The sequence below is a fragment of the Scomber scombrus genome, chromosome 3 (assembly GCF_963691925.1).
Source record: "Scomber scombrus chromosome 3, fScoSco1.1, whole genome shotgun sequence".
Lineage (NCBI taxonomy): Eukaryota > Metazoa > Chordata > Actinopteri > Scombriformes > Scombridae > Scomber > Scomber scombrus.
In genome coordinates, this window is record NC_084972.1 from 18,985,078 (window position 1) to 19,254,559 (window position 269,482).

The 269,482-nt window shown below is 38.7% G+C and overlaps 4 protein-coding genes across 12 annotated transcripts in view; 1 reads left to right on the forward strand and 3 right to left on the reverse strand.

Moving 5' to 3' along the window:
* LOC133978101 (green-sensitive opsin-like) overlaps positions 1 to 416 on the reverse strand; it is a 1,551-nt gene extending 1,135 nt beyond the window's left edge. The window contains exon 1 of the mRNA XM_062416453.1: positions 32 to 416. Coding sequence (XP_062272437.1) covers positions 32 to 416 — 385 coding nt within the window. The remainder of the gene's footprint in view (positions 1 to 31) is intronic.
* Positions 417 to 11,515: 11,099 nt separating this feature from the next.
* On the reverse strand, positions 11,516 to 16,160 carry synprb (synaptoporin b). Its single transcript, XM_062416119.1, has 5 exons — positions 16,137 to 16,160; positions 15,459 to 15,583; positions 12,298 to 12,496; positions 11,984 to 12,175; positions 11,516 to 11,893 (listed from the first exon to the last, which is right to left on the reverse strand). The coding sequence occupies exons 1-5, from the start codon at positions 16,158 to 16,160 to the stop codon at positions 11,516 to 11,518; spliced, it is 918 nt and encodes a 305-aa protein (XP_062272103.1).
* Positions 16,161 to 26,845: 10,685 nt separating this feature from the next.
* Positions 26,846 to 86,958, forward strand: cadpsb (Ca2+-dependent activator protein for secretion b). Of its 9 annotated transcripts, none has more exons than XM_062415518.1 (29): positions 26,846 to 27,178; positions 44,127 to 44,240; positions 45,855 to 46,187; positions 53,999 to 54,079; positions 54,326 to 54,559; positions 56,044 to 56,165; positions 59,407 to 59,518; positions 60,654 to 60,793; positions 61,159 to 61,225; positions 61,723 to 61,831; positions 61,926 to 62,138; positions 68,234 to 68,370; positions 68,984 to 69,171; positions 69,950 to 70,051; positions 70,151 to 70,214; positions 70,322 to 70,468; positions 75,512 to 75,613; positions 76,802 to 76,810; positions 78,725 to 78,881; positions 78,988 to 79,129; positions 79,900 to 80,061; positions 81,383 to 81,538; positions 81,674 to 81,821; positions 81,941 to 82,015; positions 82,126 to 82,209; positions 82,298 to 82,330; positions 82,488 to 82,595; positions 86,586 to 86,690; positions 86,782 to 86,958. In XM_062415518.1, exons 1-29 carry the CDS (start codon positions 26,846 to 26,848, stop codon positions 86,956 to 86,958), a joined length of 3,954 nt encoding a protein of 1,317 aa, XP_062271502.1. The 9 variants fall into 9 exon arrangements, with proteins under 9 accessions (XP_062271502.1, XP_062271504.1, XP_062271507.1 ...); XM_062415520.1 differs by having other exon boundaries at positions 70,322 to 70,445; positions 75,507 to 75,613; XM_062415523.1 differs by lacking the exon at positions 79,900 to 80,061.
* Positions 86,959 to 88,221: 1,263 nt separating this feature from the next.
* On the reverse strand, positions 88,222 to 201,589 carry ca16b (carbonic anhydrase XVI b). The gene is made up of 29 exons (XM_062415420.1): positions 200,896 to 201,589; positions 172,422 to 172,526; positions 141,552 to 141,731; positions 132,037 to 132,185; positions 125,151 to 125,246; positions 123,207 to 123,273; positions 119,877 to 120,034; positions 118,331 to 118,523; positions 112,718 to 112,902; positions 109,931 to 110,039; positions 109,800 to 109,849; positions 108,969 to 109,710; positions 108,159 to 108,297; positions 105,251 to 105,342; positions 103,695 to 103,786; positions 100,545 to 100,641; positions 100,346 to 100,428; positions 99,857 to 99,991; positions 99,624 to 99,758; positions 97,802 to 97,974; positions 97,530 to 97,665; positions 96,818 to 96,964; positions 96,288 to 96,381; positions 95,650 to 95,726; positions 95,340 to 95,468; positions 95,049 to 95,195; positions 94,768 to 94,910; positions 93,342 to 93,477; positions 88,222 to 92,067 (listed from the first exon to the last, which is right to left on the reverse strand). The coding sequence occupies exons 1-29, from the start codon at positions 200,981 to 200,983 to the stop codon at positions 91,921 to 91,923; spliced, it is 4,224 nt and encodes a 1,407-aa protein (XP_062271404.1). The 5' UTR covers positions 200,984 to 201,589; the 3' UTR covers positions 88,222 to 91,920.
* Positions 201,590 to 269,482: the final 67,893 nt, after the last annotated feature.

Consider the following 269,482-nt stretch of genomic DNA (forward strand, 5'->3'; position numbering starts at 1 on the left):
GGAGTAAGGAAGAATAAAGTTGACTTTATACCTCCAAGTGTGGCCATGAATCCCTCAATAGTGCAGAAGGTGGCACCAAGAATGAAGTAGCCATTAAAAGCCGATGTAATGGTGATGGTGAATCCGAAGGCGCACATGATCAATCCAGCCACAGCCAAGTTGACCAGGATGTAGTTAAGAGGTTGCTGGAGCTTCTTGTTCTGAAATGTGACCAGCAATGTCAGAGCATTGATTGGAGTTCCAGTGCAGATCAAGAAGAACATGTAGAAAGCTAGAAGCTTGTAGACCATAGGATCTACCATATAGAACTGTGGGTATTCAAAAGGACTTCTAACAACCCCAGTCCTGTTAGACATGGGGATGTAGAAGTTCTTGCCCTCTGTGCCATTAGGCTCAATTCCTCCCTCCCAAACCATTCTTGATTCTCTGCTGTTCTGTCAAGCTTCTTCACCAAAAGAAGTCAGCAGTGCTGATTGACAAGACAACTCCTCTGTCGAGGAGTGTGATTTTATACCTCACCACTAAACTGGTCTTCCAATTGCCAAAATGGGATTACAGGATTGTGAGGTTGTAAAGAAGTTAATTGAGGTCAGTAAGAAATCTTAACACCGGATAAGGAGGCTGTGAACCTAGGTAATTTGCTCCACTTTCCAGGTCTGAAAGAATGATCTTAATCCTTACTGAATAATAGGCATTAAATACAGTCAATAGGTTTCATTAATACTAAAAAATCTTCTAAAAATCTCAGAAAATTAAAAAGTTTGGAATGTTTGGATTATTTTCCTGCCTTCTGCACACTTTACCCAGGCACCAACCCTTGCCTAAACCAAACTCACAGTAGGTAAGAATGTGTCGGACACAGCCTGTTGTGTGCTAAAGTGTGAAAAGGCAAATCTGAACAATGATTCTCCAGATATTGTCCAGAGTTTAAATGAGAACGAATGAGACAAATGACTTAAGATAATGCACCTTGTTTAGCTGAACAGAGGTAATTTATATGAAAATGAATCATTGTCCTTATCAAAGGAGGACATATAATGAACCAATGTTTCTGTTATTATGTAACTGAAATACTCATCATAAAATAAGTCAATGTTCCTGGCAATCAGCCAATTTTGAATTTACTGCAAGACAAATCTATATGTGCATTTATAAAATGTATGTACAGAGAGGCTGGCTAATATTGACTAATAAACATGCATACTGTGAGTGAGAGCAATGTAATATAATGCAGATTTTATTTCAATTCACAAAGGATGTGAGAAATGGGTGAAGATATGCACCATGTTCAGATGACTACAGGAATGGAAGGCATTTATTTATTTCTTCTATTTCCATTTAATTTTCTTTATATATCTGGATCTTAATTTGTCAACGACACATGAACAAATACGTGGTTGAAAAGAAACATTTGATTATTTATCTGCTGACGTCAGCAGATAAGACTGCTCAGTTTTTACACAATGGATGTTTCTCAGGTTGCACCCTCATTACCTGCCCTAGTACCAAGCAAACTAAGAAGAGGACTTAGTACCGCTATCCAGTGTTAAGACCATTAACACATTTCAACTCACCCCACCCGACCTGAAATCTAATTCTCTAATTTAAGGCTGTAACCATTACATAAACCATAAAATAAGGAACTGTAATTAAGTTAAGCTGCAGATGAATTCACACATCCAAACAGGCTCATACTGTCCATCCACTTAATGATGCTAAGAATATCTAGGAACATAATTTCTACATTCTTGTGTCCAATGTCTTTAATCTTGTGTTATGGGTATTTATAAAGTGCAATTTACTCTTTAACTTTGAAAAAAGTCCTGATGATCAGGACCAGGCAGCAGATTAATTACTGAGTACATACAAAAAAGAATCCAAAAATCAGGACAATCTGAAACACAGTTTGAGTTTGAAGCACTGGATATTGTTGTGTGTTATTTATTCTGCTGTTTGAGCCAATAATGTGTAATTACGCTGGTAAAGCTCAGACATTGACTGCATAATAGGGTTACAGTGTTACTGCAATCCAGTGGTGAGCAGGAAGTACTGTATGTTATTCAGTGATTATAAAAGTAACAAAGTTCATTTTAATGTCATTGTCATACATTTAATTTCTATCATGATAAAACAGCAGAACAGTATAATACATATTACCAGCCGTGGGCCTGTTTTCCAGCAGGATTCCTGCTCTTCCACTGACAAAAGCAAAAGCTTCACATTAGAATACATTTTTTCACATTTATCTGCTGAACATGGAAAGTTTCTTTGAGCTCACCAAAAATCTTATTTTAACAGGCAAACCAAGGGCATGGTTTGTGGCATTACATTACAACTTGCTTGGAGCTGTATGCTTGTCCACTGTCTCGGATTAATACTTGGAGTTTGGTGGCTCTGGTTTTTACACCTACCATGTTAATTGACATTGACAGATGGGGCAGACCTGTCCTCTGCCAGGCAGAATGGCTCACAATAACTTCAGTGATTTAGGTTGCAATTGGCAACCCGACCAAGCAGGATTTATGTCATTGCCATAGTACCAATTACAATAGGCAACCTAAAATTAGTTCTGAATAACTATCCAGGTCGCCGCATCATCCATTTTCTTGTTTCTTGTTTTTTCTGGGTGTCCCAAAGTTTCCACCCAGTCCTTGCACTTGACCCCCCCCCCCCCACACACTCAGATTCCCATCTGATTCCGGTCCCTCCATTTTCAGCCAACACTTTCATCTGAACACTCAGCTTCTCCACCTGATCCTGATCACAGAATGACAAGAAGCCTTCATGAATAGTCTTGCTCCTAAAACCTTCATCATACTTGCAACTCTAAAGTTTTCTTAGTTTTCCATCCATTCCCCAGACACCCTCATATTTAATCTCACACGAAGCAAGACTGACCATCTTGGTCTCTCTCATCCCATGTTTTTCTTCCACCTAACTTAATTCCTTTCCAATTCCCTTTGAATCCACCCAAGGAAAGACAAGGAATCTCAGACCACACTATCAAAATTCTCTCACTAAATGATTGTCATAAATGATGAAACATAAACACACATGAGTCCTTTTCAACTGGATCATGGATTTTGCTAGTGATGCTCCTCCAATGTTTGGCTGGTGCAGGTAATGACGCATTTTAAAAAATGTTTAGAAGTATAGTTTTATGTCATTCTCTATTCATAAACCACTAAGATGTATATACATCTAAACCACTCAAACACACCATTCAACCTCAAGAAGATGAAGTGTAAAAGAATAACAAACATTTATCTCATTGTTTAGTCATACGTTTGATTGATACTGTAGATGCAGCAGGTAAATGGCTGATTTAAATAAACATTTATAAATGTCTAGTCTACATGATTATCTCTTTTGACATCACAGTTACCTTCCTGAAGGCATGCAGTGCTCCTGTGGATGTGATTACCCTCAGCCCCCTGGTTTCAATAACAAATAATACGTCATCTACATGTTCAGGCTGTTCTCATCCTCTATTCGTATGATATCGTACAAAATATATCGTACTTTTCGTATGGTATCATACGAATTTTAAATACTACATGCAGTAACACAAGGGATCAGTGCGCCTGCGCAACCAAATCTGACGGCAGTTCTTAAAATAATTTAATCTGTTGATTAAAATCCAGTAATCCCAGAATATTATATATTACTTTAAACATATAAACACTATATTATTCAATATTTAACAAGGAGATGTTACCCCTGTTGTGTCTTTGTAAGTCCCGGGTAGACCGGATAATTCACTGACGATTTTATTTATGTCCTCAAAATTCCTTGACTCAAATACAAGAAAGTGTCCTGGATAACTCAACAAAATACTGGGTGAATGTTATGACCATCAGTTTTAATTATTTCATCTTCGATTGTGAGAAATACGTTTTGTTTCTGCCACTTTGGACATTGGCGGGAGTGGCTACGTTAGCCTACCCATGATCCTCAGCGGACGTTATTTGTTGTGAGGAATAAAAAGAGAAATAAACGTTTGTGTCTCAAATCTTCTGTTCATAGTTGTCTACAGCCTCTGCAGCTCAGATACACACTATGAGGATAATAATAAGGCTGTGAAACAAGAGTTTTCACAAACATCAGTGGGCATTCCCAGTGACGTCATGCGTTCCCAGAAGGGAACCCCCATGAAATAGTCACGAAACTGTGTATAATATTCTGACCCTTCACAGCATGGAGCGGGTAGGATTTTATAATTAGTCCCTACTGATCTGTAGGGACTGTGTGGGTAATGTGTTAAAATTACATACCAGCACCACGATCAGGTTGTAGGTTGTGGGTGGAATCACGCAGGAAAAAAACAACAAAAAACAGATGTTCCGCATTGCAATGGAAATTTCAAAAGAGAACCTACTGGCTGTAGTATTAAAATTGCAGAATGCAGTATTTCAATTTAGCATGTTTCCTTAAACTCTGATATTATATCATGGTTGTTTTATGAGTTAGTACAGTAAATATATTACAAATTGGTCCTTTAAAATTGGATTATTAACCATACTTTAATGTGCTTTTCATTTTCCCACACTTTAGGCTGCAGCCCATCAGCAGGACCCAGCTTTCCTTCAGAAAGCTGAAGAGGAAGGGACTTGACGATCAAGTGCCTCGTGATGGTCAATAGCTTCCTGGTTGCAAGGGCACCAATGGAAACGAAATGTATTGAAAATGTGTAAAGAGATATCAAAATGCATCAGCTCTTAAGGATGCATCCTGATCAGCATTTATATGTGTGTGTGTGTGTGTGTGTGTGTGTGTGTGTGTGTGTGTGTGTGTGTGTGTGTGTGTGTGTGTGTGTGTGTGTGTGTGTGTGTGTGTGCAGAGGCATAATGAGTGTGAATGAACTGTGACTCACTGTACAGCATTTGATGACACTTTAAGCAACTCAACTCTCAAGGCAAACTTTAAACCTGCTAAGATGTGACAACAGTTTCTGCTGCATTGAATGTGTTATAACCACACATGGGATATATTCATGTAATTATGTATGGGAGCATATTTTTACTAGTGACATCGTTTTTATGTATTTTCCGAAACTGAAAAAAATAAAATGAATCTAGAATGGAGCAAATAATAAATGTATACCTGAAAAGATATATTTGAATTGTTGTCTTCATTTAATTCTGAACTATGCAACGTTGTTTGAATGCCTACTGTTGTGCCTGATGTTTAGATTCATAGATTTGAGGTATCAAAAATTTCAACAATGTATCAGTCTAGAAAAGGCAAGAGCAATTTGATCTAATTACTTTATTTCAAAATGTTTATATTTAGTTTGGTTTTCCCTGTAGTGTCAAGTCAAGTAATTGTATTTATACAGCCCAAAATCACAAATTAAAAGTTCCCCCACACTGTCCAAAGAATGCTGTTCCTGAACTGTGCTGGTCTAATCTGGCCTTTCTATTCTTGAGGTTTATGAATGGTTTGCACCTTAAGGTGAACCCTCTGTATAATGATATGCCTACCTCCTGGAGAGTGTTCTTGTCTTGGCTGGATGTTGTGAAGGTATTTCTTAACCATGGAAAGGATCCTGCAATCATCCACCACTGCTGTCTTCCATGGACACCCAAGCCTTTTTGTGTTACCAAGTTCACCAGGATGGCCTGTTTAACTTGCATTGAGAGTTCTTTTAATTGCATATTGTAGGTTAACAGGAACAACTTCCAAATGCAAAGACCATACCTGGAATCAACTCCAGACATTTTACCTGAAAAAATTGATGGTGAAATAACAAAGGAATGGCCCACACCTGTCCATGAAACAGCTTTTAAATCAGTTGCCCAATTATGTATGGTCCACTCAAAAAGAGGGGGTACATATTAAAGACCCTTTCTCCAATCTGAATGTGATTACCCTCAAATTAAAGCTGAGAGTGTGCACTTTAAATCCATATTCATGACCTAGCTGTAAATTGAATATGTTTTGGTAAATTTGAAATAACAAAACTTGGGTCAGTGTCCAAATATATATGGACCTAACTGTACATAACGTTTGAGCACCTGACAGTATGTTGTTGTAAGACAGAAATATTCTTATCCGTCAGTGGCTGTAGAATTGGTTAAAAAGGTGCAATGAAGGTATTGTAGCAAACCAGTGCTATTGGAGGCATGTTAGAAGGTGATCTTTTAATGACCAGTATAAAAAGGAGTAAAAATTACAGCAAGCAAAAACTGTTTCAATTTACATACGGGCATATGAGTATTGTTTTTAAGACATACGTGAGAACCTATACTTTAATGGGGAAACAGTGAGAAACATGAAGTTGAATTACTTTTTGTATAAAATCTAAAAATCTGTTTAACACATTCATCGTAAGTTATCATCACATCTAATGTGACAAGTCTCAGTGTTAATATTGAAAAGTAACACAGTGTCTGTCAATGATCCACTGTCAAGCAGACGTGGACTTGTTGTCACACTGTAATCCCCTGATGTAATCCTGCGTGAATCCTGTAAAGAGGCAGATGGCATTCCAGGAACTGCAACTGAACCAATTAATGGTTGTTGTTAAGCAATTAGAGTTAAAGCAATTGAGATGTTAGCCCATGTAGAGAGGTCTTGAGACATGTCCCACAAGGTTTTACAAAAAGGCTACGCACCCAATAACTTTAAACCATGTATGACTAACAAATAAATAAATAAATAAATAAATAAATAAATAAATAAATTACATTTAGGTAACTTTCTTCACTGTTTTGATTTGTGTATTCATACTTGTACTCTCACCAGAGTATTTATGTTATCATCAGTGTTGGGCACGTTACTTTGAAAGGGGTGGGGCGATTGGTCTAATAAGCAGCAACACAGAGATATCAGGACGCTTTGCTCTCACACGCGCTGCATTGATAGTCACTCTTACTCCCTCGCTCCAGATTCCGGGAGATTGTGTCTCATTTGCGCTCTACTCTGTCTTTGGTTATGCCCCTAAGTGCAGCCACTCTTTGTCAGGGAGACAGAGAGAGAGAGAGAAGCGCCTGTTCGGGTGAAAACTGCTTCAGTGAGGTCTGAACAAGTAACGCCGCATTTTTTTGGTAGTAATGGTAACGGCGTTGTAACGGGGGAAACAGTAATTCATTTGATTACTTTTTACTGAAAAAAGTAACGCCGTTAGTAACACTGTTTATTTATAACGCCGTTATTCCCATCACTGGTTATCATGTGCTCATCTGAAACTCCCCCTGCCTGACTGCTATCCTCACTCTCTCGCTGCGTCTCGCTGTGAGGAAACCACATGGCCCAGAAAAAAAGAGTTGGACACTTCTTTAGACAGCTCTCACATTCTTGCCTGCTCAAAGTATTTTTACTTTTTGACCTCATTACCTGGTCACCTGTGGCTCCTTTCCCTCTCGACACACATTCACCTTCTTGGATCTGACAAAATATAAGATAGAGCTTAGAAATGAAAACCAGTTATACCTAATATTAGCAAGATAATCACAACTTACTAATAGCTCCACTAAAAGTAATCTCATTATATAATGGCTAACATTAGCCTAGCACCACCACGACATCATGACACAGCAGAAAATATGACTTTCATTCAATTATTTGACTCATGAGTGGTAGGGCCATAGCAGTAGCAAATCTACTGTTAGGAAGAGATGTTTCTCTTTTTGTTGTTGCCAATTCATTTCCTTTAGTCACTCCTTCTTTTTTCACTTTGTATTATACCTATGCATACATCTCACCCAATCTAAACTGTAAACATATGGATGACTGCCAGTGTTCTGGCATGATGTTATACCACCCCCTTGAGGCCAAATTCACCACTTTAGCCCTCACATTATTTCTGCAGTGCGGCATGCCATACTGTGTATGTATATAGCCTACATGTAGGCATAAAGTTTGAAAGTGAAAAAAATAATAAATTCTGCTCTAGTGGCAGATGAAAATATATATAATATAATAATATCTTCTACACTGTTCTCCATTTTTTAAATGAAAGTCTAAGCTGCTTCATGTTCTGCTGGTGGGAAGTAAAGGCATAACCAACAAGAAATGTTACACACCAGTGTATAGCATTTTACAGCTCAAAGGGGATTAATTACATAGCTATAAATACACCCTTCCTCCATACCCAATAGGCCATCTATGTCATGATGTAGCCCTTTATTTCCTGCTGATAACCTGACCCTAATTGTCATGCTGTGGGCACATGCACTGTAATTTTCTTCAAAGAGCCTGCTCTGGACACCTGCATGTGCTTAGTGTCTCTGTCAGGGGGCCAGCAGCGAGGAGCATTGCCTCTCTCTGTTCTAATTGCTCAGATCAGATAGGGGCGGCTGCATACAGAGGTCTTAATAAAAAACTTGAGGATCCACTCAATATATTTGCAGGCTAATGTTCACTGTGAGGAGGAAGAACATAGTTTTGTTAACTGAAATCTGCAATGTTTAAACTTTCTAAATAATAAGCTCTATGATATTTAAACAAAATAATTGTTATCAATAATGTTGTTGTTGGGGTTTATGGTACAATAACCAAAAAGGTCTTAAAATGACTTTGGGGAAATTTGCAACTGTAACTTGACTATAAGGGGGAAAAAAAGATAGAAAAGAAAAAAGTGTATGTATTGTAATAGTAATATCTTCTCTTTATTTTTTTGATGTCTGACTTGGATGGATTTTGGTTACATTGACTCATTTTTATCTGCCACCTTTACATCAATCGTTCAAAATAAATGATTAAAGTAAACTACATTATTTGTCAAACTAATTGCTCCTTTGCCAGGTATTACACTTTAAGCTTTGTTGAATAATGAACACATGAAGGGGAAAAAAAGAAATCTTCTGATAATCACAAATAAGAAAATGACAACGCTGTCTGATGGCAGCTTGCTACAGAAAATACAAGCTTCTAAGCAGCAGTTGTTTTTGAGCCTTAAACAATGTTGGCATTGCATCGACTGTTGTTGTTGATTTTCTCTCTTTTTAAATTAAAGAACCACACACCTCCCTTCCTCTGCCTTCCCCAAACCAACCCAAAACCCTGATTAAGTGGTACTAAAACAACTAACAAAATTGGGTTAAAATAACACAAGCCATATATGATGAGTGGGATGCTGTAAAGAATGTAGATTGTACAGATTTGGGGAGATTAGCTGTCTCAGTGACTAAATGGATGAAAAACATCAATTTATTGTTTATTAACAGTATTACTGAGAACCATGAACTTAGTTTTTATTCAATAATAGGAGACTTTGACTTGACAACTTAAACTTGTGAATTTAATCCATGTAAGCAAACCTAGCTCCTTGTCATCAAAACTCTCATTCAAACTCTACAGGTTGTACGATGGTTAGAGTGGTAAGAGTGTTTGGGTATTAGTCAGTATTTTGTTAATGGTCTTAGACAGGATGAAACAGATACCCTGAGGGATTATCCCTTTAGCCTTTGCAGTTGAGATGCTCCTGATACACAGGGTGGAACATGCTTTAGTGTCTTGGCTGGTGTCTATATGGAGACCAATACACCAATATAAACTCTTATGCATAAGAGTCGATATTCATTAGTGATTCCCTATGTTGTTTTTCCTCATTTCTATTTCAGCACTTCCTTACACCTTCAGCCTCTTTTTCTTTGGCGATGAAGAGGCATACAGCTCAAAGCAGTGCCATGGTAACAACAACTCCACAGTTAATACACTCTCTTTGATATCAGTTACTGAAAGCCAGAGTACCTGTCACTAAAAAAATACACAGAGTAACACTGCATGTTATGAATTGTATAGACATAATGTTCCTTTGTAAAATGATCAGTATGGTACCGAGTGTAACAATAAAGGTATTGAATGAGATGGATTATATGTTTCATGGTTCTCATACAGGAGATTATTCAGGTTTCATTTTAAAAATAAATCCCATTAAAATAAGTATTTATCTAAAAAAAAAAAGGACAGAGACACTGGAGTTCTGCATTGATTATAATATCAGGAAATCCATTATTAATGACAAAAGGAGTACATTATACAATAACATATCAAATATTTATGGAGAGCTGTAACATATTAATTAGATATAGAGAATTTCTGCACATACAGTATTTTTCCATCAAACATAACAATACAGGCCAAACTGTGATCTGTAATGTGTAATACAACTATATACAAAATAAGGTAAACAATTCACAGGCAAAAAATCAGTAACAAGAGCATCTCAGTCCAAATCCAAACATGATGCTACAAAGCAACCAAATAAGTGGTTATTTATTCTTTAAATTCAATTTAAAAGTATTGGAAAATCATCATGTAGTTAATAGAACAACTATGGGACATTAAATAATTTGAGTACATTGTTTACTAATGTAAATGGATTCAAATATTCTTAAATATTCTTTGTAATAACAAACTTAAATGTACTATCTAAATCTTTAGATGTAAACTGTAATGTAGTAATAGACTACCTGAACTACAGTTTGCAGTTAAATTGGGTTCTCATTTTAAGCTGCCTCTGTTAAAGGTACACTGCAAAAAAATGAACTCTCCAACTTTATGTGATTGACTATCACACTGCAACTGCTTTTATGTTATTATTGTTTCTGGGCATGTTTAGTTGTTGCAGCAAACAAGGTTGTTTACCAAACTTAAAAAAAAAAAGATTATAAGATTTTGGAACACTGGTATATTATGGTATATTACTTGTAAACCAAAGTGTAAAAACTACATTTCCATTGTGTGCAACACATGCTAACACACACATCACGTAATGTGTTGTGCCTTCATATTCCAGCATTTATCCAACTACAGGTATTTGTCATGATGGGTTTCATTCATTCTGCACAATACCAATGAAAAGTTAGGTGTTATGTAATGTGTGTCTGTATTATTATGTGTATATTTGTATTTATATTTTATTTTATGTATGTGTTTACTATGATTGGGTTGTATTTTTATTTCTCAAATTCCATGTTTTTTTTAAATTTTTTCTGTTGAATGTTTGTTTTATGTAAAGCACATTGAGTTGCCACTGTGTATGAAATGCGCTATATAAATAAAACTGCCTAGCCTTGCCTTGCCTTGCCTATATTTCATTGTTCCATATAACTATTACATTTAATGTGGCACACATGTTTCCATCGTCATGACGGCAAAACAATGGTGGAGTTGCATCAACCATAAAAGTTGCTAAATGACCAGCAATTCATTTTCCTCTTCATTATAACAAAAAACACAATATCAAACTGAAATACTTACTGTATTATATGATTGGACTGCCAAATGATCTGAGATGTACAGAACAAAACCCTCAAGGTGATTATTTTTAATCAGTAAAGCTTCAAGCTAAATCAGCTTCTAAAAAACACATTACATTAGAGAACATTAAAGTATCTTTTTATAAAGATAAAAAACAAAAAAACAATATATTTAAAGGTCATATATATGTCAAATATGTATTAATGTCATTTCATTACATTATCTATGTTAATAATCATGAGTTCACAGTGTGAAAATGTTAATGCCAATAAAACATGTTTCCATTATGATAAATGCCTAGGCAAATTCACATCTCATTGACAAATATCATTGGCCCTTGGGAGGCGACTTTGTTCTCCCTGTCATAAATGACTGGTTTACCAAGGTATGTCTGTGGTAAGCTAAAGCTCACTTGTGATTGGTTGATGCTACCCTGTCTGTGTACCTGCTGACCAACATCCCCCATTGACTGTTTGAAACTGTCTTGTCTGGATGGTTGTGGACCAAAACTCTCCTCTGGCTGGTCAAAGCTGCTTTCACTGTAGAGCCGCTGCCGCATTTCACTGGCACGTTTCCCAGAAGCACTCCTGGTCGGGTATCTCTGACCGGTCTTGTACCAGCCTGTCTCTTTGAACACAAACCAAATATTTCCAACCCACAAGACAACGTTAACAAAACCAAAAACCTGAAGGTAGAAAAAGGGACAGGGAGGAAATGTTATTCCGAAGGTTGCTGTTTTATCCAATTTTAGGTTGCATTTGTTGACTATACCTACCACAGATGTATTAAGACGTGACCAGAGAGGCTCCTGGGTAGCTGTGCATTTATTCTCTTGAGCTCTACAGGCGGAGATGAGCAGGAGCACCTGTGTTGGGTTTGTGGCCGTCTTGATATTAGAAATGGTTTTGGCCCAACAACAACTGCCGACCAGCCACATGAAGGAGAAGATCACTGTAACAACAAAATCCTGAACAGAAGACACAATTAATTACTTAATTCAGTATATTTGATGTCATACAAACACACAATTATCACATTATATTGTATGTATAATAATTCATTATTTGTTGAAGGTATAAACTCACTGACCACAAGTGGGCCTCTGTTGTTCTTTAGGTACTTGTTCTGGTAGAAAACATAGACAATGGTGGCCAGCAGAGAGTACAAGAAAGCAAAAACACCCACGGTCACAAAAAACTGAGCAGCTGAGGAAAAGTCACCATCCAGGAAGATAATCTCTTCTCTCTTTGCGTCACACAAGGGAGCCTTGAAATGCACTTGTTGTAATCTACAAGAAAGGAGGTTTACAGTGAATGTTTGTGAAAGAACAAATGAGTTGTTGAACTCTTTGAGGAAAATCTGTCTCTAGGAAAATTGTCACTTTAAAACAGCCATTGTTCACTGGCACTTTGAGGGCATTTTCATTAGCAAGCTAAAAATGGCAAAAATGAGAAAGTTCAAGCCCAACAAACACAAAAACACAGTTAAGAAAGCAATTTTTAAAAATTTGGAAACATGTTGGACTGCTTCTTTTCCATGAGTCTTCTGTGAATTTGGTTTTGCATACAGAGGTAGAGATTCTGCAAGATTCATGAAGAAACTACCAGAGAGAAAAGCCAAGCAGCTGTACAGGATCACTTTTCTATGTGATATAAAGAAGCATCTGGAATATGTAACAGTTTCCAACTTGTTATCAGACAGTGTCAAAGAGAAGTTCCATATTTATTTGAGGGGGGTGAACACTGGCCCCATACATATTACACTCATTGAGGATTTATCAAAACATTCGATGACCTTTACATTATTATTTCATTGCTTCTGTATCATGACATATTTCAGAGTGAAACAGGATAGGCAGCCGAGACATAATGTTGGGAGGAATTTCATTTGAATGTTGAATAGTGGGTCTGTAATAAAGAACCTCAGCTCTGTGCCGCTAAAAGTTGAAGACCGATTGATGGATAGATGTTGTGGCATTATTCGTTGAAATTGGTGGTTCAGGCCTAGTTAATCAAGTCATATTTTGTTTTACAGGAAGAGAACATGATTGATTTTAATATAAGAATACAAAGAAATTGATTTTTTTGGCATATATTGTTACATATGTGCGCAGTATGACTGGGGATGTGATCTAAAAGGGTTAAACAGCATTTTAAATTCCATTTCGACTTACAGCAATCCCTAAAAGCATAGCACTGTAGCCTCATAATAACACCTTTTGCAGACAGCAGGGAGATCTGTGTTGAACTGTAAGAAATAATAAAACTGTGACAGTTGATGATAACCGGTTGCAGGAAACTGGCAACAGTCATTACTTTTGCTGAAATGTAAGCATAAATTTACCATTGTAATGATTTAATTAAAAAAAAAACACAGAAGATGTTTCAGTCATTCTGTCACTGTCCCTTGGTCACCTTTAGATCAATCAGTATGCAAAAACACATACATCTGTCTTATTCAGGTGCAGAGTCCTTCTACAGACTCATAACACTGATGAAAACTTCTCTTTAAGTTTTTTCATTTTTCCATTCTCTTTTATTTTTCAGCAGTGGGTTTCACTATACTAACAAACATATAACACTGTCAAGTCAGCTGAGCTGTTAATTACACACTTATCACTGACACTGATGGGTTGGTTGACTACACAGCTGCACCACAACACCAGTGGGTTCACACCACAATCCCCATACATTTCATCATGCAAAGGATAATGGTGACCAGTAAGCTCTTTAAGATATTAAGACATGTAAAACTCATTCAGTAAAACAAGGAGGTTTTCCTTTTACCAAGGCAAGAAAAATACCTTCAGTGGTCTTGAGATGATTATAATAATCAAATTATAAGATGCATGTGTAAAATTTCAAAAATATTTTTAAAGATAAAATATAAAACAATATTAGTCATTGTTTGTGTGAACACACTTTCTTTTAGGTTGGTGACAAATAATTCATGGATGATTGCATAAATTAAATATTGCTACTAAGCATTCCTTAACCATATCCATTGAAATGTTTGTGTTCACATTATAAACTAAAGTGTGAATTATGAGAATCATTGATAAAGACACTTTACCAGACTTTCAGAACAATTAGAGACTAAGCAGACATGTCTACAATAATCATCACTGCAGTGGCAGCCAGACAAAAAGATTTTAAAAACTGTGCAGCCCTACTCCATCATGTTGTCAGGCCCAGTGGAGAGGAGCTGGCCTCTCTTTAAGCCCGCCCAATTTAAGATGAGGAAGCTGGACAGCTGAGCAGAAGCCGGACCAATTTAAGATCCCTGAGTTTAAAATGTTTCACTGCATTATTAGACCAAAATGAACTCCCAGCCCGATCAGTCAAGACTCGAACCTCAAGAGGTCGCTTTTGATGTCACTTTTGCACTTTGTTGCTACATTTTTCTTTGCAGGGTGCACCTAACCTGATGTTACTGCTTTGAGATCTAATGATAAACAGAGGAGCAACTGAAACATTCAACGTTTTTCTCATCCTTTTTTTTCATTGACAGCTGAGTTAAAGACCTTACATGTAAAAAGACATTTTTTGTAACTCAGATAGCAAAACACATTTTTTGATCACTGTGCTCCAATATTCCCTGTGTAAATCAGCTACTGATCATATTGGGTGAATTTTCGATACACAAATCTTAACAGACATTGATTTCAATTCATTGTTTTATTGTTCAACTAAAATCGTATGGCCAAGTTGTGACAAACAAAAAAGGTGAGAAGACTTTCAGTACTTTCTAAAATGTCACTTCATTGCAGCCATGAAGTCAAGGACCTGTTTACTTGTAATAAACATCACTTCAGTTCACTTGTCATACTAATATAGTCTAAAGCATGATTTGCCAAAAACAGAATTTACTCACTTAAATAGTTTGCAATATATTTTGTATTCTATCATTGGACCTCTTTTATTGTAAAGAAAGTTTAAATTATAGACTTTGACTCCCACAAACCTGCATCTATTCATAACTATTTGGAGCTTCTTCTTTGTGCATTTAAATGATAATAAGATTACCATTAAACAAGAGAGATTATGAGAGAAGATATGTAATAATCAATAGTTATTGTTTATGTATCCATAAACTATTAATCCAATTATTTCAATGGTAAAACCTAAATATAATTTGTGAAATGTATACATATCAGGGGTGTTTTACCATAGTTCAGTGAATTTGCTCTGTTTCAGAGGTACTGCGGGAATTAAGTAAGATGTCAAAGAAAGCACAAACAACTACTTTACCTGAAAGGATACCCAAAATCAATGTTGATGCTGAGGTTACTCTGCCTCCTGTTTGCACAGTCCACTTTAACCTGGAGATGACCAAAGTATCCTCCACATGTTGCAAAAGCACAAATGGCAAAAATCTATGAAACATAAAGATAATTAATTTACTCACATTCAATTGCAAAACTCAAACCAGTGTGTGTAGCTGTGTATAATGTTTACACATCAATAAATTACAGGACTGATTCTCAAGATTTATAATTGGATTTGAAAACAAATCCTGCATAATTTAAAAGTCGGAAGACAACTGACGGAGCTGCTCACTGTGTGCTGGAGGGTGGCCACAGCAGTACAGTGAGACTCATTTTGCAGTTGTAACATACAATTCTGAAGCGTGTCATTGTTTTGTCTTCGTCTGTCTTATATAACAAAAATTACAATATTGTTCATTTGCAGAATTTGACATGAAGAATGGGAGATTTACAGTAAACTATTCTGAGTATAATTTTTTTCATTTTTAAAAATAACATAACAAACCAGATAGACATTTCTTCAAGTCAGTTTTTAAATAAACATCAAGATCAAACCTTATAGTGCAACTTGTTCAATCTAATATGCATTAAAATAGAAATGAAACAGCACTGATTATAACAAAAAAGAATCAATACATGACTATAAAGAAATGAAACTTACCGGAGCAAATATAACCATACACATTTAAAAAACCACAGAGCTCAAGTCCAACTCCACACAGTGTCTTCAGCTTTTGTCATCAGGTTGAGATGAAACTGATGAATACAGTGAAAGGAGAACGACTCTTCCAGCGCAGGGGAGGGCTTACAGAAGATAGAGTATCTTCCCCAAGGAGGAGTCTGATATAATCTGCACCTCTACAAATAGCCAAAATTGTATTTTGTCTTCATAGTCCCCACAATTTGATTGTAATTTTTATTCTAAGACCATAAAGACCTTGCTCTCCAAAAATCTTTTGAATTTTTGAAATGAGGCTGTATCAGAAAGATGAAACATTTGGTCACTGCACAATGAAAACAATGTGTCTCCAAATCTGGTGATTTTTAATTTTTCAGACAATTTGAAGGATTTTTCTGTGGGCTGAAATTGTGGAGAGGTCATTTGTAAATGTATTTCATCTACATAAATGATTTGAATTTATGAGTTTCTCTGTCTTTCTGAATCCACATGGGTTATGGTAATGTACAGCGATTAATTAAATAAATTTGAATATGCATTTAAGTAAGTAATTTCCTTGAATAGAAACAGTGTGTGTTGCCATGGTAACGAAAGTGTATTACGTACGCCCTTGAAGGGAAAAGTATGACTTCCTTACTGCAGTGTAATAACTCTCATCAGCCCCTTTACAGTAAGTTCATGGTTTTCTAAAACAAACTATGAAAACATGACTAAAAATGTGATGACAAAGTCCATGATGATGAAGCAGTCCAGTATTGTATATTATAGATTAAAAGGTTGTTTTGTATATTAAATGTAGATTTTTATCTTTATGGATACCTGTATTGTTTCCTTATAATAATCCACTGATGATTAAGCTATTGGTTCTGTTATAAAAAAGGATTTTGCTGACCTCTTTTGGTGGCCAATTTGTATTACAGACAGATTTGTTTTAGCAATGATCAATTAAGGGTGGTGCAAATAAGAGTAACATGAATAATGTACCGCATGTCTGTTCTGATTTTGTGAAAATAATTTATCTTCAAACTGTGTTCAGTGATTAAAAATTACAGAGTGGTCTATCTGGGGAGATGTGGTATTTAACAAATAATAATATACTAATTCAAATTCTGTGATTTCTTACTGACAGTATTATTAAATACACTTATATTTCAAATACTACACACAGAAGACTAAATAATACGTTTTTATCCTATACTATGCAGATGCCAATTTATTATGTGTCAGAGTGTGTTATGCTGTCCCTATGCTGAGACCTACTGAGTAAATGAGATTCCCACCAGAAAATAATTACAAACATCATTAACAGCCATTAATTTCAAGCTGATGTATGTTTGATCATTACAAATTGTTGCTGAAATGTTTAGCATATATACAGGAATATCTGAAATCTGAAAACAGCAAAGGTAGCAGCCCATTTATGATTAAAAAAAAAAGTAAGAAAAGAAAAACAACAGCATAAAAGTCATTAGAAGTGTGAGTTGGGAAGTTATTTATGAAAAGAAAATAGCTTTGCTTGCCTAATTCCCTCAGGCAGGTTTTTGATGTTAATGGCAAAGTGACCGATCACATTTTTGTTTTCAGTCTAGACTGAAAAACAGTGCAGAGGATCAGTGGCTGCTGTGTGGTTCATATGAGGCAGTCAGGATCTCTTGAAATCAACCCTGAAAATGACAGATATGCAGTACAGCAAGGTCTAAATGAGAATGTTGCAGTTAATTAGCAGAACAGGGAAATAAAGGAAAATTTAGAACAAACATCTCACATTGAATACACATAAGCACTTGGGCTAAAGAAGAATATTATTTTGATATATTTATTTTACTTCAGTGATGCATCATTACTAACCTATGTTTGTTGGTTGTATTTGCAATTACAAGCTAAAGTGGTGCATACTAAATATTTGAGTATGTACATATAGAAAAGCACCTATTATGCAGAATGCCTCCTGTCACTGTGGTGGTATAGTCTGATCAACAACCATACGTCATGTTTTGTAATCTATAAATCTACAGTCTGACATTTGACAAGGAACAACCACTGAAAAATGCAGTGAGTTAAAACACACAGGTTTCATGTGAAATGTAATGGAATAGAAGTGAAAAGTCACATAAAATGAAAAAGTAAATTAATCTACAAGTACCTAAAAAGAGCAAAACCTTCCTCATTTTCTATTACTGCTCATCCACATCATCACTAACTATACAACTAACTGGGTAATCCAAACAGCAGTCATTATAACTCCACCAAACAAGCAATATTAGTTTAAGAAGTTACCTTCCTCCATTGTCCTGGGAGGGAAGCTCATTCTGCCACCAGCAGGTGTTACTATAGCAACCCCATCAAAGCTGTTACAGTTTAACGGACTTTGTTACGTCCACGACTTTGTCAGATCTGTGACCAAACATTGACAGACTTATTTTATCTACTCTCCACATGTTGTTGTTGTTGGACCATTCCCTGTACAGTTTTTACTCATTTCATGTTAGCTGCTTTGTGAATGATGATTTGTTTGTTTGCCATTAGCTGTCTGACAATAATGTGTTGGTAATACAACGTGACTCTTCATTTACTGCTGAGCTAACTAAGTGTGCCACTCTTTTTTACTTTTAATTACTACATCAATTACTGCATTGTACTTGGTCTTACAATACGTTATTAATTTATTAACTTAATTTGTGGTATCTCATCTTTTTATCTTATCATTTATGTTGATGTCCAATACTGTCTCATGCTTGCCTCCAGTAAAATCCTGCCAACTCCTGTCTTCAAACCTTACTGGAAGTGTGTTTGCTTTGCTGCATTGCACCTCTATGTATGATGATTTATTTCAGAACATATGACAAACACAGTCCTAGTAATTCAATGATTTTAGAAGAGAGAGTGGGGATCAATGGCATTGTAGTCTCTGGTCTTTAGACAGATAATGAAATGCTCAGACACATCATTATTCTGCACTGAGAAACAAATTAATTGGAAAAAGTCTACAACTCTGGAACGCAGCCATAAACATGGCGATTATTGTTTTTGGTGACCAATCATCCAGTCACATCAAAGAATAAGAAGCACAGAAAACACAATTAGCTTTGAAGTTTTTCTCATCTGCCTCCATAATGCTTTTAGTGATGTAGTCAAATATTCACTTTTGTTTGTGCCTTTATTGTTTACACACAACAAACTACATCACTTATAATGTTATTTGATGACTTGGCCAAAAGAGGGCAGTACTTAATCATTTCATGGAGAGGAAAAGCTGCAGTGATGAGCCCTTCTCACTTTTTCCTTTCTCACTGCATTTGATCTTTTTCCTCTCTCCAAATTCCAGTTGAAGAATGTGTCTCCTGTACATGCAAACAAGCTACATACATCTCAATTCACCCACTGTGCGCACAGCTGATGAGAAGATGTGTTTGACGAACAGCTATAAGGTTTTTTCAACATGGTGAGGCTCCAGCCTCTCGCTGCATTATTAATGAATCTTTTTCTGGCATCATCTACCCCCTCTACCCTGAAAACTGTGGGAGGAAGAGACGAGCATGAATCTGGTGATTTTCATGAGGCCTTTACCTATCATTGAGCAGCAGCCAGCACACAGTAGAGAAATGTACTGTCCAAGGAGGGTGTTTTTTTTGTGCTTTTCTTGCAGGATGACCACCTTTGGCCCTGAGGTAATCTGGAAAATACAAGCCAAGAAGAAGATATAAGCCCACTGGAAATCAGATTTTAGGTTGAGTGGATAAAGTAGATGTAGTTTTTTTAAATGGATCTTTCCAGTGTAGCTTGGATTCATATTCATATTCAATTTAAACATGTTAAACTGATGTTTAAGCTAGATGTGAAAAAACAGAGTTCATATTATTTACTGTATAGCCTCTCTGTATTTCCTTTTTGAGTTCTCTTGAGAACCTGCTATACCACTGGAAAAAACAACAACATGGAGGACTGTCTTACATAAACGTATTTGTACAGATTGGTAAATTCTTCAAAACGGGCTTCTTCATACTCCGACCAGCCAATTAATAATCATCTCAGTTTAGACTGTTAAGCATTTTACTCCTCCACAAACCATGCTCAATTCCACATTGAAATATAACATATGTTACAGCAAATGCTTTAAAATGCCAGTTATCAAAGATGTAAACATGTTCTTGGTGAAATCGCTGAGTGTCATCATACAATATTTGCTGGGCGTGAAGCCCTCTCTGAGACGGCCACAGTAGCTGCAATGCTGACACTGACCCTATTCCATCAATCTCACATTAAAAACGCTCCCAGCATTTAAATATTTCAAAGAGCTCCTCAGCTAACTCGAGAGGAGCTCTGAGCCTATTTGTGTTTGTGTGTGTGTGTGTGTGTGTGTGTGTGTGTGTGTGTGTGTGTGTGTGTGTGTGTGTGTGTGTGTGTGTGTGTGTGTGTGTGTGTGTGTGTGTGTGTGTGTGTGTGTGTGTGTGTGTGTGTGTGAGAGAGAGAGAGAGAGTGAGTGGGTGTGGGTGTGGGTGTGTGTGTTGGACTAAACACCAAACCAGTGACTAAAAAGAGGAATACAGATCTGAATGATACACACTCAAGTGCTCAAGATAAATCTCTTGCTGCTAAGAATAATCCCACAATTCATGTATCTCTCTGGCAGTCTTTAAGAATATATACTGAATACAATAAACTTTGTACTGCACTGTATATGTATAGAATGACAGGAAGGATTTATAAATGCAGAGACGTGAGGGAGGGAAGTCATGAATATATTATTATGCAGTTATTCTGTGATATTTCAGCTGTGCTGCACTGTCTAGTGCGTCACTGTGTTCTTTACATATGCCGTCTGTGTCAACTCTCCAAAGGCACCAACATTACAGTGTGCAAAAGACACATGCAGGAACACACATTCTCATTAAACACACACACATTAAGGTACAAAACACAACACTAGTGGGCTTTTATTGGTTCTGTTTGTGTGAATATTACGATTTTCCTTCAACTCTGGTTCTTGTATTTATTATAGATTTCCACTTTAAACATTTCAATATAAAAAGGCTTTCAAGTGACACTTAAGAAGATGCTGAGATTGGCAGGTGTGATAATAAATTCAGGCAATTCCCCATAGTATATGACTACATTTAATATTAAATATCTCGAGTAGGGTCAAGGAAAGTTCAAATGATTCATCCACTGATGGTGGTCCATCTGATAATGTTGGTAGAAAATCTCAACCAGCAGTCATTTTATTTTCTCCAATGGAACCTATAGTATACTGCCATGTTTTTGCTGGTCACCATTAATTTGACAGTTATGTTGATATTCGTGATATGAGGTGAAGGTGTTGCTTTAATTTCATGAACATTGTTCAAAGCTCATTCTTGACCAGTTGGAAAAAAAGTTTATGGATTTTACAAAACTTTCTCACCAAACGGTCCATTTAGTAGTTGTACTGGAGCTTTCAATCATATAACATGATCTTCATCAGAATACGGAGTTTGCACAGTTGCCATGGACTTGTAATTTTCACATTTTGAGGACTTGACTTGGATTCTTGATCTTGGAAACAGCAGTTTAGATAACAATTACACCAAAAGTCAATTTATTAGCTTTTCTGGAGCTTCAGTCAAGATTGAACTTTAAAACTCAACATGAATAGGAAGTCCTTAAGGCACTTAAAAAACGAGAAAAAAGAAACAAAGGAATTTCGGAACATTTCCATTTCCATGAAAACTCGACAAACTTTGTCCTCTGATAAAGATCATGTAATATATGATCAAAAAGCTAAATAGAGCTTGTAATCAGATTGTTTCATTGTCAGATGTTTTTCACATTCATGAACGTTAGTCTGAAAATGAAGATTGACCGAAGAGAGAGGCATAAATGTCCACCTTAAAATATAAACCAAACTCCACCCGTTGTAGCATGACTAAACTTGTATGTTTTCTCCACCATGGTCTTTGTGTTCCACTGCCCTGAAGAACATCAACATTTAATGTGTACACACTCTAGCTGAAGTATAGGAGCGGGGCAAAGAACATGAGTCAATTATTAATGTTTAAAAGGTTTAGAGAGTTCTGTTTCTGAGGTTAGTGCTAGACCTCTTTGTGGGAGTGTGCAGTTGCAGAAAACCAAGCGGTGTCAGTGTACTTACTGCCTAACCCATCAGGAACTAGCAATAATCTGTTGAGAACTTAACAGACTGAGGACCATGGAGAACACAGGCAAACCTCATGCTGAGAATCGAGGACGAGCCGTGTGAGTAAAAACTATTGAATCCCATGTCAGGGCAACAGGAGGCCCACTGGGGGAACATCTGAGATGAGGAGACCTTGAAAGCATGGTTACCTGCAGGGAAATTGCTGGTCAGACACATAAGGAACATCTGGAGTAGCAGCTAGTCAGTCCAGCTGTCAGATTCAGTTTAATCTCAGAGGTGAAGTATGCAGGCCAGCTCGTCATCAGTGCATGCTGAGTTCACAGTATAAAGCCCGTAGTGTAAGTACCATGATGGTGGGGAGGGTGAACACAATACAGGGTGAAAAGGGTGAAATAATTGATACAGTAAGAGAAAATGATTTTGGGGGGAGAAAAAAAACACTAACCCTAAAGGGTTTCCTTGAAGATGACTTATCTTAGCTCACAAGGCTTCCTGATAATTCCTACTTTGTCCTACATGTTTGCTGTAAGCATTTGATCTTAAAGTGAGCATATAGACAATATGATTACAATAAAATACAGTCAAATGTTTCATATCCCTCTATAATATTGCAGTACTAAGGAGAAAATACTGGATATTTATTATTTTAATGTTGACTTATATCTGCATACTGTATAATTGCAGACAGGTTAGTAAATAAAGGATACAGGCTATTGAGCATCCATTTATCCATTTTCTGCTGCTTTTCCACAACCAGATCACTGTGACATCAGACTGAGTAAGGAAACCCAGACATCCTTCTCCACAACAACGCTCTTCAGCTCCTCCTTGAGAAACCCAAGGTGTTCCCAGGCCAGGAGAGATATGTAATCCCTCCAGTATGCCTAGAAAACCTCTAGAGGGAGTTGTCCATAACAGTCCTGTACAACCCCCACATTACTGCTGATGCTGTATCATCCACCTTACGCTCTTCTTACTTGTGAATAAGACCCCAAGATACTAAGCCTCTTTCACTTGTGGCAGCAACTCCCACATTCCCACATGCCCCAAATACTGTTTCGTTGAGGTCTATGAATTGTTCTTGGTCTGGAACCTCACTAGACTATTAAGTAATGCTTCCCAACTTGTTGTTAGGACACACCAAGCAGGTGTAATCTGGAAAATCACATGATTATTAAGAGGGGGGAAAAAACATTTCTGCAGCACAAATATATATTTTTTTTGACTTTTCTCTTGCTTTACTTTTACCTCTTCTGGCCTCTAAAACCTTTTCAGAATCTGGAAAGGGAATAAGGGTTGTGAGTAAAAATGATGACACTTTAAAAGGTCACAATCCAAAATGGTTGGGAATCACTGCTCCAATTGAGAGAAGAGAGTCCACTCAGGTGTGTGATCACCAGGTCAGACAAGCACCACGAAATCCCCCCAGAGGAAAGTATCATCAGCTAGTGAAGTAAATGTATCATTATAAACAATAAGCATGTGGTTATTTTAGTTTAGTCTGCCATATTGAAAAAAAAGCCTGCAGGTGAATATTCTATATTATTCATGCTCTTGGAATTTTGGACCAACACAAAATAGTCCAGTATTAATTCATAAACAAAAAACTGAACATTTTGATTGCATGTGTATTCAGCCCCTCTGCTGTGAAACCCCTAATTAGGATCAGGTGCAACCCTTTGCCTTCAGAAGTCACATAATAAGTTAGTAGTCTTTTAATCATTTTAATCTCAGTATAAATACACCTGAACCATGAAAGCCTCAGAGTTTGTTAGAGAATATTACTAAACAAATAGCATCATGAAGACCATGGAGCTCACCAAACAAGTCAGGGATAAAGTTGTGGAGGAGTACAAGCAGGGTTAGGTCATAACAAAACATATCCAAAACTCTGAATATCTCAGATCACGATTAAATTCAGCATTAGAAAATGGAAAGAATATGGCATTAATACTAACAAGAGAATGTGCTGCACCAAAATTGATGAACCACTGAAACGATAGTGTTAATCAGAGAAGCAACCAAGAGGCCAATGGTAGCTGCAGAGATCCACAGCTCAGGTGGAAGAATCTGCTCACTGGACAACTATCAGTTGTGCACTCCACAAATCTGGCCTTTATGGAAAAGTGGCAAGAACAGAGCTGTTGCTGAAAGAACGCCATAAGAAATGTTGTTCGGAGTTTGCCAAAAGTCATGTGGGATACAGAGCAATGTGGCCTGGTCAGAGGAGACTAAAATTGAACTGTTTGGGCGTAGTGCAAAACGCTATGTGTGGCAGAAACCCAACATTGCACATCACCTTGAGCACATCATCTCCACAGTGAAACATGGTGGTGGCAGCATCATGCTGTGGAGATTATTTTCATCAGCAGGTACCATGAAAGTGGTCACAACTGAGAGCAAGGTGGATGCAGCCAAATACAGTGAAATCCTCCAGTATACTGGAATGGTTTAAGTCAAAGCCAAGACCTCAATCCAACTGAGAATCTGTGGCAAGACTTGAAAATTGCTGCTCACAGATGAGCTCCATTGAATCTGACTGAGCTTGAGCTATTTTGCCAAGAACATTTGACAAAAATTGCAGTCTCTAGATGGGCAAAAGACCTGTAATTGAAGTGAAAGTTGGTTCTAAGTATTGACTCAGGGGAGGTGAATACTTGTTCACTCAACAGATGTCTGCTTTTTTGTCTTATTGTTTTTGTCACAACAAAAAGTGTTTTGCACATTCAAAGCACTATGCATGTTGTGTTAATCAAATAGTAAAAAGCCCAATAAGATCCATTTGAATTCCAGGTTGTAACACCGTAAAATGTGTTTTTAAGCGTGTAGCCTTTCATTGTATTGATTGGGATTCACATTTATTTTCCTTTTCCGTGTATGTACTGTGTCTGTTGATCTGGGTAGTGAGCTGCTGCAAACAATTGCCCTTACAGGGATAAATAAAGTTGTACTAAATTAATCTGTATTCCTCAGTCATGTGTTTCACATCAGCGAAAGTCTGTGAGTAACTGTGTCATTTTAACAGCCTGTCAGTTTAATTAGGTCAATAGGGTCCCGGTTTAGGGGTCAGAAAATGAGATACTGTAGGTGTGACAAATCTACTGTACTACTATAGAGTCACATTTTCTGTTGCATTTGAATTAACCTATCAAAATCAAAGGAATTACTGGCATTTTCTATGGCATGCTGGCTAATACCATCTTAATCTAATTTCTCAATATTTTAAATTAGCAACACATAAAAATGAACACATTATCAGGACATCAGAGCTTAAATCTAGTTAAAATCTTTGTTAAGGGTAAATCAAAATACTGTCCAAATCCAGAATATGTGCATCTTATATTGAATGCTGGGAAACATTTCAAAACTGTCAGAATTATATAATGTGACTAATTTAGAATTTCATATGATGCTTTGATGTTTTCCTCACGATGTAATGTAAATCTGACGTTTGTAATATTGTAGCATTATTTCTAAAGGACCTCTTTTTTTGTAGGCTGCCTTCGAAGGACATGGAAGGTCATGTGACCACTATCATACAGTAGACGGTAAATCCAATTCTGCTGTAATACACTGTACAATAACACTGTTATATAACATTAGAATTAAATAAAACATAGCATATTTGATGTCACAGGTTACTGTACAAACCACAGATTTGATTTTTGAGTGGTGTATTAAGTCATACAACACCAACCCTGGACATTAGACATTTTCATTTAGCCTAAATTGTCAATATTAATCAAAGCTGAATTAAATTTAGTTGAACAACTGAAAATTTGGACTTACTCCCAATATTAAATATACGTTTAATAGATTGAAAGCATGTATGATCCTATTCCCTGACAAGAGACCATACGCCTGAAGACAGAAACCGAGCAGTTGAGCTTTTCAGGCTATACTTCACCATTCAAGAGCACACGGCATGGGGCGGCTCAGGAAAATTGTACACCTATTATTCTGCATCCCGTGCACTGCCCCATAGACTGAATAATGTTCCCCATTTCAGTGACAATATCGCAGCAATCCTGTGGCAGCCATCTTAGGTGTACCACTGCAGAACTCTACGATGAGCTACAGTGAAGGACGAGCCGCGCATCCTTCACTCTCTGTTCAGGACCACGGCCAGCTCCCCGCGCCTGCGTCCCCCGCCTGGCAGGCAGGGAGAGGCCATCGCCCGCTTTCACTGTTCTCCTTCCCCTCATCTGTACACTACACTCCCCTGCCCCTCCTCTTTGCTCCGTTCTCACCTCCCCCTCTCACAACCGCAGCGGTGACTGGCCAATAAAATACAGAAAATACGTAAGCATCGACGCGTGCTCGGTGCAGGCGGAGAGTGCTCAGTGTGAAGCAGCCACAACCCCTTCCAGCACCACTCGTACCGCTGACATCTCTCAGCGAGCGAGTACAATTAGGGCCTATCCCTGTCTTGACTTCGGTCATATTCCACAATATCTAGGCACGGGCTAATCAACGGCACCACCATCATCGGGGGACATCAAAAAAAGTGATTAAGTGGGTTAGGATATCTGTAGGGAGGCATCAACCCTAAAGCAAGATGTTAGATCCGTCGTCCAGCGAGGAGGAATCTGATGGGATAGTGGAGGAGGAAAGCAAAGAGGCGATGGCCCCCCAGGCCGGATCCCGCATCTCTCCAAGCAGGACCAGCGAGAGCTCGGGTGGACTGGCGCCCAGCAGCAGCCGCAGCAGTGCCCGTCCGACCAGCCCGAGCCCGTCAGCCGCCAGCGAGGAGAAGGAGGACTTGGAGAAGATGCAGAGGGAGGAAGAAGACCGTAAAAAGAAGCTGCAGTTGTATGTTTTTGTGATGCGATGCGTCGCTTATCCATTCAATGCAAAACAACCCACAGATATGGCAAGGCGACAGCAGAAGGTAAGGGCCCTCGGTGCAAAGGCATAATTAATAACCACATGCTGACGAAATGCCTCCTTTCATATCGCAGATGTTGTCATTGATGACCTACATAAGCTAGAACACAGAGGGGTTTTGGCCACTAGGCCTATCCGATAGCGCATGGATGTATACAGCACACTTCCAGTTGTATCACTTTTTTTTTGTTTGTTTTGTTTTGTTTTTGTTTTTTTTAACGCAAAATGCTGAAATCTTCGGAGCATGACAGGAGCACATAGAAGCGCTTCGAGCTCTGGATAGTGAAAGGACACATGGTACTGCAGAGCTGCAGAGTGAGTGCAGTCCATGTTCCTCCATATACAAGCTCACAAGTGAGATAAATCCCAGCAAGCCCATTGATTGAAAGGGCGTTTTAGAGAGGGTGGATGGCGATTAAAAACAAGCCGGTGTCGTTGTTCTGGGTGGCCTACATCTCACCGAAGTCTTCTTTCCATTAGATATGCAGCTGTATGTGCCTTTATGTCCTGCTTTCCTGGCAGATACCCAATTCCAACCCGTTTGCGCCATCACTTATCTCGTCAATTTGGCCTCCCAAGGTGACTTTTAGGCACAGACCTCTTGAGGAGGATTGCTTAATAGCCTTTCCCCTCTGCAGATGAGCTTGGCTCCTCTGGATGGGTTACTGTAAATTATTTGCATTAAAAATGTGTATGTCCACACCTTTAATTTTTAGTACCATTTTCTACATGAGGTCCAGCTTATAAGATTTATATACGTTTTGTCTAAGGGACAAGGCCCACATCCTGGTTTCACGTTGCTTCTGTGTTGCTCCATTGATGTTGGAGCCAGTTTTGGGTCATGATGTCCTTACTGTCAAAGTCACCATTTAAAGGCCCCGTACTGTACTGTACCAAAGGAAAGCTGAATTGATTTTTAGTCAGGACAATAGACCCAGGTATTATCTTTCTTTTGTGCATTTAGTCTGTCACACAAGAAATAGGACATTACGGTTCAGATTCTGAGACTGTCAATTATGAATTAAGGTACAATTATAGTGATCAGCACGTTTTGTGTAGGGCTACATCTATATTGATCACCACATGGTTGAATCAGTTTCTTGTAGCCCCACTCACAGGACACAAGTGGCATTCATTGTGTGCTGAGGACCTGAGGACCATCCTTAGATTCACCTCTGTTAATATAAGGCTGATCATGTTTCACTCATGCAAGGAAACACTGTAACCAGTACTGTATCAATTGTTCTTGTGATTGTTGTTTTTGTTTAACCTGTAGACAAACTGTCTTCCTCCCGACACCGTTAAGCCATATGGTGTGAATTTTCTGCTGACTCATGCACAAGTGCATGTGGGAGGCGTAAACCACAATGTTTCCAGCTATGTGTTTATTTGTAGTCCCGTTCAGCACAGGTCACTGATCAGTCTAATGCATGCTCAGTAAGGCACCTTCATATCTGGTAGCTAAGGCAGCCACAATCCTCTGCTGTGGGTGAGAGAATATCTGGACAAACTGGAACAATATTAAATGAGGATTATTAATTACACAGAAACATTTAACAACACATATAGGCTGATTACTTTCTGGCAATCATGTTCATTTTATTTTCATGTAATTTTTATTTCATTGCCATTTGATTATTGATTACAATTCGGTACTGTGTGGGTATGACAACTGATTTATCACAAAATACAATTTAGCAAAGACAGGATATTCAACATTTGTCCAATAATGTCTCTACAGATTCCTCTAACACATTAACTTTCATTGAATGTGGGCCCTTCAGACATCCACAAACAATAATTTACTATGCAATTTCCTTACAGTTTTGGCTACACAATCTAATATGTAGCCTATTACATTTTGGCTATTATAGATTAGTCACAGAAATATGATGAAGTAATTTCTGCAATGAAAAGACTTAAAGGCCTCAGCGAAACATGTGAAGCAGCTCCATGATAATCCGTTATTAGAAGCTCTGGCACACAAACAGCAGTGATGGGCTATCACAGAGAAGCAGGCAGGGGCTGCAGAGTATGCAGGCTCCACTGCTGCTTCTTGAAATGTGTTGCTATAACCTTGTGAAAAGGCTGCACAATAACAGGCAGTTGCTTCCTTTTGAGGGGTGAGGGAAATATTTTCTCATTCAGTCTGCAAGATGCCTTCTTTAAGCTATAGTATGGAGGCTGCTGCTGTTCTGATGTTTGCTGGCATATGTGCATATTTAACTGGTGACACGTGTTTGCATGCAAGGCTAATTGTCTTAGCGTAACACACTTACGCTAATGACACTGTCCCTAAGAATATGTTGTAGGTAAATTATTGAGGTTACTGATAGATATAGATTGTGTTGGTATAATTTATGGGATAATGTCCTCATTGTTGTAGTGCCGCAGGGCAAAATCCTCCTTCATTTAATTGCAATAAACTGCCTATACTGTGTGTGCGAAGGAATTAAACATAAAGGATAATTCAGAAGGCAAAAGCATGTTAGCAATAAGCTAAAAGGCCAAATTACTAATATTCAGGAATGTTTTAATGTGTCCTATAATAATAATAATAGCATTTAAAATGTAGAAAGACATTTTATGACGTTTTTGTATGGGATACAATAAGTCATTTGCTCTGTCTGTCAAACCACCAGACTGAAATATCTCAACACCTACTTGATGGATTGGTACAAAATATTTCACAGATTCATGGTTCCCAGAGGATGAATTTTACTGACTTTGGCAATCCCCTGACTTTTCCTCAGGATCCACCATGAGGTTGACAATTATTGTTTTGGGTGAAATGTCTCAATACATATTGGATGGATTGTTCTGAAATTTGGTACAGGCATCTCAGGGGAAATTGAAATATGTTGAGTGCCATTGTCACATCAAAATCTTAGTTTATCAAATGCTTATTTATGCTCATGACCAAATACTTGCTTAATTAATGTTTTTCCCATCAACTTCAGATGTACAGTACCAGTCAAAAGTTTGGACACACTTTCTCATTCAAATGAATGGGAAGGTGTGTCCAAACTTTTGACTGGTACTGTACATGTGTTTAGTGCTGAGTGCTAGGCAAATGTTTGCTTGATAACATGCTAAGCTAAGTTGATAAACATGGTAGATGTTACGCCTGCTTTACATTACCATGCCAACATTATCCCTGAGAGCATGTTAGCATGTTGACATAGATGTTAGCTCACAGACCACTGCATTAAGTAAAGTTTCACCAAGTCGCAAGCATGGCTTTAGGCTCTTAGGCAATAGACACAAATGAACAAAAATGCAAGGAAAAAAGCTCTGATATTCCTTTTTGATGCCGTTTTAATCCTAAATGGAAGCGCTCATGTATACAATCAAACTTTTGCAATCAAACTGCCAAAAATGAAATCTGGTTAATCAAAACCATATTCTTTTAATAGATTACAATGTTCATATATTTCACAAGTGAGTAATCTCTCGGGTTTAGGATTTTTCTTCAATTAGAAAGTGTGATGCCCTGAAGTTATTCTGATCCAATCAACTCATCTGCCAGCAGGTTTCCTTAATAGAGTGCCTGTTGGCTCAGCATTTTTAATACTGTACAGTACGTCTAAGTGAGTGGAGCTGTGAATTGTGCAGCAGGCTTTGTGATGTGACTGTGAAGTAGAGTGAAATGCAAATCAGTTGATGAAGTTTGCCACGTTGGTGTGCAGTGTTGGGTCTGGCAAAGGATTTTGGGTGTGCCATTGCAAACTGCTTTCATGTTCTTACTGTATGTTAACCATATTTATAAACTTGCAATGTATGTAAAAAAAAAAATCCTTTTAATATTGACTTACTGTAACTGGAGCAGAAAGTGTGAGGGGTGGCAGAAAGGTGTCAACTCTTTTTCCCCTCTATTCTACCATTTCATTTTGGAAAAAGGGACTACATTCAAAATGGGGATGAAAATAAGTGTTGATGCATAATTTTAGACACTAGTGAAAGAAACAAGACTACATCAATAAAGCTCTGTGGTGGAGCTGAGCAAGATGTTTGCATACAGCACAATAAATGCCATGCATGGAAATAATTATTTAATCTGCTGATAACCGCTGATTGAATTGTTTATTTGCTGAATATGATAATATGTGTGACGATGATTCAGGTAACTGGCATTTCAGCCGATGGATAAATGACAGAGAATACAGTGATAAGAGAATGGAAAACTAGGCACTGAGCAGGAGAGGGAAATGAAACTGACATCATTGGAACACGTAAAATTAGTACTGTCTAAAGATTTATGAGAATATGCTCACACATGTACATGCAGAAATCATTTTATATAGTCACCATGTTTGTGCACTGCATGGTTTAAAAAAAAATTGTATGTGCATAGACTCTTATGTCATGTTCATCTGTAATGTCACTGCCCTATATTTTCTCCTGTAGTCCTTGAATTAAATCAGAAGAGATTTTGCAAGATTACATTTGAATGATGAGCATGTATATACAGATAACTGAAGTAATACTTCATGATCTCATTATGTTCATGAAACACACGCATGGCATGTGGATAAAAGAGAGCGGCAGTAGATGGACAGCTCAAGTATGACTCTGAAATCATTTGCATTATTATGTAAGATCTTTAAATGGTGTTCCGCCTGAATAAAGGCATCCTTCGACAATAAATGAAGCCTCCTTGTCTGTTTCAAAGCCAAGCTTTGAGTTATCAATTAAACATGTCAATTAGTGTTTGAAAGCTTGTACTGAAAAATGTCAGTTTCTCCCGTTATGCAGCAGATGTTTTAGCAACATAAGTGTCGCGGAATAAAGGTGTTCTGCAGTGGTTTGGATATGAAAGTGCATTTAAAAGGAGTGACAGCTGAAAAGCAGCATGATAAATACCCCCTCACCTGCAATCTGTGCAGCCACTCATTCACAAATTAAACCTCTCTTCTTTCTGCATAATACCAAGAGGGAAGGCTAAGACCTTATTTTTTGGAATACTAATAATGTCTTTTCCCTGAGGTTTGACTACTTTGAAGGCAGAAATCACTGTCAGGATCAAATTGACTCACATTTGCCTGAAATATTTAAATAATTCACACTAAACAGTAGTGTGACCTAATATAATACACGGGGCAATTATGTTCAGTATTCACAAAAATAGCAGCAAAAATGCAAATGTTGCTCCACAGAGGTTTTGCGTGTGAGTGTAGGATTTCATGTGTCAAAGTACTGAAAAATCATGTGAGGGTTTATTCCTCGCAAGACACCAAGAGGCATCTGTGTTCCGGCTTGAAAGCTGCATCTAACATACCGACATTTCTCTCCTCCAACCGCTTTCTATTAGCATGTTAATTAAAGCAGAACTTACAGTATATGTCCTCACACAGTCTGTGTTGTCAGAGTAGACAAATGTTAATCATCTACAGTTAGCATTTGTTCAACCTTAATACTGGTGGTAAGTAAGGGGAAAAGAACAAGAACAATATAAAAAAATGTTTTCTGCAGGATACAGCCCATATAAATGAAGCTAAGAGAGAGCTTAGTTATCATGTCCTCCTATTGTACGCCTGTACTGACAGATTAATCTGCAGGGCTCCTGTCAATCTTTTTTTATTGCTATATAAAATGTAAACCCCGCTCCCAATACGGCACATTACTCATACAGAGAAAACATTTGAAAATGAAAGAGGCTTTGTTTAAAATGGACATGAAACACTGACAGTGCAACTGGAAAGGAAAATCTTTGTGCTATATATTATACTGTATCATACATGGAGTATTTCTGTATTTAACATTTAAATCTATGAAATATTCTTGGGGCACATGGGCTTCCATAACATTTATTACTACAATTATTGTGATTTAAATACAATGTTGACTAATTTGATCAAAGTCAAAAAGCTGCTAAAAATACATTTGTTTATGCTGGTCGATAAGAAAATATATAAAAAACATATACCAAATCGTATTTACACCATTTATACATATGCAAAGTGTTATGTTTAACATAGATAGAAGAATACATTCAATGGATAAATTTAAGCTTAATCATCAATCACATCTTTACACTGAGTCCTTGAAGAAGAACAGGACACAGTATACTCTCATTTATACAAACATTAGCAATCAAAGGGCCAAAAATTAAATCTGATTAATCAAACCCACATTCTTTTAATAGGTTTTATTTTTTACATTATTTCTTTGTACTTCATACCAGATGTTCAAATAAACACAATTTTTGTTTATTTTCTGCAATCTATATATTATAATATTTCTGTATGAAACTTTGAAATAGCGCAACTTCATGTTGGTGTGAGTTTACTTTGTTTGTTCATACTTACCAGTACCAATGACTATGGATGCCTGTGCAGTGCTGACATGTTAAACATAATGCTATCTACACAATTCGTGATGGAGTCTATATCTCAGAGTGAGTCAAATCAAAGAGTTCAACCAAACCAAATAAAATTCAAATGAGGTAGTGCCATCTAGTTCCTGTCTTCTCAAATGGCAAGAAATGTTGTAATCACATACTTTTTTCTCAAACTGTAATTGTGAATTTTTTTCCTCATATTGTAATTACAAGATAGTTTCTTATAATCATGAGAAATGTAAGTTATGATTACTATACAACAAAACTTAAACTGTGAATGTTACTTTCCTTGATGAACATGATGTGTGGTTGTAACATTAGCACACTTTTAGGAATGTTTTCATGAATCTCTCCTGTATTATGAGGCCAGGCAGCTGTTGGTGGTCATTTAGTACACACAAATTTATTTGCACAAGTGTGTGCTGTTATGTTGAACCATGAAACATTACTTGAAAGAGAATGTTAGCAGGGTATGGCAGGAATAAGACAAAGAGTAGAGACAGGGAGAGAGATTAGTAGTGGTGATTTTCCACATTAAAAACAGAGGAAAGAGTTATAGAGGGATCATTACTGCAGTCCTCTGCACAGCTCTTTCCCTCTGATGACTCTCACTGAGGCATAAACAACACAAACATCAGCCCGGGGTAGTTGTGAATCTGTATGTAAGGTAGACGCTCGCTTTAAGTTCCTCTCCTGCATTATCATTGGTGTCGCATTTTTCTGTGCCAAGTGTCTATGCCAATCCCCTCCTGTCAAAAAAATCAAGCCTTAATCTTTGTCTGAGTTCTTCTGTTCTCGTCAGTGCTCAAAATCAATGTATTGATTAATGTCATTGATGTAAAATGACAGAAGGAGCATTACCATTAATGCACTAATATAGTAAGACAACATAATCACACCTGAGGCATGTGGATAGAGGCTAAAATGCAACTACAAAGCTAGATATATCTTTTTTAACCTAACCCGTTGAATCTTCTCATTTACACATGACAAAATGAAATGTTTTGCTAAATTTTTCCTTCTCCTCTATAATCTTAAAACGTCTCGATGAACACAGTACATACTGTATCCCATGATGTCTGATTAATGTAATCTGTCTGATCTAGTTTCGCAACAACATTTCCTATTGATGACTCTACACAAATGCAAACCTTATTAAACATCAAATAAGGCAAGCAGGCTGGCACAAAGAAATAAATACTGTATTTGAGATAATCGTCCATTAAAAGCATAGAGAGAGAAATAGATTAACTAGATGGAATAAGAAGGAAAAACAAAAGTGGAAGGAAAGGATTAGATTCCATTCTTGATGAAAGAGAAACCAACACAGTGCACTTTTTCTGCTCTACTGTATAAAGCACTATTATAGCTCTGCAGTACTGATTGCTTCATTCAAACCTTAAAATGTTCCATATCTTTCATAGGAGTTTTATTCAACTTTTAAAGACTATTCATGTTAATTAGACCCTTTCCCACTTTTTCCAACTCATTCATACTCCTTTAAGTCGCTTCTTTATCCAAATTAAAGCCATTAGTCCAGTTCAGCATCTGCCTTTCAACAGACAGCAATTCAAAACACTAGAACCACAACTAACATTGGTTATTGATTAATTTGTTGACTGTATTTTGATTAATTGCTCAAAGAATATTACATGTATAGCCAAAGAACAGTAGAAAATGAACATCACACATTCTAAGACCCCAAGGTGTCTTTAAAGGTGTTGGCTTGTTCTGTGCGACCAACAATGCCAAATCCAAAGATATTCAATTTAAATAGAAATTCATCATCAATCAGATTAATTAACAGATTGACTTGTTCATTAACTGATTCATTGTGTCAGCTCTACTACATACATTTTACCAAGAGAAACATACTGTGTATCTTTCTGTCTGGTTGTTAGCATTATACACTAGCCAAAGACCTTAAAGCACAATCCAAATGTTTCTGAAAATACAAAATCTTCATGCTACAGCATCAGCATGTAGATTTTTTGAATGCTGTGTGGTTAATAATAACAGGAAACAGGAAGTTGGTGCTTGAAAAGTGGTAAAAATGAATGCTTTGTCTTCAAAGTCTTCAAATGAATTTAATTAGACTACCAAGTTTAATATTTTAGTATGAGAAACACGTGGGTCTACATTTGCTTATATCAAGTGTGCTATCAAGTGTGTGGAAAAGACAGAACTGATTTACTTGTTTTGGGCCAATATATGCAAATTATCCCATTGATTTCTGCCTCCTCATGCACAATGGAAGCTCACATGTCTGCACCATTCACTGCCAGTGAGTTGGCGGTGTGATAATGGATGACTGTTAAAAGAAGGGGCTTAGCTGGTTATGAACACAGTGTTCTCCTGTATATATCAGCAGTGCCACAGCTGATATATATGACAACGGTTTGGAGACTGGTTGTACAGAGCCAGAGCTTCCTATTCTACCCCTGTTTGCCATGTGTCAGTATCTGTCTGCAGAGTATAGACCTGGCTGTTTACTAACCTAGCAAAGTGGTATTTACTCACACAATGCTGTGTTTGTGTTTCTTTAGAACAAATGTATGTAAGGACGACTGGTTGGGGATAATGGCTTGTGCATCTGCCTTTGTGTAATTGTGGTTTTGAGACCTCGGTCACTTCATGATGCTGGTGTTTCGTGTTTGACGAGGCCCGTTGCTGGTAGATTTTGTGCAGCTGTCTCTCATTTTTGCTGTTTACTCAGATGTGGGCGTCGGTGTCATCTGCAACATGAATGAAATGTGCTTTGTCTGGTGAAAGGATTCAATCATACCATGTTTGCTGAAAACCAACAGCAGCATTAGGAGGCAGCTCTTGCTTATACAATAGATAGTGTACAGGCACAATAAGGACATTTAGTTTGCATGATATTCTTTCATCACTTTGTACTTTTGATCATATGAATGTAAACCTTACCCTATTTTTTATGCTGAAGTCTTAATTTGGTTTAGATTTATCTTCAGTCTCTCTGAAAGTTTTATAAACATTTTTAAATTTTAGATTGAGTTATTGTTGTCTTAATGTGTATAATTTTGGTCTATTTTTTATGAACGAATAACACGTTTAATACCCAAATCTCTTTTGCAGGCATTCAATTTTGAAAAACAGCTTAATTGAACTTCCCCTTTCAATTTTATTTTTACTTCTAGAGAAAAGACGTAGTGTGAGTCAGCAGAGGCTTTACTATGCTGAACTACGCTAGAGCTACAGTATAAAGTATATACTGCATTCAATTAGCTAATTAATCCACTTATCACAGCAATGCAAGGACAGCTGTTATGTTGCATACCTCACAAGCCAAGGAGATAAAACATTTCAAAGTGATATAATGATCAATATGAACCAAATCCTCCATCGTTTTACCGTATATAATCATTGTGAATTACAGGTGTTATGTAACCTTCTGTTATAATGGTTTGGTCATTCTTTCTTTGTAAAGATATGAATATACAGCAAATTCACTTTCATTTTTGTTCTATATATGGGTCAATGACGTATAAGGATTTAGAACAACTCAATTGTAGAATAATAAAAACAAGCATATCTAATGCAGTAGTTCAAACATTCAGAATGTTGTGTACCTGAAGCTCCATATTATACATTTGAAATTAAGTGATTTTAGTGGGTTTTTCAAGATTAATTGGCACTGGCCTTTAAAAAGAGTCATGTGGTGCGACCACGATTCATCTTGAAATAAATTAATTTAGTTAACATGCTTCACATCTTTTTTTTTTTTACAAGTTTTCAGTAATATAAAGTGTTTGGAAACAAAGTATTTGCATTTTTAAAAAAATCTTTGTAAATGATGGTCTTTTATTTATATAAGATATTTCAAGATGAATCATGGTCGCACCAAATGACTTTTTTTTCAGGCCAGTGCCAATTAATCTTGAAAAACCCCCACTAAAATCACTTTCAAATTGTAATATGAATTGTCAGGTACACAACATTCTGAATGTTTGAACTACTGCATTAGATATGCTTGTTTTTATTATTTAAAATTGAGTTGTTGAAAATCCTTATACGTCATTGACCCATATACAGGAACAGACACACGCAGAGCAAGAGAGAGATAAGCTGCTCCTCTAGAGCCACTTAATCACTTTTAAATTTTAATATGACCTGCATTCATCTTTCTCTCTCTGCTTCATTCGAGAGAAACAATGATAAGTGGTCAAAGATGAATGACTAACTGCTCAGGAGGTAAAATACTTGGAAAATAATGTATTGCACAGCAGTTACATGAGATACATTCAGGGTTGAAGCTACTATTGAGGGCACTAATGTAATGTTTATGCATCATACCAAATCTGTGGATTATACCAAATGTATAGAATTTCCCCTGCATTCAATTCAAATAAAAAGGTGGCTTGATACAATGAACCTGCACCAGAGGTTCAGTGGTTTGTAAGCTGTAAGATCCAGCTCCAGATTTTTCTAGCATGGTATACAATCTGTATATCCCACAATGAACTGTCTATCAAAATGTAATACATTAAATCAAACAGGTAAATTACGTTGTCAGGTCCAACTTTTTCCAACTAAGAACCATCTCCAAAATTAGGCATTTTCTCTCACTCTCTGACCTAAAAAGAGTTGTTCATGCACTGACAACAACTAACCCTAACCCTTCTGGCCGGTTATTAACAAGGTCCAAAAGACAAGACTACATAACCCCTATCCTTGCATCCTTACCCTGGCTCCCTGTCCATTACAGGATAACCTTCAAAACTCTTCTAGTTGTCTGTAAATCTCTAGATGGTCTCACCCCTACATATATCTCAGAACTTCTCATCACTTACAGCACTACTAGACCCCTCAGATCCTCCCATCTTAGCATGCTGGCTGTGCCCTGTTCGTGGATAAAAAAACAACAGGGTCAGTGCTTTTAACGTAGTGACCCCTCAGCTCTGGAATAGCCTGCCAGAGGCCATTAGACAGACTGAGTCTGTTGGTGCTTTTAAGATGCACCTTTAGACTCACTTTTATTACCTGGCTTTTAACTGTATTTACTCTGTTTTTATGTATATCTCATTTGTTTTGTGTATACTGTATCTCATTTGTGTTTAAAGTTGTTTCTATCTATTTTTCACAACATCTGTCATGGATAGATATGTCCTTATGTGTTAAGCAGTTTGGTGCAAAATCAATTTGCTTTGTACAGTAAGTGCTATATAAATTTGAAACCTGAAACATATTTAAAAAAAAATTGAAATATGCCAGTTTTTTAATTAAATATTCTTAGATTATTACATGTTCCACGGTGACTCAAAATTTGTATCTGCTTCATGATAGTCAAATTAGAACTGTAATGAAGTTACTGTATATCGGGCCCATGCAATGAACATATTTCCCCTATTGATATGTTAAGGGTGATTAATGTCACTGCCTACTTCATGGCAAGCCAATGAATCACTGTGTTACACTGCAATCTGGATAAGGGCCACAGAGAGAGAATCAATAAGAGCAAAGCAGCAAAAGTATGTCTTGGGAGTGTGGCCATACTGATGAAAATGGAGGCATTTTCTGTCATCCATCAACCCGGTTTCTAAACAGCACAGTTCTCCAATCAACAATAATATAAATAGCATGCAGAAAGTCATAAATAGTTTATGCATTTGAGCAGACTTTGGTCAGGAAGAGAAGTGAACACATTTAACGGGGTTTACTGCTGTGTACTGTTAGCTCTACACACACACACACACACACACACACACACACACACACACACACACACACACACACACACACACACACACACACACACACACACACACACACGGTTCATAGCTTGCTGTGTTGTCAGATACAGTAAAGTCAGACTGGCTGAGAGAAACTGTCAGCAGAAGCAAAAGTATTATTAGCTTTGACCTTTCATGGTAAAATCTTCAGGTAAAACACAAATGCTTTTTGCCAGTGTTTGGATGACTGCCAATATCCCATCACCTCTATTATATTGTAATATCTTCTGTAGCTTTTTGTGAAAAGGGACAGACAAAGTTCACATTATGTACAGGTTACAAGTGGCCAATTACATGGATTACAGATACTGTAGGGCTGTGACTAATGTTTTAATTTTCATTGTCAATTAAACTATCAATTATTTTCCTGATTAACCATTTTGTCTAAAGAATATCAGAAAATCAAAATGAAATGCCCATTATAATTTCCCAGATCCCAAGTTAACGTCTTCACATTACTTGTTTTATTCAACAAAACTGAAGCTACTCAGTTTAATATAATAAACAGTGTGATAAAGAAAAGCATGGAATCCTCTCATTTGAGAATTTTTGATTGCCAAATAGCTGCTGATTAATTTCTGTCGGTCAATCGACTAATCAATCATCTGATTTACAGTTTTAATTACAGATCCTCACTAAAATACAATGAAACTGAACACAGGCATATTTTGTGCCTGTCGTCTAATTGCTTTTGGACAGTCCAAGCAGTAAAAACTTAGTTTTGCTTGGATTCAAGAAAGTTGCAGTATGTGACTTCAGGTCTACTGGCACAAGTGCTAACTTTGCCCTAAAACATTTCAGTCTGCTTGGTTCAAATTTGTTTTTGTGCCTTTTTTTTCAAAAGCATGGAAGCCCTTCAACAGAAACCATCTCAGTCCATATCTTTCCTGACTATATTATACATTACTCATACTGCTTTTCCAAGTTTTATTGAATTGGTTGTAGCTTATGAGCATGTTGTCCTGAGAATGTGCGCACATTTTTCAATTGAATATTTTTAATAAAAATGTACACTCTACATAAGACTCCTACTTAGAAAACAGTATTTAATAAAGAAACTTGTTCTCATGGGTAAAAGAACTCAGTATTAACCCACACTTACATTACTGCTACAGTATATATCTCTCACTTTCATAAATAGACATGGAACCAAGGGCAAGTATGTTGACTTCAGCCTCCATGTGTCTCCAAAGACTGGACTGATTTGCATACTGGTGTTAATATTAAAAGTCTTGCCTCAGGATGTCCCTTGAACACCATGGTCTATTAAAGCATAGCAGGGATGGTCTGCACTTTCTCTTTAATCTCTCATCTAGCTGTTGCAAAGATGATGAACCTGAAACCTTGAATCACAAGCAGAAGTATTGATCTCTGATGTTGTTGATGTGCTGTTATGTGTTGTGAGTGGACCATTTATGTTTAAATATTAACTGGTATATGATGCAGAGATTATCTTTACCAGGGTGAATGGGAATTGGCTATAGTAGCAGGTGTGGCATCTTGGTTAAATGACTTGTGAGACTTTGATTTTTGTGTTTATATTTTAACTGGCACTAACAGAGTGGTCATCTCACAACTTTCAGCATTGTGCATTTTAAATGCAGTTGACACTCCAAATTCTCACACTTTCACTCAAGCTCTGATAGAAAAATCTTATGCTACATTATTTTTCATTTTTTGACCATTAGTGGAGGGGGTTGGGGTAATATGATGGACACGCAGATGGTGTTGAGATTGCCTCACAGGCACATGATATGTGGTACTTCTCCATCTCACTCCTACACCAAAGTCTGTCACTTGTGATATGTGGCTGAATGCATGAAGACACACACGTTACCAGCAGGCCCTTTTGCTTATTTGATATACACAACAGCTTGAACTGTAGATTGACAGTGGTTGTCAGAGGAAGATGGTCACTATTGACTCTTAGGCCACTGACTCAGTAACCATGTGTGAAATCAATCCAAGGACATTGAGACTTGTGTGAGGTGAAACAAAAGGAGAGATGGAGAAAATGTCACTCATGTGAAACAAAACTCCTTTTTATTTCACATTTTCATGTACATCTTGTCATTTGCTAGATGGTCTTATCCATAGCATCTTACTAGCGAAGCAAGACATATTTATTAGGTTAGATTGAGTATCATTTTGATCAAATGTGAAATAATGCAATGCAATGCAATAACACATTTTTAGGCCTCTTAGGGCAGTGGAAACAAGTTGTAAATGCAACTTTAGACACATTATTGCCTTTTAAGTTTATATGGCGAATTTGACACCAACATATTTACACATCCAACATTTATATATAGTGGATGTGTATATAGTATATATATATAGTAACTATATAGTAACTATAGCATTCATTTGTATGTTTCTGGGCACCCAATGAATGTTAGTATAATTTTATAATTTATATTTTATTTTGGTTTTTATAATAATTTCTTCCTTTTACACTTTAAACACTACAATCATTATGTGCAGTTTCTGCAGTGGAATGTGACGAGTGTGTGTCCTATCATCTCTATTGTTTGTGATCTTCATGGGCACAAAGTGCAGTTGAGGCCTGGACAGTGTCCAGTTGGGTGATATTGGGGGGGCATCTACTCTATTTGCAGATGATGTTCTTTTGGATTCATTCGACTGTGACACACAATATCTGCTGGAATGTTTTGCAGCTGAATGATATGTGGCCGGGCTGGTGGATTGCTCAGTCTAGGATAGGAGGGAGAATGGAGGTGGAAGAATTCAGACACCTTGAGATTTCATTCATGAGTGATAAAAGGATTGTAAGATTGACCAGCGCTTATGGGCACTGGCTGTGGTAATGCAGACTTTGTATCAGACTGAATGAAAAATACTATTCCTCCTTTTCTAATATAATGCTAAACCAATATAACCCTTATGTGGTGATGACGTGATGTTGTATTTTGTAATAAACTGCTTCCTTTGTACATGCAAAACTAGTTCCACATGCAAGGGGAACTTGATAAGGGAGTGGATGTCACCTCTCCCTCCTGTGATGGATGACCCAACGCTGCATCCACAAGCCTGCGTGGCTTGACCGTCAGCTATAAATGTAACACAAAGGGACTACACCTTCGAGCATTTCTACAGAGATACCTTGAGTGGTTGATGTATGATCCTCTTGCAAGGATTGAATTAAAACCTTTGATGATTGATTCTATGTCCTATGTCAGTAGTTTGGTAATTTGAACCTAACACAGACAGTAAAGATTGAGTCAAGCTTTAAAGCAAAGCTCTCAATTTAACAATCAATCTTAGTCCCTGCCATCTCACCTGAGGCCAAGATCTCTGGGTAGAGATTGAAAGAATGAGATTGTGGATCCAATCAGCTGAGGTGATTTAGTCTCATTCCATGTGATAGCATGAGGGACTCAGATATTTGGGAGGAACTTGTTATTAAGCAGCTGATACTTTGCATTGACAGGAGCCATTTGATGTGGTTTGGGCACTTAATAAGCATGCCTCCTGGTCACATTTCTTTAAAGGCGCCTAGAGCAGGACTTTTCTATAAAGGGTGGACCAAGGAAACACTTGAGGGATTAGAACTGACATCTAGCCTTGGAGTATTTAGTGTTTCCCCTAGAGGGGAAAGGTTCTGTGGAAAAAGATGTTTGGGCTGGGATGATACAGTGAGGGAATTTTTCCACTGGTTAATAAACACGTTACTGTTACAATTTTTAGTTTAGATGTTCCACCTACTTACAAGTTAGTGACAATGGGCTTCAGGTTTGCTGCTGCTCAGGATTACCAGCAGGACCTCGTCCGTGTACAGCCAGTTTGAGGTGTACACAGAAGTGAGGACCACTTACAACCAGAACCAAAACAAAGCACCTCCCACCCATAGAGAGACACACCTAGAGTACACATTATCCAGACCCTCCAGGATTTCGCGATGTTGCAGATTCCAGCAGTATAACTCCCATTACTGTCTGACCAAAACTCGCTGAATAAACTGTCAAAGGAAAATCAAAATAAACTTCCCATTGTAAATTTACAACTACACATTATGTCATACCTTGATTGTTTTTGTGGTTAAAAGTTGTGTCTGGTCACATAATATTACTATTAACAGCTACTCCAATGTCTCTCGATCACTTTGAGTTGATTCAAGCCATTTTCCATCATATTTACATGGCATGGGCGATGAATTGCAGTTAGCCTGCCTTGTCGTCTTTGTCTCCATCTCGTGTTTGAATTGTGCTTTGTGACAGATTTATTCAACTGCACTACTTTCTAGAGAGCGGCAACTAACTATCTTCCGGAAATTTCACTTTCCTCGCAAAGTTTTTTTTGAAAAGCTGCTGCAAAATCAGGCATTTTAGGCTGCAAAAATGACAAAAAAAGGACTGATTAGCAGACATTAGAGCTGCTGCTCACTAAATTGTGTGTGTTTACAGCAGAGAGTAGGAGGGATGACAGATGTTTCACCCCACTGCTTTGTGCTTTGACTCTGTTGCTTTGGATGCTCACAGAGCAGACACTTTCATTTTTAAATTGTTGCGTCCATCATCCAACAGTATTGAAATATGTTTTGTATTTTACAAATCAGTTTTATATTAGGCAAAAATTAACTAAATGGGTTTTATTTCTAAAAAGACCCCCACTGTTTGGGCTGTAGGCAAGAAATCACCCTGCAAAACTGGTAACACCAACAACCACAGAAAGCCAAGGCTACTCTGCCTGCTGTAGCTAATGTGAATCTGACCAGAATAAGCTATTTAAACATGGGTGGATAGTATTGTTGTTTAAATGAATGTCTGCTTTTTTCTGTTCTACATTTTTCTATTCTGGCTTTAATGCTTTGGTGTCCTCTGTTTCTTGCTTTTTTACAGATAACCAAGCAGCAGCTTCAGCAGACTAAAGATCGCTTCCAGGCCTTCCTCAATGGAGACACACAAATTGTGGCTGATGAAGCATTCATCAATGCTGTGCAGAGCTACTATGAGGTACCAACTCGCCATAACCATGGCAGCACAATCACAGTCAGAACCATTTTGTTATTCTAGCACAGGTATTGGATGGCTCTGAATGAGTCACTGATGCTGTTGAGCTATGTTAAATACAGTATGTCATTCATACATGTGTGCATTTCTGTTGATTAAAGAAATGCGAAAATGCGGCTGATTACACAGTATTTACTGATAACTGTAACAAAATTGCAATGTTACTGTACAGTATTGGTAATGTGAAAAGTCCAAAAACTCAAAAGAAGCACTACACACAACTTATTGGTATTCCATGTCAGAATGCTTGTATTCAGGCAGCTGTGAGGTAAAATGGTGGCAGAAGCTTTTCACAGATTGCGAGTCAAAGCATGTGGCTGACACAGCTGTCTTTCCAACCTCACTATTCAATCCGCAGATGAAAAAGTAATTATTGGCATGCATATAATATCAAATGTATGGCAGATAGAAGAATATGTTGAAGGCCAAATGTGTGATGGAAAAAAGCATTATGAAAGAACAATATGAAGTGAATCCATATAGAGGACCATGGAGGTTAATAACAGGATAATCTATGTGAAAGCTAAATATAAATGTTATTTATGATATTTATGTTAATGTGAATTTGAAGCTGGTAGGGTGATGAACATTATAATGAATTGTAGAGATTTACTTTCACATTAATTTTTTTTAAAGCTTTAAAACATGTACCCTGTCTTGTGTGATGCTTACTTATGGAGCCAAGACACTGCCATGACGCTCCAGTCCTTCCTTGCAGCTCCTACTGCAAGAAGGACTCGAGTGAAAAAAATGACAAGAAAAATCAGTGTTTCACCAAACTCTAGTCTGAGATGTATAACATGAAAATTCAACCAGTTTGATTACTACCAGGGACATTTGTCCTTGCCTTCCCCCTACACATGTCCCATCACTTGCTACTGTTAACTTTCCAATAAAGGTATAAATGCTAGCTAAGGAAATAATATAGAAAATGAGTGGTCCGTCTTTCTATTTTCTACTCATATTTTCCAAAAAGGGCCAGGCTGTAGCAATCGAAACAATTACATTTTCATACATAGTCTATAGATGTAATTGTCATAATAATTATTAATGTACATCTGTGGCTAAGAGGTTACGTAGGAAACTGGAATATTTCAGTACAGTTGCTGTTTTTTGTTTTTTTAACCATAATGGATACCAAGAATGAAATGTAACTGTCAGAATGACAAAGCAATCTGCTCTGATGTTTTGTTCCCTGATGTAGTGACAGCATAGTCTTGTCTGCCTCTGTTAGTCTGTCATTAGCAGGAGACAGAAGGCAGCCTTGGCCCTGTTGAGTCACAGCTTTATATACAGTATATGCCTTTGATTTTTCAATTCAAAATTAATAGCTACAGTAATGGCTTCGTCAGTGGCTATCCTCATTGCAAACACAGAAAGTTTTATGGTTTTATGGCTAAGACAGACATTCTCTGTTTGAGAGACTGTGATAGAAAAGCTTTTGTGCAATGTAATGCATTGTAAATATTCCCCTTCAACATTTTTGACTTAGGACATTATTACTTATCTTTTAATATAAAACATGGTTGTTTTTGACATTGGTCTCTCACATTATAGGTATTCTTAAAGAGCGACCGTGTGGCTAAAATGGTCCAGAGCGGCGGCTTCTCAGCCTCTGATTTCAGGGATGTTTTCAAGAAGCACATCGAGAAGCGGGTGCGCAGCCTTCCAGAGATCGACGGCTTGAGCAAGGAAACGGTGCTGAGCTCCTGGATGGCCAAGTTTGACACAATCTATCGTGGTGATGAAGATCCACGCAAGGCACAGCAACGCATGACCGCCAGCGCAGCCTCTGAGCTGATCCTCAGCAAGGACCAGCTGTACGAAATGTTCCAGAATATCCTTGGCATCAAAAAGTTTGAGCACCAGCTGCTTTACCAAGCCTGTCAGGTATGTTCAGAAGCCTACAGGTGATATGTCTTGGAGAGTTTTCACACTTGGCCCAAATACTTGACACTCACGCAAGATTCTTGTAAAACCTGGATTGATTGCCATGTTGGGTACACTATCAGATATTTCTGTCATACATTTGACTTTGTATTTTCTATTCAGAAACACATTTCAGTTTCAGCTATAGACCACAGCATCACATTTCTTTAAGGTTGACCTGAAACCTTTATTCGATGGTTTCCAAGACTGATCCTTTATCGATCTACTCTAAGCTTATTAAGTGGATGGGGTATTGCCCACAATATCACATTATATACACATTAAATGCAGTGTCTTATCAATATTAATAAAAAATTAATTCAGTCATGATGGGTATTGGAATCAGTATCCAGAAATAATAAGTTTGATCAGTGCACCCCTATCTCAGCATTTAACAGGAATTCACCTAAGACAGTGTTCTGAAAAAAGATACATTTTTCAAAAATGTAAAAACTGTTACTATTGTATATATATATATATATATATATATATATATAGTCACCACATTAACAATCTTGTAAAAATGTGTCAAAATAATTTTTGAAATTTGATGTTTGATCAGAAAAATGCTCAACAATAATCACCCATTTGTGATTCTTTCTGGTTTCTAAGGTTTACTTTAGATGTGTTTTGATTTATCATTGTTATATATGGCGTTATTTGTACATGTTTAAAGGTAGATATTTCTCAAGATACATCTAATGACACCAAGTCAGCAGTACTTCTTTGTAGGGGAGATATGTTGAGATTGCAGGCGGATAATAGTAGACACTGGGGTGCTTGTGTCAGACATAACTCCCTTCTCTTGCTGTCTTTAGTGCTTTACTGCTCTCTGTGGAGATGCTGAAAACAGCAGTAATGTATTCTTTCTTCAGGAGCTTGATTAAAAGTCTTATCACGGCAGGATTTCGAGCAAACCTCTGACACATTTACATCTACTCATTTAATGCATAAAGGCATACCCCTTCATTTCATTTAGGTCTAATGATCACACCTTTTGGATGCCAATAAAGGTTGCTGAGTTTCTATAGATCTGATGTCGTCCGATGCTTCTGTCAACAGTTACTAACATATAAATCTGAGCAGATGGCATGAGATGCTGTTAAACAAATTAGATTGTTCAGTATTGTTCAAATGTCTCTGTTGGCAAAGATCAATATAGGCTGTGTTCTGCAGTGTTCATTAGTTAGATGCTTCTAATGCTGTAGTGCAATACATCGCCATAGTCCCCAAATCCGCTGTGCATTTTTCCTCCCTAGCCTTTGAAGATGCTTAACCTAGTTTCTTACTGTATGTGCTGGCAGCAGAGCTGTTAGTATAGGGTCAGAAATCTGCATGCAGAACATAATACCATTTCCCTGAGCAGATCCCACTCAATACAGAGCTTCTGAAGAACAGTTGAACAATACGCCATCATAGAGACATGTATGCTGCAGAGAGAGAGTGTGTGTGCAGCCTCATACTATGTTGTAATGCAAAATTCTGACTATTACAGGTAAGGAAAATGCCAACGTTTGAAATGGTACAGATGTTTTTCAAATTGATAATTCATACAATGACATACCGCACACCTAGATGTCAGTAAATAGTTTGGAATTTACATAAGAAAATTAACATTTCTCTTTCTGTTTTTACTCCAGCTGCTCATCCAGCTGTTCTCTGAGTCTTTTATCATTTTATTTGCTGTTGTGATGAATATATTAGACGGTATTAATGGTGACTTTCAGCATCTTGTCAGTAAGCCACCAGCAGCCGTATATTGCCCTCAACTAAATGATAGAATCCTCACTAAAAAGGAGACGAGGCAATCTAGTCAGCATGGCTCAGGGCTGCTGGGATTTGATGAAAGGTTTTCATGGATTGGCTGGGATTCACAGGCCATCATTTTTTAGCTGTTATCACTGGGGATTTACATTTTTTGCTGTTACATCCAAATAATAGAAAGGAAGCACTGGCCTATTTCTGTATCATGCTGAAGTAAGAGCAGCCTCTGGAAATGACTAACAGACTGATTAGACTGGTAAGGCCAGCGGCTGCCCCAGCTAGACTCTGAGCATACTCAGCCCTAATGGCTGCAGTTATTTAGCTGTGATGACACCAAGCATGACCAAACCACTGAAAGAACACATGTTTGATGTCAAACCAGATAACTTTTATCAACTTCATATTGCTTTTCGTAACATTTTCTAAAATAAAAAGATTTAAGTTGACTTGGCTGTAGTATAACACTGTATTGAAAGCCCATTCAGTTACCTGAACATACAATATTATTTCAATAGAAATGGCCACAGAGATGTGCCGCTAAATCTATTCCTGCGTTGAGCTGCCACCACTACTTTCAAAACCTAGACCTTTCTAGACCTTTCTCATGGCTGATATTTTCACTTGTCAAACTCAGGCCCTGCTTTTACACAGGCTGGCTTAGTCCTAGTAAGCCAGGCCTTACTCGGACTCTACACTATAACAGGATTCATGAATTAGATTTATTTGTTGCACCTGTGCTTTTCAATTATGGCAACTGTAGAGGAAAAATGCTGTTATATGTATTTGTAGTATTATGTATTATAGAAAAAATTGCAAAATCATTACATTCATGACATTTAACAGTTTTTCATTAAACCTTGTCAAAGCATTTATGATCTTTATTATGACAACAGTTTTATGCTATTGTGTGTTCTGTGAGCAATAAAACCCACAGAACAAAATCATCTGAAACATCAAGTCATAATATAATATTAAATATATAAATATAAAATATAATAATAATTATCTCAACATGTTCTGTTGATGTTATTGTTTGTGACACAATTACACTTTATTGCCTTGTAAGAAGGGACCAGTGACCTAAGATTATTTGAACCTATCTCCAGTAATGTTACAAATCAACTTGCTTCAAAAGTGTTTCTTTATTATCTGTAATAATGTTATAAGTTTAAACAGTATATAAGTTGTACAGTTATACATGTGGCAGAAACAGAGCACCAAGTCCTAAGGGGAAAATATCTTGCTCTTTTGCAGTTTGCACAGTGTGTTTATCCCAACTCAAAAACAACTATCTGCATCTGAAATACTGATGAGTGTAGTGAGAGTGAAGAAAAACAATGAAGCTGTGGGCCTGGAATGATCTTTAGAGATGAGGAGATCTATAGATGAGTGTCTGAACCATTGTCATTATAAAATTATTAAACAATTAAACAATACCAAACAGCAAAATAAACCATTCTTTGTACTAGAATGAGGAACATGTCTCTTGATTCTAAGTTGATTAAGATGTTAGAAGTCAAGGCAGATTTGATTGTACTGTACACCCATGAGCACATATCCTAATCATCATGCCTTGCATGTAGCTACATTCACAGAAAACTTTTTTCACGCTGCACACTTTGCTTTAAAACACACACAAGCGCAATAGCAGAAACATGCTCACACATAGCAAGTCTAAATATAGACCAGCTGCTTCAACTCCTCCAGGTCCCTTTCAGCTCCGATCCAGCCCTGCCCACTCCTGTCTTTGTTCTTTACAAGAATCCGCCCCTGGCTGGGTGTGCTGTCTGTCATTAATGCCCCAGCATCCACCTGGGAATCTGTCATCAGCTGTGCTGTTAACTACCTGCCTTCTTCTGCTCCGTCACCTTTAACCTGCTGTCAGCTTAGCTAACACTGAGGCAGTGTCACCTTTATTTAGCTACAGTGCAGCTGTCAGCTTCAGTAACATAAAGAGAACTTACCTTTTAGCCAGTCTTATTTTTTTATGAGATTTCCTGTCCACCTATATCATAACTGTGGGCCATTGACAACAGTGACCTTTCAGTACTTGTAGGTCTGATAAGATTGGGGTGCTGTGGGGCTTAGTAGGGGGTGGCTATTGGTTCACCCAGACACTGACTGCCAGCTTTACTTTCACTCACTACTGTCAAGGGAGGGATAGGAATAATAGAAGAGACTGGCCCCATCCCCCTTCATATTATGTGCTTTAGAGAGTCACTCCTCTCATGTTAGCCATTTTGAAGATGAGCTGCAATCTGCACAAAGTCAAATTGAGCTGCAGCATCGGTTTCAGTTATGAAGTATTACTGAGGATTGTCTGTCCATATGAATTTAGGCCTGTGGTTTTATAGGAAGAGGTAGCACACAGACGAGGCAGTAAAAATGCAGAGTCAGACACCGACAGGCCAAGCTTCTGGTTTCCAGGCACTGACAGTTCTTTTGAGACTGTACAAGTCAGATGTCACTGGCACCGCAGTCCAGTAGTGCCCAGATTTCTGAGTGTTTTGACAGTCAGCGCGGGATCGCCAGCAGCAGGGGAACAGCAGCCTTTCAAGCACAGCTCAAGCAGGAATGCAATCAGTATCAGTCACAGTTATGGTTGTGGATGTGGATGAATCTGCTTTTCTAGTATTAGACATGACAATGAAGAAAAAAAATCCTGCTTGTGAGGCTTTCATAAAAGGATGCTCACCACTGTTTAAGTGCCACTGTGTAGCAGAACAGCACTGAGTACTACTGTACTGCAAGTGCAGACATTCTGCTGCAGCTGGTGGCAAAGTCTGATTATGTGCTCTACTAAACAAGAACTCTGGGTTATGTAGCATGGTGGCTGTTCAGTGGCCAGCACTGGTAATGCACTAGACTTGATGGTTTGCACTTACTGTTCTCCTTTTAAGATGCCATCTGGCGAACATCATTTCATAATGTACATCTCAGTGAACAAAATCAATTACAGAAAAAGGTATTGCAACTGCATTACTATTTTCTGTGAAATGCGTGTCATTATTTTTCCTCATCCATGTCCTGTGTTTTACTTGATCTCAGTCCGAGCCGTACAGCACCTCTCACTGGTGCCCCTCTTCCCTCATGTTAACAGCTGTACCTCAGCTTCAGCTCATTCTCTCTTTGAAAGGATTGCTGGAAGGGGCAAAGAATCAATATGGTAAAGCCTGAAAGACAAGACCTGTTAATGTAATAGGAGTGGGTGAAATACCATAAGGCACAGAGAGGTCAGCTCTGGCACACATCCCAGCAATAGGAAACCCAGGAGTTTAGAGCACTGTTTCACTGTTTCTTTAGAAGTGAAGTGTTTTCCAAGAGGAGATGTACGCGTCACTAAATTAAAACTGTTTGCACCACACACACTAGTTTTTACATAGAGGCTATTTCTTACAACATATTTACACATACTACTGACTACAAGGCTGTTGTGTATAAACTAGATGAATGAACTAACTGATAAAGATAATATAGTTTGCTAATATCTGACTTATTTACATCGTTCAATGGAATATGGCTGACATACCTCTCCAGATACTTTAAAAACACCCCCCCCCCCCGGCCCTAAATCTTAAATTACAAAAATGCCTACCAGTAACATTAGACTAAATTAACAAATACATTGGTTAGCTTGCCGTTTTCCCACTCCTATAGTAAAAAGCAAGAATAATACAAATTCTAAAACACACATTTCTCCAGGTATGCAGACCAGAGTGATTAGAGTTTTGAAATTTTCATTAGTTTTATTTTTATTTAGTTTTTCAGTTCGGATTTTGACTTCAGTTTAGTCTTAGTTTTATGAAAGTGAACCATTAACTTTACTCCACCCACAGCAGAGCTCACTAATTAGCACCTGGGGCTATAGCAAAAGCAACACTTTAAATAGTCTGCATTATTAGCCAGAACGAAGTTGTGTTAAATCCTTTTACAACACATAAAAACTCTTTTAAAAGAAGCTGAAAACATTTCTTTCTTTCTTTTTTAATCATTTTGAAGAAAACATATGTAGTATACACACAGTATTCTAAAACTGAATGAGCTTCATGTCAAAAATGTACTCCTTGAGTATCTCTTGAGGGTAAGGGGCACTGGTGAGGCAGTTTCAGTGGCTGGGGCCCTTGAGGCATTTTCATCTGTAGTTGGATGAGACTGTCCTGCTAGGGTCTGTACAAAGGGCTCTGCTGCCAAAAGATTTCAATTCTGGTGAGTGCAAAACAAATGAACCACTGGGGTTCACTAGGCAGGCTTCTGCTGCAGTAGCATCGAAGCTGCAACATGCAGAGTTGAGAATGCCAGCAAACTGATCTCTCAGAGACCACAGCAGCGCTTTAGCAACAGGCTTCAGAACAACAGTGGAGGAAATAGGTGTGCCTCCAGCTTTAAAAGACATTGCACAACATGAGGACTGACTGTCATTATGGAGCTGGTCAGTGTACACAGCAAAAGTACATTTGCAAAAGTAAAAAAAGAGTAAACAAAGATCATTTTAGCAGATTTTCAAGCTCAGTCACTTATGAGGAGTCTCATTTTATTTTCATTTAGTTTTAGTTAGTTTGACAAGTGTAAGTTTAAGCAGTTTTAGTTTTGTTTATATTTTGAGGAACTGACTAGTTTTAATTACGTTTTTATTTAATTTTAGTTTTTCAGGTATTAGGAGGAAAGCTTTGATTTGTAGAAGCTGAAAAGGATGAAATAATAATAATTTTATGAATATTAATTTTTTAATACTATAACAACACCAAGGTGAGATAAGGTTGATTTTAATTTTCACTGAAAACTCAGATATGTCTCCATTAGGCTCTTGCCCTCATTGAGGAAATGGTGTTGACTGGTGACTCATAGCGTCACATTTTACAATAATGAGCCGTTTTGGCTGAGAGAATAACTGAAGGATTGGGGCACACAGGAGCAGAGAAGAAGAAAAAGACATCAGCCCTCTCTTATTTCTTTTTATTGCAGCTAATATAAAACTCTCATTCATTATTGATGAGAGAGAGCTATGAATTTCTATGCTTTTCATTACTCCGGGGCAAAAACTAGGCTAACAGATGTCAGGCATCTTTTCCCGGAGTCAATATCATCCAATGCAGGCAGTTTTCAAACTTAAAAAAAAAACAACAACATTATCATAGGACTTGTCTCTGTATACCAAATGGTTTGGAATGGCTTTTTTGAGTCTTTTCTTTATCTCTGTGAATGTATTTCATTGTCTCAATTTACAGACATGTTCTTTGTTTATACCTTCCCTCTCTAAGCTTGACTGTTTCAGAGAGTTGACCTTTATTTCAGCTGATTGAAATCAACAAGAAAAGGAAAAATCCAGCTTGACACTTTCAAAAAGACCTCTCTGTAAACAGTGATTCATTCATGGTCTGTAGTGATGCAGCATGGTTCCTACAAGGGAGTGATGAATTGGGTTTTAGTTTTGATCTATTCAAATTTTCTGCCACACCATGCTGCTATGATGGCCTTTGTGAGCCTTTGTATTTTTGTATTCAGACTGTCTGTATGCGGTCGGTCTTATCAATGAACAGATTCATTTTGTCACAAGTTTGTCTTCTCAGTACGGCTGGAAATGTGTAATTATTTTTCCACCAAAAACTTTTTGTCAATTTAGTAACTGTCATTTAAATCTGGCTACACCTTACAGTTTGCATTAACCATTTGTGATTAATGTAAAAATGCAGTAGAGTATACAATAATGTCCATTCACGTCATCCATGCAATGGGTGATTCATGAGGAAATATATGTATTATGTTAATTTGAATATTAGAATATATATCATAATAAAAGGTAGAGGGCACAAAAGGTAGAATTACATGTACCAATATAGATAAGATGATTGTGTTGTATAACAGTATTGCTTGGATTTCTCATCCATCATGGTGAGCTAAATGAAGCTTGGAGATGTAGGTGACCTTTGACACTGACCCCTGGCTGTATTAAAGCATTGCACAGTGCCTTATGTGACCTCATTAACCTGCCTTTCTCTATTTATCAATAGCTGGACAACCTGGATGAGCAGGCTGCACAGATCAGAAGAGAGCTGGATGGTCGTCTTCAGATGGCCGACCAAATTGCCAGAGTGAGTCAGATTCTGCAAGGGACTTGGATTCTTAATATGCTTTGTTATATAGTTAATATTTTACTAATATGGTGTAACATGTGTAAACATCATAATGTGAGCTTCCACCCACAGAAAAAAATGGTGCTGTTTCTTTTTATGCCTTATAAATTTGTTATCCACCATCGGAAAATGGTGACACCTTCAATAAACTAGCTTTTATCTTCATCATGGTTGGTTGCTAAGTCTTTCCATTTCTGTCTACAGGGTGGAAAGTTCCCCAAATTTGTGTCTAAAGAGATGGAGGCCATGTACATTGAAGAGCTCAAGTCTTCAGTGAATCAGCTGATGGCTAATCTGGAGAGCATGCCCGTGTCCAAAGGTGGGGAGTTCAAACTCCAGAAGATGAAGCGGGGCCACAATACCTCCATCATCGACATGGGCCAGGAGGACGAGAACACACTGTCCAAGTCTGATGTGGTTCTGTCCTTCACTTTGGAGGTACAGTTCATTTAGAATGAGACTTGATATGAATTTAAAATCATAGACACAAGTTTTAGCCTAAACCACAACTCATAAACCAGAGCTGTCATATACTACTTGTCTGCTGCAGACTAAGTATAGAAACAGACAGCAGACCTGTTCGCGGGATGGAACAGACGCTATGTGAATAACAGATTGACACACATTTACACACACACACACACACACACACACACACACACACACACACACACACACACACACACACACACACACACACACACACACACACACACACACACACACACACACAAACCCTTTTACCTGCTCCTTAACGGGGAATGTGAGTCATCTTGTTATCAGAACACCACAGAAAACCACAGAACAGGAGGGCAATCACACCTCATTCCCTATGATGCAGTGCTATTTCAGAACCAGGAAGTACATGGTGTGCAAAGAATATGACACTTTTTTCTGCTCCTTAACACGGGCGTGGGTGTACCATTGTGGATTTTGAATGTTGAAATTATATGCACAACAGCGACAATTAGCTATTTGTGTGGGGTGGCAATCCCACAGTGCTTTTGTAAAACCTAATTTATTCAAGTCTGTTTACTTTCCAAGTGGTTGGCTGCTGCAGCTGTCAGGAGTCCTCCAGAAATCCACCAAGTAGATCTTATGAGAATTAAGTTGGAATATGCTGTAATATGGAATGAATCTCTCAGTATTTTTGATCCCTGTGGTTAAGAGACTTGAATGTTTTGTATAGTCCCTTTCTTGTAGTGAAAAAGGATTTTAAATCACTGTAAACATGTAAGTTATTTTAAATAATCCATAATTTAATTCTGAATATTCACAATATTCTTTTTTCAACTGTTTGACAAGATGCTGTTTTTTGTCATCTACTTAAAATACAAATAGTATTGTATTTTTTTATATTGTTATTGTTATTATTATTACTGTTATTATTTATTGGTGTCAAACCAAGTATGCATCTATAGGATGCAATGGAAAAATTGTATTTAAACTGTGACAGAATATATTCAAACCCTGAAGTCATGTGTGGATGTGTTGAATACTTTAATTCAGAGTGGATAGCGTTTTGCTTTTGGTTTTCCCACTAGAAATGTAATAGTTACTCCTGGTAGTGTTAGCACTACATTATATTCACTGAACTATTAAAGATTAGGAATAGATTGAATGTGGTACATAGATTATGCCTACAAGCTGTTCTGATGTTAGAAAGTTCAACTTTATACTAAGGGGGGCTATCATTTTTATTGACAGTGCCTGTAGAAAATCAGTTAAGATCTATATTTTAATAATACGAGGGCACCAGCTGCAAGTGTAAACTGTGCCTCAGATAATATTTCTAAAATATCTATCAAGCTGGAAGGATTTTCCGCCTGCACATGTGCTGTTGACTTTTCGCTCTATGACCTCTTTCAAGAAATGAATCACTCCTCGTCTACAGCCTTCAGTCAGATGTCTGTGCTTCCCAGGTGGTGATCATGGAAGTGGTGGGGCTGAAGTCTCTGGCTCCCAATAGGATTGTTTACTGCACCATGGAGGTGGAGGGAGGCGAGAAACTCCAGACCGACCAAGCAGAAGCATCCAAGCCAACGTAAGAGTCTGAGCATGCAACCACACACACTCATGCACACCTTTCTTATGTTTTCTATGCCGCATTGTATACTTTTAAATTTTACCCACATTCCAAACAACAACAAACAACAACTGGCAGCATTATTTTTTCTGAATGTTTTTTCATTTGAACAGTCATTTAACAATTTAATGGTTTTGGGTGTTCTGGATAATATAAATTCAAGCATTTGAGTTCATGTCTGAACATTTGTTCAATATTTTGTATCTTTTTCTACATTTTATTTTTTTGCACAGCCAGTAAAATAACTACTGGCACTAGACAGGGAAGGCTTTTAAATTATTTATTTTATTCAAAGGGAAAATGTAATGTCAATAATTTAACACTCTTCATTTTACACTTGAACTGTTGAGATACTGTCTCATTCTTTTATTGATCTTTGGTGGATGGTGGCTGTAAAGCAAAATTTCACTTCACCTCTGCAGAGGAATATGCTCTTGTAGTTATACAAAATGTACTTTTACCCTAACCTGCACTTAAGGAAATATAGGTTAAATAGACATTTAGTGTTGCACTTTGATGATCCTCTGCAACAGACACCTAAATCTGTGTGGAAACACACCTTTACTGGGTTTTGTTGAAGCTGTTTGAGTCATGCATGATTCACAGCTGAACCCAAAAACCTTCCTGATGGGGTGATGTCTGACTCAGACGATCAAGGTGTGTAATCCGACAGTACATCAAACAAAAAGTCAAATGTCATAGTTTGTAAATGTCTTTCCGCACTTTGAAAATCCTGACAGTTATACATTTTGTTGCCTCACTTCTTATTATGCTAGTTCATTATGCTATTCATTTATAATGATGATGATATACTATAGTGCAGATTAATCTTCTAATTATATCTTTTTTTATCTCATTAACCAGTATTGCACAGCACAGGATACAAGAGAAAGTGTCCATGAAACATTCATGCAAATATGAGCTATTTTAAGGCCCAAATGTCTTTCTCTGATCTCCCTAATTCAAGAGCCATTTTATGAAGAGAGTATGAGAGAGATGGAGGGACATGAATGAGAGAAGGGATTAGAGAAGAACAAGGCAAGGGTAGTGTGTGTGTGTGTGTGTGTGTGTGTGTGTGTGTGTGTGTGTGCGCGTGCACGTGTGGGAGGTGGTTTTGTACATACGGAAAAAAACACCAACGCACATGAAATAAAGGCATTAATGTACACTGAAGGATATTTGCATACAGTAATTGCTTGTATTCCATAGCTGTATGTTCAGACCATCATCCAACTCTCTATTTAAGAGTGTGTTTATTTGATGTAGGTGCCCTGATTAGCCTGGGAGCCTGACGAATCTGCCAAACTCATGTTTTATTTGCTCTGGCAGATTTGCGTATTAGTCTGGCAGTGTCATAGGCCTTGGATTTATCCACAAGGTCACCTTCATGCCAGTACAATAGTACCATCTGAAATCAACACAGCTCAGCACTGGCTTCTTACTGTCAGTCAGCAGCATCTCTGCTCTGCACATATTAGAACTCCAGATTCTTTCTGCACATTAAGTTGCAATTAATTATGAATTCTTGAAATGTTTACAAGAAAAGCAGCTTCCCAAGGTTGGAAATTGACACCTTACTGTATACTCCATATATCACTACAGGTGATGGATTTGAATTATATTACTGAGACTACACACAGCAGCAAAGCATGCTGGCAGCCTCAGATAGCAGTAAGAGGTAACAAAAGCCCATATATGTTGTGTAACATGATTACAGTGAACTGCATTCTCCCCATGTCTTTCTTTCTTTCTGTTAATCCGTTAGGCTTGTGAAGGCGTAGCTGGTGATGAGATTTAGTCATTAATAGTGGAGGTTCAGATTGTTTAAGTCTGTTTTATAATAATATTTACATGCCAATATTCTGCATATGCTTAAAGCAATGTTAGTAGCAAATAGATTCATTCTTGAAGCAATTTCATGTTAGGTGACAGGAGACAAAACTCACACTATGGTTGTGTGCAAAAGCTAATATGAAGCTTCAGCAGTCTGAGTTAGACAGACCAAGGGGGTCTTTTTAGTTCCAATTTTCCTGTTTGTGTTACCATCTCTCCACCATGGCTCTATAAGATCGTTTGATTTGAACTCATGTTGAAGCTTCATATTGTCTTCACCTGAACTGTAGACATTATTTTTACACAGAATAAACACTGGATTTTGTCCCCTATTACTTACATTGAAATCACATTGGAAAGGGATCTATTTCAACAGCCAAAACCTGTTTCAGTGACCATTTTGCCATTGGCATTGACTTTTGTTTAAAGAGAGACTTGTAAAAAAACAAACCCAAAAAACCCCTTCAGGTTTAAATTAATCAAATTTTGAGACTGGAGTCTTTTTCTTTTCATGTTTTTGTGGTTTCAGTCTCTCTCTCTCTCTCTCTCTCTCTCTCTCTCTCTCTCTCCCCCCCCCCCCCCCCCAGTATAAAGACATGAAAGCCCAGTGGACTGGAGACTCAGTGTCACTGTGATATGAGTGTGTGTTTGTTAATATAATTTATTTTCTCATTTTCTATGCTTTTTATGCATTTTTATTCTAAAGTGCTTGGAAGATACTTTAAAAATAAATTGTCCTGCTTTGGAGACATATTTGTGATAAGAGTTGAATAAATACCGTAGGCTTGACAGCTAAAGTTAAATTTAGCCAGTCTCTCTGATTCTATCTGTTGCTGACCCATGGAATAATTTTGGCTGATAAGATGGGTTTTTAGTTATATAAAAATCTGACCAAGAGCAGCTTTAAAGATGTCTGTGGTTTTATCCTGACTATGACACACAGTACGTAGATCTGTGCGACTCTGTAGTATTTCTTCTTTTAAAGGCTACCAGCCTGTCAGCCATCATCTTTCTTCTGTGATAAACAAATATACTGCAGTGTGTGTGTGTCTATAAACAATAGATAGATATTCTACCCTCTGTTGTGTACTGAATTAAAGTAACTCATTATCTATCTCAAAACAGTGATTTAATTTAATTGATTGCTGTATAATTTGTCATAATATTATGGTGTTTAGTGATATTTCTATCTAATTCTAGGTAAAAAATGCTGAGAAGTTGAAATCACTCTTGGAGACTTTATCTTTTATTGACAAGTAATAGCCGTTGACAGTGATTGCTGGAGATGAAGTCATTGTATGAGATCACCATGCTATCGTGCTGTCAGGGGAGCTAACCTCTGGAGTGTCTTTGTTGTGTCTTTCAGCTGGGGGACCCAAGGGGACTTCACCACCACACACCCTCTGCCTGCTGTCAAGGTGAAACTGTTTACAGAGAGCACAGGGGTGCTGGCACTGGAGGACAAAGAGCTGGGCAGGGTAACACTTCTGTTTTATTTACTGCACTATTTTTATCAACACAGATTGCTCCAGTCCCAACACAGCTATGGGAACACTGTAATTATTCAGAACTTGAATTAAACACTGAATTATTTCACTTGAGCACAAAATGAGCACTCATATTTTGTACAATATTCAGCTTCAGTGGATGATAAAATGAACACATCTTATAACTTTGTTCTCTATGTAGCTAAAATATCCAGTTTGAGTATATTTGAAGCCAGCAATAAGCAGTGAGTAAAGTGATATTCAGATTTTAATAGGTTACCTGCGTATTATCTTTAGATTTTTGCGAGTAAACCAAGAAATAGAAGTCATCACACTGAAAAAATCTTTTGCACACAGAAACACTTCCTAGGTCTTATTTGAGCCTTTTTGTAAGTATCGGAAGATGGAACATCAAATTGTGTGTGTGTGTGTGTGTGTGTGTGTGTGTGTGTGTGTGTGTGTGCTTGCAGCAAACACTTGTCTTGTTGATACTTTCACAGTATGCTTGTGTTCACCGGAGTAAATTGCACTGCTCTGTATATCTACAATTCTCGTTAGATAAAAGCAGACTAACTAAAATCATTTTCTAGCAACAGAATTTCAATCTTGAATCATGAATTCTTGAGTATCACCGACTCAAATGTAGAAAGAAAAGAAACATGTCTCAGCACTTTCCTGTTGTGTGTCACAGTGTGTAAGGTTACTGTGATTGATGGTTAAGTAAGGTGGTTTGCGTTCAGGCAGCGGCTCCTCATACAGTACGTCCCTGTAGTGGCAGTGACCTTGGCAGTGACAAGGCTCTTTGATCTCCCACTGCAGCAGCGTTGGCAGGAAAAGCAGGCTTCCTCAAAGCTCTTTAACTCAGCAAAGAGAGATTAGGCCTCCTCTTCAGGGAGGCAGAGCAAAGCGCTGTTCTGTCTCTCTGCCCTGACTCACTTTATTCTTTCGTTTTCAAAACATATGAAACACTCACACAAACACAAATACATAATTGCTAGTCATTGCGAACACAATGACTGGTGTTGCTGAATGTTGCGCAGGATGAGATAAAAGATTCACCTCCAGTTTATCAGCGCTGATATTCATGAAGTCTTAACTTTTTGTGGTCCTTTTTGTCTGGGTGCAGGTTGTTCTCCACCCTACTCCTAACAGCCCCAAGCAGTCAGAGCTCCATAAGATGACTGTGACCAAGGCTTGCCCCGACCAAGATCTAAAGATCAAACTGGCCATTCGTATGGACAAACCACAGAACATGAAACATTGCGGGTAAGAGACACGCTGCCAAGTAGGCCATGTAGTGATGTTCCTGTGTGCCTTTCACTTTCCATGTCTTTCTTATAGAACTCCAGCCCTCTCAGCTCCTTGGCCTCATTTCTAGTCACTACCACGGAAAAATACTGTGAAGTGCACTACTCCCTCTGGTGGATACCAGTATGAACTTTAGGGTTACTTTTTAAATTAGGAGCTGCCAAAAAACTAAAAATATTAAAACAACATTAACAGTAATATTACATTTGTATAACCATTATGATATGATGGATTACATTTTTAAAATATCTGTAGAAAATCACATAATAAACTGTTTCTGTGTCTGGGTTTTGTCTCTTTTTGTGTGTGTAATATTTTGACAGGTATCTGTGGGCTTTTGGGAAGAATGTTTGGAAGCGCTGGAAGAAGCGTTTCTTTGTCCTTGTGCAGGTAAGTTATTATAAAAGTAAAACAGTATTCAGCCAAACTGAGATAACACTGACTCTCTTAGATGAAGTCTTTGCTGTTTGAGGTTTTTAGCCTTAAGATCCCCTCCAGCCATGTTTTAAGATGTAAATGAAGTACTCTACTTTGAATAATAATTTGTGTCTGAATATTCTTTCCACAAAAAAGTTCAATTATCTTGTTAAAATCCTTAAAATGTCATCTCCTCCTTCTCCTTCATTAAAAAATCCAGAATCTCTGAATATGCAAATGTTTTTCATTTCAAAAGTGCTTCAAAAATGCTTGACATAAGATGTCTCCTCCAAAGACCATAAAGTCAGTTTATATAACACTAACATGCAGGGGAAAAGGACATTTGTTCAAATGTGTTGACTGTTCATTTTGACACTAAGAGTCATTGATCCATTACTTTACTTTTTTACTGAGGACAATACAGTATTCAAAAGCATGTTGAGGTGATGGCTAATCTTTTTTTTCCGTAGGTGAGTCAGTATACATTCGCCATGTGCAGCTACAGAGAGAAAAAATCTGAACCGCAGGAGCTTCTCCAGCTGGATGGATATACTGTGGACTACAGTGACCCCCAGCCAGGTGAGATGGCATATCTACATGTTGTACAACAGCTACATGTGCACACATGATGTAAATAACTAGCTACTTGTCTATAAATGTTCTGTTGTCTCAGGCTTGGATGGTGGCAGGGCTTTCTTCAATGCAGTGAAGGAAGGCGACACTGTGATCTTTGCCAGCGATGATGAGCAGGACCGCATCCTGTGGGTCCAGGCCATGTATCGTGCCACTGGCCAGTCTCACAAGCCTGTCCCACCCACTCAGGTCCAGAAACTTAACTCCAAAGGGGGTGCCTCAGCCCAAATGGATGCTCCCATTTCTCAGTTCTGTAAGTAGCCTGAAACACAACATGGTCACTTAAGCAAAAAGCAAATTTCATTCACAAAGCAGTGAAAGCTCTAACCCATAAGTGTCTCACGCCATGCGCTCCACACAGCAGTCACAAACGTACTGGTAGAACTAACACACAAGCACGCACACACATGCCTTGATCTCTCACAGATCCCTCCAGCATCTGATGGACTTCCACTCATCGTCACCACTCACACAGTGTTAAATGGTGCAATCCCATGCTACTCCATCAGTCTGTTCACAAGGAACAAACAACCTGAAAAAAGACTTTGTCATACAGCAGCAGCATGAAAGCTTTGTCTAAAAATGAAATAGGTCACCACATATGAGATTTGAACTTTCAAGCCTGCTGGGGTTGAATTCAGACTGTCAGTGCCAGAGAGTGCTGCTCTTGTCCTAACCACAGGCCGTTTTTAATTCAGTCGTAGCTCTAGTGGGCAGCTGTGAAGGCAGCTCTCTGAGACAGTTCTCAGATGGTTCCCTTGTCACTGATAGACGGCCAAGCCCAATATCGCAAAAGTTTTAACCAGTTTGTCACTGTACTTCCACCTCTAAGCAGCCACAGGTCAGGTAGCAAAGTGAAGGTAAGACTGTTTAAAGTAGTGTGGCATCTGTACCAACTTCTGTTGTAACTGTCTCTTGTGTCCCCCCTCATTAAAGAAGGGAAAAATATATATTTTTTCAAAGTACCACCATAAATTCTGCCAGCAACATTTTCTCCATATGATCTGTACTCCAGTTGGTTTTTGGCCTATTCTGTCAATTATTTTCTTGTTTGATTCTAGACCAGAAGTTCAAATTAGCCAATCTTTGCCCATAACAACACTAACATAGACCCTTCTGACCTACTGAACTTAATGAGACATACTGCTTAACAATCCACAATAATAGATCCTGCTATTCAGAACAAAACTTTTTTGTGTGCATCTTTTGACTCAATAGAATTATTTCTTTTCCAACTCTAATAAAGATTTTTTTTCTTAGGTGACTTATACAAAAATTGTAGATAGAAAAAAATGGAAAAAATAATTGGCATTCAATACTTACACTATTAGTAAAAAAAAAACATGCCTAGGATCACAACAATAATAATACTACTAATAATTATCATAATAATTGTTAAAAAACAACTTTATTTAACCCTCTGTTAATCATATAATTGCAGTTAAACTATAAAGACATGAATTGGATCAGTTATTCAGAATCCTATCACATAAATTCTATGTTGTTTCTCCATTGATTTCTTTGTCCAGTATGTGATCGTTCTTGTGGTTAGTTGACTCCTCTGATGCCAGCTGTTGCCATTCAAAGCCTCCTCACAGTGGCACAGACCTCCTACCCCTTCCCCTGAAACATTGTGGCACACCACGCGTACATGTTTCACCCCCTGGTGGTCTTGAATGGCACTGGGACCATAACATAATACAGCCCTCCTGACTCTGCTGCAGTGGACTGAAAGAAAGAGTCCTATGAAGGTTCTGATCGGCTTTTCCCCAATCCACCTGTTTCAGACTAAGAACTAGTTGTATATTATTAAAATATATTTTAAAGGGGATGTATCAGGAACATTTCCAGGTCTACTTTTGTAGTCTGGAGCTCTATTTGAATATCTTTCCATGATTTACAGTTAAAAAGAAATTCTTAAAATGTACCTATCTAAACTTATCTTATACTGGCCCTTTATGCAGCCCCTCAGTTCAGCCTCCATTTTTGAACAGATCATTTTAGAAGGACCAACTCCCACTTCCTATGTAAACAAACAGTAGAAGTACAATATCACTTATTTTTCTCGTTCTTTACTTGAAATTGAAACTTCTCAAATTCATTTGTGTACAACAATACATGTTCACACTTGAATCCAATCAGAAATATGTGACTGGACATGGTGAACAACTCGTGGATCGACCTTAGCAACAAAGGCTACGGATCAGACAACTGATTGTTGGCATGCAAGAACAATCTGACGTCGTCATGAGGAGCAAGTAGAGGTTCTTTGAGCATTGACCATGTGTAACACAGACATCCGATATCAGTATACAAATAATGGAAATCACACAAAACTTGATATGTCCCCTTTAAAGTAGTTACAATAAATAAAAACAGTGTATGAAGATATCATTAATATTAAAATCTCCAGAGATGGCTTAAAGCATGTTTAAAATTACTACTAAAATTATGATGTGTTACTTCACCGTTAAAAACACTTTCACCTTTTCACCAATAGTGTCACCACTTGATGTATTTTGACCTGTCCAGGACCTTCATAGTCTCCTCTTTTGAAATAGACACAGGCATCTTTGACACATAAAACTGACTGCTGGGGTTTACTTCATCGGGTAGGTGTATGTGTTTGCCAATGTCCCTTTTAAATGTTAGCCCTCTGTTTGACAGAGTGACAGTACTTAACGTGTAGCTCTCGACTCCTTAAGTACTTATCCAGAATAAATGAACTGCAGTGGAGTGATGAGGATCGTAAATTCTCTCTTTCTTCCTCTCTCTGTCGCTAATTCTCTCTGTCTCTGTCTCTGTCTCTGTCTCTGTCTCTGTCTCTGTCTCTGTCTCTGTCTCTGTCTCTGTCTCTGTCTCTGTCTCTCTCTCTCTCTCTCTCTCTCTCTCTCTCTCTCTCTCTCTCTCTCTCCCTCGCTCTCTCTCCCTGTCTCTGTCTCCCTCTCTCTCTCTCTCTCTCTCTCTCTCTCTCTCTCTCTCTCTCTCTCTCTCTCTCTCTCTCTCTCTCTCTCTCTCTCTCTCTCTCTCTCTCTCTCTCTCTCGCTCTCTCGCTCTCTCTCTCTCTAATATGCCTCAGCATCTGTTGTCAAGTTCACATATCCTCACATGTACTCACACACCACCGCCCACAAACTCTCATGTTGGTATAGGTTGTTGTTTTTGAGTTGTGTTTTCTTCTTCATGCTTTGCCTGTACCCTTCTTCAGTAATGCAGCTGCTAGGTCAGGGTCTCGTGATTGCTCTCCTCCAGCCTTGTTGCTAGTCTTTATGTTATTCTGGTTTGTCCCTTCTTACCCTGCTGTCTTCTAGCTGGACTCAAGGGTAAGTGCTTCCCTGTAGCCGGCACAGCTCAGATAATCCCCGCCGATTATCTGACAAATGCAACGTTCTTTCTCTCTTCTTTCCCCTCTTCTCCTTTTTCACGTCTCGCTTCATGTCCTAGATATTAGTTGATAACTTTTGTTTTTGACAACCTCAACTTGAGGATCAAAGTATAAGCATCCATTCGTGCCAGTATAGGATGCATGTATTTTATTCTAAGAGCTTATTATTTGACTCAGTAATAATTAAAGTTGATATTATAGTTGTTACTGCATAATTGCCTTCTCTCTTTACTCATATTGGTGACCGGATCCCTCAGAGTAAAGCAATATGATGATTCAAATGTTAGATTACTGTTAGAAAATCAGACAGATTGGCTGTAAAGTAAAACATCTATCATTAATAATATAATTTGAAAGAGCTGGAAACAAACTATACATTGTTTTATATTGGCTAGCTGAAATCTATTATTGTTCATTGATTTTTTTTATTAATTAATGTTTTAAAGATAGAAATCTATACAATGTGTGAATGTTTTTTTCAGTTTATGATGAAGTTGTTTTTTTTTTTAATTGAAAAAATATATTTGATGCATGGATGAAATTTGTTGATCATGCTTTACTTCAGAGGACTCAATTGCTTTTAGTTCTTTTTGTTTGAACTTTTCTCAATGAGAGTTGGCAAATATGTATGCGGAGTATTCTGAATGCCAAAGACAAGGAGTAGCTAATGCCGCCCCTTCTTACGATAAAATACTCCGGACCTCCCTTCCCCCCCTTCCTACTACAGTAGATGGGCCTGTAGATAGAGGCTAGACCGGTGTTACACCTCCAGAAAGGAGAGATCTCATTTTGATTTCTTTTGACTGCCCTTTGTTTGCCTGAATAGGAGAACACCTGTGTCATGTGTCCATACTTTTGTACAAATACAGGAGTTTTCATTCATTTTCCCCCATCTCCCAGAGAATGATACAGTTTTGCCTCTGTCGGCTTCATGCTATTTACCCATGTACTTGCACCAAATTGTATTGCTACCCTATTAGAGTTCTCCGGTAGTGGTATGCCTGTTAGTGTGCTCTGTAGAGATCATGAATACACTGCAACATATTCAAGTATTGTCAACTTGCAAATGCGTAGAGAAAAAAAAAGGAATGCCAAAAAAAAGATAAAATGCAAATTTGAAAATGGGTCTGCAGATGTGCATGACATTTAAAAACTCAATGAAAAGTCACACTGTTCTCCAGCATGTGATAGTTGATAAATGTATGCAAAAGTCACCTATTCACTTTGGTAATCTGGTAATTTTATTTGAGGTTGAAGTCATTATCAGTGAATTATAGTAAGTAATGGTAATGTTACTGTAGTGATGAGTGTATTCTGGACTTCAACGCCATTTCTTCATTTATTCCAGCAAAGGGAGATATTGCCCACTCACTGTGTGCCATAGCCCAACTCCAGGCACCTTCCGCTCACTCTATGGATGTTTTCTCACTATCTCAGCACTTTTCCACAACATCACTTTGTAACTTGGCCCTGAGTGAATCTTCCTATTATGGTCATCACTTTCCTCCAACACTTGTTGGCCACTGTCTTATTGTACCATCTAAAGGTTGTCTTACCCACCGAATTCTCTTTCATCCTGCCACTGTCTTCTTCTCCTTCACTGGGCTCACCACCACTGCTGTTCACCATCTTCTCTCAGTGTTGTGTTTAGACTTCATGTGTTAACTGTCCTTCTCTCTGACATTATGACTTCCTGTACCTGTCTTGTCCCTCTTTCTTAAACAATCTGTTATTTCCATCGTCCACATTTTACTTGTTGTCTCGCAGGTTTTCCTTCTCAGATTGGAGTAAAATTGAGCTAAATGTCTGAAATGTAACCCTCCATAGGTTTTTTTTTTTAATTATTATTTTTATTTTATTTTAGCAAATTTCAGTGAGTGTTTAGCACCTGTATTTTACCCTTTCCCCTTCACCCTTTCAAACCTGGAGGTTGACAGATGTCAGTTGTGCTCTATTCAGTACCCCGGAGATGCCAAGATCAGGCCTTCACTTCCCAGCCCCCACTCCCAAATCATCATCACTCATGTCAGTGTCTCATGGACTTGACGCCTGTCACTCACCGAAGACATGACTGCATCTCTTATCTATTTTGAATCATTCTTGTCCCCATCATTTCGTCTCTGACAGTCATATTATTTACAGAGCACAATAAATGGTCAGTTTAGTAGAGTTTGCCAACTGTGGTTCAGAGAAGTAAAAAACATTATTCCACCAATGTTTTCATCACGCATATTATTTATTATAGTTTCATTTCTTACACAGTTGATATTACTAATGCTATTTCTTCACTGAATTTCCCAGAGCAGGTTTAGTGCTTTATATATGGAAGTTCTCTTGATACAGAGAAGGTTAATGGCAAAAGTTATGAAGCAAGACAAACATAAAAAGCCAGATTTTACTGGAGAAAAATATGCATCTCTCCAGTCAATAACTTTTTTTAAACTTCTTGAATTAGCACTTCATGCTATATCACTGCAATGTGTTCAGATTAATTACTCTTTTGCCATATCTTTTTACTAGCACACAGCACAACCTTTTTTAGGACCTGAGTGACATTCAACAATTGCGAATGGCAGAATCTATTGATTACATTAAGAAGAATGCATCTAATTCCGTCTAACAGCACTTTTTTGAATATTTAAAGTTTTTATGTACCCTGAAAAACATCAGGGAATGTGACATACAAAGATGCATGCATGCACAAACAACAGAAGCACCCACCCCTCTGACCTTAGCTTCAGATCGATAGAATCTCATTCACCAATACATCAAATCTCTTTACGCTGTCTGACACAATGCAAGTTGACAATGTAAGCTGTAAGTGTTTATAATTTGCCCTTAGAAGTAGCAAAAAAAAATCCCTAGTGTTTCTGTGTTGTGACGAAGACTTGCTGCTTGCTTGTGCCTCACTGATGTCTTCTCCTCTGAATCGTGTGCTTTTCCCTGTGCCGTTGGCTGGATAGACGCTGACAGAGCTCAGAAACATGGCATGGATGAGTTTATCTCCGCTAACCCCTGTAGCTTTGACCACGCCTCGCTTTTTGAGATGGTGCAACGACTCACGTTGGACCACAGGCTTAATGACACCTTCTGCTGCTTGGTGAGTATCTCTCTGCATCACATAATACTGAACTGACTTGAATATAAGACGGTCCTGAATATAAGACAACATCCCCCTTTTCCAACGAGTTTTTGAGGATACAAGGGGAAACATACATGGGGAAAATTTCCATAAGGTACTATTTACCTGAAGCCTTTTTACCGCTTAAAAGTTAAACAATACTATCAAAGCAGAATTTAAATTAGACATTTGTGTAGCTTGTTTGTCAGTCACATGCTCTCCTGTCTGCTGATGAAAGTGTTGAAAGTATTTGCACATACCACTTTTCAAATAGTGTTTTTGTCTCTTTGAGCTCCTCGTCATCAATGACAGCACTAATTATTAGCTGCTTGATAGACTTCGGACTTGTTTTGTTTTCATGAATTTATTTCCTATATGAGCCTACAGAAACTCTTAAAACTCTGGCTCTTGTGAACACCTAATAGTCTAGTTCTCATAATTTAAGATGATCCCCACTTTTTCATATGCCATTTTCCGAATAAGTAATCGTCTTATATTTGGGCAAATATGGTACATTCTTGGTAGTTGGCTGTTTTTGTGACTATAGCTGATAGGAGGTAATGCGATCCCCATCTCTTTTTGTGTTGTGCAGGGATGGTTCAGCCCAGGCCAGGTGTTTGTCTTGGATGAGTACTGTGCCAGGAATGGAGTTCGAGGTTGTCACAGACATCTGTGTTACCTGCGTGATCTCTTGGAAAGAGCAGAGAATGGGGCTATTATTGACCCCACTCTTCTACACTACAGCTTCGCTTTTTGTGCCTCTCATGTCCATGGGAACAGGTGTGTAAAAGGCATTACCTAACCGGATTTATAAGCACATTAAAATCACATAAAACTAAAAACTCCTTTCAAACAAATAGTATTCTTTTAGGCAGGATGGGCACACAAAATTTCTACAAACACTGTGAAAGAGCAGCATAAAAAAGTCGGCCTCATTAGAACGTCCTAGGCATTTTGTGTCTTTTTCCATTTATTTTAATGTTTGCCATATTTATTTAGTTTCATTTTTTTTAAATTATTGTTTTGTTAAAATGTTGTTTTATGTTAAAGTTATGTTGTTAATCATTTCCATATCTCTACATATTTCCTTGTTTCTACCATTTTTCTTTGTTTTGTTTTTCTCTGTCCTTTTTTACCATAGTCTCTTACTTTCCATATTATTCATCCTCCCATGCGTCCATTAAAGTCAGAGAGGGCAACAGTTACTGGGGGCCACTGGGCTATGAGGCTCTAATATCCCCAAAGAGCTCCCAAAGGCCAAATCCTGGCACTGCCTCAAAACGAGCACGCATATTCAAGTTTAGAAAGAGAAAGGATTCCAAAATTCAACTCTTTGAAGGTCCCAAAAGGTGAGACACTGTCATTTATTTGTATGTGAACACAAAAGGAAACTAATATCACACATTTTGCAGTCAGCTCCTGCGGGGCTGAAAGCTGTCAGCCAGTGCTGTGCTTTTTTATTCTGTTATGTTCTTGTCGGACTCATCTCAGAGGTTACGTAAGTTGAACCTCTGCAGGGTTTCAGCTGGGTTAAAATCTGTGGGTGTGATTTTCATAGGCCAGATGGACTGAGCACAGTGAAAGTGGACGAGAAGGAGCGCTTTGAAGACATCAAGGAGCGGTTGCGTGTGATATTGGAAAACCAGATTGTAAATTTCAGGTGACTGCCAACTCACTAAATACACTTATGTCCTGAAACATTGTGCCTGCTGGTATTTTCTACTGCGATTAAACTTTTGGTTCACATCTTCCCCTGTAGATATTGTTTCCCCTTCGGTCGTCCAGAGGGTGCACTGAAGGCCACTTTATCTTTGCTGGAGAGGGTTTGTAAACTTTAAAAAAAAAAACCCATCTTATAACCCACGAGGAGCAACTGTGATGTAATGAAAACATGTTACATAATCCCTCTTTAATGTGGCCTGTACTGTAGGTCCTGATGAAGGACATTGTGACCCCAGTTCCACCAGAAGAAGTTAAAGGAGTTATCCGCAAAAGTTTGGAGCAGGCTGCTCAGCTCAACTACGAACGGATTACAGAATATGCTACAATTGAAGGTAACCAGAAAAACACAACCAACATCAGATAATGACTGCTGGAGTGAATGTGCTAATTATATTTAACAATCATATTGGTGAATAAAATGTCAGTGTTTGCATTACAGTGGTTTTGTTTGGTTTCAGAAATCCAGTGGTTGGGGTTGGCATCATTTTTGTTTTTGAATTTTATTTTAAGACAAAAGACTTAACCTAATTTTTTTTTTTTAATTACTCCAATATAAGATTGAATTGCTATTTATTTATTTACACATGGTGAATTCACTTGGTATATGGTATATTTGTGTCCATATCCCAAATGATTTGTGGCATCCCGAAATTTTTTGTGACAGTTTGTCGGGTCACTCTCTGTCTCTCAGTCCAATAACTCTCTCCTTTGTTTCAGGCCTGCTTTAGCTCTGTGCTGTTCTGTAGGTCAAGTTGGCTTTTGTGTAGAGGTGTGTGAGTAAAAATGCATTCAAATCCAAAGCCCTGAAATCTGTTGATGTGCTGATCTCTCGTTGTGCCTTGACTATTCAAGCTCTGTAGTATTACGGCCTCTGACATTTAATGATTGGACTGTGAGTTCAGCTTAACTGAATGTCCTCTCCTGACTCCTAGTAGATTCACACTCCCCCTCTCCTACTATCTCAGCCTCTCTGATTCCTCCAGCTGCCCCCGCCCATAACGCCCCTGCCTTGAAATACCAGCAGCTCTCCTTTCACCTCTGTCTTATGTTCTTGCTGAAGACCACTATCTTCTGCTCCCTGTCCCTCCCTGTCTGCTCTGCTTTCTCTCCTCTCTCATAGTTGTTGGCTTTGCCACAGTTATCACTTTATTTGACCTCTTTACTATGTGATATGTGGCCTTCAACCAAAGGAATGCTGGAATTGAGTACCTACAAACCAGCATCAGCAACCTGCATGTGCTTTGAGACATAACAACATGGCCTTTCTTTATTGGCATGGATTACATATAAAGAAATTGCATTTAAATTAATTACATCATTTAAACAAGACATTTTATAATGTCTTATACTTCATTGCTCTGTCTTTTCTTGCTGTATAACCATTAAATGCATTAACATGCACTTTTCATACTTACATAGAAAACAGTGATGTTGTTTATGCCTTGAAAGAAATCCCCCAGGGTGCTAAAGATACTAAGGATTCAAACCTTACTATCTTGCCATGCTATGTGAATTAACCTCCTGCTGTCCTTGTGAGGCGCCTAGTATAAAACAAGCCTCAGTAAACATTTGACTTTACCACTGGGCCTCCTGCTCAACAGAATGTCGTTTTCACCTGGACAGCCCTCTTCCCATCAGCCTCTGACTTCTAGCTTTCCCACCTCTGACCCCCGCCTCTTGCATGCCCCGATCCTTTTTTGTAGGGAAAAAGAGGGAAATGTATGAGCACCCTGTCTTCTGCTTGGCGTCTCAAGTGATGGATTTAACCATCCGTGAGTACCTTCATCATCCTCTCCCCAGTCTCTATCCTTCTCCTTCTTTCAAGCGCTCTTTCACCTCATCCCCCTCTGCTTTCTCTCTTTCGTCAGAGATGTTGCTCCTGCCATGCTTGTTTTTAACTGTGCTTTTGTCTGTGAGAGTGAGTGGGGAGCGCACCGGTCAAGAGATCCGAGCAGTATCGCTGTATCACTCAGGGTCTTTTTTTTAGAACCATCTGTTTGTGATGGACATGAATGAGCAGTCTGGTCTGTAAGCTTCTTTCTTTTGGTTGGATGCCCATTCCTTTGACTTGAATGCATTTTTACATTGCTTACATTGTTATCTCCTCCAGTCATTTGGTGTCATGTGTCAGTGGTGTGCTGTGCCGAAACAGGTAGGCTTTTTTTTCACTGTGACACCAGAGATAGTGCAGGAGCGTCCGTCAACAGAGCCATTATATCGGGAGATCAGGGTAGGGTGTATGAATTTAACAGCTTCTGTTTGTGTTATAACTGGATTCAACTCAAGTCAAGTCACTCAGTGTGTCCTGTCTATGATCCTGGCAGCTGTTTGTGTGTCTTACCTGTTTACGATAGCTTTGTCTGTTTGTTAACAAACATCTTATCGCTTTTTTTAATTTACAATTTTCCACAGGCTAATGTTTCAGCGTTTCTGTTTTTACTGTGTGTCTGTGACGTCTGTCTGTTGCCTAGAAACCTCACTCCCTGGAGCTGAAACCATCCCAGCAGAGTCTTTGAAAGGGTCACATGGTGACGAAAAACAACTCTGAGCTTTCCCCCCCCTGTAACGTGAAAGTAATCCTAGAAACGTACTCATTCTAAACATCTCCTCTTTATCTTCTCTCTCCCCTTTTCTCGCTGAAGTTGAGAAAGGTCAAAAGGATCAAAAGGATCCAGGTGAACCCATGTTTAGCTTGTGGTTTAGCCACAGCACACACACAAACACAGAACTTGCCCCTCATTCCCTCATACATCTATTGTATTTACAGAACATATGCATGCACAGAATGGCTAATTTACCTGTAACACATCTTCCATATAGTATATTATACACTCTGATAATATACACACTGAAATGTCTTGGCATGTTTTAAACAGGCATCTCTTTTTATGAAATAAATACTGAGGAGATTGTATTGCTTTATGTCAGTCCAGATATGATTCAAGAATGGTCAGACGTTTTAATTATCAATTATTAACAGAAAGATGATTTATCTGGTTGTTTGCTGGAAAGACAATGAAAAAAAACATCATAACATAATGATCAATTATAGATCAATACAATCTCTTACGAAAAGAACATTATATCATTGCTTATGTGTGAAAAAGTAAAGAAGGACATAAGCAACATGTAATTAATATAACACGTATCATTAAGTGCAGTTACAAATTGATATAATTTACATTAAAGATTATACTTTTGATAATGGGACTGTATATGTGCATTTCGTATTGTCATATATCATCATATATGAACGTTCATTTTATTTGAAGTTGTGGGTAACAAAACAAACAAAAAAGCATGGTCCCACTTTCATGGTATGTAGTCATGCAGATAACTTTGATTATTTATTGTTGTTTGAAGTGAAAGTATCTACATGGCTGGATACCACAAGGGATTACAGAACATTTTGTTTAGCTTGTTTGTTTGTTTTTTGTTTCTTGTAATTTTGGTGTACTGACCCTTTAACATTTCACAGTATTCAGACACATTAGATAGTTGTGTTATAGGTTCAAATGCTGCTACTGTATCTATCATTTTAAAGGCCCTGATAGATACTTCACAGACACATTTTAACTTTTATGATTGTATTTGTTAATGGTGCTAATAAAGCAACAAAGACCTGTGATGCTGCACTTTTAGACCAAACCATGATGCAAACATTTTTCACATCTGCTCAGAGAGCTCACTGTACATCGCATTATGACCACAGAATATGTAGTTACTGTAAAACTAATCCATGTGATCCTAATCCACTAATCCATTAGTGTCGATTAAATTTCTCTGAAGACAATAATCGAAGCCTTTTCTTGGCACTTTAGGTATCTCAGACTTCCCCTACTGACAAACTCCATTTGAAAACAAAACCTAAAGGGGAAGATCAAGCTATCTTTAAATCTGTTTTTCAATAATGACCCCAAAATAGATATTCATTTGAATTTAGTAGAAATACTTGAAAGATATTTCAGAAAATGGTATTACTAAGCAAAATAATAGTCACAATGTCAGTATAGCAGATAGAAGACTGCTATTGTAGGTTATTTGCCAATAAAGCTGTTTTATGTCAAGTGTATGTGTTTTTTGAGTTTTGATGTGTGTAGCCATTCAGTTCCATCTTCAAATGATATCATTCCACATAGCTGTGCTGCTTGAATAATCTCATCTCATGACATATAACTGTCTAATCAGATCATGCTGTCAGCAAAGGAACAAGAAAATGATTTGGAACAAATTATAGAGCAAAGTCAACAGCTATTTATAAGTGAATGAAAGCCGAACCAGTTTTTAGCTTGCAAAACCTTTAGTAAATGGCAAATCCAACACCATCCCACTGTGAAAATATTCAATGAAAACCTCTGAAGTCAATGATGTTGTAGCTGATTTATAAGGAAGGAAGGACATTCCTCATTTACTGGACCTAAATTAAACATGTAAAAATAGTTTTGAGTGTTTTTATCCACAAATTCTATGACATTTATCAAAAAACCCATTTGTGCCGAATTGTCCAAAAATGACATAGTTAGAAATGTAACAACAATGTGTGTCTGATATGTTTTTTCCACAAAAAAAGTGTAATTACCATGTTAAAATCGTTACAATGGCTCCTACTCTTTCTACTAATTCAAAATTCCATAATCTATGAATATGCTTCTATATTTTTTGCAGAAGTCTAACTTAAGATGTCTCCTACTTCACTGTAAAGTCTATTCTCAGTGCATGTACACTTGATGCTTCAGGTTTCCACATTACATTTATATAGGAATGGCTTCGAACTACTATATGTGATGTAACAAACCCTGCTTGTAGGCCCACCATTTAAAACTAGATTTTAATCGAGCACAGAGAAACTTCCTTTTTGAAAACAGCCTCCTAGTGCTAAACTCTGCATATACATCATTCCGCACGGTGAAGCTGAAACATTCAAATGTAGGCACAAGAAGAAAAACATGAGAACTTCAAACAGAAATAATGAATTATTTTTACAGTGGGTGTTGTGAATATTTTTGACCACGGCATGCGACAGCTCCTTATACAGATGGCTTATTCTGTACCGCTACTCAATATATGCATGTTTTAAATGCCACATTGCACGTCCATATCAGTACCACTATTTTTGTGCCTGAAACTCTTCCAACATACGTTTGATTATCCTAAAAAAAACATCACTCTGTTGCTTTATGTCATGCAGCCCAAAATGAATATAAATGGATAAACCCTTGCTTGTTATGGGATATGATAGGCAAACATCACAGTGTAAGCACTGTGTTTATACTTTATTAAACAATCTAAAATATAGATAGGAAATATCTAATGAATAGTCATAAACATCCCCCTGGAATCCTTCTCTGTGCTTGACTAACTACTCATCCCTCACCCTCATCCTTTTGTCTCAGAGAACGTAGGCCGCTTAGTCACGCCTGCCAAAAAGCTGGAGGAAACAATTCGCCTGGCGGAGTTAGTCATAGAGGTCCTCCAGCAGAACCAGGAACACCATGCGGAGGTGAGTGAGAACCCTCTCCTCCTCTCCTCCTCAAAGCACTTTTCCTCTATGCTCTCACTCTTATCTCACTCCGCCCCACAGCAGGGAGTTAGTCTTATTATCAGTCTGCTATAAATAAAGCTGCTTTCATCTATGGGCAACAACAACAAGAAAAAAACCCTTTAAAAGATTAATTTAATTTAGGAAAGCTCTAATTGGTGTTCGACAGACCACGGCTACATGGCATCAGAGCGCAATGTTTGAGCAGAGACTGTAAATTAGATAGAAAATGATATAATGTGTGCAGTTCTTTCCTCTGATCACAATTCATACCTAACTCAGTGTTGCCTTATTACATAAGCAATTGAAAGCGCTGGTAGTCCAGTATAAACAGAAGGCAGGAAGTCAAACAGAAAGTCAAACAAGCTAATCCACATTACTCATGGCTTCTGCGTGCTCTTAATATTGTACCAAGTTTCCCTTTTGCTGTAGTTAGGGGACAAAATAGCTTCCTTATTGCATCCTATTTGCTGCTGTAAATACTGGATAGGAAAGCATGATGAGCATGTGCAGTTGTATAGATCTGAAGGTGATCCAATGTGATCTTAGAATATGCAAAATGAAGCAGATTTATTGTATCTCTCTGAATATGCTTGACAGGCGGCAGTCACAAGTTCTGGAGATCAATCGGTACAGTATTTTTATTTCTTTTTCCTCCTCAGTCCCCATCACGATCCCCCTGTTTGGCATGTGCGCCCCTATGGCAAGAGGCACCTTCTAGGCAGAGAATGATCTCATAGATACTGTAGCAATGGGTGGGTTTGTAGGAATAGGAAGTGAGCGCAGACTTATTTAAAATTTAAACGGCACTGTAGCTTGCACAACATAATTGTGATCATAAAGCATGTTCATCGGGCCATATAGAGGTTTCCTTTGTCTCCAAGCATGCTAAACCAGTAAATTTCCCAAAGTATGCTCCATGTGAACCTTTGAAGTTTGATCTACCATAAACATTTGTTTCCCCTCCATCCAACGATTAATTTCACAGTCCGCACTTGTTCAAGCATTACTCCCTGGCTTCTCCTCTTCCATCCCTCTCTGCTGTTGTTCTCTTAGTTTACAAACCCTATAAAAGAAATGCCTCAACAATACATTATTGTTCATCTTCCTGTGTTCTCACTGTCATATGATTGGTGACTGTCCAAGCAGGGGAAAGAGGTATGTAGTAAAGTTGAATGACAAAACTCCCATAATGGTCTGTGCATGTCCAGTAGATGATGCCACGTCTGCCCCCTCCCCCTCCTCAGCACCAGTATACTTCCTCAGGACTGAGCCCTTGATACGGTTTCATTGATATAGCACTTTAGTCTGTCTGGCTGAACACTGGTGCTGCCATAGAGCTCAGGGTCCTGTATGTGTCCCTTAACCACTATCAAAGGTTGGAGGCCACTCAGCTTGGCGACCTTTGAGCATTTTCCCCTTCTCCTTACCTGTTGGAAACTTGTTACGCTCCTCCCCTTTAAACCCCCTGTCCGTAATAAGACTCTCCTTGAATGTGATGGAGAAGAGCTTTATTTGCTGCCTGTTTCTCTAACACTAGAACTAGCTTTTTAAATCTTGGGAGTGGGCAGGTAAGTAGACAGGTAAGTAAGCTGATTTGACTGCCATTGTGGTGGTTAAGCCAGATGGGAAAGTAACTAAAACATTGTAAAAATTAAAGCATGCAGCATAATGTGGAAAAGATTAAGCTTTCAATATTGAACTTGGCGACATGTTAAACTGAATGATAAGCAAATAAGCCAAGCCAAGACTGCCAGCAAAGCAACTACTGTACTCCTGGTGTCAAAGGGGTGAAGAAGTCCTGACTGTGCTAGAAAACGGTCAGCTGAATCTCAGAGATGTACGTCACTAATTGGAGCAGACACACTACAACGCTAGAGATGCTGTGTGCTGCAGTCTTTGGTGTGCCTAATCGAAGATGGCAATGTGCATGAGTCACATTCACATCTAGTGGGCTATGGGTTTGACAGTGATGTGAATGGTGGACCCCTACATCTCTTAGTCTGAGAGAAAAGCATGCAGGGAGCTCCACATCTGCATGATAAAAAACACCTTTCCCTCAAATCTATAGATGCTGTCATGAATATAATAAGGCACGAACAGGCAACCCTATGGTGTGATCATTTTGCTATGTGCACAGTGAATTTATGAATTATCCCGCCTTCAAGTCCCTTGTCAATAAGAGCTGTGGATTCGATTTCAGAGTATGTGATGGAACACACACACACACACACACACACACACACACACACACACACACACACACACACACACACACACACACACACACACACACACACACACACACAGAACATGCAGTATGGGACTGTCAGTTGTCATTAACATGGATAAATATCCCCTATAATTAGACCACAGTAAACATCAAATGCAAACTTACAATAAATAAGTAAATGATCTGTCAATTTTCTATATTTTTCTTACTGTCAACAGATCTCATTGAAATAAGTTTCCAGCCAAGCTTATTCCTCTTTGCCATTGACCAACATTGTGGTTAAAAAAATATGAAGAACACATCAGTGAGCCACAGTGTTGCACTTGGTGACATACTCCTTCATTACAATGGACATGGGCGCTGTTGTATATTATTATTCACGATCACACCAAATCAGCCACTGAAAATTTTCCCAAACAAATACACTCTTAAACACTCTTTCTTAAAACAATCCTACATGACCCAGCTATTTTAGAAAATGTATCCTAACAAAAATAAAAAATAAAAATAAATAAATAGTTTTCTTCAGTACAAACTAGTGATAGCCAGGCATTTCAGGGAAGTCAGAAAGTACTAATTGATGGATTAACATATTGTTAGTTTTAAATATTTCATAGGGTTTGTTGACACTAACAAAAATACAGAATATTGCTTATTCTTTAACATACTGCACTTGAACAGACCCAAATCCAGCGGGACTTTCTTTTTTAAGACCCGATGAGCTTCAGTTGTGTGTGTTATTCCGTCCTTCCTTGTCTTTCTTCGTTGTGTCATCTCATGTCTTACAGTAGCTGGAATCCCTGTTCAGCTGTTTGCTTCCCCTCCTACTGTCTCTCTAGGCATTTGCATGGTGGACAGACCTCATGGTGGAGCATGCAGAAAACTTCCTGGCCCTCTACGCCATCGACATGGACGCCGCACTGGAGATCCAGTCCCCTGAGAGCTGGGACAGTTTCCCCCTCTTCCAACTGCTCAACGACTTCCTCCGTGCAGACTGTAAGCCTTGGGATCGTGTTTATTTTGATGCTATTTCCAGAATTTTTCTGAAATCAAACAAAGACACTGATGTTTTTCTGTCGATGCCTTTTTTTTCTTTACATAGATCATCTGTGCAATGGAAAGTTCCACAAACACCTTCAGGATTTGTATGCGCCTCTGGTGGTTAGATATGTGGATCTGATGGAGTCCTCCATCGCACAGTCAATTCACAAGGGCTTTGATCGAGAGTCCTGGGAGCCTGTAAAGTAAGGAGCCTCCGTCTTTCTAGCTAAGCTGTAGGATGGTTGGAGATGCAAGGCTTTGTATTCAGATGACAGACTGAGTACGTGGAGGCTGAACATCCGGGAGAGCAGCTGTAACGTTCACCCAGGCTTCCTTTAGGTTCACTTGTAAAGAATAAGCCAAGAGTGGGCTGAACAACCTATTTTTTTCTGTGAAAGAAATAGGTTATTTATTCAGAAAATAGCTTTAGCCTTCTTTGACTAATGTATGTTTCTTAACAATTGTGCTCTGACACAGTAGGGTCAGGGCAACACCTAATATTTCTGTTGTCTCGTTTTGTGAACTAACCTTCATAATGTGTGCTTTGACATGTTGCCAGAAATTAAGGCCTTCAGTCTGTTATGTTGCTGTTATAATTTATTGTTGTGGCTCTCACCGTTGTGCTTTTGCATTTTGTTTATTTCGAAGATTATATAAAAGATTTGTTAAGGTAAAATAATTTGTTTTTATTTGTGTGTATTTTTTGAGTATTATGTTGCTTCTCCTCTCTCGCTACATTTAATACAGTATATGTGTGCATCCTGAGTCCAGCCCACTTTACTCTGTGGGTTTTTTCATATAATGTGTGTCTTTGACAATTACCGTCTTGTTTTTATGTCTGCTACTGTACATTTCTGTCTTCACCTACTTTCAGATTTTACGTTACTTTTATGATGAGTGTTACATGGCTTTCTACAGCTCCCACATCACTGTTATGGATTCTTTTTTTCTTTTTGTCTGTCTTTTTCTGCAGGAGTTTAACAAGTAATCTGCCCAATGTGAATCTACCAAATGTGAACCTCCAAATTCCCAAAGTACCAAATCTGCCAGTGCCAGTAGCAGGACTATCAGTTAACCTTCCACAAATGCCTAGCTTTTCTACCCCGTCATGGATGGCTGCTATATATGACTCTGAGTGTGTATTCAACTAGTTCACTTTAGATTTATTGAGCAAACAGAGACTGCCTTGGTATGAAGATGCCCTTAGACATTAAATATATATATATATATTTTTTAAATACAGCAAAACAGAATTCATCCCTGTGTGGCTCCAATGAGACATTACAATTTAAGATATTTTTGTTGTCTTGTGTGTCGATACTGTTCATGTTCATGCCAAGGGCACTCTGAGAAGTGCTAGAGAAGGTTCTCCTTTCTGAAATGAGAAGCTGAAATGCCCTCATTTATCTCAACATGCATGCTGTTGAGCTGAGGTGTGGAGATACAGGACTAAAAAAATCATATATATATATATATATATATGCATATATATACACTGTAATGCTCTGATGCTATTTGGGGATTTACTGTGCAGAAAACAGTATGTCAAACAATATGTGCTGAAAACATTTGCAATATCCAGCTCTACAAAAGATGTATCTCCACAGAGTCCACAGACATTTGCTTTAGTGGTTTTTAGCATACTGTAGATGGTTTATGGTCGTAGGTTCATCTATGACCTTGACCACCCGCCAGTAGTCTGATTGGGAGGTTAGATGCTGGGTTGGATAGGAGATGATAGTACAGAGACTGCTGGGTAGCTGGTGTTCAGACATGCGGCTCTCTGTTATATCACCTCTCCTCTCAACCTTACATCCTTCCTGCAGCACATTCCCAATGAGCTATAATCAGGATGCCCTAAAGGTCTGCATGGTTTGTTTGGTAATCCTTCCAGGTGCCCCAATAGCCTGGGGACATGGATGTTGAGAGAGGGCCTGTGATGAAAGATGTCAATTCGCTTTTTCCTTTTTTTGTAGAATCTGACCATAAATGCTTTTTTTAAATTTTTTTTTTTTACATGCCCTCCCTCACTTCTCCATTCCATTTTGTCTTGACATAGTGTGATTAGATGCTGTATCTGCAATGACTTTTACCTGCATGTGGCAACTTCACATCCTAGTCAATAACCATACTGTACAGCATGGTTATTGATTTGTTACAGTAAACCCTGCCCGCTCCTGTTCAACCATGCACTGACTGTTTCCAAACGCCTGCGCACACAGGAATTGAGACAGACATTGGGACGGAATGGTCAGTGCATGGTCGGAGTAAAATTTGACTGTGCTTAGGTGTAGAGGAACAGCATCCTTCTCTGCATCTGCCACAACACCCCCCTCAAACCCTCCCACCCGCGTATAATCTTCTTAACTGTGTGTGTGTGTGTGTGTGTGTGTGTGTGTGTGTGTGTGTGTGTGTGTGTGTATGTGTGTGTGTGTGTGTGTTTGGGTCGATATTAGTAATGGCTCTGGGACATCAGAGGACCTCTTCTGGAAGCTGGATGCCCTCCAGACTTTCATCAGGGACCTGCACTGGCCTGAGGATGAGTTTGCCAAACACCTCGAGAGTCGCATGCAGCTAATGTCGAGCAACATGATCGAGAACTGCGTCAAGCGGTATGTGTTTGTTTGGGTGTATGTGCATATGCATGTAAAGAAAACAGAAGTGCTTAGAGACACCAGTGTTGACAATGAAGACTTTCTTGCATTTTTTATATTATAGTGCATATAAATATTTTACTTGTCTTGCAGCACTCGGATGGCATTTGAGTCCAAGCTGACAAAGAGCAGCAAGACCACAGATTTCCGCATTTCTCCAACACTATGCACCATGTTCAATGTGATGGTAGATGCCAAGGACCAATCAGCTAAATTGTGCGCAATGGAGATGGGCCAAGAGGTAGAAATTAAACTGTGACAGTGACTGCATGTTGAAAAAAAACAACACATTTTCTAAATTGCAGCAAAAACAGGATGTTTAATTGATATTTTTGTTAAAAATTCTCCACATTTTTGCAGAAACAGTACCACACCCAAATTGACGAACTGATTGAGGAAAGTGTGAAGGACATGATCCAGCTTCTGGTTGCAAAGGTGGGACTCTGGGTGGGACTGTTCAAGAGAGTGTAAAATCCCAGAATTTGAATGTTTAAGTTGTAATTTCTAAATTGTATATTAATCCTGGTATTTCCCTTCTTTCCCAGTTTGTGGCCATTCTGGAGGGAGTGCTGGCTAAGATTTCCAGATATGATGAAGGCACCCTTTTTTCCTCGTTCCTGTCATTCACGGTGAGATAACATTTATTTTTCGTCTTCAGCCCCTCACTTCCTCTTTGTTCTTGAACTGACTGAAAATTTAAATTTGCTCTGATTTCAGGTGAAAGCTGCCTCAAAATATGTGGATGTCCCTGTAAGTAAAATGACATGCTAGCCATCTGTTTACCAGATACATTTGAACAAAGTACTGTGACTTTTTAATCATCGACCTTTCTGATTATGGTCATTTGTGATACCACCAGTATTTGGCTGTTGTTCTCCTCCGACCCTTTTCTGTTTCTGTTTTACAGAAGCCTGGAATGGACGTGGCCGATGGCTATGTGACCTTTGTGCGCCACTCTCAGGATATACTTCGTGATAAGGTCAATGAGGAGGTGTATATAGAAAGGTTATTTGATGTAAGTAAGATGCCGTCTCCTCCTCACAAGAAGGGAGGGGCCTTTCAGAATGTGGCAAAACAACAGGGCAGAGAGGGATAAGTCCCATTTTGAGAGCAGGGAATGTATTTCAGCCCAGCAGAAGAGGCTTTTCTGATCTTTTTTTTTCTTTTGGCTCTTTTCTTTTTTCTCTGTCTCTCTTCTCTCTGAACCTTAGCTGCTGCCCTCTGCATTCTGGTGTGCATTGCCACAGTGCTTTTGGGCCTTTGTGTATTAAAAAAAGGAAACTTTTATTTACAAAGGGTCCATAAAAGCATCCTCAAAAAAGGATTATCTAAAGCAGTGCTCTCTGGAAAGAACATAAGTATCCATAGTGATCATATGCTAGCACAAAACTTATATTGTTTAGCTCACCCCTGATCTATGCTTTCAGATACTTTCCACATGACACATGTCAACCTAGTGAATGAATGACACTCAGCCCTCTTGGCCTCAGTCCACAGTGAATCACCCATGCAGTTGGGTAAAAGATGCACTGCTGGATGTGTCAGGGTGACCTAATGATGTCAAACTCAAAGGCTGACATGTCATTTACCCTTTCTCGGTCAGAGCAGTGGTTCCCAACCTGGAGATCAGGAAACCTCAAGGTTGTAGGATGAATCTGGAAAGAAGAAGAATAACATTTCTACTGCCCAAAATATGTTATTTTTTTCACATTTTCTAATTTTTTTGCTTATTCTATGAAATATCTCTTCAGCAGCCTGTTGCACCAGTTTAACGTGTGTGTGTAAAATCAACAATAACTTTTACATTGTGACGAGATACACACTAAACTAGACATTGTCCTCCTAAATCGTGTAATGTTTACACCCAGGACTGTGTATCATATGCTAGTGCCCAAATGATACAAACAATACAGAGACCCACTTCTAATTACATCTTTCACAGCCAAATGATCTGAAAATGTTGGAAAAAACCACCCCCTTGCTCTTTATTAAGAAGTGACTGATGCCTGTTTAGAAGTAGTGTAATTTCTATCTTCTCTTTGTAACAAACATGTAAGGTGAAACAAATTAACATTTGAACTTATACATAGCTGGTACAACAGCCTGCAAGAAAATTATTAAGAGGAAGCGATCTGAGAAGAGAACATTGCTCTGTGATTAAACTGCTCAAAACTCACAGATAAATACAACCTAACAAGCAACAAAGGTTGGGAACCAGTGTGTCAGAGGGTGACGAGAGCACTGTCTTACACAAACATAATCCTAATGGGATACATTGACAGTAATGTGTCCTCCATGTGTGATTTGAACGACACATAATGCTGTGATGTGTGTGTTTCATGTCATTCAGAAACTATTTGTACAGACCAGTGTCTCTAGAGGTGTGTGACAGCTTTGCGTGTCTGACAGAGTCTCAATATTATAAGGCAGTGATGTGAATTTTTATGTCCGAGATATACTCCAAAGTCTCTGTTTGGTTTTATATTTTTGTGTTGGCTATAGAAATGAGAGTTTTGTGTTAGATAAATATGATTTTAATTATTTTGTTAGGGTGTAATGCTGTTGTGAAGTGAGTCTGCTTTTGTCTTTGAGGTCCACACTGGCTCCCTTTGTCTCCTCTCCTGTGTCGTCAGTTTGTATAGCTTGGACTTTCCCCCTTGTGTCCTCTGTGTGGCCCCGAAGTGCACCGAAATCCTACTCAGCACTGTCATGTTAAAATATTCAGAAGATTTCTTCAGGCTGTGAAAGCTTCAGTTTTAGCAACATTTTTAAAAATTTCGTCAGGTCCAAGAATATCAATGTTTTTCCCTTTCATTTGAACACATTTCCATCAATTCATTTGCATGCCATGTGAAAAACCTAATTGTTGCACAGCCTCTACTTTATCTCTCTTTCTTTCACTAATTAATTTCAATCCTTTTTATCTTCCTCTTTTTCTGATTAACACCATTCCTGCTGCCTCCTCTAATTCAAAAAGTGGCACTTATCTCTAGTGTTGCGTTGCGTTGTTTTATCACATTATGTTGGTTGGCATGATTTTAGAGTCAAATAATCTTCCTGTGTACATCTTCTAGCATGACCCTCTTTCTCAGAGTTCTGCCTCATTTGCACATAGAGCAGTCTTCCTTAGCACGTACTCTGCCACCCACCCACCTGCGAGGTCTGCATGCACTGCACGCTCAACTCGACTGTGAAGTGGACAGGCATCTGCATATCCGGCCTCAACCTTTTCAACCATTCAGCTAATTTTATTCTAAAAAAAACCCTTGACTAAAGCCAAAAGCTCAATAACCAAAAAAACAATTACATCCTCACACCTCTAATTTGGACTTTTCTGCGTTCCTGCCTGCTCACATGTTTAAAGTTGACTTATTTTCTTGATATTGGAGGTATGACGACTGTTTCTATTCAACGTGGGTGCTGTTCTCTTGTAACTTGAGATTTATACAGTCTGGGAAACCACAACTCAAACAAAGTAGAGAAAAAGGTACAAGAAAATAGCACCACTGCTCCCTGCCTGCTAACCATTTACTCACTTTCATTCTATTTTTCTTTTGCTAATGAACTCTTGTCAAAACCATAATTTTAATTCCCTGTAGTAGTTTCATATCTGCAGTGTAGGGTGTTTTAAATGCAACTCGCATTTCGGCTAGAATAAATTACAAATAAAGGCTAAGTAACTGCCTTCAGTAACTGATGGGCCATGCAGGGCTTACAATATATTGACTTGGAGAATATTCTTTTAGTATTTCAAAGGGTAATTACAGTTCGAGACAGATAAATCTGTCAATGCTTTATGTCTTCCCTCTGGTGTATTACTTTCTTCATGGAGTAGTAGTATCAGTACTCCTCTAAAATGATTCTTTTCAGCTCTTCAGAGTGCTATAAATGCAGTTTGTGTGTGTGGGTGTCAAACTTGTGGCGTGTGTCTTTGTGTTTTTGTGTTTGGGAACGTTTACTGAAACAAACAGTGAGTCCCAAATTCAGCAAAGTTTCAAACTTACTTTGGTAGATTTTGCATATAATTTAATTAGATTCAGTTTGTCATTATGTAAGAAATTATGTAAAAGATGTAACTGGACCAGTTTCCATCCTTAATACTTAAATATCTTATGAAGTAAGTAATGCAAAGTATAAGTAGGTGAGCCTCTATGTTTAATTAATTTAAAGGCCCTGAAAACCTATTTTTCCAAATCAGCGTCTCACCGTGAGTGATGCAGCACTACATTTAAGTAATAGTTTGACATTTTTGTTGGAAGATAGATGAGAAAATCAATACCACTCTCATTTCTGTACGCTAAATATGTAGCTGGAGCCAACAGCCAATTAGCTTAGCTTAGCAGAAAGAGTAGACACAGGAGGAAACTGCTGGCTTGGCTATGTCCAGAAATAACAAAATCTGCCTGCCAGCACCTCTAACGCTCAATAAAGAACACCCAAGTATCTTCCAAACTTTAAATTAGATTGTGGCTAATTTAGTCCTGAACATTTAAGATGCAAAACTAAGTTTTCAGGGGCTTTAAAAAGACTAGATTGAGACAAAAGGCAATCTGAGTGGTATGAGCTTAAAATGCATGATAAAAAGAAACAGTTGAAACAAGCATATAGTGTAAGTAACTCATTTTAGCTGTTTTTAAAAATATTTATCTGAAACATTTCTTTATTCTTAAATGAATACAGCATCTACTTACCTTTCATTGGTTGCAGATTCTGAGAATGTTTGTCTTGTGAATGGGAATAGAGACTCAATATTAATCCTCACTAACTCGTATAGGCACGGTACACGTGGGTGAAATGAAACGTAGCCTCTCATGTATAAACCTGCCAGGTTTTTATTGAAGTGATACTTAAAAACACACAAGGGGGTGCTTGAAACTTAACGTTATTGTCTGTGTTTAGTCGTAGCTCTTTCTGTTTGTCTTCGGGGTTAGTTTTACGTTACGATGTCCTGAGTATGTGTGTGAGTGTGTGTTTTGCTGGAGAGTGTTGTGTTTATGTGTTTCAGCAATGGTACACTGCCACCATGAACCTTTTGGGGACCTGGCTCACTGAGCGCATGGATCAGCAGCTGCATGTCTACCAGCTTAAGATTCTCATCAGGATTACAAAGGTAACATGTTCAGACAAATGCCCAGAATGCTTTGCGTCCACACAGAGACAACCATGCTGATATAGAGTACTGTATCGCTCCTCCTCTGCAGAAAAAGTACAGGGACTTCCGCCTGCAGGGTGTACTCGACTCCACCCTTAACAGTAAGATGTACGACACGGTGCGCAACAGGCTGACTTTGGAAGAGGCCACTGCTTCGGTGAGGGAAGGAGGCATGCAGGGCATTTCCATGAAGGACAGTGACGAGGAGGATGAAGAGGATGACTAGAGCCTGTGCACTGACACTCCAACCCTGCCCCTAAACCCCTCACCCCAACCCCCCTTTCACACTTTTGACTTTAGCCTGGTTACCGATGCATGTACCAACTCAGATAGCCACTCTAGGACCTCTTTGTCAGCTCGAAATGCCTATGAAGGAACTATTAACTATTAAAATAGTACTTATACTGAGGAAACTCAAAAATAAAAATGTTTAAAAAATAACCATGATTGGCAGTTTAGCTGTGTCATGATAAAGATAGCACCTATCTTTGATTCATTCATTTCTAAATTCATTTCTATGTGTTACTAAGCAATATGGAGAACCATTTGTTTGACAATGTTGAGTGAGATTAATAGGTGTGTCCCTGTCCAATGCAAACCTATATGGCGCTTCTTTGTCGTATTCTACATTCATTAATGGTACATTGTCGTGATGATGAGTGTGTGGACCCTTTTATTTGTCTTGTCTGTTTTTAAGTGAATGCCAACTGCTTCAAACTGAAAATAAACCTCTGTATTTGTTTACGGCTGTTACAGATAAACTGTTGTCTACTCACTGTTGTAACACAGCAGTAAGTCTAGACCTGCATTTTTATCATGTGTCAATGCTATGTGATCTCATCTCAATTACTAATTAGACATGGTTCAATGGGAATCTTTGAACTTCAATGAGAGGGTATTCTAGAGATGCAATATTCTCATAGCTCCATTTTGATAACTCGGAGATTCTATTTTTATTTCAACATTAAAAGGCCTTGAAATAGGTTCTATTTTAATTGAGTTGCACTTTTACAGAGAAAAGAGCAAAAATATTTTTTTTTATTAAAAAAAAAAAAAGTTGGTCTGTCTTTGTTCTGTAATTGTGTAGAATGAGATGTCTGGCATTTGTTTGGGTCTCACTGTTGTTTTGTATATATTATATAAATATATATATAAATATAAAATGCTGTACATTGCATTCTGAGCCATCGCTGCATGCCTGTGGGTTCCCACCCTCCCCAATTGCTTTCTGTTTTCTGTGTGAATTAGCTGGTGGATTCATTCTTGCTTTTGCCTTATGAAAGCCAACAGTTGTAATATGCAAGAGCTGTGGCCTCTAAATAAAAATTATTGTACATGTACATCCGTTGTCATGTTTACTAGCTGCTCGTCCACCTGACACATAATCATACACACCTTTAACTGTCTGCTGACTGGCAGCAAGGTGTGACAGGGACGAACAGGATCATTATTCGCTTCAAATCAAAACTCATCCATCAGTAATTTCATGTAATACAAGGATGCAGTGCATCCAAACCCAGACTTTATTTCATGTATAGCAATACAATATACCTATTAAATAACACAATTACACTATAATATGGTATAACAGCATCATAGGAATATACTGCTTTGATACCATCATATAAACATGTGATATGATGGGCAAAACCATTTTATTCATTTTTAAGTTACAAAATAGGCTCAAAGGACAGGTTCACATTTTTTCAGTTTTCTCCTAAAACAACAGTCTGGAATCAAAGTGAACATTGGTTGATAGTTGTTGTTCATTCCTCTTGTTCATACTGCCCATTAATAAATCCTTTCATACTGCACTTTCAGTGTAAGTGACGTGGGACAAAATAATCCACAGTCCTCATTTGACCAAAAAACATTTCTCTGGAGATGATATGAAGCTCATGATATGAATCAGTCATAAACAAGTAGACATTTCCCACAGTTAGTCCTGTAATTAAAACAATCCCTCTTTCCATCTTGATAGTGTTTTCCTATTCAACTATTGTGGAAGGATTGTAACAAGACCTTAACTTTGGAAGATCTACTTGATTTGACTAATTTGGTAATTTTAAATACATTTTTGCACAGAAGAAACAGAAGACAAAACACTTGTCAATATTCATTTGGGGGCCTGACTGTTGTTTAAAGACAGACTTGAACAACTGTGAACCTGCCCTACAAGTTACAAAATAGACTTAACTTCCAACCTGCCTATAATGCACTTAGGCTAACACACTGGATCTCTGGACCATTAAGCAAACGTCTGGAAAATCTGGTCAAATATCAGCATGGACCTCAGAGGGGTAGAAATGACTGTGGATGTCGGGGCTTTGTTGTGTAGATTTGAATAATAAATTTTCCACAAAAGCACAATCTGTTACAGGGCACTTTACAAACCAAATCTCTGTATGAAAATATAAACTTCTATGATCACAAAGGTTTGGTTAAAGACCTTTGTCTTTTGAAGTCAGTATGAGCAGCTACTGCCCTGGTGTTTTAAATGAGCATGGACAATATCAAGCAGCCATACAGTAATGATGGCATTCATAAAAGGAACACAATCAAAAACAGTTGCTGCAAAAAAAAAGATTTTTGTTGCGGATTGAAGTGATCTGAAATCTGGACTTTTCTCCAAATGTTGGAGAATTTTCCCCCCCTCTGTGTATGTAGCAAACTCCTCTTTGACAGAGAAGCGGGTGTTCACAGAAGGAAAAAAAACAAAAAACTTTTCACCAGAGCATACACTATGAGTATACACATAAATCAATCAAGAGAGAGGGATGTTCAGGGTTGAAAAGGGCTTGTAATTATAGCCATAAAACAGAGACAGAATATCAGCCCAAATAAAATATCATTTACAGTCTGAATTGAAATCGTATTGTCTAATGTGAGGAAAGCATCATGTACTCTGATTATCTAAGGTGAGTTCCTGAGGCTAAAACAGAAACATGCTTAACTGTTGTTAAATTCACACCTTTGATACTGGAAGTCTGAACTGCAAGATTTAACAGCTTTGATTTAAACTCTAGTTGATTAAATAGATCTCAGAATAAACCACTTACATGTTGCAAACTGGAACCACATCTTTGGTTACAAATAAAGCATAAACCCCCTCCCTCGCACCCCACCCCCCAAAAAAAGAAACTACACTGCCTTCAAAAAATGTTCACCTCCCTCTGAACCTTTTCATGTTTTATGAAACTTGGAATCACAGTGGACACGTTTTTAAGACCGATCATCAGAAAAAGACCCTTTAATGTCAAAGTGAAAACTGCTTTCTATAAACTGATATAAACTGTATAGGTAAATAAATCAAGGATTGCCCATATTTCATTGAGATCAAACCACTGCTGCATCTCTTTTTATAATAAGGCGAATGGAGATCACCTGTGTGAAATTAAGGTGATTTTCGGACAAACACACCCATAATTTTTTCTCGCTAAAAACTATATCATAAAACCAGATAAATATTTGAAACAAATCGAAGAAAAGCGAAGGATAAAAGTAAAATTTCAAGGCACTGAATATTCCTAAAATTATCATAAAAATGGAGAAAGTTAATCCGACTAGAGGAGTTGGTCCTCAAAAACTGAGTGTGAGAAGAGGCTGCTAACTGAAGGAGCTGCAGGGTGATGTCTACAGGAGATGTTGCCCACTTGTAGCTCTGGGTGAGTGGCAAAGAGACAGCCTCTCGTGAAAAACTCAGATGAAAGCAATTGGGAGTCTCTGCAACACAGTGGAAAGTTTTATGATTTATATTGAGTGTTAGCCAAAGCCAGAAACATCCCCACCATGAAGCCTGGTGGTACAGCATCATCGATGAGGATGCTTCCCTGCAGCTGGCCCCTGTGAACGGGGAGACTAAAATAAATGTATTTACATGCAAAGGCAAGTTAGAGGAGGTGTGGTGTGCGAGACGACTGGGAGATTTATTTACCATCAAAACAAATATAAACCCAAATATGATGCCAAAACTGCACAGGAATGTGTCTATAAAAAGGTTGATGTTGTACAAAGCTAATACAGACTTCCTCGTCGTCTCAAGGCTGCAGTTTCAATTCTGTATTTCATATTTCAACATAATTTGAATACATCTGAGGAAATTTGTTTTCACTTTGACATTAAAATAGTTTTTCTATTCATCAGTGTAAGAATATGTCATAATGACATCCACTTTGATTGTTGATGTTTTACAATAAATAAAGCATGACAGTTTGAGGGGGTGAACATGTTTTGTAGGCAATGTGTTGTGTCAACATGAATACCTACAGTATAACATTTGTTATCAGTTGAGCTTTGACAATTGAGGTTAGAAAAGCTGTGTAAAAATGCTTCAAAATGAAAAAAAACAACAACAAAAAAACACAAATGGAGCATTGTAGACTTTTCATGAAAACCTACACAATCTCTACAACAAGGCCAGTGGACAAATAAGCAAAAGTACTGAATAAAAAAAAAGAAAAAAAAAAAAAAGAAAATAAACAATGGCTGGTTAATAAGGAGATAATATATATTACAAAACAATATAACAATATGAATCCCTGTAAAAAGCAATAATAAATGTTCACATTAGATGTTGTAACACACGTTAACAAAAGCCATAAGTACATTTTACAAGACAGCAGTGAGATATTTGGACAGTATATGAATATTAGGCAGGTAATAATAGTCTTTTCACACATGATTAAGAGCGTCGCCCATGTGAAGGGGAGCCTCACAAGTTAATTTGATCAAGGTGACAAAGTGACATAATGTGACATGCTGGGCTACGTTGTGATGTGATGTTTTTTTGTTTTTGAGACATTCATGGGAGTGGATCGCCTTAACTCATCCTGGTCTTCATGCTTCAGGTATGTCTCATTGCGAGTCCAAGATCCCAGCTGTGTCATGTTGCCGGGATTTAACGGTGATAGAGTTTCACTCACTGGATTTTAGGCAGTAACACTGATAGTATAGTGCAAACTGGACAGAGCTGCTTTTTCCTCACGTCAACTTAAAACAGGTGCAAACGCTCAGCAGGATAACATTTAAGACAAGAAATAAAGAACAAAAACATAAATATCAAAAAACTTTTATCAGTATAAAAAGTAATAAGGTTATTCATTTAATCAATAGTCTGGCAAAAAAGGCCTCAGAAAAGTTCTCAGATGTTTTTTCTTTTTTTACAAATTAAGTGCCTGTAAGAATGTCCTCAGACGAGTGACTCCATGCTCTCTGCAGGGTCCGACTCGTCTGCGATCACCACCACCCCATTAGTGTCCATGTGCATGGGGCTCAGGCCACACTCTCTGTTACCGACGAGGCTGAGCATGGCTTTGTAAAGATACTGGTACTGCTCCTGTGTACATAAACACAAACACACAACAGGTCAAGATGATCACATCCTCTGAAAACTGTGAAAGACATTTATTTGCAAACTGCATTAATCAATATTGCTAAAACTAAATAAAATGACCGGAGTGTGTAAGAGGTTGCTTGTAGTCACAAACCAAAAAGAATGATCGCCTACCTCGGTGGCGCTTTTAAGCCTCTTTTAATTCATTGTTTGTTTGTTTTTAGAGCCACACAGGTACTGACACAGAACCAAATGTCAAGGTTTAACAGCTAAGACAAAGCTAAAAGGAAAACAATTCATCATCTGATATGTTTACAAAAAAAACAATAATAAATCCAACTTGCATTAACTGATTTTTTTTGGCAGTGGAAACAAGTTGTGAACAATACTGATATACAGTATCTTTAGCTTTTATGTTGATATGGCAAAGTTGGTAATAAGCAGTTGGTTATTTACATCTACAGAGCAGTAACAAACATTATCATTCATTTGGAGTTGTTGTCGATACCCAGTTCAATACTGACTCTCTTTTAACTGTTTATGGTCTCTTGGGAAATATCTGGCTCTTTAACTGCTAGGGGCTCCACCAGCTAGTCACTAACTGTGTCTGCTGCTTGGTGCTGAGTAGGTAGAGTACAGTAGGGTTTCAGAGCTTTTTCTGTGAAGAAAAAGAACTTGCTGAGTCTGAAAATGACTCTATGAGAGTGCTGAGAGTGAACCAAAACTGTAAAGTTGCAGCCAGACAGCTAAACAATGAGCTGAAACTCACTGTAAAGCAAAGGGGAGCTGCAGAGTCAGGTGATAATTCACTGTTGGTTCATCACTATGAGCATTACACATTGTCATGTGATACATTGTTATTCAAAAAATATTGATTAAAAACACTATAAAAAACAGAGACAAAGACACAGAGCAGAACATTGTACAGTGATAAAAAAATACATTTGTTAGTGCTCTCTGGTGGATAAATGGAGGCACCATTTCTAAAGTGCCTCAAACAAATGCATTTTTGGCATATACTTTTTGTTTCTCACCAGCTGACAATCATGCCAATACTAGTATATTTTTGATTAGTTCATATTGGCCAACAATATCACCAATAGGAAGATAAAAACACAGCACACATCTGGCAAATATAAAGCAACATTAGCATTCACTTGGAGCCAACATGTCTTAACAACTGTTGTTAAAACTGTTGTGTATGTGTGTATTTTCTGCCTCTAGTGTCCAAAATTGAAAAGTGACTCAGTTGTTATGTTCAAATATTATGATCTTACTATATCAGTGAAGACTCCCGGCCTCATGAGATTGACCATCTTTGCCACCTGATAGATGTCAACGACCCCCTCATTCTCCAGCTGCTGAGACAGTGTGGTGAGACCACAAAGCATTCCTGCTGACACTCCTCCGTACCTGTGAGGAGATGTTCAAAATCAGCTCTGCAGAATCTGTCTGCCTTCCTGTTCACGCTCAAACTATTCTACATCACACCTCCGAAATATTCACTCTATCAGTACTACTCACCTGCATGTGTAGTTTTAGAGCCTGCATCTTGTCATTATATAATGGACTTGCAGGCAGTAAAAAACACTACAACGAAAAGGGAAGTAACTGCTTCCATACAAATTCTGGCTTTTAGAAATGAACACACCATCATGCTAGCATCTGGTATAAATGGGTGGGGTGACATATGCAGGCTGTTATGCGGTCTCTGACCGACAGTCAGGACTTTTAGTGATAAAGACTTTTCATCTCGCTGATGTTTTGTCTAAAAGCAGTTGAGGTGCTGGTGGCACATCAGCTGGGGACAAATGGGGAAGCTGATATGGTTGTCTGGTTTTAAAGGGACTAAGAGTGGTGTTTTTGTTTATCTTGGTAGTCGCCTGTAGATTCTCAGTGCCGTCACACACAAAAGGACTTTCAACATCTAAACCATGGAGCGCACTCTTTGGCTTATTTTCATCCCTGCTGGTGTAAACACTACAGTTTAACAAGGACAGATCAAAGGCAATTAAACATTCAGGATTCTCTTACAACAGGGGGCATTTCATGCGTATTTCCACATCTATATTTATATTCTGGGACTCTACTGGTATATGTTTGCATGATTTACTATTCAAAAATCTCCTTGTTTATATTATATCGACTCTTTACACAGACTGTCAGTTCAACCTCTGTATGAAACTGGCCATTTTGGCACATGTCTCTTTAAGGCCCCTATACGTAAATGATAGTAGTAGGATTTCACTTCTTTTTCTTGTTCTTTACTCAAAACGGAAAATTCTCAAATACATTCATACATGTTTGGGTGCGTGGACAACACAATCAAACCTTAGCAACATAGGCTACAGAGGTGACGACCATTTGTGGGCGTGTGCAAACAATCTGATGTCATCATGAGGAGGAAGTAAAGGTAATTTTGCAAACAAAATGTTTTTGACTTGCCCATCCCAAAACACACGATATGTCTTCTTTAAATGTGGCTATTGGTTGGGCATAGTGTAGCACTAAAAAGAATAATTACTACCCATCACTGGGACTTTTGAATAATTCACTGTGGATCATGTTCTTGCACATTCAACCATAAAGAGAACAGACTTCTTTATGAGCTCAAAAATGTTACTAGACACCTTTAGTGTGTGTTTACACTTACTAATACTATATACTTTCTCTGTGCTTACAGACAACAAAACACAAACTTACTCGTCATGCACAATGGTGGGGCCATCTCGAGTCATTGCCTCCTCTTTGATGACGCTGATGAGCTCGAAGGCGCTGCTGAGAGGAGCGTCGGGGTTGGGCCATTTAGGGCACTGAAAATGTCTCACCTCCAGAACGTAATCGTCCTGTCACACACACAGGAGAGAGGAATGTCACTATACATGACATAATGTAATGTAATTCTTCATTGAGATTCTACTTCTCATACTAATCAAACACTGCTGACTCGAGATGCTTATGGAGTGAGACGGACGTCTGAGTACCTGTGTGGCCTCTAGGATGAAGTCATGGATGATGATCTGCTCCTCATTGGAGAGGCACAGTCTGTCCTTACTGATGAGTGTGACAGTGAAGGCTATGCAGTTCATGGCCTCTTCCCGACTAGGCCAGTAAACAAATTCATCCTCAGCCTGCATAGAAATGGAGACAAGTCAAACACAGTATGCTGCAGGTACCTTATAAATTAAACTTTACACCAATTTTTGTTTCATTTATTTGGATGAAAAAGAAAGATAAAAAACACAATAGAGTTATTATGTTTAAAGGCTACGTACCAGGCCCTGGTTATCAGGCAACATGACAATAATTTGAGCGTTATGGTCCCAAATCATCCTCCAGAAGTCTGTTGTGGTGTGGGGCAAAGGATGCTGGGTAACAATGAACTCATTACTCCTGTAGTAACCCTGAAGTGAAAGAGGTAAGCTGTTAGCCTTCCTCAGTCACAGACTACTCACATTACTGGATGAATGAATGTGAAAGCTGACAGAAATGACTGTCTGACCTGTCAAGTAAATTCTTAAAAAAAACACAACAAAACACAATGAGCAAGGACAAAGAAGCGAGTCTCCAACTATCACACTATACCATTATGTAGGATGCATTAATGTAATCTGTTCCTTTCATCCCAGGCAGAGTGGTGAGCCCGACCCTTGCGCGCTCCGCTGTAGAGAGGCACAGAGATAAAAAAACACACTTTTCAATCACAACCCAGGCCTCCATAATATCACACTGGCTGATAATGCACACATTCATTACCAGTCTTTGCTGTTGCTATAGCAACAAGTACCTCCTTTTCCTCCATCAGGGTGCTGGGCACGCATAGAAAGATTAACTTATAGGATTAGGGAAATAGATTCTAATTTTGGAATATGAATTGTCCTTAATAATTTACTGACTGAAAACTAGAAAATGTAGAATACATCAGGAAATGATGCGATTCTGATTCTTATTTTTTTCCATTTCAAAAGCAGAGATAAATGTAATCAACAAAGAACAGACTCTATTTGTAGACAGTGTTTTTGATATGCACAGAGAAGTCTAATCATTATTTGCTTCATGGTGCCTTTCAAGAAGGCAGCCCTCATTACTTTTTATACAAACTCCCTCTGACCAACCCCCCAGAAAACAGACTGCAGGGGCTTTATGTGTTCAACATGACCTTGGTTCTCTAAAACCTCAGCTCCGTCACAAGTGTGCTGTGGTAGAACAGATAAGATACTCACAGGGAACCACTGAGGAATTGCGGTTCTTCTCCTTGTTGCAGTCTTTGTGGGCGCTAAAACACTCCACAAAGCGTGTGTTGCACTGAGTCAGAAGCTGGTGAGAGAGAAAGCAAAGACAAGAGGATCAAAATAAAGGAGACACTGGTTTCACTCCTGGGAATCACTGTAAATTACAGTCAAACATAAAAAATAAGATATGTTCTTTAACACCCAGGATTTACAGCAAATCTTTCACGTTAATAATGAGCGTGTGAACCTCAGGTGGAAGTGACATGATGTGTGAGCAATTAGTTTGTCTCTCCGGATGTTGAAAGAGCAGGAGTTTGATGAAACATTCATCAAGCTTTGCATAAGGCAGCAGGGGTGACAGACACGATTTTATTATAGCCAACATCAGAGACACTCTCAATCTATTTCCGTCTGGAACAGCCATCGTGCACGTTGCTAACAAGCTTGTGATCCAAAGACTGCCTCGATTTAAGCTGCTGGTGCTGCTGTGGACAGTGACAGCTGCGAGAAGGTTTACTCACCCTGAACTGCTTCTCCAGCCGTGTGCGACCTGTCGAGTTGGGTGTGAGGATGCTGTTGACATAGCTGTGCAGCTGCCAGGCAGGCACCTCTGTTTCTTTGCTCAGGATTGCCTCCATCAGAGCATCGTGGATAAAAACATACTGCTCCTAAAGAGAAACACAGAAAGGAAAGACATGATTGAAAGAATGTGTAAAAAAACGTGTAAAAAAAAAGAAAGTGCACAGTGGAGTTGTTCTGCATTACTTGTACATGATTTAATGAAATGCCAAGAATCAAACAATAACGAAATAGTACCACTAAAAGACATTACACTTACAGAAAGTTGCCTGTGGGCAGACCTAACATGTCGTTGGCATTTAAATGCACATAAAGTATAGAAGTCACAGAAATAGTATAAATCTTGTTTCCATTATAAATCAAATGCAACAAATCTTCCATTTATGTAAATCCTGGGATAAAGCCAATCTGAGAAAAAAGAATAATCCAACTCTTCCATGATCAAATTCCAAATGAGTGTATGTTGAACATATCTGAGCCAATGTGGACTGATTCTATCAGCTGTTTGTTGCAAGTGTGACCTTTACATGAGCTCAGAGTATTAAAGTGAATAGCTTTCATTACTGTTTTCCCATCTTTAATCATAGGTGACCTTTTAAATGTTAGAGAGGGAATACAGTTCCTTCAGTTAAGTGATGATTTTGGGCTTCTTACCTCCGTCTGAACTAGGTAGTTGCGCTGTGTGCGGATATGTTTGAGAAAATCCAGGACGCTGACTGTGCTTTTGTCCTTGATCTGTTGCAGCATGCTGTCAATGACAATGTACGTTCCTGTGCGCCCAACCCCAGCACTGAAGAGCAGAGCACAGAGCAATGTTAGCATAATGGAAGAGCCCATAGAGGGAGCTGTTAACCAAGTCAGCAAATATCAAACAGTCATTAAGTAACATTCATTTAGCCCAAGAGCTTGGTGGTAATGTCCTGTACCTGCAGTGCACCAGGACGGGGCCCATGTCTGCTGTGCGAGCTGCTGATGAGCGGTTGATGAAGGTGAGGACAGGGAGGGTGTACTCTGGTACTCCCATGTCAGGCCACTGGGTGTAATGATACTGGATCACAACGCGTTCATTTAGCTTCCCTTTTGGGTTCCCTTTCTGACCCTAAAACATAAGAGCAGACATGAACACAATGCAGACTGCTCACTCACTAAACATGGAGCGTTGCCAAGGAGCCAAATGGATGAGCCCGATGAATGAGCCAAACTAAAAACAAATCTACAATGCATCCAGAAAGTATTCACACCCCTTCACTTCCCCCACATTTTGTTATGTTACAGCCTTATTCCAAAATGGATTAAATTCCTTTTTTCTCATCAATCTACACACAATACCCCATAATGACGAAGCGAAAAAGTTTTTTTTTTTTTTTAAATTAAAAACTAAAATGTCGCATTTACATAAGTATTCACAACCTTTGCTATAACACTCAAAATTGAGCTCAGGTGCATCCTGTTTCCACTGATCATCCTTGAGCTGTTTCTACAACTTGATTGGAGTCCACCTGTAGTAAATTCAATTGATTGGACATGATTTGGAAAGGCACACACCTGTCTATATAAGGTCCCACTGTTGACAGTGCATGTCAGAGCAGAAACCAAGCCATGGTGTCAAAGGAATTGTAGGAGGCACAGATCTGGGGAAGGGTAAACAAAAATATCTGCAGCATTGAAGGTCCGAAGAGCACAGTGGTCTCCATCATTCGTAAATGTAAGAAGTTTGAAACCACCAGGACTCCAAACTGAGCAATCGAGGGAGAAAGGCTTTGGTCAGGGAGGTGACCAAGAACCCTATGGTCACTCTGACAGAGCTCCAGTGTTCCTCTGTGGCAATGGGAGAATTTTCCAGAAGGACAACCATCTCTGCAGCACTCCACAGGCCTTTATGGTATAGTGGCCAGATGGAAGCCTTTACTCAGTAAAAGACACATGACAGCCCGCTTGGAGTTTGCAATAAGGCACCTCAAGGACTCTCAGACCATGAGAAACAAGATTCTCTGGTCTGATGAAACCAAGATTGAACTCTTTGGCCTGAATGCCAATCGTCACGTCTGGAGGAAACCAGGCACCTCTCATCACCTGGCTGATACCATACCATCCCTACGGTGAAGCAAGGTGGTGGCAGCATCATGCTGTGGGGATTTTTTTCAGCGGCAGGAACTGAGAGACTAGTCAGGATCGGGGGAAAGATGAACAGAGCAAAGTACAGAGAGATCCTTGATCATAACCTGCTTCAGAGTGCTCAGGACCTCAGACTGGAGCAAAGGTTTACCTTCCAACAGGACAACAACCCTAAGCACACAGCCAAGAAAACGAAAGAGTGGCTTCGGGACAAGTCTGTGAATGAGTGGCCAAGCCAGAGCCCAGACTTGAATCCGTTTGAACATCTCTGGAAAGGCCTGAAAATAGCTGTGCAGCAACGCTCCCCGTCTAACCTGACAGAGCTTGAGAGAGGGGATCTGCATAAAAAAATGGGAGAAATACCCCAAATACAGGCGTGCCAAGCTTGTAGCTTCATATCCAAGAAGACTTGAGGCTGTAATCGCTGCCAAGGGTGCCTCAACAAAGTACTGAGTAAAGGCTGTTAATACTTATGTACATGCTATATTTCAGTTTTTTATTTTTAATACATTTGCAAACATTTCTAAAACCTTTTTCACTTTGTCATTATAGGGTATTGTGTGTAGATTGATGAGGGAAAAAAGGAATTTAATCAATTTTGGAACAAGGCTGTATTGATTTTTTTTAAATTACCTTTTTAACTTTAGTGTTCCTTATAAGGAAACGCCGCAGTGTGTAGCAGGCATGCACTTTGGTGCTTTTCAGCGTCACCACAATGTTTCCGTACTGCTCGCTGTTTTCTGTAGGCCAGTACTGGTCACACTTCCTCTGAAGGAGACAATAGAACAGACAACGATATTTTACCACATCTGAATGTGTTCTATCGCTCACCTCTGGAGGTTTCTAAATAACGGAAGTTAACCTACTCTTCCTTTCTCCACAAGGTTTGTGATCATGATGATGATTCCTGTGTTCTGCTCCCACACCATCCTCCAGAAATCCTCGAATGTAGACTTGAGAGGACCCTGGGCCGCTATGTATGCTCTGGGCCGGTTGTATCCCTGCAAGTTGTGTAGAGAGTATATTGACTGCTATATTTATGGGTAAGATGCAATCAATATTGTAACAGTTATCAACAACTTCAGCTGACAGAAATTGTAAATAGTTATCTATGTCAATATTTTTTTGAAGCAGATACCCAATTTTGCTTGTTTCTAAATCAATAAAAGTAAGAGCAGGTGGAAAAGTCATTACAGCAGCAACAAAAACATGACCTGTCAGTTTTATAAGCTGTCAATTAAACAGGTGAATTACATCAACACAAAAAAGAAAACCAAGTCATCATATCATAAAAAAAAGAGAGAAATAAAGCCTTGACATAATATTAAATGGGTCATGTGGTCGGTAAAACTCACATCCACATAGTTGGCATTGATGTAATCCGAATGTTTGGCATCTTTCCCTGCCAGAGCTCGTAATTTAACCCTGCTGTGGTCATCTGGGGAGAGCATTGACATATTTGAGTGAATTATTAAGAGGATGAAAACATGTTATAAAAACATAATTGGATTCCGCAGCCGTGGACATTGTAATCAGATTTTACAGCTGACTCACAGGCCACGATGTTGATGTATCTGTTTTTGTGCTTGTTGTCAGGATGATTGGAATGTTCTGCTGTGATTTTCAGATCCGCTGTGGAGCGCTGGACCTCCTGAAGAGAGGGGAGCAAATAATACAGATGGATTTTATTGAACGAGGAGAAAAGATGTAATTGAATTGTTCACTCTATAGAAATCACATTTACTTATACATATTTTTTTATTTCTTCAGTATCTTTCTTTTTTGTAATTGTATTTGTCTTTCTTTTTAAAACTTGCCCTTCTGCCTTAGAAGCTCAGGATGAACGGCAAAGCTTCAAGCAGAGCAGATGCTTACTGCCACCGGGCTTGAACTCAGGCCTCCAAGTAAGACAGCCTTCTTCCTCTTGGTCACTACTCCACACTGCTGCCACCCACCCCAAAAATACCACAACCATTTCCAAAACGGCTTCATAGTGGTGTGTTCGAAAATTATGTACATTATATGCGCACAAGCTTCACATCAAATGACCCCAATTAGAGGGAATCCTCTAGGGGTGAAGCTTTTGCCTCATTTCTTAACCTGCTTACACAGAGAATGTGTTCCCGTCCAGTCAACCAGCAGACAGGCCTCCTCTAATTAACCTCTGTCTATCTTGATCTTTCTCTCAACCATCTGTCTGTTTAAAATTAGCAACCATGCACACAAACACATAAAAAGTAAAATGTCTCACTACTGCTCAGACCCAGGCCCATTTGCACAGTAGAGAGGGGTTATGACTGTGCTGCGTGGTGTATCAGTACTTTAACTCCAGAAAAAGAAGAAAGATATGCTTTGATGTATTCTGCAGTTTGGGGCCTAATTTTTACTAAAGGTTTGTGTGTGTAAAAACGTGTGCAAACTTGGCATCACCCGCAAAAAAAGTGTAAGTTGATCTATTAAGTTAATACGCGCTGTCCAGTTAGTATGTTTGCCTTATTGAATATGCAAAATCGGGCGTTCTAACCCCAGTGTGTAAAATTCAGGGAGGAGAAAATGCTAATACGTTAATTTAGCACACGCATTGTGATTTACCAAACCTGAAGATAATTTTGCTGACAGTAACTGTGTCTATAAATACGTTTGAAGGGCAGGTATTAACCAGCTGCACGCTGAGCACAGATGACTGCTGTTACTGTGGAGAGGAAGAGACGGTGGCACAATGACAAGTTTTTTCCACCCAAGCTTAATATTTTTGGAGTGGAATATTTTAGATTTTACTAACAGCATTGACTTTGTCACAAATACTCACCCATATGGCGGTTTTTCTTGGTATTATTTTTTTGTGATAACTCAATATATTTGTTCCACTAGAACCTGTAATTCCATAGGATCTTGTGGGTTTTTTGCTCGTCCAAACTCTTCATTAAGACACGCAAAACCCTCATTTAAATACCGCTGTCTGCACCTGTTATCATTTATGCAGTTATTCTCAGTAGATCACCCGCAAAACGCACGCTAACTAAGTGCAATCTATTGCACTGTGCACACAATTTAGTACCCTTTATTTGGGATCTTAGTAAATCAGGCCCTTATGGTGATTTATACCTAACCTCTTTGGGTCAGGTAAAATGATGCATTTGCCTGTATGTTTTTGGCCAGCCACAGAATTTTATAATAGTACATTTTAGCATAAATTCAACAAATTAAACTATCATTAAAATACATCTGCTAATGATCTTATAACAGATCTGTATGAGTAGTTCCTCAATAGTTAACGTAATATAAACACAAAAACTAATTCCCCTCTAATATTAAATAAAGAGCCACTTTTAATCCCATCTCTCCCTGAACACTGCATGAACATTGTCATAAATAGTGATAATAATATCTTTGTGAGTTCTTTGTGACAGAAGAGAACACACAACACATTACAGTTGGTGCAATAAAGTGCTGGATGACTAGCTGTCAGTCAGTGGATGTTCCCCTACATGGGTCAATGCAGTTGATCAATAAGGGTGACAATCACAAAAAAACGTTCTATTCTATGAGCTGTCAGTCCATATGTTGTTTACTCCTCTTGGTTTGTTTGTAGTAAGTCAGACTGAATATGAAGCATAACAGAACTAAACAACACTATACCCCCCCCCCCCCCCCGTTATGAACCAGCTGAACCCATACCTCCCAACCCTAGAACAATTTTTTTGAGCACCACTTTGCCGACCTAGATGCATCAGATGTGAATCACTGCTGTTCGCACAACGAATAATTGTACATAATTTGCATACATATGCATTACAGTAATTTGCATACATGCAGCAGTCTCACAGATAAAAAAGTGACGGATGAACCGATATGAAAATTCTTTCTCATTTATACCAATGACAGATTGTTTACAAAAATATCTGCAAATACAAAAACTGTTCGTTGATCATTTATGCCGGTTTGTCCTTTTGTCTTTCACCTGCCTACGCATAGCTTACAACAAACACAATTTCACGTAGGCTACACACTAACCTATCACAACTGCTGCATTTATATAGTTTATATTGTTTACACCTCCACAATAATCAAACTTTAAGTCTGAAATTGGTCCCTAAAAGTAGCCTATGACAGACCCACACACGCACAGATAGCAGGTTAGTGACAATCTATTGACTACCCATTAGTTAATGTTAGTGCTATTGAATCACAAGCATTTGTGGTTAGAGCACCTGTTTGGTTGCTCAAATGTATATCAACCTGCGAGTTCAGAAAAATCAGTCAATATAATCTCACATGCAAGACATATCTGAGAGCATGACAGCAGAAATAGTGATACATGGGCTTTACTGATGTGGGAGGCTTCCAAAAGCAAATTCAAGGTCCACAGAGTGTGGCATGACTGACACTACAAGCTATTGTACAAAGTAATCTGTCACTGGCAATTTCCATTCTGGTAGAAAGCTTATTGGCAGGACGAGAAACAATCATGCAAACTTAATGGCTCAGCCATATTTTTTTATCAGTTATCTAGGTGTTAAAGGAAAAAGACAACTGGCCTCTTTTTGCGTGGGCTTGGATGTCAAAATGCGTGCCTGCTATGCAAAATGCATACAGGATACAGGTTTGCAGGTCTGTGTACCTCACTATGCTGTGAAGTCACCTGTAATTATACTGTATAGCAAAGGTCAACGATGCTCCAGTAAAGCAGCACTGAAAGTGTACCTCAAAATCCTCTGAGAAACCTTGTAGGTTGTTCTTGTAGAGCTCCATGATGTGTTTAACAAACTGCTTAACGGGGATGGCCTCCATGTCATCTGCAGGAGAAACACAGAACAGTTAGCAACTAATTAGGCTTTGTGTCAAGTTGCCAAGTATTCTGTGTGTGTGTGTGTGTGTGTACGCATGCAGTTTGTTAGCAAAACACATAAAGCAACCAATGCCATTTAAAATCTATAGGACATTTTTATGAAGACAGGCAGCAATTATAATGCTGATGTCAAACCACTTGATTTAGTCTCTTTCTTAGTGGTGAAAAGCAAGAGGAAAAGAGAGAAAAATAAAGATATTAAAAGAAAAGATAAAAAAAATTAAAATGATGACAACGTTGTATTTTACAAACTATCTTCTATCACAAACTCCTAGATTTGGTATTTTAAGCATTTATAGCAGGGAACATCTGTTTTATTTCAGCCAAATCAGCCCCAAATCACACATGATGGATGTTTGATGAGGCTGGTCACCATCACACTGGGACAATAGTGTCGGGGGAGCCAGCTGTCATTGTCACTGATGTTAGCCAATGTCTTAACCAATACACCCTTGCAGCTGGGGCCTTCAGGGCTCTTACTTGCTTCAGTGGTTACAGCGCAAAGGTGAATTCTGGTTGGTTAATCTGTTAATTTATCAAAATGTCTTTCTTCCCTGCGCTGGTATCAGGAGACTTATCAGTCCAATAAGTTCATCAGGATGGTTTTGGGTGAAATGTGGCTTTGAGAGCAAGAAACTGAAGTAAGTCTGATAAGGCACAATTTGTCTTAACAGGCAATTGAACAGGATACACGTATGTTTTCATGCGCTATAAATGTCTACAAACATCCATCAAGAGATGATTTATGAAAATTCTGAGCCCATTAAAAGTCATTGCTGTACAAATTTAGCTTGTATCAACATTTTCTTAAACATCCTCAACTTAAACAAACTACACATTCAGTCATTCAGAATATACGGGCTGTGAAAAAACTGCACTGTAGTCTCTAAGAGGATAAAAGAAGGGAAGAAAGGAGAGGATGAAAGAAAGAGACAAGCAATAAAAGTAGAATTAATGTAGAGTCAATACTGGCATCAGCTGTGCTCTTTAACTATGATATCACACCCTTGAAATCCTTTAAGTGACTGTGAAAGTAAAGTCTGATATCGACTAGCTGCCACTGCACTGCTGCCGGGAACATTAAAGGCCACAAAAAGCCAGTCACATAGCTCAGCTACAGAGGGGATCCTAGAGCCATTTCACATGTAAATGAACCGAAATTGTGCAGACTTTCAAGGTAACAGAGAGAGAGAAAATGGTTAATGGTGACTTGTGTTTGCTCCCTGTATAAGCAGACATAAATCACTTACAAGTCTGCATTTCTTTGTCAATGTCTTAAAAAGACAGTCTTTTGGTTAAATAATATAAGTTTGACTTCTAGATATAAAATTAAAGGTAAAAAGTAAGTTCCAACCAAAGTATTTTTTATGATAAAATTAGAATATTATTAAAAGGACATGATCAGTTTTACCTGGTATCGGGATGAATGGTATGTTCTCATTGGCCACCACCCGTGGAGAGCTGCTCTCCTCCACATAGAAGTGAGCTGTCTGGAAAAATCTCCTGCAGAGACACAAATGGAGAGGAGCACAGTGAGACACAGTGAAGAGAAACCACATACTGTCTGCACACAAGATGCCACACTGAAGTCTATTAGAGAGTAGTTATCCCTTTGTTCTCAGATCTGGTCTATCAACATCAGCATCTTAACGTTCAGTGGAAAGACACAGGAATGACAGAAAACTGCTAATGAAAGCCCCAGAGTAGTTGGGACACAACTGATCGCTCAGAGATACAGTCGTTGGTAGCGAGTGGCTCCTGGAAACACATTCTGGAATGACTACAGGGAACAGGCAAACAACTCACAGAGACACGCAGAGTAGAGCCAAATTTAGCTCTTTGCTCACACTGAAGACAGCTAAACCAAACACAGATTCTCTCTTTGGGGCCACACATGCCACTTTCAAGAGGTCCCGCTCTGCTTTTGAGGAGAACAAAAATCAACTAAAAGGTGCATCTTCTGAGGATTGCTGACAGCAACCACGTTGCAAAAGTTGTTTGTCATTATTATGAAAGTTTTGACATCAATTATTTATCCATCCAGTTGTTTCGAGAACCAAAATGTTTGCGCCCCCTGATGGGGAGTGGGCACATTTTCTACAGCAGTTCAGGGTCTGTAGTTTAAAGACTGAAAAACTTCACCACTAACCACTGCAAATCTTTCCAAATTGATGCTGCATGCTGATGATCTTTTGTGAGATGAATTGCACAAATTGTCTGTCTGCAACATTCCACATTCAAGTGTCGAGGACAAAAACAAAAAAAAAAACAATTCTAACATGATAATATGTTATCAAAAAAGTAAAAACAAAACATGTTTCTTACTTTTTAGAAAGACAGTGAGACTGTCTGAATGATGAATCTTTAATGTCCTGAACACCTACCACAGACCCTCTGCCTCCACCCCTTCCTTACTGACACACACACATCCACACACACACACATAACAAATGCAGATTATACAAATGCATGCAAATAAAAGACCCATGCTTCATCCCACTGCCATTATTTCCCAGGCTTAATCCTACCTGTACTTGATGCAGATGAGGGAGCAGATGCTAGTCATTCTTTAAAAGAGATGGAACAAATATAAAAAAGCCTGCACAGCATTTAAAATATATAGAAAAAGAGAGAGAGAGAGGGGGGCAGAGAGAGAGAGAGAAAGAGGGAGAGGGGAGGGTGAAAAACAAATGGGGAGGAGATCTCCCCCTTGGCTTGCGTCACAGTCTCCCAATCTAATGGCTCCCTGTGGGTGCAGATGCGGTACAACTAACTAACCAGCAAAGTCGACACCTCCTCCCCGATTCTGTCCTGCGGTCTCAGTAGAATAGTTTGCTTTGCGGGAATGGAAAGTAGGATGAAATGGGCTTACTGAATGGATCTTAGTTGTAAAACTGGGGAGAGGCATCCCGTTCAAGCACTGAATCACTAACACAGGATGGGATTTGTTCTCGGTTCAACATCTGTGACTTTTCAACAAACACTTCCAGCCTCAGAGGCTTCCAGATGTGCACTGTAACTTCAGCAATTAATTCCACTGTAGTTAGACTCATAAACTTAGATTTACTTCAATTAAACAAGCAAAAATGAACAAACTAAAAATAAAAAACACTTAAATAGATGGTTCATTGATCACACATTTCTAGATAAACATGTATAAATCAAATGGATTGTGGTATTAAGTTTTTAATGACCAAAACATCTGCGAGCATAGCATCTCGCTGGCTTTAATAGCTGCACTGTCACTGAGAGAGACTACGCAGAGCATGACGAGTAAAGAGAGTGTGAATGGGTTGAGTTAATCTTTCACCGTGGTCTCTTCCCCAGGGGAAGCAGGCATTGTCTGCAAACTGTCTGAGTTGTCACAATAACATCTGTGACGGCCATTTCTAATCACAAAGCTGCCCCTACTCCTCTGCTTAAATACCACAACTCAGTAATTCACGCACCAACTGAATCTGCTATGTTTATCTTGTTTTGTTGTTGCCTTGTTTTTAGCTGTCTGTTTTGTTTTAACACCTTTATGGAGCTGATAACCAGGCTTTTATTTATATCACAGTACACTCATATCATCTGACACCAAAATATGCCACAGTAAGGTGCTGTTGGCCCATAAACATTTAACACATTACAGTTATTATCATTAATAAAATACAGACTAAGACTGTAAAGAACAAAACTAAATCCTGTACACACAGAAGCTTCACAGGAGTGAATATACACAGGACCAACTGAGGAAAAGATCGTAGTGCTATTTGTAACTCATTAACCATCCCACATGTGCCAGTGGCTTGGCCTGTGTAATTACTGGGACTCCAATAGCGTGGCTGGGAATTAGCCCAGCAGATGAAGACAGCTGGGACCCCTGCTGGCACTGCAGGGCCTTCAGGTCTCATGCTCCTCGCCCGGGAGGGTGATGGGCTTGATGTATGATGTGCAGGTCAGAGAGGGTAAGAAAGCAGTCGTGCTACAAGAGCCTGGGACTGATGACACAAAGGCATGCATGCACATAAAACAGGCATACCCTCATTTAAACCAGACAGGCTTGAATGTGTAGCAGACTGACTGGAAAATCCAGACATGCACAGAGGCGTGTCACTTTACCTAAAATGCCAAGTGTGAGAAAATGAATAGACGACTCCCATGTGGGTGAGGGGCAGCCCACTTATTCATACCTCAAAGGGTAGTATCAGGGATACCTTTATATGTGGGTAATAGCACCTGACACAATGACATTGCTCAAACAACCTTGTTTAGCAGTAAGACGCCCTCTCTGGAATGAGGTATGTCATCACACTTCTTCTTGAGCTTTTTCTCACCTCCAGTAGACCATCACAATCAGCAGCATGATGAGGCAGAGAAGTGTGAGCGCGGACACCACCACCAAGGGAACAATCCACACCATCCTACCCATTCCTGGGTGAGGGGTTCGGGTGACGTTGGACAAGATGGTCCTGTCTGGAACATGACACATAAATACACACATAAGTGTATTTTATAGACTGACATTGGATTCTTCACCAAAGACAGCTCCTATGTACAGCATTTTTATGTGACTATAGTGCCTTTCAAATTATTCTAACGCCAAAAGGTTTCATTTGTGGAAAAAATTGAATTCTCTGAAAAGAAATTGAGTCTGACTATGTCCCATAATTTTAACATGCTACAGACTGACCATCTGACTGATCATGAGCATACCATGAATACTGACTTTCTGATTCCAGTTTTCAATCAATGTTCTTACAATACTAAAAAAAAAAAAAAAGTCTTTAGAAAAAGTTTCCCTTGAAGCAACTCTTTCAAAATATGCTTAAAGGAATTCCTCGAGGCACAGTGCCTCTGGCAGACGGCTTACTTCTGTCTTCAGGCCTATGCGAAGTAGTGACACAAAAGCCTGGAGCATTGTCTTTAACTGAGATGGTAGCCTGTAGAGTTACTGTCTTAAATCAAGTTATTTGTTATGCTAAACTGTTTGAAGTGTTAACTGAATTCTGCCTTGCCTCGTTTGATAGCTGACAACAAGATAGTGATCCTAACAGAGAATTCAGAGTAGATTTTTCTGTTTTTGTCTTTCAATTTGAAAATCCAATTTTGTGTCATATCTGTGGGGTAGAGGGAGGTCTCCTCACCGGTGTGGACAGAGAACGGCCAGAGACTCTTTCCATCATTACTGATCTTTGGAGACAGTGTGGAGCTCTGGGGAATCTGCATCTCTGCACTGTCATTACGTGGCTCCTGAGTGGGGACTGCATTTACATCTGTGGGTTTCTCTACATCGACCAGCTGGCCGTCACCGGTGCTTGCAGGTACTGTGGCGCCTTTGACTGTCGGCCTCTCTTCTCCTTTCTCTTTGGCTGTGGATGCGGGGGTGGGGATTAAAGACTCTTTGACCGCAGTGCCGTTGGCTTGTGCTCCCTCATTATCAGGTGCTGTCTTGTTCTTTCTTTTCTTCTCTTCCTGCTCTTCCTCCTGCTCTCCTTCTCTCTCCCCCTCATCATCCTCCTCCTCACCTTCACGTGGAGTTTGGTTCTCCTCAGAAGGGGTGTCTGTCTCTGAGCCCTGTGGCGACGCTTGCTCCGTGCTAGACTTTGCAGGCGTGACGGACGGATGGGTGGGGTTCTGAGTGCCTTGGGGCGCCTGTGTGGGCCAAACAGAACTGGGCAATGAAGAGATGACCCCTCCGCCAACGCCTAAGCCTGCCAGTAAGGTACTCGTCACCACCGATGCCACTGTGGCCTGGCTGCCACTAGAGGAGGGGCCCATCCCCGTTGCCATGGAGACAATCGAGAAGTGGATGCCAGAGGATGTCCACGTGGAGGAACCAGAGCTTATAGGAGCCATGTCAGCAGAGGACGCTGGAGATATTGTGGGCTGAGAGAGGTAGATATGTGGTTACACAACAGAATCATCAAATTGCTCTAACATGCAAAAAACATTTTTACATTTTCTGGTCAACTCACCATCCCTGTCTTCACAATACGAGAACCTTCGAATATTCTTGTTGTATTAGCTGGAATACAGAAAAGAAAGAAATTCAGTTTCAAGTGCAGGAATATGTTCCTTGAAAATACTAAATGGTTTGACCAGTTACCTCTGAACAGCAGTGTTTGGCTGAAATCACTACGCATGTCATGCTGACATACTGCCTGCACTCTGAACAGGTACAGGATGTCTGGGGACACATTAGTGATGACTGCTTTCTGCAAGAGAAAAGATGCACAAACACTGAGCTTTAGCACCACTTGCAAACATATTGAAAATAATCGTTATATGACGGTTTAAAACTATGGATGCTGTCGATTCATATCGCCTAAAGAGAAAATATACCATACTAAGCTACTCGCGTCACCAGTCTGTGACCCTAAAGTTGGATGCAGTTTAAAAATCCCATCTCTTGCCTAATTTAATTTGTGTTGTGCAGTTTGCAGGCGGCTTTACTTATATTAAAATGGTCTTCAAAATGGATGGGTGATTGCCTCTGGTGTTGCAGAGCTAGTATTTCTCTAAAATATTTCAGATAACAGTGTCCGGAGATAGAAAAACTGAAAATTGAAATGGAAATGAAGTGAGAAAAATAAGAAAGACTGACAGCTGGGAGAAAGAAGTGGAGAGAATACTGTCGGTAAAGTGGCTGACAGACTGCATTAATAGAGTGTAACTACATAGACAGAGCACGTAAAGGACACATTAATAATTCCTTTAGAGTTAACCGTTTGTGCCAAAAATGTGTAATAACCATATAAAACTCATTTATATGAGAAGCATAAAGACAACACATGAAAACAAAAGATCAATAACAATCCATTATTTAAAAAAGTCAATTTACAACTGAGAAGCAAAGCAACCAAGTTCAAAGATACTGCAGGTTTTAAGAAATGATTCCTTTATATATCCAATGCCTAAGCTCCACAAGCTATTTATTCCATATAGGGATCCTAACAAAGAAAGCTCTGTTCTCTTGTGTCAAGATTGCGGAATACAGCAAAAGAAGACTGCAGAGATATGATGGCTCTGCCTGAGGACCTCAGGGTGCACAGTGGCTGATAGGGAGTTAAAAGGTCAGTACATGTAGCTGAAGAGTGCTGAAAAAAAAAAAACATGGAACTAGCGCACAAGGACTGAAATTGTTTTTATGTTTAACATCAGACAGAACAGTTATGGCAGATTTCTAGACATGTTGCAAGTGAGACTTGCAGGAGTTGAACTACAGTTCAACAATCTCACTAACAATTATTTTTTACTATAAAATTAATCAGGCAATATTTTTCACGATTAATTGATTAATCATTTGGCCAATAAAACACCACAAAATGGTGAAAAAAGGCCATGCAGCTCTTAATAAATGTTCATTTCTGTTTAGTTGAGGATAGCTGTATTTAATTTGTAAGGACGTTCTTGACTGTAGAAAGCCTGATTGAATATTAATTTGAACCCGTGTTTCTTAAAAGTTAAAGATCCTTTCCAGTTTTGAGATGTATAAAAATACTCTGCTTAGGTTAATTATTTGTGTCTGATATGATTTTGGCACATAAAAGTTCAATTATCTAGTTATATCTTGAAATGACATCTCAATCTACTACTTTTCTTTTCATTGAAAAATCCCTAATGTATATGCAAATATTTTTCATTTCAAAAGACACAAGATGTCTGCTACTGTCTGGAAAAGTCCATGTTCAGTTTACTTTTTCCACATCGCAACTGTATAAACTGCATACTGTATATATAACCATGACGATATCACAAATGATGCTTGTAAATTCACCCTTTAAACCAGCACTCTGCAGCTGCAGTCAACCCTTGGTAATCACTTGTGCAGCAGCAATGCATGATCCCTCAGCAGCTTCCCACCCGTGACAGTGACTTCTGTGTTCATTAACATGTGACAAAGAAGGAGGTGGTGCCATCAGGGAACTGATTCCAGGTCTCTGAACTGGTGGGCGAGTGTTTTGCCCCCGCACTGTTTATATCTTAAAAGGCAGTCATGCAGACTGCAAGACAGCTGGGGGTCAGTGGGCTTTAAAGAGATGCACAGCTGGATGTTAGATTCCCACGAATGGAAGGATATGTGACTGGGGAGAATAATAATATACTGTATATTGTGAAAAAGAACAGCCCTGTAGGTATAACCTCCCGCTGGGGAATGATATATCTTTGTTGAGACAGTGAATGTTCTGTTGGAGAGATACAGTAAGATCTGAAGGGAATAATTCAATGTTCAGAGCAGAATTATATGATGACTGGTGTCAAAAACAAAAAAAAAGATCTGAGGAAAGAGCTCCACTTGCACAGTTACCTGCATTTGTTACTAAAGGAAGTTGGTATGTGTTCAAAGAGCTGTTTCAGTTGCCTGAAAACAGACTGGATTTTTAAAAATTATTACTTGTTTTCAAACTGTTAAAATAATAAAAATAAACATATATCATTTTATCTATATCGCTTTTGTTTGAGCCAATTTTGTTATAGTTTATCCTTGACCCAATAATCTGCTTTCCTGCTTCCCAGACTGATTAGAATTTAGATGAATGTTGTGAAGACAGATAAATAGATAACTGATAAATGGCCACAGGTACATTCATCAACACATTACACATATATCAGTTAGACTCGGCAGTGTGTGTGTGTGTGTGTGACAGTCCTACAGCACATGTCTAATCTTAGACAGGTGATTGACAGGGTTACTGAGTTCATCACACCCTGTCATCTCCCATAGACACAGCCACTGATTTGAGACTTTGTTAACCAATCAAAGCTGTTTAAAACACATCCATGTCAAACTGCTTTGTTTTCTCCCTTAAAGACAGGTAGGTTGAAGGTAGTATTTTTTTTGTCGCTGGTCTTGTGTGAGCAGTTGTTAGTGGCAGGCGATGATAACACCCACCATGCTCTGGTCCCCAGTTTTGGTGAAGGTCTTCTCATCAGCAACGTCACGTTTCACCCAGCTGTAGGAGACCATGTAACTGGTGATGGGTGGGTGATAGATGGTGAGAGGGCGCTCCCAGCTCACGATCAGTGCTGTCTGATTCAACGGTTGTATCTTCATTCTCACTGGGGCACTGCTGCACACTAAAAGACCAGAAAGAAGAGGGGAACATGAGAAATATTCAGCCTGAAGAGAAAAATAATTATTAAGAAAAGAAAAGAAAAAAAAGTGCCACTTCTTCACCATCTGAATGCAGCTGGGTGAAAATAAAAGGCTCTGGTTGGGAGTGCTTGACCACACGTGTTTGTGTCCACTGATGTGTTTGGGCAGAATCCAGGTTGATTTTTTAACAAGTGTATTATTACTATCTGCTGCTGACTTGACTCTGAGCCATTTCCACTTGAGGAAATGGAGGTGCAAGATAATGCAGTAACTCAATAACAAAAACACTCCTGGGAGCTTGACTGGGGTCAGACACAACCTTGGGGGTAAGTGCAATCAATCTGGACACTTGTGTGTTTTTACACTGTAAAGAGCATCCAGGTTGAATACTAAACAGCCAGTCAAAGTGATAGACATGTACTGATACTATGGCAACTTCCTGACTGTAACATATTTGCAGTACAACATTAAACAGGACGATAGAGGATGCACATCAGCCTCAAGGTGGCAGTATAGGCTGCAGCTTGGATATTTACAGAAGCATCTGTCAGTATGAGTAAGGGACAATCAGGATATGCTTCTCAGCACATAAGGGCAACAGCAATCAGGAGCCAGTGTCAACTGATTATGTGCACACAGGATTTCTGCCAAATTGAAATTGTCACCACAGTTTTTCTTCATTTACACAGTGAAGCTATAGTGTAAATTATGCACCATGATATGTGAAATGGAGACAGGGTGGAAGGAAATCAGTCAGAGGGACTAAAGGGGAAAAAAAGGGAACAATAGCAAGAGAATCTTGAGGTGTTGATGAGGTGTGACTGGTGTGAAACACATTATAACCCGTTGGATGTTCGTTGTCAACTTCAGTAGCTCAATAACAGTCATTTAATAACAGTTGAAGACATCATCATGGTTTTTTGGCTTGTACCATTGCTGTTGTGACAGTCCTTATCCACTCCACCATCATCACTGGCAGAGATTCTGTAATGCTAAAATCCACATCTGGTGGAAATCTACAAGATCAATATCTAATCTTCTTGTATTTCTGCTAGAAATGTTTTATTTGTTCACAATAACTGGAACAACTTTTCTTAATCTCAGGTGCATTTAAACAAAACTGTGATACCATACGGTAGTAAATACCACATAACACTGCATCAGTAGCAAAATTAGTTAACATACAAGTGAATCTATTCTATCTGGCTCTGCAGTAAAAATCCTATTATTTCTCAGTGAATACATACACAGTAATGTCAGAAAATAAGCCCCATAGTGGTTTCACCCTCCGTCTGCATTACCACTTAGAGCTGAGCGTGAATCTTTCTCCTGGCAGCTTCTACCATGAAGGGGATGAATTGACTGTTGTCAACAAACAGCAGTTCTACTGCCACTCTCCTCTCAAGGCTGTACAGTATATTTTAAAGACGCTGTGTGCAGACATTGGAAGGATGGGAAAACTAGAATTTAATGGAAAACATAACAATGTTCTCAACTTTGCAGTGAATGCCTCACAATATGAACCATTTGCAAATATCAAATATCATTAAGGATTTAACACCAACATGGAAACTACAGTACCCATTTTATGACAATGTGCAACCGCTGCTGAAGCTACCGCCACAGACTTAACAATCACTGACAACATTACACATAAGACTAATGATGATGATGTTGCCTCATATGCTCTACTGGAGGACTTTATTGACCAATTAAAGCTGAAATAATTAATATTATTTTAGCTTGAATCATTTTTCAAGCAAAAATGCTAAAACATTCTTTGGTTCCAGCTTCTCCAATGGGATGATTTGCTGCTTTTCTCTGTTTTATATCATTTTAAATTCAATATGTTTTTATACTATTTTTATACTAGTTTTAGTCATTTTTAATAGTGTCACAATTCTCCAAATCTACTAATTGATTCTCACTTTTTTGGACAGTTATTCCATTGTTAGACATAAGTTTTAATCTGTAAAGATCCACAGACCATTAATTTTATGCCCTGACAACTGTCGTTAAGATTTTCGAATTCTTCTTTAAAGAGATGATTATCGAGTTTGTTATAACTGCCATATTTTTATTTTATTTTATTTTGGAATGTACCACACTAAGGGTATATGGTCAAATTTAAATAATTAATTTAAAATGTAATAACAATAACTTATTTCACCAGTCAACTGGCAACAAACTAACAGCTGGCTGTACATAGACATCAATGTTGTTAGTCCAGCTCAAAGAACGGCTTTGTTTAAGTGAAGATTAGGTTGTAGCTTGTTGCCTACTCTAGTGCGATAGGAAAGAGGTGTAGTTTGTGTTTTAACAACATTTCGCTTTTGAGTTATTGATCCAGGAAGTTCAAATCTGTCAATATATTTCCAACTCGATTTTCAATTTAGAATCAATATCGTGCCATATCAAGACATTTTGATTTTTCATTATTTTCTAACACTTTAGAGTCACAATTAAGCTCTATCACCAATATCACCATTAACCAAATAAACAGAGCTATGCTGAATCTGTCTCTGAGACCAAAAAGGTTTTTACCCTGCAGATTAGGGGTGGGTAAAAAAATCGATACACCAATATATCGCGATACTTTGCTGGCCGATAAAATATCGATTTGTTCAACTCCAAATATCGATACTTTGTTAAAATAATGATTGATTGGTGTTAAGACGCGCTGTGAATACAGTAGGGTTTCTTTGCCTCCAGTCCGGTAGATGGCGCCTAAGAGCCACTCTGCTGTGTGGTGCATGCATTTCTGTGCTAGAGGAAGCTGCTTATTTACGATCAAAATGGCTAATAACTTGATAACACCACCGCAATTTAAAGCCGACGTGTGGAAGCACTTCGGCTTCCAAATGAAAAACAAAGAAAAAAGGGAGCTCGACAAAGACAACGCTGTCTGTAGAATTTGTTTCGCGCGGGTAAAATATTGTGGAAACACAACAAACTTGCGAGTTCATCTCTTGAGACACCACGCTGAGGTGTTGAAGCAGCCGCCAAAACCTCAACCGAGCCAGACGACGCTGCACAACTTTTTGCCCTCCACTTCACCTCGCGCACAGCGCATAACAGAGGCGATTGTGCACTTTATCTGTAAGGATTTACTCCCTTATAGCGTCGTTGATAATGCTGGATTCAGGTGGATGCTGCACACTTTAGAGCCACGTTTCAAGATACCACAACGAGGGTACATGGTGGACACAGCTGTACCCGCGATGTATGAAGAGGTGAAGAAAGCGGTTAAACCAAGTGAAGTACAAGTTTTAGGTCTATCCATTTCAGAATGTTTATGTTTTTTTACTTTATTATTTATTTTGATTAGAGGAACAAAAGGGCTATTCTGCACGTTATTTTATTATACTTTTTTACTGCATGCACATAGGTATTTTCTTTTCATTTGAACTTCAGTTCAGATTTCATACTGTGAAAAACTACTGTGCACTTTATTTCAGTTTTCAGCTCAGTGTTTCAGCTGTAAGAAATAAGAAATAAAACAAATATTGTTAATGTTTCATTCATTGAAATAAAAAATAGCTGTTATGAATGAAATGGATTTGACTCAATTTGTCCTCTAATCAATATAATCTGAAATACATAAACTCTTTAGATCGCAATATTGTGATATGTATCGTATCGGGATACGTATCGTATCGTGAGGTTCATGCCAATACCCACCCCTACTGCAGATGTATATTATAGACAAATAAATACTGCACTAAATATTTCAGCTTTATTACCGGACAAACAATGAATCTGCACCATACAAAGCTATGCATCTGTAATGGTCGAACAACTTCCATGGCTGTAAAATCTGGAGTGATGAATTAAGGTGTGGCGCTGGCTCTCACAACATTTACAGGCCAAGTCATCAATTACTGCACTCAGATGAATATCCCTCCTCACACAACCTTGACAGATGTCAACGCTTAAGATAAGAGTGACAATGTTAATTCCCAAAGCCTCCCTTTAAGTATGGATTCTTACATTTTAAGAGAGTAATAGAAATAGAGAGACACAAAGAAACAGTGAGCAAGAGGGTGGGGGAAGCAGGAAAGAAAAAATGGAGAAACACTGGTCCCCATTCATTGTGCCTACTGACATAATACCACAAAAGCAATTTCACAACTTAATTTGTATGGGTCTATTTTAGCTGTGCCACATATTAATGATGATTGCTGATCAGGCCCCGTTAGAGTGCTCCAACTTCATCACAAGCATTCCCAATCAATTCTCCCCGCCAGACACCAACAACACCACTTTAAGTAGCAGCAGCCTTTCTCATTAGTCTCCATAGTTCCTGTACTGTTCTGTTAAAGCAAGCGTTGCAAGATGCACATATAAACGAGAAAGACGAACAAAAATGCCATTATCAAACCCTGCGTGAGGTCTTTGCTTGGTAATATGTTCTTTGATATAAAAGTGAGTCGTAACATTGAGTGAATGATGAGCTGCATTCTCACAGGACAAGTTTTACCCAAAGAGCTCCTGAAGTTTGAATTATACCCATTATTCTGGTGATTTTAATCACTTATGAATCTGCTCTGTCAGTGATTTTACCGTACCAAAAAAGGTATTACCTTCTATGGTGCTATTCTATTTACTGACCTTCTGATTTAAGCTGCGTGCCATGAATGGGTCTCCATGCTGAGCTGCTCAATGAGCTTCCTGAATTTGCTCGCAAAGTGCTATCAAAGCTCTCATTAATAATTTTCACTGCAGCCTACATGATTTTTTGCCAGGAAGAAAATAGTGCTTGAAGACTGAAGAGTCTTAGTGAAAAAAATCATGTGGTAGTGGCCAAATCTATCATTTATTTGTTATGGACGAGGCAGATTTACATGGGGTTGAGAACATAAACATCCTCTGCATCTGTTCCAAATCACAGGAGTACCACAAGAAATACAAGTCCCATGAAATTAAATTTATATTTGAAGACACTAGCTTTCTGATAGTATCAATCTTATTTAAATAAATACACTGATAATTAAGGACATGTTACTTTGACACATTCATTCTATATTAGTATGACAGCAATATTGGACCACTGTGGAACCCAATTAGGACAAATTTTGGGGGAAGTACAAGAGCTAAATTTAAAATATTAATCAACTAGCTAGCTTGTGTCACAATCGTGGGTATGATTTTGGATAGCTTTTGAATATGATGTGGTGTTTGCTGACCTTATGCATAGCCTTAGCCTACACATATTAAGTAATACTAATACCAACTTATAATGGCCATGCTCTTACAGTAGTTTAAAGCAAACTCTTACTACTCTGAGAATTTAGGCTTAATTCACAAGAACTAATGAGAAGTAATAATCATAATTACAGGAGCTCCTTGGGTTAAACCAGTCAGGGTAGTGCGATGGTACAAATGACTACAGATGTAGCTTTACAATACCTCTCGAAGCCTCGGTGCCATGAGGGCTTCCCAGAACTTCAGTCAAATCTTTCTGCCATGCGTCTTTCACAGCCGACTTAAACACTTTCCTGTCGTCCAGCTCCTGCAGGGGCCGGAAGTTGTTCCTCAGGTGGTCCACAGACTTGACGTGATCCTGTTGTTCTGTTGTAAAGATGGAGTAAAAGGCCTCCAGCTGGATGGACAAAAATACAATAGCTGTTATATTGTTATGATGTTGTAAAGCACTTTGAGCTGCATTTCTTGTTTGAAAGCTGCTTTAAAAAAATTATCATTATTTTTATTATCATCATAATTATTATTATTATTATAGAAAAAAAATTAAAAAAAATAAATTAAAAAAAAAAAAAGAAATATATATATATATATATATATATATACACATACATACACGCACACACACACACACGTACAGTGTGTTGAATAAGATTTTATCATGCAGCACTGCATTTGTAAGCCACTTGCTGGTAGCTGACTGTTAACAACTGGAGCGCAGTATTTGAAAGAAACATTCACACCACAGGCACCAGCAGGCACGGACCTCAATCATCATCCTGGCTACCTACCGAGTTGTAACTTCTCAATGAGGCAAATTTGTGGCCATTGATCGCCATGAATGATCTCCTGCCGCGTGCAGTAATGACTACACATTACAGATACTGTGAAATCAATGTGTGCTATGCATGCTTGCAGAAATGAATTACAGGTTCATAAAGGACTATCCGTGAGCGTCACAAACATTGTGGCGGTGGTCAATACTCCTGCAGCAGAAGTCATTTCAGAACAAAAGATTTGTCCTCCTGCAGGTTGATAGAAATTCCACTGAGCCCTGCATGTTTCTATAGCACAGAACGCTCTGGAGGATATGCAGCTAGGTAACCCAAGAGTTGTATGTATAAAAGATGCAGCAAAGCACTGTGTATGGGATCAGCAAAAAGTGTGGGACATGATTTGGCATACATTATCTCTCAAAATCACAAAAAGGCAAAAGCAGTTGTAGGCAAGTTATTGTAAAGCACATGGATAAGTGTTGCTATATGCTATAATTTTCATGAAAAATGTTAAACCATTACTTCAATCATTTTAATTAATGAACTTGAAAAACATTAATCATATGAAAACCACTGTCTATGTGGTTTGAAACTCATAGCCTCCAACCAATGGCATGATATATGTATAAGAGCTGTCTCACACTTACTATCACTCAAAGGCCAGTAACTGGCTCGCCCTTCCTGCTTAATCATCCACTCTATGGGCAGTTATGGTTTCATATAAAGAGGAGTTGAGGAGGAACGAGGTAAAAGCAAGAAAGAGGAGAGGTAGATGAGGGGAAAAATTGCTTGTGCGTCAACACTATGTGACAGCAAGTGATCCACTGACTGTGTGAAAATGGGATCTGACTGTACATGGAGAATAGAGCTGTCCAGGCATGTGTGTGTGTGTGTGTGTGTGTGTGTGTGTGTGTGTGTGTGTGTGTGTGTGTGTGTGTGTGTGTGTGTGTGTGTGTGTGTGTGTGGACTTAACGCACCTGTGATTGGGACAGATACACAGGCCTGGAGAAGATGATCCACTCCACTACTTTACTGCAGGGCGGCGTGGTCAGAGAGCCCGTGTATCTGTAGTAACTGTCCACTGATGACGGCAGCAGATCCCTCAGGATGAATGACCTGAGGTTGGTCTCCTTTTCTAGGTAAAATAGAAGAGCATGGGATCAAAACGTGACAGTACACAAAAAAGTCTTCTGCACAACTATAAAAATACCTTATCTTTTACTCTTTAAAGATACAAATCCTGCATATCTAAGAGTCACATTTACACCGATTTTTTACAAGGTCATTTCATTTCACTCTCCCTGTGGCATTTTAACTGCTTTCCTGAAACCTCCACCAGTGGAATGGTGGTGGCAGGATTAAAAGCCTCTCCACTTGTTATCACTCTGGCCAGATCTCTGTACTCGGATGGGCTGAGATAGAGGAGCGAAGGGACAGGAGTAAGATAAAATGGCAAGCACTGACAGCTGATCTGAGGCTGGGTGGTAGCCTGTTCTGCTCCATGTAACAACTGTGGCATGGGCCACGGGGATTAAGACAGATCCAGATGATTACTGGAATTTGTTGTATCCTTTGATCAGTAGCAGGGAAGATCGTGTAAACCAAAAACAAACAGGAATCAGCCTGTGACCCAGAGGAAGATCCCTTTATCTCCTGCAAATACACTGTGTGGGCTCTGCAAGTGGGTGTGTTTTTCCCCTCTCATTATGATGTGAAAAACCCAAATAAAGCTGAGTTTATGTCACATCCAATCTCTAACAACTCATGACCTTATCTCAAAAAGAAAGAACCACCCCCCCTCCAAAAAAAAAAAAAAAACAAGAAAAAAAACAGCTTGAGGGTGTGGTTTCCATTTTGATATGGCTACTCTGGCCACTGGAAGCCTCGCCCCCATGCCTCATCTGTACTCAGAGTCAAATTCAGTATTCACAGCCTTTCTTCTCCCAGTCTTCAGACAGTGTACGTGCCCTATCGCTCATGGGCTGCCGAGATGCTGATGGATGGATGACTGTGGGATAACGAGCTAGTGGAAAACCAACCACCCTAACAGGGGGGGAGAGAGGAGCATTTAGCAACCAGCAGGAAGAGAGTCCAAAAAAACACCACACCCACACTTGCTCCCTTTCAGCACGGAGAAGAGAAATACTGGTGTTAGCACGAACATCTGTGTGGCTGCACAACACAGAGAGAAAACATTAAACAAGCCTAAGTCACTACAGCAATACTAGCAGCTCTGTGTGTGCTTTGAGCTAAACGCTAACATCAGCATGTTAACATGATCACAATTACAATGCTAACATGTACTGCACCATTTTTACCATCCTAGTTTAACATGTTAGCATGCCAGCATTTGCTAATTAGCACTAAACACAAATTACAGCTGATTGGAATATCATTAGTTTGGCAGATATTTGGTCATAAACCAGAGTATTAGATGAATGAAACTGTTCACAAAAAATGGGGGCATGATTGCCTTTCCTGAATTTCATGACATTTCTCTCAAAAACACATATGGAAAATGCATGCTGGTGCTAAAGGAAAAGTCAGGGGACCACCAAAGCAATATTGGGATTCATCTGTGGTTGTGGATACAAAATCACATAGCAATCCATCCAATAGTTAAGATATTTTAGTCTGGACTAAAGTAGTGGACCGGTCAACTGAAAAACCAGCAGACAGATTCCAAAAGTTCAGCCACTACTGCAGACTGAAGAAGATTCATAGAATAATCCAGTAAAAACCAATATATTTTGGCTTCATCTGAGTTATATAACAAAAGAACAGCGGAGCTTAAATACCTCTGTGAAATGAAAACTGCAGGTGAAACAGCCTCCCTGATGATAACAGGCCAATTAAGAAGCTAGTTATAAAGTAGCAAGTTATCCACTGCAGTAAATTGAATGAGATTTAAAGTTTAGAAAATATCCTTGAACAAAGTGACCCATTTTCTGATTCTGCGGCCAATTCACCCATGCTTTTAAAGAATCTCTAGTGGTTGCTAGTTGAGATTTTTTCTTATGGTTGTTCACTTTTTCCTGCTCATTTGGAAAGCTGTGAAAATATTTTTTCCCCCCCAAGAATCAACACACACACACACACACACACACACACACACACACACACACACACACACACACACACACACACACACACACACACACACACACACACACACACACACACACACACACACACACACACACACACACACACACACACACAGAGAGAGAGAGAGAGAGAGAAAGTGCACGTTGTCCATCTTCAAGATAGCACAAATAGTGAGTAATTAAGAAAGACTCAATGAAGCCCAGCGCCAGTCTTGTGAAAATGGCATGGGTGTAAGGAGTTACTCAGTGCTTCACTATATCCTCATCCATGTCCTTGTCAGTACATGATTATGCTCATATAAAGACCGTCAAGCAGCAGGTTGTAAAGCAAGTCAAACATGTCCATATAAACAGAGCTGCTGTGTCCCCAGCTGCAGTAAAGGATTACACAGTCATGCTAAAACATCTGCTTAGGGTCTGCATAAGTCATGCACGCAGTGAAGCCAGCACAACAGCGGTAATTTAAGACCATGAAGAATTGTGGTAGGGCATACAACACAAGACATTAATAGTCTCAATGTAAATATGAGCCTTTGCAAGAGCCAAGGTCCATGGTGGCTTGTACATGTAGATCTGAATCAGACAGAGAACAGAATGTTGTCTAATTGAGGCTCGGATGCAATTAATAGTTCTGTCTCTTTGAGTGAAGCTCCTTGGAGGTCTCTCACTATGGAGCTAAACAAGCAAGAGGGAGAGGTGGTGCCTTGCAGAATTTGTCTCCTTTTGAAGTTAAACTCTCCTCATAGTTTGTGTTTAGACTAATTTGCGATTAAAAGAATGAAGCCCAGTGCAGTAGAATACAAGAGCATCAATCTTTATTCTCTGGAGGCAGGGAGGAGCGCCATGTCTGCGCTGTCATGTAGAATTTACCTCTAGGATCCACCAAAACATCAACTACAGCACTGCTGGAGAGATTTGTAAGGGAGAATTGCTTGTTTAATATCCCACATCAACTTAATTCCTAGAGTAATCTTTCAGTGGAGATTTTCGCATAACAGGACTAAAGAAAAAAGAACAAAAAATCAGGGGACAATAATTAAACAAATCAAACTGTGGCGAGATGCAAACAATAATAAATCTATATAAATATTTGCAGACATATGTAAATACATTCATCACATGACATACTGTACTTACAATCAAATTGTTCTATATAAAGCAGCAAGAGTTTGTAATGGGAGTTACTTTCCCATTACTTACCATGATGCACTACTCTTTTCAAGCCCTGGATGATGGGGTCCACAGCTGGATTGTCTTTTTGCCCCAGCTGCAGGAAATGTCCAGAGACAAGGGATTACAAAAAGGGATTACAAGACCAGTATAATCATCATCTGACATAACAACTAAAGACGCTCAATATGAGCAAAATACCTGGGCTGGACGGAATAAGAGGAACATCTCTGCAATGCAAATACAATTTAATCTAGTAGCACTGCAACGAATATTAAATCATACATACAGTACATGTTTATAATGTAACATTTTTTGTGCAGATATATATATATATATATATATATATATATATATATATATATATATATATATATATATATATATATATATATATATAGTCATAGTATGTGTGTGTGTATGTGTGTGTGTGTAATATCTTTACTTTGTCCTATTGTTAATTCTACTTTGTGGAAAATATAAATTAAATTTCACACTGTAACATCACACTTCATTTCCAATTCTGTATTATACAACATCACCTTAGTATACAACACTGCAAATATACACTATTTACCCATTGCTTCTTGCAGTCTGTTTCTGTTTTGATGGTTAGGTTTTTATGTGACATTGAAGACATCTGATGATTTAATACATTTTTTAAGGCTTCTGTAGCTTGTTGCTATCCAGTGTGACCTCCAAAACTCCATGAGACCATTTGGCCATTAGCTATACTGTCTCCAGGGGACTAACACAGTTGTTGAGCCCCTCCTTATCTGTTAGACCTACTGTTAATTATTTGCTGTCACTGATGACTGACAATACCGTTCATCCCCACATTATAAAATACTTAAAGAAACAAGACTGGACAAAAACTGTGTTGGGATGCAGGGACCAATCTTCCTTTGCTCAACATTAATTCAGGTCAGTCCAAGGAGAATAATTGCATGGAACTGAATGCTGAATGTGGATAATATGCACACCTTAGAGGCCACTAATAGGCCTTTGGGGAGCACAGGAAGAAGTCATCTCATTGATTAGAAATAGTAAATCTGAGCCAATGTGTGTGTGCCCGCTTTCAAACCCTCACACTGTAAACTGCTATTCAGCGGATTGCATATGGTGATGCTAATTGCAGTAAGCAATTGGGCTGTCGGAACCCAGCGGAGGCATTTAGGTCCTCGTGCACACATGGTTCATCACTGTCTGAGAGTAGACCTACATTAAAAACACCTGTGTCCCCATTCCAGCCTGCCTCTGCCTGAGAGCTGACCCTTTACTATTAAGTTGAATGTTAGCGCGCTTTGATCACCTGTCATCAATTGCAAAGACACTGCTAATATAAATTACGATTGTAACAGCGAGAGAGACCCTGAACTTGTTGCCGCTGGTGTGTGCTTTTTCATAGTTCATAAATCGTGTGGGGTTTTTTTGTTTTTGTTTTTTTTAACGGTTAACAGGAATTAGAACCATTCTTGTCCATTAAGCAGCTATCTGCTCAGACCTTCAGGGGACAATTTGTAGTATCCCAGTAAATATACCACAGAACAAGAAAAATAATCAGCAGCCAAACAAACTTTCCTATCACAACACAGGTGCCAAAGATAATTTCTAATACAAATGTATCATTGACAATTCCATTTTTTTCTCTTTTCATATTTATTCACTCTACTTATTGGTTTTGTAAACTATTTCTACAAGCTGTTGTTAAGTACAATTTATGTACATAATCATTTTATTAGTAAATGGAAAAAGGATATTTCCCATCAAAGTAATGCTACCAATAACTAAACGTACAGTTGCGCCATGGCCATATTCCTCTTGAGGTGTCTTTCACGAGCTGTGTAACTCTTTGCAGAGAGAATATGAAGGAGGTAATTTTAAGCACCTTTTAATGTTCTTCTATGTGCAACCATGTGGTCTTGTTTTCATCAGATTACGTTTGCCTTGACTCTCGGTCATTGCGATACTTACCTCAAAGAAGACGGCCATGGCAGCAATGATGCGTCTTTCCTTGATGGCAGCGCTGAGGCTGTCGAAGTCATCTGAATTGTAAAGGTAGATCTGCATCTGGGATGGGGAAACAGAGTGTACACAGCTTGAGGAGTGGACAAGGAGAACGAACCATGCTACCATCAATCACTTGGACACACTGCTGAGGAGCTGATGAAAACCTGTTTTGAGGGGCATAAAAGAGGGTGTATTTATCACTCTCATAAATTTCCCATAATCTGTGTCATTTCTTTTTGTGTTCTGCCACTCCTGGAGGATGCTAGAGAAATACAGCATCCCATTCCTCAGGGCTACTGTCCTCGCAGAGACAGTAGATGAGCGGAAGAACTGTAGGAACGTGTGCTTTTCCTGTGATGAGATCTAACAGAATGGAAAGCCTCTAATCATTGCTCACAATTACCTTATTTCACCCACAACACTGCTTCTGATTTCGCAACATAGCCTAGAATGCGTGGATTTAATGTGAAAACCATCATTCAGGGAATATATCATACCTGTCGAAAGATTTTTCATTTCGAAGCAGACATATTATGGTCATGCTGATCAAAATCAGCAACTGATTCTGAAAGTAGCAATTGGGGAGTCCATCATCCCAGTGTCGAGCCTCTTTAAATTTAAAAACCCTTTCATGTCACTGAACCGAGTTAATTGGCAATAAGAAAAGGGTCCTAGATGTTGATTTAATTAAAGGGTATGCCTGCCTTTTTTTCTTTTTCAAAGGGAATTACGAGAAACCCCCGACTGCAATTGGCTATGCTGACAACAGACACAAAAAGTCAAAGTAAGTAAGTATATAAATAAGGATCATTCCATTAATGTGTACCACAGGCTTAAACCAGGTACAAAATGACTCAATCCAGATAATTTCAGTTAATCAGTTTCCTGCGGAGTTCCTTTAACTGCAGCCTTTAATGGAACTAATTTGTTGTCTGAGAACTCAGCAAGAAAGAGCACTGGCCATTCATCACCCTTCAGATGTTATTAACTACATTACCCAATTAAGCTGGCCCCCTCAGGCTTCATTTACTCACTGAAATTGGCTCAGTGACCTGCTCTTGTTAACAGCACACTTTGGAAAACATGCAATTCAATTATCAAACAGTTTCATAGCAGCCAATAAAAATAAATGTTGCCAAAAGCGATCTGAATCACTTGATTGCATGGTTCATTTCACTTTTGTATGCTTTTGAGATCTGACACAAAAGCTCTTGTTGAGTTAAACTTTGTCCATCACTGAAAGCTGTTGATTTTTAAGCAGGACAGACAGGTGACCAAGCTGTGTCAAGACATCCATGTTCATGCATGTTTGCTTTTGCTGGCACAAAATTGATCATACTGTTGTAGTGAGAATTATGTGAAGACACATTTAAAAAACAATAACGGACGACAGCTTGCGAGGAGCCAGAAGGAGGAATGATGAAACTGAACAACAATAAAACCTTATTTGTACTTCATAATTTACCTTCACGTTGTCCACATCTCCTGAGCTTTTTCGTTGTTGTCTGAATTTAGTTTACAGGCCTCAATTTGTGTTTTTGTATTTCATCTCAAAGTGAGTGCAAACACAAGTGATGAAATCTGCTCTGCATTCCCAAACTTCCATTTAAGCACAAACAGGTGAAAAACAAAGTCATGTTTGGCATGATTTCCCAAGATATGCGAGATATTGAAGCACAACAAGAACACTGCAAGAAATAAGTCCATGTGTGTGAGGAGAGATCTTCGATTTATCGATGCAGCACAAATGTATTCTTCCTTTATTAATATATTCCTTACAACTGTGCTGCAACAGCATTTTCTTAAAAGGAACTAATTCAAAATGTGTCTTTTTTAATGCAGTATGATTCTCTCACTCCAAACTAACACACAAGCATCTACCTTATCCTTTCACTTAAGCTCCTACAAAGTGCTAGATTACTCATTTTCAAGAAGAACTTCAAAGACAATGACAAAGGACAGCAAAAGACAGTGGACAGTAAATGCAGATATACTGTGCTGCATTGAAAATAACCGTTTTGCACATTTGAATTTTTACACTGATCTAATGCTAGTGGGGCTGAGTCCACCTTAATTCATCTTTCCTGTCAGTGTTGCAGTGTTACACACGACATTTAGCATTAATATGAATGTTTAAAACCTGACAGTGTTTGTCTCTTGTCAAATGGCTCCATTTAAAAAACATATTAACTATGTTGATCATGTGTTACTGTTGCTATGACAGTTGTCAATAAACCATAAACACACATCTTGCCTTATTGCTGAACAAGAAGCAGCTCTATCCCCGTGACTCATCTGAGACTCTCGCTATGTGCTCTCATCCAAGTTTATTCTGCAAGAAGACTTTCAGTGCTTTTCTTTCTCAGAAATGTACTGTACCGTACACCCACTGTGACACTTATTCATATGTCAGCTGCACTGTGTGCAAACCAGTACCCTTCTAAGGTGTGATTTGTAATCCATGTATAATTAATCTAACCTTTGTGGCACCCTTATATATTATTAGAAAAGCTCTCCCCATGGTACCCTGAGGAGGGGAGGGGGGTCCACTGTTTCATTTTTCATTGTGCGGTTTGAGCAAACAGGTGGTCCATCTATCGATTTCCCCACTTCACTCTCATGAAAAAGACTGCGGTTAGATTAATGTCAAGCTCAGGAGCCATGGGCCGAGCAGCCCCTTGGTTTTTTACACATGGCCATGTTACAAAGGTATAACACAGTTCATTGAATTTGTCGTTTCCCCCTGTACCCATGTGTGAACTATATTTGTGTGTGTTTTCATGCTTCTGGGTAGGTGGGAACACTTTTTCCCCACTGTAAGAGTGAATGCTTCATGCAATGTGTTATATGCAACTCAGGGCTGAATGTGACTGGTTTGCAGTGGAGAGATAATTAGACAGCAGATTGGAAAACAGTCTCTGTTTAGCAGAGACAAATAAGCCCTGGAGCTCAACCTCCAAGGTCACGCTGCTCATCTCTCGAAGAACAAAACGTATATACAACAAAACAAAAGCCAACCTATGATATCACCGGCTACATCATTCACAAACATTTCTAAACATGTAGAGCTGTGCTACACACACCGGGTCAGAGGTAATATAATCTCAAATACATCAAATTCTGTCGAGGCATAAATATGAAAAATGAAAATGCCACGTTTTACAGGATGGAATTGTTAAATGTCCGATGGCTACATCCTGCATAACCATATTTTCCTTCAAACATTCATTTGATTTCATTTTCACCTCCTGATCCACAGTGTGAAATAATACATCGTGTTTGATACATGACTTATTGATAAGGTGAATCATTTTCAAAAAAGCGGCCTTCACACTCTGTGCTCTGTTTCTGTATATGTGGTGTGGAGTATGTACATTTTGAAATATCTCATAATCCACTTTACTTTGCTGATATTTGGATGGAATACTGCCTCTTGTAACTTGCTTTAGGAAAAGTCATTCATTCATTTGATTAATTCAAATTTGTGTTCTTGCATGATGTGTAAAATGTCCAAATCGTGAAAAAAGAGGTATTGCAATATGCAGAAAAAGGTTGTTTTTAAGTCAAAAATCAACATAGATGGTAGCTGGCTACATTAAGCTGTTTTGAGTTACGACAGTCCTGTAAACTGTGACATGATTAGTTTTACTACGTGTGCATCTGCTGCAGTTTACAGGACTGTCGGGACTTTAGGTGGCAGATAGCTGTCTTTGGCTATCGTGTAGGGAATTTAACAGTTGCATCTACAAGGACAGACCGAATATGACTCTGCACACTGAACCGTGCTCTCGGTTTGTGTTAGCTGATGAGGTATCATCTCTGGTTACGACAACTGAAGTTATTGGAGCCTACTGTTTCTAGAGTCTACTTTGTACGGTTTGTCCCTACCTGCTGGGTAGGTAATGCTAACCAGCAGCAGTGCAAATATCATGCTGGCTCCTTGTAAAGAAAAACAATCAGCAGCAGATCCATTAGTGAGCAGACCTTTCTGTTCTGCCTGTGCTGAAACTCTACTCTTAATAGTTGAAGCATCTGTTACTGAAAGTCAATAGCTGTGTGGGATAACCTGTATTTTATGCGTAATGATGATAGCCTTGCAGGTGGTACAGCTCTTTTATTATTCTTATCGTCTTAAAAAAGTATGATCTTTCAAGGCATCATTTTGCAGGCAAACAAAAACGACCCCAGGGAAGAGCTTTAATTTCTTATAATACTTCTCTATGGTGTTATTTATAAAACTTTAATTCCAATCATACTGTATGTTGAGTCAATCCTGTCTGTTGATTACCCTTGACATATATGTTAAGAGAATAAATCATACAAGAACAGGGTCACTGTGCCTTCAAGTTATGAAAAATATTCACGTCCAAAATGGCCACGCTCCATTCACAATCGCTACCATGCATTCAGTTGCATTCAGTTTAAGATGTCAGCCTCTTACCAAAATATATACAAATTCAATGTATAAGCACCAACAGGCATCCCTAAAAATAGCAAAACCTTTGTTGCATGTCAAACCTTATCCCTGCCTCTGCTTCCTGTCTCACTGCACTTTCAACTGTCATGACAAAAAATGACAAAGAATGGTTCAGTATTTACAAATCATGATGTTCCTTATGAAAAGAGCATCATTCTTTCAAACACATTATGTGTAAGACCCATATTTTTAACAGAGGTCGATCCACAAACCTTGGATTACACAAAAAAACCTGCTGTGTTACAAATCTATATTTCATACCTATCAAATTATGTATGTTGAGGGTTACATTTTCTTGTTCTTTCTCAGCTTTTTCTAATAGCTGCCCAAATTGGTCATTAAAGTGAATTCCATTGTCTTACTGCGTTTAGAAGCACACTATCATAGGAACCATATGCACAACAGCTTTATAATGGCTGTATACAATCCGGTGCCCTTTAACACTACGATGAACACGAAATGATGTGGTGAAAAAATAAATCTAATTACAATACTCAGCCATTCAGCATCAAAAGCCGTGCCTGCAGAGAGGGCTCCAAGGAACAGGGCCGAAAAACAAACACAGGAGGACTCTAGCTGCGTGTTTGGAGATAGGACAGTGAGGCACACTAACAACCATTTCCTGTGTTCATGCATGGTTATATTTACACTAATTATTAAACATATGACAGTATAAAGGGGGTAAAAACATTTTATATAACCACCACAAAATGTAAAAGTATGACACATTGTTGTGCCATTGTTTTAGGTAATGAATGGTAATGGCACTGTGAATGATTAACATTTGAAAGGCACTTAAAACTCATTCCCTGCACTACATTAAAAGAGTGGGATTTCTGCTTTAATCCACGGGCCAGAATAAATAATACCAAAAGGCTTCACACGTAATACCCTTTATATCTGTGTTACAAGAGTCGGTGATGTTCATTACTTTCTTATTTTCTGCTTTCCTTTATTACTCGCAGTCTGTTCTCCTTTTGTTGCTTTAGTCTTGAGAACAGTGTTGTAACCTTGAAAAAAAAAAACATGTTTGGAGCAAGAAAAGTAACAAAATTATTTTTCAATGTTCTTTTCAAAATATTTAATCTTTTCTACAGAACTTCATGTTTCCCCAACATCTTTGATTCAGCTTGCACTGAAGTGGTAACCTTGCTACTGAATGGAAAAAAAGAATATAATATATAAGATATGATTCATTATTGATAATGGTGAACAATGATTTTGCAAAACTTTGAAGCATTTTATTGTCCTAGAAAACTTAAAAACTCTAAAAGTTTTTAAGGGCTACTCTGGTAAGTTTGTATTGCACTTCCATGCCACTGAAAATCAAAGCAGCAAATATTCAGATTTCCCAACTTTTAGTCCTTTGAAGCATTTGGGGTATGCTCCAAAAACGTCTGAATCCTATATTTCCCATACTACAACTCAAAAGGAGCCTTATCGTTAGACTGCCTAATAAATACCCACAAGTTTCCTTTCAAACTCCACACCCCCCCACTATGTAATGCAAGCCCAAGCTGAGATAACCCCTGATGACATCATTTGAAGACATCATCAGAGGTTACCTTCTCAGTTGTTTCTGCTTTATTGTTGTTGTTTTTGGCAAGAAACTGACTTTTATGTGTCAAATCTTTGTTGTTCCCCTTTAAAATGATCAGTTATGCCCTTCAGGAATATGTATGTCTATTAAGCTCTAAGGTTTACAATACTGCAAAACTAACTATAAACAATGCATTGAATCAATTAAAAACAAAGAAATACTGTAGCCACATTTTAATGAGGTAGTTTACTTTATGAAAGAAACTTATTTTAGTTTAATTTGACTTTTGAGTGGATCCATTTCAGCATCCTTTGAAAGTCTGAGTTTACCTCGAGGTAACTTTTTTATTTATTATTCATTATTATTTAGCTTGCATCCTCTCTATATAGTTCAAGAAACAAAAAAAAAGAAAAAAAGCTTCCTCCAGTGGTCTGAACAGCCTTCAGCAATGAAACCAGCAGATTCTTGGAGATGAAGTGAAATTGGACTTGAAATGGGAAGTATGGATATGCTGCCCCAAGTCTGCAAAAAATGAGCTTGTAAAGACTGAGATATTAATCAGATTCAGCCTGATCAGCAAGCAAAAGTGCATTTTAACTTTCATCTTGGTATTAATGGCCTCAGTTAAATACTTCAGCATTTTCAATAATTACATATCTATTTGCTTGACAAGATATTACACAAATAGTTCATGAGGAGTTATAGGTTGTTGCTCTCTAGCTCATCTATCTAAACACCACAGTAACTTGCCGATTCTCTCGCTTTCAGCATCGACCCTCGAGGCCCCATATTGCACATTTGTCATAACGGCTTGTAGCGACAGGATGCTTTACCTCTACAGGGAACCTTCTGCCATTTACGCTGTGTTCTGAGCCTGCTGATCCATTACTCTGGCCCCAGTGAAACTCCATCTTCTCAGCCTTAAAACGCCCAGGCAGCCCAGCACCTCTTACAAAGTAGTCGTCCTTCAGAAGAACAGCAACTGGAGACAAAAAGGGATTAAAAAAATGAATTATTGAATGAAACAAAGAAGGAAAATTAAGCCCACTCATGCAACTGCAGCGAAAAGATTACTAATCAAGAACTGATTCAGCAGATGCCTAGAGCAGCAGTGACAGTCCCATCATCGCACAATCTCAACTTAATTCTCATTATCCCAATTTTCATCTGTTTCCTTTATTTTTTGTAATGACAGTTACCTTATTATCCCAAAATAACATTTAAATTATGTGGTGATTATTGTTTTTTCTTGCTGCAAGATGATGTGTATTGTTATGAAGATAAAAAAAGATAACTCTACTTGTCTATAACAAAATGACACAATTCCACTTCTACCTGCTTTAGGTCTGGGACGCTGTGGTGAACAGTTTTAGATAAGCCATTCTCTCCCTAACTTGTTGCATGGTTCACTAGGAAAAAATAACTGGTATTCACCTTCTTTGTGATCTTTTACATGTTAGCTTTTTACAAGGCTGTAATGCCAACACTGATGCTGCAGGATAGCAGGCAACTATTTAAAACTATTCTATTTCTCCCATTAAAGATTAATGCCAATCTTTGCATTGCTGAAGGTTTCTTCAGTGACATACTGGTTTAAAATTGTGAATTGTTTTGTTTTTGTGATTGTTATTATTTATAGAAATGAATGTCTAACTATTTACAGTAACAATGTTTCGACACTATACACAAAGACATATGACTTTAAAACTATGACTTGATCTTTTTTTCATTTTAATTGTGTAAATACTTTGTTTTTTTAATTATGAATAATTTATGTATCAGATACAATCAACTACTGAGTAAATGTAAATGCTGTAAGTGTAGAGAGAAATGTAACAATATGTTTAATCATATAACAAATGTCAAATCCATCCCCTGACAAGCACTTGCTCATATTGCCTCAGGTTTCCATCATTTTATATTTGCTGTTGAAATTATTTCTGAAGAGCATGTCCTCTGAATATCAATAGCCACAGTATTGGTCTCAAATCTAAACCCAACTGTGAAACCTAACATGTTAAGAATTACAAAATGGTCTATTCCTTATTCCTTTTAATTCTTTTTAGGTCAGGGGTGGGCAACTGGCAACCTGTTGGCCACATGTGGCCCCCATCCTCACTCAGTGCGGCCTGCAAGTCAATTTCCAAATATCAATTAAATTGTTGATTTCACAGGCATACTGTAGGAAGCAAGCTGGCCATTTGACCACATTTGAACTGGATCCCAACTGTAATAATATTGTCCACTGATAGAGGGCACTCCCTTGAAACATAGCCAAGCAACTGTCTGTTCTCACCCACCAGGCCTTTCCCACAATGACGTATGAAAGAGACATGAGCGGCCAAAAAAGACAACTAGACCACGAGAACCGTGTCTTCCAGGCAAGGTGGGAAACAGATTATTCTTTTTTTTGGAATTCAAAAGCAAACCTATGTGCTCAGTATGCCTGGAAACAATATCAGCCATAAAGGATTACAACTTGTGGTGCCACTGCAGCGCTACGCACAAAGACATATATGACATGTACACTGGAGCTGCCAGAGCCACTATCATCATCAGCAGAGCTTTTTTTTTTCAAAGTCATGACTACACACAAGTCCTCTCCCAAGGCATCTGATGCTGTTTCCCTTTAGCTTGCTAAAGCAAAGAAGCCCTTGTCAGATCGGGAAACAGTGAAGTGATGTTCAGTAGAGATCGATAAAGCGAGGAATTGGTCTTTGAAATGGTCTCTCTCTCTTTGAGGTGCAAGAGGAGTTATTGAAATGGGTGTCTCTTTGCATGACACTACCCAGGGCTGGATGTTTTCAACGCCAGTAAAAGTGTTGTAAGTGAGCATGGGGGAGTGGCATTGACTATTAAATACTGCACTGCATCATACAGTACATCAAGTGGGTAACATTATTGCCAGTTAACTATTAATATATCAGTCAGAAAAACTTTATTCATTGCTTTGTTAAAAATTGCAAACACACAGGAAAGAGAGAGTAAATAAGTAAAAAGGTAGGTAGGTAGTAATAATGATAAATAAACAGGTAGTAAATAGAAAAATGTACAAATGCAAATGTTTAAAAGGTAAAGTGTAAGGTAAAACTGCAGTATGGACAAAAATGGAAACTTGCAAACTAGATTAATAGTAATTTAACAGTAAATTTACTGTAATGTACAAAGGTAAACTGAATGAAAAGTGTGTCAACAGTAAATTAACATAGTTTTACTGCAGAGTATTGATATACATGTGCCAAAGTAAGTGGTTTTCAGTCATTTGAATCTAAGTTAGCACTAGTAGCAGCAGATTATGGAAGCTGTAAAAATGAAAAATGGTTATGAATGTGGGTATTCTTTAAGAGATTCTTTTTTAATCACAGGCTACATTCTGTTTCATTTTGATCTTACAGGATGCCCTCTATGTCAAGACAATGAACTTCAGCCATGTCATGGATTTGGTTACCGAGGTAACCAATCTCATTTGAGGGGGGAACAGGACTCTAAATCATAGGAAGGTTGTAGCCTTTTTGGATGAAGTGAACTCAGCTTATGGGGATTTACAGATGCACACTGAGATCAGATGGATGAGCCGCGGGAAGAGCATGGAGGTTTTTGTGCCGTGCACGGAAATCCCTTTGGAGAACAGCATTCAATGTGATACAAGTGCTTACTGCAGTAAACTCAGGGATAAAGATTTTCTCTAAGACATGGACTTCCTTACAGATATTACCTTGCATCTTAATCACCTGAGTATGAAGTTACAGAGAAAAGGCCAAACTGTGTAAACTAGCCCAGTTCAAAAGGTGCAAAGATTTCCCTGAATGTGAGAAAAAATTTCTCAAGTACAGGGGCGTCATAGAATCACTGCAGCTGAAGTTCAAGGATCGCTTTCAAGATTTCTAAATCATGCAGTCACGAATTACATTATTCACTGACCCTCTCTCTGCTGCTGTCAGTGAGTAACCCCCAGAGTTGCAGCTTGAACTGTGTGAACTACAGTCAGACCCCTTCTTTCAAATAAAGCACAATGAGAGGGGAGTTTCATTTTAGAGACCACTACCAGAGTCCCGCTTTCCAATGCTCGGGGATTTTGCACTCTCAATGGCCAGCATGTTCAGCACATCAAGTCAAAAAAGAGAAATAGGCTGACAGATTACACTCGGTTTCAGCTCATGCAGATTAGATACCCAAATATTAACATTGACATTGAGGCCACAAGTATCTCATTAAGACAAAATTCATACTAACCCACCTGCAGATGAGGGTCAATAGTTTTTGAGATAATGTGTGCTTATTTGAAATATGTCATTAAATGGAAAGGAAGAGAAGAAATGCACCACAAACATGATTTTTTTGTTGTTATTTTTGTTGCAATTTGTTATTGTTGTTAACTTTGTACCATTATTCAGGGTTTCCCACAGCACTTTACAGCTTAGGTGGCCGCCTAAGCAACATACGCCTTCCGCCTTAAAGCGATGGGTTCGGCGTAATTTCGACCTAGCCTCATATGCACCATGAGGTCTATGTAATCACCGCCTCAGCCCTTTTTTTTCATTTGGTCGCAAAATAGTGGAGTTAGAGCCATCAGCCGAATGGCTTAGAACAGGGGCTAACGGAACCACCAGTGTATTTCGTAAATGACCCCACTAATAATGCCTGGATTGTTATCAAACTTCTACAGTAGTACAAATAGGGTCTTTACTCATAAATCCATTCATTGGAAAGTTTGTAAGTACACCAGGAGTTTATTAAAATAAACACTTACCTGATGGCTTTTACTCTGCTGCTACTGCTAAAGCTGTAAACATCTTGCGCGATCACTGAAATACCATGTGGTTACGTGAGATCCCGCACAGATCTCTCCCTCACATTGATGATGATACAATGATTTATTGGAATTTTAGACAAAGTTACAGAAAATATTGTGCATTTACTAAGGCAGTATTAAAACTCTTGCACAATTTTAAAACTTTTAAAACTCCAATAGCAACAGTTCAACTCTATAACCTCAAAAAATAGCTACTTTTCAGAATTATTAATCAAAACATGCAGAGGACAAAATACCACAGCTCTGCTTTTTTTGTTGTCGGCCTAAAGTCTACTTTCCTTGTAATGAGCTTCATCACTATGCGCGTTTTAAACTCTGTAGTTGCTCTTGCAAGGTTTTTTTTCTTCTTTCTTTTCTTTTTCATCCCCCCCAAGGGTCGTACAATTTAACAATTAATAGTGGACCATGTAATCCTCCTTCTGATGTCAAAAGAGACATCACTGCTGTTATGAGGTTTTCAACAGCAATTTTGTTTTGCCTAAAAAGTTCTGCTTTTCATGAAAGCAAACATTTGTACATGTACTCTGCGGTGTCATGCAAGGGTGAGTTTAAGCTGTGTTACTCCTCCATTTTTCCATGGCATCTGAAATGCCATCATGACAAGGCAGATTTCCATCCGTCTGGTGTTCTTGTTGAAGTTACATGTTAATGTACAGTGCCTTGCAAAAGTATTCATACTCCTTGAACTTTTCCACATTTTGTCACGTTACAACCACAAACTTAAATGTATTTTATTGAAATTGTATGTGATAGACCAACACAAAGTAGCGCATAATTGTGAAGTGGAAGGAAAATGATACGTGCTGTTCAAGATTTTTTACAAATAAAAATCTGAAAAGGATGGCGTGCATATGTATTCAGCCCCCCTGAATCATTACTTTGTCTAACCACGTTTCGCTGCAATTACAGATGCAAGTCTTTTGGGGTATGTCTCTACCAGCTTTGCACATCTACCTACTGCAATTTTTGTCTATTCTTCTTTGCAAAATACCTCCAGTTCAGTCAGATTGGATGGAGAGTGTCTGTGAACAGCAATTTTCAAGTCTTGCCACAGATTCTCAATAGAATTTAGGTCTAGACTTTGACTAAGCCATTCTAACACATTAATATGCTTTGATCTGAACCATTCAATTGTAGCTCTGGCGGTATGTTTAGGGTCGTTGTCCTGCTGGACGGTGAACCTCCCTCCCAGTCTCAAGTCTTTTGCAGCCTCTAACAGGTTTTCCTCCAGGATTGGTCGTATATAGCTCTGTCCATCTTCCCATCATCTCTGACCAGCTTCCCTGTCCCTGCTGAAGAAAAGCATCCCCACAGCATGATGCTGCCACCACCATGTTTCATGGTGGGGACGGTGTGTTCAGGTTGATGTGCAGTGTTAGGTTTCCGCCACACATAGCGTTTTGCATGTAGGCCAAAAAGTTCAATTTTGGTCTCATCTGACCAGAGTACCTTCTTCCACATGTTTGCCGTGTCCCCTACATGGCTTGTGGCAAACTGCAAATGGGACTTCTTATTGCTTTCTTTCAACAATGGCTTTCTTCTTGCCACTCTTCCATTAAAGCCAGATTTGTGGAGGAGCTTCTCTGACTAATGCTTTCCTTGTCTAGCCTGTCAGTTTAGGTGGACGGCCATGTCTTGGTAGGTTTGCGGTTGTGCCATACGCTTTCCATTTTCGGATAATGGATTGAACAGTGCTCCGTGAGATTTTCAAAGCTTGGGATATGTTTTTATAACCTAACCCTGCTTTAAACTTCTCCACAATTTTATCCCTGACCTGTCTGGTGTGTTCCTTAGTCTTCATGATGCTGTTTGTTTACTAATGTTCTCTAACAAACCTCTGAGGCCTTCACAGAACAGCTCTATTTATTCTGAGATTGAATTACACACAAGTGGACATTATTTACTAATTAGGTGACTTCTGAAGGCAGTTGGTTGTACAGGATTTTATTTAGGGGTATCAGAGTAAAGGGGGCTGAATACATATGCACGCCACACTTTTCAGAGTTTTATTTGTAAAAAATCATGAACACCACATATAATTTTCCTTCCACTTCACAATTATGCGCTACTTTGTGTTGGTCTATCACATTAAATTTCAATAAAATACATTTAAGTTTGTGGTTGTAACGTGACAAAATGTGGAAAAGTTCAAGGGGTATGAATACTTTTGCAAGGCACTGTATCTATAACCCTTAACCACGTCTACATTTGACATCATTAGCCAGATTAGACTCGGTGCTCTGTCGGCTGATCCCCCCCCCCCCTCCTCCCCCCGTTACAGGGGGATTTAGTCAGCCTCTCTGGATGAGGACAGCCCACTTTTAATCGTATCACAAAGCAAACCAAGAGGATGAGCATGTGTACAAGCAAACACAGACTGTCAGCAAACACAGATGACATGATGAACAAGCTGTACAGAGAGAATGGATGAAATCGAGGTAAGTGAAATGGATCAGGAAGCAGGAAAAACTGTGAGGGAAAAAAAAAGAGGGCGAGATCCAGAAAAAGGAGGGAAAAGACAAGGAGATCTGAAGAGAGGAGAACCTAGAAGAGCCTAGAGTGATGAGGGATGAGCTGAGCCCCTGTCGTGAGGCTGGAAAGAATCTGCCAGCAGTATTAATGTGCCAGTGCTGCTTAAGCTGAGGGCCCACAGCAAGAAGGAAAGGGTTTTAGATGCAGGAGATTTTTTAAAACACAAAGCATTGGGTCAAAGTGAAAATTGGTCTACACCGAGATAAATGTACCCATCACATCATTTTGCAATTCAACAGACATAAACATTTACAGATGGTAATAGAGATGGTAATACATTCCTGTTACTGCTGTTGTTGAAGTAGTGTAATCCTGTGTGCAACATGAGGAAAGTCAAGGAAAGGGGATGCTAGCTGGCCCTGGGAGTTTCATTAGAAATGCGGCCCTGGGTGTGTTTGAACCCTCCAACAGCAGAACAGGAATTAGAAGCTAAGCCAAAAAGACCTTGAATCACAGCCTGTGAAAGAAGGGGAGTGTGTGTGAAAGTAAATCCTTGATCAATGCAAATGTCTCTGGGGCTTTCCGATACCTCATGAATTTGCTTGAGAGTTGTTTGAAATTTAACTAAGAAATGTTTTGTTGAGGAACACTGCTTGAATGGCGTCCAATCGGCTCGATCTCAAAGCAGGTCAAGCCGCGAGGGAACCTTGTGGAATCAATCGCAATGAACTTTTAAGATCTGTTCACTGAGTTCTTAATTAAAACATTGACTTTTAAATAGTATGAAGGAAGCCTATGTGTGAAGGATTCGAATAGTTTGACTTCAACACATATTAAAGGCAGTATTAAAGGAAAAAAAGACACTATGCCAGATGGTAATGCAGGTCAATGAACATAATAAACTGTAGAAATTACATACATTTGACATCTCCAACTATATTTCATATATGTTGTGTCTGTAATATATATGAGGCAAGGGATAACTCAATTGCAAACAAGCAGCTGAAACGTAAATGTCCATCAAGCCTGCTGGATTTCAGTTACACCAGTAAGAGAAATATTTAGTGACACTGGGAAAAACATTATGTTGCCGTACTTGCAAAAGCTTTTCCCTTTGAGACTAAACATTTGAGACCAGTAGCACTCCCTGCTACATCACTCTTCTGTAGCAGTCCAAGGAAACAAATGAGGAAACCAGAACGAAATAATCCTAGTCTCTTGTGTGATGTATGATGTGTGAAACACTGCAGCTAATACAAGAGGATATACTGCGTGGGTGAATTTTCATCATAATACGACTTATTTTGATGTTAATACCGCACAATGAGCAACCGCAATAATAGCGTAAACACTTCAACCATCTTTACCTGAGTGCTATCAACTGTCATCATGGTGCTGTCAACCTATGCCACTCTCACCACAGCTGATGGCACATACTGTACTGTAGATGAATGACATTAAAGACTTCTGCTCAGCTCCTGAGGACTCGAGTGCTGTGGCAACCACACAATGATAACAATGGGTTTCAAAACACTCAGTAAAATATGAAATCACAGTTTAACGAATTTCACACAAATAACAAACAAAGGTTTGGTATGATGATTTGGATACAGAAAAAATCATCAAGGAAGACAAATACCACTCAGAAGGCCAAATATTCACTTGGAAAACAACACATCACATTGAAAGCTCAGAAATTGTTTTCTGAGAACATGAAGGGCAAATAAAATGCAGTCTTGAAAAATAAAATTTGAGCAAGGTTTACTCAGTGCTTTTGACTTTGTTCTCAGCTTTGACTTGGTTAGCTCATAAGTTAACAATGAGCTAACTAATTAATACACCAAAGAGCTACTGTAACAAGCTGCAATATGACCATGGTAGACTGAAATTTCTTGTAAACTAAATGCCCACATGTATCTTATTTTTGAATGTTAATGTCAACAAAGTTGCTTTTCAACCAAAAATGTTTCAGAACATCAGTGAAGTCTACCCTACACTTCAGATAGCTAATTAGGGAGTAATAATGAGTAGTAAAATTATAATAAATTAGTTTCACAATACTATGGTGTGAATTTGCCAAACACTGAATTGACCTCTTCTAAATTTGCATAATAACAATTTTCATCATTTTCACAGTGCTAAGCAATCTAAAATTCCCTCTGTACTGTATGTGCCCAAATTTACAAGCCAGCCGTGTTATTTCCATCTTTGTAAATAAGCAGCCCGAAGCATTGCTCAGCTGTCCCAGTGGCCTTGGTTGTCATGGAGGCTAACAACTCTCATTATGATCAAATGCAAAAGATGACACTACTCTCAAAGAGACACGGCGCCAAAAGCGGGGGAGATCAATTAAGGTTTTCACACCAGTGGTTAACAGATCCACTGACAGAAAACAGAAAATAAATAAATAAATAAAAACAATAAAAAAATCACGGCAATGGTTTGAAATAGTTAATTGAGTAACCTTCAAAATGTTTCTGTAAACAAGGCAATGCAGGCTGAGAACAAACAGAAAGGTGAGAGGCGGAGTGATGAATGAAGGCCAGCTAACAATGTTTATAAAAGATCTATTAAAACCACTGATACATTTTCAAGAACAGTGACAGACTCATTACTATCATATGTGATGAGTTTTGCTATATTGAAACATTAGACAGGTTTTGACATTCACCATTGAAAACACATAAAATCAGTATGGGTTCTATGTTTTGTTCCAGGAGATCATGACATGGATAAAATGATCTATCATGGCGTTCATTATTTTATATTTCAATGTAAATTTATATCATGGGGCAGTAGTTTGTTTTTTGTTGTTCTTTTTTAATTAATTCAATTAGTGTACATTTAATAGATGAAATAACCGGATGAGAATGTCTATTTTGGCGAATTGAATGAATAAAATACCTGGGAAAAAGGTACTTCATCACATGTGCAACATTGTCTGCAATGGTGAAATACATCCAGAGATATTAAAGGGATATTTATTACAAGTTAAAGAGAGAAGTAAAACTTGTTTTTCTGATGTGATGTACAGAATAAAAACATAAACTCTATAGTGCATACCTGTTTTTCCAGTGTTTTTCATGGTGGTCTGGTTAGAGGACTCAGTGTTGAATTTGTCAAGTACCAGCTCCTGGTACTCCTCCGAAACCAGAGCTTGATTATCTGCAATGTCCACAGGAGATTGGTTCTTCGCAGCACATTCTGGGTACAAGGTTGCCCAGATTCGAGGTCCATGGTTTCCTGCAGAAACAGAGGAGACAAGACCTTATGAAAAACGTTGACTACTCCCCAGAAATCACCTTTGTCTAAGGATACTGGCTTGAATGCACACAGAATTAGAAACACTGGGACAATATTACTGCTTGAGCAGCAGCCAGGTTTCAATATGCCCTTAACGGAAATTGTGAGAAAGAGGACAATGATTCTTTCATATTCATTCAGCTGCAGTGCCCTCTAAACCCTTCCAACAGCTGGGAAAACATGTAAACACAATGAAAATTCATCATCCGGCTACAGGCAATTCCAGCGTTAATTGTCCATATAGGATATAAATATCTAAATGAGGCATATTCCTACAGCGCTACACCTACTGAAACTGAGCTGGGAATGTTAAAAAAAACAATATTATACCAAATAGCCTATTCAATAGAAAATACTCCACGTTAACAATTCATGTGCAGTGTGTGCTGCAAACTAACTTCCTGTAGAATCCCCATCCACTGTCTGCTCTTTTAATCCTCTATCCCCTACAGTGGCGCTTCTACAAAGGAATAATCCACAACCGACAGGGGTCCCCTTGATCTCTTCTCGGGTACAATGGGCCAATGCAACAACAAAAGCTGAGGGATCAGGGGAACAAGGAAGCATGCATGGTTTTTAACTTTTCTGGGTTAACACAATATTCATGATCCCATTCCCTACAGATATAGGGCAACATTGCTACTGGCTCATGAAAAAGATATGAGAATACCTCTTTACTAAAACACCCTGGATGAAGGGTGGCTTTATGTCTTGCTATGTATAAACACCTTGCAGCCAAAGACACTGTGCTCAAATCCCTCGAAAAAGAAAGCGTGATTCAGGATTATTTTTGAAATATTGAGTGTTATACCACATCAACCAGAGAACAATCATAAACATGCACAGTGGGGTGTGCAGACACATAAACAGACATAATGTCATTCATCTCTCTAATGAATATGCCTCTAGATTTGAAAAAGAGTACACTAAACACTGTAAAGCCCCTGGAATAATCTGAGATGTGTCCGATGATTTAAATTAAGATCAATGATGTTCTAAACACCACCTGTAAGATTATGGATTGATAAGATTTGGAAATGTTGGAATTGATTTGAGCTGCATTTCTGACTAATGACTGCATTAGCAAGCAGGATTAAATTTGTCAGTCATGGCTTTAGACTAACTAATATGTCTGTTTCAGTACAGCTGCAATATCCCCTACCCTGGAACAGAGCCCATTATGAATGCAATAGAATACGACAGGAGAAAGCTGCTTGTCAATCACAAATATACAGAAAGGATTTATATAAAGTACTTTAGATTTACTTTTGAGGCTTTATGTAGAAAAAAAAACCAATAAACACAAAAAAACATTTATCTTCCCCCATTTCATTTGATTTTTGTTTTCTAACAATGTAACCACAGCCTCACCTTCAACATGGCAGTTGTCATAAAGTTCAATTAAATAATACGTTGAAGTAACTGTTAAAGCAATATTTTTTATATTGACACTAAAAAAAATGACTCCCTGTATTGTGAAAAGGCCACTACCAAGGTCATCTATGGAAAAGAAAAACATTTGAATTGTATAAGCAACCTAATACATAACTATAAAATAAAAAAAAACACTACTAAATGCTTTATATTTTACATTGAAAACCATATTTATGATTTCCTATGGTTTTAATCATCCACTTTCCGAATTTTCAGACAGTAGAGAGAGAGAGAGAGTGTGATGGTGAGGCTGTCCAATGGAACAGAGAGTATGAAGTTAACAGTATAGCTGTGAGTGCATTGCAATGTGTACAGTTTAGGCTATTTGTCAGTGAATAAATGCTCCTCAAGACCCAAGATGAGTCCCCATGTCTCTCTTTCCACGTACTGATCAAAGCGAAGGGGGATAACCCCGATGTTAGCAACAATGGGTCAGTTTAACCTGACCAGGCTCACTTAAGGTAGAATGACCTTCTACCAGCTATTGTCATTTTAATGACAATCTCAGCGGCTCTTAAACAGAGAATGGAGACATGTCAGGCTGCTGACAGATGACAAAACAGTCAACTTAGGGAAAACACAGTTACTTGTATATGGATATTTATTCATTATGTCTGGCAACTGGCCTCTACACAATTACCATTCACATACAGTATTAAGATGATTAATTCATGACAAAAAGTAATGTCAACAGCCAAACAGAGTCAACCTGCACTTTTTTTATTGGCCAAAGGACTCTGCAGTGAAAGTCCAGCCTAAGTCGCGAGGCGCATATTACTTAACCTCATGATGGTTGTAAGACAAGCTATATTGATTAATTTGTGTAATCACATAATTGTATTCATTTGTTTCTAGGACAAAGACTGGAGCTTAGACTGAGACCATGCAATATATTTAAAGTCATGGAAAATATAGTTGATAAAGTAGTGCACACTTGAAGCTGTTGTACAATTGGTTTTGACTTACTTCCATCTCATTTGTGAAAACATATACTCTCTTTGGCAATGCAGTCTGAAGTAGAATGCCTCCAGATGCTTTGAACATTTACAGTTCCCCTAACTGACAAAGTGTGTGCTATGTGGGCTACCAAAAAAAACAACAAAAAAAAACACTGGGAACTATTCTTTTACTCCAACGGGCAATTTCAACCCCCATTTTCTTGCTTTTCTTCTTGCTCCTCTTGAGTGAATTGTGGCAAACTACAAAACCCTTTTGAGATGTTACTGAGATATATAGAGCCTCACAAAACTTGACTGACAAGTCTCAGAAGAACAGCAAATTCCATAGGTCAGCTGTGTTGAGACAGATTAGATGTTGACTCAGAACAAAAGAAACAGGCTCAGATTTATTGTTATTAAAAACAAGAAAACATGCCACTATTTTATCCCACTATAAACATGAGATGTAATAAAATCACAAACTATGGTTCACAGGTTACTTTCATTGTGCAACGAGAAGAAAAGTGTAATCTTGTGCTAATTTTCTATTCAAATACACATTACATCCTATTTACTACCATTGAGATAATTCTGTCTCTCAAGAACAGAAAGGTAGGAGCAGAGCTAAAATCAGATAAGTGAGGGTTGCACAGCATTCGATTAATCTGTCTCATTGCCATCCATCAGGATGACTATAATCCTAGTGGTTAAGCCTTTCCCACTGCAGCCGCACCACTCTATAAAGGCGAAGGCGATCAAATAAAAAAAATAATTGTTCTAAAATGTTGATCTATTTAAAACATAACACACTACATTTGCAGCTACATATAGCATATGGCTCGGAGGGAAGAGCTCACACAATATGGCTGCATGATGCACTTATTCTGGTGAAAATATTTCTAAAGTTTTATGCTGTATTCATAATTGGTGACGATGAGTCAGTGCTGATCTTACATCTCACCGTCCAGGAATATCACAATATTTAGCAGAAGTTACTAGTAGCCATAGTTGTAAAGTAAACTCAGGTACTCTGTAGCAGTTACCGAAGGTGAATCATCTCTCTGGTTTGTTCAGTCTTTATGTATGGAGTGAAACAAAATGGCAATTCATTCTGATTATCATGCTAGTTCATTAGATACCTGCAATCATGGTTACAGATATCTGAATAGAGTCCTACTGTGAGTTGGGAAAATAAGAGAAACTGTCTCAAATGTCATCAATAACAAACTATAAGCAAGGCACTTGATGTTCAGCTATTCACTACTATCGATACTGGAGATGAAATGGTATGGAAATGTCATATCATGATTATAGTGACCAAATTATTATGGTCATCAGTATTATTGCATTGGTAAAATGTGTTGAAAATGTTCAAAAAGTAGTGATACACACACTGAAATAATTTCACCAAGCAGCACTATGCACTTAAACATTACCTAAACATTATTATCATAACACAGCCAACACCTTACATTAACATATGAAAACTATATCAAATGTGCGTAAACATTAAAGATTGCACCATGTGGCCATGAGAAGTAACTGCACTTTGTACTGCAGCAAACAAAAATGCCTGCCTCGTCTATTGTATGTATGTAATGTATTCCTATCCTCATTAAGCTGAAGCATTTCCTTTTTTCAATTCTTTCTTGTTGTTCAGCAACATACAGGAAGCTGCGTTCAGGCTGAAAACAGTCCTATGTAAAACAATCATGCTGCTGTTGGTGTGGGCTAGTTGTTTAAAGTGCTGGTGAGACAATGAAATACAATCCAGCAAGTCAGTTTGGAGTAACAAATAATTGCATTGGAAGGCTGATCAGAAAAGCACAGCACAGCAGTTTATAATACTCAGAGTAGATTTTACAACTCTGGAAGGTTATGACACTGCAGGCCCGTTTACTAGCAGTCCCATGTGAAACATGTCCACCAAACATGGAACCTCATGCACATCCACAAGACCACAGCTGTCCGTGGATGCACAATGCTGAGTACCGAGTGGCACATAACATTTGTTTAATTTTGTTTTTTTTATCACTTTGGGTCAAGTAAATTTCTCTTCCACTACCCTACAAAAAATCCATTTGTTGCAGACATACGGACAAGCCTTAATGTCGTTAATGTGTTGTTAATGTTCATGTCTGATTTCTATATCTGTTTTAGCCAAAAGACAACAAGCTGAGCCAAATGATCGCTCTTACATCATTTGCACTCTCAACAAAGTAGTATGCAGAGGTTAGATACAATATTATGAACACTTGCATGATGTAATAAATTCAATACAACAAACATTGTGAAGCTTGTAATGTTTGTTGAGATTGTGAAATTGAGGTGTGATCATTTCTGAGCTGTGTTTTAGTTTGGCGTGTCCCTACAGTGGATTGAATTACATTGTTTTCTGTTATTTGCCTCTAGCCCTTGTAAATATATAGTTGCTTTGAAAAAAAATCTAACTCACTTCATGATGTTGTATTTGTACAAGAGGTCTCAACACATCAAATAACAGGACTCTTGTGGTCAGAAAGCTTTAATAAACAATATATCTAGACTGATTCATAGAGTCAGCTTTTCGATGTAGGAAATGATGAATGAAAAGGTGGTGACCTTTAAGGGCTCATGCATTGCTGTATTTGCAGCAGGGACTGTTTAATGTGTTTAATATTAAAAAAAATGTCAGGTCACCTCAAGGCAATTAAGCAAATGTGACAACAGCATAACAAGCCTACAGCTAGCAATAATAAACATGCTGACATTTTCTCATCAAGTTCAAACCATATGAACACCGGTTTGATGATAAAATGTTAAAAAGGGGACATATCTTTCTTTTATTTTATTTATATACTGTTATGATGTCGGATATCTGTGGTAAACATGGTCAAAGCTACAAACTTGAGGTTAACGTTTGTAGAAATGCTCCCTGCAATCAAAAGCCACAGCTTTTTTTTTTTTTTTTTACCTTACTGACGAGCTGAAGTCTAAAGAGACAAGATTACTATTCAAAGTCTCTATCTGTAATATTGATTGTACTGTTTACTGCGTAAAGTCGTAAAGTAAACCTGCCTTCACAAATACTTAGTTTTCATGAACAGATTTCATCAGGTACAGTTTACTAGTTCCAAAAAGACTTAACTATGTTGGATGGAAAACCTGACATTGTCCTTGTTCACAAGCATTTTAAAGTGTTTTGATCGATGCCAGCATGAGTCTGACAACATCACATCTACATGAGGATTATGAGAAATTCAATCACACCTTAATACACAAATGTATGCAATGACTATGCAATGAGATAAGTGATGAGATGAGTGATGTTTGTTTCATTTGGTTTGTGAATCTGACCTGTTATGGGCTCACTTCTGTGTGATGTGACAACACTCTATGCTGTCTACTTGTTTTAAGTAAAACAGGCACATGTTTCTCTCAATCTGGCACTATCAGTTCCAGGCGTCATCCCATTAACCTTGGGACAAACAACCATGCCTGTGCTACCATGGCAATGCTGACAGAATGGCGATTGCCTTTTCATTTCTGTTTTGTCCCTCTAAGAGAAAGCATCCATGCTGTACGTTGCCTGGCAGTCCTCCCAGAATTGGCACTAGTAAAAATCTATGCTGATCAGTCCATATGCACCAATAGCACTGCTATAAAGCACAATGTCAACAGCACTGAGAAGGGTCACACCACTTGTGTAAATGGAAGAGTGGTAAGTGAGACCAAAACCATCAGTGTATGCAGCAGCATCGGATAACATTTTGAACAACATTCCTGCTGTCAGTTTCAATATGCTGATAACACTCCAGATGGTGGAGAAACACATAGTGCATCACCGAGGAGTATCAAATGTCCAGGTTAACTCAGGGTGGGAGTGTGGACGAGCCAGAATTGGCTGGTAATCAGTCATGTACTGACCAGCCAAAAACAGACGTTTTTCTGTCAACAGCCAATAACACATATGGTGGTCTCTGACATTTTTTTAAATGAAAGTAAATGGGACAAGTAGTGGGAGTGGTCAGATGATCGCATTGGTTGAAAACAAACCCCTGGCCAAGTGTATTAGGGATGGGTGAAAAAAGGCAAACAGTAAAACTAGTACTCAAACCCTAGACATCTACTAGCTAAAAATATGACTTCTTGGTTCAACTTTGACCAATTGCATGTAATTGTTCTCACTACATTTCAAATGTTTAGGTTCCATGTTAAATGGTAGATAAACTGTCGACTTGACCACTTGCGTTTGTTGCCCAATCAGACTCATTTTTACATTTCCAAGATCTCAGCAATTATAATATTGTCATAGTTGAACTGATGACTCAAAACGTGATGACCGCAGCTATGAAAATACAATCGGACACTAGGGCAGATATCTTTTTTAATCTCCACTTTGACAAAACTGACACATAACCTGACCCCTTTTCCCTGTTGAAAAATGTACAGTAGTGCAGTAAAAAGTCATATGCTGTGAATACAAATATATTCCTACATTTACTAAAGTATAAGTTTAAACAAGCAAATTCTCACAAAACCGGGAAACTCAATCTAGGGGATTTTTTTGGCATTTTTGGGCTGATTAATCAACTAATCTTTGCAGCTCTACTTGCAGTCTATTTTTATTATCAATATCTTAAACATATATTCTTACACCTATGCACAGCAGTATAGACCTACTTCAATATGGACCTTTGCACATAAGCCTTTACTGCACAGTATGTGCGGAGAGTATTACTGGCTTCTATATTCAAAATGCGCTCTTTGCCATGGCAAATCTGTGGCACTAGTCTGTCATAACACAAGCATATTACAGTCCTATCTACAGTAAACTGCAATAAGAGAGCTCCTTGCACAAGACAAAGCGACAGACTCTGTCCTTTCCTCAAGCATCATTTCGTTCCACTCTGTGTGTCGTTCAGATCTCTTAACATGCTTTGTCGCAGCTCTGTGACCTAATGGCTGGGTTGTGATGAAGGAGAGGGAAAGGAGCTTCAGTCTACTGACGGATGATATAGGCTCCCACTGTACCAGGTATAACAAGCAACAACAGTAGGGATTGTTATGGTCTTCAAATTAGGTTACTAGCCTGTAGTTTCATTATTTCTTGGATTCACTACTATCAACATTAGGGTCCAGTCTTTATTTTCTATGTCATGTAGGCATCCGGGTTTCATTTAAGTTGTACAGCAAGAAGAAGCCTCTTGAAAATAATAAAAACAGAGAAAAATATATTCTATAATGAATTTCAGTTTGTAAATAAGATAAGATGCCTTTATTGTCATTGTACTTAAAATACAAATATGTCTGAATATATTTGATACCGTCTCAGAGTTTATTTAGCTACGATCAAAATGAGGAAACTCCTCCTGGCAAAATCAGGGCAGCCGATTTTGGTGGCTGACTCTTTCCAAGACTAAATGAGGTCATGATGCCAAAACCACAAATGTTATACCACAGTGAGATATGTGACTTAACAGTTCAAACAAAGACACAGCCTTTTTAGAGTCATTACTGTACTGTTTAACAAGTGAAATACATTTGAAGTTTTAACACGCACACAGAAGTCTTACTGAGAAAAACAGCTAAAACTTTCTGGCATATAAAAGGATGTTTATGAAGGTGAATCATCAATTGCAACAATCAGCCTTATATTTTCTTTGTGTGTGATTTCGTATTCAGAGGGAACTGTCCTTTCAAGACTTTCAAGAGTTTCTTATCAGATTCTCTCACTGGCCAGTCTGCATAAGACGACTCAATTATCAGTGAACCATGAAGGTAAAAACCATAATGCCCTCAGTGGTCGTCAGTCAGTTTCAAAGACAGACAAGTGAGGGATCATGCGATGAAGAACAGTGAATAATTTTATCCCAGGAATTCTAAAATGACAAAACTATTGCAAAATAGGGTGATCCATGAGTGAGTTTTTAGTTTCACTTCACTCAATTAAAAAGGTGCATTTCTTTGACTTTGTCAGTTCTGTGGTGAACAAAGAAGTAGCACACCAAAATGAATGTACACATTGTTGTAGTAACTGAATAATGGCCCTGAAAACTAGGACAGCCATATAGTAGAGCTGATTGGTAGATTAAAACGATTCATGTAATTTTCAAAAGATAACACCTACATAAGCACATTATCTTTGAATATGAAGCTTATATGATAAAGTGTGGCCTTGGCAGGAAATCATATCACTAGTATGGAGTAGGACTAGGTCATCATTTTGAATAAAACAATTATCAACAATTTTTGGGAGAAAATATTGATCTGTAACTGCGATCTCAGAAATGATATTTTTAAAGTATCAAAAATTCATAACTGCTGTATCCAATGACAAAGTTTCAAAAGGTTTTACAGGAGCTGCCTGACCCAGTGTGCATACCCCAAACTGTATGGAAGTAAAAAATAGTAAGACAGTATTTGGGCAAATTAAAATAAACAAAAATAATGATATGATCATTGTTCATCTTAAATTCAGAAAATCTTTGACAGCACAGATGACGTAGGCCTGGTTTTATAAGTTGGAACCAGATCAGTCGGCCTATGGCTGAAACGGGTTCAATGCAAAAGCTTCATCATTATCAATTCATTGCTTTCTATTCAGACCTACCAAGGCTCCACAAAGTAAAATATAAAATAAAAAATAAAAATACAAAAATAAATGCTAATTGTTCCCATGTGCATATTGAACTGAATGTCAGAGGAAACATTAAACTCATTATTAGAAATGAAGAACTTACAATAATTCAACAAACTAATGAGCAACATTAAAATATATCACAAAGGACAATGTTATTTTTCATCTATTGAAAAAGCCTTAAAAAAGGATAAAACAGGATGTTATAGCATATAGTAGCTGGTGCACATCTGGGCCAACACATCTGCCTTCACACATTATTGATCAAGCAGGATTTGCATATTAGTTATTTACTAAAATAAATATACCAAATTGATGGGTTTTGTTTGTTTGTTTGTTTTTTGCTGATAATGGTCATGTTCACAGTTTTACTGATAATAAAAAGATTTGAGAATATTTTAATACAAAATAATAATTAGCAGCATTACTGGCAACATTAATTTCTTAACAGGCAATTTCTTTACAAATTCTACCCTTTAATGTATGACTACAGCTCTTTCCTTTGTAGTCCTGTGGCAACGCTATAATATCTGATTAATAAGACAGTCCCATAGGTTTAACTTTCCATCATTCTATTCAGAATAACTATAGTATCTGCTTCCTTGGAGTTACTGCAGACACCAGCTGTGTCAAGTGATTAAAGGTCTAGCTGTTCTGAGAGATGGCTGCCAGGGGGTTCAGAAAAGATAACTACTTTCACCCCAAGGGTTATGGCAAATCCAAAGTAACATAAAAAGCAGACATAATCCAGTAAATCATCAGACACAATGCATCATCAATCACCCTCTCCTATCTCAACCATCAAAACCAAACTCAGCACAAGTCATTTTTAAGTTGCACTCCCTTTTTGCTGATGCTGGGGGTTACTTAACTGACCCGTGTTACATAAGTTCAAATTGGTTTTTATATAACAGGGAGATGGTTACTTTAGAGTTAGTTGATGACTGATACGATAAGACACACGTTTTGTTAACTGATTCTTTCCTTTCAGTTTAAATTATGAGCCAGATTTCCGGGAATCAGACTGCTTCCTGGGGTGGTCCAAAGTGGTACTTCACTTAGATATTCATCTGCTTTATTAGTGTGGAAGATCTGCATTCATCTATCATCTCTACCACTATTGCCCAAGCCACCACAACGCCTCTAGCACACTCACAAGCTTTTTTGTGCTGCTGCCTGCCTGATTGCCTTCCATGGAGGATGTAAGCCAAATTAATTTCTTGTATAATAATGACAATCTTCAAGTGCAAACAAGCTTTCTGCCACTACATTAGACAATGAGGGCTTTGGATTTTACTAGACTTTTCTCAAAAGCTTTCCTCTCCACAAAAAACCTTTGAGCTTTTCTGAAATTGGTACAAGCTCCCGTGACTCAACTAAAAAGGATCTGACAGAGTGGTCATCTTAAGAGAGGTGATAAAGCAAACCGGTATCAAGAAAAATCTTTTCTTCTTCTAGCAGTTTCTCTCAAGCAGTTCATGCCAATCTAATGACCAATTAGTAGGACTGAAGCTAAGTGTTCTAAAGAGAGGAGTGGAGGTTAAATGGCTTATCTACAGATAAGTTAATAATCATAACCTGGAATGTGATGAGGCCATAACATTGGAGTTATGATGGGATCTGGCTCAGTGAAAACTGTTCACAGGTCTATCCAGTCTGTTAGTGGAGAGACAGCAACTTGATGAGAGAAGAGAACACAAGAACAACCAGTAAATCATTGTCTGTTTATTTAGTTAGACAACACAGATGGATAGGTACTTTGTATTCTGCTTTCTTGTAGAGAAACTATTATCTCGCTCTGATATGTTCAACTGGGCTCAGATTAAAGGAATTTTAAAATCCTAACTGATTTTGAAATGGGATTGCATCACACACACGAGGAAAAACTTGATGTTCTTCTCTCTAATCTCAAACGTGCACATTACTACAAGATAAAATAATGGTGCATTGCACACCACAGGATTTGATTGCCATATATTGACAAGTGTTTCCTCCATCTCAGCTGCCCAACACATCCGTACAACAGCTTGTTGTTTCTTCATGGTCACCATTTCAAATCCTCTCATTCACTTCCGTGTACTTGTAGACTCGTCTCTCTGATTGGCTATTGTGGTACCACTTGGGCAGTACTGATGTAATCCAGATTTAAAATCCTAAATCTCAAATATTTTTGACATTCAGGGTGGCCCCAATGAGTCTGCAAGCAGTTCTGAAGGTTTGAGATTGGATCTGTAAACCCTTTACATTATTATATAATCTATCTTGAACATCAGTACCGGCCAAGGTCCCAGACCAGATTTCTCCAATTGTCAAGATGGGTGAATCAGGGATGAACTGTCCCAAAACTCCTGCAGTCTAAGCCCAGCTTTAGACAAACTGACAGGCACCGCAAGCACACAACCACCTCCAGACAACGGAATTTCTGTTTTACCTAGAAGCAGCTTTTGGGAGAGATAGGAGAGATGTGTGTGGGGTGTGACTCAAATTAAACAATCTAATCTGGCAATCTGTCTGTCTGTTAGGCAAACAGAAGTTAATGTTGATTTTTCTTAATATCTTTGAGGATCAGGGAAATTACAGGAGTTTGTCAGAAGAGACAACAAAATGGAGGCGTGCCTTGTAAAAAGCCTTAAATATTGTAGAAACTTAAAATAAATGGGAAAATGATTTGAAAAGAACAGCACTGAGCAACACTTTCATAATCTTTCATAATTCATCATCCATAATTCATCATCTTTACTAGCATTGGCATAATTTCAGCAACTGAGAATAAGCTCAAATGGGATTTTTCTTTCAAAGCGGGTAGTAAAACATTCATTAAGTAAACACACTCTGTACTGCGCTGCTGCAGCCAACAATTATTTCCCTTATCGTTTAACCTGTTGATTATTTTCTCGATTAATCGATTAGTCATTTGGTCTATAAAATTGAGGAATATGTCAATCATCATTTCTGAAAGCCTGTGGTTGTCTTATTTTGCTCCAACCAACAGTCCACAACCCAAAGACATTTACCTTACTCAATACTGTCATAGAAGATTTTTTTTTTTAAAAACAAAGAAAAAATTCATATATAAGAAACTGGATTTAGATAATTTTACATTTTTTTTTAAATGTACAATTGTAGCCCTTTTGTACTCAACCACCTGAATTTTAGGCAACAAAGTGATTCAACAGGTTTATGTAAACTCAAATTAAGGCATCATATTTCATAGTTAGTAGCAAATCATTTGTGATCAATGGCTGCCAAGTCTATAACCAGACACTTGGTGTCCTCCCTGGTGATGTCATTCCTTGCTTCTTTCAGGCTTTTTGGCTTCAGTCTGGTCATCAGTAAGTGAAATACATGCTCATTTGGAATGAGGTCAAATGACTTGGCCAGTCAAGAGCAGTCTACTGTTTCCCCCTAAAAACTCATTAAAATCATTGTCCTGCTGACTGTCTTGAAACTGGGAGACTACTAAAAAGGGCCTCGCTGCTCACCCAATATGGATATTCCCAGACAGCATTAAAACTGAAAATTCAACACTTAAACCTGATAGCAACTGCTAAATTTCCAACTAAGTGCGACAGACTTGTTCAGCATCCCCTTCTGTACAACATTGCTGAATTTGGTTAACATGGCATGGAATATTACATTTGACAGATGTGGCAGTTAATAAGAAGTATGGTGGCATTTTATTAATGACAATAGGATGGTAGAAAAATCATGTTATGATATAACAGTAGTGCCCCCTGTGGGTAGAATTGTATCAAATGTTGCACACTTGTGCATTGTGGCTGTATGTACAACATTCCCACATTTGGTTGCAATAAAATTTTGCATTGAACAGTTATGGCCCATTAACAGCATAAGGCAACGCCTTCAGAATTTTATGACCAATTACAAACAGAAACTGATATCCAAAAACAAACTGCGTATGTACCAGGTTTGGTCAAGATGAGATTAAATATATGCATATATATATATATATATATACAAAAAAGCAAAAAATGTATTAAGCAGAAAATCCAAAATGACAGAAAATGTGTGTAAATGGGCGTGGTCTGTTTTAATAAATAACAAAAATATTGTTTTGATAGGCCTTAACATACAGGAGTTATTAGCCAAAACGTAAAACACGTAGTAACTGACCACACAGTGGCACTATTGGTCCCATGTTTTAATATTTTAAGCATTTCCACATGGGACACCTGATAAGTATAAATACTTTAGCACTTTCAAACATTCTTCCTGTAGACTTTCCATTATACATTTTAATATTTTAAAAAAAAACTATGTAAAAATCACTGGAAAATGTAAGAATGAAGAAAGCAGAAAGTGAAAGCATAAATGCCCTTAAAGAGCTGAACAGTTTTGATATTTGCATGGTTTCTGTCACTGAAAGTATGCGAAAGTGTGAATGCTGAGAATGAAAAACACATCATTGTCCTAATAAAGTCTGACTGCATCTTACATTTTATTCAAATTTAAGCCAGTTCCGATGTTACGTTACATAACCGTCTCTTTGAGGCGTTTAGCTTAACCCAGACTTGTTTCATTATGCAATTAACAGAGTGACCTCATACCCCTCACTCCACCCGGCCGTTCCAGATCCGGGCTTCACTTCCAGGCCATGTCTACAGGAGAGGGTGGAGGAAAAGACAAACAATCCATTCGTCTCACCCTGTATACAATGTGTCTCAGTACATGCTTTAAAAGACAAAGGGCCATTAATATATAGCTATTGACTTCAAATTCTTTTAAGTACCATACATTTCCAAGTCAACTGTAAAATATGTTTACAATCTTTTACAAATCAGCAATGTAACTCTTGTATTTTAAACACATTTAGACACAAGGAACAGCCAGAAGTTGAAATACTGACTAGTTATTAAGTTAAGTTATTTTTACTGTCTCTGAGTATGGCAGAGCATACGACCATTGATTTCAGGTGGTCTTGCTGAGTTCTGGGTAGTAGGCATCTGATAAGAATGGCGCCACAGCCGTCTCAGAGCCTGAGCTCAATCTTTAATCAGGGGTCATTGTGTTCCACACAGCAGCCCCAAACACATAAAAGCAGGTAGAGGAAGTGGTAAATCATACAGGCATTGGGGTCTAATTGGCCACGAGAATGAGCTCTAGCCAAAATATTGTTTTCCCTTGGCGCTATCTGCTTCCATCTCGTGGACTTTCATAGAAACTGTGGCTTCCTGTTCTTGGGTGTTGGCCGCTGCATAAGTACAACATCCCCTAGTCTGTAAAAATAATCTCCAGGACCTTGTGTGAAGAAAAAGAGGGACCGAAATACATTCTGTCCCATGAGGAAGAGCTTCCCCTACAATTCAAAAACTTTAACAGCTTCCCCTTCAATATGGCAATGAGCCAACACGCCTACAAACGTTTCAGAGTATCTGAAGAACTCTCTGGATGACCAGCACACATTGAATTTGTCAGAAATCTACAACTGTTTTAACTTTTATTCTCATTTGACTTGCATTATACCAATAGTTACAGTGCAACTTAAAATGACTGAATAATCCTGTCAGCTTAACTTCTTACAATTTTAATACATGTATTTCATATCCAAAGCCGAACCATCAGAGTTCATTAAAAAAATGGGCCCAACACACCTTTGGCCCTGTTAGAATAGTTAAGAGTTGCAGACCTTTATTCTTGAATACAAAGGGTTTTACACAGCTAACTTGGACAGGTGCAGTTTGTGTGCCATCACTCTATGTGTCCCCCCTTCTGTCTGTTCTGCCTCAAAGCACAGCTGCTGTTCTGCGACATGCAATGCAGGTGATTGGAGAATCAGCAGCAGGTGGTCAGCTCTGGCAGATCTAACAGCTGTAGACTGTAGTATCTGTCCTAACGTATGTCCACAAAATAATTAGCTTAACTCTGATATCAACTTTTCAAAGCAGGAGAAACAGGTGTGACCTGAGTGATTAGAGTACACGGCATATCTCACACTGTGTGTGTGAGAGTTAGCAGCCATGTGTAAACAGTTTGTTTTATTCACTACACGTTTAAACTCATACGGCTAGTAAAGCGACCACAGCTGCTATGTGAAATATCTGCTCCACAGTGACCGTCACTGTAACAATGAAAAAATGTAACACTGACTAAAAGCTAGGGATGCATATTTAGCACAACCGGTTTTACATAAAGTTGAAGAACCAGTAGTAATACTCAGGGAAGAGTTTTTCCAACTGAGAAATTCTGCCTTTATACTTCTTATTTAAAATGCAAAACATTTTTTTGAAGCTACTGTATAACTTTGGCAAAAACTTCATTTTCTAGCTACTGATTTTATGTGTTCTCTTGAATAAAAAAGGGTCTTATTAGCTAGAGTTTGGTTCTGATACTACAGCTACTGCAGCAGCCTGAAGCACTGGCATTGGAAATAATACAGCAGAATATAATACTTCAAGACAACTGCAGTTTTCAGATTATTGTTTTATAGCAGTGGGTAGTGGTTTGGTATATTAACCAAGTATTGACAAAGCGAATATCATTATTATCCTTTGCAAAATGATTGATCAACACAGACATACAGTGAAAAGATTGCTCACTCACCTCACTAATTTCTCATTTTCTCATTTCATTTTCTTAAAATAAACCACTAAGATCTGCATCTGTTTTCAGCAGATAGGAGAGGCCCGTTTTATTTTTCTGGATGAGCCTTTGTGAGCTACAGCCCTTTTTGTTGTTTATGTCCTCCAGGAAAGCTTGAAAGTAGTGCTGCTTTATAATGTTCAATCCTTTGTATTTTGTTTGGCCTTTGGTTGAGTAACGACACAGAGCAATTGTAACCATTGGCAATTTTTAATTTATGATTGAAATAATTTGCTGTTGTTAATTTAATTTAAATTTTCAAAAGACTATCTCTGTTTGATGATTCTGTGAAATCAGTCGGTGTCAACTGTTTCAATTTTGTTTTCATCAAGAAAATGGGTTTAGTGTTTTTGCGTGTTTAAATGCAACTCTTTAAATACAAGACGTGAGGAGAAGCAAAGCATTCGATCAATTAGGCCTTTGTTGGCACTAGTTCTTTGAAGCCGGCTTGGTGCGTCAGCGCCCATAGTCATGGATTAAATCTGATCAGTGTTTGAATTGAGAATGGCAGACAATTGGAAAGTTTGCTATGGAAATTGTGGTGTAAGCAGATAAAGTTCATTATTTTTGTGCATTCACCATGCCTAAAGATGAGCTCCAAACAAAAAAGGCTCAACATCTCCAAAAGCCTACAGTTAAAACAAAGATTAAATTATGTAATCAAATTATCAAACTGTAGCAGTGAAAAACTGACCAGTAATTGGATTTAGGCCAAAAATAAGCTGCATAAATATTTCATGCCTTGTAGATAACTACACTGAAAGGGGGCATTATTCTTAAACATATAGTTAAGCAATTTAATTGAAATACAATTCATGAGAAGTGTGCATGATGGCATTGTTGTGATGCTATACTATCACTGGTATGCAGTAGATTCAGACTCTCTTTGCTTAAGCATTAGATGTCTATATTTAGGCCACTGTGAACTTTAAAATAAAAACATTTTTATTCAATCACAAAATTGTGTTCTTCATCGATGGCTCACTGTCAGCAGTTATTTTAACATTTTTTCTATCTTTTGTTCCACCAATTATATAACAGTAGTCAGATCAAAATTAAACGTTTCTCATAAACACCTCAATAGGAATAAACTGCTTCATTCCAAAAGCAATTAAATTCTGTTTAAAGAAAGGCTACCATAGGAATCATTCATGACAATCTATGTGCCCAATAAAACATGAATATTCCTAAAGGTGGTCATAATTTCTTTAATGATTTTTCAGTAACACAGCTTCTCAGGCAAACATCACTTTTTTCTTCACTTGTATTTGTTCAGATTAAGCAGCGTTGAGTAAAACTCATAAGTACTGTATTTGATGTAAAGGATGTCTTATAACACACTTCCCTTTAATTCACTTTGTTTATTTTAGGATTACAAATGTTTCTCTGGCTAATGACTAAGCTTGAGCAGAGAGCATTACGCATAACTAAAGTTAATAAAGGAAGTAAATAAAAGCTTTTTCCTCGACTTTGTAGTTGCCTTCCCACACATTAAAAAGTTGTTTTTTTCCAACACAGTATAAAGAGAAAATGTTTTCTCACTGGGTTTTGTCCTCCCTGTGTATCGGTTCACATTGACAGCGATCCAACACAGCATCAATATAAGGAAACCTCTTGCTAATTGTAAACAGGACAGAAAGGTGAGTACTCCACAGAGCAGAACACAGATCTCCTCTGTACAGCCGCAAAGTGAAAACACTGATTAGTGATGCTACATTACTCCCCTTTGTCCAAGGGCAACTGTTTCATATCAGCTAACTGTCGGAAACGCAGACGCTAACCTCAGAGCTCAAAATGCCCTGCAGCTGGTCGTGTGATAGACATTTTAATATCAGAAACACAGATAATATTTAAATCACAGTAAAAATTAGATTAAAGGAATAATTAGTAGGTATTTCAGCAGTTATTCAAATCAGAGGACCCTTAAAATGGAGATGAAGCACTGAGACTAGGGTAGATTAGACACCGTAATGTGTGAGAACTTCTTCATAATATGTGTTAATACAAGTAATGTCCACAGAGCAAATGGCATGAATATAAATGATGTGTTTCTCTTAACTGAACCAATCACAGTCCAGCATGATCAGGCACCAACACACACACACACACACTGGAAGAGATGTAACTGAATCCATCTCCAATTTGTCACATCGCCCTTTCCATCATTTCCTATTGTTATGCTTCTTTTCAGAGAACACCTTATCTCACTCTAAGCCATCACCTCTTTCTGAAATGACATACCCTCATATTACATTCATGCAGCTTCATCCATTAGTTTAATTATCTCTTCTTTGGCTCTAGGAACTTCCACTATGCCATGACTTCAACACCTGACTATCAGGAAAGGCAAACTACAACCACTTTTTCGACCCACGACTGAGAGTGCAGAGCTTTAATGACCATAACGCTGACTGTCAGTTCGAGCCATTTTCATCCAATTCGGTATAAGGGGCAACAGGGTCTCCTAGGGATGTTCTCTTTGTCTCTGTGTAAGTTTTAAGTAGACATTTGGATGTGGTATACCTAAAAGCTCCAATTATTGTCATGATATCATCTCTTTTACAACTGGCTAATTTATATTCTTTATTCACTGTTTCTTCATCAAATGATGAAAATCTCCGCCTTTCCGATTTGTTGATGTAATATATGTACATTTACCTCACGAGGCAGCTGGATTCACAAGATCACAATATCATGCTACCGGTGGTTCGGACCAATCAGCATCCTTAACCAAAGTTATTACAATTTATCCCCTGGGGAACATGAATGTGTGTACCAAATTGCATGGCAATGCATCCAATAGTTATATAGAGATATTTCACTCAAAAAAGCACCTCATGAAGGCACGACATGAAAAGATGGGATTACCAAAGTATGTAAATGCATTGTCTAGAAACCAAGGATATCTGTCCTTAACTTCATGGCAAACCATCCTATAATTGTACACATCTTTCACTAAAAACAGTAAAGTGTCGACCTCATGGAGTTGTTAGAGGAAAGGTGAAGGGATCAGCAAAGTCTGTAGGATTCATTCTCTATGAACCATGAAGATTTCAAGACAGTACTTCCAAAAGTTTTTGAGTTATTTCACTCTGGCCCAAAGTGGCGACTGATAGACTGACCACACAAGATTGCCAACCCTAGTGCCACGCTACCATGTGACTTAAAATGCCAAACACATCCCAAAGATTACAGAACCAATTGTGTCATCATTCTCACATTACACAGCTGGCCATCGGATACAGACGACAGAAGGAGCAGCGGTGGATGCCTGCTAGAGAGTCCTGTTCACCAGGACTGAGGCACGCAATGGCAGCGGGATGAGCTGACTGTAGGTCACTGAGAGATAAACGAGGACAGGCATAAGGAGAAAGACAGGCTGCTGTCTCCCAGGGGAAAGGTGTTGTGAGACTCACTGAAGCCTCTCACTTGCCTGCCTGTCATGGCGTTAGGATGACCCCACAGTGTGAGGTCACCACTAAGCAGACCATTAGCCAGAGTCAGCAGGTACGGGTGAAAGATCTCCACCCACACAGTGAACTTTCAGATGACATGTTATCTGGAATTTCAGTTTGCTAGCTTGTACATGCTATTTTGCGAGAGCTGCTATTTTAAGTGTTTGGTTGAATAGGGCCAATTGTATATTGTGGAAATGTCTCAATAATCCTCTCTAAATTGCCTAGAAGGTCATCACTTTTCCAAATGTCTAAAGTGTGACATGGTGATCACAGATATACAGTATGTGTGGAAGGCACAACTTGTGCCTAATCTTAGATGTAGTTTCCATTATCCGACAAAGATTGTGAAAGTCTAGGGGAACAGTATGCAACACACAATTTGGCTTTCATCTTTCATAACGAAGCAGAGGTCAGCTCTGCAAATCACATGTACACAAGCTGTCTGGGACTGATACAGAGATCCATGAACTGTCCTGACATTGTAATTATCTCCCAATGGATAGTCCATTTCTCTTATTATTCACAGAAATCCACAAATGTGCACAAACCCACTGTACATTCACCCAGGACACAGCTAGGACAGAGATTCACTGCGGGCATAAGCCTGACAGGGGCTGCCTATTTCAGGAGGCTTTCTCCACCTCTTCTACTATTAAAATCCCTGTCCCTACATGAAACAAAACCCAACAACAACAACCTCCGAGCTAGCAACCTGCATACTGAAATTGGCAAGTTATGGTTGTTTCTTTTAAATCAGTGAAAGTCGCATAACATAGTCGACATACGTCTGTTTTATGTGGCGTTTTCTTTTGCAGGGATTTAGCCATATTAATGAGAGGCCTCGCTATTTTGCAAGGGCACAGTTGCTGCATCATTTTTTCCCCCCTATAGCAGAATGATAGTGGGTGCAGTCAGACCTGGCAAGACTATGACAAAAGTAACAATTAAAGAACAGTGATGCAATACTGAAATGCTACTATAATTTTTCCTGGAAGTACTAGTAGAAGTGGTTGCCGTAACAGCAGTAGTTGTAGTGTGTAATATTTTCACATGCATATGGTCATATGCAAATCAACAAGAAGCATTTGCATATGTAAGGAAGGCAAAGCAAAACCATGATTTAAAAGGGATGGTTTTCAACTGACATTTATATTTGATCCTTTTTTTACTTTGAGTTGACTGATGAACTTCATCAAATAGATACTGTGTTAGTGTTTTATAAACAATGCATACAACTGAATTTTCCATTAAAGAAAAGTTACAAAAATGTTGGTGTATGCTGTCAATTGTACTTCTTAGAAAAAATAAAATCAGAATCGATTGCAGTAGATTGAAGTTATTGCAATCTGTGTATCTCCCCCTTCAGCCAAATCATCTTTCCGTTGTGCACTTTGACCTAAACTAAATAGACATGTATTTATTCACTCCAGCAGTGAAAACTATTTTATCGGCACAGCTAAACCTGTACATCTGCTGCTTATTCACACAGTATCACAGTCACAGTCCTTTGCTTGTATTTTTACAGCTTGAAAATTGGCTTGTGTGTATATATGGGTACATTTGTCAGTCAGTAGACACAGCAAGGAAAGAGGGTGGAAGAAATTAAAGCCGAGGGCAGCTGAGAGAGAAACAGAGCAGGTTTTTTAGCCCTGGGTACCCCAAAACCGCAAATTAGGCCACAAATCACAGGATAGCACAACACCACTTCCCTAAATGAGTGTAGAAGCTGAGCACAGCAAGCAGCCATTTTAAATCCAGCCCTAACCCAGTCTGTGTCTCACCCTCCCCACTGCCCTTATAGCATCCACATGAAAACCCCTGATCAGAATCGAGATGCGGCCAGCATTAGGAAAGATAGATGAGGAGGAAAATTAAAGAATAGAAGAGAGGAGGGAGCTCACATAAAGGAACAGAAAATTGATTCCAGAATAGAGTGAATGCTGGTATGTTAAATTGTTGAACAAACCCAAATTACCTTCCCCTGACTTTTTGTCATACTTTTACTACTCTTTCCTCAAATGGACACATTCACTAAGAAATCCAGCTTATTGTAAGTGACAACTAAATGAAATGACGTTGCTGATGTTCCCAAAGCTGCTAATGGCTGAAATAGCGCAGGTGTGTGCACAGATAAAAGTATTCCTTTGACCTCTGGCTTCAAAAAATACAAATTCCCACTGCTGCTCGTGGCTGCAATTGTTGTTGTTGGGGACAAGAAAGTATTGGCTGTATTTATATGTCAGAAAACTGGACAGGGCACACTCAAAATATAAAAAAAAAAATTAGGAATATTTTAGTGCAAGTCAATACCCTGTCCCTGTTACAAATCCACTCTGCTGTAGTACTCTAGACCTCCGTTTCATTTTCAGCTTTCAGCTTTGAAAAAACTGAACATTTTCACTGAAAATCAGTGAGGATGTTTGCATATAGCACAAAAGGTTTAGACTATCACACATTTTAGATTGCAAAGAACAGCTTCTACCCCAATAATTTCAGGATATATCTGCATTATTTATTACCCCTTGCAGGTATATGAGCTCCCACTTAAATGAGTCATGAGACTCTACAAGACAAAGGATGACAGGCCAGAGTGATCTTCCTTCTACTTATGTTTTAATTATAAGACTATGAAGCTGGTTCATCCTAAATTGAGCTTGCAAAGAGATAATGATGCATGTTGTTATTTATAGTGGAAATACATGGACTATATTCACTTTAAGCTATACAATAATAATTTGGTAATCCAAATTCTTGACCCTGTATTTACCAAAATATAGAAATGTATTTTGATTAGACAGTCTTTATTTTTAAATCAAACCATGCAAGCCAGCCCACAAAGTAACACAGAACAGAGACCTGAACCACTCTGAGCTATTGCTCCCTCTAAGCTTAGCTCACCCTCTTAGTAGCCATTACTCTTCTATGTCGCAGTTGTTCTGCAAGCTAAGCAGGGACAACAATGACTACATGTTTACACAGCAAGGGTCCTTATAATTCAGAATCCAGACAGGAATCAATAGTTAGCAGTGTAATTCAGTGAACTAGAGATAGTAGTGCAGAGTAAACGATCTAACAAGCCAAGGAATGTCAGTGATCTAGGAGTGATGCAATACTTAATACCATCAATTGCTTCTGTACAGTAACAATTCAGTTGCTTATGCTTAAATAACTTGCAGGATTTGAACATATAACCATCAGTCAAAAATTGTTTTATGAATCAAGCAAAGCATTGCACATCTTACAGCACTCTGCCATTGTGCCACTATTAAGGCCTCGCCCCCTACAGTTAACTCCTCACCTCTGAGGGGATATGTACTCATTACAAAGTCATCATGATTATGAGTTTAAAAATTTGCTGAGCTGCTAGCTAACTCATTCCAGCTCATCACCATAACCACATTAGAGGGGAAAACCTGTGGGCTGGCAATCTCGCACTTCCTCAATATTGCAATCCCAGCAGGCCGAGCATGTCCACATCCATTAGTTTGGAACTGAGCCACCAACTAGGCCTAATATCCTGCCACAAGGCACAGCAACGTGACACCTGACACCCGAAATGAAATTAATTAGGGGTACACAACAAACCTGTCTGCCCAACACATCAGTCTGGGCTAAACAGGGAAACCAGAAAATTTGGCTGAATTTATCATAGTTACTGTGCACTTGGCCCTGACCCAAAACACTGTTCTCTGGACATGCCAGTTTGACAATACTAACAATCAACTCCAACAAAAACTCACTGATACAGTTTTAGCTCAGGGCTTGGGATTCCCTAATTTATTTCCATCCTTAATATATTTACCTCATCTAGAGAAAGGAAACAGATTGTCAGAGGCAGTGGGAAGTAAGATGATTTGGAGCTCAATTCTGCTAAATTGGTTGCTGCCAGCGTGATACATCACGGAGAATTAAGATGCCTTTCCCCAAGCACTGAACTTCGGCAGCCATATTGGCACATCTGTCAAGGGCCCACCCCTGACAGAGACAAATGGACCAATTCGGGCAGACGAAGGCTGATCCAAACTGCTAGCAATAACCAAGATGAATAATGAGTCAGCTTGGGCCCCAGCAAAATTCATTTTTAATAATTAGTGTTCCTGCACCTCTCATTTTCTCAGAAAATGAGTGCAGGTACAACTACAGGTTGATACGACACATCAGCAAGTCTGGAGGAATATAGATGATGTTGTATTAAGCTTCCATCATCGCAGGGAATGGCTGTGACTATAAATGCATGGTGTAAGACAGATGAATCTCCTCCACTCTCTCTGGAGGAGGAAATCAATCAAGTCCAGAAAGCACCGTGGCTATGGGAAGGAGTAGGGAATGTTACAGGATGAGCACAACAAAGTTCAAAAGGTCTTCAGGTTTTCACACGGTTGTAAATAAACACAGTTCCTGTAGTCAAACTAAAGAAAAAAGGTGAAAGAACACTAAAAATGCAGCATATGCCAGGGTCTCATTTGATGCATATAGCACATATGCTCCATGCATAGAGTAATCAAGGTACACTAGCTTGGATATTGATCAGGGGACTGGAGGGAGCCAATATGTGCTGCTTTCTTTGCTTTCTTGGAGAGTAAATACATGTCAGTACTGCAAAATAGAACAGCTGGCACATGCCAACTCACAATGGCATTTGTTAAGACGCTGCCAGTGTGTGGGATTACATTGAGAACAATGGTTGCAGGTGTTCTGACGCTCGTCATAACCGGCCCGTGTGTGCTGCTGTTTAGTCGTGGAGAAGAGTTTCTTTAAGTTCCTTGTAGGAGAAAATCTGAATTCACAATTTATACTTTCTGCATTTTGGAAGCCTCGAGAGTCCACCTGCCACAATCTGCCCATGTGCCCACACCAACAAACATGTGTGAACACGTCCATGTATGCAAACACCCAATATAGTGTAAACAGAGACAGCTGTCTTGTTTCTATGTGGCCCTTATGGGATAGTTGAGGACTAGCTAAATGTAGCAGCAATGGCATTAAACCTAACAGGCTTCCAAACTGTGCCTTCAAAACAGGATACAGACAATATCTTGAAGCCATAAGAAAAATATATTTGTTTGTTAGGAATTTGCTGTTGATATGGTTGAGAATGACACATTAGGCAACAACAACATCTAAAGTCCCTTACGGGGATACGCTAAATCTAAGTAAATAAAATGAAACAAACATAATCCCCCCATGGGTATAGATAGAACAGAAGAGGGAAACTTATTACTTAAAGGCTTAAATAGACAGAGTCTAGCAGGTGGAGGCTAGGGAGATAGAGGCAAAGCTTTGCCAACCAGCAGATTGACTGCAGCCGTTAGTGAAGCAAGAATCAATGCAAGGTTGGTCATTTGAATAGGTTGCAATTTTAGAATGGATTGTGGTCGGTGTGCATAGCGATCAGACGGCAGATAAAAACATGTGACTACAGTGCCCTCCCTCAACTAACATCATTACTCTGTTCAAAAGGACCTGTTTTTATTTGGGACGACATATAAAAAATATCACATTAGAGGCTCTAGATTGATATCAATGTCAGTTGCTTCATTTGGAAAAATCACATGACAAATTGTGTAGTTGATGTTAATGTTAAAGCGAGGTAATGATGAGTAAAACTGAACTGTTACTTTCAGCATGCCATTCTAAATCATTCAGACATTATTTTGTGGATCAGGTCTTATCTGTTTGACGGCACCTGGAAGTTCCTTGATGCTCTCCCTATCATGGTATTCATATATCTTATCAATGTATCTGTAATTTTGCCATTCTGGTTTCCATGCTGTCATTTTGCTATCTTAGTCTATTCTGTATACAAAATATTTATTGCATGTTTGTCCATCTTGGAACAGATTTTCTTTCCCCTGTTAGAGGTTTTTTCAGGGGGGGTTCCCTTATTATTTGAAGGTCTAAGAATGGAGGATATTATACTGCTGTACAGATTGTAAAGCCCCCCTGAGGCAAATTTGTGATTTGTGATATTGGGCTGAACAAATAAAAATCGACTCAACACGACTATTCTGGCAGAAATCAGATTAAGCATTTGCTTTGTTGTATCAATTTAGACAACCGGATTCTTGATGTAATCCCATGATAGCTTTAATATCCATTATGTGGTTGTCTCAGAATGATCAAGAGCAAAACATTATTATCACATTATTTACAATAAAAAATAGATTTAATCAAAACTGATAAACATTTTACATTAAATGACTGTTGCTAAGAAGAGCTGTTGAGCTGATGACTGCTAAGTGGAAACCCAAGAAATAAACAAATTAGCAGAAGCATGGCGATAACTCTGCTGCTCTTATAAAACATTTCGCTTTAACACAAACTCAAAAGGAAAACATACTTTAGGCTGGCTATCTTCATCCATGAGGAGTATTTCTCTGGATCCCGGTATAGAATGCATCATAGTTTACACTTCATACATACCCCCTGTACGGCCATATAGTCAGGGAGCTTTGCTTTAAAGTCAAGTGCTTCTCATACATGGATGTCTACCGAGAGCAATCCTCCTCTCGATTCATTACCTCCAGGAGGCAGAGCTCCTTCTGTCGGGCACCATGACAACATGGCATTGCTCTTTTCCCTCCAGCCTTTGTAGGGGGGCCACAAGAGACAAAGTGTACTGCCTTCAAAAGCACCAAGCCAATTTAAGGTTATATGAATCATAGGGTTTAACATGTCAAACCCGGCTAACCAATCTGAGAGGCACAGCCACATTTTGATATTAACTCAGAAACTCTGATCTGAAATCATGAGGTCATAACAATAAAGATTCATGTTAATAACATTAATTGTACAACTGCAAAATTATTTCTGCTTGACAAGTTAATCATAAAAGCTGAGAATACCTTATGATAAAAAGGCATTTTCAGCTCCAGATTTTAACCAAAAAATGAAGAGAAAAGAGTTAAAGCAGTGAAAACATACATTAAGAAGCTAAAGGAAGTGTGTGCAACAGTAGAAAGGAGGGTTAATTCAAAGGCGAAACGAACAGCACCGGCAATCAAGAACAGTGAGTTACCCAATATTGTTTTGTATCCTCTAAAGTACTAATTAAGTTGGATCAACATAGCAATTGATTGAAAATGACACTTCATTCACTTCATTATGTGAGACATGAGTGGAAAGATTGCTAATGATCACGGGCAACCTCAGTGAAGTGGAATAAAACAGTCAGGCTGAGGGGAAATATAATCCACAAGTATCACACAATAACAGGCTCTCGCAGTGGCTGCAACAGCTCGTCAAAGTGGCTTCAATCCAAACATCCATGACTGCTGCTCTACAAACAGACAGCAGGAGCTTTATGTATATGAAGGGCTGTGCTCTGAGTAATTTATAAAAATGATGAGGTGCTTTAATTAATTGCTATTTTAATCATTTGTGGAAGTTAGGCTACCATATCATCTGAACAACTGGGCTACATAATTGTGTCATTATGCTCTTTATAACATTTTTTTTTTTTTGCCAAAATCATAAATGCTTACTATTCATGAGCACAGAAAGAACAAATATATCACTAGGCATATTTGCTTCATATCAGTCTGGAATGACATGCAAGTTGATTCAGGGACCTGACAAAATCTCATTATAGTGAAAATGAATATTCTATATTACCTCTTGCCGATGATTATTTCTTTGCTTTTGTTTCTTCTTTTTTTTAATCATTCTACACACTGTCAGAGGGGATCAAGGGTAATGCTACAGCAAATGCAAATTAATGTACCCCAACTGTTGTGCTGCAATTAAAGTAGAACAATAAATCAATTAGAGTGTCAAAAGCAAACTACTGCCTATATTGGCCAAAACATAAAACTACGGATAAAAAAGGAAGCCAAAGAAACTAACAGAGAAGATGTGAAAACCTGCAGAGATATAAAAAGGGGGAAAATGATGCATAGCCCTGTTCCTGTGGGAGTCATGGCGAGTATGATATCATCCCTCTTATGAAAAATGCCTCCACGCACACACACGCAGCACGCCTTAAATAACTTTTAATCAAATTTCAGGGTGTGGGTTTCGAGGCTACTTACATTGAAGGTTCATAACCAAAGCACACAGGAAGGTGACATGTCTCGGAATGATAAGAGCTCTCATTGCAATGGCTGCCTCGTTCTTCAAAGCGTTGGGATAACGTGTAAAATGTAAGGTCTGAGCACATTCTCTTATCATGAAATATATGGAATGTTATTTGACACTGATAGCATTAATATCATTATGTAATGTGAAAAAATAAAAACATTAAGTCGTATATCAATTAGCAATGTATGGATAAAATCTTAATGCAATAAATATAAACTTCCCATCATTATTTCAACATACAGTTTACATTTAAGCTTATACAAGTCAAACTTCTGACCAAAACAGTTACTTAAAAATAAAAGTAAGAATTTAAAAGACTTCTTCATTGTTTCTAAATCTATTTCATTTGCTATTGCTCCAGTTTATGAGACTAATATTGTTCTACATTCTTCAAACAGCTGTCATTCAGAGACGTCTGTAGAAACAACAGGTCCTCTGCTCCTCTATATGTAGCTAGCTCACAGAGCTGAGGTCGGTCTTGCAACAGCACCTTCCAGCTTCAGGCTAACCCAACTGTGTGCATTTCCTTTACACTCACTTGCACAGAGCAAATGCCCTTAATAACCATTTAGCTGCTAAGGCACGCTTGTCTGTCCTCCATTCACGGCCTTAGCCACTAATTACCTTTCCAAAGCAATGGACATTGCTGTGTTCCCTCAATGCTTCCCTTTTTCTCAGTACAATCAGCCAGCTGCCTCGACTGGTAGGAATAAGTGCTCTGTACGAGCCTGAATTGAATGTTCAGAACCAACTCGTGTCACCAGCTTCTTAGCAAAACCCGACCCTAACCAGATGTTTGTCCATTTTTGATCCATCGTCCCCGTACAAAATGTTTCGAAAACATTAAGAGATTCAATCATCCCCCAATTAGCAGCTTGCATCTTGCTAAGCATGCACACAAATGCACGTGTGTTTAAACAAAGCAGAACACCCTTCCAAAATGGTTACAAAATATAGGTATTAAAGGTCTGCCACTCAGACTGTTTACATAGAGATAAAACATTGTGTCGCGTAGAAAACATATGGTCCTGAATGTCTAATGCCTTCATTACAAATGAGGCAGGACTTGATGCGACTCTTCAGACAAGATCAAGTCCTGAGGGATTAGTTTTTGTCTCTTCAAGCAATGCGACGGATATGGTGATTTGAAAAAAGACCAATGATCTGCACATGACAGCAGCTGCAATACAAAGTGCCTGATAAAGATGGATAGGAATACAATGCTGCTACAACAATACAGGATTTCCTGCACAGAGGCAGACAGGAGGCAGGCCACCTCCACCGCTGCTAACTTCAGACAAGATTAACACAATTTTACGACATAAAACATTAACTTTTAGAGAGGAGACGCACGGTTTCACATAGTTATTGTCATGCCATGTCTAATGAGTTTCACTGTTGTTTAGGCTGTCATCTACTACCTCAGCTAAACGTTGCACTACATGGGGTTCTAACCCATTTTGAGTGATTGGATGGATATTAAAAAATCCTCAGGCTTAGTGTCGCTATTTTTACTTTGATCAAAACACAAAATCTAATAATGTGGGTGTCAGTCACCTCACTGATATTCCTGATAGAAGTCTAAACAAAAAGAATATGATGTTGCTATAATCACAAATCTCTTCTAATCAAAGAGCCCACAAGTCAAAGCTGTTTAAAAGATAAAATCAGATAAGTTACATTTTAGGGAGATCAATATAATGTGATTATAGTAGACTATTTTGAAGGTTTCAGTTCTTTGAGGCATCCAGAAATCAAGTGATTAGGATTCTCCTTAATGTGCTCCACACACCTTGTAGATAGTGCTTGGATAGTCAAAGCAGAGATGCTTTCACTCCCTCTGCTAGACAACTGGTGGAGACGAAAACCAGTATCAGAAGTGACATGAATACCAAACAAACATAAGCCAAAAGTGAGCACAGTTCTTTTTTTCCTTTCTTTTTTTACTATTATATGCACCATTTTCTTGTCAAAAACCATGGGATTCTGAGCTCGCAAGCAAACATCGAGGCAAAATATTCCCTCAGTGTAATCATTTTTAGAGATTGTGATCCTCTCCGAGAGAGGATGGACTAAGTTAGTTATTTGCTAGATGGTGTTTTAGGACCTTGGAACCTGTAAATACATTTTACTGGCTGTTTCTGGGTCCTTCCAGTGAGATGCCCTTGATCAAAGCACATAACCCTTATTTCCCACCGGAGCTGCTCAATGGCCGGCGGAGGGCTGTGTTTGCACTGGGGTCTCAGGTGTATAGCTGAATATGAGGCACTGCTCTTAAAGAACATATGTGCTTATCAGAACGGTTCCCTGGCAAAAAAAACTATGTATGTATGTTCATACAGACAAGGGAGAGGATGTTTTATAAGTGCATATATACTACACTGTTAGTATCACTGCAGGATGTTAGAGATGTATGTTTAAAGTTAAAAACATGAATTGCTGTGTTGAAATGCCAAATATATTACCACTGTGACTCACCATATTAAAATATTTTCATATCCATGTTTTGCTAAATTTGTTTTTTTTTCTTTGACTTAAATAAACAACTTTCTAAAGCTTATAACTCAGCTGCAGCAAGACTTCACTGCAACAAAATTTAAGCATCAATTGGCCACTCTCAAATGGAAAACACATCCAAATACACATATGCAAGCACGTACTTCTCTGAGAAAATTAACATGCAGGTGCCTGTAATTAATCATCCATTAGAGCTCACATCTGAGTTTTCACTTTTGGGCTGCTGTATCTGTCCATCGTTCCAATTTGTTAAGACAGGTGGCTGAGAAATTAGAGGAAAAGACCAGCAGAAATTCCTAGAAGCACTTAGCTGGGCATTGACAGTATGCATATTAACAACATTGGGGGAAGGAATTAAACAGCCCAATCTAGCTAGGTTTTTCACATTGAAACCTACTGTTTGTGTAATACGATATATTTAAGTTCAAATGAAAGTAAGTCTGCTGAAAACACCCGAAGACTGCACAGCTAAGTGTTACATAAATTCTTATCTTCTTTTGTGCCGTGTGTCTGATTTACATATTTGAAACTACCTGTTGTTGAAGAAGAGAAGGTTTCACTGCTAAATGTGAGGTCTTTATTAGATTATATACACATGAATTGATCCTTTAACAGTCCAGTCCACACAATTTACACACAAGAAATATTCTATTGAGTTGACTCAACCGTGGTTAATCATAACTGGCTTTAAGATAATCTGAATATAGACTCACGTTGCTGTATATCAGTGTTTTTCTTTCTACAGTGCATTACTCTAATTGCAGTTATTAAGTGCAATGAAAACATCTAGTGCAGGTATATTATTATATGAATACTAAATGATTAATGCAGCAGTGTGGCTGTACAGCATGAGGGGTTACTGGCAAAATGTCACTAAAACAGGAAAATAACAGGACAGACAGAGCAGAGGTAAGCAAGTCAAAGAAATGTGTTTGAAAATCTCCTCCTACTGAGGGCTCTGGTCAGCGCACAAATAAGAACTCACCTGAATAGGACCAGTAAGGGTCACCAGCTGCCCTCCTCTCCCTCATTGCACCCGTGATCCCATAATGCCTGGCTCCAGCGTGGAGAGGTTGGCCACTTGATGCAACTGTGGGAAGATGAAACACAGAATTAGAAAATGTTCAGCATGGGGGAAAGAAAGGACGGGTTGCAGAGGGTCTTTCTTTTTCAGCAACATGACATGACAAATATCACCGCAATGATGAACTTCTAGTATCACTGAAGTCAACTCACAGTAAAATACTGATAGAATATTTGTTCGTTGTGCAGATAATCCCTGATGGGTAGTAGCAGAAAGTAATTACCCTGTTTAAAAAAAAAAAAAGGATTTTACCTATAATACTTTCCTACATATTCTAAAACAAAAACATCAGCAGTATTAACAGCAGGGCCACACCTCAGTTGATTTTCAATAAAACATTAATATCAGACTTTTCCTTAAATAGAAAAATCTCCTGGTCTCAGGTAATCTGTCTAAAAACAGTTGAACATGTCCCAGCATGTAAACTCCATGTTACATTAGTCTATTTTGGGCTGGACTGACTCACCATCCGTCTCATATTGAGCAGACCTGGGACGGTCAGATGTAGACTGCGTTCAGGCCGCCATCTGAGCCCTGCCTGTTGGTGTCATGATGACGGTGTGCGACATGTTGCCAGTAAATAAAACAGGTAAATTAATGTTTTAACAACCTAAAAACTGCAGCCGATGTGCTGTAACATCAGTCAAGTCTCTGCTGCAGTTCATATCATTAATTTTAATGTGTGTGTGTGTGTGTGTGTGTGTGTGTGTGTGTGTGTGTGTGTGTGTGTGTGTGTGTGTGTGTGTGTGTGTGTGTGTGTGTGTGTGTGTGTGTGTGAGAAAACAGTCAAGTTTTCGATCTGCGGCCGATCAGTCGCTGCATCTCTAATTTTGTGGAATTGTCCAATACGAATGTTCTCTTTGGTTGGTGCATTTAAATATCACACTTAGATAAATGCTATTTTAAAGCTATTGATGATTGAAACTGTAGATTACAACTAAAGTGATTTAAGATGAACATTAAGTCAAGGTACCTTAAATCTTAAAAAGTGCAGTTTTTGCAGTTACTCCCAGCACGGACTGTAAACCCACAGAGGTGATAGAGATTGAAACAGATTTTAACAGGGATAATGTTTGCCCAGTATCCCGCCTCGCAAGTCAACAGTTTCCTAAACTTCTGAGCCTATGCGAACTAAACCACCGAAGACAGAAGCAACACAAACAGCAGTGACTATGTGCACCAAATAAAATCCCTTGCTTTCAGCACCAGGTGTCCCATTTGACACAAAGCCTTAATGGGTGGTAATGATCATCACCATCAGGGATATACAGGAAACAAGAAGAGCCCTTCCTACAGGCCCTATTATGCTTCCTGCTCTCTTACAGTTACTATCAATCAAATCCTTTACAGCAGCAGCTGGTGTGGCAAAAAAAAGAAAAAAAAAGTAAATGGACTGGCCGGTCAATATGTTTGTAATATATGTATGGATGTAATAATATCACAACAGCTTGCCTGCTAAGCTCCTGTGTGAAAACTGCTTTTAGTAAAATGCAGACAGCCCATATTTCCAAGAGCGTAAACAATCACACCCATGTCTTCTCGGCACAAATTTTACTTCTGAGGGCAAATTGCCTAAAAGAAATCAAACATTGTCAACAGAATTACACCGAATGCTAGGGGCACAAATTGTCCTTAGGCCAGACACTCCCCAGAGCCTATTAAGTCCCAGGCATGCAATAATCAAACTCGGTGGGGAAAACATGCTCCACAACGGATGCAGCCTGTGCCAGTGGAGAAGAAAATGTCGAGCTGAAGTCATTGTCAATCAGGTGCACATGCAAAACAAGAGTGTTTTATGTTGCTTTAAGCACTCAAAACCAACAGTGGCATTCAAAAAGCTGGAGATGCTAATATGGGTTCCCCGTTGCTAGAAGGATGCAAACAATTGGGCAAGCAGAATGTTTCGGTGTAAAGAAAATGGCAGGAAAAATTAAAACAAAACCAGAGATGACAATATGCCAGACCCAGAATGGAAGCAGAAATTACTGTGCTGTAATACACTTTTTATATCCGCTTTTTTTTAATACTCTCTTGGATAATCCATGTTGTACAACTGGTAAACTAGGGCAGCAACTAATGATTAATGACTAATGATTTCATTATTCATTGATCTATCAATTATTTTCCCAAGTAACTGAAAAAAATAATATTTGTGTGGTTCGCAAAATTGCATTACATTTTGAAAAATGTCCATCCCAGTGCCCATGGTTACGTTTTGTCCAACAAACAGTCCAAAAGATAATCAGTTTATTATCATTAAGGAGTATGAATACCAGAACATATGCACAGGGGGAAGCTGGAACTGGTGAATATTTTGAGTGATTTTTTCTTTTTTTTGCAGAAATCTTCTTAAATGATTACTCAATGGCTAAAATCGTTGCCGGCTGATTTTCTGTCAATCAACTAATTGATTTGTTGCAGCTAGGTTACATCTCTCCCAATGAAAACACTCAAACACAATGAGCACAATGAACAATTTTGACCAATTCTGATCTGATGCTCCTTTTATCAACACATGGCAAGATCAAATTTACATAAGCATACCATTGGAGGCATTTGCGGAAACATCTGATGCTTTCGACAACTGCATTTTAGGATTGGTATACATGGGTTATAAACAAATGTAGGATTATCTATCAAACAATACAACCACAGGTTATGCTTGTTTCATGAATTTTACCACAGTTTTTAAATCTCAATTTACAGGACAAGCTTGACTGGATTGCCCTTTGTGAATGTTTCATGAATGTTTGTATGCACATCTAACCCTGCATCATGAAACTGTTACCATGACAACCACTGTATATCACAGGTTTTAGGAGTCTCATGAGGTTCAAACTAAAAGTCTAATTCCGGGGTTCCATCCCATTTTAAACCGCCGATTGACAAGAAGTTACACACACACACACACACACACACACACACACACACACACACACACACACACACACACACACACACACACACACACACACACACACACACACACACACACACACACACACACACACACACACACACACACACACACACACACACACACACACACACACCTCCAGCCACTTAAGACAAACTCAGCTCTTACTAATAGTTGCATCATTACTGGGGATTAATTAAACTAAGCACTACATTAAGTCTTTCCTTGCAGTTGAATTCAGCGCATTACCATCTCCGAAAATGGTATCCGCTATGGTATGAGCCACTTACACATTGTTGTCCAGATTTAATTATTGTTTGGGGTGGAGGTCACAGAGGTTACATGGGTAACCTTATAAATGGCTGCTTTGTTATATATCAGATCAGTTCATAATGGACAGACACAGGTTAAAATAATGTGTGAAACAGACAGGGAGGGAGTCTCTGTGGCACAGACTTGGAGCATATTTGAAGGCAGGTTGTGAAACAGGAGGGCTGCACTGTCTTTGATCAGAGAGCATAGGAGACAGCACCATGTCAACAGTTTACACTCATCCATGTCAGCCGTCCCCTGTGGGCAAAGGATTAAAGCCACAGCATCTCTGATAGAGTAGAGCAGACAACACAGACGGTGTTGAGCCTGAAGGAGACTGAGGAGAGCTGCGCTGCACTCAAATAGCATTCATACATCCTAAATCTAGAAAACACCAGTGAATTAAAATCATCAAGGTTAACTACTAGTTTAAATGAGTCATTATATACAGAGTCTGGCCTAAAAGGTATTTTTACATTCACACTTGTGACTCTTTACCTGATTTTTTTTTTTTTTTTTTTTTTTTAGGAAACTCGGAGGAAATTAAAGACAAAACCCTAACAGAACAACGGCTTCAGCAATGTCTAGACATACGAAATGATTTTCCTTTTTCATTGCCCTAAAGGGCAGTTAAATCATCTACACCACCATTAAGCCCTGCTATTTGTTCCATAATATCACACTCAACAACAAGCCAAGAACCCCTGAGAGCCCTTGAAAAACAGCAGCCTAACAACAACCACAGGAGCGTTTAACTCGCATTAGTCATTGGGGGCTGGAGTTAAAACATCAAGCTCATCTCCAGCAGTAGCATCAGGTATGTGAAGGACAGTCTGGGTGGTACGTCCATTAGACGTCAAGATTATTTGGGGATGGATTAAACTATGAAATGCATTCTGAATTACAAGGTCCATGTAGTGTGGTTAAACAGAGAGTGGAGGCAGAGTGATGGTGAGGAGGTACATTTACTTTCCATTAGCAAAATGCAATATGTATGTGTGTGCTTTCATTAAGTTATATTAAGCAGATAGCCTCAATTCTAATGCAGCACAATGCCTGCAAATTGTAGGAATGGTACTTTTCTGTTTTATAGGCTTGTAGGGTTTTTTCACAGATTGAACACTAATAACGGTCTTGATTCAGATCAATTGATCATATGTGGCAGAAAGGAGAAGAACAAGAACAAGAACTAAAAAAGGGACATGAGACAGTTTTTGTGTTTTGTTTTTCTTGTTTTGAATAGCTAGCAGAGCTGCATGTTTTAGGGAAACTTTTATGTCTGCTTGTGACTTTACCACCACCCTGAGGCTCCAGAAACAGTAACTCATTCTCTTTTACATAAATATATATATTTTTTTAATTAATAAAAATACATTTAAAAATGTTTAGTCTCATACACAAGGACTCAATGATTAATCAATTACTTGAACCCACCCCTTGTAACGGCATCTGACTTAAAAAATTAAGGCTGGTTATATTTCATATTTTTGTTCCTGTCAACAAATGTGAAAAGCCTACCAAAAAAAAAAAAAAACATGTTCTCCAAATACTTTCCAACTTCCCCTGTGTTTCTCAGCTCTAAGCCCATTTGTTCCTACTGTAGATGTTAATCTAAATCAGGCACAAACGCAAAGGCTGAGTAATTTCTCAGATTTCCTCTGGGCACTGTAGCAAACAGTTCTCAACAACAGGAATAAATAGTGCAACCATGTGGCTCACTGATATGTTTTTAATAGCTTTTGGACAACAATGGAGGTCTGTTGGTATATCTAGTTCTGGAAATTAATTGTTGGCTTTGGTCTTTTCATGGGATTTGTAGGCTATAAGCCTTGAGGTTGTAACCAAATCAAGGCTATGACCTCTTTAACCTTAATATCAGAATGACATGTGCCACTGAACAGCTGAAATAAGCTCAAATCTCCAATAGACAAACAATGCAGTACAGACTGAGCAGTTATTTCTTCACCTCAGAGTTGGTTTAAGTTGTTTAAAACTGCAGTGTGAGTTCATTAGCCAGCCTCATTTGTTACTGCTGAAGTTTGTTGCTCCGTTCCGCTAACGTTAGTCTCTGAGTGACAGCGTAGAAAGTTCACAATAAACTTCACGTTCGTCTCGCAAAGGTAATTATTTAGTCATTCAATTTAAAAACAAAATGCTTGCAACTGCTGCCATTTTTGAAGGACTCCAAGTTAACTCTATCACGAGCACACTGTAGACTGTGCGGGTGCTGAGCTGTCCTTGCGGTTGAGTTTTCTACAAAGGCGGCGGCCCTCGAGTTAGATATGCTGGGAAAACACTGAACATTAACTTCCCCAAAGACTATGCACTATATCCAACAAGATGTTTTTTGTCTCATCACCTTCACATGCCTAACGAAGGTGGCGTGTCGAATTGTGATCAGTAAAGTGGAATCTTTGCCGGTACGTCAGTCAGTGTTGTTATCTTTTCACTTTCTCCCCCGGTGTTGGCCTGCTTTACATTCATACAGTTATATACACACGGGCACCTCAACAGAGAGGAAAGCTCACTCACTTCACCCATCCCCACTTTCTCGGCTAGTCCTTTAATTAGAAGGAGAGAGAAGGCATATCATTAAATTTACTAATTAGACAAACTACAGTCTAAACAACTTTTACATTATTCTGTCTGAATTCGTACTAAACAGAAGTGAGCTGTGTTTTTCACAGCCCTCCTGAGTGCGTAAAGGGCAGGCTCTTGATGCAAAATTGCTATGTATATGAGGAACAAATGTGCATTCTGAGGGAGACAGCTGCCGTCTGTGCAATCTCATCTGCAATGCATTGAGTCAACTGTCAAAGGAAAGGACATCTGCTCAGCTCTGTGTTTCACTAAAACGTACCTTTATGACAAACACACCGCATTTCCAGTGTACTCATTTCATTTTCGAGTCTATTCACACTCTGTAAGGCTTTTCATGGTTTCCCTCTATTACGAGACAAGTCACACATGTAAAACAAGGTCGGGATCCCTCTGTGAAGCAAAGGAGCAGGAGGAGAAAAAAGGGGGCGGTAAGGGGGGTGGGGGGGTAAGTTGAGCTTGATCTTGAGCGTGCATGTGTTTCCTATTCCTCGGGAAATGGGTGATGTGGCTTGATATCCCCGGAAGTGTTCCAGTCACACCAAGGACCTCGGGAAAACGAGAACTGCCAAGATCAGCCAAAGATATTGCACAGAGGGAGCTGAGCCTTGGGGCTAAAACATCAAGCTCAGAAATAATAAAACTACTCAAATCCCAATGCAGATATTTAGGCCTACACAGCTAAAAGCAAACAAGCAGTTTCAGCAAAGAGGACATCAGGACCCTTGGGCCAAAGAAATTTAGCCATATTACAGTAAAATTAAGCCCATTAGTTGAGTGTGAAAGTTGTTCTTTGATGAAAAATAAAACTAAAATAAAAATTCCAAAAATGTCCACCTTGCCTTAATCCTTTTTTTTCTTTTTGTCTGTGTGCATGTCAAGGCCTGCTGGCTTTTTGTTCATCATGGTAATTGACAGCAAGTGCCATGCGGGGTGCTGACATCCTAAAATATAACTTCATGGTGAGATATGGAGACAAGTAGAATTGGTAAAGTGACTGAAACTCACTGCTAACTTTTAAATAAATCTAAAAACGGTGTTAAAAAAAAATCCTTGTGGGTATTGTGTGCCTGACAGCCTTTGACCTCCTCTCGAACACAAAACATTTTTTGTTTGCGTTTCATTGAGGAACAAAGCGAGCAGAATGGGAGGAAGGGCAGAGAAGGCACACTCAACTTTCTCATTATACCACACTTGCTCTGCAGTCTATTCTCTAAACTTATCTGGTAAAAAGACGATAAGGCCATCTCATTATAATCAAATCCAAATGTGTCACAGACTCAACCCACTCACAGTTCAGAAGTGTGTATTCCCTGCAGTTTTTCTCCTCCTTATAAAAATGGTATATTGTGGAGGTATCATATTATCTGTGTTATTATACTACAAAAAGTCAGAGGTGATGAGGCCTGGGCAGTGCGACATGCCATGTGTTACAGTGTTCTTCAACCTTTTACTACAAGGAATAAGGGGGGAACACAGCACATCAAACGTCAGACTTTGATCGAGCATGTGGGCGAAAATGTCTAGATGAAAGTCCCCTGTGTATTCAGTCTTCCTTGAATAGAAAAAAGAAAGAAAAGGAGAAAAAAACACACATCCTGGCATTTATTCTCTATTCAGAAGAAGCCGGTTAAGAACTATTGTTCTATTGTCTGACCAAAACTGACCCTTTTATGAATTAAAACCACGCTACTTCCTGTGCACAACTCGTAGCCACTTCACTTCCATACAGGCTGAGTATACAGCGGACAGCTACTCCTCAAAAATTGTGAAATTACACAGTAAATCTACATGATGTCAATCTTCTGTCAAATGTGCTTCCAGGACAACGCTAGTACAGTGAATTAAGTGCATTAAATAGCTGGAGTGCTTCAGTGATTGAGTGCATCAGGGGCTCTGATGAAAACCATTAACAAGATTAAACAAATTCATGGCTGGTGACCTCTTTACTAGAACAGCTATGGCCTGTTCCTTTCACAGACTAAGATGAACAATACTCAAACACGTCTCTCCGTGTACAGTGGCAGGACTGTACAGGACAACTCTGCCAGTGTCAGGAAAATTTACAGTGGAAAGTGAGGTTTTCAATTTTCAATATGTGGCAATTGGATGGCTTAAGTGCCAAGAGCTTATGAGGTCATTCCTCAGGACGCGGTGTGCAGCGTTGCATGAATTGTCTAGTTATTGATTCTGAAATAAATTCAGCTGCCTCTGGTGGGTACATTACACTCCTCACACATTACTGCTGTTCATGAATGGTGATGGTTGATTACTGGTCATGTAAATGGCTCCATCTAACTCAACAGGTAGATAGAGCGTGACACTGATATTGCCAGGGCGTTGATTTGATCACAGCCAGGGACACCCGGACTGAAAATGTATGGTTTCGTAGCTATAGTGAGGTGATTTAGAGAAAAGCATCTACAAATCTGCATATTGTCGTCTATTTCAGGTTGTAACACACTACTATAATTCAGCTGAAAATACGCCTTGGAAGAAAACATCTGCTTAGTTCTGATGAAATATACCCAACCTGCAGATCACTGGCCAAATGACTCAATGGTAGCCATAAATATAATACCAGCGAGCTAGGACTTTGCATGCATCACTTCCAAGCAGGCTCTTCATGCCTGCCCGAGGCCATACAAGCAGTCAGACCTCCTCCCTTCCTCTTTAAATGCTCTTTGATGTTGGACTCTAATCAATACTTGAAGGCTGAATTTAGAAACGATAAATAAAACCATGAAGAGCAATGCAGTTGATACCTCTGTAACAGCCTCTTAAGTAGCCTCACTTGTTTTGTAATGTTCAATGTACTCAGTTCATTATTTCTTTAGAAGGACAAAGATATAAATACATACTTTGCTCCAGTAATGTGAGGTGTACACATTGTCAAAAACCTACATCGACAAAACCACAGTGGACTAACAAACCTTTTTATACTTTGTCACAATAGCTAAAAAATGGCAAAAATCACCATCGTCTGAGCTCCATGTGACAAAATACAATGCTTTAAAAACTGACAGCATGTCATGGGACTGTGCTCTGGGTCCACGCTTCCCTTGGATAATGTCTCCAATTACAGCTTATTTTTTAATTTAATGTCAATTTCATTTGGGCATTAAGTCAAGGTTTTTTTTCCCTGCAGGTCATAGTCATTACATGTCATTTTAAGGTCATTAGACGTCTGAAAATCTAAAAATGTAATTGCATGTTCAAGAAAATGAAATAATTTCTTTCTCACATCAAGGGATTGTTAGTCTCTGCTAGTTCCTCTCCTCCCCACTGTTTTCACAGCTAAAATTACAGTAACAGTATTAGCGTTTCCAACTGTGTGAACTGATTTGTTCTGAAAATAATCATGACATTTTCTAAAAGTAGTAAGAAACAACCTCATGTAATCACCAAAAGTGCATATTTAATGATAGAGTTTTCAGACACAATTTCCTCCACTAAACTAATAAAATCTATCCTTTTTTCCAAAACAAGAAAATGGTACACTCTAGGTAGATGATTATAGGTAGATTTTCTGTACCTGCTGTGATCCAACAATAAGTAAATAACGCTTCTGTTGATTAACCGTTAGAAGAATTGTGATGGAAGAAATCGAGTTGCGTGTCACAACGAGATGGCTGCTAATTAGCCAAAAAGGATTACAAGACTATTACAGTACCCATCATCTTTGCCAGCATACAACTCGTGACAAAATGAGGACATCTGCTCCGACCACAGCTCTTCCACATTCACATTCACTTGTTTGTTCTTGCTTTAAGACACTACAACTTGATCATTGTTGTCGAAACATTAAAGTGAATCTCTTTCTGGTCAAATGGCAATTGACCGAATCCGCACATGACCAGACAATTTCACATCAAAGTTATTGCAGCCACCTTGGCACATTGCCTACTTGTAGTTAAATTTGCAACAACATAAATCCAAGGCTAATAAACACGAGATCCAGAGCGCACAAGAGAAGGAGCAAACAAAAGCTGAAAAACAGCACTCAATTGAGCAGTGTTTGGCTGTGACTCAAGGTAATGATTCTAATCAGGCAGCAACAGCACAGCTGAGTGGTGAAGCCAGCGTGTAAGTGCATTTAGCTGCAGTCCTTATGGCCGATACATGCTGGTTAAAAAAAAAAAAAAAAACAATACACGATTGAAGTTGTTCTGAATTCAAAAGGAAAATGTTCTTTGTCTTGAGCCAACTCGATACATTTATTCCACAAGAAATGAGTGCCTTGATATCTATTTTCACCTCTTATGTGAGTCCTGAGGGCGATTTGGAAATAACAGCGATATTGTGGAGTGCGTTTGCGTGATTAACAGGTTTTTCAGCCTCTCGTTTGAAAACTTTCCCTCCTCTCAGCTCCGCACAAACTATTCCCTTCTTGTTCAAATGTTGAAGCTTCCGGTAACTGCCAGGCTTACAGCAAACATCAAATCGAAATCCAGGTTTCCACATATCCCTTCAGTCATCTGATCAGTTATCTTTTTTTCTACATGCTATAATTGTAATGCATGGTAATTATCAAATTTAAAATGTAATGTTTAGTTGATTTTAATCTTTCCTACCAAATTTGTACATGTATATGCTTGATTGAACTGAATGAATGAACAAAAAGAAAAAGATGAGCAACAGAAGTGGTTGTAACACAAATTTGAGTCACTGATATTTTCTTAATAACTTACTACATAACATGTATTTATTAAGTAGCCATATTGTTTATCTACTTTGGAGTTATTTTGTCTAATTTATAGAGGGAGCATGGAATTGCTTTACTTCAGCAGCAACAGTAAGGATTTTACAGCCATTTGCTGTAATCAGTTTTCTATATTTGATGCTAACAAACACAGCACACAGTATACACACTTAATATATAACATATTACAATAAGAAAATATTAGAATCTTTCTATTAGCAGGGCTAAACACAATTAACTCAAAGCAGCAAATATGGTTAACTTCACTTTCATTTTATCAAGAAGGCACTTTGATGTTACCAGTCATAAAACCTACTGAAACCATTTAACTGAACTAAATATTACAGCTACACAGGTCATCATCTTGACAACTGAGAGGCAGTTGAGGCAAAGCGGTTGCTAACTCCCACCGGCCTCACGCTGGCTGTTAAGTGCAGGGACAGATGATCTCTGGAATCCCTGAGTGATTAGTGGTTACCTGGGGATAGGTCCCCCCCCTGCTGTGGTAAACACTGGTGTTGTGAGGTTTAGATCAGCTGTGACAATAACATACAGCAGTTGTCACACCTTTAGTTCACAATAGTGTTTGGGAAATAAGGAGACAAGCAAGAATTAGTATGACAGTGCAGATAAAATTACCCAGGGATCAAACAGTATGTTTATATTCTTTTCATTTTTTAAACATTCTGCAAATTCAACTGTTGACTATGTTGTCGCACAAATCCTTTTCACTGTCTAATAAATATGAGTTGTCGTTGTTGAGGAAGCGTAAAACAATATCTTTCTGAAATATGAAAACGTCAAAGGAAAAGGCCGTGGTATTCAAATCCCTAGTTAATTAGGGTTCCAATAGCAGGAGGGTTTGAATGTTTGTATTGAGGAACAGGAGCATTTGCATTCCCCAGAGGGAAGCACGTCAACAGGATCGATAGGGTAGGCTGTTCTCCCTCCAAAAACTATCCAACTCAGCACATCTTCTCCCTTGGAATTCTCTGAAATTAACTAGCACCAAATCTTCACTGAGGCTGCCTTCGTCTTTTTTCTTCTTCTTCTTTTTTTTTTTTTTTACAATAGCGCAGATCCCTTTCACAGAATTTATTTGTCAAATCAAACAGTTAAACATCCAAAGGTAAGCTTTCAAATACAATATATTACACCTGCAAATCGCCAGCTCAAATGCTGTCTTTTTTTGTAACATGGTTAAATAACAATGACCCCTTTTCCGTTGTTGTTGTAGATGTTTTTCTAGAAATAGAGACGGCTCCCAGAGAGACAGTGGAAGTGTGTGGGAGAAACAAACAGAACATCAATCTCATTCTAAACCCAAAGGAAAGAGCCTGGGGGAAGATCTCTCAGGGTGTTAACTTAAGGAGGGGAAAAAAACACATTCAACAAGGAATTAATGAAATGGGTTTAGCACTGGAGTGGAAAAGTGGATATCAACTCAGTGTTACAACTTGGCAGGCTAATAAATGTGTTTGATTTCAACTAGCCCACTTTATTTATCGCTTGTCATGCGCTCATGGTAAATGACCTTTAATAAGTTAATATTCCCTCTTCAAGTCTGATATGTGGAATAACTATAGTCTGAAATACACTAGGGCCTAATTTACTAAGATCCCAAATAAAGGGTACTAAATTGTGTGTGCAGTGCAACAGATTGCACGTTTGGTTAGTGTGCATTTTGCACGTGATCTACTATGAATAACTGTGCAAATGACAACAGGTGCAGACAGCTTAATGGAGAGTTTGGACGAGCAAAAAGCCTGCAACCGCAAAATGAAATTTGGTCCCATGGAATTAAAGGTTCTAATGGAAGAGGTTAACAAGTATATTGAGTTATAGCAAAGAAATATTACCAGAATAAAACGCCACAGTCCTCACCACAGTAACAGAAATCATCTGTGCCCAGCATCAAGCCGGATGATACCTGCCTTCAAACGTGTTTATAGACACAGTTACTGTCAGCAAAATTACCTTCGATGATGGTAAATCACAATGCGTGTGCTAAATAACATATTTGCATTTTCTCCTCCCTGTAGTTTAAACACTGGGCTTAGAACGCCCCATATTACATACATTATGGCATACGTACTAAATGGACAGCACATACTATCTTGCACATTTGAAAGACACAAGCTTCAATGCGCCGCATTAGTGGATCAGCTTGCACACTTTTTGCAGGTGATGTCAAGTTTGCACACGTTTTTACACACGCATACCTTTAGTAAATCAGGCCCTTAGTGTATATCTCATATAATCACCAAATTATGATGTGATATGTCAGAGCAGACTGCTTATCATAACTAATTGATAAAGAACGTAATTGAATCCCTAGTGTTTCATATTTATTGTTCAACTAATTCATTGACAACTGGACTTCTTTGTAATGTTGGTGATATTGGAAGAATTTTAATCCTTACCTAGTCTTACCTTTTTGGGTACCCCTCTGAGTAGGGCAATAAAACAATAACAATAATAAAATATAGTTTACCTCAGTAGAAATATAACAACTGTTCAATAAATGTTCAATATAATTAAACTGAGAGGCTAGGTTAGCTTGCACCAGCTACCATGAGCTGGCTAACTCCTGCTCACCGCTGCAGAGTCACACTTCCAATTCACTGAGCCACACCACCATCATGGCAAATAGTAAAATTATTTATTACATGTACCATTATCACTTAGGGAGGCAGAGGAATAGCTAAATATAAAGACACAACTAGCAAGAGAAAGCAGAAGAAGAGAGAGAGAAGCTATCGTTCGCTGCTAGGTTGAGCTAAAGCAGCTAGAGTGCAAAAGTCACTAAAAAGGAAAGAGCTAGAGTGCTTCAGCAGAACTAATGGCGGGTAATTAGCTGCTATTACGAATATATCTATAAATGACAGGAATGTCTGTCTGTCTGTCTGTCTGTTTGTTATTCGCATATCTCTTGAACCGTTCATCCGATTTATTTCAAACGTGACAGGTGTCTTGCTACGGGCACGATTAAGTGCAGTGCCAAGTTGACGTTGTTTGGATAAGAAATGTAGATAAATATATCGGTAAAAGAAGCACACATTTGCTGTTGCCACTCTAGTCGCTGGCCACGCCCCCTCTCACACAGCACACTGAGCACAGCGCAGGACCAGAGTTAGAGAGGGGATAAGGCAGCGAATGTACACTTCAGACACTCAAAAAAATGGATGAAACTGAAAACACTTTGAATAGCCCAGGCTACTTTGTAGTAAAAACACACGCAAAAACAGATTTTGCACGGGCACTGCACTACTATAGCTAAATGTTCAATAAAAGGCTTAAAAATGCCCCACAAAAGTAATTACTATTTTACTCAACTTTATGTATACTGAGTAGAGTTGGTAAATCAGCATACTAGTTTCTCAAAAATACAAAGTATTGATACATATGTTGACAAACAGGTAACAAGAAAGTGCAGTACGGAAAATGAAGAAATACAGGCTGGTTGAAGTCATTTAGAAAGCGTGGCATCTTTACAAGTGAGTCTTAAACCATAACAACACTATTTACACAAAATCAAATAATCAATATGCTTAAAAGTAGCCTGTAGAGGTATGACACAAATAACGCTTTTAGTCACATAAATACATAATCCTCTTGAGTTTGCTTTTTCCTTTTTTTGCAAATGGGGTGAATAGCAAACACCAACAAAACACTTGTCCTGACACTAACAACTACTGTACACAGTGACTACCGCTGTAAGACTTTCAAGAGCTAGTGTTTTACATTCAAGACAGTGGTAACCTAATTTTGAATTTAAAGTAAGTTAAAGGCATAGTTAAAAAAGTACTGCTTCACAGTAGCAAAGCTTTATTTTAGGCATCTTCTAAAGCACCTAAGAAAACGACATTGTAAATTATGCAAAGGTTCAAATCCAATTCATCAAACACAACATGTCTCTTATTCAACAAGCTTATTTTGCATTCCACAAAGCACTTGATAAAACATGCACTGCCTAATCTTGTATCTTCAGTGATTGTCGCCATAATTCATGATGGGGAAAATGAGCCTCGTGGTTGGAATAGCCTACTTTTGAATTTGGTTTCCGTCGCCTCTGAAAAAGACAATCTTGAATGTAGCCTACAAAAAAAATAAAAATAAATATGGGCACAAAGCAAACATGTCCTCTGTTGATCTACAATAACACAATGCAGGAAAAAGGGAGCCTGAAGGTTCCATTGTCTCCACTCTCCTCAGGGCAGCCCTGACTGACATTTCAGCTCCAAGTAAAGCTGACACAGTATCACATCACAGCTAGATTGTTAAAGAGGACGTGGCTACTGAAGGACAAAGGACATTTATTGATATGGCCAAGTCCTTGAGTGCAGCAGTATATGTCCTTTAGTGACAGCGCCTTATTGCCTGGACATTAATCACCATTTCCATGAAGCACAGGAAATAGGTACAGTAGTTTCCCCAACAGCGTTTTCCTCCCTTGTTTTAAACCAGCCTGGTCGAATCCAGTTTGTGTGCATGTGTGTTTTGGGTTAGATGTTGCTAGGACCGATGAAATGAATTGGAGTGAAATGGCTGTGAGTCATTCTGAATGATTAAAATGCTGCTCTGACCAGCTTGGAGTATCTTGGCTGAAAGACTGAATGAACTCAACCAAGCACACAAAAGAAATGAAGTGATGACTAATTGCCTGGATTAACATAATTTAAACAAATAAACTGTTTAATCACTATTAATGTCAAATTACTGATATTATCACATACAAGTAAAGCATTGTTCTCTAAATGTTGAGTGCATATCAACCATCAACACATGCATGGCTCCCTTCTCTGCTTCACTATCTCTACGCACTGGATCTATTTCTGCCACAGCAGATCGTGTTGCTAGAGCTTGAAATTTACACAAATGTCTGTATTTATTAACTACTGAAATACATGTTTAAAATATCAATGTCATTTGTCGTTGAATTTGTATTTCAATACATATAACAACACAAATTTTTCTCGTTTGCCTCCTGTGGTTTGTCTGACAAAGTCTGTGGAGCATGAGAAGGAAAGCTACATTAAATCAAATGACAGATTCAATATACTTGTAAACCAACAGTGTCAGAAAAGCAACTCTAAACAATACTGGGCATGTGGCTGGTAGAAAACAGACTGCTTGAAGAAGCTCCAAGTGGACATTTGAAGTGCAACAGAGATGTGATAGAACTATGGTGCAACCAGAACACAATGCAGCTCATACAAAGGAAACATTCAGTGTTTCTGATCAACCAATCTCAACTGAGTCGGACAGATTCCGATGCATCTTATTATCAATGTAGCTACTAGATAATGGTTAAAACAATCACCTACATGGACTTTGCACCATTGCCAATTTTCCCTGCAGCTCAATAAGCCTTAACCTATATTTCATAACAATATAATACTTATTTCTAATGTTAACAAATGTGCTTCATGGTAGAAAAAAAGGTGAAGGTAGTACTGGGCATCAAACATACTGTTTGCCATTTCCCGTACAATATGAATTTTTCATATAATGCCATACCAGTGCACAGCTGAAATAATTGCTCTAAGCTTCAATAGGTGGTAAAATATGTAATTACTGTGAAGAGCACTAGAAAAGAAAAACAAACTCCATCTTATTTGTAAATTTCTGTTAATAATCTGCTTGAAATTAACTGGAAACTAAAGTTTTTTTAAATTTGCATGGTGACAGGTTAAGAAAAAAAAACCTTATATAGTAAACAAGTGCATACAAAAAAAAAAGATTTCAAGTGCAGACTGTCCAACCCCCAGATCAGGCAATGTTGATTCTGTTTTCCTTTTTTTTTTATTATCACAACTATGATCTGCTCAGTTCTCTTGAGGCTTTAAAAAAATCTTTTCTGGTGGGGGCAAGCTGTGTGTATTAATTGCATAACCTTCTTATTAATGCTTATAACTTTATAACACAACAATTAGTAACCAACCACTAACTCTGTTTACCAAAGCACACAACAATTTTTCTAATCAGGGTTCTATTAGCTGTAATAAAGCAGTGTGAAACGGACTTCAGCAAATCAGGACCAAGCATAAAACATCATCAAAGTGATAACATAATGGTTTAAAGAAATTATAGCACATTTCGTCAGACTGATCAATAATATAGTGAACTTTTAATCTTCTGTGATTTTATTGAAGGACAAATGTCCAGAGAACACTACAGACACGTTCAGTAGTTCAGTCAGAGCAACAACGACCTGCAAATCAATACAAACTAGATTCTGATCACTGATAGGCTATAGGTTCCCTTGGCAACGTGATACATACAGTGAGCGCTACTGTAACTGCACGGCTACGTCCGGTGGCATCATTAAATGCTGCGGTTCATATAACCTATGTATTCCCTCAGCTGAGAGTCTGACACACATGATGCTACTTTCAAAGGAGATGATCAGGGACAAAGGCTTTTTAAGATCATTTCAAGCTGAAACTGAACAGAATTTGGTCCGGACGTAGGCTATTCCAGGTTCTACAGAAGGTGCGCTCAATTTGCTTACCCAGCTGTCCAGGAATGATATTGATACTATTAATTAGTATTTCGTGCGCACGTTATACCTATTTCGTGGCCACAAATTAGTATTTCGTGGGCACATTATAGCCTACTTATTTCGTGGCCACGAATTAGTATCTCGTGGCCACAAATTAGTATTTCGTGCACACGTTATAGCTATATTGTGGCCACAATTTAATTAAACGCGCACACGAGTTAATAACGTGCACACAAATTAATAAAACGTGCACACGAGTTAATAAAACGTTAGCACGAGTTAATTAAATGTGCTCACGTTTTATTAACTCGTGCGAACGAGTTATTAAAACGTGCGCTCGATTCCGTCAACATTAAAAAGATATTACATGATCCTTTACGGGCTCGGTAAATTATAACACATTGCCAATAGAAAACATTCACTTCAACGAGAAATGTCGGCACGTTTTAGTCTCGCGAGATCTCGTCACACCCCTACAATTGAATAACTGAAACTTTAACAAGCAAGAATATAAGAGTAGTAGCCTATATTTAATGATGATAAAGGTTTAAATGTAAAATGATTGTGAATCAGTAAGGTTAAAGAATCAATAAAGGCCATTTTATGTGCCATTTTATTTTATTTTTTCATGTCAATTAGAGCCGGAAAATAATGAAAACACAAAGTGACTAATGTTTGGAGCGCTTCCAATACACTGTAACTGCCTGTGGCGTCATATCTGAGAAAAGGGTTAGAAAATAATTGTGAAAATTCACACATTTGTAAAAATTGGGAGGAGGTAGGGAAAATGAGCTCCACCATAGATGTAGCTCAGTAGAATACATAATGCCGTGGTTCTCAGGTTCAGTGCTTGCTCTATGCCACGGTTTACTTGTGTACCACCTATTATTGCATTGAATTTTGTCTGACTTAGTGTCTTTTTGAAGTTCCCTTTTATTATTTAGCTCCCTTTTAGGGATTCTGGAGATTTAGGTTGAGATTCAGGAAAACAGGGCAACCTCATCAGGTTCCTACTGCTTTAGACTTTTTTTTTGTATATAGGGAACTATATATCTGGAGCAGTTTGCACATCGGTTTGTTTATGTCTGAGACTGTGGATTGCTCAGCGACTGTCCATGCTAGTGAAGTAGTAACTGTATAGATTAAATACAATGGATTATGTATGCAAGTCTCCAAATTACAAGGATAAAATGACAAAATACACATTGTACTTTGTGAATTTTCATGAACTACTGCTGAAGACTTCTTGTGCCCAGATTGTGCAGTGACCTTTTTAAAATGGTTCAATTTGGCACTAATTTATGCATGAAAAATATAAAACATTTTACCTTCAAAAAGTATGCTACTAGTGATGGTCTTATTTATCTCCTTACTGAAAAAAAAACTTGCAGTCATAATTATTTTATCTAACTATGCTAAGATGAAAATAACACAAATATCATCTCAATTAATAGGCAACCAGAATCTACATCAGACAGTAAAAGAAACACTTTCATATGTGACTGCACACTGTTTCTTACTGCATACTCACAATCACCACTCTTATCAATACTCCTCATGGGTTTGGTTCTTCATTGATTCTCTTATCAGTTTATTTCAATACTAAATTGTTATTGCTTTTTAAAAAATATATACTTTCAAAAAGACTAAATTAAGGACAGGATTAGAATTTTTTTATATTTTAAATATAACTAAATGTTTCTGGAGCGGCAGCGGTAATGTTTACAACACCAAAACCATTACATGAACTCAATATCTCACTGAAAACAAATCTAAAATGTATTAAAATGAATTAATTCCTGACATCACAATACTGATTGAAATTTAGAAAGAAAGAAGAATCAGTATCATTCATTGATCCTTTCCTCTGTCCTCCTCCTTCTGCTGCTGATGTGATTCACTGCCTGCAGGTATCGCTGGTAGAGGGAGGAGGGGCTGCTTTGTCTAAATTTATAACAATTTGCCAAATTTAAAGATATATGGCAAACTAAGCTAAACGGTTAGACTACGTAAAGAAAGCTTTTGTTTTAATTTGTTAGTAACTATTAGTCAAGCGAGCATGCTTTCCTTGTGTAAAACATGGTAGCAATGGATAGGAGACTGCAGAGAAAGTAGATTGAAATATTGCTTATCTACACGTATATGCTTGTAGACAAGGTGTATTCATAAAGTACTGGCTTTTTATTTGCAACGTTTTTTTTCCACTAACAGTAACGAGTTTAGCTGTTGTCAACACGAGTTATCTTCACTTAAGCTGTGCTCTGCTGTTCGTGGACTTTTCTACATCTGTGTGTGTGTGTGTGTGGAGGAGCTCAACCAGCCCCGGGGCCCATAATACCAGGTTTTGGTACCCATCCCTACAGAGAAGTAAGTCCACATTAAATAAAACATCCATGCCTCTGATTATCTTGAAGAAAACAGACGTATAAAAGCAATGCACGTACAACTACAGGAAGCTGGAACAAGTGCTGATGTCTGGAACAACAAGCGTTTCTTTTCCCTTGCCATTTAATGGTAAATACAGTGAAAATATGGTGGCAGGGTAAAATCTTTTTTTTGCTTTAGCGGTAAAAGTAAACTATGACGGAACAATGAATTGACTTATGATGGAAACGTGTCTGTAGACAGAGGTCTTGCACTCATGCAGTTACATGCTCTAGTCCTATTTTCTTACAGTGTGGAGCTGAACGTTTGTCCAGCCAACGTCACCCTTGATTCTGTGCAGGAAAAACAATCTCCAGGACGACAATGTTGATAAATGCTATAAAGCCATGTGTAATAGTTACACAGCTGGAATTACTCTTGTCCACAGACACTTCTAGATATTCAGAGTCTGACAGCAACAGGTCCAACTGCAGAAAAAGTTTTCCTCTTCATTCTTCAGTGACCCCAAGAGCACCAGCAGTTTCTCTGAGGTAACGTTTACTGTATGTTGACTTTCATGACGGTCCTTTTGCCTTTCTGCTTCCATTCTTCAGTTCTCCTTTTATCTTTTCTTTGTGTACTTAGGCTCAAATAAATACACTTGGCCATTTAAAGTGAAATGACTCATGATCGTCCTCATAATAGTCAACAGGGTAATACATCATTGCACTTTTTTTTAGTTTGCTTACTTTCTAACAGTGGTGAAAGTCAGCCTCATACATGTAAACAAACTGATGTGCATGGATGAATATGTGAGTATTTCAGTTAGCTGGCAAACTGTCCCAGATATAGATCTCTATACAGTTAGCCATAAGGCTGCTACAGGCGGCTAGTTCCTGTGTTTACTTTCCTTTAGACTCAAACTGTCATAGCAATTCATGTCAACTCTATATACTCCTGACCATAGATGCAGTTATAAACCTATATAAGGCCCAGTCATGCAAATTGGATCAGTATAAAATGATTAGTACAAAACTGAGGTTGGTTGATTTTCACAATTTTCTATTTCCAAATGAATGACCTTGTAGCCAAAAATCCACAGCCAAAAAGACTTTGATAGCATGACTGAATTGAATTATATTCTGAAAGTAATGCAAGGTTGCGAATGTTTACTTACACTTGCCCTGAATACACAAAAAGTAATTACGAATAATTTCTAAACTGCATTTTCCATCAGTAAGGACCACCAAAAATAATTGAAAATCTCAAAGTATGAATGAATCCTCAGGTGTTTGTCAAAGTTAGTCTCAATTTCTAGGCAGCCTTCCTTGCCCTAAAGAAATGCTGTTTCTACGTACCTTCAGGGGACTTTAAATGTTGTGTATTTAAAATAATTACCCCAATTTTTCACAACAGTGTTGCAGCAGAGACCAAATGTTCTGTTTTTACAAACTATTGTGCAGCAATATTAAAAGGTTATTTAAGGCAAATTAAAACTTTTTTCACAGCTGATCTATTGAAGTAAACATGCTGAGGTTTGTTTCCCAAACCACAATGGTGGTCACTGCTGTAGGCACGACCACTGTTTAAAACATTATATTCAAACAATATTATTAAACAATACTGAACTGTTTCTTCGAAGTTTCTTCAGTTTAGTTCGACAGACATATAGATATGTCCCACTAAAGCTTTCCCCGATCCGAGTCATTTAATATTAAGAATCTGCAGATACTGAGTCCCCATCCAGAACTTGTATTTTCATAGATAAAAACAGCTGCACAGTGGACACTACAGGTACATTCAAGTTAATAAAAATCAATCGAATGTATATGTTTGACAATTGAATAGCTCTGCAATGCATTATGAAAAAGATTGCCAGGACCCAGTCTGGAATGTGGTGTCGAGAGGGTAGGGCATACCATGCCTCCAAAAGCTCCAGAAGACGGCAAAAACCTGCATTCTCTACCATAGCGATGGGTTGGTCATCCAAAGCGATGAATTCAATTACCCTCTCTGTAATCTTTTTGGCCTTGTCACTGTCTCGAGGAAATTTCTCTCCCCTTTTTTAAAGTATCCTCCAGTGTTTGCTGCTTCGGTGCAGCCTTTGCCTGAATTACCTGGGTGAACTCACAGTATTCATTCAGGCATTACAGACGTTACAAGTGGATGTTGGACTGCTTTCGTTTTCCAATTTAAAATATTTCCACACTGCAGAAATTTTAGCCGCAGGTATGCCACAGTACGCTTCTGCGTACTGCCTCAAACTGTGCTCTCCATTTACGACACCTGTGTGACATCTGACGTAAAACAAAGGACTGGGCTTAGTTTATTGCTAAATATAGCCGGTACCGATCAGTTAAAAAATGCCTTGATCTTTGAGATCAGGTTGGGACATCCCTACAAATAGATAAGGTAATCATTAAATTAGAAAGCAACGAGATAAGGATGAGCATCGCTTGCCAAAGGATAAACAGCAAATTATCTGCACAGGAGTGAAAAGTGATTACAGTTGCAGTGTTTCCCCCATCGGACCATTTAATGGGTGGTACAGGCAGCTGGTGGAAAGACCAACAAATAACAGTGCTCTGAGCCTATCCATGATTTCGACAGAGCATATGCTACTAATGCTATTTTAAAAACAGGAGAAAGTAAATTGTACAGTCTTGGGTCAGTACTGTACATATTGAACCAATTATCTGGAGAAGGTAGAGGAGGGTTTGATGATAATGATGCTGCTGCCAACATCAGTGATGTCCAGACAGTTGGCATCCTGCTGGCACAGCAGTACATCAGGACCTCATTAACAACATTAATAACATGTTTGCTCGCTAATATTCTATTTGCAACGGGCAGCACATTCGTATATGCACAAGAGAAAATTGCCAATTATTATCAAATAAGCCATAATAATTTGAATGTCTGTCCATTGTGGTCCTATTGTCCATCACCAATCCACACACTTTTAATTATTTTTTTGAATAGCCATATTGACTTAAACTTGCAATCATTTCCTCATTACTTATGTAAAGCAATTGGGATGATTTCTATGATTAATGACAAGCTGTGCCTCGAAGGACAGCTTCAGAGCTGCAAATCCAACCACACAACTTTAACAGTGGTTTTAAGCATTTTTCTGAGGTACAGTTTTCAGGAAGACCACAACTCCTGATGTTCTTCACACAGGACTTATCACTGTTTCATTGTAGGGAATTAATGTTTGGAAAAGAAATCCCAGGACAAAAGCTATCTCTGAAAAGGGACATGTAAGGCTGCTTTTCTAAATTGACCTGGGTGATCATCATTAACATCTCACATCTCCACAAGCAAAGAAATTATCTTAGATATCATGAAAATTAGGTCAATTTAATCTCTACACCTTTCAAATCAGTATGCACTGATTTAAGAAAGGATATAAGCCCCCTTCCATTTAAATCTCTCATTTTCGTGTTAAAACAACGGTTTGGCAATACTGTCTATGACGTAAAATCTATATCCTAAACAGGCTTAGGGAGTAACGGAATACATGTAACGTCGTTACGTAATTAGGATACAATAAAAAGGTAACTGTATTCCACTACAGTTACGGAAAAAATAGATGTAATCTAATTACAGGTACATTTTTTTTAAATGGGGATTATTTAGCAGGATTACAATTTTAAAACACATTTTACAATAAAGAACTTTATACTACCATGCACTGTGAAAGTCCCAAACGTGAGCAGAGCAAAGGGAAAATTATCTCTCTGATCCACGATGGTCTGAGTAGAGGATGATACCGCATGACGAGTGCAGCGGGCGCACGTACACACACTTCACACACACAATGAACTTAAAAGTTGGCAGGGATGTTTGTTATGCCCTGTGTCACTCCCAAAAACTTGCAGTTATAAGAGAGCTTGAGTTGATAACAGCTTGATGACAGCATGTAGCACACATTACTGCTCTCCAACGTGTTGACCTGACAGTGGGTCACTGGTCATCCAACACTTTCAATACTGAATGAGTCAAAGAAAACTCAGACATAACACAGTGAATTCACAATTTGCACTGGTCTTTGTCAATTAGATGTTTTTATTTTAAAAGAAAGTCGCCAATTTTGCGCTAAATGTGCCCTTATTATATTTGGTATTGCAGTAATCCTAAAGTAACAGAAAGTGATCATGTTACATTACTTTAATATGGTGGTACTTGGATTACGTTACTGACTACATTTTTAAACCGGTAACTAGTAACTATCGGAATACAATAAAGTAACGTTTCCAACCCTGATCCTAAAACAAAAGGTGCACAAGTAGTTAAATTGGATTTATCTTCCACCACCTTCTTGCTAGTCTGCCAGTCAGCCTCTATCGCCTTTCTGCTGTGTGTCAGAGGTCTGGCAAGGTATGCCATATGAAAAAACTCAGCTGTGTTCGGGGCTTGTAAGGCTGCAAGTCAATAAAGCTACAAACTGAGGACGTGGAAGCATGGAACTGGGGGATTTTGGGGCAGAGGGGGGTGACTCAGAGAGGAACCATTCTCCTGTGTTACATCACTGCTATTTCACTATGGGGGATGATTGGTGCCACAGAGGAGTAGCAACATAAAATAAACTTGGGGTGCACACTAACTACAAGTGTTACAGTACAGTACCTCCAGTTGCCACAATGTTAACAGCAGCATATGATGACATTTTAAGATTTGTATTTAAATGGTTAAGACTAAGACATACTATGCATTGTAAAAGGTAATGGTACTACTATATTATTGGTTGATATCAGGATTTGCATATGTCAGCTGATAATAAGGGCAGGAATCTTTGGGAGTCTCACAATTCAATTTGATTTATATTCTCTGTATCATGATCCAATTCAGAATCAATTCTTCATTCAATCAATAAAAAAGGGGGTACTAGAATCTTACTCCAGTTCACCAAAGCGCCAAACCATTCACTCATCTCCTTAGTCCACCATAAAGCCTCAGTAGTGAAACATCTCGTATCTCTTGGAAACAGAAGCTGGCCTACGTTTTTTGGAGTATGGGGGGAAATAAAAAAATAGACAGAAAGAGAGATCTGATGTTCTGTTACGTTCTGTGGCCTATCCACAACTCTGTACAGGTGCAGGGCTTTTTTCTTCATCCTGCCAGACTTAAAGTGTGTGTTTGTCAGATGGCTCTTTTCCAATTACTGGAGATCGGTGTGCCACTTCACTAAGGTTAATCTCCGGGTGATGGCATATAAAGTTTTAAATAAATAAAGTTTTTTAATGCTTTCATTCCGCAAAGCCAATTATGAAATGATGAAAATGCACCCAAGCACTTTACTTCTTTAAAAGATGAACTACGTAATAACTCTAATGTGCACATGTTGTACTCTGTCTAGGTGCTGCACTGTGGTCTTGCAGCTGAGATCAGTTCCTTTTTCTTCCCCTCAACATAATGCTATTAAAATAGAAAAATCTAATTAGGAATCTGTGAGTCAATTCAGAATTGTAGAAGATAGAGTTGTGACTATTATGTGAATAGATTTTCACTCCCACCCCAAACTGATTAACAACAAAAAATGGTAGTACACTTATGTTTCTACAGCTAATGGTCAGGCTTATTACTATATCAGTAAAAAAGGGGAGATAATGGAAAAGTCCAATTCTGACTATTTATGACATTTAGATGACGTGAAACAGCATACCGCTCAAAAATCTGTTCAACACCACAAAATATATCTTAAAATAGGTGCAAGGTCCAGAAACACTGATCAAAGTTGGTTGTTTCTGAACAATATACAAAGACTCTTTTGTTTTTACAGTTACAGAGCTGCCTGCTTTTCTATATAAATTTTAAGAGTTCATTCATATCAAAATATAAATAACAGAGAGAAAACATTAACTTTTGTGTCTGTGATATTTTTCTGTTTTATTAAAGGATGTCTTATCCATTTTCCTGTGATGCCTTCAGTGCTCCTTTGGGCTCCCATATAAATACTCAACACGCTCTCATCCCAGGTCATCAAATAATGACACTTTGTCACATCCCTTTGGGCATCTCATGCAGATGCACAAGCATCCTTTGGCATCTGTCTAGCAACACAACCAGGCTTTCAACCAAATCCAATGTAGACCAATCTTCGATAATATTACACTATCAGACCAACTGGTGTGTTCTAGTTAGTTTCAGGCACAAAAACACGTGGTTAGGTTTAGGGAAATATCGTGGTGTGGGTTAAAATGATCACTTGAAACATTATTATAGCAACAGTAAACACCATGGCAAAAAACTGACCCCAGTTGCGATTGGAAAAGTGACACTTGCAGTTGGAAGAGGGAGGTGAACAGGAATCTCCTGCAGCAAAGACCATTTTTTGCCATCTAACTACCAAGTCATCCACCCAACCCACCTCCTCCTACAAAGGAATATGTCAACTTATATAGACATCATCAGCCTCAAGGCATCTAATATGAATAGATATATAATGAAACGGGCAGCTTTACATTGGAGTCAGTTAAAAGATCGGTGTGTCTCTTTTACAGGTGCTAAAGGGTGCTTTGTCTGTCAGTATCAGATGCCAAGGGGCATAACGAATCGTCAGTATTTGACACCATGGGAATAAGAACGGGCTGATATACTCTGCTGCTTTTTAATCCTGCTTTGTCATTGTTTTATTCTTTAATACATTCAAGCCCTCGCCAAACAAATTCACACAATGCTGATTAAACCTTCTGGATAAATCTCTCTGTACTTTACAATATACAGAGTTTTTGAAATCTCATGTCAGGCACAACACTGCCATGCTGGCCATACGCCCATTAATCATGCAGCTCATCTAGACTTTCCAAATGTTATAGGACCGAATGGAGCAAATTCTGAAAGTGAAATGAGTCATTTTGTAGTGGTTGTGTGACGCTCAAAACAAGTTGTCCATCGTTTTACGGCCAGTGGTGTGATGTCAATCAGGCATACTGGGACGAATCTGAGTGGGCAGGTGGGCCATCAAAAAAATACAGTTTTGGGCCAGTGGATCATCAATCCATTTTTATCTGCCCTCTCTGTATGCCTGTCATTCTGAGTAGGGATGCACCGAAATGAAAATTCTTGGCCGAAACCGAAAACCGAAAATGAGGAAACCAAGGCCGAAAACCGAAACACCGAAAGAAATTATTATGCCAATTATTAGTACCATTGCATTTATGGCTATGACTGTGTACTAAACTCACTAAAATCAAGGCATTGCAATTCAAAGAATAAATCAATTACAAAAGTATGAAAATATTTATTTAGCAATGACATTACAACAATGCACAATATAAAATTAAATTAAGTTAAAAATAACACTTAGTGTTACACTTGGTGGAGGGGTGCGATCGGTATCGGTCTAATAAGCAGCAACACAGAGCTATAAGCACGCTTTACTCTTACACGCGCTGCATTTATAGTCACACAAACACACACACCTTCTCCTGTGCTGTGCGCTTCTCCGTCTCTAAGCGGGTCCTCTGCATCCATCGCGGCCCGGATCATTTCTCGTGCGCGCTGCTTTAATCCCACATCCAGGTAATGATCTTTATAACACGGATCAAGTACAGTCGCGATGAAGTGCAGAGGATCCAAATAGATGTCAGTGAAACGTGTGCTCACAGACTCTAAGAGTGTACTACACTTTAGTACTGCAATTAAAGGAATAACGTCTGCTACAGATGCATCAGAGGAGCTGATCTCTTTAGTTAGCTGTTTCGGCCGTGTTGTTTCGGTGATAAAAGTATTTCGGCCGAAAACCGAAAATGCGCTTTTGGGCCATTTTCGGGCGAATATTTTCGGTGGCCGAATTTTCGGTGCATCCCTAATTCTGAGTGTGCATAAGAGCATGCTGCATGCCTGTGCCAGGCAATGGCAGCTGAGCCCTTCACTCTCACTGCCGGAAGGGGGAGACAAAAGTCCCCCACTTTAACTTTAATTTACTTATTTTAACCAATTGTTTTAGCTCAAGCTGTTACCCATCATACTCCATGACTCAATTATTACTGATCATTTCAGAGGTATTTTAACCATGGTCACATACTTTATTTAGATAGCAAAAGCAGTGATAGCTACCAACAATGGAAATATAAGTTATTTCCATAAGGTATTGTGATTGCTTATACACTACTAGACATCAGTGGACTATGAATCTGGATGTATGGCACTAACCTGTCGATCGATATTCATCCATGAACATTTTTTCATTGTTGAACCTCGAGTGCAAAACATGGGTCACAGATTTCGACAAGCCATTAGCCAAGCTTCCTGGATTACAGTTTTACTCTTGTGGCATTAATCGCCTCTCATACATGCCCATCCATCTACTGTACGAGCCAACAGCGCTAACTATCGCCCTCATCCTCGTTCCTACCTACGCACATGACAGCAAGCACACTCACAGAATTATACCTCCACATAAACCAAATGCACAACTACAGCAACCCTGTAATAAAATGTGGGACATCGTAAGCAAAGCAACAAAACTACAAGCTGACCGAGAACAAACCTGGAAATTCCACAGGAGATAAGTGATAAAGTAGAGTCAGTGCCTACAGGAATGTTATAGTGCATTTCCTTGGATTTATGCATGCTTGAGGCTGCTCCATGAATATTCAATGTTATGTTGTGGGTAAACATGTCAAACGGCTGGGGTCAAACAGAAGCTACAGGACCACCAGAGCCAGGACTAAGCGTTAAGCCTGGCAGGATTATTTTGCGCCATAGTCCAGTTGAATAATCAATAACATGCACACAAATCAGTGGAGGCTAAACGTGTCGGTGTTTAACACAACCATTGGACGTGAAACTCGGCTCGGCCCTGTAACCATTAGTGGAAAGCAGGCGAAACGTTGCCTGTGAAAAACTAAATTAATTCATCCACCAAAACTCGCTTGTGCCATTGATTATAAAAGGGGGGGAAAGGACAGTGGACACTCAGTAGTTAGGCTCAAATATATGATGGCTCACCCGTGTTGCAAGTACTTACCAGGATGACAGTCTGTGTGTTTGGGCAAGGTTAAAAAAAGCATTAAGGATAAAATCCACCAGTAACTCGGTTCCCGTATTCTCCGCATGTTAGACTACTCATCGAGAGCAACAAGGAGGAGGAGGAGGAGGAGGAGGAAGGAAGGACAAAGTTTTTCAGTCTTTTTCTCTTCTTAAAGAAAAAAAAATCACATACACACGAGCGAAGACTGAAGCGAAGTCGACACAGAAGCCACGAAGCATCAAAGTAATCGTTTTGCAGTTCGGCTAGAGAGTCTCTGCTTTTAGCTTTTGTGTTTAGTTGCTTGTTTTTTTGTCCTTTTTAGAAAGACAAACGTATTCGCCTCCAGTCCGAGCAAAGGTTGCTTTCTGCTTCGAGGAATAAAACGTTACGCACACTACGGCTGTGCAAAAACAGTTCAAAATGTGTTGTTGGACTCCTCCGTGCCTGTAGCGGGCTTCCAGATAGCGACATTCCCGAAGTGTAGAGGGGTCAATCGGCGATCAATCGCTGTCTTTTAACTACAGGGGGAAGACAAAAAAGTAGTCGGATATTATTGATTTCACGTGCTCATTATTAAGTGATTATCCGCGGCGTCAGCGTGGCGAAAGGCAATGCACAATGCGAAGAAAAGTGGTGCTGGAAATGTCCCATTCTTCCATCCAGGAAGTAGACTAGCGGTCAGGCATGCATGGATATCTGGCCACTGGTCCCATCCTACCGGACGGGCTGTGTGTGTGTGTGTGTGTGTGTGTGAGAGAGAGAGGGAGAGAGAGAGAGAGAGCCTACATGGGGCGGGAGCAGCGGAGGGAGGGGAGGGGAGGGGAGGCGCTTCTTGGATTTGCTGAATGCAAAATGACTCGGAACGGACCTAGAGGCTGGTCCCTGTTTATATGGTGCTATGATATTAAGACTCCAGAAATCAATGGCTCATGTCAGATTGTTTAGTCACTAAGTCCAGACTGGACTCCACTGCCTCTTTTTTCTTCTTCAAGTGTTGCATGTAACATGTTGCCTCAGACGTGATGAAATTCTGATATTACAAGCTAATCTATCTGAAGCTGATAATACAAATAGTATCTCGCTGAGAACAGTTGAGAATCTACATTGGATTGTAGCCTCCACTCAGAGGAAAGATAAAACAGCCACCCTGCTAAATCCACTGATTCCAACCTCAACCCTGTCATCTCACTGTTTTGTTTCTTCCTCCCAGGCCCCATTATTAAAATCACCCTCCTGTGGTCACACAGTCATGCCCCTTTGCCTCCTGCTGGCAGGACTGTGAATGGAATACTTTAGCAGTAATCATCACCTGGAATATCATCATGTATGAGTGTGTACTGATTGGAGAATTATGCATCCACCGGTGACACTCCCTTAGGTAAATGTGTAGTCAATAGTGTTCTTGCAGGACTATCCAGCTGGACATTTAATTTGAGGAATCTGATTAAATTTCTCATTTAATTACCCAGTTCTCTGCAGGACCATTGAGGACAGTCACAAGGGCCCTTTGCTTTTAATGTCGACCATCTGCTTCCTCTCCAAAATGCCTACCTTTTCAAAGCGTCCACAGTCTCGTGGGCATCCTCTCACGATCCTCCAGGCTGCACTACCTCTACATACACTGTGCAACACCACCATGATTAACAATACTCCAGACCTGACTTGTTTCTGACTGATTAATTTCAATTAACATAAAAATGTCTGAATACATTTCTCTTTTTTTTCTGTCTTGTTCTGTCACGTAACCTAACAGGGTGGACAACTGATTCCTAACTCCTAAATGGCCCTGTTAATTAATGATTCATCATGCAGAACCCACAACAGTGTTTTGTTAAATGTTCAGTATGAAATAGACACAATACAGTGGCCTCCATGTGTAGAAGTGCAGGTCCACTTAACTTGTGTAAATAAAGTTAACTGAAGCTTATGTTAGTGCTTATGTACATAGATAATATATGCTGTAAATTATACATTTATTAGGATAAGTATCAGATTTTCATATTGTATATTCTGTTTTGATAGAGTGATTCTTACTCAGCTTTCAAACACATCTTGCGTTTGCTCAGTTGAATATGCACAGGTGAATAGGTTGTATGGAGCTGAAACAATAAGTCAGTTATCATTTACCTTGATGATCACTTAATCACATGAAAAAAACATTATCCAGTTCCACCTTAGTTGCAAAGATTTGCTGCTTTTCTGATAGTCTGACAGTCTTCTGAGATAGTAAATCGATTATCTTTGGGTTTTGGACTGTCGATCCAAAAAAACATTTAAAGATGTATTTTTGGACTCTGAATGGACTATTTTCAAGCATTTTAAAGAGCAAACCACTCAAAAAAACATGATATTATATTAATGAAATGATACTGAAAATAACTGTCACACAGATGCTATAGTAAAAACATGATCAAGCGGTAGTCCCTGAGTGTCCTCTCTTGCTACTGTTTCAGTAAATCACCTTTCATGTGCTGGTAAATAAGCAACCTTGACAAATGAAAAATAGTGCATACTGTACAGTACAGTACTTTCCCCCCTTTATTTTCTTTTTTCAGTGCCAAACTGAGCCTTGCAGCATGATATGATCCAGGCTTATAGATTTAATTAAAAGGATGTAAGTGTTGCACAAAATAAATCACAAAATAGAGGACTGCCATGTTCTAAATCTTAACTTGGGGATATTAAAAACATAATACAGACAAGAAGTTCTTCATTATAGTTTTTTTTTATTACAGACTTGTAATTTCATGGTTGCATCTGTGCTCTTGCTTGAATTCCATTTTCACCTGAACAGTAACACTTATTAGCCTTCCCTGCATGTACATGTGGAATAAGGGAATAGGCAATAAATTATAATTAATAATACGACGCATTCATGCCATCCAACCTGTGAGTCTGAAAAATGCACTCAGGTGATAGTGTAGTCATTTGGTCAGAGTCATGCTCTTTCATGCAGAACCACTGCATTTGGCTCCCTGATAGTTGCAAACACATAAAAGTAATCACGGCCAACATAGTGTAAAATGAGTCATGACCATTATTTTGTTCTATCGTAAAAGCATCGTACAAAGCTGCTCACCAGGACTTTGAAAAATCAACGAAGCCCCCAAAACTACCCTCCACTTCCCACAGTATTTTTTTTCAGTTTCTTAGTTTCATGAGGCATTTGCAATGTGTGCTGTGACATTTGACATTCTAATCTTTTCCACCCTTTGGGAGTTGAAACCCTAAAGGCATCCTAACACTCTCTCTGACAGTTAAATTGTGCCTCAGATTAAAAGAAGGAAAAAAAACGTAGCTGAGATATATATGATTCATGTGAGTCCAGCCATGACACCAGCATTGTCCCACGGGCATCTCCTTCCTCTTTGTCTTTAAGTGGTTTGAGAATCACACTTGTATTATTTTTTCAAACACATTTCACATGTTGACAGTTGGTACATAATGTACGACTGTGTGCATCAATTATGTAATGCAATTCAGGCTATGACCATATATAATTTATTTGATTCTCAATCTCCTACATTATTTAATCCAAAGCTATTTTTGTCATTATTACTCTCCCCAAATAGTTTTATCTTTTGTTGGTCTGTCCTCTAGTTCTCCTCATCAACGTGTCATGTTTCTGCACTGAATCTACTCTACTTTAATGCTTCAAGAAGGTGTCTGTCAGCCAGGGCATGACAACCGTATAAAGGTTTTGTAGTCTAAAGCATGCCAGCCAAATAAGTGTTTTTTTTTTCTCTTAAAAATCATCAAAATGTCAAAGAAGTTTGACGCTCTTCAGCAGTGTTACAAACTGTGAACTTCCTGTCCAGCAGGTTCTTTCCTTTTTGATTTGTGAAAGATTTGGTTCTTTTATGTTAACATTAGATCTATTATAATTATTATATTATTTAAAAAATAATACTCATCGTTTTGAAGTGCAGTTGTTTTGGAGGCCAGTTGTCAGAGCTGATAATAGGCTCTGAATCAGAAAAGGCAGTATGATAAAAATCCAATCTATGGCAACTACTGACTTTTGATTCAAAGATTAAAGGACCGATGTTTTGCATCTTTTAGTTGATCTACCGAAATTAGGTGTATGTGGAATAACTGCCAGCCATTTTTAATGCGTTTTTGCCGCCTTACTGGCAATCATTAGATTCATTTAATGTCTTTATGGCATAATAGGCAACTTAATCCAGTACAAAGAATATCATGATTTTATTTCTGTCAAAAGTGTATTTTTTCTTTGTGTGAAATACCTGGAGAGGTTTGAAAAGTCTGCCTGTGTGGTGCATTCACATGCTATGGGAAGTGGAAGTCAGTTGCCAAACAGGAATGCATGCATGATTAATGCTGAAAGAAAAGTGTGAAGACAGTCGAGCAAATAGGCCGACACATTGCAAAGGAAAATGTGAATTTTGTTGAATTTCAGCAGCCAGCTAAAGCTGGGATATTGAATATGCTCATGATTCCTCTCGGGGATTTAGGGTATGAATTTTACTTTTTTTGATCGGGCATGAAAACAAACTTGCCCATGGGAACAGAAGGGCGTCAATAGCAATAATACTCAAACCAGCAGCATTCCCTGCAAGCATACAGGAACCTAAGCATTTCCTGTGCAAACAGGAAGGTACAGCACAACCCCTGAGGTACCACTACTATCTCTTGTATTGATCATACATTGTATTTGTCATCTGTCTCCCTCGGTGTGAACACGTCTCTGGACGTCAGCATTAAAATAAATGCAATGAAAAACAGCATGTCTTGTGCTGTGACTGATGACTAAACAACTCTGTTTCAAAATTGTTACTGTTATTTTTAAATCATTATAAGAACACACAGTATTTTCATATGTGCAAATGACTTCATTCATCAAAGTAAGACTGTACTCTCAAATGCAGAGAGGCTTTGCCGTGATGTAATGTGCTGGTGCAGTTGACCTAATTCTTGAGGATAGAGAATAATTTTCTGTAGGCTAATGCGGAGATAATGAGAGAAACATGGAAAGTTTTAGATTTGGGTGGTCAGTATTAGATAAAGAAAATGTGGGCAAAAGAAAGAGTGGGGCAGAGAGAGAGAGAGAGAGAAGTAGAGAGAGAGAGAGAGAGAGAGAGAGAGAGAGAGAGAGAGAGAGAGAGAGAGAGAGAGAGCTATGACTTGAGAGATTTGAGACTGTAGTAGTTACTATTTGAAGCCAGTAGAGGGTGTCTGCAAAATTCATGTTGTCATTAATCACTGCAGTTGTTCAAACCACCTAGGACCATCAGTGAAGCTCCTGCAGAAGATAATAGATTCATTTGTCACAGAAGGGCGATGAATCCCAGCAAAGAACTTGGATGGATGATCTAATAGCCAAGAAATCCAGTATGTGGAGTCAAAGTGTCAACATTTTTAATGTGGCATATTGAAGCCGCAATAATTTACTTGATTTCAGTGTATAGAAGCCTTGCAAAGAGTTTGTATAGCCACTGGTAACCCCTTTGCAAAGAATAAGTCACAGATAGTTATGTATGCAGTGGAAAAACAGGTAAAACATAAGAAAAACAGAATATTACATTTCCAATGTGACTTATTTATAATATTGAGCACTGTTTGTGTGTGTTCTTGATGCATAGCAACCAGTTTTCTGTGCATGGTAACAGATGTCTCCTACAACATTGAAGAAAAGTAGGCATCATAGAATATTCCATGAAAAGCCTCTATTTGTGCTCTTGTGAAGAAAAACATTTTTTCCCCTTTTTTTTTTTTTTTTTTTTTACAGATAATTTGTACCCCAGCAAAGCTCAATGATCAATTTCCTTTCACTTCCAACGACTTACTCTAATTTGCAAGTCTCAGAGGATTGTTGAAAGTTATCACCATTTATCAAATGAAGCAAAACTGCTGGAGAAATATTGAGAGAGGGAATATTTTTGAATTTCAGGAGTTTCAGTTGAATTCATTCAAATGCAAACCATGTCGTCATCCACCACAATCAACACCGGTTTGTGTTTAATCAAAAAGTCTGATTTCATTTGCTGTGGCATCTCCGCTGTTTCCAACATAGATACGAACGTGGCTCACTGTTAAATGAGAGTGCTGTCCTTGCTCTGTTTGAAAAGAGCAATGTCTAAAGTCATTAAAATTAGGTTACCTCTGACCTTTGTCAATAATTCAGAAGTCGCAGCATTTATCTCCCTCTTGGCACTAGCTGCTGTCTTTTTAAGCACAGAGTGACTGCTAGAGCTGACAGATGTTTGGACACATGGTCACACAGAGCTGTAGAAAATAAGCTGTCAGAATAATGCATCCTAATAAAGGGATATCAGCTTTGTCAGCATCAGGGCAGAGAACTGCATCATCTGTGTGGTACACCACATCTATAACATTATTTGAGCATAATATCCCATGTTAGTGTTTTAGCTAATGGACCCGCTTAAGTCTTTTGTGATTGATAACAACTATGCACATGGAGTGTGAAGATCCTCAGAGTTTTCCTATTTGACTTTGTACTTTAGTTCATCCATTGCCTCCCACAAACATCATCAACCCTTCTTACACAAACAATTCATTTTAATTACTCTGCACTCACTACCATGATTACCAATACAGAACACCTAGTATAAAACATTAGATGATATGATGCCTTGACTTTATTGAATCCAATCACTGAACGTATGGACAATTTATTCAAACACTAATTAAGCCTGTTGAGGCTGTGTTGTATTTTTGTGAACTTCCATTATCTTCAGAAGTCAGAAGAGATCCTGGAAAGGTGACCCAACACAATTTTGTTCCTCCTGAACTGTTCCTTTGTTTGATCAAGCCAGAAGGCCCTGAATCATTCCTGTTGTCTTAATCTATATACAGTACAAGTCAAAAGTGTGGACACACTTTCTTATTCAAGGGAATGGGAAGGTGTGTCCAAACTTTTTGACTGGTAATGTAATAATATATTTACTTTAAACACCTTCAACTATTATTTGTCGAGTCAAATTGACCAGGGACCTAATTGGCCTTTTTAATCATACATAATACATTTAACATGACATAACTGATCTTTTGAATTTAGAGTTTACAACACATGCACCTAACTGTGTTACATTCCACTGCGGTTGTTCCTTAAATGATTAAATGTGACAAACAAACTAGATTGATTGATTGATTGATTGATTGATTGATTGATTGATTGATTGATTGATTGATTGATTGATTGTATTAGTGCCTACATTTAGTTTATGGTATAGTGAGAAAGGATCCACCAGCCTGCTGGTAATAAAAAATAAATCTTGAACCTCTTGGGCAAAACTAACCTGGTCAGTACCAGATGAGTGACATGACATTTGGAGGCTGGGTTAATTATGTTACATGTTCTTTTCAGATAACAAGCCAAGGATATGGAGTTCCATATTAACAAAACAATTTCTACTGTTTTTATTTTAGTAAAAAGCAGGTAATCTTGATCCAAACACCCCATTAGAATCTAAAATGTGCTGTTTGGCACACCAACAAACTTGGAGAAACTCACAGGAGAGACTACAAACAGTTAAGAATATGAAGTCAGTGACACAGTCACAGATGAAAGTGCTACAACATTAATAATATCTGTAAAAGTATGCAACTGTATGCACAATCTGATGAGATGTAATTTATGCAAAACCGATGAATATTTTACTAGCCTGCTTTTTTAATCTCCGATGCAAGTGTGAAAAATCACTAGCCAGAGTCTGAATGCAGCGTAAGTGAGAGCACAAAGCAAAAGCAGCCAAATAGTGCTGCTGGGCAGGTGCCTGCAGTTCCATTTGAGCAAAGCAATTATGAAAATTGAAGTTATGCAGATGAACAAAAGGATTGCTATTGGGAAATATGTCACTGTCCTCTTTTCTTGTCATGCACAGTAGAAAAAAAGAATGTATTGGGTAAAAACTATCTGTATATCTGTGTGGAACACGCTTAACTTTAAAGCCTCTTACATGTATCCATGGTTTTATTGACCCAATCAAGTGTCAGGAGTTTCAGTTTCTGTTCAAGAAAAGTAGATTCCAGGCAGTAGCCATGCTTGGAAGTGCTTAGCATGACAAATAACCCAATAGCAAGGGCAAATTGCTTACAGCACTTTATTAGTCTGAATTAGGTTTCTTTACTCTCATAATGGGGCAATCCATCTTTTCTCTCCCTTTTGTTTTAAATGAAAGTAAACTGTTGCACCAAATTGCTTTTATACTGACTGTATTCATCCTCATTTAAACAGTCACCCCACAGGTAGGACATACACTGATACAGTATAATGTCACAGATTCTACAGACATACTTTAACAATACAAATAAAAGGTTTTAGGGCATAGACTCAGTATCTGTAAATAAGGTCAGATAACACAGACTACATTCTACTTATTATCCTTTTATGTTACTTAACTACTAATCAATCCTCTTGAGATTAGGGTCAAGACAGCCTATTCATAAAGTTTAAATGTGTTTCTGCTGTTGTTAACATGATGGCCTTTATTTAACCTGTTTCAGTGTTACATTATTTTTTATGAACATACAATGTAACTTGTTCTGAGTGGCAATTATGTGGATGCTTTGGAAAATGAAAGAGTGAAGATGCATACAATATCAAAATGACAAAAGAGTGAACCCTATAGCGATTGCCTTGTGAATAAAGATATATTTTACTTTACTGATAATTGTGTATTTTCTTGACACTGAAGTCCCTTTTCTAATTTCTCCCAACACATGATTACAAGTGAAGCTGATTTTGAAGGGGATATATTATTCACATGTGTACATTTTTTAATCTAGGACTATACTGGAAGATCTTTGCCTGATTTAAGGTTAAAAAACAACTTATTTATCTTAAAAATTCTATTTGTAAGAATCAGAAATTCTTTGTCATTAGTGGCACCAGTGGCTGTTAAGTGAGCTGCAGTCAGCATCCTACTGCTCGCACTAACATGCATGCTCGCTTATGTGCTCGCTCAGCTGCAGGTGATGTCTTTTTCCTTGCTTACATGTCTCTTAATTGACATAAAGGATCTCTAACGTTGTGTTTTGCACCGTGTCTCAGCTAAAAATCTCTCACTCACAGTCAGTTAACCCCCCTTGCAACCCCCACCGGGGGGGTGGGGGTTGCAAAATAATATGAAAATATGAGTTAATCAAACACCTGAACCTGACCTAACCTGCAAACTGCACACCAGTAGACTCAGCAAGCTGTGTCTGGGGAGCAACATGGTGCAGTTTTGTTGTGCTTATTATGACCTTTGGAGTACCAACAGAAAAACAAAAGGGATAAGCTATGTCCTGCTATTACTGTGGAACTTTTTTCCCCTCCTTTTTGAGGAAATAATATTGTTCTGCTCTGCATGTGTTTGGGAGTGGGCGACTTGTCATTGCGTACATGTTTTGTTGTGAATTGTGTTGTGGTCTATTGAGGCAGCAAGTCGTCTCTATAGCTGAATAGGTAATATCTGCAGTTATAGTGGTAAGGTAGATGTTGGTTGTTTGTCGACATTAGCTGGAGAGAGGCAAAGCACAAATGTCAAATCTTTGAAATTTTCGTGGACCCAACCCAGGTTGTTCACATAGAAATCAGTCTTTTACAAACAGCCAGGAAAGTCGAGAAAGGTCTCGTTTTTTAGTTACATTAAAACCTCTTCACTCATTGGCAATAAAAAAAAAAATTAATACATACAGTAAATTGATTCACAATTATTATAGAGGACCTTTAAACAGCCCCCCAGTTCAGGCTCTGTCTGAAACATGCCGTTTTAGCCTCTGTCTTTTTAAGGCCCCCTCCTGATGAGCCCACTCTGTTCTGATTGGTTAGCTTCTGGAAGCTGACTTCCAGCAGCTTGGGAGGCTATGTCAACAAACCATGAAAAAAACAGCAGTAGTCGGATTTCACTATTTTTTCCTCATTCTTTACATGAAAATGTTAGCATCCATACATGTTCAAGCTGGAATCTGATCTCAAAGATGAGAGTGGACAATGCAAACACATGGAAAAATCCTAGCAACAACATTAGCAACCAAGGCTAAAGGATAGATGGCCCTTTATGGGCAAGGGCAAAGAGCCAAAGTCTACTCAACGTAGATAAAAACAGTGAAGCGTCAGCGCAGGCTGAAACCCTGGCTTTTGACTTGCAGGGAGAATTTCTAAATATGCTGACCTCAAGTTTTGGAACTTTGACCATGTTTAACATAAATATTCAACATCATAACAGTATATCAAACCAAAAAAGCACGTCCTCTTTAAAAATCCTCTTGTGCTCTCAGTGGAATACGTCATACGGATTCAAGGCACCCTTTTTCATATAGGAGAAGAATAACACTCCAAAACCATGCAGTCAAGTGTGAGATTACTGCATAATGTGATATTTCTGTATATAGGAGATGTCATATCACATAGAGATGGAAAGGCAAAAATCAATTTTACCATCAATGCATAAAAAAGCCATGTCTGTTCTCCACACTCATAAGAAATATGCTTAGCTACTGTGAAGCACGTCTTTAGGCCTTATACTGTTGCATCTCTGAGGTGATCTATTTGTAATAAAGAAATCTAATTAAAATCTATATGTGTGACCTTTATGCAATCCATCATTTACCTTTTGACATTTGACTTGGTTGCACATATCAATGCAAGGCCAATAACTTGATGATGACTATTTTTGAAATGTGTCACAACAGTCAGATATAATTCACACCACAGTATATATAATCATAAAGTTTCTTTCACTGTGAGCTGTTATCCTTCCAATGCTGTGCCTAGAGCGACTATCCTGACACTGTAATTTGTTTGTTTTGCAATGAGAGCTTTGCAGACGAGCTCCGTTCAGTCTCCCCACCTGAATCATTGCTGGATTGATGCATGGTGAAGATCATTTTCTGAGCTACTCATCTGTGTAGTGGCTCACGTCCAGCACATGCTTTGTTTTAGGTCCCAGAGAAAAAGATGGATCCAAATCAAGAGTAGACAGCAGCGCTCCTTACCTGGCTGCCAGGATTCTGCCTTGAATGAGATTAAACTACACTATCGAATGCACAGAGAGAGTAGGCTGAAAATAAATCAAGCTATATTGTGTGGAGGAGATAGATACATGTCCCATGGGAGAAAAGCCAGCTCAAAGCATGAACAAGAATTTCAAATAAAAGTATACAAAAGTGCTGCAGTTTTCAGCGGCAACAAATGAAGCGTGTTTCTCTAAATTATGTCGTCCAGATGTCTTGCATTTGTAAACTTAGCTCTCAGGGAAAACTCTCCTTTCCTTTCATTGCAGAAATCACACATTGAATTTCTCCCCTGCACTGCTGCAACATCAATTGTGCCTAACTCTGCAGATATGTGATACAAGCCTGCATACAGAGCACGGATTCAATATAAACGTGTGACGGCAGGCCTGGCAGTTGAAAAAACAATACACTCCCCACACTCCCCAAGCCTTTGTTTTATCGACCATCCTCCCTCCGCAGTCAGTGTGGAGTCCATAATAAAAATGCATCAGATGCATCTCCCTGTCCTCAGCAGAACGTCACTCAGGGGACGGCATGTAGGCCTTTATGAGAGCTAATGACCCACAGCTTTTAGAGTCCCACAACCATCAGCATAATTAGGTTCAATGTCTGCGCTCAACCTTTCATTTATATGCCCTTGAAAGCAAAAATGACACGTAATATTGACAAATGAATGGAGAGGTCTGACTTGGAACCTTTTAAGAATTATCTTAATTTTACCCCCCTTGTTTAATTGCTTATAATATACTATAATTCTGTCGTAAGGACATTCTTAAGTGGAAATTGATGTATTTGTTAACAATCATAAAATAAGACTGAACATTTTTGAATTTTTTTCAACACAGAATAAGGCTTGCAGTTCAAGTTTATTATCATGTGTAACACAATACAGCATTACCCCCTCCAAACTACACCTACAGATAATGTATAAACAGATCAAATAACTGAAATTTTGATAATAACTGAAATTTAAATAATTGTGGTTAATTGAGGTGTTACAGTACATGCTCATTAACAACCTGGTAACAAAACATAACAGCAATGTGAGACAGTATGTGCATTATACTTATAGCTCTATTATATGATATACTATTTACAATATAATGAGTGATTGCAAATGACAATCCTCAAACCAATTAACCATCTTTAATGCTTTCATTTAAAGTTATTGACATCATGTTTGCACAATGCATATTAATTCACAAGTTGTTATTCTAGCAAGTTCATGAAGGCATTCATTCTTTGTGTGAAAGTATAGGTGAAATAATGAATTATGGATGTGATCCCTTGTGACTGTTTATACCTCCGCCCCCAACAAGATACATATGTAACATCAATTAGCAACTCATACTAATCTGGGAGTTGCAAAGTGTTTGGAAATGCAACAATCTGTAATGATTATTGTCTCACTTGTGTCTTGTATTTCCCTACTTAGTTTTTGCATTTTGTTCAAAAAGTGTTATGTATTAATGTTTTGCATGTATGTTTATATTATATATATATATATATATATATATATTAGGGCCGGGACTCGATTAAAAAAATTAATCTAATTAATTAGAGGCTTTATAATTAATTAATCGAAATTAATCGTATTTTAACCGCATATAAATATTTGACCTGAGAACAGTGAGAAGTAATTTTTTTCAAATGGATTTTTAGTATACCATTGAATAATGACTGAATACATAAGCTTAAGCAACACAAATATTGTTTATTTTTGTTCAAGTCCAACAGACCAGTGCAATTTTTGCCATTAAGTGTAGCAATAGCATATTTAGAAATATAGTACATTTCAGAAATTAGCTAGCTACCACACTAGCTTCCATGCTAGCTGCTATATATGTATATATATATATATATATATATTGTTTAATTGAAAACCTGTGGCTCTGGAATGAATTAACTTGTTTTCAATTCAGTTTACCACAGTTTATTGATTTTAGTGAAGTGCAAATGATTTCCAATATCTTGCTAACAGTGAGGGATCATCTTATTTTGTCTTGTTTTGAGATATTGACCCTTGCTTAAAATGCATAGAAAATAATTGGAGCTCTTTCTCTTCTAGGAGTTTTCTCCTGTCTTAGAGGAAGACATTTTTATTTCTGCAAATTAGACCAAATAAATTAAGATCAACAATTTTGCACTCTTAGGATGATATGCATACAAAATAAATTTGTTTCAGCCCATAGGACAACAGATGCCACAGTAGATGTGCTTGCTGAACCATAGCAAGAAGTAAATATAAATAAATCTATATTAACAAACTGTACAGACAGCATTTATTGGAGAAAATTAAAGAAGCATTGTGTATTTGAAATAAAATGTCTCTCTCTATTTCAAGCACACCATTAAATCCATAGAAAACAGAGGTTTAGCAGATAGGCAATTAAATGTAATCATCCTAACTGCAATGGATGGAGATTGCAGAGTATAAGTACAGTAATTTCTGTTCTATTTACAAACGTCTTAATCTTAGATGGGCCCCCACGCACCCGGATCTCTCCTTTTCCCTTGCTCTTCCTCTCCTCTGCTCTTCCTCTCCTCTCGTCAGTGTTGGGGAAGCTACTTTGCAAGCATAGCTTGTAAAACTACATGTAGTTCAGCCTGGCAGTAGTTTGAACAAACTACATTTCTACCCCTGGAGAAATGTAGTTTGTAAAACTACAGCTAAAAAAAGTAGCTTTAGCAACTACTTATACTCATTATACTCATTTAACTCAGCGTTAAATAAATCAACATGTGGTGTATATGAAACTAAATGTAATAGCCTACAAAAAAATCACATGCCAGCAGAAATATGCCTCTCAACTCAGTTTTATTTTTTTAAAGAAAAAAAGCTGGTCAACATACTGTAGGTTCACCATAGACATGTTGGGTAATCTATAGATATGTTGGGTAATATAAAGAGAAAATGAAAAGCCTACCCCAATACCCACATGTAAATCAGAAATGGAAATCAGTCTACAAAAAATGTAATAAAAAACCCAAAGAGGTAGACATTCTAGATCGGTGTGTCTTCAACAACAATGTTGGCATGTCATGACATGATTCATGCCTTTTTTCAAAAAAAAATTTTAATTAACATTTATATTATATAGGTCTTTTTTTAATAAAAAATATTTCATGTGCAGGTGGTCGAGTGGTTAGAGCACATGCCATATACGCTGCTAAATAAAGGCGTCCATGCCAACAAAATCTTAAAAAAATAAAATAATAATATTTCATGTTATTGACCAAAATTGTAGTTTGTAAATTGAGTAGTTTAACTACAAAAATGACCCAAAAAGTAGTTGAAATACTTGACGCAGCACAAAATATGAATGTAGTTTAACTACCAGCAAGTTACAGCTAATTGTAGTTAAGCTATGTAGTTCAACTACATGTAATTTAAGTCTCCCCAACACTGCCTCTCCTCTGCTCTTCCTACTCCTACTCTTATCAGACTCGGTCATTTTATAGGGCCATAATGCAAGATCGCTGAAATTAAATGTCTGATCAGTCTCTGATCCATCCTGCTCAGACTCTCTGACGGGGCAGCGAGCCCCTCCCGCTCCACTGTGACTCTCTTCTCTCCCACCGGTAGCCTGACTCTGTCCCTCCGTTGCGGGTCAGCTCTCCCGCATCACTCTCTCGGTCACCTGACTGCAGCTGGATGTCTCTCCTCTCTGACGGAGCTACCAAACTCAACTGTTTCTGTCAAAGATAACGTGTTGTGTCAGGCTGTTATACAAGCTAATGGACGTTAACATTAGAGCTGGCCAGTTAGGTTACGTTACAAGGCGGCCGGTAAACGTTGGCTGCGCTGTTTCTTACCTTGCTCCACGTTGACTTTACTAGTTCCAGCTTCACCGTCACCACCTTTTTTAAAATATTTGTTTAGAAAATCTCTAAGGCCTCTATTTTCTTTTTCTTCTCTTCTTCTCTTTTCTTTACTTTTCTGAGCACCGGACTTGGGCTGACCGGACATTTTTAGCGTACTGAACTTCAAATGACAACATCAAATTTTGATCAGTGGCCAAACCATTTTTGTGTTGGGGGTGGGGGGGGGTTCTTGACCACTATTTCAAGAGCGATTAGGAAGAAAACAATTAAAAGCTTTTATGTAACTCAAATATTACAATTTTTTTCCACAAATAGGCCTATTTTGAAAAAAATATTCCATAATTTAATGTGGGCCCAGTTCTGGGGCCCCCCTATCCTGGGCCCGGGACAACAGACCCGTTTGTCCCCCCCCTATCGGCGGGCGTGGTTGTCTGACTGATAACTGCACTGTCATATTAGGTATTTTAAGTGCCACTTCAAGTCCCTTTCTCTGTAGTTTTGCACTCACTTACTTGTTATGACTAATTGTATCTTTGTTGTGCGTTCTCTAACATAAAGTGTGTGTGTTTAACAGAAAATGGACACCGGAAAGAAAATGATAGCTGACTGGCAGTGGGTTGTGAGACACTTATTAGCCTCACACATTCTTTTTCTCTTCCTTTCTCCTGCTGTTGGCTGTCTCTCTATGAGGGTATTAATGTTATTTCACTTTTTTTTTTTTTTTTTTTGGATCCACCTCTCACTCAATGTCCGAGCCACTGACAGCAACTGGTTTACACAAATAACACAAAATCAGTTTGAATTTTAAAAATATCTGTTCACATTAAAGCAGCCATCCTATATCAGTTAACAGTGGACACAAAGCTACTGCAAGGATCAGCATTAAAAAAAAAGCTAGCATAGAAACAAAACCAACAAAACTAAAACTACTGCTGTAACAAACATGATTTTAACCTGCAAATACAATTATTGCAGCTCACAATCAATAATGAGTTTAATGCCCCTAAATGTAGCACTAGCAGGCTAAGTAAATCACCTAGCTTTCAATTGCACAAAACTGCTGTTACACAAACAGTTACATCTGACAAGCAAAAGGAGAATATTTCCATGCCTCAGTAACTAGCAACGTTATTGACAGCGCTAGTTGAATATAAGGCTTACTGGAGACAATCACCTGTGTTAGCGACATACAGCATGGCTAATCCACACTCTACATGCTCCTTTGCGGATGTGATACAACTCCAAGTAATGCACTCTGCTAAAAGGAATACCTTGCATATTTCAGTTGATTTGCTACATTAAAGGGGAATTGTTTTGCTCATTACCATTTCAATTCTGGGACTCCACTAAAGTGGTTTTGTATGATTCACAGTTCAAAAAATCATAGACCCTATGCAGCCCTTCAGTTTAGCTTCTGTCTGAAACAGGCCTGTTTAGCTCCCCCCTCCCCTCCACCCCTGTCCAGATGAGCCAACACTGTTCTGAGCCAACTTCAAGAAGCCTAGTGAGGCGCAGCCCTATCAGAGTCACGTTAAGTTACTCATATTAAAAGGAAACAAAATAAAACATGTTAACCACTGTAGTAGCGGAGCTTCAATAGCGGCTGCTATTCTTCAATAAAACAGGTTGAGACAAGATGTGGACATATTTGGAGCTATTTGTTCAGCGGATCCGTTAGAAATAATTCAGGGAGGAGTAGTAGAAGCAGAACCAGCCACAGTGAGATGTTTGATTAGGAGCTGCAGACGACTAGCACAGCTCCAAAAGGTAAACTACTTATTTTACTTTGGCCTGCTGTGTGATGGAAAAACACTCACAGTGTGCTAGCTCGACTTGAGTCATGGCTTGGCGTGACTACCCCCAAAACAATAATGTTAGCAGAGTGGAGCAGTAGAGTTGCGTGCTGTGCGTGGAGCAGATGGCCATATGAAGAAATCCGTCACAAGCTGACGTGAGCTTGGGCTGAAAGTAGAAAAAAATGTGGAATCCGAACATTAAGAGCAGTCTGAAGCCAGTGCTTTTTGCTCATGGGGATTATTTCTCCATAAATTTATCTCATTATACAACATAGAAATCAATCACTATTACTAAAGGCTAATTTTTCATGTCTTCCTCCCTCTATAGGCTACTGCTCATGTGGATTCACTGCTTGCAGGTACTTGGTAGACAGAGGAGGGGCCCCCAACTCTCCCGGAAGTTCCGGGAGTCTCCTGCATATTGATAGCGGCTCCCTGGCGCCCGCAAATAAGACACAATCTCCCGGAATCTGGAGTGAGCGAGCAGAGCGCACACTAGAGAGTGTCTACGTGTGTGTGTGTTTGTGTGACTATAAATGCAATGCGTGTGAGCGCAAAGCATCCAGCTCTGTGTTACTGCTTATTAGACAGACACCGATCCCGGAACGAACCTCCCTGAAATGACTTTGTGCAGGTTGGGATGTCTGCGGGTAGGCAGTGTGGGTTGTCATCTCAGTCAGTAGCTACTTGTTATTTTACAAAGATGTTCCAAAATGTAATATATATGAAAAACTAAGCTTAACAGTTAGGCTACATACAGACAGCTTTGGTGTTATCTTGTTCATAACAATTCACTGTGATTGTGTAAAACATATCAGCGGTAGATAGGAGACTGTGGACAAACCAATTGAAAATATTGCTTTTCTATATGTTTATGCATGTTGAACAAGTGGTTTGATAAAGGACTCTTATTGGCTTTTTACTCACAAAGGTTTAATTGCTCACAGTAACGAACACAGTTGTCGTTAGCTCATTATTTTTCACTTCACCTGGGTCAGTGTCTCTATCGCAGCCTCTAATGGGAAAACAGTTTCCAGTAGAGCTGTCAACGAAATTACAATAATGACTCGGAATGTGCTCTTTATCAGTGTCCTAGGCTATGGTCACCCTCTAACATATTTTGTTTGGAGCTTTCCTTGAGTTCACATATTAGTGACAATGTCCACCATTCTTGTTTAAACTGTTTTGTTTGTGGTCTAATAAGGAAACAAATTTGGACGTAGTTAAAGAATTTGGCTGGCAATTTTCTACATTTTTCTCACTGTTAACAAATCAGCAGACCCAGCAATTAACTCATTCAACTTATATGTATTGTGCATACATCCAAAGCCTGATTGTATGTGTATGCCTTTGTGTGGTTGACCTCCTTGTACGATATGTCAAACTTTGGATAGGTGCACAATACATAGGATGAGTTCAATGTTGGTTTGGCTCTGCCCATGACAGTTGTTGACAATAGGAAAAACTTTTAAAAAATAGCCAGCCAAATCATTTAAGAGTTCCCAGCATAGACAAGTAGGTAAGTGGGCAGAAAAATCGAACCACAAACATTTAAAACCATGAGCCCTTAATACACCAAGGTTTCAGAGACAATAATCAATATGCCCACTTCCATCCAGACTGAAAGAAAGAAGGAACATGATAAAGAGAGCCTAATGAGATTTCAGGAAATATTTGTTGCTAGAATCATAGATTCAGATGCAAGCTGCAGGTCAGCAGCTCAGCCACCTCCCAATGTTTTTTGACTTTATCTAGCAATTGTTTCTGTTGTAAAAATAGGCTACTGATGTAATTTTTCCACTCATCAGTCCACACTTTTGGGCTTCCATCTTGTGAGACGTGACATGACACTACACTGAGCCTATACTACCTATACATATTATTATCATTTATAATGTTTAAAGAGGTCTAGGCCATTCTTCTCTTGCACTAGTTGAAAGCAATGGCAAGTTTGGAGAGGATGGCTATATTTTGAAGCATTGCAGAAGTGACAACCGATGCTGCTAGTGTCTCCATAATCACATTCCCTCCTCCAAATTTATCATCTAACCCACCACCTTCTTTTCTGGCACAAATGAGTGCACACGCAGGAATTGCTGAAATCTGCTCCCCCAGCTCCACTTTTGCACAGAAAAAAAAAATTAAAAAATGTCATGCTTCGGGTTACTTACTGTATGGTGAAGCAATCAGTTCATGTAAGTGTGTCACATCACGATGTCCGACCAAATTTGGGTTAAGAATAAAAAGTAATTACTATGTAGTACAGATATGTCATAAAAACTGGGCTATAATGTGCCATTCATCTCATGCTGGCATGTGTTGATCACAGTGAGGCTCAAATCTTCTTAATGAGCAGTTAATGCTTGCCAAAGTCATTGTGACTGTGGAGTGAGGCTATTACCGTGTCTAACGAAGCTGATTTGGTTTTTACTGGATTCTCATATTCCACAATATTCTATTTCACGCTGATACTCTTTCTATAGAAAATTAAATTACATTGTACAGCTTCACAAACATGCTTGTTACGTGGGATCTAGAGAGCTGCGGTCCTCCTGTGTGTGTGTGTGTGTGTGTGTGTGTGTGTGTGTGTGCACACGCTGAAGAGTCAAAAAGCTATTCCAGTGTTGACTATCCCCCCAGTGAGAGCTGGCAATTCTGAAATGCAGAGCATTTGCAATAGAAGCCCATTAGATTGATGGTCCCTTCTTTTGGTGCATGTTTCATTTCTCTGTTGTTTGCCACTAACAGCAAGGCTACATCTCAATGTAATTCGCCTGTGTCTGGGTGAAGTTTTGCAAGTCTAATTTCTGCCCTTGAACTGAATTACAAAAAGCGGGCCAGAGCCATACAGTGAATTTGCATCTGGATCACATAATATTTCACTGTCAGGGGTCATTAATCTTGCTCTTGTTTCATATACAAATTGTGCATCAATAATGTGGAGGGACAGGAACAAAGACATATAAATCATAGAGGTAATATTTCCAATTAATCACAGATCCAATTTTTTTAATCAAGAAGAGAAACAGATAAACTCAAAGTTGATTCATCCATGTTTCTGCATATGCTCCTGTTTAAGATAAACTATGCAGTGAACCTCTGTGGCAAGTTGGATCAAACGGCACACACAAACACTTTAATTTGTTATTCTGCGGTGTAGATAATCACACACTGTGCAAAGATGACAGCGACATAACAGCAGACTTACATAGAACCTTTAGCCAGCTTATTTAGCACCGCACAACACCCACAGCTTAATTAGCTCTGTTAGTATCATCTGCAATTCTGCATGTTTTCACAGCATCTTTTTGATGCTCAGCTGAAAGACACATTTTCTCTGTAATTTAGTTGGCTACTAATGTAATCATTACTATATCTTGTGAGCGTTTTCTCACTTTAGCGGGCAGTTAAACTGTGATCTGACGGCCAATATTAAAGCCTATGCTGTGACTGCACAACACTAACTGCGTGATATGTGTGAGGTACTAATTGTGGTGATGATTAACGAGCAAAGTCACATTATTGCTTTCATTAAGCACGATCTTGTGGAAAAAAGTTCTTAGAGCCTAAGTGTTTCAAGCTTTTCCTCCTCAAGATATTCTATTAATCTCTTTATATACTAAAAGTCTTACTCAGCAGATATGTTGAAGGATAATTCCAGTTTATTAAAAATTGGAGCTGACTTTTTTTTAAAAATAGTTTTGGCCATTATGAGGAATCAATAATATTGTACTCTTCACAATAATTGCTGAGATCTGGGGATGCAATGATGTCAGATGATCACACAAACCAACAGTACATTGAGCCATATTATAAAACAGTCCACTGTATCGGTAATGTGCTCAGACCTGCAGGGAGACACGCACGAGTGCACAAGACATCCTGATAAATATTAGACATTAAACAAGTGTAATAACTTTAAGGAATGTTGGGACACAATGGCAAAATGCACATAAGACCCACATCATAATAAACTACATTTCTTATTTTACCTCCTGCACATGTCGACTCATTTGTTTTCTCATTTGCTCATCCTGTAAACCTTGTAAACGGGGCTGTGTAAATGACAAGAAGAATAAAACCTTTAAAAAATTAGCTGTTGTAAGACAAGGAATAAACAAATACATGCTAAAGTGATTGCCAAGCTATCCATATTCCATAAGCTGTTTTCTTTTGGTTTTCTCAAGAAAATGCTGATAAATATTGATGTGGAACACACGTGTATCTTTAGTGTTTTGCACACCGGTAAATCTTCTATAATCTTTCCGGTTCTGTCACAGTCTACCTGTTCCTTTGTACCTGCAGTGGCGGATTTGTTTTAGCATTTATTTGTCGTATGCTAATAATGCATTGTATTCTATATTCTATGCATTAGATTATGCACACTGGAAACATTCCCAGGCTCATTAGCTGGCCGAGATAAATCCTCCCAACCATGTTTTGGTATTAATGTGATTCTCAATTGCTTTATCTCACATCAAGGCTGAAGAATTGGCCTGATGATAAAGGTTCCTCTGAATGAACTTATTATTTTGGCTTTTAAAAAGATAAGCATCCCTCTGGAAAATTAAACTTGATTATTAGACATTAATGACTCCATTGTTCAAACCAACAACAGAGTTGAGGTTAAGGTTTGTGTCAATGAACTGAATATAACAAATATCTGAATCTGTCCAACAGGACTTAAAAAGATGGCTAATTATCAATCTCACAGCTATATTTTCTGCATTAAAGCGCTAAGTAAAAATGGTAGCTCACAAATGTTTTGTGATACTTGACATATGGAACAGTTCCAAAATAAGCACAAGCCTTAGAGGCATTTTGCTTTTCTTGATTTAACCACATAAACAACTTAATGTTGTCTGGTACATATGCTAATCTGTTTGCCTGCTCATATTACACATGACTACATTTGCACTATACACACATACTTTCACATATGCTTGGACCTCCACATCGGAACAGATGGTGTTGTTATTGTCAAAACGTAATATCACCAATCTCAACAGTAACACTGTAAGATTCAAGTACAAAAAGGCTTCCCCCCCTAAAAACAATATACACTGAGATTTTTCTTTTTTAAATTAAATGTCTGGCAAGGCTACTGGTGTATAATCATGTCAATCAGAGAGGCGAACAGGCTGATTAAATGCCTTATCAGTTTGCCAGAATGGAGAAAACACAACACACATATACACTGCAAACAAGTACAAACAAATACAAAATAAATCTGACTGGTGTTAATTTACTAATGTTTTCCAACAGTAAACAGACACTTTGTTATCCTTTTTTTTATTTATGAGAGAAATCAGTAGCTAACTGAAAGTTTTTTAAGTAAAGATCTCTGGTTGACATGATGCTATCTTTACTTGGACAATGATGGTATGGAGAAGAAAAGTGAAAGAGGCTGACAGAGACAGAGAGTGGCCTCTATAAAATGATTTTGAACTGTTTAAATAAAGTGTTAAACGTGCATGTTGTTGTTAACTGCATCTCTGTTTCTTTGGCCTGAGAAGTAGATAAGCAGAGAAAAAGTAACAAAACCAAATTTTTCTTTTTGTCTTGTACAAAGACTGTTTGAATTTAAAATTAATATGCATCTAACTGATGGATGTGATAGTTTATAACCTTTGATCTCAGTTAAAACCACTGCATGAAGACTATAGGAGTTTGTCATTTCACCATCTTCCATATGATTGTACATAACACAAGTCACAGTACAGCAGTTACAATTGCAGGAAGACATATCAATCCTCTAATTGCTTTAAATTGAATGTGTCTATGATACATCATCCATTATTTTCATTGTGGGTGCAAAAATGTCTTTTCCTAAAGGCAAATAAAAACGTGTTTGTCCTCTCATGATATTTGAATCTATCATCTGACTGAAGAAGGAATCCCTAATTGGCACCAATTTAGCCCAAAAGGGATAACAGAAGTTACCTGAGACAGATTTCCGTCACAAGTAAAGAGCAAGAGAGACCACACTGTGATCAGTTCTGCTCCCCTTTAAGATACCCTGTGCAGTCCATTTCTGTGCCAGGGTTCCAATGACAGACTCAAACACTTTGATTTGTTGCTTTGTTCCTCTGTTTATCAAATACCCACATACTGTATAAGGGAAAACAGCAACATAACAGCAGCTTCATATTTAGACCCTTTAGAGAGCACATTTAGCACCACACAAAACCCACAGCTCAATTAGCTCTTTCAGTATCATCTGCATTTCTTAATGGTTTTACTGTATCTTTGAGTAAAAGACACATTTTCTATGTCTTTTTGTCAGTTGCACATGTAAAGATTGCTTTGGGCCTGGCTTCCTCTATCTTCAGTCTACTGCACCATGTCACAGAGAAGAGATTTCAAACACAGGTGTAACTAATAACACAATTAATTACTGCATTGCAATAATAACTATAACAGAGTCATTGTTCATGGATTAGTTACACCTGTGTTTTACCTGCTTAAACATGTCTGCTGTGTTAAAGCTCTTTGAATCTGATTCATTTGGGAATGAAAGAAACACAAGAAGCTCGTACCCTACCAAGGCTATCAAAGATGTATGCAGAAAGCCAAATGATATGTTGATAACAAGATGGTCTGATTTTTGACAAAGAAGCAAAGAAAAAGTGATGCTCCTTATGGTAAAAAGTTATTAAAAACTGTAGGCTTAATATGAATAAGCCTACAGTATGTCCAGCAGGAGAACTTATGTCTTTTTTTGTGTAAAAATTCAGTTTGTGCAAGTGAAAGTTTTCATTCAAAAAGTTTGGGAACCACTGCTACAGTGAAACATGAAATAAAGTTGTATCTAGTTGAATTTTAATGAATCAATAATGTATTAATGCCAAACTGTTAAGAAATGTTAGCACCATTGAGAGCATATGGGACTGTAGAAGTATTTCACTGTTTTTTGTTTGTAGTTTTTTTTTCAACTAAGGAGATGTGGAATCCATTGAGGAAAAGTACAAGATGTGATTGAAAGGTCAAACTTGAATTCATAGTTTTTTTAATCAAATCACTGCAAGGAAAACATTTAACTTTCATGCTCGGCGCAGGCTATACTGCACAAGTAGCTGTTCTGTCAAAGAGCAAACTACAACATTTTTACAGACACCTTCAAGCCTACAGAAGATAAGGGTTTGATATGCAAAAAAATGGTTAGACATTAAGGCCAGAGTGTAGACCATTTAATATAATTTGGAAAATGTGTATGCATTTTAAGATGGAAATTATGTGCATTTATCTAGCAAGCCATAAACAGGGGTCAAAACACAAATTCCTCTGTTAAATGATGTACATTTGTGTGAAAAATGGAAAAGACATGAAAAATAAAGACAGGACATGTTCTCGTGTCTTTACTAATAGTTACTGTTGTGTACATGCAGATGTTCAGTTGAATGAACCTCGTGATCCCTGGTGTCCCCATCTAACTCTGAACCTTCTCTTTAAGAAGGTTCAGAGTTAGAAAAAACATTTCTTTGCCCCAGATGGTGTCTGCTCGTTCCAACGCTTCAGCACACTGACACTGAGTGAAATATTCAAATCAGAGATATTTTTCATGTCTGCACCATTATATCAAATGGGAAATTGCAGAGCCTCATTTTATACAATCTTGAAATTCAACATATTTGGAACCTCAGGAGCTTTACTGGAATATAAAAAGGCCTGAAAAGGTGAAAGGCATAAAACTTTAAAGCTTGATGCCAAACAACAAAATACATGCATATGTAAAGATGGATCTTGAGAAGGGTCATTTGGGTTAAAATATTAATGTGAGCAATGGATTGGTGGCTATTTATTGATACTGTCCTGTCCATGTTAAGCCTTTTTGTCAATTTTACAAACAGATTAAATATTATGGAAAATATGTAATTTTTTTAATTCAATTAATTAAATGTTTTCAATTCAACATTTTATTTAAATTCAAACTGTATTTTGGACTCACAAGATGTTCTGTATAAATAAATAGAAGACATACAAGATAAAACCGCAGCAATTCATCATTCAGTGTAAAAAAAAAAGTTCAGTTATGTAGGCTCTCTTGAGCCTGGATGAGTGCTGAGAGCAGCTCTTGTCATGAACTAAGAGCGCAGAACAGGAGGACACAAATGCTCAACACAGCAGGTTCAGGCAAGAAAGGCAGGTTTATTACTAGGCAGGGTTCGGTACACGGGCAGGCAGAAGTTTCCAAATCGAGAGGCAAAAGGCAGGTCAAAGGGGCAAGCAGGGTCATACACGAAAACAGGCTATGGCTTGGTCTATGATAAGAGCTGGGACGAGGACTGTGAGGTACAACGAACTGGCAACTAGACTGTGAGACACTCAAGGTAACGTACAAGAGGTAATGAGGGAAGATGGGAAACAGGTGGGGAGAACAATCAGGGAGCAGGTGTGACAGGACGGGGGAAGGGCGTGCAGGAGGTAAATCTAGAACAGAGACAGAGGGTTAGTGATTTCAAAATAAAAACAGGAAAGACAAGACATAAACATGAAATGTGCAATAGCAAACAGAAACTTGACAGACATGACAGTACCCCCCCGCCCTAAGGGCCGGCTCCTGAAAGCCCAGGTGCTTGAGGGTGCGAGGCATGGAAATCACGAATAAGTGAGGGGCAGACAATAAACCGAGAGGGGATCCAGGACCGCTCCTCCGGCCCGTACCCCTCCCAGTCCACCAAGTACTGGATCCCCCTGCCACGACGGCGGGCCGACAGGAGTTTCCTGACGGCAAAAACTGGACCGCTGAACCGGGGGGGTGGAGGGGGCCTGGCCGGAGGGCAGAACTGGCTGGTGAGTGCTGGTTTGACATGACTAACGTGAAATGTGGGGTGGACACGCATGGACCTAGGGAGACGCAGACGGACAGAGACAGGATTAACAACCTTGGTTATGGGGAAGGGGCCGATGAACCTGGGGGCGAGCTTGCGAGACTCCACCCTGAGTGGCAGATTCTTGGTCGAAAGCCAGACCCTTTGACCCGTGGAGTAAGCAGGAGCAGACGACCTCTTTTTGTCCGCCACGGCCTTATATGCGGTGGACTGCCGCAGGAGGTGCTGGCGAGCTCGCTCCCAGGTCCTCTTACAGCGGCGAACCAAAGACAGGGCAGATGGAACAGAGCTATCAGGGTCTGTGGAAGGAAAGAGAGAGAGTGGGTGACCATGTACTACATGAAACGGAGAAAAACCAGATGATGCAGAGGGTAAGGAGTTATGAGCAAGTTCCACCCAGACCAGTTGTGATGACCAGGTGTCCGGGTGTTGCGACGCAGTGATCCTCAGGCCCTTTTCGAGTTCCTGATTGAGGCGTTCAGATTGTCCATTAGACTGTGGGTGAAAACCTGACGACAGGCTAACTGTGGCTCCCAACAGACTACAAAACTCTTTCCAGAACTTGGAGATGAATTGCGGGCCACGGTCAGAGACCACATCCTCAGGGAAGTCATGAATCCTGAAAACATGATTAATTAATGCTTCGGCTGTCTCCTTGGCCGAAGGAAGCTTGGGGAGCGGGATGAAGTGAGCCATCTTAGACAGTCTGTCAACAACAGTGTTACCACTAGAGGGAGGAAGCCCCGTGACAAAATCTAAGGAAATGTGCGACCATGGGCGCTTGGGTACTGAGAGGGGCAGAAGCTCCCCTGGTGGTCTCCGATGGGACACCTTATACATGGCACAGACAGTGCAAGCGTTAACATAATTAATAACATCATTCTTCATCTTGGGCCACCAGAAACGCAGCTGCACTACAGACAGGGTCTTAAGGATCCCCGGGTGGCAAGTTACCTTGTTGGTGTGTCCCCAATGTATAACCTCCCCCCGGAGTTCTGGGACCACGAACAGTTTGTCCTCAGGACACTCCGGAGGAACCTGGACGCTGACACTAGCCGCTCTGACCTGGTCCTCAATTCCCCAGGAGAAAGCCGAAACAAAACAGGACCTTGGGAGGATGGTTTTGGGAGCCTGATTGGAATTGTCTGGGTCAAACATACGAGAAAGAGAGTCAGGTTTGGTGTTTTTAGAGCCAGGGCGGAATGAGAGGACAAAATCAAATCGGCTAAAGAAAATAGACCATCTGGCCTGCCTGGAGTTTAATCTTTTGGCCGATTTCAGATATTCAAGATTTTTATGGTCAGTCCAGACCTGAAATGGCTGTTGCGCCCCCTCAAGCCAGTGCCTCCACTCCTCCAGAGCCACCTTCACCACCAGCAGTTCTCTATCCCCAATGTCATAATTTTGTTCTGCACTGGAGTTTTTTGGAAAGAAAAGCACAAGGGTGCAGCTTACCATTATCTGGATTAATCTGTGAAAGTACTGCCCCAACACCCACAGAGGCGTCCACCTCGACTATGAACTGCTGGCGGGAGTCTGAGCACGGGCGCTGAGGTGAAGCTCTTCTTGAGGAGGTTAAAAGAGGTTTCACATTCTATGGACCAGACAAAAGCTTGGTTAGGAGAGGTCAGGTTATGCAATGGAGCAGCTATGGAACTATAGTTGCGGATAAATTTGCGATAAAAATTGGCAAAACCAAGAAACCTCTGAACCTCCTTCCTCGAACAAGGCGTGGCCCACTCTGCAACTGCAGAGACCTTGGCAGGGTCCATCTGGATTTCCCCCTCAGACAGCACAAACCCCAGGAATGACACCGAGGGCTTGTGGAACTCACTTTTCCGCCTTGACATACAACTGGTTGTCGAGCAACCGTTGTAGCACTTTCCGGACATGGTCCTTGTGGGTTTCCTCATCGGGGGAGAATACCAGGATGTCGTCTATGTACACAAACACAAATACATTGAGCATGTCCCGTAGGACGTCATTCACAAGATTTTGAAAAACAGCAGGAGCATTGGTTAAACCAAAGGGCATGACAAGATATTCATAATGTCCTGTAGGGGTGTTGAACGCCGTCTTCCATTCATCCCCCTGCTTGATGCGTATGAGGTGGTAAGCATTGCGTAAGTCTAGTTTAGTGAATACCTTGGCTCCCTCAAGGAGTTCAAAGGCTGTGGAGATGAGCGGGAGAGGGTACCCGTTTTTAATTGTTATGTCATTGAGGCCCCGATAATCTATGCAGGGGCGCAGGGATTTATCTTTCTTGTCCACAAAGAAAAATCCTGCTCTCGCCGGTGAAGAAGAAGGACGGATAATCCCTGCCGTAAGCGAGTCCTGGATGTACTCCTCCATGGCTTGACGTTCTGGGGAGGAGAGAGAGAACAGGCAACCCCTAGGCGGAGTAGCGCCTTGCAACAAGTCAATACCGCAGTCATAAGGGCGGTGAGGAGGAAGAGATTTCGCCCTCGCTTTACTGAAAACTAAAGCTAAGTCGTGGTAACAAGCAGGTACCCCATAAAGATCCGGGTCTTGGTGAGTCAATGCTGGCTGAGGAACAAAACATGATTGGTAACAGCCCTGGCCCCATGACAAAACTTGACCCTTTACCCAATCAAAATTGGGATTATGTCTGGTTAACCAGGGGTGCCCGAGGATAGCCAAATGGGACATGGCGGGAAAAACATGAAAACTAATACTCTCAGTATGACTATCAGGAAACATGACTTTTACTGATTGAGTCCGATGGGTAATTCGGCCCAGAGGATTGCCATCAACCGCTCTCACCTCGAGGGGACGTTGTAACCGGAGCTGGCTCAGACCCAGACTCCTGACGAGAGAGAGGTTCATGAGGTTAGCATCAGAGCCAGAGTCTATGAAAATTGGCACCACCATGGAAGCAGTGTTCGAGTGAAAACTAACTTTAACTTCATAGTGAGCAGGGTTATGAATAACAGTGTTCTGGCTCACCCTTACAGCAGTCTTGAGTCCATACTTGGAGGTCTTGATATGGCAGTCTGCGACCTGATGTCCCAGGAGACCGCAGTAAAAGCAGCGCCCGTCCCTCTGCCGGCGAAGGCGCTCCTCATGGGGGAGACGGGTGTTACCCAGCTGCATGGGTTCCTCCATGGTGTCGGCTGGGGGAGCCCAGGATGTGGAAAGTGGGCGAAGTCGATTAGGCCGATCAGACGAACCACCTCTCCCACTCTGGTGAGGCGGAGCGCGCACAGGAAGGCGACCCCGGTCCTGATCTCGTTCCGTGAGCCTCTTGTCGATCTTGATGGCGACGGCGATGAGCGAATCCAAATCCTCTGGTAAATCCATGGAGACCAGATGATCCTTAATGTTTCCGGACAGCCCCTGAAAAAAATGCATCGGCTAACGCAGCAGCATTCCATTCACTCTCAGCAGCAAGAGTACGGAAATCTATGGCATAATCTGTGACCTTACGTTTGCCTTGCCTCAGTTTGATGATTGCTCGGGCAGCCTCTCGACCCGGTGAAGTGTGTTGAAAGATCTGTGTCAGCGCCCTGGTGAAGTCTGCGAGTGAGGCACATGACATGGCACGGCGGCTCCACTCAGCAGTAGCCCAGGCTTCAGCGCGTCCAGACAGGTGGGAGATGATGAAAGCGATCTTGGAGCGCTCAGTAGGAAAGGCTGCAGCCTGCAGTTCAAAATGGAGTTCACACTGTGTGAGAAATGGCTTGACGTCACCTGAGTCTCCTGAGAATCTCTGAGGCCGAGACAACTGGGGACATGGTGCTGCAGCTGCATCAGGTGGTGGTGCGGCAGCAGCCAGGATGGGCGGTGGTTCCGGCCCAACATTTGGCGCAGCTACAGGGAGGGCTGCGTTGTCCAATCTCTCCAGAAGCAAATTAACCTGCCCAGAGATTGCATCATTGAGTCCTGCCGTGTGGCCAGGTCTCTCAGACTCGAGCACAGGGTAGTAAGCAGTTGCTCCTGCTGAGCTAGCTTCTGGCCCTGAGCTCTAATGGCATTACGAACCAGATCTGTGTCGGCTGTGTCGGTCATGGCCAGTTCGTTCTGTCATGAACTAAGAGCGCAGAACGGGAGGACACAAATGCTCAACACAGCAGGTTCAGGCAAGAAAGGCAGGTTTATTACCAGACAGGGTTCGGTACACGGGCAGGCAGTCAGAAGTTTCCAAATCGAGAGGCAAAAGGCAGGTCAAAGGGGCAAGCAGGGTCATACACGAAAACAGGCCATGGCTTGGTCTATGATAAGAGCTGGGACGAGGACTGTGAGGTACAACGAACTGGCAACTAGACTGTGAGACACACAAGGTACAGTACAAGAGGTAATGAGGGAAGATGGGAAACAGGTGGGGAGAACAATCAGGGAGCAGGTGTGACAGGACGGGGGAAGGGCGTGCAGGAAGTAAATCTAGAACAGAGACAGAGGGTTAGTGATTTCAAAATAAAAACAGGAAAGACAAGACATAAACATGAAATGTGCAATAGCAAACAGAAACTTGACAGACATGACAGCTCTTCGTAGGGCAGGTTAAAGCCGGCTTTTCTGACTTAACCAAGCGACACATAAAACTGCACATCAGGTGTCTGAGAAGTGCCTCACATGTAGAACCAGCAGATAGCACAAACAGTTGACTGGCACTGTGACATCTGGGAACCTGAAGCAACAACCAATTACTACACCACTATACAGTTTGTGTTGTCAGGGTTACAGATGTTTAAAAGATAGGATCACAATTTTTCAAGTCTGCCTTAAAAAATAATAGGTTGCCCAAATGATCATTCAAGAGCTGTTACATAGGCATAGACGGGTCAAGCGTCCATCCCACTTCTCAAGCTGTCTTGTAAGAAAAGTTATATTGGATCCTTTTGAATACATCTGAATCTACGACAATCTTTAGAGAGGGGGAAAAAAACCTTTTGTGAACGCTCAGTCTTTGACCTCAATTACTTTTGTGTTCTTTTTTAACCCCAGTGAGGGTTGATAATTGCTCACTCAGTGTCATTTAATTGAAAAGATTGTAGGCGTTGATGTGATGCTGTCGGCAGAATGAACTTATAATGTAAGAGTTTTCCATAGAGAGGTAAAGCTGATAGATGCACCATTTTTTGATGACACAATGTTTGCAGTGTCATTCGAGGTAAAAGTTATTTGAGGGTGTAAATAGCTTTTGTACATGGTAATAATGTCAAAATGTCCTCATGTGGTTCCATCAATTCTCACTGGCATGCTCACTAGGTGCTAATAGTATAACCCAACACTTTATTTTGTGTCCATGGGAACACAGCAGCGCCAAATGGGGGAAAGTTTGTTGCAAAAAAAAAATCGAAATGACAAGTTATTCTCCGTAAAGGTCACAATCAGTTAGAATCACAGTAGCATGAAGGAGTCGAGTGGTTTTCCTTGGTAAACTTGATATAGCCCATTACATTTAGCGGAGGCAGCAGGAAGCTAATTTATAATATTGTGCAAGCTGCCAAGAGGAGACTAAGTCTGTCTGCCACTAACAAGTGTGTAAGTTAGATGTGTTGGGCTGAAAACAGCTTGTGTTCGTTTCCCACCACAGCAGATGGAGAGCGGCTTTCTCTGAGTGTGCCGGGTCATACGCAAGCATGATTATATAGCCGACAGTGAGGAAGTGGAGGATTGGCAGAACCTGTTTTAAGCCCGTTTTATATAAACATGCCAGTATTTATCGGCTGGTTTAAACATTAAAATCTGGTCACGAATACAATGAGTCATAGAGGAGAAGCTGTAAGTGCAGCTGGCCAGATTTAGATCATTACTTTAAGTTATGGCATGATGCTGTAGTGGTAATTGCAGTATAATGGGCCATCACTGTAAATGCGGATGTTGGTAATTGGAGCTGTCTGGCAGAAAATACAGTACACAACAAGAAAGTAAGTTCATTTTATATCACTGGTAATAAAAATGTATCGTTAGTTTTCTTTTTTCATTCTATAACTTTTCAAGTTGTTTGTTACAATGAATGATTCAGATTTGTCCCACTTATTTTGCCGACGGGATGAGGAGAAGAGGTAAGACAAATTCAGTAAGCTCAGGAAATGATGGGAACTGCTTGTATGTAAGTGTTATATTTGGTTGCGTGTTTGGGAATCATTAGGACAGGTCACTCTTTTCAGGAGAAAAATGCAAGGTACTGTGTATTTCTGTGAAAGAGCCAACCAGTCCATTTATATGAGCATCGAATAATTTGTACACTGCAAGTGATGTTCTGCATGAGTGAAAGGGCACTACAAGCCCCCCACCACTATCTGATTGGTATGCATAAAGTAAGTTATGGGCCTGACAGTATCCTCTTCTTCACCTCAGCATTAATTGTTAACTTAGCAGCACAACAGGAGATTGTCCTTGTCAGACACATTCTTCCCTAGTGGAAATACTTTGTTTGCTTTAGGTGAGACGTGGGGCCTGTAGAGTGTGTAGGAGGCAGGACATGGTGAAAAATTTATGCTGCGGAGATTGTAGTGTTTTGTTTACAGCACATCAAAGATTGTGGACGAAGCTACAGACTCAGCCACTATGATGACTATTTTTGTGTTGATATCAATTCTACAAGAATTTGGATGTATCTGTCCCTCAAAAATCCCTTGGATGTTTGTACTCTACCAGTTTCGCGTCAGTCACCTGATAGAAACGGCATCAACACACCCACTGGCTCACTGTGAATTATCTGCACAATGACTTGTTCTATTCACATGTGGGCTCAATGAAGCTCCCAGGAAGACCGCCGGGCCTTGAAGTCAATTTGACATTGTGGCCAAACTGTGTAATTTTTCACACACACAATCATGGGGAAAAGAACATTTTGGACATTTGGATTCTCACATATAGCTCCTCCAGATAATGTCTAGATAAGTTCAGGGTTGCACTGCATGTGTGAAAGGGACTCTACAGTAATGACTTTGACTTTCACAAGTGAGTTGTTTACATCTATTATGTGTATATCCCCTACACCTGTGCTGCAGCAGGCACTGATTGTCATTGGCACACTGAAGGATATCAACACCAAAGTTTCCAGTAAAAAGTGGCCTAATTCAGAACTAATTCAGAAGGATATTTTCAGAGTTGTACAGTACTTCTGAATATCCAACCTCAATACTTTTTTGTTACCAATTAAAATGTGTCTGTGGCATTGTGTATCTAACACTGTTAAAGTACTGAAAGCTGGTACTAAATGCAAGGTCATATTCATAGTCTTCTTTACTTGTATTTTGATAAAATATTTTCTGTTTTAAATCATGAATAAGTCGATTGTAGACTGTTATTGAGGAAAGGTTCTTGCACAGCTGCTAGATTTGTATTTATATTCTGGGGGTCTACTGGAATATCTTTATCTTTGTTTAATCTTTGTTTAATTTGTAGGACATGTTGTCTCAAATACATCCAGCAAAGGCAACAAAATGGACAGCTATCTGTGGGCATGCATGAACTTGGAACTTTGACCATTTTTAACATGGAAACCTAATATCATGACAGTATAAGATTTCAGGTTTAGTTGATTTTGCAATGTCTGTGGTTACTGGTGGTAAAAGGAAAGCAAATACCACTTTAAAAGCTATAACAGAAGAAGACCAACTTGTGTATGTGTTTCCAGCACAGTCAAATAAACCATGGGCAAAGAGGATTTATAGCATTACATTGTGTTAATGAAGAAGTCAGCCAACACAGTCTGAGCTTATGTTACATACACGGAGTAGTTTTCCACATAACTGCTCACTGTGGATATCTCTTTTTGTTCCATTACTGTGTTAGAAAAATTAAACATAATCCACTGCAGAAAAGAGCCAAAACCGAAATTTTGTGATAGCAGTCACTTACAGATAAATAAACAACATTTCCTGTGGCTGCTTCACAAAATAAGCCCTGTGACTTTGCCAAAATACTTTTAACACCAGAAACGTTTCATTATCAGTCACTCAATATGGATCTGATGTGACTGTAGAAGAATGATCAGTAAACTGAGAGGCTTCTATCAATGACATAAACAGAACAACAACTTTGAAGTACAGACCAACATATTGTCGATATGTTGCATTCTTGTGCTGAAATTTGTTCCCCCCTTAAATAGTGTTCAGGTTAAGGTAAAAGGAAACATATTGACAAGAAAACAGACTTTGATGCAACACATTGTCTTTTACAGAAAAACTAAACAGCATTAAAAGGTTTTGATGTAATGCTTTAAACTTAATGCTTGTAACCCATAAGATTATAATGAGAAATTTATAGGAATGAGTTGCTGTTGCTCTGCTCTTTAATTAGATGTGTAACTGAGCCCTTACTTCATTTTCGCAGATGGTACATTTTGCCCATGTGCCCTTGAGTAGCGCATGTAACCCCAAGATTTTACACGGTGAAATTAAACAGTTCCAAGTCAATGTGCATGCATTGCGTCTGTTGGGTACAATAAGCCAAAATGACAATCCATTATGAAACACACAAGATAAGCATCTAATATATTCTCTTTTGTTTTGAAATGCTAATCGGTAAACATTTGCTAAATATGCATGTGTATGTCTGCGTGAGAGAGAGCTAGAGAGAGAGTATGCATAACATTGGGATGTTATTTGGTTTGTTGCACAGGTGTCTGGTTTTGAATAAAAATGTAATGCTCATTTGCAAGCACAATTCAGTTGGAGATACAGGAAGGGCTTTATAGAAGTTATATAACTCTTTAGTGAATAAGCCAGCCTGGATCAGCAGGATTTTCTATGACAAATCGCTTATTTGCCAAATCATCACATATAAACGGCTTTGCTTGATACTCTGTATGACCATTCAGTGGAGCTTGCTACCAATGTTTTTACCCTTGGCTGCATTATCAATCCTCTTAGCAGGATGCGAGATTGGGCTTTCTGTCACGGTGCATTCATAGGTGCAGGAGCAGCACAGTGACAGGGATAGTGCATCTCCGCTGTGAGCAGATAACAATCATCCGCTATCACAACTCACTCCTGCCCTCCACCAAAGTCAGAAGCAGCCTTTTCAAGATGTTAGCGATTAGCATGGGGTGGCCTCATAGCTAATGGCATTTCAGAGTGTGCTCCAATGACAATGCTCTCACTGCTCTCATTAGCATTCCAGCCACAGCGGGCCCAGGTTAGAGGTGGCAGGCAGGCAGGCAAGCAAGTAGGATGTCTGACAGCATGCCAAAAAGCTGCACAGCTGTCTACTTTCTTGAAAACCACAAATGCCCCCTCAGTCACCCTCAGAGCCGTGGTGCAGACCCACCCTCTGATACCCAGGTTGCTGCTGACTCACCCACTGCATACAGTCTCACAAACAGACTGTGATGAATGATAAGCGGGTCAGCTGGCAGGTCCCTTCTTCCATCTGAGTTATTTCCACCGCAGATACAGAAACAGAATATGTGTGATGAAGAGGGAATAGAGGAAAGAAGAGGAATAAATCGAAGGTATGGTAGAGGGGGTGGGCAACAGGAGAAAAGCTGTATTATGTAGTCGTTTAAAGTTCTATCTCATGTCGCAACTACTCTCCGAAAAACAAGACATGATTGCAAAACGAGAAAGAAACTGGTCACAGAGTCCATTTCAGTCCAAGAAAAATGGAAAGTTTCCTTTGATGTGTGCATGCAACGGGAGTAGAAGACAGAAAAATAGTCTGGGAGTGACACATTTAAAGAACGCGAGCTGGCCTGCTTCTCTTGATCTCCCTGTCATATCATGTCATGAAATGTTTTCTTTAAAAGAACATTTCTCTTCTTTAGTTTTCTGGAAATAATTCCATGATAATAATAATTGCTGAACAGTCACAGTAACAGACGCTGACAGGTAAGTTGACAGATGGCTTTTTAAAGTCCACCGAGCTCAGTAAAACATGAAAAATAAATAAATTATAATAAATATCACATCATGTCAGAGATTAGATGCTTCTGTTTTTAGCAAAAAAACAATTATTTTTTTTTTTTTCAGTCGCACTAAAATGGAAATCCACTTTGGCAACATGCCCATTAGCATGGCATTTAACCCAAAGCAGGTGCCCGTGATGCTGCTTTTTGATGTCGAGCACCGAGTCAGAAAGATGATCTCCACAGTAAAAAAAAAAATAGTACTGTAAAGCTTTACACTGTTCTGTTTTAAAAAATGAAAACTGCAAACCTGTCCTTTAAAACTGACCTTCAGCATGCATGCATCTGTGAGTGTTTGTGTGTGGGCTGGGTGGTGGGAGGATGGTTGAGCGGGGCTGATACTCTAAATGGTAATCACATATCTCATTGCATGTATAATGAATCACTGAGAGAGAAATGGACAATCTAAACAGCAGTCACGTTTTAATTTTCACAGCAAACTGGAAAAAAGGCAGATTTTGACACAATTTCTGTCGAAGCTGACAAATTTCCAGTGTCGGGCCTAATGATGAAAGTTGGGAATGAAGAACTGGTGTGTAGTTTGACATAATCTAAGAACAGCAATGTGGTGTCTGAGACACTCCACGACACCCCAATGACAAGTCTAACATGTCAGTATTTCTTGTATTTTCCTGACCAGTTTGACAATTCCTATGATATGTTCCTTGACGTTGACCAATAGGATGACAGAGCGCTCTCTGGCGTACATAGGTAAATACCGACACACAAATCTAAGCTGTCCACTGGCTGTCCGGCCAAGCTGAGTCGCATTTAGTGTCTCAGTATTGAGAGCAGTGGCTCTTTTTCACCTCAAGCTTAGCTCACCTGGACAGGCGCTGCAAAGCTTTGACTTTCTGTGTTGATGTTAACATATGTGCACCAGAGAGCATTTCAGTTGTTCAGTTGTGATAGTTAAACCACCTGAAATTAAAATAAATCTTTGCACCTGCATTTACAAGAGTATAGTTCCCAAAACTAAATCATTTTCCCTACACGAGACCTGCTGTTTACATACAGCAAAGAACCTGGTAGCTATCTACATTTCTGTAATGTTCTTGAGATGTTAACACATTTGTTCTCTTCAAAGGATAGAGAGCTCATACTGTCCTGTCTGTGACACCCAGGAATGAGTCCACAATCTTTGTCTTTCTTTTCTTTTCCTTTATAGTGCTTTTGTAGCCATAATTGACAATTTGTTCTCCTCAACAACCTATGAACTTGCAAGGTCAAATACAATGATTGGTCAGGGTCATACTAAGGTGGTGTTGCCAGGCTTGTAACCAAGACATGGCAAGAATTTAAGACTTTTGTAATGATTGACTAATCTCACATGAGTATATAGTTGATTGAGTTGATTTGACTCAATTTTTCATTATTGGGGACTGTATAACTTTTACTTTACTTACCTTCCTGTTTCATGTGTCTGCTGTCGCTCTTCCACCAACCTGTCTTGAAAACCACTTAAAACCACAATCGTTCTTTCCCTGATGAAGGCCTTAATGGCTGAAATGCGTAGTCATGTTGTTAACTATGACTAAGTAGCCATAAAGTATTAAAAGGCTTTTTAAATGTATCACTCTCTTGAGTGCCTCAGATATTTTCAACAACTCTAAACTACTTAGATCCACAAGCTGAAAAGTGCTTGAGAGATACTTTTCTACACCCAAGCAGCGCTTCATGCATATGCTCTTTGACTGACTACCTTGACACTATGGGATGGATTGTGATGTGTGTGTTACAGAGATTCTTGGTTCCCAGAAGATGTATCCTAACAACTTTAGGGATGCTTTTACCTTTTTTCTAGTGCCACCATGAAGTTGACATTTTTGGCTTTGTGACATGAGTTTTGGTTTAGACATTCATTTTGCTGAATTTGCTCAATCAATTTGGGGATTTTTATAGTATCTCACAGTCTTGTGTGTAGTTATGTTTTGGTAACAACAACATTTGGTTTAGAGGATTCAGTCAGATATTACTAAACACCAATTTCGATTTCAATTTCAATTCAATTCAGTTTTATTTATTTTGCACCAAATCAAAGTTATCTCAAAGCAACTTTCACATAGAGCAAGTCTAGACTGTACTCTTTAATTTAAAGAGACCCAACATTGCCCATGAGCAAGCACTTGGCAACAGTGGCAAGAAAAAACTCCTCTTTAACAGGAAGAAACCTCAAGCAGAACCGGGCTCTAGGTGGTGTGAAGGAATGTTATTTACTATAGAGTGATGTTATTTATTATAGAGTGATGTTATTTACTATAGAGTGATGCCACATAAGCTTGCTTCATGCTAAACACATTTTGTTATATTTATATAACCATTGGTATTAACATGTGTAAGAACAGGATGTACAACGTGATTAAAAAGGAAGATAGTGCATTACCAAAAGAGGTGAAAAACAGGAAACATTAGGGTACGGTCATTACCTCATCGGGACTGATAAGACAGTGGTGCAACATCCAAGGCTAAACGCCTTACATGGTAAACAAGATAGGTGGGTGGGGAATAATGAAGCTGTGTATCAAAATAACGAGGAACTGTTTTGGTCAGATCTCTCTGGTGTAAGGAGAAGTGCTGTTGTACTCTGTGATTGATGAGATCTCCGCACTCTGCAGACTGCGTAATAAACGGGTGATTTTCTGAAAAAACTTTGGTCTTCTGAGTACTCTTTTCTGCATCAACGAACTTCGGGGAAGCAAGTCGAGGTACGCTTCAACAGTGGGTGGCCATCTGCCTTGACTGGTTGGGTTTAGAGAGAAAGAGAGAGAAAGGAGAGAGGAGAGAAATACACGGAGAAGCACAATAATAACAGTAACAATGATAATAATAATAGAAGTATGACTAATAGTAATAATAATAATAATAGCAGCTGGCATGGGTGTCAAACAGAACCACAGGGGTCCCTGTAGCCGTGGTTGATGGAGCCAGTATCCAACTAGGCAGTCTATGAGTCTGATTCGCTGGAACCTGAGAGATGAGAAATCACAAAAGATCAGCGAAGAAGCCAAGTTAGTAACACACATTAATGGTACATGACTGTGTACAGATGGAGAGGGGGATGAGGGGAGAGGAGTTCAGTGCATCATGGGAAGTCCCCTGGCAGTCTAGTCCTAAAACAGCATAACTAAGGGCTGGTCCAAGGCAAGTCTGACTGGCCCTAACTATAAACTTCAAAAAGGAAATTTTAAGCCTACTCTTAAATGTAGAGAGGATGTCTGAGGTAGGTAAACTGAAGACTTTTTTCTGTATTCAACAAAGACTATGATCTTTCCATAACCTTAACTAAATACTCCCAGGGCCTAAACATGATACAGTTTAATAATGCTGTACTAACTGTGAATGGAAATTATATTGTAAGTTCTGACATTTTGGCAGAATAAAATTAAATATTTTTTCCCTGAATATTTTACTGATGTTTTGCATGCATGGACACAAAGAGAATTCCAGGGGTGCATGAGTTGAATTTATTTCTTTACTTCCCAAATGTACTGGAAATACAGAAACACAAGCACATTAGCTCAGCGTCTCTGTTTTCTGACAGGCGCCCCTTCACGTCTTGCCCAATGGACCCCTCAGCTGCCCAAAGTGCCTGTGTGAGCTTTACTCATCATACAACTAAATTAACCTACTAAAATATTACAGTTTCTATTGCAGGTGAAAAAGTATTTATAATAAGTATTTAAGCATTAATATGTCCAATATAACTGTGGGTCCCACACATAGATGATCAATATTTTTGCAACTTGCAACATTTCAGGCTGTGTTAAATTTTCTTCTTTAGTTGTATAGAAATGTAAAAGACAGGGTTGGACCAAATACATGCAAAACTAATGTCATTCCATATTTTATGCTAATTAGCAAATGTTAGCATGCTAGCACGTTTAAGTATGACAGTGAACATGGCATCAAACCCCCGTGAATAAGTGGAACCATGAAACCTACATGAAAGTCAACTGCTGTACAAAATGTGCTGTACGTAAAGTTGCTGTCTGACAAACCTTTAAATGTCATCTATAAATTACAACAGGCTGGCCAACTGATCTAATTGTAGCGCAACTTAGAGAAACAACTACATCTTGCAGCGCAGGGATGTTTTGCTAAAGCTATTTACATAATAACACCATTGACACCTAATTGGATAATTGGGTATCTTCTTGGCCCTGTCCATAGTTACTTCTGAATAAACACTCAACAACAAATGAAGCAACACAAAAACCCCATAAGAGGATGGTTGTCCTCTGTTACAAATCATAGACCAACAAAAATATGAAAAAAACAGAAAATAAAGCTTTACATAGAAAAGGTTTAAATGAGAAAACAAATTGTAATTCATGTTTTGCATTTCTGTTTCTGACTCAATGTTGAAGTCAAGTCTCTTTAATTAAACTCTCTGACAGAACAATATAACATCAGTGATCACCACTTTCAGACACAAGACTACTATAGAATACTGTTTTCACACCATATACATCTTACGATTTGCTTACTTTTAAATGCACTCTGGTCTTATTTGTATTAAGTGGCCACCACTACAGTAATTCAGGATTTTTTGGCACTATGTTAGGCCTGTTTTTCCAGGTGGAGGATTGCAAAATAATCAACTGGTCATGGTATAAATGAATTGGATTAGATTTTTGCCAGTCAAGTTGATTCAATTTGAATTAGTTCAGGGCAACATAAGTCTAATCAGGGAGGGGCCACTTGTAAAATAATATAATTATGTTTGATTATGTTCCTATTGTTCTTCAATTTGTTCCATCTTTTCTTGTTCTGTCTTGAGAAATTATAGTTAGGATGTGGTTTTAATTTGCTTGTATTTTTAATGTGGGTTCATTGGAGGACTCGGAAGCCGTGATTAAGGGATGACTTGACACAGAAGGCTTTTCTCACTCTCCAGTGTGTGATACGATTTCTTTAGAGTTTGTTTTACAGAAGAAAGGGACTTTTCCCTCTAATGGTCATAGTACTTCTATTGTTTGACATGTTACACATTTGAACATTTCCTTGTTACTCAACATGTAGCTTATTATGATGATCTAATCTGTTTCATGGGAGGAGATATGTTGGGTTGTTTTTTTATTTTCGTCTTTGGGTTGTGTAGAAAGAAATCCGACGGTCTCATTGGGGCTGCAGGGCTCATCAAAAGCCCTAGAGCCATGAGATTACAATTTATTCATTTTTGTTTCATACTGAATACTGATTAATATATACATTATAAAGTAGCAAGGGTAGTAATATGGTCTTAGAAAAGATCTTGTGTGTTTTTCCTTACTGCTGATTTTGATATTTAACTGTCAAATACTTTTAAACAGTTCATTAATTTCTTGAGGGGACATTATCTTCCCAATTGATATGCAATGCTTTCTTGGTTTTCTAAATGCTCATTAAAACCTCGCCTCAGGTTATATGCACAGGTACATGGTCTACAGATGTGGCTCATCACATGCTGTGCATCAAGACACTTTGCAAGAGATGCAAGAGATCAAGTGGATAGGAGGATCAGAGCGACAAAGCTAATAGTTGTATTAGTTAATATCCTGAAATAATAGTAGTTGATGTGCAAATTTAGGCCATATAGAAGGTATTTGCAGACATATTGAAACTAAAGAAATACAAGTAATTAAGAAGTTGCTGCTAATCTAACATCTGCTTGCAGAGAGGGGAAAAAATGTGCTTGCTCTTATGTTTAAACTTAAAGGTCAGCGTTAAAGGTTACCAGGTTAAATGTCAACAGTTACAATTCTTTAAAGTAGTTAACACACATCTCTAAATGACAAATGTCTTTACCATTCACAGCGTATACAAGTAAATGTAGATGCCACAGAAATCAAATTACAAAGGGATTCAATCATATCCATTCTGGCATAAAGTATGCTGCCATTCTTTTCATCTGAAGGACACAATTATAATTTAGTGCTTTGGGAGATGTCAGCCTTTTGTTCAAATCCCCTCTTTAATCGTTTTCTCATGCATGTGGCTGGACATTTTTCTTTGAGCAATCACACCAGGGTCATGAACAAACCCGTTTTAATGAGGTTTTCCGCTTAAAACTCTGCAGGGGTTCACAAGTGACTTTGTATCACTGCAAATACGTCTGCAAACAAATGAAACTGTCATAAGAGTATTTAGTCAAAGAATCTCATTATCCAGGAAACCAGTGTAATTATGGCTATGGAAGAATATAGCCTAAGTGATTCAAAGCAAGCTTTAAACTAGACACTGGTTGTTAGTTGTGCTAAAAGAATGTAGCGAAAGCAGGTTTCAGTTTTCCAAGTCGCTATGTTAGAGGGTTGTGAGGATTGTGCTGAAGGTTTGCAGCTAAATGCGTGTGACTCAAAAGGCAATGGAAGCTTTCTTCAGCTTTCCTAATGTCTTCTGGCAAGAAAAACTTGTAGAAAGGACAAAACACAAGTTGCCCAAGCTGACCAATCACAGTTTTTGTAGTTCCCATGTGATAAAGTGTAGCTGTATACCTGACAAATAACATATCTGAAGAGATGCTCGTCAGTTGTGGTGACTGTGTGGATAGGTTGTGAAGCTACAGATATGCAGTAACTCTTTAATGAGCAACAATAAATCCCCCTTTAGTTATTTTTGTCCATTATTTGTCCAATATAATGTAGTCCAATATCACAAATTTGCCTTATGAGGATTTACAATCTGTACAACAATACAACATCCTCTGTCCTTAGACCCTCTATTCAAATAAGGAAAAACTCTCCTCAGCAAAAACCCTTCACAGGGGAAAGATGGAAGAAATGTCAGGAAGAACAACAAAGGATGGACAATTAGCAAGATGTTATATGTACAAAATAGACCAGGTAGCAAAATTAAAGAAATACAGTGTGGACAAAGAGGATGACAAAATTAGACAAGCGCAACTTCCAGGTATAGTCAAACAGATGTGGAGGACCTGAATAACATGATCTCCATAACATTTTAGACACAAAAACCTAAGAAAGATTATCTCAGCCTCCAGAAGACATTCATTCACAATTAATAATGTGTGGCAGCAGCAGAGCAGAATTAGCAGCAGAAGCAGAAGACATCAGCGGATCTGAAGAAAAGCAATAAAACAGCCAACAGTGCCTGCAGCTTCATATAACGTCAAGCACACAAACACCAACCAAAAATAGCCAAGACACTAACACACACACACACACATTAGCATATGCAACCAATACATAGCTATGTGAGGTTTTGTCTGTACCATTGTCAAAATGAGGGAAGGGTTTTATTTTACAAATGCCATCTTATTAATTTAGGTATACCCACAGTTACACAAATGTTCTAATATAAAAGTTGGACTGCAATATAAACCTTCATCAAGATTATAATTGTCAGGTTTTGTTGAAGCTTTTAAAGAGAGGTGTTGATTCAACGTCATGGTGATGTTTGAGCCACTACTGTGGGGCTGTTAAATTGTACTGCATAATACTGAGATGTGTTTGTAATATTTAGTAACTTGCAACAGTGCGGTGTATATTACCTTCTACTGGCTTCAATAAATAGGTGCTTTATTCTATCAATCCAGTTTTTCATGACTTTATCAATCAATTTCTTTCTAATGACTTATTATTTTCTGATTCTGTTTTAATTTGTGCTTTTAAAAATACCAATGTACTGGGGTCCTCAGGGACCCATTCCGCATCCCATTCCGCCTTTGCAGTTTTAATAGATGGAACTATTTATTGAGTTCATGTCAGTCATTTTGAAGGCTGTGTGGACAAAAGCAGCAATTTGTTTTTTTGTTTTTTTACTCAATATGGAAATACTGTAACTTTCCTTAAATACAAATCTGTTTTTTCAGATGACATTAAATACATAATGATGTGTTGAGAACAAATAAGAACATTTTTGCTATGATTGTTGTTTCTTACAATACTTTATTCTACATGTCCCCAGTCGGTAGTCTTAGTACGTTAAATATGTTGGTAAGTTGAGGGTTAAAAAAAAGGTGTTGTGATCTTTTTGCACACAAACTTAATTCTTAAGCAATATTTTTAATTATTCAGTGCATTGTTTACAGAAACTCAATTCCATAGTGACAATAGATTTATGACTTTACAGAGACATAGTTGCTAAATTAGAGAAAAAACTCCCACACTGCAATTTTTTGTCATTTCTCTTTGCAGTTTGATTCCTGACATGTCTGTGGGACTGTACGGCAGCAAGAGGACAAAGCTCATTTGTTCCACGCAAATGTGATTGAGAAAAGATGAGGTCAGCAAGTCAGGGGAGTCACCTAAGAGGGATTGATTCCAGATCAGATCTCACTCACAAGAGAAACACGGGTGTAAACGTATTGATCATGACTGCTCAGAAATCCTCAGTGCCTCTGGCTAGATTAAAGCTAGAGCCAGAATCAGCAGTGTCCTTCTCCTCTGGCCCTGTCCTTCTCTGACAAGATCATGATTTTCAGGGATCTGACTCTGTCAGCTCTTCCCACCGCTCGCTTCACAGCATTTGCGACTGGTCAGCATAACTTCAATGGAAATCACACTCACTGATGGTGTTTGATTAATAGCTACAAATTCAATTTACAGCAGTATTTCACTTGGTAGAAGAAATATAACACAAACACAAATTACATCCCCAACTCTTAATTTATAGAACAAATCCCTATAGAACTACTGCCAGAATTGATCCTACAATATTTTTCTTCTTCACCCTTAAATTTGTACTTAATTTATTGGAAATTATAGCTACAAGATCAAAACAGCATCTGTACAAATATCGAATCATTCACAAGGTGACACTTATAGACCTCAGAGGCGGCCCTCCTTCACAAGTCTCAATGATAATCTGCACTTACTTACATCATTGATTATGTCTGTGGAAGAGAAGGTCCACCGGGCATTCAGTCCCGCTATTGCATGGAGACAGAGAAACACGAAACAAACAAGATTAATAATAGCCCGCAGTGCCCATCCCTGGGGCCAAGCAGCTAACAACTCTTGACAAAACAGGGTTTAGAACGGCAGATGGATTGTCTGTAAAAATGAAAAGAATGCACATTGAGAGTGTAATGAAGAGAGAGAGCTGGGTGCAGCAGGCTTTTTTTCCCAGAGTCCCTTTGAGCGAGCCTTTGGAAATTAAATCAGTCTGTGACAGTTCCCATCGACTGATTCCACCTGGGGACAGTGAAGAGAGATATGAATATACACTAATCAGCCGTTGTTTTATCTGAAGAATAGATTGCATTTAATAATCACAAACAATACTCTTGTGGTTCAATAAAAAGACAGTCAGTCCTTATGAGGGTTTGTACTGGGCTGCCAAAGAAATTGGACACGGACAACAACATCTTTGCCGGCTGTGATGACAAACCTGAAATGCATCTATTTATGAAAAGCCAGTGGAGCATGTTTGGATGCGAAAGTACAATTTTCTGATCATCTTCAACATCAAAGCTTTCAAACACCTTCATGTTAATTAAGACTCTCACTTCTCAGTGCTGCTGATTCTGGACTTTGAATGAAACTGGAGGCTGTGGGGACTGCTATAACACATTTCATCACTCTACAAAAATCAACCCTATCACCAGACATAATGTTCATATTGAATGATTCTGTGAAGGGCTGGAAAGTTCAATGGAAAAGTTATTTTAATTATTATTTATTTTTTATTTTTTTTAACTCTGTAGTAACTATTGTATTTTAAGATCTTGGTTACTGCAGATAAGGCCTTACCGATACTGGATTTTTTTATACATAAACACACATTAGGCAACTAAAACTTGCTTGTGGCAAGGAAAAGATAATCGATACAGTTAATAAAAGCAAACATAAGTAGAAATCCGTGATGGGATGTGTCATGTGTCCTGTAGGCTTGCATATAACTGAACAAACTAAGTTATGATTAATCAGTTGACACACAGTAAACCTGCCTTTGGCTTGGAATACAGGTTTAAGGTAATCTGGCTAAACTATTAGCTTGTCTGATCATATGACCATTTAAATGCTAAATGGACTGCATTTATTAAGCGCCTTTATAGTCTTCTGACCACTCAAAGCTCTTTACATGTCCCATTAACCCATTCACATACACACTCATACTGTTGGCAGAGGCTGCCACGCAAGTTGCAATCCTGCTCATCGGGAGGAATTCTAATCATTCACACATACAGTGTTTTCTCAAGGACACCTCAGCATGCAGACTGGAGAAGCTGAGGATCGAGCTGCTGATCCATGGATGAACCACTCTACTTCCTGAACCCCGACTTTTTGAAAATAATAAACCAATAGAAAATGAGGGCAAAGTGCAAAAGTAAGACTCAACTTGTGTTAAACCATAATTATTCAATAACCACTTGCCTAGCATTGTTGGCACAATGGCTTGCTAGATATAAGCAGAGTTAGAACCCCACTAATTATCTCTAGCTGGAACACCCACCTTCAGTACTCTCAGCACAACACAACTGGAACTGCTGAATCAAACAGTGTTAGTTAGCTTTAATCATAAGATACTGTATAGCTGCTAATGTTGTGCTCATGTCTGTGGAAAATGGGGATCAGAGATCAAATCCAGAGGCTGTCAGGAAACTACACCCACTGGGAGCCCCCAGGCAGCTATACCTGACACATTTAATCAAGTGTGAGGGTCCACATTTAGACAGGCATGGTCCACAGGGAATGTACAGAGGGTCCTCACAGCTAAATGAAGAGAAAGAGAGAAAAGGACCATTTCATCTGTGCACATGACTAAAAACATGTAAATGTACTTTAAATGAAACAATGCAACACTAAAATGTAAAAACAGTATTGTTTTATGTTTTATTGTCATATGAAATGAATTCATTTAACCTGGATATCAATGTCTGTACATTACATTTGATCTAACATCATTATTATTAGTAGTACTGACGTATGCCATGCAGGGGTGTATATCTCTGAATTTGGGTAATGGACATAAGAATCATAGAAATGACACCCCTTGTTACATCTGCTACCAATGTAGGTAGCCCTGTTATTGTAAGGTTAGTGCTCTCTGTTTTTGAGGCGCAATCGCCTTTCATTTCTACAGGTTTCTAATTATGTCTAAAGAGAAACATCAAATAGATCTAAATGCTTGGCTGTTTATAGTTGCATGTCGGCCTTTAATGAATTTAAGCAATAGCATATTTCAAGGCCTTGCATCACTCCAGACCTAAAATGGGATAATCTGTGTTTTCATTTACTATGATTTGAATATCAAACACCATGATTTGGAAATGACTTTAGTCTTTAGAGGCTGCCTACGTTTAAAGCATATCCGTTAAAGGCATAATTAAGTTTTTTGTGCAAGCTTTCACTCTGAAAGAACCATTGTGCCCTGTAAGCTGAAAGTCAATAAGTCATCTTGGACCTGAGAGTAGAAGCACACATACAAGCAAAAATGCCAGTGAGCACCCTATAACAACACCTGCAAAACAGGTGGCAGGTACGGATTGTTGACCATGAGGTTAAAACGCTCAGACTTACTGTCACCTTAACCTGTAGAAAGATGAGGTTCCCATTTTTCTGATATGACTGAGAAAGACAGGTTGGGGCCGGACAACTTTCTTTGTGATGACTATCTGTTGCTAAGCCAAAGAGCTAGGATGTCTGTCTTTCCATGACGCAACTATCAGTTGCCAGAACATTTAAAAATGTTCAGGCACAATTGAAGCTCAAGAAATTGGAATAACAAGAGAAGAGTGCCCCAGTGAGTAATAGCTGCACTATGCTCAAAACAGATAAGGCTGGAGAGTTGAGATGAGTGGATCCTCCACCCAAGTCCATGTGGCTGTTTAGTGTTGCTGTCACGTCTCAACATTCCATTAACAAGACACATCTATGCTGTTTGTGAGCAAGAAATCATTCCCAGAACTTGTAATACAGAAAGGTAATCATGATAGTGTTTGGCCAGAAGGTGCGTGGTACCTTCCGTTACTAACACATTTATATGGACCACTTTTTTGTTGTGAAAGGAGCATCTGTTGGAGCCTGGCTTTACATTGCTTTAAGATGCAGGAGCAACTGTGAAGCAAATGGTGGTAGCAGACTTTTTCTTGTGCTGCATGACTCCCCAGCATGTTGTTTGGTGGGGTTATGTGACCGCGGAGTGTTGTTAAAGGCATCATTCGTGACTGGAGAGTGATTAGAGACTCCACTCCACTCACAAAGCTTTGAGGTGATTTAATAAGCGAGTTAACACCGCTCACATACATACATACCCATTGGTTGGTTGCACCCTGATCATAATCACCATTGATGTTTTCTTACATTGAGGCTGGATGGAGACACACACGGACATGTGCACACAGACCAGACTGAAATGCTGGAGCAAAGTGTCCAATGTTGTTTTTGTGGTTGTTTGCATGGAGATCTGTGAATGTGACTGATCTAACTTCTTGTCAATCAACAACCCCAGCAAAGACAGATAATAATACATACATTTGACTGGAAATGCGTTCAAACAACACAAACTGCTATTAACTTGATAGCTTATTTATGTCTCGAGAGTCATACGATGTGTAAGAATGTGTTGACAATGTTCCTTTGATTGTGCAAAAAAAAAATTGATTATTTTGCACCCTAAGAGTCTATATTGTCAGGATGGGGGCAGAGTTTTTATGGACTGGGACTGCTGATCTTGGCCACACGTACCTGATACCATCTTTTGAAAAGTCTGGATTTAAGAGTGCAAACCTTCTTACTATTCATAGCAACACACATATAAAAATATCTCAAGCAACTCCAACTACTGAAATGTTTTTAAAACCAGAGGCTTTAAAATCATGTTTCTCCTCCACCTACAAACCCACACACAATTTACATACATTGATATGTCACATTTAATCCCTGTTGTTTCTATAAAACAAGCGTTTTTCAGTAAATAATGACAAATACTATATGCTGTTACTCCGAGGGTGAAGCTCGTGTGTAGTGTCTTCTTTGGCCTTATCAGGTCATGTTCATTATTCAAACAGATGTTGGCACAGTTTGCTTACAGGTATACTTTCCCTGAAATCAATTATAAAAGTTGCATATGGGAACATATTGTAATGAGTCTGGTTAAAAACAGCACAGCTGAATGGCACCACATGCATGGAACACTACATAATACACATAATAGCATGTCAGCCTGAATTGCATTCAAAATGATGGACTTTCTCGTCAGTTGATGAATATGTATATGATTAATACAAGGTTGGTTGGGTCAGAGAAAGATGGGGGATGTGGATCAGTCTGGCAGATACTGTTACTCCACCTTTCCAGAAAAAAAAGCACTTGGAAACCTCCGTCTAAGGAAATTTGAAATAAATATATCATCATGGTCGTATAGTCGGAGGATGCACTTTTGGCCGATGTACGTGGGAGTTCTAATAACAAACCTACTGATGATTGCTCTTCTACCTTTGTGTAACAGCTGGTTTGCAGCCTCAACACACTGTGAGAGTCCAGGACAGATGGCTGGTTTCCTTGACTCATGAAGCCAATATATTATATACTCAACTAATTTAAACAGTTGGGAGGCCTAAGGCTTAATTTCCCAAGTCTGGTCACAGCAGAACTTTTTGCCTGGAAACGGAGAATTTGCTGGGTTTTTGTGGCACAATTCTGCTACTTAGCCAGGATCACTCAAATTTTAAACTAATGGAATGACTTAAACAGTTATTAACAGATTCAAACCTTGAGTAACACTTTATATTTTTTAATCTGTACTAAAACCTAAGTGTAAAAATGACAAGCTGTGGTTTTAGGGGGATTTGCATGCTGGAATACTTCTTGGCCAGGTGCAGGGACTTCCTGTTTTCTTGTCTTAACCGTGATGTTGCCAGGCAACCAGCAGAGATGTCAACTGCTCCTTTATTAATGCAATTAGTAAAATGGCAGTAATCATAATTACTGACTGACTAATTAACTGACTGAATTGCTTTTCTAGTGCCATTTTGAGTAGTGTGATGTGTTTATTAAGCTGAGTTTGTTTAGACTGTGAAGAAATCAAGTATCTTGAACTCTCTGGTTGGTAAAGGAGGAATATACTTTCAATCAAATGGGTTAAGAATAGGGATGCTCGATATTGACTTTTCTGCCGATATTCCGATATAGTCCAGCTCTTAATTTCCGATACCGATATCACCCGATACCGATATACAGTTTGCAGGTTACACCGAAACTGTTAGGTAACAACATAACATATCTCCTATTGTGGAATTAACACATTATGCCTAATTTTATTGTGATGCCCCACTGGATGCATACATAAATGCAACATGGCTTTCCAAATGTAAACACTGTCTTCCGGCCCTCTCAGCTGTTGTGTCTCTCTCCTGCAGTGGAAACGGGGCATATAGCAGAGTAGGACCCAGACAGGACCTACCGGACTCTGATGGTGACGTCACAGAGGCAACTCATCGAAAACATAACACAGAAAATGACAACAAGGAGGTAAACCTCGTTTCTGGTTTGCGTGTTCGTGTACATGGCGGTGGATGCTGTGAACCTTTTAGCCACGGTTAGCGACCCACTAGTCTAGCGTATAAAAACCTGATACCGATACTTCCCGATATTAAATTTTTAAGTAAATATCGGCGGGCCGATATTATTGGACATCCCTAGTTAAGAACACTGCATATAGTTTATTACAGAGTTTATCTGTGTAGTGAATCTACAAAAGATACAGCATAAATACATGAATACAACTATCATAAGATCAAGAAATCACAATTCCTTACTTGGTAATTTATATCAGTCATTTGCAGACAATCAGATATTTTATGTTCTGCCTTTTTAGCAGCACTGGAAAGAGCAGACTGCATTGTGTGTTTATGGGTTGAGCACATGGTAGAATAGCCCATGGGCTCACCTAAAATGATGTATCAGCACAAGGTGTATTGCCTCGACAAAGGGGAAAAGCAATGACCTTACCTTCCCTTAAAGAAAACATCCAAGTAAAATAACTGTGATCCTCCGGGGCTCAGGAGAGATCTCCACGCCCAGAAGAGACATTGGAGCAGCCAGACTTGCTTTAGGAAGAGGAGCGTCAGTGGCCCTGCGGGCTGATGAGTCACTTTGAGGCAGATCTGAGAATACCATTATGGCTGCAGGGGCTGGAGAATTGTCAACTACGCCGTCTTAAACCTGAAGAACTGCAGGAAGGAGTCTCCCCCTCACCTTCTCACTAATATTAAATGACAGTGAATGAATCATTTTTTATTATAGTTCACATTTATTCATGACACAAGTTTTTGAATTATCACTTTGACACCTAGCAGGATGCAGAGGTGGAAGCTTGGAAATGATGACAAACACAAAGGTATGTTTCTTAGGCAAAGAGATCAGAGCTATTGACAAAAATACAGACAACAGGCATAATATTATATTATATTATATATTATATTATTATATTATAGAGATAACGAAGTAAAGACTCTATCTTAAGTTCAAAATGCCATATAGCAGAAAATGAAAGAGTTTCTTTGGGCTGTTATCTTTTTGTGTATTAGAAATTACTTTTTTATCTTAAGAAGTCTGTAGGAACCTATGAACTAAATGCAGTGCGTAAGGTCTTTTCTAAGCAGAGCAAAAGATTACCATACTCTATTATACAGTAATTTGAAATGGAGGTAAAGGTTAATGATGAAAGGAAGGCCGCTGTCTTGTGGCCAAAGGTCTCATACTGGCAGACCAGGGATTGATCACAAATGTTTTACAGAAATGACTCGACACTTAGGGGACAGTTTCACTGATGGATTAATCAAGAGTATTTTCATTTTTTCTTCCACAGAAGTGGGATTTTATAAAGGAAATGCATTCTTCATGTGTCTATTGTGTATCTGTTTGTTTAATCTAGACTTTAAATAAATGGTACTGTACCTTGATTTGTAGGGCTAACAGTGTTTACTTTACATGGCAATTAAAAAAGGAAATGTTTTTTAATCATGGCAAAAAAATTTTGGGAATTAAGTTACACATTTTTAATTGGGTGCTGTAAAACATCACCACTGCATTAAAATCCTCCATTGTGATTACTAATCCAGCAGTCATCCTGGGGCCTATACATGCATTTATCCATCAATTTTCTTTGCTACTTATCTTCGAGAAGGTCAAGGGGGAGCTGGAACAAGTCTTAGGTGACATTGGGTGTTGGGCTGCATACACCCTGGACAGGTTGCCAGTCAATCACAGGTCTAACATGTAGTACAGAGATAGACAACCAATTACACTCACATTCACACCTACAGGCAATTTAGAGTCACCAATGAGCCTAACCTGCATGTTTCTGGTCTGTGGGAGGAAGCTTAAGTACCCAGAGAGAACCCATGCAGGCATAGGGAAAACATGCAAACTACACACTGTAGGGCTCCAGCCAGCTGGCGGGTTGCAACCCAGAACCCCATTACTGTGAGGCAACAGTGCTTACCACTGTACCACCATGCCACCCATAAATTTATCTGCACATTAATGTGAGTTGGAACAACTAATTAACCCGCCCATCATTCATCATAAATGCACTTGACTGTTAATTCTTAGCAGGTAGCAGAAGAGGTGTGTTTTTGGATTTCAGTTACCAAAACCTTTTTTATTCTTGTGTATATTTCCGTCATCAGTCATCTACAGTCTGTATTCATTTAACCATACCCCACCATATACCTTCACTTGGACATATGTTGTATTCCCACATTTTGAGTAATGGGCTTGTTTAACTGCTGTACAGAAATTGGTCCAAGGTGTATTTAGCCTGGCTTAGCAAAAAAACAAAATAATAATTGGAAGCAGATGGAAACCATTAGCCTCAGTCAAAGGTAAAAAAAAAACTGTCTTCCCAGGTGACAAGAGGCACCTGGGAAGACAGGATATCCTGCTGACTGGGTTTTGTTCAGGAAAGTGTTGGAAACGTTCTGAGACTTCTGAGAAGCTGCAAGTTAAAGAAATAATGCCACAGTCCTGAAACTACAATGTCTGAATTTCTGTTTCTTCACACAAATGTGCTTGTGTGTTGATGTGCTTTTATAATATACAAAATACATGAAGGTCAGAATATAAACAAGATTGATCTATGGATGTCACAGAACAACAAACCCAAAAGGCTGAGGATATTATGGCAACATTATACATATGGCAGCAAAAATGAAGAGGAGGATTCCACATTGAGATACAATCCCAACTGAAAATGCCACTAAGAAACAAAATGAGACATTCCTTTATGCTGAAACATGCCAGAGTATCAATACACCTCAGGAATGAGACCAGCTGAATGTTATGCGCTAATGCACTACACCAGAGTGGTGTATATAGCCTGATGCCATTCCTGAAGCCTTGACTATGGACTTTATTTTTAAGTGAGAGACTACACTAGTTCCAGGCTAGCTTAGAAAGCTTAGAAATATTTTTGGGCTGGTTTTTATTGCTAGCGGGCCTCTGAAACAGCTAAACATCATCATGGCTGTGTATGGACATTGCCAGCCAGCATACTAACTGTATGACAGTTCGATGGCTGAGAGGGGATCTTCAGAGCAAGAATGAGCAAACAGTCTGTCCAAAGAGTGCCCAGCCTCTGTCGCACACACCAACGCCACTCTTCTTTAGTCTGGTTCTGTCACCTCCGGAGGGTAGCCAATCCTTTCAACTGATGTCCTGGCTCTGAATGATGATGTGTGGACCATCCTCGGGGCTAAACCACATCTTAAGCCGGTTCCACTCCCTAAAACTAGGAGATGATGGTCCTGGTCAAGCGCAGTAAGGGTCGCACTAAATGCTCCCTCTGGCTGCTCTCATCTGACACTCTTTAGCTGAACAACAAATTCCAAGCCTGAACAGTTGGGATGGACTGCACTCTCCACTGACTATCCATCTTGTGCATCTCCTGTTGGTGTGTCCTGCCATGGACTGCGCCTTGCCTGCTGCCACCCCAGTCCAGACCCCATATGGTGAGACATGCATACTCAGGTGTGGCGCTCCCCCTAACCAAGAACAACCTTTGCCCTGTCTCTCTAGTTTTTATTTTATGTCTGGATTTATCATCTTTGGTTTTGAGGGGCATTTTTATCTTGTTTTCGACTCTGTGTTTTATGTGAACAGGAATCCTCATAAGTGAGTAAATTTGCTCACACATCTTTAATGACACCATGGCTTCAAGATCTTTCTCTTGTTGAGTCTGGTGAATCTTTAGATTTGCTTTCAAACACAAATGGCTTAGTGAACTTCTTCAATGATACAAGTGCACAACTGCTTTAGATAATGTTGCTCCACTAAAATATTAATTTAAATCCAATTCATCTACGGTATCCCCCTGGATTACTGAATCTGTGGCATGATAAGGGAGTGTAGGAAGACTGAGAGGCAGTGGAAGATAGCTCTTAGTACACTATGAGCATATTAAATTTTTATTACAGTCTTATAACAGTGAAATTAAAGATGCAAGAGCAAAATATTTTTCAGAGCTCCTTACCTCCAACCAGCACAAGCCTTGTTTTTTATTTAAGATCATTGACTGACAGCAATACAGCAGAGAGACTGCCTTTCTAAGGTTACCAAAGATATCTTGATCAAGGCTGATGCAGGTGAATGCTTGGTAGCCTACTGGTTCTGCTTGATCTTAGCGCCACTTTTGGTATGGTGGATAATAACATTATAGTTAAAAGGTTGCAAACATTGCTGGGATCTGCGGGACTTCCCTCCAGTGGTTTATCTCATACTTTCCTAACAGAAAATGTGTCTGTTGATGGCTTTATCTCCTCTCAAGCATTGTCTGTGTATGGGTTGCCACAGTGCTCCATTCTTGGACCAATTTTATTTTCTATTTATACACAAACTATGTTATGTACACAACTCCTATGTTTAAGTAGGTACTCATGCAGCATATCTTTGGAAAGCTAAGATTCTTGTGATTCAATTGATGCAAACCATGTCAAGATAGAATCACAACAGGAGGTACAATCAATGCCTCTGTCTGACTGCGAACAAATAAACAATAAAAAAATTTAGGCAACTCACCTAAGAAACCTCTTTATCATTCCACGGATCCTAACAACGGCTTTGTTGGCAAAGGTCCAGTCGACCCAATCCAGTAAATATTTAGTAAAATACACATTATTACATCAATAAATACCCACTAACCGCTGTTGAATCATTACACAACAGCGGTTGGAGTCACAACTCCAGTTAGTAGGTAAACTTTGTAGCTTGGTCAAAATGGTGGCTGCACTCTCTTACCTTTTGATTGACACCTCAGTTGACCCAATAGGAGCTTCCATGTCTTGTCCACAGCCTACAATAGCCAACGAGAGTCTTCATTGAAAGTAAGTGCCTGCCCCTTTACTTTTGTGTAAAGACCAGGCCATTTGGAACAGATTGTGCTGATGACTGGCGCTTTGTATAGCCAGTAAAAAATTACCATATGCAGTTTTAATGGGCTCTGTAAAGCCACGACAAGGAAATTGTGTAAATTTAAAGTTTGCTGTATGTTGCTGTTTATATAAACTGCATTTCTACCATACCACTTGTATTGATTCTTTTAAATGGACAACGTTTAGTTTTAAGAGGAAAAAGATCGCTTTGATGTGTTTATTATGTCTCAGTTTCTCTAAAGCAGGGGCCCATTTGGAAATGGCCTTTTCTTGGAAAACCCCTAGACATATCCTCAGAAAAAAAAAACATGTGTAAAACATTAATTTTCTGTGGTACTGTTATCAACTTGGATTAGGTAGGGCTCCATGGTGTGGTACCATTGTGTTTTCCAGATATAGTTAACCTGCAGCCATCTGTTTGCAAATACATATTCAGGCAGAAATAAAAAGCTTCTACTTCAGTGTGTTCAGACTTCTATTACTCAATGTCAATAGCACTTATAATAATTCTGATTGTCAGGGAAAGACCTTCAGAGTGTTACGAGACTCATGTCATGCCTCATGTTAAGAGACCAAAGCCATTCATGTATGTATGCTTCGGATAGATGTTTTTGGATAATTTTACGGGAATTTACTGGAATGGATGGTAGTAAATTTCTTCAGTTTAACTCCTGAGAAAGGGAAGTCCTTATTACAGGCCCTGAGCACACTCATGGCCAAGTTATGCCTGCTGCTAGCTCTTTAGCTCAGCATGTGGTACCCACTGTTAAAAACCTTGGAGTTATTTTAGATCAGAACCTCATCCTATGTAAAAGGCTAGCTAAGTATTGTTTTTTTCTTCTTGAGAAATGTCTTTAGAATTAGATCTTTCATTTCTTTTAAAGATCTTCAAAGAGTTATTCATGCTTTTATCACTTCTTGTATGGATTATTGTAATGCAGTGTTTACATGCCTTGTCCAAAACATGATTACACAGCTTCAGAGCACCCAAAATGCAGCCGACCGACTTGTAACCAAATCACAAAAGCATGATCATATCTCCCCTATTTTAGTTTCCGCTCCATGGCTGCCTGTCCACTTTAGAATTTATTTTAAAAATGTACTCTTGACTTTTACGGCCCTGAATGATATGGCATGGAGATACCTGGCTGAGCTTCTAAATCATTACTTACCAACCCGTAGCTTGAGATCTTCTGATAAGGCCCTGTTAGCTTTTCTCCGGTCGAGGCTGAAGATCAAGGATGACAGGACTTTTGCTGTTAAGGCTGTAAGGGCTCCAAATCTCTGGAATAGCTAACTAGAAAATTCACTGCCTTCTATTTAACTGTCTCTCAAAACTTACTTCTACCATATGACATTTGCTTAATTTTTTAATTCTTACTTAATTTATCTGTTACTCACATATGTTACTTTTATCCTGTTTCATTTTATTGTATTTGTTGACTGTGATTGTGTATGTGATTTTTTTCCTGCTCTCTTTTACTTTGTCTGTTTGTGAAGCATTTTATAACAGTTGTTTTGGAAAATGCTATATAAATTAAGTTATTAGGGTCCGAGCGGCGACTGCAAGTCGCCTGGCGAAAGCCCTATTGAAATTGTAATGTTTATTATTATTATTATTCTTCCGACATTTCGTGCCCCAATTTCGCCCCTTTCCCAAATGCGAAAATGCTTATACTTTTGCACGGACGTCCGGCCTCATCCGAAATTCGATATTTTTGGGTGGTCGCACATGGTCGACGCAGAATGGCGGAATAGCGCCCCCTACAAAGTCCAAAAATGCCCATAGGGAATTTTGCTAACTTTGTCCTATGCTCACAAAATTCGGTACACATATGTATTATACCCACATATGCAAAAAAGCCTCTTGACCTCATGACCTCAACCCAACAGGAAGTCGGCCATTTTGGTTTTGATTTTTCCCGCCTAAAATTAACTCCTCCCACAGCGTTCGCCCGATCAAGTTCAAATTAGGTACGCAACATCTCCAGACCTAGCTGAGCTTAAGTTGTGCTCTGCGCATCCGTAGGTCAAAGGGCGTGTCTGCCAGGGCTCAACTAACTTTGGCGTGCTCGCCATGTACATACGAGTGGCTCTCACGCCCACATACTTCGTCCAATCAGCTTCAAACTTGCTGGACATGATGATGGCTCCGCCCTGAACGTCCCGATATATTAACTTCCCACGTAACTCATAGCGCCCCCCGGTGGTAACAGGAAGTGAACTTAAATTCATGAAAAATACATAGTTGACCCCATCAACTTCATTCCACTTCTAAAACATGCAGAACCAGTTGGTGAAGCTACATTATGAACACTGTGAAGCTACGAGTAATGGCGTCCCTGTGGGGGCGTGGCTACCATCAATTCCTCGCCATGAAAGTACGTTTGGCTTTTTGATGGCTTTATTGAACACGTATCATCATGAAAATTGATACACAGGTCCAGGGTGGAGACCTCTTCCATCTGATAGGGGTGTCGCTCATGTCGCCACCTAGTGGAAACAGGAAGTGCCATTTTTTGCATCAACATTGTCCGATTTCCACGAAACTTCACATGTGTGATGAGGGACTGACCCTGAACACACCTGCATGCATCCCATTACTGCCCCCTGGTGGATGAACCATCAACTGCTCATTACTCCCTCATGCTTTGTCCCATTTCCACGAAACTTCACATGTGTGATGAGGGACTGACCCTGAACACACCTGCACGCATCCCATTACTGCCCCCTGGTGGATGAACCATCAAATGCTCATAACTCCCTCTTGCTTTGTCCGATTCACTCCAAACTTCACATGACTGATGAGTGGCCGCCCTGAACACACCAGACCACACCAGACCATATGTGTAACTACCTGTGACTGCCCCCTACTGGATGAACGAAACATTGCATTTTTGGCCTCCTTCCAGGTTTTTTCTCACTTTCTGCTTCACGCCACAGCCCCGCCATGCCTCAGGCCCCGCGGTGGCATGGGTGAGCGAGGGCCCGCCATCGCCGCTTGCGGCTTTAATTAGTATTATTATTATTAAATTGATTCAACAAAACAACTTAATGAATTTCAAAAAAAGTCTGTATTTTAGTGTTTATGTGTATGTATTTGAGCTAGGGAGCAGGACGTGTTAATTCAATGATGCCAACGTTGCCCCTTAATGTAATAAATCTGCCCAAACAACTAGTGCTGTGCTCTACAAAATACCAACAATGGAGCCACTGTGCTGTGTACTAAATCTTGTTCACCAAGCCCAGTTTGTTTAGTATTGAGTCCTGGCTGAAATGCACACTGCATATAAATATCCCTTTTCGTTTTCTTTGGGAATAAGTCACTTGCAATTTTTATTATGAAATAGGGTTGGTTGGTTTTCCTTTAATAGTCTTTGCATTGCTCAAGACTACATAGAGGTCTGCATGTTGAAATTCTCTCAGCTCCAATGACCTGTCAATCACACATGAAAATAGATACCATGAGATTCTCATGTTTGCCAGATAACCATTTTTCGTTTATTAATTCAAGAACATTTTAATTCAATTTTGCACAAAAAATGCTGTACAGGGCAATAGTACTAAAAAGGCTTTTTGCTTTGACTTTCCTTTTAAGCCTTTTTGTCTACTGTTTTGGAAAATGTGTTCAAATCCAAACAAATGTTCCTAACTAATTTGTTTGCTTTGCGCAGAATTGGTAATCAGCTCGGTAACTATAGCAGCATACAGAAACTTCTGCTTCATAACCTTACCTCTTAGGCCAAATTATTCAGCAAAAATATGATTATTTTACATTATTGGCAAGTGTCCATGAGTCGGATTTAGTGTTTGTTTGTTTTTTGTTTGTTTTTTGTCTTTATGTCTTTTGCTTAAACCCTTCAACGCACACTTTATTGTATTGGATTATTCCTTATTTACACAACTTTATACCACTTACTGTAGGAATAAACACAGTATATTACATTATACAATCTTGTTTGTGGCAATGCAAGTATATTAGGTGAGTAAAATTCCCCTAGTGGACTGGATATTATTATGTGCAGGCATATGTTCAAGATATAGCATGCCTTAGTCAGTCCCTTATACTCAGCAGCAAATTAAATTAAAATGACCTATCGGGATTACAGAATAGCAGGAGTCAAATTAAACATTTTATGTTTCAAATGTTATGTCATATACATTCAGCGACGCACACACAGAGATGGTTTCATGAGAAGGTTAAAACAAAGTTGTACATTTTGTCAATTTCTCAACGCACAAGACACCTGGTTTCCATCCTCCGGTCTAAATATTTGTTACAATTAAGTGGTTTCTTGTTCATCAATCTTTTCATGGTCAGTTGTATTATTTTTAGTGTAGCAGCTATGTACCCACCTACACGGATAATGTGTGATAAAATGCAGTTCTTTATGCAAATTGGCTCTCTGTCTTATCTCCTAAGTGGATTGCTGCTGATTGCCACTGACTTTTTTAAGGGTTATATTCTTACAATAAAATTGCTACTCATAAACCACTGCACAGGATATACACAGTATGTAATCAAATCTAATTTGACTAAGCTTTCGTGCGTATTCAAAAGTGTGACAAGATCCTGCATGAGGAGGGTGATAGAAGGAACTGGAAGCTGTGTATATCCATATTTTGGAGAAACTATTCATGTTTGCAACATATTCAGCATATGAATGGGCAGCAGATGGATTATGCTGCGACAATGGTTCAGAGAGGAATTGTTATAATTAGAGTACATTGTGACATGAATTTAAGCATACCACAGCTGATGCACATAACTACAAGGACATATTTAGCATGAAATGTTGCTTGAAACATACTTGGTGTTGCTTACTAGCTGAGATATTTGCTAAAAACCAGGATAACTATACTCTAAATGAAAAAGTCTGTTGGATTTTGGAGTTTGATGGGTCACCTACACCACTTACCACACATAAAAGCCTTTAGCACCCAAGTTGGCCTATGATTAATGACAAGGTTAATAACCCTCTTATGTTACATGTGAATTTTATTTGGGGGATATGTTTTATATAATGGTTGTATGTATATAACCGTTGGCACCATGTCATACACAGAATGGGGATATTAACAACAACAGAGGAAACAAAGACACCCATGAACCAAATTTCAATGTACATGTAGTTATTTTTCTGCTGATATGAACAATCTCCACCTGCAGGAAGCTACCAACAATGCTGTCACAATGCCAAGTCCACCTCCAAGGCAATGAACGCACAAACACATACACATACACGGGAGATGAAGATAAAGTCTACTGGGTTTTTTTTCTAAGCTCCACTGAGAAACATTTCTAAATGAAAAGGATTTTAATTTTCACATGAAACCTAAAACTATGTAAAGACCTCAAAACAAAAATGACAAGGCAAAGGTCTATGATCAGTTGAAAATTACAAAATGACAGAGCAGTCTTCACTGGTAGGTAATGTAGGTGTATGTGCAGCTGTCTGCACCGCTGAGCCATATCAGGGTTAAACAAAACCACTGCTGAGCTCTCAGTGAAGCTATGCCAACTACAACAGAAAATAGCCAATTCTTTCTGTCTGGTTCTTTCTCGCTCTCAAACTCACACTCACACTCACACTCACACTCACACACACACACACACACACACACACACACACACACACACATACACACACACACACACACACACACACAAACCCAACACCGACATGCCGCTAGAAAACTGTAATTTTTACAAAGGAGGGTTGAATTGACCAGTCTTGAATCTATTCTCTGCTGTCCAACAACATGAAAAGAATTGAGCTGGTTTGAAAAATTGCCTTCTCTACACCTTCTCAGCTGTCTTAACTGTCTCGCAGCAGCATACCTCTTATTAAATGAGCACAATATTGCGATTGACTGTGTGCTCGACTTGTGCAGTTAATAAAAAATCAATGATGTCAATAAGACTTTTCCATTTCAATGGGCCCTGAGCATTGATTATTGTGGATATGATGTATCTATGTAATAAATCTTTTGTTTAACAGTTTTTGTTGGTCAAGTCACTCTTCTGCTTTTTCAACTTTGGTAGCCAGATTTTTAGGTATTACTAGGTAGTAGGTATTAATATTTTAATTTTAAGTTAGGTTAAATTCACATCAACCTTGCAGACATAGTCTGTCAAGCTGGTGTATTATGAATCTTATAGTCAACTTTATATTTAAAAGATTGCAACATTATTGTGCATTATTGCTATATTGTACAAAGAATTATATTTTGAAATATCAAGTGTGATCAGTATAGATGGACAGTATCATATATTACATATAATATGCATCATGAGCAAATATATTGACCTGAGTTCTGTTTGCCCCTTGCACAATTTACTGTACCAACAAGCAAAAAAACAAAATACTTTTTTACAATGTTACAATGTTACTTCACACTGTCCATTACAAACTGTCTCAAAGGTTAGTATTTGAAATATTTGATTAAATGTGTACATAAACAAGTTAATGTGAATAGTATTCTGAGCGGCCCACAAATAAAATGTACTGGGCATTTCTGCAAAAATAACCTGAATCAGAAACCAAAGTGGAAATTAATTATGCTTGCAAATCTCCCATTTGTCTCTATTGCTATTAATCTACCTTGGCAAAACATGAATAGCACCTGCTGAAAAAAGCTATTTGCTTTGCCAAAGCAAAGGTTTTGTAATGCCAGCTCTTGTCATGGGGAGTGTAAGTTTTTGCAGTAATTGCTGGTGCCATAAAAAATATCTAGCTTAGTCTTGTTTTTTGGAAATCTAAATGGTATGGGGCAGGATACATCATTTTCAGCCAAGGCTGACAGACTTTCTGTGTTCCCTGCTATGATTGGTTTGTTAGGAATGCTTTTTTGCAATGCAGAGTACTTGGAGGAATTACAGGCTATATGCATACAGTATATTGTACATATTTGTGGCTTTAACATCTCAGCAACCACAGATCAAAAAGAACAGAGCATTAATGTCTTTAATCATTTAAAAAAAAACCTTACCTGCTTGTTAGAGAGGAGCAATTAAAGTAATTTTATTTTAAATCAAATACCAAACACATAATGAATAGTATTATAATACTGTACCAATACAGATACAGATACTTCATGTAAAGTCCTCCCATGTAAAAACAAATGTTTCAGTGATTCAGGAACTCTTGAAGGTGTGTGTACGAGAAGCAGAGAAACATTCCCTTGGAACATAATTCGGGCAGCGATTATGTTTGCCAATTGGGAAAACAATTTAGTAGTATATAAACATAATTTCTAGGAGACAGAGTTGAATTGAGTGTTTTTTTTTATGCATGCACAGTAACTGTATCTTATGCTCCATGTATTCATTTCATTTCTCACTGGTGGAAAATAATATTAGATGGGAGTGTTGGGTGGTTGGGCATTGGTGACTTAATGTGGCATAGTCCATTTTTCATCATTTCCTTTTAGAAGCTCTGCTACTGTAACCTGCTGCAGAGCTCTCCAGTTATCTTCACAAAGAAAGGCAATGCATTTTCATCATGTGCCTCGTGGTCCTAGCCAATTCACAGATCGCCAGCTTAGTTTCTACGTTTCACAGACACACTCATCAATCTCTGCTACTCCAAAGCCTTGTCTCAGAGCACAAAGATGAAACACAGAAAGACACTTCTTTAGAGGTACTACTGTGTGTGTTCTTGCCATTTATCTGCTTCCCTGCAGCCTGAGCAACCAACACCCATCGTGACAGACATGATTATCCAAATTCAGTGCCTTAAATCCTTAAATACTGAAAACTGCCTGTCTGTCTCCAGCCATGCATGTGAATTATCACCTGTCACAGAGGTGACCTGCACTTTCAGAGCAGCACAGAAATGTAATTTGGAGAAGGCATACTTTGACACATTAATCAACAGTCTCCCTCATGACAGAGGCTTTACTGACTTTGGCTTTTGCCTCAGGCTAATTTTACTGAATGACAGTCCCTTGCTCATTATCTGTTTCCAGCTCACTTCCTAGTGCAGGTTTTCCTGTTCTGGGGTGATACTTGATTGGATCCCAATAGGTTGTAATCCAAAATGTCTATAAAGTGGCAGAAGATAAAATAAAATCCATTGAAAAGAATTCGGAGAAAGACTGTATTAAAAGTTGAAGGCTGCTGTAGGAAAGTAAGACATGATCATTTTCTTTTTTTAATCAGCACAGGTGTTACTACTAATATTAATGATGGCTCTGTTTTATTCAGGTGTCCCAGTGACAGTGAGCCAACATGCACAATCTCAGGATTCTGAAAATGAAGCAATTAAATGGAAGTCAGCTAATAACAGGTTTTTTTTTAATTTACACCTGTTCTTTCCTACTGCAACATGTCAAAATGTCTTCTGTGAAAATGGCCTCTATTGCTTTTGAGATGTAATGCTTAGGTAAAAAAAAAAAAAAAAGGTTTACAGGGGTTTGGATTTATTTAAAGCCATGAAAACAGTCTGGCTACTGAATTTCCAAATGCATTCTAAAGAGGGTCAGCTCGCAGGGTTACACGAGAAGCAGAGTCTCTTAGCTTGCGCAAAGACACTAACACCCTGTAATTAAAGAATAGACTTTGTAACCACTCGGTCACACTGACATAGTTTAACATCATACAGGTCATGCTTTTAACCTTGTTAAATAAAAATGCAGCTGTGTTTGTATTCACTGGTATATTGCAAATTGTTATCATAATCTACACATAAATAACAAGACTTTACACTTTTAAATTGCATACAGTGCAAAGTCCAATTTTGCATGCAGCGGGTAAGTAGTTTGTGTCTCTTTTAACACCTTTTGGTTTACAAAAAACACTTGGTTAGGATTAGGGAAAGATCATGCTTTGGGTTGAAATGGTAACATGCAACTAAAACTCTCTGGTTAAAAATGCCTGAAATTACACTAAAAATCTCCAGATTAAATGCCCAACATGATGTCCAGTTGGTGGTCTTGAACAGTGCTCTCCTGCTGCTTTTGCACATTTTTGCCAACAAATTATCTAGCCTAATATGAAAAATGAAACAATCTCATAAAAATACAATGAAGTCACATTATATTGATGTCACTTCACTGGGAAGGATTAGTATATCACCTGTACGCAAAAGTGGACTTTGGTGTATGCACTGTGTGCAATTTGAAAGTGTAAAGTCGTGTTATTTATACGCAGACTGAAGAGACCAGGCAGTATTTTCCTAAAGAATCAGAGAGTGCTTCTCTGGATTTGGTTAAAAACTTGCAAATGAATGGACATGGCATTGATACTAATCATAGCAGACTAGCTGAAAGCAATCCTGCAAAGAATATAACAAAGAGCAAAGTGACCTAAATATGTCTTTAGACATAAAAGAAGAATTGGCCTTAACTGCTATAAAACCTGACACAGTTCATACACGTGTTTTAACTGAATGTTTGGCAGCGGATGCAAAAAATACATCAAGTGTAATTACTGTAAGTTAAATCAGAGAAAATAACTTAAGAATATTCTAAGATACAAGATTGATTTAAGGGTACGGGTGAGAGACTTGCCCTGTATGAACTACAGTAGGACTTGTTGAGGAATATGAGCAGACACATCAGATGAGAAGCTTTCACAATCAGTTTCTCTTCAAGGTTAGGATCGTGGCTTTGTGGAGTACATAAAAGAGGTCAGAGTAGTCAAACGTGTGACCCACATGCCACTACCTAGAAGGAAAGGAAGAAAGTGAGAATATGGAGGATGGTAATGACCCTGATTACAGACTTCTCACTTTGATTGGTTTGTCTTTGTGAAGTCTTTTGGCAAGTCTCCAAAAATAGATGTTGCATATTCAAGGTTGAGCATTTAGTGTGTCCAGACACTGTTAAGGTGACTTGAACAGTACATGTTCCTCTCTTAATTTCACTCAAGTAGGTCAGTCATGTAAAATTGAAAAGTATTTAACTCATAATAACTTTGTCTTTATATTTCTTGGCATATGGGATACTCACAAGCATACAATATGTAGGGGACAAATGCTGCTAAAAGCTATGATGACCTCATATAATTTTCAATGGTGATTTAGTTAAAGTCCCCCTCCAGTCTAAATTTGCTTTATTTCTTGTTTCTTCAGCTGAATGTTTGAGCTTCACTGTGCAGAATGATATATGCACAGTTTGACACCAAGTCGTTTCTCACATTCATTAGCATAAAGTAGAAGATTTCTCTGTGTTTCCCAAAAATATGAGTTTAAGGAGTGTACCTGTGAGCACGATTTGTGACATCACAATTATTTTGCACCCACAACTGTGGTCCAGTATACAATGTACATAAGTGTGATGTGGAAATTTGAAACGTCCAGTACATATACATGTACTGAAAATGGAGTTTACAATGAGGTAGAATACATCTTATGTCCAGCAGTTAAACTTTTGAAATAAAATGTATTTGAATATTCAGACATTCTGGACTTTATTAGTGAGGGAGAAGGAGTAGATGTCATTTTAAGGATTTTTAAGTAATTGAAAATTAAGCAGAATATTCTTGTATTTCCTCAAACATGTCTGAAGGTGATCTAGGGGGTTTATATTACCATCGGTTTTTATTCTTTAATTGGAAGTTACTAAAGTCAAGTACTACTGCTGTCACCTACATCAAATGTTTTAATGATAATGTATTAGCAAGGTTGAAAGCTGTACATCCACTTGAAAGTAAATGGGAACATTTATCTTTGCATGCATGGCTTTGCTGACAAATATTTGACTTTTGGGAAACCATTTTCTGCCTTGTGGTGAATAATTTCATTGTATACTTTGAAAGAAGTTTCAATTAGGATGGACAACAAAGACAGTATCAATACAAACAGGTCAGCAGCAAAAGTCAGCTGATGCTGTATGCTACACTGGGAGATGCATAAAACCTGTCTTTCTCAGAAAACAAAAACTATTTAAGTGAAAAATCAAATGCTATATATGTAAATGTGATTATCATAATCAGTCATAATAATGCAGATTGAAACATTGACAACATAAATGTGGTCATTCCTGAAAAGTAAGATTTGTGTTATCGTCACTTCATAGTATATCAAAACTAACATTGTCTGCACTAATTGGTGTGTTTTGATTGACGCAAATGAATTGATTCTTTTGAAAATAATGACTGAATTATTAGTCATAATTAAGTATGCTAACAAGCTCTGATTTATTAACTGATTTCTCCATACCAGCTTCATCAGTGTTCACTGCATGCCAGGCTTTATTTTAATTATGCTGTCTGTCCCAATCAATGTCATTCCTGTAGAGAAAAAAAAGTCAATTATGAACCTTTCACTGTGTCATGCTCTATTGACGTTGTTTCTCTCGAACAAAAATCTGTATTCCAGTGTCATAGTAAGGCAGCAATACAGAGGGGACATAGCTGGGAAGTTACTAGTATTTGTACTTGGTAATCACCTAGGTGATCTTCATTACATTGAAGAATTAATCTTGGTTAAGTTAATTAAAGAGTGGCAAGAGCTGGCACGCTGGTCATGAGTGCTTGTGTACCAAGAAGTTTATTTTATTGGGTATAATTTGAAATATTACAGAATGACTCCCTAAACACCAGGGGAGCAAGTTATGAGCACCAACGGAAATGTGAAAAAATTTGATATTAGTAAATATTTTGATCCTCAGACCACGGATGAAATCAATTCTTTGCACAGATTTGTAAAGACATCTACTTATTCAAAAGGAACAAAAAGGAAGAGAGACAAATCTGCTCTAAATAAAGAGTGGAATAATGAGCATGATAGCTGCAGCCAGAAGTTCAAGTTTGTCATACATTCAAGCTATGAAAGATACACAGATAGCTACAACTTTGTCCATTCACTATAAAAAGGTAAACATGAAATTTAAGAACAGCAGGCATGTCAACATGAAACCAAAGCTCCCACATTTACAAAACGGTAAATGTGAAACTGTTTCAAAGAGAAACAACCAAAGGTAATGTTGGCACCATCTGGGAACTTTGACATCGTATAGAAATTCATTTTTTATTAAGATCTGAGCAATATTTGTTATATAATATGTGTTACCATGTCTACTGTATGTGGCCTAAAGATCTGCTTGACCCAAGAGTAGCCTGTGGCATAGGATGCACAGGAGTGCGCCAAATGTGGTGTATGCTTTTTTTTGGTTGTTTGTGGTTTATTTTAACTGATGTGCTTGTATAGCCTACAGCTTTTGGAAATATGCACTTGTTCTCCCTGCTTGATGTTTTCCACCTCTTTTTTCTTCATTGACTTTCATAAGTTTTCATCTGGTTTGTTTTTTAAGCCTTACTAGTCAGTTTTTGCCATAGTCACTAAAATTCATGCATTACCACAGGCCATGCCATCAAACAGTCCTTGAATTGGGCTTTGTTCCCCCATTTGTCTTTTTGTCTGGAGGACTGGGAGGACTTTGTCTGGGCTGGAGGTAGACTACCACTGCAGCACTTGATTTTAGTGTGAGTTCATATCTGAAATTCTAGGACATTTTTGCACATGTGGGGGCCTCCAATCTAAATCTGTTGGGTCTTCAAACTAAAACCTTGCATAGGGCTTGTTTGACACAACCAGCAAGGGTTGAAGCAGGATGAGCAGCTCATAAAAGTGCCTAGCTATGGAGGATTTTACATCATACCCACCGCACAGTACCGTACTTTTCTAATTTCTCATGTTCGTTCTCACAATTAATTCTGAAAATGTTCAAAGGACAGAATAAATGTTCCCTTTTAGCTGCTACACTGCCATTATTTGCATCTGAAAAGTGTTTTTGGTACAATATTCTTACCTTTCTTGGCCACAGTGAGCCTGAGCTCTTAAGCCTGTGAGATAGAAAATGGGGACAGTGACAGTCATATTGAATTTTGTAGCAGTGTTTGTTCAAGAACAATAAAACCCACTGTAGTCACGGGTGTGACTGGACAGATTTCTTTTTTTGTGGTCTCTTTTGTTGTTATACCCATAAATAACTACTACAGTGTGTTTGAAGTCAGATACATGCAAAAATGTTAATAAGTGGTAAGCCATACAGTACAGTTGTACTTCCGGATGTGGTCTCCCTCAGTAGCTAATTAAAAAGACATCTTTTTGATCTCATAATAGCCCTGCTGCCAGGGTAAACAAAGCAAGTGACAATGACACAATTATGAATTTTTGCATTTCAAGTGAGGATGCTTTAATACAGGTCTATATTTAACTGTTTTGTTTAACAACCTCTTTAGGTATCATACTCTTTCAAATCTTCTTGGTTTAATTAAAAATATCCCAGTTCACATTGTGAATACTATGAACATTGTAGTGAATGTTGTTGTTTTTCATACAATAGTTTTATTCTTTGCTGTCAAAATCTAGTAAAAAACGATTTTCACACAGGACTGCTGACATGCAAAATGTGCTTATAGCTTTCAGTTCTATTAATTTGTATTTGAGAATTGCTTTAATGTCATTTCAAGCCAATGTACGCAAACCTATTGTTTAAAATCAAATACCTACAATACATCTAAAATACAAATACGATACCATAGTAGGAAAAATACTATTTGTGTTCCTTATAAATGTTTATTATGAAGTTACAGAAAAATATCATAATATATTACACACACAGTATATTAGTATAAACATATTATTAAACACACCTTTAAATGAAATTTATTTCACAGCTGCAGTTACTAACTACATTTCAGGTCAAATCTTAATATGTATAGGATCATCTTTATAAAATTAACTATAAAATAGCACTGTTAAAGATTAATCTGCTTACATGTACATGTCAATAGATCAGTATTAATATTACTTCATGATGACACGGTGAGTTTTCCTTTATCACAGTCGGTTGCTTTACACACAGCACGTGTCAGTAAATGATGTACTGAGGTCGTTTCTATCACACAAAAGAAAATGAAGCACCTACAAGCCACAGCATGCAAAAAGTTAGACTTTCCCTCACCTCATGTGTTGGTTTAGTTGTCCGCTTTGCTGTGCTCTGT

What these genes read in the sequence shown, in the direction of transcription:
- synprb (XM_062416119.1), bottom strand. Translation starts at nt 16,160, where the DNA reads ATGTGTATGGTTATATTTGCTCCG. An exon ending in GTATGGTTATATTTGCTCCG is followed by an intron (nt 15,584 to 16,136) that starts GTAAGTTTCATT and finishes TATGTTTCATAG; the next exon opens with ATTTTTGCCATTTGTGCTTT. An exon ending in GATTTTGGGTATCCTTTCAG is followed by an intron (nt 12,497 to 15,458) that starts GTAAAGTAGTTG and finishes CCTTTCTTGTAG; the next exon opens with ATTACAACAAGTGCATTTCA.
- cadpsb (XM_062415518.1), top strand. Translation starts at nt 26,846, where the DNA reads ATGTTAGATCCGTCGTCCAGCGAGGAGGAATCTGATGGGATAGTGGAG. An exon ending in AGGACAAAGAGCTGGGCAGG is followed by an intron (nt 59,519 to 60,653) that starts GTAACACTTCTG and finishes GTCTGGGTGCAG; the next exon opens with GTTGTTCTCCACCCTACTCC. An exon ending in TTCTCATCAGGATTACAAAG is followed by an intron (nt 86,691 to 86,781) that starts GTAACATGTTCA and finishes CCTCCTCTGCAG; the next exon opens with AAAAAGTACAGGGACTTCCG.
- ca16b (XM_062415420.1), bottom strand. Translation starts at nt 200,983, where the DNA reads ATGCGGAGAATACGGGAACCGAGTTACTGGTGGATTTTATCCTTAATG. An exon ending in AAACTGGGGACCAGAGCATG is followed by an intron (nt 110,040 to 112,717) that starts GTGGGTGTTATC and finishes TTTCTCTTGCAG; the next exon opens with AAAGCAGTCATCACTAATGT. An exon ending in CCCACCATTGTGCATGACGA is followed by an intron (nt 93,478 to 94,767) that starts GTAAGTTTGTGT and finishes ATCTCCTCACAG; the next exon opens with GTACGGAGGAGTGTCAGCAG.